At 34.3% G+C, this 288,358-nt stretch overlaps 2 protein-coding genes across 2 annotated transcripts; both read left to right on the top strand.

The window, feature by feature from the left end:
- The first annotated feature begins 23,864 nt into the window (after nt 1-23,864).
- On the top strand, nt 23,865-66,145 carry LOC145668496 (kallikrein-7-like). Its single transcript, XM_081736455.1, has 5 exons — nt 23,865-23,921; nt 26,629-26,714; nt 34,500-34,618; nt 47,190-47,392; nt 65,981-66,145. The coding sequence occupies exons 1-5, from the start codon at nt 23,865-23,867 to the stop codon at nt 66,143-66,145; spliced, it is 630 nt and encodes a 209-aa protein (XP_081592581.1).
- A 48,907-nt stretch (nt 66,146-115,052) lies between these two features.
- Nucleotides 115,053-259,159, top strand: LOC145665892 (chymotrypsin-like elastase family member 1). The gene is made up of 7 exons (XM_081733000.1): nt 115,053-115,080; nt 127,812-127,856; nt 169,624-169,769; nt 199,186-199,277; nt 241,494-241,609; nt 251,931-252,130; nt 258,899-259,159. The coding sequence occupies exons 3-7, from the start codon at nt 169,683-169,685 to the stop codon at nt 259,067-259,069; spliced, it is 666 nt and encodes a 221-aa protein (XP_081589126.1). The 5' UTR covers nt 115,053-115,080; nt 127,812-127,856; nt 169,624-169,682; the 3' UTR covers nt 259,070-259,159.
- The last annotated feature ends 29,199 nt before the right edge of the window (nt 259,160-288,358 follow it).

Genomic DNA, 288,358 nt, shown 5'->3' with positions numbered 1-288,358 from the left:
TGGAAACGAAGTTCAGCTGATGTTGCAAAGGATTTTATGTCCGGATTGCTTCGCAAATTCAGTTCAAATTTATCCCTAGAAAATCCGTCAAGATTGCATCTAAATTTATGGAATGCTATGTGTAAACTAGATTGAAACTAAAAGATATTGTTTTGTCCAATTTTTAAAAAAGTAGAGAAAAGGGACAATAAAGGTGCTGAAGGCTAAAAGAAGTAACAAAAACGGAAATATTACGAATCCAGCGAATAAGGTGCAACATTCACGATAAAGGTGCAACCAGGCGCGTTAATTTCAGTTCATTTTATGCCCGGAAATATATATGGTTGCTGTAACAACTACAGTTTTAGAAAAGGTGCTGCACCTTAAAATCAGCCCTCCAATTCTTCTTCTTCTTCTTCTTCTTCTACTTATTATTATTATTATTATTATTATTATTATTATTATTATTATTATTATTATTATTATTATTATTATGTAATTGGCAAATTGTCTTATTTTTCAGGCGAGATCCCGAGTATAGTATATTTAGAAATAAAGGGGATGATTATTAGTAGATGCGGTGGAGCGATATTGTCTGATATGTGGGTGGTGACAGCCGCTCATTGTTTCGATATATCAAACCCATCAAGTGTTGAGGTAAGTATCAGAAACAGGTAGAATAATTAGTGATATTACATGATATTACGAAAATATACAGTCCAGCTTTTGGGGTTAAATTGTTTATGAAGGATTTCCTTCACTCATATCATTGACTATAAAATCAATTATTATCATACCTGCTAATTAGAAACTAATTTCATTATTTAATTGTTCCATATGTCTAATATGAATATGAATGAATCGTTGAATTTGAACGGTAGGCATTCCATACTAACTATATTAGACCTACTATCCATTGTGTACCAAAGGTTGAAAGTCAAGTTAAAAATAAATTTATCTTACAAACTGAGATATACAAATTAATACATGGACCACACTGACTGAAATGTTCATTCGTTTGATGGGAAAAAAATTCTGAGGGAACTTATTTCAATTATTTGAATTCCTTATTTATGGATCTTTCTTTTCCATATTTTAAATTGTATTTCACATTATTAAAATTGTTATAACGTATGTTATACTGATATATATATATATATATATATATATATATATATATATATATATATATATATATATATATATATATATATATATATATATATATATATATATATATATAGTAATAACAGTATAAATCAGTGAATCTGTTCTTTTCGTATATAATTAAAAGGGGTTTTTTAAAGGCTCGTACTTTTGTAATTGTTAATGTAATTCCCGTTGGTAAATTTAATTTTCTTTCATCTATGTTTTAGCTAATTCCTATTTACAACAGCGAATAATGAATTATTATTAAAGTTAGTCATTTGGGCGTTATATTATCAATTTGAATGAGTTTTTTTTTATTTTCACTTTGTTCAAGAAGCGTATTCATAGATGGAAGGCCAACCATTAGCATTTTTCCATCATTTGCAACAAATATGTCTTTATTGAAGGTTAGGATCGTTTCTCTGAAATTGAATGGAATTTCTTTGACTGATTGTGACAGAACATGTTCGTATCTCCCCACAGACTATAGGTGCTTGTTTCGTATAGCATTATTACTGAACATGAAATATATATACTTTGTATACTAAATACCCAATCGTACGAAAACAAAGTTCTTACAATTTCATTTTAAACGAATAAAAATCTTTCGGTGAAATACGAACCTACATTCATCATAGAAGACTCAATTCAATCAATTAGAGGATAAATGTAAATAAGAACCGATTGAGTTCCCGGATAACTGATTAACTTTTATAAGTGGCCAATGGTATCCTCGGATGGCGGATGAACGCGTAAAAGTCAGCTCACCTTCTTGTCCTTAGGTAAGAGAACTTCCTGAAAGTCAAGTGAATCTCAATGTCGTCAATTCCCATATAGGTGTGGAAACGAAATTGTTATACTAGCACATAACTTTCACTCACGAGATACATAGATGATAACGAATATGAAAATGAGTCCGCCTTAGGGACAAGGTACCAGAGGTAAAATTGCTCCCTGCTCGTATTTCCAGGTGTGGGCTTCTCAGAAGAAATCATTAACAAAGGAAATAATAACGTTCATTTCAGCATAGGTACCTGTAATGTACGAATTTAATTAAGTTTGGGTAAACCTGAAAATTTTAAAACTGAAATGGGTAAATGTAAAGTGTACATACTGTGTTTGAATGAATTTGGATGGTTATAAAATGTGACACAGCATCGAAAAATATACATATTCTATTCGAGTGATGCGAAGTCCAAGAATGATGCAGTTACAATCAGAAATGAAGCAAGATGTGGTAACTAAACTCGAATCCTCAGTAACTATTTGATGGTTGTAAAGCTAAATAAAAAGCTAGTAGATATTACGATAATGCATTTGGCAATAACTATCCATGATGGTAAGGAAGTAGAAGTAATTTTCAATGGGGTGAGTGGCAATGGTATTAGGAGGAAAAACATAGAATTAACTTCATTACAATGGAATACTTCAACAGCATAGTGATTGTGTTGTAATAAGCTGGTTGGACTCTTCGTACAAGGTTCTTTATATATTCTTGCTCTATGAAGATTTTAGATTAAGTTATCACAGTGTACTGACAGAAATAGAAACAAAAAATAATTTTAAAAATTAGGAAACTAATAATTACGTGATAAAGCCACCTAAAATTTATTAGTTATATTCATAACGTGCATAAAGGCCATGCCTGATATACGAATAATAGGAAACGGAAAAAAATAACATGAAAAAGAATGTGAAACGTAAAGAGAACTCGTACATCTAGTTTCAATTTTTCTTAGCAATATATATTTACACGAATAATTCATGATTTCAGCTTTTGGTTATAAATTTGGTTCTATATATGGTTATATATTTGGTAATAAGTTTGTGTTCTATATATCGGTTGACTTATAACTGTCTTCTAGATTTTATACCTAAATATAGGGCATGTTAAAATCTAAAATCAGTTCTAATTTTGGACGGATATATTACAGTGCTCCGACATCAGCAAAAGAAAATGGACATGAGATTTGGAACATGGAATATTAGAAGTCTTTATAGGGCAGGCGCGTTAAAATCTGTAACGAGTGAGTTAGAGAAATACAGGATGGACTTAGTAGGAGTTCAGGAAGTTAGGTGGGAAGGAAATGGATCTGAGAACTCGGAAATTTTACGTTCTTTTACGGGGAAGGAAATAAAAATCACCAGTTAGGAACACGGTTTTTCGTTCACAAACGAATATTACCAGCAATTAAACGGGTTGATTTTGTTACTGACAGACTTTCTTTTATTACTCTTAAGGGACGGTGGTGTGATATTATTGCTTTAAATGTACATGCTCCAAGTGAAGATAAGGGTGACGATATAAAAGATAGTTTTTACTAAGAAGTGGGAACGGATATTTGACCAACTCCCGCGATACCATATGAAGATTCTATTAGGGGATTTCAATGCGAAGGTAGGACGGGAGGATATTTTCAAACCGATTATAGGGAACGAAAGTTTGCATAAGGAAAGTAATGACAACGGTGTTAGACTCGTGAACTTTGCAACATCCAAAAACCTAATCGTGAAGAGTACAAAATTCCCACATCGCGACGTTCATAAATACACTTGGACATCACCAGACGGAAAAACACATAATCAAATTGATCACGTTTTAGTAGATAGAAGATGACAATCTAGCATAATTGACGTCCGGTCGTTTAGAGGGGCTGATTGTGACACTGATCACTATCTGGTAGCAGTGATAATACGGGAGAGATTATCCTTGAATAAAGGTAATATTCAATGTTTGAAAACGGAGAGATTTAATTTAAAGAAATTAGAAGAGAGCCAGGTAAGAGAGGAATACCAGATTGAAGTTTCGAATAGATTCTCGGTTTTTGAAGACTCGGAGTGCACTAGTGTTGAGGATACTTGGATTGAAATTAGAGATAGCATTAAAAGTTCAGCAATAGAAAAACTGGGACACGCGGAAATACGTAGGAACAAACCATGGTTCGACCAAGAATGCATTAAACTAGTAGAGAAGAGAAAACAGGCAAAATTACGGTGGCTACAAAATCCGAATGAAATAACTACACAAAATTTCGCAGATATCAGGCGGGAAACTTTCAAAACTTTTAGAACAAAGAAACGGGATTTTTTGAAAGCTAAAATTAAGGAACTTGAAGATAATAGTAAAAATAAAAATATTCGGGACATGTATAAAGGGATCAGCGAATTTAAGAAAGGCTATCAACCTCGTGCTTATATATTAAAGAAATCTGACGGAACAGTTCTCACTGATACGGATAGCCTCTTAAATAGATGGAAAGATTTCTTTGACGATTTGCTGAACACGCAGCCAAAAACTAATGTGCGTGGAGAAAAGGAGATACACACCGCAGAACCGTATATTCCAGAACCCAATCGAATAGAAGTGGAAGCCGCTATAAAGAAATTAAAGAAACACAAATCTCCGGGTGTAGATGAAATTCCGGCTGAGTTAATTTTAGCTGGAGGCGAAAAATTGTGGAACAAGATACACAAACTCATTCTCCTTATCTGGAACAAAGAAGAATTGCCACAAGAGTGGAAAGAGTCAATCATTGTTCCAATTCACAAGAAAGGCGACAAAACTGTCTGTAATAATTATCGAGGCATTTCTCTTCTGTCAACATCCTATAAAATCCTTTCAAATATTCTGTTAGCAAGATTGACCCCATACGCAGATGAAATTATTGGAGATTATCAGTGCGGATTTAGACGAAATCGATCAACTATCGACCAAATATTTACCATTCGCCAAATACTCGAAAAGAAGTGGGAATACAATACCCCGGTACATCAACTATTTATTGATTTTAGAAAGGCGTACGACTCGGTTAGGAGAGAAACATTATACAACGTTCTTACAGAGCTTGGAATACCGAGAAAGCTAATTAGATTAATTAAGATATGTTTAAGTGTATCCCAAAGTAAAGTCCGGGTAGGAAAATTTTTGTCCACGAGATTTCACGTCGAAAATGGCCTGAAACAAGGAGATGCGTTGTCGCCATTATTATTTAACTTTGTGCTGGAATACGCCATAAGGAAAATCAAAGATAGCAACCAGGGCCTAGAGTTGAACGGCATTCACCAGGTTATGGCATATGCTGATGATGTAAATTTGATAGGGGATGATAGGAGAACAGTAGAAATAAATGCAGAGATATTATTAAACGCTTGCAGGGACATGGGTTTAGAAGTAAATGCAGAGCAAACTAAATACATGGAAGTGCGTCGGGACCGTAATACGGCAAATTGTGGAGGCGTTAAAATATTAAATAATACTTTTGATAAAGTGGATACTTTCAAATATTTAGGATCAATATTAACAGACGAAAATCATATCCACAAAGAAATTAAATGTCGACTAAAAGCAGGGAATTCGTGTTACTATTCGGTTCAAAATCTCTTGTCGTCGCGAATTCTGTCGAGGAATTTGAAGCTTAAAATATATAAAATGATAATCATGCCTGTTGTTCTGTATGGTTGCGAAACATGGTCGCTTACTCTGAGGGAAGAACATAGACTGAAAGTATTTGAGAACAGGATCCTGAGAAGAATATTCGGACCCAAGAGGAACGAGAATGGGGAATGGCGGAAGCTTCATAACGAGGAACTACATAGTTTATACAGTTTACCCAACATTGTTAGGGTCGTCAAGTCTAGGAGGCTTAGGTGGGCAGGTCATGTAGCTAGAATGGAAGAAAGTAGAAACGCTTTCAAAGTCTTGACTGGTAGACCCATAGGAAAACGACCATTAGGAAGACCTAGGCGCAGATGGGAGGATAATATTAAGATGGATCTCGCAGAGATAGGAATACAAAGTAGAAACTGGATCCAATTAGCTAAGGATAGAAGTCAGTGGAGAGCTTTTGTGAACGCGGCACTGAATCTCCGGGTTCCATAGGCCATAGTTAGTTTTAGTTAGTTATATTACAGTGCTCACACGGAAGGGACCACAAGTTGTCGCTGCAATTTGATTGTCACATAAAACATCTGATAGAGTTTCATGAGAAATAAAAATGAGCAAATTCTAATGTGCTATAGACCAGAATGTTAGGAGCTACGGGGCTTCAAGCTTTGTATATCCAAATAATTACATCATGGAATTATGTATGTTTAAAGTAAAAATCTTGGAAACTGTTAAAGCAATCAAAACTAAAATTGCACAATATAATGATAACAAAATGCTCTATCGGAAAACAGAAACAGTGTTGCCATAGGTGAGCAGTGTTGCTAACTCAGCATAAAAATGTTTTGTTTGAAATAGCACCATATAGAAATGTGTACCACCACCACTTGCACAATTTCCACTAAACAAAACAGTGAAGTGTACTGGTACAGTGTTACACACTTTTGGAGCTACGTATGCTAAAATGTACAATGGGGAAGTCTGATATGTGGCAACAGATGCTAATAAAGGACTCTGTGTCTCATACCATGAATTTAGTTCAATTGCGTAACACAGATACTATAACATAGGAAAATGTAAGCAGTACGATAAAATACTGATGCATTTGAAAAACGAAATCGAGTGGTGCCATTTTTACGTCCCGTGCAGTTACAAAACAATATAGGATGGGACCTATAGTGTAAAGTGGAACTCGAGCTACTGTGAAAGGGAGAGATAACAATGACATGTAAGGTTAAAAGTAGAAGAAAATATATCCAAAGCGTAATTGAAACCTGCCATCCCTAATATGTCGGTTGTCTAGCCTTTTAGACCACACGGTTATCAGGGCCGACTAAAAACGAAATGAGGTAGTAATAAAATTCGGATGTGAATATGGTAATATTATGGTGTACAAACATAATCATATGTTATGAGCAGAGGAAGTAAAAGAATATGTCACTTGATACGAAAGACATAAACCAAGAAAATACTCTTCCAAAAAATTGATAGATATTCTGGAGAACCAGTTAACAGATTTACTAAACACGTGTTTCTTCCCTGTCGTGCATCACGTTGTTTTCGCGAGTTGTCTGCTTATTCACCGGGGATACAGAAGTATAATACAAAACCCTCACTTTTTGCTAATGCATATAAACGCGAGTAATAGAAACACAATTTATAAATGGTTGGGACATGAGACAATTCATACTGACAGCACCAGTAAAAGTCAAACGGTGATACAGCTAAGTAAAAGAATTAAGTAGATGGAAGTTTAGTTTGGCGTTTGTAGACGGACGGAACATGTAATGATAAATGAACTCATCCGGCTAGCAACGGAAAAAGCACTATTAGTATAGGCTGTTTGAATAGCGTTGCGAGCGTTGATCGCCGTGGTATAAATAGTTTATTGCGTGTGATTTTTTATTTTTATTTACCTATTGAAGTGTAAACAGTGTTTCATATATCTCTTTGTCCATTTCCAATTGCCACATAAGATGAGATAGGCAGTGATAGTTCATCTCTTAGTGGATTATTTCGGTGTTTCGGAAGAAGTGCCAACGAGAAAAGAGCTTGTGTTATTGGAACGTATATAAAAAAATATTTTTTGAAGAGAATGTTCTCATGGATGAGTTTTTTACAGTTGTAATCGACGAAGATGCTTCTTATGACGAGAACCTATCTAGTGAAGTCGCAGATAAATGTTACGATACGTCAATATTTCCAGCGGAATGTGAAACATATAAAAGGACAACGTCAAAAAAACAGAAGTCCGTCAAGTGACTGTCCCTTACCACCAAACATCTGAAAACGAATTTCCCGGACGGATATTTGGATGATGCCTATAAGATCTGGACAAAGCAACCAAGAGAAAAAGATGGAAATATTGATCCCCTACAGCTATGTTTTCCTGGATTATGAATTGATATGACGCCTAGAGAGAGTTTGATTAAAGTTACGGCACAGAAAAGAAAAATAATAAACGAAACTGTGTTACAAAAGTTCAAAACAACGCTCAAACGTGTGCATGAACGAAAGCGAAATATGCAGATGCTTGACACGATAAATAGGAAAGTGCTTGAACAGTTTATTGAAATGATACGTCAAAACGCAATAATACATGAGCGCACTTTGAAACTCTGTGCAATGAACTTTAACAAACAACTTGATCCTAATTGACACGTTATTATACAAAGCGTCCAAACCCTGGGTCAAAAAATTCAAGATAGTTTGTCGCAAGATAGCCCACAAATTTAGCAAGAGAGTGGCAATGAATATGACAAAAGCGCAAAGCGGACATTTGCGTTAGGTAAATCACATCTTTATTGAAAACAAAAAGTTGTCCCCAAGTGAAGTGCTGAATGGAGACCAATCCAGATTTAATAAATAATTTCCATCTGGAAGAACACTCTCAACTCAGGGAAGCAAACAGGTGTTCGGTGCTGTTGGATCAATTTCGGCAATCACACATTCATACATGATAATAAAGGTTAATGCCAAAAATGGTACGCTATTACCACATTTGAACGTCCTCGTGTCAGAGATCACAGGACAGTTCAGATCTACTACAAATATTGATCTACCAAATGTCAAGGCATTTGCGAGCAAGTCAGCTAACATGACCCGAAAAGTTTTAAAGGGTTTCTTGAACAGGTATTGTGGACCGATTTACATGATAAAAATGTTCTTCCGTTGGTGGATTCCGGGACAACAAATAAAAATGACACACTTTGCAATGCTGTGTGCTTGAATGTATTGAGTTCATCAAGAAGTTCATTTCGTCATAATGTAGTGGATTAGTGCAACTAGTTGATGCATTCTTCATCCATCTATTCAAAAATTATCAGAGATTTGTTATTAGGATGTTCCGACATTAACGTCTGGCATAGAAACAATTTCCTACGTCTTCAATCTCTTGTACAATGTCAATCTCTTGTTCACTGCTGCGATATTTCCTAATTTGACAAAATTCGTTTTCTTTAAATTTGGTTATTCCAGTACTATACGGTATGCTTCAAACGCCTTAGAGTACTGTTTTCAAACTGCATTAACAGAAAAATGTTTTGTAATGCGTCGTGAACATCCTTCTTTTATTAAGTGTGATCACTCCGACAAATGATTGTGCATACAACATACTTTCATTCTTGACTTTCATATATTCTGCAGTTAACCTGAAAAGGCAAATTTTATGTTAAAGCACTCAAGTCGTTTGCTTTCCTAACATACAGGGTGACTCAACACAGTTTATTTTGTTCTTCAAATCCGTTACAGACATAGATCATTATTGTTTGTCGATTTTAGTCATTGTTTTCGTGTGTAAGTTTCTTCCTCATTAAGTGTCTACTCCTACCAATGCCACACTGTTGATATTTTGCTATGTTATAATATTGGTGTTATTGCGCATTTGAATAAAATCCATAATATGAGACCCAGATTCCTTTATTATCATCTGCCGTCACATACCAGACTTCTCCATTGTATATTTTCAGCACACGTAGCTCCAACAGTAAGCAATACTGTACCACTACACTTCAGTGTTATGTTTAGTGATAATAGCGCATTTTAAATTTGTCCACATTTGTATATGGTGCCATTTCAAACAAAATATTTTATGCTGAGTTGGCAACACTGTTTCCCCTGTGGCAACACTCTTTATGGTTTTCGATAGAGCCTTCTATTCTCATTATATTGTGCAATTTTTGTTCTGATTGTTTTAACGCTTTTAACCCTTCGTGGACCAAGAGTGGCAGAAAGTGCCAATAAGGAATATCTTTTAATCATACTCGAAAGTTACTTGAGAAAGAAACTTGATATTAATAGTTCTTGTTTTTTGAAATATATTGATTCAAATTATATGTATGTGCAGTTAAATTTATCATATTGGATTAATTTATTTATATATTTTTCTTAAGGTGGCAAAAAGTAGCACTCTTGGTCCAAGAAGATACCCCTGAATTACTATATATTATTTTCCTTTTCATTTGTCAAAGTTGGCACTACTGATAGCTTTATGGGTTACCATAGCATTCATTTGAGTCTTGCTATTGTTATGATTAGGTGCTTCTGTGTGTAGACGTGAATAATTATTATATACAAGGTAGACAGCAAAAAGTGAGTGCAAAACGTAAAAAGAAAATTCTGAATAAAGACGAAATAGAGCAAGAAATTTAAGTTATCGAACGATGATTCCCTATTTTCTGACAAGGATGTGAGTGAAATAGAAGATAATTTATCCGAGTTTAAGGTTCGGCTTCTGAAAGCGAAAGTGAAAGTGGTGATGAAGGTAATGATTGTACAGCGATACGTGTATTTATTTATATTTTATAATAGTATTTCAATATCTTTGGGGCAGAATGCACTTCAAAATGACGAACAATCTATATTATAAAACGAAGAAAAATCACATACAGAAAAAAGATATATAGATGTAATTGTAGTTGTTTTGCTGTTGATACGTTGCTAGAGAGATTTCTTATCATAGCAACGAATATAAATAATATATAATTCCGGAACCATCTTGCGAAAAATATATTTACAACGTTTAAGGAGTGTATTTGTTTAATTAGTTAAGTGCCAAATAAAAAGGTAATATCTAGGTGAAGTGTGTAAAATGGTTTTTGATTAAACAGTAACCTTGTAGTTATATAAATACACACGAACTGTGGACTTTCACGTTTTATAATTTTTGGTGGGTTTGCCGCCAGGAACCTTAGGAGATTCGGGCGAAGTTTAGTAGAGAGTCTCCTAAACTCCAAGAAGTAGTAAAATTCAAGTGTGCAGATTGACTTTAGAGCTACATAATAATTTTTATAAACGAAATATCAAGACTGAGTATACTTCATTTCGGAGTGCAACAAACATTTTCAGAAATATCAAAATGAGTCTTCCTGATATTGGAAATACATCTGAAGCAGAGGGCAACAGGGAAACGTGCTATTCTCACTGGTCAATCCCATTAAACAACAAATGGGACTAATGAACCAACTTGATATTAAAATCGACCAACAGATGTGACAATTAAACAAGATTTTTGTGATGGAATGAATCAACAAACGGAACGAATGAACCAACTTGATAGTAAAATCGATCAACAAATGAGACAATTAAAGCAGGATTTTGGTGATCGAACGAACCAACAAATGGAACAAATGAAACAATTTGATAATAAAATCGACCAGAAGAATCTACAAAGTGAACGAAGTGATCTTAAAATGGAACGAATTATACATAGACTCACTCAGATGCAAAATTCTATCGAAGTAGTAGAAACTATAATTAATGGTCATTTCGCCCGAATAAATGCACACAATAACCAGATTAGAGAATTGGAAGAAGTGAATTCTACCAAAAAAAATCTTATGGCTGTTAATGAGAATCCTGTTGATGCTCATACGAATGGTGATGAAATTCTTACTGATATTAGACAGGCATCCTAGTATCATCATCATCATCATCGAAGGAACGTGAAAGAAAGTGATGATTCCGCTGAATATTCGACAAGTATTGGTAATTAGGTTTGTGTGGGCCAGCATCCAAGAAACAATCGTTCTTCCCATCGTGGCAGAAATCGTCGACGTGAATTCACGACAGGTGAAGGATAGAAACAAAGGTAAACTTTTACGGATTAGTAAAATTAAATATCTCTCGAAGTTCAGTGGCAGGTCTCATGAAATACCGGCTAGCACATTTATAGAACAATTTGAAGATGAGTGTGATCTAATTTGGGTGGATGAATCTAAATTGTTAAACATTATGCCATACGTTCTATTGTCTCCATGTTCAACTTGGTTTAGGGCTATCAGGGCAAATCTGCGTAATTACTCTCACTTTAAAAATGCATTGTTCTATAACTTTGAAAATTACTTTATGTTGGCCAATAAGCATGCATTAATTCATAACATGCATTATTACCCTAAACTGGATAAAAGTATTACGGATTTTGTAATATCCGCTTATAACTAGTTGAATCTATTAATCTGTTTCATCTTGAATCTAGAATAATAGCATCTATTCGCATCGTATTACCTCTCAAACTACAGCAAATGTTAATTTCGGCCCAGTGTTTCAACTTCAATCATCTTCTTATGATTGTACAAAATCTTAAGAGAGCCAACCCATGATGCAAAGCAGCAGTAGAGGGCAAGCTCGTCTTGCTCGTAATCATGTTAATCATGGCAGTTTCCGTAACATCAATGTCCAACAACAGGATATTTCAAATGTACGAAATAATAATAGCTTTTATCCTAATAGGACAACAAATGAGCAAAATGGTTTCGGTTCGAACCAAAACTAATTGCAAAAATAATTATAAAAGAAATAGTAATCGTGGCACCTTTTCACGAAACAGATACACAGGTGTCAAAAATTACCAAAATAGAAATCGAAATACGGTAACAGTATAGACTTGAAATGCCCAGGACTGTGAAGTACAATGTAATATAACAGAATTGTCAGATTGCCGTAATTTAAACTAGATCCGGCTGATGGGGGGAGGGGCAAAACCACAGCAGTGTTAATTGCGTTCGAACCTTCTTCCGAAAATGAAACTAATCTTAAAATTTCAGATACAAATGATACAAATGATAACTATCAATATACTCCTATTGCTAATTGTTATTAGATGTTTGATTATGAAATAGAGGAGTTGGATACTTCCGAAGATGATTTTTTTCTGAAAACCTTTAGTACTGCTAAAATACATGTTAAAATTAATGGTATTCCTCTTCAAGCTGTAATTGATACAGGAGCTACAGTATCCCTTCTCTCTTATTCATTTTGGCGTGAACTTACAAAAGATTATTCTAATCTCAGATTGCAAAAGATGGATAATTTCACAGTAATTGATTATGCAGGTAAACACAAGAAATTGATTATGGGTAAAACAGAAATCGTAGTTACTATAGAAGACTATGAATTTACCATTCATATTCTAGTTATCAACGGACTAAATGAAAATGTATTAATAGGATTAGATTTTTTAACGCAATTTCGTGCTTTTTAGACTTTGAGAATAAAACATTTGCATTAAGTAAACTAGATGACAGAATTATTCAAGAATTAATTCCTGTTAGTGATAGCATTGCTTGTCAATGACAACCATTTATAAATAATGTTTTGAGTATCAACTCAGATAATCAGAAAGAAAAACAATGTTAAGAAAATTGAAAAAGAACAGTTTACGAAGGGAGATAATGATGATTTATTCCGTAAATGTGTGGATAACATTATAAACCATAAATGTATTACTGACAAGGATATTGTATTACAATTTAGTGATATTCTCTATAAACATAAGGAGGTATTTCCGCTTAGAACTGGATGTCGCAAATATTTTGTCTATAATATTGAAGTCGATAGCAAAGATCGCATAGTGACGAAGCCCTACATTGTGCCCTATCGATTTAGAGAAAATGTACGTAAACAAATATCTGAAATGCTAAGAGACAGTATAATACAACCTTGCCAGAGATCCATTTAAATCCTTTACATGTGGTACCAAAAAGAATGGTAAAGATTTAAGAATACTTTTGGATTTAGGAAAATTGAATTCACATATAAAATGCCAACAAGTGAATTATCCACCAGTGGACGAAATTCTCAGCTCACTGCAAGGAAATAAGATATTTGGAAATCTTCATATCGTAATTGCCCACAACCAAATCCTGTTAGAAGAAAGTTCAAAACCACTTACTGCTTTTTCGTTTAAGGGACAAGTGTACCAAAACAAACGTGTTGTTTTCGGTCTAATGAATGGTTGTGTTGATTTGCCTTCATGTCTAAATCAAGTAATAGTACAAGATTTATGTAATAATGTTGTTTGTATGCTGACGACATTTTAATTACTGGAAAAACTCAGAACGATTATTTGGAAAGCTTAGATACTGTTTTGGAGCGAATAGGAAATTCAGGTTTGACGATAAATATTGAAAAGTCAAAATTCTTCAGGGGATTGACCGAATTTTTGGGTTATTCTATTGATGCAAGCGGAATGTGTTATAGTGACTCTAAAGTACAAGTCATTAGAGATTCCTGTTTCCACAAATGTAAAGAAAACACGACAAATTCTTGGTTAATTTAATTCGCTTAGAATATAAATCCGTCGATTTGCGGAAATTGCTGAACCATTTTTCAATAACCAAGAAGGGATTACCGTGGCATATATATCCAAATGGTTTTTTGGGCACCTTTTGGGATATATATTCCCTGATTTAGTCGACATTTAATTTCTTCGTGGATATGATTTTCCTCTGATAATATTGATAATAGATATTTGAAACTATCCACTTTATCAAAACTATTATTTAATATTTTAACGTATCTATAATTTGCTGTATTACGGTCCCGACGCACTTCCATGTATTTAGTTTTCTCTGCATTTACTTCTGAACCCATGTCCCTGCAAGCGTTTAATAAAATCTCGGCATTTCTTTTTATTGTTCTCCCATCATCCCCTATTAAATTCACATCATCAGCACATGCCATAACCTGGTGAATACCGTTCAAATCTAGGCCCTGGTTGCTATCTTTGATTTTCCTTGTAGCGTATTCCAGAGCAAAGTTAAATAATAACACATCTCCTTGTTTCAGGCCAGTTTCGACGTGAAAGCTAGTGGACAAAAATTTTCCTACCCGGACTTTACTTTGGGATTCATTTAAACATATTTTAATTAATTTAATTAGATTTCTCGGTATTCCAAGTTCTGTAAGAATGTTGTATAATGTTTCTCTCCTAACCGAGTCGTACTCCTTTCTAAAATCAATAAATAGTTGATGCACCTGGGTATTGTATTCCCACTTTTTCGAGTACTTGACGAATGGTAAATATTTGCTTGATAGTTAATCGATTTGGTTTAAATCCGCACTGATAATCTCCAATAATTTCATTTGCGTATGGAGAGAGTCTTGCTAATAGGATATTTGAAAGGATTTTATAGGATGTTGACAAAAGAGAAATGCCTCGATAATTATTATAGTCAGTTTTGTCGCCTTTCTTCTGAATTCGAACAATGATTGATTCTTACCACTCTTGTGGCAATTCTTCTTTGTTCCAGATAAGGAGGATGAGTTTGCGTATCTTGTTCCACAATGTTTCGCCTCCACCTAACATTAACTCAGTCGGAATTTCATCTACACCCGGATATTTGTGTTTCTTTAATTTCTTTATAGTGGTTTCCAATTCTATTCAGTTGGGTTCTGGAATATACGTTTCTGCGGTGTGTATCTCTTTTTCTCCATGCACAGTAGTTTTCGGTTACGTGTTAAGCAAATCATCAATGAAGTCTTTTCATCTCTTTAAGATGCTATCCGTGTCAGTGAGAACTGTACCGTCAGATTTCTTTAATATATAAGCACCAGGTTAATAGCCTTTCTTAAATTCGTTGATTCCCTTATACATGCTCCAGATGTTTTTATTTTTACTATATCTTCAAGTCCCTTAATTTTAGCTATTAGAAAATTGCGTTTCTTTGTTCTAAAAGTTTTGGAAGTTTCCCACTTTATATCTGCGAAATTTTGTGTAGTTATTTCATTCGAATTTTGTAGCCAGCGTAATTTTGCCTGTTTTCTGTTCTCAGCTAGTTTAATGCATTCCTGGTCGAACCATGGTTTGTCCCCACGTATTTCGGTATGCCCCAATTTTAATGTTATCTCTAATTTCAATCCAGGTATCCTCAACACTAGTGCACTCCGAATCTTCTAAAGCCGAGAATCTATTCGAAACTTCAATCTGGTATTTCTCTCTTACCTGGCTCTCTTCTAATTTCTTTAAATTGAATCTCTCCGTTTTCGGACAATGAATATTACCTTTATTCAACGATAACCTCTCTCATATTATCCCTGCTACAAGGTAGTGGTCAGTGTCACAATCAGCCCCTCCAAATATGAAATAATGTAATTTCAAAATTAGTAATGAAAATGAAGGAATTTAAATTGACTGATTTTTTAATGAACAAAATATCAAAATATTAGGTTTTCTATCAAAACGACTAATTTCTGGAATAATCATGAGACTAAGTATTTTGAACAAAAATTTCAACACTTACCAACATTGCTGACTCTAGAAATTATTACCTCGTAGGGAATTTTATTTCTTGTGCAATGTATTTAACGTTATCATTCCAAAAAGTAAATATGGAACACTAGACAAACTTCAAAAACTATTAATTGGGTTGCTAAACACACTCGAATGGGACTAATTTCTTGAACTTTACCGTAATCACCACAAATGTGAAAATTTGAGTATAATTTTACTACTCAAAAACTTCAATGAGACAAATATGCTTAAGAAACTCACAAAATGTAACTCACACTCGTAAATTAAAAGGTTGTCGTTTCAATAACCTAGATGAATTAATTATTGTAATGAAGTAGCCAAAATATTCTTCTTTATAATCTTTGATCTAATTCCGGCAACCAAACACTTTAACTTATCGATCGATAAACTTTTTTTTTTTAACTTTCATAATATACTTGTTACAGCTTATATTAATTTAAGAATTTTTTTTGTTTCACATTGTCACTCTAAACTTCATGTATATTTTAAGAACTTTCACTAAGATCAATTTTTATAACACTTGAATTTAACGAGTATTTGACTGTGTCCAATCCTGAATCGTTGTCGAAATTATGAGCCTACTCTATACTCGCGCACAACCTTCAGGTTCTAGTACTTGTTATTCTCGTTATATACTCAATGGCGCTGTTTACCATTTTTTTAAACCAACTATCAACTTTTTTTCTATTTAATGGAACTGTTACACACACTCACCGGCATCGCAAAAAAAATTATTCATACATTTTTCCTAATTATGAATGTATATGTTCAAGTCCAAAGTCGAAAACAAAATTTAACAATATAATTATCTATACCCATACACCGACTACAAAATAATAAAATCAAAAATAAAAGCCAATAAATCAACTAAACACCAACTACCAGTCCCAAGTTTAAATGTCGGAAATAGTCTACAGTCTAAGTTCCAAGTACTAAATACATTCATAAACAAAACATATAATATAAATAAAGAAATAATGAATGAATTAATATCGAACATACAAATAATTTAAATATAACTTACTAACCAAATATTATTCGAATATAATATACATAGCAAAATATCAAATTCTGAACACTTACCTCTCTGCTTTACAAAATTCAAATAATCATGGATACAATCGTAATGGAACAATATGAATTACCACAGAAAATGACAATGTGAAAAGATCATCCAATCTTCCAATTCATGCCATTCCTTTCAATCAGATCCATCCATAATAAAACCATTTTACTTGAGCGATGTCTAACCAGTAGACTTACAATAGCTCTTTCTGGAAGGGATCAACACACTTTTTACAAAAGTATTTTCCAGGCCTGGAATTATAAATTCATATTAGAACAACTTAAAACAACAACCATACTATACACTATCATACCATGAGTAACAAAATCAAAAATGAATTATACAATGATTAATGGAAATTCACTATGCTCCATCACAAGTGAAAGACAAATCTGTTATACTATAAACTTCTATCCGATCAAAATGCCTTAATTTAACCTTGGCTCCCTAAACTTTTTGTCATAGAAACGTGCACTTTCCTAATATCATTATCATCTTCCACTGCTTTGACCTGAACACAATTTGAATTTAAGAATTTGATTATGACGTATGGTCCCAGCCACCTATAACATAAGCTTTTTGTAACTTTATCAGCTAGCGAGGGTTGAAATTGTGACTTAATAAGAATTTTATCCCCAACGCTATAAGAAGTTCCAACTCTATTCTTATCATAAAGTCTCTTTCTACGCTGCCAATCTAACTCCATGTTATGTAAAGCGTTTTTCCAAATGTCAGGATTCCTCTTTCTAATATCTGTATAATCAATATTCCAACGTATATCTAATGAATTACACACGTTATAAGTATACACTATATCCATTGGACTATGTTTAAGTTCCGTATGAATTGCAGAATTTAATGAGAATTCAATCTCATGTATTCCTTTATCCCACAACTGTTGCTTTGAAGCAAAATATGATTTCAAACTGTCTTTCAGAGATCTTATATATCTTTCACTCAAATTGCTAGCCCTGTGGTAAGGGGAGATTCGAATATCTCTGATCCCGTTACTAAATAGAAAATCCTGATATCTAGCTGAGACAATTAGACTATGGTTATCATGACTTAAAGCGTGGGGAAATCCGTGTCTGCACATTAACTTATATAATTTATTTATAAGTACCTGGCGAGATAAGGCCCGAAAGGGTTCTAGATACATAAATTTAGAAAAAGAATCCATCACTATCAAACAATAGCGTCCAGAACTTGAATTCACGGTTGGTCCTATTACATCACACGCCCAATTAATATTTACGAATGTTTCATACGTTGAACTTAATTGACCCATATCCTTCTCATTATTACTTTTACTTTTCTGACATTGCACACAAGAGGTTACATAATCTTTAATGTCGGAAATCATCCCATCCCATGAATAACGGGCTGCAATTTTAGCTATAGTTCGAGAAACTCCTAAATGCGATCCCGGCAAAATATATGAATGATAGAATTCTATAATATTTTTTGATAGACTCTTTGGGAGACAAATTTTATAAGGATTATGGATTGCTCGAGTCTTACATAAAATCCCTTTTGCTATTTTATACCCGGGAACATCTTCTTTATTATTTAATCTTTCAATAATACTGTTTAATTCAGGATTTATTTTCTGATGTTCCGCTATAGATAATTGAGCATAAGGCATATTCCAAATGCTAAATAAAAATAGATTTATCACTTCTTCATCCAAAGAAGGATCTTCAATAAATTCTTCAAAATCATTCGTATTATGCAAACGTGAAAGAAAATCAGCAGGAACATTCAAATTTGATGGAACAGATTTTACTGTAAAATTAAATTCAAATAACCTGTACATAAAACTTCCATACCGCTTAATGCGTCTCAAATTACGTAAAGCATATGCTAATCCCAAGTGATCAACTTGTAATTCAAAAGGAGCGTGTAAATAAACACGAAACCGTTCCATGTATTCAACAGCTGCTAACAATTCCAAAAGTAAAATCGGCTTATTCATATCATATTTACGCAATTTTCGACTAAAGAACGATATTGGTACCAGGTTGCCTTCCTTATCATACTGTGACAATGTTCCTCCTAGAGAACACATTGAAGAATCTAAGGTAACTACAAACTTACAATTTAAATCTGGTAATTTAAGCACAATATAACTCTCAAACATTTCTTTTAATTTATTTAAAGACTCTTGTTGTTCGCTACCCCAACAAAAAGGAACCTTTGGAGACCTTAGCCGAGAAATAGGTTCTATTATTTCTTGAAAATTAGGTATATACTTACTTTAGTACTGGGCAAAAGAACATAGAGAAATAATTCCACGTCTACTTTTTGGAGCTGGTAGTTTACGGATAACCTCTAATCTAGACTGATCCATATAAATGTTTCCATCCTCTATGATATGTCCTAAGAACGAGATTTTCTTTTGAAAATGGGAACATTTATTCAAGGACAAAGTCAAACCATTTTTAGCTACTTTCTTTAACACAGCTTCTAAAGTTTCTTTATGTGTTTCTATATCAGGAGATTTTATCACAAGATCGTCAAAATACCACGTGACACCCTGTTCTTTCATTGAATAAAATATGTCTGTCAACACCTTACTCAACACAAAAGATCATGAAGCTAATCCAAATGGGATATATCAAAATTCAAAAAGTCCTCTATGAGTTAGAAAGGCTGTATATTTGTAAGAATCTGGATTCAATTTAAGGGTATAATATGCTTTCTTTATATCTAACCTCGACATCACTACTCCATCTGAGAGTTCTGCAAGAACATCTTCAATTCTAGGCGTATACTGAGGATTTAAGATTAAATTACGATTGAGATCAATATAATTAATTACAAGCCGTTTCGAACCATCCTTGTTTCCCACCAGGAAACAAGGAGAGGAATAATCACTAGTACTAGGCTGAATTATATTATTTGATAATAACTCAGCTAGAATAACATCAAGTTCTTTTTGAGCAACCCTTGATATAGGATAAGCTTTATGCTTAATAGATGTATAATCTTTTAACAAAATAGTATGCTCGAAATTTTTAAGTTCACCAACAACATTATTAAATACAGCATTATAAGTTTTAACTAAACCATCTACATACCGTTGTAATGAAGGATCCAGTTCTAAAAGTTGAGGATCTAAGTGGACTGAAGGTTCCCTTGAATACTTATTAATGGTCTGGTACAATAAAAATGATGATGACACCTTAGCAGAATGGCTGGCAACACTGCTATTCCCGGAACGCCGTCCCACTTTAGTAACATCACTTCCAACAAACGCTCTTGAATGTAAGTCTCTTTGGTCACAATTTGGGTTTCCATTAAACGGATTGGCTACATCATCTCGTAGAAACATTTTTGACGAGTTATACTGTTTATCACTGCAATATGGTAATTTATTAACGTCCTCATTATCCGTATTATTGAGATTAATTTCACTAGAAAAAGGCAATGACGTATTATAACGTAAAGGCACCACACTTTGTTCCAAATCCAATTTTAAAATATTATTGTTTAAATCTAAAATGGCTTTAATAGCTTTTAGTTCGTTAACTCCGATAATGAAAACAGGTTGCAAGTTAGAAACCAAATAAAACTTGAGTTTATAAACCTGACGTCGGAAGCGTAATGGAACATAAACAGCACTGTCTAGTTTTATTCTGTGTTGATCCACTCCCACACCACTGAAATAATCAGCTAAAATTCGCACAGGAAATTTCTGTTTCGAGTTCCATTGCAGGAATCGTTCCTTGTTTATTAAAGACACTGTACTACAAGAGTCCAAACCACCAATAAGATTTTCTCCCAAAATATACGCAGACACAAAGGAAGCAACCAAATTATTACGATCACTTGAACAAATTTTACTGATATCTGTTTGTTAATTTTATTTCCCATAATCTTATTATCTTCACCATTCCGAGAACACACCAAGGTTCTCTGCCCACTATCACCAGAAGGTGAACCCTGTTCACCCACTGTCATTCCTTTACTCACTGATTGTTTATCATTTTTAACGAAGTTTTTCTGTGCTGACTTTTCCGTAGTATATTGAGTAAATTGCTTACTATGCTGTTGAGATAAAAGTTTCTTATTTAATATCTGGTGTTTACGAATCTCACATTTTGCAACTGGATGAGGGCCACTACACTCATAACACTTTAGAGTAGTTTTATAAGGTTTACTCTTTAAACATTTATTAGCAGTCTCACTTTGCACTAATGCCGAATAAATACGTACATTCTTTTGATGGAGTTCAAATTGCTTGACCATGTCTATTAATTCCGCAAGAGAGTTCGGGTAGGAATAACCAAAATCCTTATAAACAACTTCGGGATTTAGTCCGGCCATTAAAATGTCTTTTACTTCACTGTCATTTAAATGTCCATAACAAATTATATAACTATCCACGACCTTGTTCACAAATTCCACTGCATTCTCATATGGCCTTTGCAAGCAATTCACAAATGAATCGAGAATGAATTTACGGCCTATAGGGGTCACTATCTTGTTAAATAAGAACGAGACAATTTTTAACCAATCATGTGAGAAAGTAAAAAATATTCAACATTCAACAATTAAAAGGCATAAATGAATGTACTACTCGTGAATCGCCAGACACAATTCTTTCTGGTTTAAGAGCAAACGAATGAACACTTTCGTTTTCTTTTTCTTTTGCCTTCAAAACAGCTAACTCACACGCGACTCTGAATGGGTTGTTATCAGCAAGGCAATCTAAAGAACTTCCGTGAACAGCCTTGGGCTCTGTGTTCACACACACACTATCAACAAACACCTGCCACGTATCGTCATCGCTGCTAAGTAAACAACTAGTATCATCACGTTCTGTTTGTAAGAGAAGACTAAACATATCACCAAAAGACGATAGAGACTGTTCGTCTACCTGAGTATTACTATCCATATTCCTCTGCACAAAAATTCGATGCGAACCATTAGAAAAACCATTCAATATTAACTGACCTGGATAATTCTGAATGCTCGGACTCCATTATAAACAACAGTTGCACAAAAGCCAACTAATTATATACTCTAAAACCGGTCTACGACGAACGGCTATGTCTTTCGTTAATGTACTATCTCGACTTTCATACGTCAATTTAGCCTCATGAATTATCAACAAACTGTGCTGATTAAATAAGAATATAGAAAGAAGGAAATAACGATCGAAATATATTATGCTAATATACAGCGTGCAGAACTAAAGATAATAGCAATTTGTACATTGTTAGCTAGTGGTCTACTTTGCCACGCTTAATTGCATGCATGGGGAGCATGCCCGCGACCGTTCGGTCTAATTAATGGACGGGTTCCGCCTACAATGCACCCCGCCCGTAGTTGCTCAATATACGCTATATTGCACGTGCACAAAGTGCACCGTCAAGATTTGCCCCCTAACCTTGACACCTTAGTGTGTCACCCCCATTCTCTGAGGGAGTGGGATACGCCCACTGCGCGGCCAGACCGAAGTCCTGAGTGCCTACCAGTAAACCTACTGGTTGAGGCAGACTGCTAGCAAGTCAGTCCTACCATGCTCTGCAGGCATGGCGCCCGATCGTTATAAGGCAAGCTCACCTCCCGCCCGTGTTCAGCGTTACCCAGATTCCTGGGATTGGCTCCCACAAGCTACCGAATCCCACGGTATGACCACAGCCCGGCAGAGTCCAACCCAATCCGGGGCCCCAGGCAATTGCCCGAGGGGGCTTGTTCAATCCCGGCCCTGCCTACCTCTATCGTTTAACTGGCAACCGCCTTGTCATGTAGATGTACCATGCACACGTCGAGATACTCCCGTATCTCATCCCGGACCCAATGGTACGAGTTAAGTCACCATTTGAGTTTGGTGCCGGCCCATGTCCCACGGAGCTTCCTCCCTTTAGCAGGATCAGAACCGTTACCCAGATTCCTGGGATTGGCCCCTCCCCTACTTCTGGTTGGTCCTCCCGCAGGCTGGAATCCGACACTCCCCCCCGGTAGGGTCGTCCAAACAATACAGGACTTCCTCTAGTTACGGTAGAGGTACACCGTACATTACCAGAGCCAATGACTGATGTAGACCGTTTGCTCAAGGCAGACATTGTCATTTGGGAGCCGTGTCTCCCCTGGTAGGCCCGCCCAAACAATACGGGGCTACCTATCTTTAACGTGTTTAGGTACCACGTACACGTTGTAGCAAGCTACCTGTCCGAATCCCAATGGTACGTGTAAGCCACCATTAGAAGGGACACCCACACCCTTCCTTCGGTAGGGTCGTCCAAACAATACGGGACTACCTCTTCTTACGAGAGAGGTAAACCGTACATTACCAGACCCAATGGCTGATGTAGGCTGTCTACCTTTAAAGACAAAGGCCATTTGGGAGCGGCGGCTCCCCTGGTAGGGTCGTGGCTCCTGCACCCAGCTCACACTACTGGGACGAAGGAGGGACCCACTTCCTCAGCGCTCCTGAGGTACGAGTATGCGTTAGGATACTAAGTATCCCATCCCGGACCCAAGAGAACGCATTACACTCTCTTTGAGGGCAGTACCTACATCATCCTCCCGGTAGGGCGTTGGATCCGCCCACCCAGGGCACACCAACTACCCACTCTTTTTAGCGTGTTGGGGTACCACGCAGCCTTATCTCCCGGACCCAAGGGCACGGCTTAGTTGCCCATTTCGGGGGATACCCAAAGGCTCACCCCCGCCGGTAGGTGCGGCAGCAAAGCTACCTACCTCACTGAGAAAGTGATGGGGTCACACGTACTCTCCCAGATCCAATGGCACGAGTTAGTCGCCCATTTCAGAGGATGCCCCCCGAAGGCTCACCTCGGCCGGTAGGTTGTCGACACCACGTGCTAACCCACTACCATATGGCAGTCAAAGTACCGGTAGATGGGTCCGGGCACAGCTCCAACCTATCTCCCCCAGAGGGTTACCGAGCCACCACAAGGCATGTGACCCAGCCATACACAGGGGGTCCCTCCCCCTTTCTCAGCAAGGGCTTGGGACCGGCCACGGCGGGGTTATGCAATTTTACAGTGCACACGCCTAATATCATAATTACGACAACGATTTTGTGTAACGTAGCCTGAGTTAAGTTAAGTTTTCCCCACAAAGACTAACGCCATTGGACATGTACTGTTTGAGTACATACACATAATTGATTTTAAATATGATGAATAAAACATCTAAATCTGAGTCAGTATACTCCAAATATGACATAATGTAATTTCAAAATTAGTAATGAAAATCAAGGAATTTAAATTGACTGATTTTTTAATGAACAAAATATCAAATTATTAGGTTTTACATCAAAACGACTAATTTCTGGAATAATCATGAGACTAAGTATTTTGAACAAAAATTTCATCACTTACCAACATTGCTGACTCTAGAAATTATTACTTCCATAGCGAATTTTATTTCTTGTGCAATGTATTTAACGTTATCATTCCAAAAAGTAAATATGGAACACTAGACAAACTTCAAAAACTATTAATTGGGTTGCTAAACACACTCGAATGGGACTAATTTCTTGAACTTTACCGTAATCACCACAAATGTGAAAATTTGAGTATAATTTTACCACTCAAAAACTTCAATGAGACAAATATGTTTAAGAAATTCACAAAATGTAACAAACACTCGTAAATTTAAAGGTTGTCGTTTCAATAACCTAGATGAATTAATTATTGTAATGAAGTAGCCAAAATATTCTTCTTTATAGTCTTTGATCTAATTCCGGCAACCAAACACTTTAACTTATCGATCGATAAACTTTTTTTTTTTTAACTTTCATAATATACTTGTTACAGCTTATATTAATTTAAGAATTTTTTTTGTTTCACATTGTCACTCTAAACTTCATGTAAATTTTAAGAACTTTCACTAAGATCAATTTTTATAACAGTTGAATTTAACGAGTATTTGACTGTGTCCAGTTCTGAATCGTTGTCGTAATTATGAGCCTACTCTATACTCGCGCACAACCTTCAGGTTCTAGTACTTGTTATTCCCGTTATATACTCAATGGCGCTGTTTACCATTTTTTTAAACCAACTATCAACTTTTTTCTATTTAATGGAACTGTTACACCATTAAGAATGCGATACTTGGTTTTGTTTGCCACTAGGTACATTTTCTGCTAATTTAATCATTCATTTAAGTCCTGTAAGCTAAACAATTTAGAAACGTTTTTTAGATGATTTAAGATTTCGCGATAAAACTATGTACAAATAAAAAAATCATCTTGACTACTGTATTAATTGCATGAATATTTATGTGTTTGAAATATATTTCGTGCAGAATATGTCTCTCCTCACTTCATTCATTTCCCCCATTTATATCATTATAGCCATTTTGTCAATTTTCACTGTAGCTCAGACCACAGCATTGAGACGTAAGACAGAAATAAATACAAATAATGAACTAGTTGTTCTTTTCAGTTTTTTTCATATATATATATATATATATATATATATATATATATATTATATATATATATATATATATATATATATATATATATATATATATATGTTGTGCTCTGCCAAATTCATCTCATGTAATAGTGAAACATTTATAAATGGACATAAGATGGGACAGTACATATTTGGCTAGAACTAGCTGATTCCATGAATGTACTGATAGAGTGGCTTGATCTTTCTTTATCACTTAATTGAAATAGTTATTAGTCCAGCTTCTCTAAGTTTCAACAAAGGAGAAGTTCTCTATTATTTTCTAGAACATAACAGAGGCAGGCACAGGAGAAAAAGAAAACTTCAGATGGTATAGAATGCATTAATCGTCATATAGAGGAAACAATTTAATGATTGTGATGCATGGAGAAACTAAGCCATGAGTAATGACTTTGGCTATTTTACTTACATGTCAATTTACTTCTTAAAAATCTCAATCTCACCTGAGAATATACATTATATTACATGTATCTTTCGCAAATTCAAAGTAGTGTTCAATTTACGCATTGAGACGCCTTTTAATAATCAAATTCGAAATGCTCCTGTAGGTTCGTTACGGAGAAAAATCATACATATTGATTTCACGGACCTCGGAGTATATACAATATTACCGTTCTAATCAAATGATTACACAACGAGCAGATGTTCCATAAAACTTCAATACCTCATTATTTCTAAATGGCGAAGTCTTCTCAGTGTTGCCCTATCAGTCCCAAACAAATGCATTGCACTAATTCTAAATTCAGAATTTACCATTTACAAGCATCGAAGTATATATTCACTCTAAAATACACACAACTGCTGAGGAGCAATATATATCACTTGCTGAGGACTCAATGAGATTCAGGTCATATAGTGTATTTAAGTACAACAAAAAAATTGGAAGAAAGTTATGAGTTGTTTAAAAGTTATTCGTCTTTCATAGTTGTGTTTATTTGTAAGTAAATATATACTCGCAAGGTATTCTAACTGCTTAAACTAGATTGAAGGTTTCTTCATATGTTCCTTCAATAATCAATGTTCTTATTCCTTCAGTCGTGTTCTGACTAAATTTTAATTGCAGATCATAGCTGGAACTAGTTCCAAAAGTGGTGGACTGCATGCGCAGAGGAGGAATGCACAAATGGATTCTGTGTTTATACATGAGCAGTAAGTAGATAGTCCTTAGCAAGTAATAGAAAAGTATATAAATAAAAATGTATTTTCTTCCACATATGGAATATGATGTATTCAGAAGTTATTTCATCATATAAGCAATACTACTCATTCATGACATAAAACTAACCAAGAAACCTCTGCCGCTTTTTACCAACCGCCTTCCAGCATCATTATGTCCCCTAATCCGTACCTGGAAGATGAGAAAGTGTCCCCATCACCATCAACGACCTTCTGCGAACGCTCTGGAAGGCAATGGATTACATCATTATAAAACGTGGTGGGTCATGAATCGATGAAGGTATCCTGTGTATTTTGCACTTTTACTAAAGATTTGAACTGGCATCCCTTAAGGTAATTGTCCAAGAAATAGAACAGGTGATAACCGGAAGGCGCAATGTCCGCCGAATGTGGCGGGTGAAATAATGTTTCCCATCCAACACGTAGAATGTTGTCCCGACACTTCCTAGTCTCGTGAAGCTAGCGTTATACTGTAGCAGGATAAGCCCTTTGCGATTCAGAAGTGCTGGATCCAGAGTTTTGAGTTTTTTTTGGGAGCATGGCTTAATTGCTGACAGTGCATAGGTGCATCCATACTCTGTCAAACTGTTAGCAGTTCCCGATACACTATGCCACGAGCAGTCCACCAAAGGCACTGGAGAGACTTGTTTTCATACAGTGATGGTTGCGGCTGTTTCGAAGTGGTTGATGGGACACTAACCAATAATGACGGTGCCTTGGAGCTTTTGAAAGGGCCCAGTTCTCATCACATGTCAACACCCTGTCCAGAAATGTATCCTTCCAGTAGACGAGACAGCAAAGAAACACAGGTGTCCGTGCGCATTGTCTTCTGGCCGAAGTCAAATCATGTGTGACCAGTCGAGCCAACTTCTATTGCTTCCCAAGTTGTTGGAGGTGCTGCCGAATATTTCTGGACTCACATTTAATTGTAATCTCAGTTCGTCACATGTCTGACCATTGTTCGCCTCATTTGCTACATTAAAACCTCTATTTTGTACATATGTTGGTCTTCTGGCACCTGATGCGTCTTCGAGTATTTCTTCACCACCTTTAAACTTGTTAAACCACCTCCGCTCTGTCCGCGTAATCACGAAATTGGCGTGTCATACGTTCCGCTGCGCCAGCGTTCGACCTTAATTTCAACTCGTACAACATACATGTCCTTACGACGACCCATGTTCAGTATCTCCCAACACAAGTTCAAAGTGTAAGTGAACTTTCAGAATCACACGGTATGTTTGACATACCCACATTAAAAACTGGCCTTCGCATTATGGGCTCATGCGCTTTCAACTCACTGTGTGGGGCCTAATTGAACACAGACCTCCACAAATACGACTGAAATTTCTTTGTTCCTGAAGCTAAAATGTGTAAGCAACGAAGTAAATATTTGAATGGAGCAGGTATTAATTTTAGATTTATAGACTTGAGTAATACGCAATCAGCATTAAAGTAGCTATACTAGGTTTTAGGAAAATATGTACTAAAAGGATTCATTTGCATTTTTTTAAAAACGATCTTCATTATCTATACGTAAATTTCAAGTTATTCCTTTTTGATTTATCAGTTGGAGGGTTTGTTTGTAACACAAATAATAAATAATTCAAGACAAATAAAGCTTCTTTTGAATGTTTGAAAGTATTAATGAAGAAAATATATAAAGAAAGAAGATACTGAAGGAAATGGAGTAGAACAAAAAAAAACATTACTGTGACTTAAACTTGTTTGTATTATAAAAGTGCGATTGTAAATGTTAATTTCTTTGTACTAAATTTCGACATTCCCTTTATTGATTCCAAATTCAAAATCCAAAAATAGTAGCTGTATTTTTGTTGTCCGAAAACCGAAACTAAAAAATTATACTAAAACACAATATGATCATTGATTTGTTTCTTCAATCACATGAGGTAGCACTGGTAATTTTCGAGTGGATGAACATGACATAAGAATTTAATGTATCTTATGAATGGAAACTGGAATTAATTTTATGCAAAGAAATATTCCATATAAACGTGTATAGAATACTAAATAAGTATCGAATATTCTAAAATAGTTACGGTTTTACACAAGACACCATGAACATTATATATGTATTGATAATAGAGATATTTGGGAAAGTGGTATTTATCAATATTGAAAAAAAAGGTAACATTTTGTGAATGGTCTACAGGTGTAAGGTGAACTATTAAGTAGTATTGTCAATTCCTTGTCTGCGTTGAGTTTAGCAAATTGCGGAAGCTCAAATATTTGCAGTGCATCTTGCTTCAAATATATTACTAAATATTGATTTAAATACTTAATGTTATATAACATTCGAGTATTTAAATATTTGAAGAGAACAAAACATGTGTTACGGTCGACCAATCGCCAGCAAAAATCCAAAAGTAAAAAAAAAAAAAAAAACTCGCCGACGTGGATCTGATGCGAGAACATCCAAATTATTTCCAAGCTCCTTTTGACCACTCAACCACGATCACTACGCGGTAATTGATTCGTCTTTACTGGGTTTATGTTAGATATATTTGGCCATGCTTACAAAGTTATACATTAATTTTTCGTTAAAGCGTCTTTTGCATTTATTTTATCATAAGTCAATAATCTTCAGCATAGACTACATTAATAACTTGAGTTGTTATTAAAATTTCGGTTCACAATTTAATTTGTTCTCCATACCAAACAACAGATATGACAGATGTAATTCTCAAACTCTGCATTTAGTTCCTAATCACTCGCCATTATATGGTTTAGCAATTATACCATGCTCGATAAAACTTAATTTATTTACTCAACAAACTGGAGAAAAATTAGTGTCCAGTAATAATTCAAACAATATACAATCGCGGAACAATTACACAAGTAATAACATATTCTGCAGTAATTTCGCCGTGCAAGTTCAAACGAAGGCGGATAATAATAACTGTATTTGTATTTGTATTTATTTACTCCATTAGAAACCAACATACATTTTGTATTTGGGAGGTTCAGACAGTCCTCTTTCTTCTTTCAAATACACTTAGAAAAAGAAATATGTTATACTATTTAATACACATTATTGCAAAGATAATCTGCTACGCTGTAATATACTTTATCCACCAGAAATCTCTTGAGTTCCTTTTTAAAAACATTTATATTTTCTTCATTTTTTATTTCTCTGGGCATCTTATTGTAAATGTGTACTCCCATATGGCTTGGGCCTTCCTGTACTAATGTTAGTTTTGTAAAATATTGTCTTTCTCATTTTGTTGTCTGGTTATAAACGTGATTTATTTGGGTTCCATCTTTCAGTTTAGCTCCATAGATTGCAGTTTCGTATACATACATAGATGGTAGGGTAAGGATGTGTTGCTGTTTAAATTTGTCTTTGCATGATGTTCTCATGTGTAGACCAAATATTATCCGTATTGCTTGCTTCTGTTTCATGAAGACTGCTTGGCTGCTTGAAGATTTGCCCCAGAAAATGATGCCGTAATTTAGTATAGGGTGTATAAGTCCGTAATAATAACAAATGCTCATCTGAACGATATAGTAGTCTGTTATTATTATTATTATTACTATTATTCGTCTGTGTTTGAACTTGCATGACGTAATTACTGCATAATTTGTTGTTATTTCTGTAAATTTCCCTCAAGTGTATGCTATTTTGCTTATTTGTGAGCACTAAGTTGTCCGTAGCCCGTCGAATAAATACATTTCCTTCTGCTTTTTGGTGTAAGTAAATGTACTAGAAGAAGTCCCTTCGTTCAAAAACTGAAGTTAGTATTATCTGGGGTTTAGTTTCATGTGAAATGATAGTGTATGGGTATCGTAGCGAACATTAAAGCAGTAAAGTCTGTTAACGTAGGTTCAAATCCCTTTAACGCGACTTTATTTTTTCAACCAATTGATAGTGAAGAATCGACTTCTCATGCTAGACGAGCAATTCTTATGAATTTGGAAGGTAATCCCTGTATCACGATAGAGTCGATTTACGAATGTTGGTTGGTAGAACACAAAGAAGTTACCAGAACATTCGAAACACTTCATTGATCTTCAATATACAATTTTCGAGTTATCGTTCTCGAAAAAAATAAAATGAAAGTACACCATTTGTTAAAAAAAGATTGGGTTGGGCAATCGGTGGAGTATGGTTATCGTGCATGGCTTCAGCGTGTAAAATTTCTGCCTGATTCCTCATCAGGTAGTGTTCTTTTTTCGCAGATTAGAAAATGTCCTTCTCTACGGTTATTTCAAAACAACATTTCATTTCTATTAGTTTGATATAAAATATTATCCATCCTATAATTCAATGTGTTTATTATTCACATTTAAAAGTTTAAACATACAAAGTCTGGCACATGTGTAAGGAATATCGAATTTTCCTTTTGGACATTTGTAACTTTTTATTATGATAAAATATTTTACTTTAATATATGGGTTTTTGATGGAAATTTAGCTGTAAAAGTAGCATTCAATCATGCTTCTTCCTTTCTTTTTATTTTCTTTCTTTATCAATTCTTTTCCATGTTTATTTCGTTCATTTTGTTCAATTGCATCAGTAGTCTGGAATGGGAGGTATGATCTACGCTACCTACTGTTTCTTTTTAAAATATATTGGATCAAACTCTCTAATGAACATTACTGAATTTGCAACTGAGTCAAGCGGAAACAAAGCATGTGCTAAACGTTTGACATTATACTAGATGTGTTTCGGACATCTAAATTCTACTGGACGTTGGGTATTTTATTTGAACACCAAATTTCAAATTCATTTTGAAAGTGATTTATTGAAAGTTTCAATCATCCTACCTATATTCATACTACAATTATTATTGCAACATTTCCCGGATATGTTGATATATCGATATCGTCGATATTGATAATAATATATGTCAACATTTTATATCACAAATATATCGACATCGATATATCAAGATCCTAATTTTTTTATATCAATATACGAAAGGAGGGTTATAAGGGCTCCTAAGACTTGCTGTAGATAAAGAAACAAAACTCAATTTTTACAACAATGTCTTCTAATGAAAATTTCTTTGTGACAAAAAATTGTGATGTAAATAAATCCACTTGCAAATTTGCAATATTATATACTGTAACTTATTAGCTGACAGAACTTTTCTGTTTCCAAAAAAAGAGAAAGAAAAATACCTATCAAAAGCAAGTTCCTCGAACTTTCACCTATATATATGTTAAGGAAAATTTTTTGTTCATCTTTCGGAGATTTCCATCCCTTTTGGCCTTTGAGGCCATTCATAAACAAAAAGTGTATACACGACCGCTATATGCAAACACGCTCTTAGGCAAACTCAGAAATCTTGGAAAAGAAGTGGTAATTATTATTATTATTATTATTATTATTATTATTATTATTATTATTATTATTAGTAGTAGTAGTAGTAGTAGTAGTAGTAGTAGTAGTAGTAGTAGTATCATTCCTAGAAAGTTATTTTATTCTTTTCATTGCAGTTTCTCACACTGCTATATTTTTAACAAAATTAAGGTTTGGTCCAACGCATTTCTAATTCTCAACCTTTTCAACAATCCTGTGTTATGGATTGCCTTCTGTTGCAGGAAAGGGAGGATTCCAGGTGGTAATTCATTTTTGGAGTTTTGTATGCAATAATTCTATCTTCCATGGCTTATTAACCTCACTATCAATATGTACTTTACAATTCCGGGTATTATACTCCAATTTATTCAATGTCTCGAATAGTGTTATCTCGTCGTTAGATGATCTATTTTCTTTAAAACTTGCACTGAAAGTGTCCAATGATTTCATATACATATGCCATCAATCTTGGAAAAAGTATATGTAAGAGAACTTTATAGAATCTTGGCAGAATATAGGTTCTGCGATAGTATTTACAATCTGTTTTGCCACCTTCATTGTGGTAAGGTGACACAGATAATAAGAATGACTTTGTGTATATTTGACCACATTTTGTTCCCTTCAGGTAGAACTCACTTGGCCGAAATATGTACTCCAAGAACGGTGTCCTTAGTTTTATAAATATTACACAAACATGCACTGAATGACCCATTTACTGGAAAGATAAGCAAACGGAAAAGACATTAATCGCATTGCAATGACTATTCTGGGCATAAAAGATCCGTTTCCAGTCGGTATTAAAAAGGACAGTGCGCCAGCTCCTTCAGATGTATGATCTTCATACTAGAATTTTGACAAAAAAAAACGACTTCTTCAAGCACATGAATTACAAAGCGAATCACTCCTGGGCAATGAATACGCAATAAAATAAATATTATAAAGATGAGAAACGTAAGAAGGCACTCGACTGATGAAACAAAATTTTACTCTTTAGCCACCCAATGTTATAAATTTATCCAAAGTGATCTTGAAGAACGCTTTCAAATGACCGTGTATTATCAAAAGCAAGAGATGCAGACGGTTGCGTCACTACTTTCGAAATTTTTACATTATACCTAGGTTATAAAATGACTCAAATGAGTTGAATAATGGACAAATACTTGTTTAATTGTTTAAATATCATATGGGTCTTAATGTGGAATTCAGCATCGAGGCAATACTTTGTACCACAATATTATGCCCATTATTCTAAGCTATGAATGAACCATCTCCAATGAAACAAATATAGTCCAATCTTAAAACACTAAGTAATGGCTAGTCTCTGAACTTATTGAAATCGAGCTTCGGTAAGTAGAACATGACAGTATAGTTCTACAATAGATGTCATGAAATTATGAACGTCTTTGAAAGGCTCTTTAGGACCACAGGGGGCTCATAGCTCGGAAAATTAAAATAAATTAAGGAAAAAAATGCCTGCAATTTCTAAAGTTTTTTTTTTATCAAGCCTAAGCTTCGTACGTACAGAGAATGCAATCATACTTAAAAAATTTGCATCAAAGGAATCAGATAATGTACTTTGTATGAAATATAATGCTTGTTTAAAGAAACAATTACAACGGAATAGCTTTTTATGTTTACTTTATTTTTTTTTTAATTCTGAAAATTTAGCCGTTTTCTTTTGAATTTTTGTAATGACTCTAAACTACTCAAGTAATGTGATTGTGCTTCACCAAAACATTGTTCTTTTATCCTATACTTTACGTTATATTTGCATCTATATAAAAATACACTTGCCTTAGTATTCTAATGCATTCTAGGGATCAGGGATATCAGCAATACATTTTGCTGCTGGTCATAATTAAGGGAGTTGGACTTTCATTATATATTCACTTGTTGATATTTTAAGTAGTATTTGCACTTGTAAGAATTATATTCCCTCTACAAGTAACTTTATCATTCTTCACGTATATATTTGCTATCTGCATTTATTCTTTCTGTTTAATGAAGACACGGAATTTAAAAATCACGATCTTTCTCACTGTCACTTACCTAATCCAAAAATTATTCATTTTTCCTTTACAATTAGTAAATGTATAACTTATACACCATCATGACCCCGGTATTTGTTACATATTTGAATGCAGATAAAATGTGTATTATGCCTGTAACTATAAATAGTGAAATTGAATATGACATCAGTAATGCACTTAACTACTAGTCTACGAATAGGAGATCACAAGTCACAAACAAAACCAAAGAAAATCTGAAAAATCAAATAGTTCACGATCTGATCCACCGCTGAAAATGGGCAACGAAATAGAAAACTATAATAATATAAGCAAGATTCCATAATACTTAAGTGGCAATATGTAATATAATTTTAGATCTTACTTATAAAATATAAATCCTTTACACAAAAGATGTTTACTTTACAGGTATAGTCACCAAATTAATCATCCTTTACAAGACATTGCACTTATTAAACTTAACGAACCCTTCTATTTTGATGGATATGTAGACAAAATCGCAATGGCACAAAATGATCCACGTCCAGGTAAGGCATAATTATTCTTCCGACTGTGTTTATTAACAATATCAATTATTGTTCTTGCACTCTGAAATAAAAAGAATGGCATTTTTTTCTTTTGCGTAGGCAGGTGTTTACTACTACTATATTAGCTTTATCTTCACATACATTTCCAGATATATATATATATATATATATATATATATATATATATATATATATTTATATATATATATATATATATATATAATGAATCGATCGAATTGAATCGATTCCGAAACCTCCTTACAGTTGCGGATGCTTTTTAGTGGATTTGCATATATAAGCTTGAGTATGATATTGAGTTCGATTGACCTTCCTGATTTCTATGCACTTTGAGCTTAGCTTCCCTATGCCGAATGTTGATTTTACATGTCTAATAACATAATATATATACGGTATATATATATATATATATATATATATATATATATATATATATATATATATATATATATATATATATATATATATATGGTATGTACTATTTTGGTACATACCACAATAGGTGGTTGTAGTATTTTCACTTCATCTTGATTGGCCACGGTTCAGATCCAGTCTCACTCGGATAAACTTAGCGATCCAGGCTGATATGATGTACAAAAAGGAAATCAAATATGTATTTTATACAATTAAATAACTTCCACTAATTCAACTCGAAAATGTACGTGTTACATTCCAGTGACATTTGTTAATAAACGATTATGTCTTGGTAATTTGAAATATAGTTCCATCTTAATTTCTCTTCCCATACCGAACAATACAGTAGCCATCAACATAAAGTAGGTATAAACGTTTAAAACACATATGTTTGGGATTGCGGCTTCTAGTGTGCTGCACATTGTAAGTCGTACATTGTAAGTCGTTAAATTTGTACGAAAACATATGAGGAGCGTTTTCCCAAACGTAATAGAACAGAATACATCTTTGCTACAGGCATTGAACGTTTGCTCTTATTGTACTGTCTGTCACGAAAGCAAACGTACATCTGTTTTTTCTTTTTTTTTTGCATCTGGCATTCCTGAACTCCAACTACGAAGAATATCAGAATTAGATGAGTCAGATGTGTAGTGAGAGCAAGAAGTAAAGTTCAATCTAAATAAGACATTACAGACAGGGACAACTTGTGAAAACAAATAATGCATAGTGTAAATAAAGGTCGACAGCTTAAAGAGAAAGCAAGAAACAGCTGATAAACGGAGAAAAAAGATTAAAAACTATCGAAGTGGAACATAAAATACAAATACGAACAAATACACCGACAACTAAACATCTGCCAAGCAATGATCTTGGTGTAGTGGTAAAGGTGATAAAATCCAACTGTAAAGGACGTCACTTCGAATCTCCTCCAAGGAGATTTGTCATCTTTGATAATATTGAACACAGCTGACCCCCCCCTCCCCATTTGTACTAACACCTTATCAGATCTCTCTACCACCCCGGGTGAGGTTTTGGTTCTCTTGCAGTCGCTTTCTCCACATAGATCTCTTGGGCCTGACAACATTGGCTCTCTCTGTCTTAACAAAACTGCTTCAGCTATTTCAGTTCCTTTATCCATCCTATTCAATAGATGCTTCAGAGAAGGATATTATCACACCAGCTGGAAATTAGCTCATGTGGCCCCAATATATAAATCAGGACTTAAAGATCAAGTATCCTCCTATAGGCCCATATCTCTTCTTTCTGTAATATCTATTATCTGCGAAAAAATAATCAAAGACCGGCTTCTCAAATTCACGTCGCCTTACGTTCACACTTCTCAGCATGGCTTTCTACCGAAAAGCTCAAGTCTCACAAACTTAAGTACTCTTCTTTCCTGTGCAGTTCAATGTATAAATAACAATACTCAATTAGATGTCATTTATTTTGATCTCTCAAAGGCCTTTGATTCTGTCAGTCACATTCTTCTTCTTCACAAGCTTTCCAATAGGTTTAATGTACATGGTAAATTTCTCTCTTTAATCACCAGCTATCTAAAGGGCTGTAAACAGAAAGTTGTTCTTTCAGGGGCGACTTCTAACCCCCAACCTGTGATCTCGGGGGTGCCTCAGGGAAGCGTACTAGGGCCCCTGCTATTTGTCCTGTATATGGACGATCTCTACTCTCACCTATCAGTTAATCCTAGTGGCCTTTTGCTTTTTGCTGACGATTGCAAATTATATAGAGAAATATCATGTTTCCATGACACAATTGCCCTACAGGAAGACATAAATTATCTTGTAGACTGGTGTGAAATGTGGCAATTGAAACTTAACAGTAAGAAATGTGACGGTATTACAATTACTCTGAAAAAGTCTCCTGTTCCCTCCATATACCATATTAACGATTCCCCTATAACACATTCTGCCAGTCATAATGATCTTGGTGTCATCTTTGATTCGAAACTCTCGTTCTCAGAGCACATCTCCTCAATTGTTAAGAAGTCAATGCGTATGCTGGGGCTTCTTTACCGATTCACTGAACTACGTACTGTGGCATCATTAACAACATTCTATAAAACTCTTATAGCACCCAAGATCGAATACTGCTCTCCCATATGGGCCATGGCCGCACCTACACATCTCTCTAGACTTGAGTCTGTTCTCAATTTCTTTATTGCAATAGTACGTTCTCGTGTTCCCGCACTTCGAATATTACCTAAGGAGGAAATTTTGCGATATCTTAATATCCAGACGCCGGAAGTACGCAGAAATAACTCTGATTTGAAGTTTCTCCATAAAATTGTAAATGGGAACCTAAGATCAGAAACCCTAATTCAACAACTATCTTTGCATGTCCCTTCCCGCAAAACCCGGAATACCCACCTATTCCATCTTGGACGCCCTAGGTTGACAATTATACAGAGGTCTCTTTTTCACCGAGTACCCAACTATTATAATAATCTAACTAGTGAGGTGGACATTTTTTCGAGCTACCCGGTGTTTGAAAGAGCAATAAAACTCGTGCTGGCTAAATAATATTATTTGTGCGCTCTTTGTTAATACTGTTGATATTACTGTTGTTTATTTTTTAATTATTTTTCTTTTTTTCCCGCTTGTTGATATTTCCCTGTGTAAAATGGCACAATTATGCTGTATCTGGGAATTTGTTCAATAAATAAATAAATAAATAAATAGATCATATTACCAATTTAATATATTAAGTCAAAACGAGATAAACGTTCCAGTGACATTTATTAAAAAAGGGAAACAATGTAAACGAGGAAGCATGCATATTTAATGAGGGGTATGTATCAAAGTGCGGTGATCTGTAAAAGTGGAAATTTTCCCGAATTTCGAGCATCTGAGTCTCTATAATAGAAACATTTTCCACAGATATGCGTATTCCAGAGACCATCATGTCACAAAACGTTCCATGTACCTTTGCCGATAACCACATTGTGATAGGAAAATCACCCTAAATTCGAAAGTTTCTGACGAGATATATATGACCTTCTTGTGAACTTCATAATTGCCGCAAAGTTCAGCGGATTGATACCAAACTTGACACAAACATTACTTGTTGAATTGTCTTGAACGAGTTTGTTAGCCAGAATAATCAGCCATCAATGTTCAAAATGGCTGTCGTTCAGCCCCTTAGAAAGTTCGAAAGGAATCAAATTTGGCCTATAAATGGGTATTTCCAATGTTTGAGTGACTTTTCTTCTTTTGTGGAAATATTTTTGTGGAAAGACTTATTCTCTTTTATTGAAATATTGGACCCGATTGCATTGAAAATAGTGAAAGGCAACATTTATCACAAATAATAATAATAATAATAATAATAATAATAATATATTATCAGTAGATTTGTTGATTTTGGTAACGCCATATCTCCCTTACAGAGAAAATATTAATAATTTATAGCGATAGAATGATGTGGTAGAGAGATGAGAACAACGTAGGCTACTATGCACGAATAAGTCCCATCGAAAGAAAAATGTGTGGAAGCGCGAGGCCCCAAAAAGTAGACAAGTGAAAACAAACAATTTCTATGCACATAATAACGAAGAGCCTCTTCCGAGGCTTTCATAACGAGTCATGAGGTCACGGCAGAGCCCTCTACAGGCAAAATATCAATAACTGATATTGATAACAGGAGGTAGTAGAGGGATGGGACCGACGTTGAACACTTCGGACCCATAAGGCGCATCGAAAAAATATGATGTGGCCCAGCCAGCTTTACTTATTTCTACATGATAATATAAAATTATATTGTACGAAATGTACGCAAGCGTCAGCTAATAATATTTATTATTATTATTATTATTATTATTATTATTATTATTAGTAGTAGTAGTAGTAGTAGTAGTAGTAGTGGTGATAGTAGTAGTAGTAGTACTATTACTATTATTCTTAACAACATCTTTCACTATATCCGTATGTTTGACATGGAACCAAAGGGAATATCGATTATTCGTAGAAATAATAAGAATACGCACTTCCTTTAACTCTGTAGGACGATAAAGCGAAAAGAAACAATATGTTCTTCCAATGGATAAAAAATAACCCAAGACAGATTCGAATTAGGGTGGCCGGCGCGAGATGCCAGTCCTTTGTCCACTCACCCCCTTCATTTTTAACAGTTATCACTTCCGTGGATTATACATTGTGATCACGTGTTTCTTCTTTGCTGGAAGTCGACAACCCGTGCTTATATGTAGTAGTTAAACCATATGTTATGTAACACATGAGGTATTTAGACCTACATGCTCCCAATATAATATCATAAGTGGTACACGCTGGAAATAAGAAACGGAAGATTGCATTTAGGAAATGGAATTTATTGGCATTAGAATAAATACATATCTAAGAGCCATGCGCAGTAATGTAATTCAGGATAGTTACTATTTAGTTCACCAAATGGAGACTGTGGTACATAAACCAAATATCCACGTCAACGAACTCCTCCAGAGTTGACAAAACCGGAAAGAGATTTGTAGTGATATAACTACTTTGGCTCAATTGATATTTCGTTCTCTATCCTGGAATAGATCGTATGTTATAATCACAATTTTAAATTAGAGCAGAGAAAAAACGTCCTACGTTGCGATCGTGATATATTAATTTGTTGTATATTTTTTACTTCCTGTCATCACGACATGGCTCGTCCTCAGGTTGCGGATCGAGGAGAAGGACTCTAGATATAGAGGTTAGCTGCGAATATACTGAATAAGCAGGCGCGGACAGCCGGCTAGGAGTGGTCTTCCAGCTTGGGAGTTTGGGTAAGGCTAAATAATCATCCTGTAAGAGAAGCACTTGTTCAGAAATATTCACAAAAGCCTCGGACAAAGACTGATAGCTTGGCATGACCTCAGCAAAACAAAATGGACATGAGTTTTGGAACATGGAATATTAGAAGTGTTTGTAGGGCAAGCGCGTTAAAATCCGTAAGCAGTGAGTTAGGCAAATACAGGATAGACCTACTGGAGTTCATGGAGTTAGGTGGGAAGGAAGTGGAGCTGTGAATTCCGGTAATTTTACGTTCTTTTACGGGGAAGGAAATAAAAATCACGAGTTAGGAACAGGGTTTTTTCGTTCACAAACGAATACTTCCAGCAATTAAAGGTATTGTTACTGACAGACTTTCTTTCATTACTCTTAAAGGACGGTGGTGTGATATTATAGTTTTCAATTTCCATGCCCCAATTGAAGATAAAGATGATGATATTAAAGACAGTTTTTACGAAGAAGTGGAACAGATATTAGACCAACTCTCGCAATACCATACGAAAATTCTATTAGGGGATTTCAGTGCAAAGGTAGAACGAGAGGATATTTTCAAACCGATTATACGGAACGAAAGTCTATATATGGAACGTAATGACAACGGTGTTAGACTCGTGAATTTTGAAACATCCAAAAACCTAGTCATGAAGAATACAAAATTCGCAGTTCACAAATACAGATCGACATCAGCAGACGGAAAAACATATACCCAAATTGATCACGTTTTAGTAGATAGAAGAAGGCAATCTAGCATAATTGGTGTCTGGTCGTTTAGAATGTCTGATTGTGACACTGATCACTACCTGGTAACAGAGATAATACGAAGTGATTACATTTGAATAGAGGTAGTATTCAATCTCCGAAAAAGGAGAGATTCAATTTAAAGAAATTAGAATAGAGCCAGGTAAGAGAGGAATTCAGATTGAAGTTTCGAATAGTATTCCGGATTTAGAAGATTCGGAGGGCACTAGTGGTAGAATACTGTTAAAAACTTAGAGATAGCACTAACATTTCAGCAAAAAAAAAAGTTGGGATACGCGGAAATACGCAGTAACAAAACATGCTTCGACCAGGAATGCACACAACTAGCAGAGAAGAGAAAACAGGCAAAATTACGCTGGCTACAAAATCCCAATGATATAACTACACAAAATTCGCAGATATCAGGCGGGAAACTTCTAAATCTTTTAGAACAAATACTCGCAATTTTTCTAAAGCTATAATGAAGGAACTTGAAAATAACAGTAAAAATGAAAACATCCGGGACATGTACAAGGAGATCAGTGAACTTACTAAAGGCTTTCAACCTCGTGCTTATATATTAAAGAAATCTGACGTTACAGTTCTCACTGATACGGATAGCATTTTTAAGAGATGGAAAGATTTCTTTGACGATTTGCTTATCACGCAACCAAAATCTCGTGTGCGTGGATAAAAGGAGGTACACACCGCAGAACCGTATATTCCAAAACGAAACCGAATCTCTGGGTCTAGATGACATTCCGGCTGAGTTAATATTAGCTGGAGGCAAACAATTGAGGATCAAGATATATTAACTCACTCTCCTTATCTGAAACAAGGAAGAATTGACACAAGAGTGAAAAGAATCAGTCATTGTTCCAATTGTTCCAATAATTATCGAGGCATTTCTCTTCTGTCAACATCATAAAAAATTCTTTCAAATTTTCTATTAGCAAGATTGACCCCATACGCAGATGAAGATATTGGAGATTATCAATACGGATTTAGACGAAATCGATCAACTATTGACCAATTGTTTACCATTCGCCAAATGCTCGAAAAAAGTGGGAATACAATACCGCGGTACATCAACTATTTATTGATTTTTAGAAAAGCGTAAGACTCCGTTAGGAGAGAGATGTTGTACAACGTTCTTACAGAACTTGGAATACCGAGAAAGCTATTAGATTAATTGAGATATGTTCAAATTTATCCCAAAGCAAAGTCCGACTAGGGAAATATTTTTCGACAAACTATCACGTCGAAAATGGCCTGAAACAAGGAGATGCATTGTGGCCAATGCTATTTAACTTCGTTTTGGAATACACTCTAAGGAAAATTAAAGATAGCTACCAGGGCCTAGAGTTTAACTGTATTTACCAGGTTGTCGCATCTGTTGATGATGTAAATTTAATACAGGATGATAGGAAAACAAAAAAAAATGCAGAGATCCTATTAAACGCTTGCAGAGACATGGGTTTAGAAGTAAATGCAGAGAAAACTAAGTACGTGGAAGTGCGTCGGAACCGTAATACAGCAAATTATGGATGCGATAAAATATTTAACAATATTTTTAATAAAGTGGATAGTTTCAAATATCTAGGATCAATATTAACATACGAAAATCGTATTCACGAAGAAGTTAAATCTCGACTGAAAGCAGGGATTTTGTGATACTATTCGGTTCAAAATCTCTCGTCGCAATTTCTGTAGAGGAATTTGAAGCTTAAAATATACATAACGAAAATCATGCCTGCTGTTGTGTTTGGTTGCGAAACATGGTCGCTTAGTCTGAGGGAAGAACATAGACGAATATTTAGACCCAAGACGAACGGGAATGGGGAATATCGGAAGCTTCATAACAAGGAAGTACATAATTTATACGGTTTACCCAACATTGTTAGGGTCGTCAGGTCTAGGAGTCTTAGTTGGGCAGTTCATGTAGCTAGAATGGAAGAAAGTAGGAACGCGTTCAAAGTCATGGCTGGAAGACCAATCTGAAAACCTCCATTATTAAAACCTAGGCGCAGATGGGAAGACAATATTGAGATGGATCTCGCAGAGATTCGAATACAAAGAAGAAACTCGATGCAGCTAGCTCAGGATAGAAGTCAGTGGAGAGCTTTTGTGAACGCGGCATTGAACCTTTCGGTTCCATAGGCCATAGAATTAGTTAGTTATCTAGTGTCTTTTTCTAACCTTGTCATGTACACACAAATTGATATAATTGTGTATGCTATAAGTTGGATTTAAGGGAATCCGTTTAGACATTTAATGTTTTGTAGGATTTAAATTCATAAAAAGATAAGATAGTATGTTTTTCTTCATGCATGAGCTTCCATTAGCTAGACTCATGTGTTTTCCTCGGTGCCAGATTTTAATACACGACGTATTGCAGGATACAAAATGCTACGCATTACTTGTTTGTAGACAGCTATTAATTTAGTATTTTGAACAATATTGTTGATATTAATTAAGTTAAAATTAAATTACGGGTATTATGTATTCCTAAATTGTATGTACACAATTTGGTTTAAAGACTTCTTAATATTTACAAAAAATATAAAAGTAACCGTTTTACATTCGTCGTGGCGGAACAAGATGGATGTTGGTAACTCCCGCAACGGTAAGCTCCTCGGTGGCTAAAGGCCTTGAGCAATAACCTTCTAGTGAGAGAGCACGGTTCAAATCCAACAGATGTTACGGAAAGGAAACAAGGTCCCTTTTGAGAGGTTTTCTGGAAATTCTAATAAAAACTCCTATATCTCTTTTCCCTTCAAATATCTAGAAAATTGTTAACATCGTGGGAAAATGTTAACTCTTCCCACAAAACAAACAAAAACGAATCAAATATCGCTAATTTGCATTTGTAGTGCTCTTACAAAATGTTTCGAACGGACAACTCATAACCGTTGTATGTTTTATGATTTCAAAAATGAGTTCAGTTGCATTGATATCACACAATGGGTTCAGTGCGGCTGATGTCACGATAATTTTACAAAGAGAACTTATATATCCTTAGACATACCATGGAAATGTCAATATTAGTTAAACATTTATTTTACAGGCTACAGAATTTTCTAAAATATCTGAATGTTTTACATTATTCGTTTCAACCTAACTTTCAGTTTTAATCTATAGTCAAACTCTTTGAAAAAAAACCTGTCGCTCGGGATGATTTTCCTCTCATCTTCGTTTACCAATAATTTCGTTTATCCGAAGATCCTTCTTAGTTTACACTCTTTAATTGTATTAATCCTGTGACATTTATACATTAAAGGTAACGAGAATATTTTTTTGTGTTATATTATTTGTTTCCAGTCTCTTTGGAAAATGCAATCGAAAAAAGGACAACATAAGAATGTAAAACCAAGATGTGCAGTGTGTGAAGTTTAATTTGTGAACACTATTGCATCAATAGAAAACAAGAAAAAATATAAAAAACATGTTTCAAATATTACAGTTATATATATATATATATATATATATATATATATATATATATATATATATATATATATATATATATATATATATATATATATTTGACATCCTTGCAATACTCTAAGTAATGAAGATCTATAATTTCGTGAAGTAGAATATACAGAAATAAACTAAACATAAACAATAATGGATATGGATAAATGTTTCTCATAATATTTTAATAAGATCTGCTTCTATTCTCTCTTTCTCTTGGTAAATATGTGCATAATTATTACATTTGATCTCTAGATGGAGAATTTTGAGCAAAGGGAATTGATCATTTGTCTTCCGTGCAACCACTATTTTATGAGATAGAATATACTACGGTCTGTGGAATCGAACCAAAGTTCTCCAATGGGAATTCCACAACGATACCGATACTCCACAGATTACTCTACCCAAAGCTTGTAGTGTTTCTTTCTAAGACCGATAACATAAGAAGAAATATTTCAAATCAATGAAGTTTTGAACTACAGTGGTAATCCCCGTAGTTGTTTGTTCTTTCCCAACCAACATTCCTAAATCGTCTCTGTGATACCTTCCTTCCAATTCCTTAAGGGTTGCTCACGATCGCTTTGTCAATTGTTTTCACTTGAAAAGGATATGAACCCATGTTAATATCCTACATTACTCAATAGTCCAGACGTTACCTCTACTCACTACTTAATCACGTAAAACGTAAGCCAAATATTGCTAAGTTCAGCCCTGCTGTTTGGAACCAACCGGTAATGTTCTTCCTGTAATTATATTTCCATTAAATTGTGTACATGACGAAACTCATTTATTCGATGACCTGAAGGCAAATTACTGTCCACTTCCAAACTGAATAATATATAATACAGAAAAAAAAACTACAAAACGACAACATATTATATAGTAATTTCGCCGTGAATATTCAGTACGCTGATAATAATAATAATAATAATAATAATAATAATAATAATAATAATAATAACAATTATTATTATTATTATTATTATTATTATTATTATTATTATTATTATTATTATTATTATTGACCTTCACGGAATGGGTGTCATTTCAGCGAACTACTTAGGTCTTCGTCTTTTATAGTATTTCGCTTTACTGCTAACACTGTACTGGTAATACCTTTTGTCTTTGATTATTGCTTTTATTCTTGTCTTCATTTCGAAAGAGAAGAATATTCGAAGAAATGCCACCATGATTCCTCTTATGATTAATGTAAACATCATTTGCAATTAGTAAAGAATAAAAAGTAAACGCTCCGCCGTTAGTGAAAAATAAAAATGGAAGTGAAGGGGTTCGAACCAATACTAATGACTATTAAAAATACAATCACTACATGCCTTGAACCTCTCGACTACGATTCTTACGTTGAGTACTGGGAGGCTTGTGTTTAGGTCAGGCATGTTCAATACGTTTTGCAAAGAGACCCGGTTTAGCTCTGAAGCAGCACAGGTGCAATGTGGGTAAAAAAGAGAGGTAATCAGTAAGAAGTAATGATGAATAAAGAGAGAAGTAAGAAAAACAATGGCCATTAAGAGAGAAAGACGAATGAAGATATGCATCCTGTGCTCACATTATGGTAAGAAACACACACAGTGTTTACTCGGTTTTTTGTCAGTAATCTCCTAGTAATAATATTATTTCCACATCTTAAACTTTTTTTGTAACAAGTAAAGAAAAGCATCCGTATAAACTTGATTTAATGCGACCAGCCTAGAAATTGCGTAAGTTGATACTTTATTCAGCGTAGGAATTGCAGTCAAGAGGTTTAAGGTATGTGGTTATTGCATCTCTAATGACTATTAGCATTTGTTTGATCTCCACCATTTCCACTTTTTTACGTTTAGCAGCTATGACAGAACGTTCAATTGTCGTTCTTGACTAATTGAGAATGGCGTTTACGTTCAAACTTAGTGGAATTATGGTGGCTTTTGCTTGGATATTCTTCTCTTTCGAAATGAATACAAGAATAAAAGCAATACGGAAACACAAAAGGTATGCTATATAGCCAAACAAGTAACAAATCTGTCAAGTTGCTGCAAAGCAGCATACATGAAATAATTCCTAAGACAGTGTATACATATGACACAAAGGAATGCATACTAAATTGTTCAATAAGGTACGCAACCAAACATTTCTTTTCGGGAAGGAGGAACTCAAAGCCTTGTTTATGAAAATAACAAGTATTCAAAGACCCTAAATGTGAATATTTAGGAAGCCCGACCCTAATCGCTTACTAACATTTTTCGCCAAGTGACAGTATTCTTGGGTAGTACGCCCTTTGACCTTCTGGTTATGAGCTAGCCTTGCGAGCATATTTCGCCGCTATTCCAACGTAATATATAGGTATTTGACATTGCTAGACCTTCGACAGTGTTAGCACATAAATGAGGTTCGCATGAGTGTTCTTCAATACACTCCCATCTGTTTTTAAACATATGCCTTTTAAACATATACATTTTAAACATATTTATAAATATAGGACAAACTTTTTAAACGTATACCTAGGTATAACATGTCTAGTTTGAGAAAAGAAAAGGATGTTTTTTGGTCATGCTTCTAAAAGGATAATGAAAAGATTTTTAAAGATACAGATTATATTAGCTTCTTACTTAATCGTATTATAACACTCACAATATTAATAATATCGCTAATACTAAGACTACATACAGAAGACATAGAGTTGTAAAACATAGATATATCTCTTGTTTTCTGTCTGTTTCGCTAACGACCAGAGTGAAGAACTTGAGGTCAACGTGAGTCGAGATAACCGGAGTGCAACGATGAAGGCAATAAAATCTAATTAGAACATAGAGTATATACCTGTTAATTTTATTAGATTTTTCTCTAAATTTTTCATACAGTTGGCCAAGAATATATTTCATTGTCATGCTTTCCGAATTATTAATTTGATTCCTTTAATTTCAATTCCTTTCAATGATCTTATGTTCTATAATATTCGTTTGTAGTAATGTAAAAATTTCTCATATTAAACATTCCTATGAAAAGGCAAATCACTAAGCAAAATTTGTAGGTACACCGTTAATTATAAACCTGTATATCTTATTTGGTTTATTTTTAATTTTAGTACTCATGTATGATTAAAGTATATTTGTTAATTTAAGAATGTGTTGTCGCAGGTATGGGTTGTGTTATTGCTGGATGGGGTGCTGAAGATTTTTATGGAGAACAAAATATAATATTACCAGACAAGCTGAAAAGGAGTTATGTGCAAATTCAATCGCCAGATATATGTGTTAAAAGAATGTTGGACAAGGAAGTACTGCAGGGCAAAATATGTGTGCATGATAGTGTGAATCCATCCAGAACACAAGGATGTAAGGTGAGTATTCGTATACACGTTTATATAAAATGCATAAGTGTGGACTTTATCTGGCAATAGAATTTTAAAAACAACTGTTACTTTAGGAATTAAGAAAACATAGTTTACCAAAATATATTGGCATGTACTTAAATGAAATATCGGTATTTTTATAACTTTCAAAAATTTATTCTTGTAATAATGAGATTCATAATTGCCAATAAAAAGCGTTGAAAAAAGAACGAACTAAATTCTGTAATGTGTTCACCGGTGAGAGAATGGTAATATTGTTGCGTATGTAATAAATAGCGTTCCGAGAAGAGCGCAAATTTCAAAACCCTCCACTAGAGGGTCATGTGCGTAAACCATGTGACTTATAAAGCCACCAGAAGGAGAGACAAACCTCCAGATCAGCCAGTCGTGTTATGAGAAGTGTAAAAGTGAAACAGCAGCGTAAGAGAAGAGTAGAAAGTTGTTGTTCGTGTTCTGACGGCGGAAGGAGTAGGGGGAAAGATATTCATCGAAGAATGTCACAAGTGTACTGTGAACACTACATGTCCGTTAATAGGATCAAGGAGTTGCACAAGCGTTTCAGGAGAGGATGGCTGTCGTTAGCCGATGACACACGGTCTCAAACACAACACCGCATTACCGATGACATCATTAAGCTGATTGGCGAACTCGTTCCCTCAGAACCGCTGTGTAAGCGTGAAAACCATGGCCGCCGGGGTCGATTTTAGCGTCGGAAGTGTACATAAAGCCATGACGGAAATACTGTAAAATGTGCATGCAATTGGTGCCCCACAATCTTCAACCACCTGAGGAAGCATGTCATATGGTTCAGTGTCCTGATCGTCTGCAGCGCTATGGCAGGGAAAGAATGAGTTCCTGGTACGGGTGATGGCTGGAGATGGGTGTTGGTGTCATCACTTCGAAACAGATTCGAAATGGCAACGTCCCAGTGCGAGTATACAAGGTCATTACCACCAAAAAGCATTTCATTGCCATCCACACAAATGCAGAAAGGTTTTGCTGACGTTTTTCTTTGACCAAGACAGCCCCCTTCAGACAGACTTTTTGCAGCACTAAACAGTAGTAAATGGCCGGCGTTACGAGCAAATATTGACCAAATTTCGCTAAGCGATGAAATCAAAAGGGCAAATCAAGGTCACCCATGGGGTCATTTTCCTTTATCACAATGACCGATCACATAAGACCAATACCGTCAGTGCAGTTGTGCAGAAATTCAAGTAGGAGTCTGTCAAACTCCTCGCCAGCTCTGCAGTCCAGCCTAGGCATTCCATTCAGATTTCTCTCCCTACTATTACGCCATTTCTTGCCCCATAAAAAGGTTATGTGTGGCAAAAGATTCACCTCGGATGACGATGTCTAGCAGTACCTTCGGAACTGGTTTGCAATGTAGCTCAGGAAATTCTACGGGTGAGCCAGTCATCGACTTGTATCGAAGTGGGAAATGTGCCTTAACAGCCAGGACCAATACTTCTAACATACAGGTACAAGTTTTTATTCCTCAGCCTCCGACTCGTTTATTTATGAACGCTCCTTATCAATATTAATACTTAATAAAGAAAGACGTAAAGATTAAAGGAAAAATATATGACTGAAGTATAACAATCTTTAGTAATTAATAAAATAAATAAAAGTAAGTGTGTATCCGGATCAGTAACCAAGTATATGCGGCCGGTCTTATAAATAAAATAAAAGCAGCAAAGGTTCTAACTGGATTACTTGTTATTAATCTTTCACAGTACTTTTTTGTTCTGTTAGTAATACATCACGTCGCGAATATGTTCATGTTAGAAAATACAGCTTCAAAAGTTATGGAAGTTTTTTTGCAGAACAGTTTAAGTGACCCTGAAAAAAATAATATATGTGCTGTACAATAAACAGACGCTGTTCGTGGCAAAGAAAACACAATTAAGTTCAGTGTATTCGAACCGTTCCAAAATTATTGACAATAGGACTTGTAGAGTATGTACCTATTTCTGTGGTCACTGTCCCCTGTAGTTTTAAGGTTATAAAACATATATAGGGACAAATTAAAGGGAAGTTCGGGTTAAATATTGGAGAAAACAATTTGTTTAGTACTTATAACAAAATTCCATCTTCGCTTGGAAGGTTCCGCATACCTTCATAGCTAAAATGTCTGACTGCACTTATATGTAGTGATGTAATACTACAGCTTGTAGATATACTATCGTCCATTAAAAAAATATAAGAAACGCTCATCCCCTTTATACATCTTCTTTCATAAATATAAAGTGAGACGAGAAGATCCTCCAGCGTTCAGGGTAAGAGTAGTTTGCGAAGTGTTCTAATTGATCATCAAGCACACTTTAGTGGTATATGATCCATAATAATAGCAAAAACTGTAATTTGATAAAGTAATAGTACAAACAATATCAAGAGCATTTATCAACGTTTAAAGATAACGTAGTCAAACTGTTACATAATATTTCAGTAATAAACATGTTTCAAATGTTTTTATATCACATTCTTCATTTACTCTTCGAGAGATAGAAGATTTAATAACTTTGCCATGCAACTAAGACATATTTTGTAGATAAATTTACAAAACAAAGCGAGACTTTTTCAACATTTACGACAAGAAACGAGAAAACCATAATTATCATCTCATCTCGTGAACAACGCTATGAGCAAGCGAGTAATATGTCAAAGAATCACGATCAGGTTTCCCTTAAGATAAACCATCTATGAAAGTAATAATTTTGGCTTGATACAAGCTAGTAAGAAATGATACACACGTCTGACGATAGAAACAAAGAAGAGGATGATAAATAATCAACAAAATATTCGAACCTAATCCGAAAGACATGGCACACTGAATAGTCCTCCTTCTGAAACTATTCTCTTCGATTACTGTCTCAGTTTCATTAGTGATGCTTTCCGCAGATCTTCATTACATATAGCTACTATAAGCGTAACTAACGAAGTTCTGTCAGTTTTCTGGAGACCTATGTTGAATTGATCCTCACACCCGTAGTTGAATGCGAATGGAGATAAGGCGAAGCCAACATAGTACCTGCATATGGCAGTACACTTACACTTTCAATTTGCTTAAGGACAGAGTGAAAATGGGAGAGAGCATCATGAGGCCTTGTAAGCTGTACGAGTTGAAGCTGGGGTCAAGCGTCGCTGCAGGAGGCGGAAAACACAAAAACCTTTTCTGAGGTTGTTGTGATAACTCGGCAGTGCGCAATGGAATAACAAGTTTAAGGAGGTGACGAAACATTCCGAAGACACACTACTTCTTCAACACATACTCATGCATAGAATGAGGATCTTTATGCAGCAATTGAGGCAAACAGTGCTCAGATATGTATTCTCCATACTCCCTGGTACATTCCCTGGACAGTCAACTTGGAGGACGCTAGTTCAAATCTCTAGTAGAGGTGCAAAACGGACTCGATACCTTCTTCGCTTTAGGGCCCACCAAGTTCTACCGTGATTTAATCCGTGCCCTTTCAGAACTGATACTGATGGGGACTATTTTTGATCTTTAAGGTACGTCTAAGTGACATATCGATGTTTAAAGGTAGTTTTCGAAACAAGTAACTTATTTTTTGTTTACCTTTGTAACAAGTGTAATATTAACAATAATCCTTTCAATATATTTATCCACAAGTCCATCTCTGCGCCAATATTCATCTCCTCGATTTCAGGAAATCCACAGGATTTGGACCAATTATTGTGTACTATTTTATTGATGAGTTTCCGAGTGAGCTGTTTGAATTTCCTTATGAATTGAAATCTCAACGATAAGGTGGAAGCCTTAGAAGAGTGAATTCTTTTCTTTTCACATTTTATTGGCTGAGTGTACAGGTTGTCGTCTCTTTTGTAGTACAATTACTGAGAGTACCATTGATTCGGAAAACTAGAGTTTCTAATTCCCGCAAAATGTATTTTCTTAAATGACTGGATACGACGCATTCTGCAAACCACGATGGCGGCAGGCAGTAGCTAAATAATCTCTCGCTCCTGAAGTGACTTGTTACATTCACCTCTTGCTGATAATCTTCACTTTTTGACTTTGTTTCGTAGACTACTTCTACCCCTCACATGAATTCCGTGTCAGATCCCTCATGAACTACTATTTATCTTTTCCCACGAATTCCATTCCTGATTTCACCAAATTCATCATTACTTTTTCAATATTTATTCACTGTATAAGGGATGTGAATTAGTGTTTCGTCTACATAGGCAACTGATAACTTGGGTTCCTTAACATTTTTTGAAGCGCCGCTATGTACACGACATACAGGTCAACGATATCTAGAGCTTCTATTAACATGGACCTACTATTTTTCAACCTTTTGAAGCTGAATCATATTTTCTTTCATAGCTTTCGTTAAGTTTCCTTCTCACCTGAAAACTAATATCCACTCTGAGTTCAGCAAGTAATTTTGCCAACGAGAGAATTTCTGTCTGCACTTAATGTTTCAAAAAGTTTCCTGGGAAAGCACACTTTTCAAAATTATACTAAAGTATTCTTTTTGTTTGCAATTTGCGTTTACGTGGCGGTCCAACTTTCTCTACACACCTTTAAGCTCTTTGCTGTATCGATGTCTGTTTTGCACTGTTCTCTTCCTCCGAACTGCATCTTAAGATAGCCTTGCCGTTGTTTGAGTGAAAAGAATTCACAACCAACTCTTTTTAAAATAAAATGTTAATACTTTAAAGATTATACTTTTACTTTGAAAACGACAACATTCCTCTGTGGTTTGTAGGATATAGTGACACTTCGTTTACCTTTCAAGTGACCTATCTTAGCACAATAAAGGAAAACTACGCTCCAATCACTGGACTTTAGTTAAATTACAATAGTCAATAATAATAACCTTTGACGTTCCTCCTCTGTTAGTTTGTGTCACTAGGAACTTTGTAGCAATATAATGTAAGGAATTCATAGTCCTCCTATTGAACAAAACCTAGACGTTCATCTTTGTGAATCAAAGATTTAAACTTGGGAAACTCGAAGTTATATTTCTCTCATATTACAACCATGTCGGATTATGTGAACTCCGAACGGCTCTCTAATCGGTGTTTTGAGAAACCAAATTCTTTGCATTGGAATCATATTCTTATGTGCTGCAAGAGTTTCATGAGAGAGAAAATTGAGCATATTTCATCGCCGTACCCCTAATCAACTCCCCAGCAGTCATGGATCCGCCCCTGATTAAGATGATTCAAAAAGAGAACTTAATCCTATGTATGACACCTCATTATTCAGCACAAATCGTTAATTTTGAATATCGAGTCTTTCTTCCACTTTGGAAACTTTATTTGAAAAAGAATATATCAAATCTTGCAATATGACTGAAGTGACCAGATTAAAGTTTACCATGGTGTTCGCAAATAGAATACATAAAAATACATATTCAATGTATCTTTTACAGGCAGTATTTTATTATAAGAATAATACTACTCCAGAAACTGATTAGAGTATACGAGTATATGTATTTCAATATCAAAACCACTTGCATAAGTTATTCCAAAGTATCAAGTTTGAAAAGAACTGTGTTTGTCTTCCACTGTTATCTCATTCCTCAAAGATACTGGTGATGAAACAATTAGCCGAAAATCAGCGGAAGGTTCTAACGTGAATTCATGTAAAAGATGGTTGTCATGTTAGTTAAATAAGTTCAGTATTAACAAAAAAGTGCATAATCATTTCAGTCCCATGTAAAATATTTTAATAATTAGGCATTAACATAAAAATACAACTGATTAAAGGCGATAGCCTTTGTATTTGAATTGCGTAACTAACTCAATGGCTTATAGAACACGAAAGTTCAAAGCCGCGCTAACATCAGCTCAACGTTGAACTCTCTACTCACTTTAGAGGACAAGTTTCGAATTTGCATTCTTATTTCTGCGAGTCCCATCTTAATGTTGTTCTCGCACCTGCGTTTAGGTCTTCGTAATGGTCGCTTTTGAATGGATTTCCAGTTAACAAATTAAAAGCGTTCTTACTTTATTCAACTCTGGTTATATTACCTGCCAATCTGAGCCTTCTATTGTTGATGAACCTACCAACGCTAGGTGAACGTTATGAATTTTACCTCCTTATAAAGTTTCCTCCATACCCCATTCTCGTGCTCTTGAGTCCGAATATTAGCCTCAGGATTTTGTTCTCAAATATTTACAGTCTACGTTCTTCCCCCAGAGTAAGCGGCTTTGCCTCGCAACCATACAGAACAACAGGTAATAATATTGTTTTGTATATTGTAAGCTTCAGATTCATCGACAGAACTCGAACGGCAAAAATTGTAAACTGAATAAAACACTAATTTCCTTGTTTTATTATACCGAATATGATTTTGATCTGTTAACACTCGCCAAGCGAAGATACTAGAAATAACGTATCCGACGAACATAGGTTGATTTTTGACCCATCAATATTTTAATTATTTTCTAAGGAGAACGTACTATTATTACTAGACGTCCAATTAATTTAAAATTTGATATTAGTGATGAGCATATTGGTATTCAGTGGTGGGTCCAGAGGTTAAAAATTGGGGGGAAGAGCCAGCCAGATCCCAGACTATGATAGCTTCAGCACTTGCTTTCTGCTGTCTAATCATTTTATGAAATATCTCATCTAAAGTTTTCAAAAACTTTTGCTCGGACATTATTACCGCACAGAGAAAAGAAGCGCGCAGTTCATTTTCATTCTTATTTTGCATGAGTGAATGTCGACTAATATCATTGATATTTAATGTAACAGGAAGTGTTCCCAGTTCGTGAAGGGAAATTTCACGTTCACAGACACGAAATTTTCCAATATGACTCAATGGTTCCTACAAATATATAACGCACACAATCACACCCAGATTAACATATAAACTATCATGCGTTTTCATTGGTATATATTTTCAAGAAAATTATATCATACATATTTGGAATAAAATATCCCGCATTCTAGCCACTGATATGAATTTGCCATTTTGTCTTAATTTTCTGCCACTTGTCAACACGGCTGACATGTTGAAGCAAGCTAGAGAATGAGCAAACATTAGAAGTTATCATGTAGAATGAGCAAAATGGCAACAAATATTACGGTGTGAGGTAGACAAGACAAATGAAATATCCTTCACATAAACAGCGAAGACCAGGTCATTCAAGATCCAGAAAAAGAATTGTTTATTTGTGGTAACAAATAAAGGATGGTGTAGTAATAGAAGCGTTACTGTATGGTACGTAGGTTAAAATGAGCCTATCTAGGACGATGACCGGAAAAAGGAAGAAGAAATAGGAAAAAAGTTAATCTAAAACATTTAAGCAAAAAACGACACCATATCCGTTGAGAGAATGTTAATATTAATCCAAAGTATTTGAAAGTACTCGTTTTGTCGAAAGTATTATTTGATATGTTTAATGAATCCACAATTTGCTGTGTTAGTATCCGTAGAATACTTCTGGCACTTTGTTTTTTCAATCTACTTCTAAACCTAAATTCTTGCAAGCATTTAAAAAGACCTCAGCATTTCTGTCTATTGTTCTCGTATCATCCGCTATTATATTTGCGTCATCAGCATACGCAATACCCTGTAGGATATCTTTCAAATCTAGGCCCTGGTTGTTGTCGTTTATTTTCGTTATAAAGTACTCAGAATAAAGTTGAATAACAATGGCAACAACACTGCTCCTGTTTACAGGCCATTCTTGACCGGAAAGGTCATTGTTATGAATTTCTCCACGCGGATATTACTTTGGGAGTTATTTCAACGATCTTAATTAACCTTACTAATTCTGAATTTCATATGTGGATAAAATACATGTTTTCAGTTGTTGGATGAGGTTGCTTCAGTTATTGAGAAGTAAACTGCAAGATGGTCGTAAGGGAACATTTGAACAAATTGCGGAACAGTATCTATAAGAGTGTGATGAAAACACAAGAGCTGCTCTCACCTGACAACGCAATCGTCTCTCTTTATCGTTTGATATTCTTCAACCACCGTATCAACATTCACTAATAACCACATTTCTGATTTTCTTCACAAGGATTATTGTTGCATATCCCAAACTCACGCACTAATAATGACACAAATAGTTGGAGATTCAAGAAGAAATAACTTTTCTACATGATGAATTAGAATATACCTTGTTATTTTCTAGCAGTTCATCAAAAGTGGCTCAACGACCAAGGGCACAATAATCTTAGCTAATGAGCTCTCTTGCGTACTTTGTGTCTACAAACTGGACACAGTAAGTAGCATGAATTCGCCTTTGGTCGCTTCTTTCTCTGTCGTCAATGACTATATTTCCCTTACTCGTAACTATTCTGCATGTAAACAGACAAACATGTAAACAGACTGCCTGTATACAAACTAGAGTTCTCTAAGCTCTAGCTTTTGCGTCATACTATTGAGTCTATATCACGCAGTTTATATACGTCCTTCTTGCATGTTACTTCTCCATTCACAACAATTACTACAGATTGGTTATCACCAGAGTATTTGTGGTAAAACCCTAACTCAAGATGGACACTTTCAATATGGCGGCCATGATATTAACTACATAGAGCAGATTTTATGGATGTACTACTAAACATTTACCTTCACTTAAACATTTTTGTGGACATTTACATAAACATAAACATTTACCAACATAAACATTTTTGTCGACATTCACGCGCGGAACGAGTGATTCCTTAGCTTTCTCTGTTACTGGGCAATACAGTCGGCCATATTTCTTTCGGCTCTCTTGTTTTTCCATGTTGCCCTCACCCGCTCTAAATTTGCATATCAACATAGTTTCATACTTTCTTTCATATCTGATACATTTTGTTCGAGAACTCGAGTGCCCCATTTTGACCCTTCCCTGGTCAAAGAGACTTTGTGTATATACCACTGTTTCTGTTCACACTGGGCCCACCACTTCTCCTTTTGTAGAACGTCTTTCACTTAAGGATCGCCAAACCGTCGGACACAGGTTCTAACAAGAATAATCCTTTGCTTTACTGTAGTCTGGATTTTATTCTGAAGCGACTTGCTAGGTTCAATTCAGCAGTTTTCTATCATTGAATCCGCCAGAACACTAAAGAATGCAGAATCGAGACAGGGTGATATGATCAAGCAGAGCAATGTACTCACAGAAAATACAGTGAAACTTCAATGGATCGTTATTTCGAAGTATGATTCTAACATTACCCAGTGGCCATCGTTCACCAACCTAATTCGAATTTCATATATAACAAGAAAAAATAAAATCATTACAGAATCACTACAATGTTCAATCATCATATGGAAAGATAAATTAATTGAGTCCATGGTCTGAACTCACAGTTTGCAGAAACAGTAAATGCTATACACTCTATGCAGACGTAATAAACACTGAGGTAATATGTTAATATACACTTTCTTGCTGAAGCATGGCATCACTGAATTAATTTTAAAAAGAGAAAATAATAATAAAAGCAAAGTAGTAATAATAATTAACACCATCACCAAATATCACGTAACACTGTCACACGGATGTAGCAGTCACAGAAAGCAGGGTTACGTTGTCTCTTTCCATTGTTCAAAACACAAGGAAGAGTTTAATTCTAAAAACTTCATTAGGTTTTTGGTAACCTCAGATTCCATAAATAATTTTTTGTACACTTTTGTACAATAATTGACGGAAACCATCTGTGTTTTTACAAAACGTCTTATTCATGAGTATAATGGTCGATATTAGCGCAGTCTACGGTGAGTAAACACAATACATTATGAAATAGTAACTGTTAAATATGATAATCACATATTAGTAGAAAGATGTACTTAGTTTCAGAACAATCTTTTCGGCCAAAAGGGCGTCGGAGTGTGCCACAAAAACTTTATGAAACTTGATTAAGATAAACGAGAGGAAATTTCAGAGTATACCTTCTTAATTATTATTTTAGGTTACAAATAATCTTTATATATAGAAAAGGGCGGAGGTAAGCAAGGGAATGGAGTATCTTGGTTTGGTATAGGAAGAGAATCCGTTGTTATTTTATTTACTGGCTGAGATATGGTTGATTTAATTGAGCTGTTTTCGGTTACAAAAGCAACAGAGATTTCTCAAGCAAAATCGAAAATTAGAGAGAAGCAGGAAGGCGAAAAAAGGAATTGGCCAAGAAATTGTTGAGGCCAAATGAGCTGGTTTGTCTAAAAGAAAAGCACTATCACTAGATAGTACGCAGAACGACGCCAACACACGATGAAAATTCACCAAGTAAAGTATTGCCATGGTGAGCAAAAAATTCCTTATAATCAACAAAACTCTTGGGGCATCAGATGCAAATAAATAGGAATATATTTCGGAATTGGAACAGTTTGGTAATTTGTGATATTTAGGTGTGGAACCTGAGATGCCCTAGGTATATCACGCACAATGGACATTAAAGTGACGTGACGTTTTTTAAGGTGTGTTAAGTTGAAATTGCAAATTGTTTGTTTAGGCAGCGGGTAGTGAATGGATTATTTTGTGGTTAGTTGTTAGATTTGGGACACACGGATAAATCGGGTGCATCGTTGAGTAGGAATTCAAAATAATTTTCACATGACAAGGAACATGAAGCGTTACTACTTCAGGGTTGGTGTGGCCGGAAAAGGTACTGTTGTTTGCGTGTTATTGGGACAAATAAAAAAGAGCGGATGGGGACGGATGAATAATCGCATAAAGATTAATGTCAAGCACGATAACATCGGTAAGGTGGGATTCATAACAGGTGTAGGAGCAAGCTTCTAAAGTGTGCGCCACAGATTTAGAATAATGCAATTTCCTAAGACAATACGAATAACCATCATGACGAGTCAGCGTAGACGGAAAGTTGTATAAGAGTAATGAATGAATCTGACAATGTTACAAGCCTGATCCTATAATTACTATGAATGTGTTATCAGCTGACAAGGCTACATATGCAGAGTCATAAGGAATACGACAAGTCATATTGTCATGTAAAAATGGTATTGGTAAAACAGAATATAATTTCTAATTAGCATTTGTGTGTACGATAGGAACTTTCAGTCGGATATGAATAAAGTCTGATACAACAGAACAACGAACCAATTCAGTCTATTAATATAAGTCTAAGAGATCCAATGGGATAGCAAGATCAAACTGATCCACCAAAACTCTTCTACGTAAATTGCTTAAATATTCTTAAGAATTGATGATGACACTACCTGTGCTGATAGAAAATATCGATAATTTTCAATTACTTCCTCATACATATAAATTCGAGAAAGTTGAGAAATATGAGTTAAGGTGGTAAGAATTTCTAAAATAATAGATCGTGTGGTACAAGTAGTTTCACCATGAATGTTTCAAATTTCATCAGCCAATTTTTCTCTTCGTTTAGCAAATGAAGAGAAAATTCATCAAATTTCCGAAAAAACATATACAACTGTGACCGAAATAAATTAATTTCTTGTGTCATATTACCATAAATGATATGATTAGCTTCTAATTGTAAACGCACAGCGCTAACAATCTGATTCAATTGTTCTACTTTAATTCACAATGGTTGGATTTGTTTAGTAGTCGTAAAATTACAATAATAACTTGCAATGTCACCAACAAAACTAAACAAGGAACGTTTGCCCCGAACTTTTACATCACTTACGATAGAACGATTACAATGCTGTAGGAGACCAAAATGTTCAAACATATGCCTATGCAACCTAACTATACTTCTAGCATATCCACACTCGGTTGATACAGGTAAAGTTGTACTGCAGAAAACATTTTGGAGTGAACTTGGAACTGTTTAATTTCCCGTATCTTTAACGTTATATTAGAGAATAGTGATATGCTTTAAGAATATGAAATAATGCCTGGCAGTTGTTTCAGCTAGGTGCCAGAAATTACTTGCATATGCTGAGTAGCGGTTAGATATGATAAGCTTAGTATCATCAAAATAAGACGGAAAGATTGCAAGATCAATCCGGTCTTATGTGCACTTGTAAGCAAACAAAAATAAACGAAAATCAACTCCCATGCATTTAGTTTCAAAAAATACAATGGAATTACAAAACATGCACGAATAGACGCTATTAATGAAGACGAATGATAGATAAGAATTATACGCAAACGTAGTACTGAAAGTACTTCAAGTAGATATTTTTACATCTTAATAAAACTAACAATGCAGTTGAAACAAAACAATAATAAACAACGTCCCTGGTGCCTAAGAAAAGGATAAACTAATACTTCAATTATTCTTCATTAAAATAGCATCATAACTACCAGTACATACGTTCATTTTTTCTGTCTTACATTTTAAATCAGAGCTATTCTATAATCGAACAATAAAATAAAAATAAATAAGACTTCATCGATGATACAAAATAAAACACTCTGATTATCATCACACGCTAACTCATCTTAATCAAGCTACAAAAAAGAAAAAAAGAAAAAGCATCTGAAGTTAATGAGAATGTTGTACTTCGATTACATCATAAATATACAAACGTTCAATGGAAAAGCGACCAACGGAAACCAAACAGTAAAACTCAGCAAACGTAAAGATGACAGAAGTATGACCTATTAACCAAGTTCTGCTAATTGAACGCTCAAACAACAAATTAAAATATATAATCTCTAATTGTGAAAAAGTCTCTAAAACGCGAATGATATTACGGTCTAACTTAGATTCTCCCTTCTATATTTAACCAAAGAATACAAAAGATGATTCTAAATAATGCAAAAGAAGGAATAACACTCTTCATTACAGTAGAGGAGAATGAAAGGACGATTTGTGTTTTCACAAATCGTAGCTTCGTCATCGGGGTGAGGTATACACAGGCTCTCACCACTTGCCCGTGCTACTGTATGAACGGGAACCGGTCAAAACCCCCACAGCCAAAACACCCACACTCAAGAAATGTCAATACGCCCACACAAACGGTCATAACCCCCTGTTTATTTATGTGGGGATTATAACCGTTGCAATGTGTGGCTGTTTTGTCCATTTGTGTGGGAGTTATGACCGATTGTGTGGCCGTTTTGACATTTCTTGACTGTGGGGGTTTTGGCTGTGGGAGTTTTTACCGTTCGTGCGTTTGGCAGATTTGTCCATTTGTGTGGGGGTTATGACCGATCGTGTGGGAGTTTTGACATTTCTTGAGTGTGGGGGTTTTGGCTGTGGGGGTTTTGACCGTTCGTGCGTTTGGGAGATTTGTCCATTTGTGTGGGGCTTATTACCGTTTGTGTGGGTGTTTTGACATTTCTTGAGTGTGGAGGTTTTGGCTGTGGGGGTTTTGACCTAGACCCTAATGAACAGTGTTATTGGAGACCACCACATATGTTAGTCAATAATCTAGTTTTTAAAATTCTTTTTAGTGTTATTTACTCTGATTTTTAAAGAAATATTACACAAGTGTCTTCACTTCCATACGTTTCTGATGGAGTCCTTCTGATCTTCGAAGATCGGATCATGTTTCGTGACTTCAGATCATGTTTCCTCATCCTCTAATTGTTATTCTTGTTGCACAAAATCTTGGTTTTTGAATTTTTCCCTGTTTTCAGGTTCTTGTCCTTCCTTTCCTTCTACTTCTATTTCGTTGTTAAAGAAAATGCAGATGTTCTTTGTATAAACTACCCACCACAGGAAGCCACAGAATTAATAATGCGTTGGGATAATGAAATAGTAACACAAATTAGTAATACAGCAGATTTCCTATGAAGGTCTAGTACTCTAGTAGAATTCTCTGCCTCCAGTCGAAAGGTAAAAGAACTGACATGATTTTATGAGAATTAAGATTAAACCAAGCTTCTTTAAAGAAAGAAGCTATACATAAAGATGGATGAGACTATTGAGAGAATCGTTAAAGCATAATGTTACTGATTATCTCAGACATACACAATCAGAACTTGAATTAATGCACGATCTCCACCAGAACTCACGATATATTATGATATCTATATCTGATTTCTCAGAATTCGTATATTAATAATACAACACAACCAATTGTTGAAACAAACAAACAAAAGAAATGAAACGAAGATATGATCAAGAAACTTCATTTTATAAGAACAAAGTAATTACACAATAATTCGCGGTTCAGCATGATTTGTACATGGCACAATAGTTCAAGGTTGTACTTTTTAGGCTCTGGGCATTGCAAGAGTGTGATAAGTCAGTAATTAGTCATGAACGTTCATACGTCGCATTATTTATAAAAATAATTTAAAAGTAAATAATATCAGTAATTTTGGACTCCTACAATTGATCGCAATTACTATGTGAGTTTTCAAATAATTATTGACATGTTGATCATAAACATCACAAGTCGCAATTGTTATGGCACCCTTACAGTAGGTAGGTTACTTTAATTTCTGAGGTTATAATATGGCTGGTTATGAATCAAAGGAAACTACTGCATCCTAGACGAAGTGTTTGTAATAGACTCAGTGGCAAGGAATATAAGTTAGTCTTGCATTATAGGTGATAGGAGAAGACTGAAAGCAATGCAAACGCACTTTTAAAAGTTTTAAGGCATACATATTTAAAAGTAAATTCAGAAAAGACTAAATACATGGGATTAGGACTTAAAATTATGGACGTATCAAAATATCAAATAATACTTTCGACAAAGTGAAAACTTTCAAATATCTAAATCCACTGTTACCAGACCATAATCATACCCACGAAGAAAAAACAGATAAAAATATCGATTAAAACAGTTAATTTGTGTTATTATGTAGTTCAAGATCCATTTCATTGCGAATTATGTTGAGAATTCAAGCTTAAAATTTATAAAACGATAAATATACCTCTAGTATCGTATTGTTGCATAGTCGGTTTCCCTGAGGGGAGAACGTAGACTGAATGTGTTTCCTTGATGGAATAAATACTGACACTAATGTTCCTACATAATATTAACGGGAATGTGGAATGAATGACACTTCATAAGGAAGAACTGTACAATTTATACCCTTTACCAAACATTGCCAGGATCCTTAAATCTAAGAGACTCAGGTTGGCTGGTCATGTAGTCAGAACGGAAGAAAGCGGGAATCTAAACTTTAAAGAACCATTATGACAAAATTAGGTGCCTATTGGAGGATAATATTACTATGCAACTCGCAGAAATAGGAAAACATTTTTGGGTAGAAACTTGATGGGGTTACCTAAAAAGAGGATTGAATGAAGAACTTTCGTAAATGTGGTATGGAATCTCCAGCTTCCATAGGACATAGAGATAGTTAGTTAGGACGTAGCGTTTGTGAAGTACTCTTGTCACTTTACATTGTCTCATTTAAATATTACTTAAGCTAGTTTTTTATTATAATATCATGTATTTTGCTTCATAAAATCATATTCTCATAAGATTTTAGTTCCCTGTTTTACTGGCTGTGGCGTTCTATACCTAGATATTATAAAAAAGACTTATTAGTATTATAAATGTAGTACTGTTCCTTTTTAAAAGTGATACTTTGGTACAAGCGCTTTGCATTGAAATTTTAAAACCATAAAATTCAAAATTTTCGACATTAATGTATATATATATCTGTTTGACACTTCAGTATTCAACGTTCTATATTTACTCTTTTGAGTTGAATCAATATACGTATTTATTTTTATCGTCATTTATCTTCTTTTTTCTATACCACAGAGACATTTCTCTGACTTCTGAATCTCCGTTATGGAATTTGCCAAATTATCATTGAAATTACTTCATTTACTACTCTCATCCGAAGCCATCCTAGCAGTTACTCCTAGTATTACGTAAATGTTTAGAAGGTTGATGTAAATTAGGTTTCATGTATTCTCTAAATATACAATATCTACCAAAAATCACTACACAACTTTCGGTATGAAGCATTTCATGACGTGCTTTATATAGCGTAGGGTTGCCTTTGGAATTGTTCACAGCATGCATCCTCCGAGGAAGGTGCTAATAGATATCAGGCGGAAAGGAAGCCCACTCCTCCTGCAAGTCGGTTCCAATTGCAACAGGTTAATTTGGATGAGTTGGTCTGAACTTTAAACACTGGTAGAATTCATCCCACAGAAATTCAACGAGGTTTCAGATCACTCCACTGAGCAGGCCACTATACTGTTTGCACTTTGTTCTTGTCATATCACGACATAATGTTGACAGCTTTATAGCAAGAGGCATTATCATCCTTATAGTAACATGAGCCCATTGCAAAAAAATCACAATGTGGGAAATACTGAATTGCCCAAAATGTCAAGATAATTTGCACTCGTCATGTTACAAGGTGCATAACAAGCGAGCCTAGGACCAACCAGCAAATTCACCCCATACCATTACAGCATTACCTAAGTTGGCACAATGCACTCTGGTATGAAACGTTTCCTGGCCACACCTATACCCGATCATCTGACACTAAATACCTGTAGTGTGATTTGCCACTCCATAACACCTCATTCTGTTGGTCTAGTACATATTTTTATGAGCCTAACACCATGCCAACTTTCTGGCTTTGTTCGATGGAGTGATGTATGGCTTGTGGAATGTATGATGTATGGCATACCATTCAAACCAAATGCATTCAATTCAGTAATGACAGAGAAACTGTTGTGCCTGCGTGGAACTCATGCTGGATAGGAGATGACGTTTAACGGTCAATTATGGATACTACTTGCTTCAGCACTCTCCAGTCCCTGTCCGTCAATTTCTTGGGCCGTCCGGACCTCTTAGGGACACGGGTGAGACCGTGACGTTTGCAATTCAGGACTACATCACCCATCGTTAATTTAGGATGGCGTAATTGGGCACTAATGGCACGATTGTACAAACCCGCAGTGTGACAGCTGATGATGTCTTCCATATCGAACCTACTAAGTTTTTCTCTATGCGCTATTCTTAGTCAAATTGACCCTCGCATGACGCACCATCACTGGAAATACCTTCTGTACCGAAACGAATCTCTGCACGTGTATATTGGTTTGGATACCTAACGGCGATGTCTTAACAGACTGCCAGCAGACTTTCTAGTAGATAGTTTACACTTAAAGTAACCGGAAAAGTTAAGTCAATTTCTAAACCACCACCTTCAGACACCAATATGTTACCTAAGAGGTACCTGGCAGATGAAAAATATACCATTCTGCATCGACGATCTCCGAGCGTTATGGGATGCCACGGATTCCATCGCGGTAGAACTTTATTGACCCGGAAACGAAGAAGGTATCAAGTGAATGTTGTATCTCAACTAAGGATTTGAACTGGCGTGCTCCAAGGTAATTGCCCAGGGTATTAACGTGTGACAAATGTACGGTGTAACGTTCGGGGATTACGGTGGATGAACTAGTGTTTCCCCTCCAAGGCGTAGAATTGTGTCCCGGGTAATCATAGCCAGGTCAGGCTTAGCGTTGTCAAGTAATAGGAGGATACAAATGCAATTCAGAAGTATTGGCTCCAGATTTTTTAAAGTTTATTTTGCTCAACTGCTGACAGTAAACAGTTACTTTGATGCTCATTCTAACTGGTAGCAGTACCTTATGAAATATGCCACAAGCTGTACAACAAACACCCAGGAGGTCTTTCTGGTGCTGCAGTGCTGATTACAGCTGTTTTGGAACCAGTTCATGGGATTATAACCAATGATGACGGCGCGTGGAGTTTCCTACAGGACCCAATACTCATCACATGTCAACACCCTGTCCAGAAATGGCTCTTTCCTTAGACGAGACAGCAAAGAAACACCGGTGTCTGGTAGCGTCGCCTTCCGACACTGAGTCACATTATGTGATACCCATCGAATCAACTTGTAGTGCTTCTCAAGGTGATGGAGGTACTGCCGAATGGATTCTCCACTCTACTGTAGTCCCAGTTCCTTACATGTCAGGCTACTGTTCGCCTTAATTGCTTCCTGAAGATCTTCATTTTGTACATGTGTTGGTCTTCCAGTACGTGGTGTGACTTCGAGTTTTTCGCCCCGGTCCTTAAACTTGTTATACCACCGCTGCATTCTCCGCGTAGTAACGGCACACTCACCAAAGGTTCGGAATATTTACTGCTTCGCTGCAACGGTGTGAGATCCCTGTTTCAAGTCGTACAGAATACATGCCCTTATGACGCGCGTTGATGGTCTCTGTTCTTACCAAGTTTACGGTGTAACTGAACTACAAGAAACAAACAGTGTGTTGGACATACCCACACCAACACCTGAACTTAGTATTATTTGCATTCGCATTCAACTCACTATCTGAGGATCAATTGAGCACAGACGTGCTCAAAAAGAGACAGAACGTTCTTGGTTACCTTCATATTAAAAGCTAAAGGGCAAAATAGTATAAATTATAATGTATTAAATTATCAAAATCAATATACAGAACTTAGCCAATAGTTAATTTATCTTTTAATGAAATTTCAAATTCCTCAGTAATGTTATACATGAGGTTATTATATATCGTTTACTTTAAAAAGGAACATTTTCACAATAATCTTGGTCATCACGATCTTTCAGGAATCATCAAATTGAATAATACTAGGCAAGTGTGTGCTTTATGTTTGCGGTAATACTGTATATGTCATGGTAATACATCCCAAAATCCCAAATAATCGTGAGGAGTATATTTATAATAAATTTCGACACATATAACTTATTTTCTTCTGATTTCAGGGTGATTCTGGAGGACCATTAATATGTGATGGTGTTCTATATGGAGTACTTTCATACACAACTTTAAACTGTGGACAGGACAAATCAGTTGACCCATTTAGCCTTTATTCGAGCATCTTAATATATAAAAACTGGATTCAGTCGCATACTGGACTGAAATTTTAACCGATGAATCTCCATGCGTATCCTTAATATTAGATAAATTTACCTTATACAATAAGAATGCTTATAAAACTATTTTCTTTTATATTTGTTTTGCAATCTATCACACTAAATTCGTATATTTTATGTTATAATAAAATTATCTATCTTACCTAAATGTTTTTATATTTGTCACGAAACTCTTAAAGTAGAATAAATTGTACGTTTCACATTATTTTAAAATACATTTATTATTTGATAAAAAGAGTGTTTTATTTGGTATTGTTATAATTAAAATTAAGTAATTACTAAGAGAAGAAAACGAGTTTGATGAATCTTAATACTCTTATCCGTATGCGAAATTGAAAACCAAAAAGTGTATTTGCATGTTGCTCATTTTAACTTAAAATTGAAAGGGTAATAAAGTTCGGATAAATTAAACTACCCGTTAGTCTGTGAAAACAGTAGTTTGAATAGCGATGTTTAAGAAATGTTTGAATATAGATGTACAAATAAAAATAACAATTATGATGATAATTTAACACTACAAATATTGCCTAGATTGAATAATTTTCGTGCAATCAATAATATAGTATCAGTTCACACGCAAGATCAGTTCCCTGCATTGTCAGAAGAAGTCTAAAATTTTACCAATTATATCGTTTCAAAGTACAAACACAAATTTTACTAAAAATGATTACTACACTTCTGAATAAAAATCTGAAATTATATAATGCCTCGCTCTCTTGTAAAAGCAAACTATATCAAAATAAATTGCTTGTATGAAAATAGTTTGTTGTTTATAGGTAAGAATTTGGTCACAAGTATCAATCGCAGAGTTATCTTCACCCTCAATTATTCACTCACAGCATTATATTATATGTTAGACACAAACACACCAATAAATACACACACCTGTTTGTGCACCCTGCAAAACGCATATGCGAGCTGGGCCATAGGAAAAACGAGTATTCACTCATATTTTCTTTAGTATTGAAACTATTTTCCTCATACTCTTCCGAAAGTTGGGTCGGTGATAAAACTACATTTCATAGGCACCAGAATGCAATATCTGGTCCTTGACTAGATACGTACACTCCGCATCAAAAAATTGCGACAGCTAACGCCGTGCAGCTAGGCCACCCAATATACACTTTCTTATCCCATAATCGTGTCTGGTAAAGAGACTCCCTCCCTCTCCTCCTTTCATCTCTCCCATACTAAAATTAGCTAACAACATGAACGTTATTCTAATTTCAAACTACACATATATTAGTATCGATAAAATGAAATAACAAATCTGAGACGAAACAAGATTTATAAGTTAATTTAGGGAGAAACTCAAACACACACAATCTAAAACTGAAATCAATGGATGTGTATTACACAGAGGTTCAGAAATCAGGCACAGAGAGAGAGAATGCGAAAGAAGAAGATAAAGAAAAGGGAGAACAGAATTTTAAACGTAGTAAGAAAATATCCTAACATTATAAAGTTCCGTTACCAGAAATGCAACAGTAATATAGAAATAACGTTTGTTTTTATATATTTTCAGGACTATTCGAATATATAGAGGATGCTTGAAACATTCAGTAAGTCACTTTCACAAATGACAGCATACTCATTTTGCAGTAGAATTGTAGATCTCACAGACACATCTAAGATAATGTCAACAGTTTAACACATATTTTGTTCTCGCGTTGTTCGGTTGTAAATTCGGTAGTGTTCATTGGACGTACTAATGCAAACTACATTCTAATAAACCCATTAGGTAGTGCAGGTCATATCTTCAATTTCAGACTACTAATGCAAAGTGAACAAAAACAAAGAAAAGAAAAACGAAAAATAAAGAAAGATAAAATTGAATGAGTGCTATTTTACTGGTAAATTTAAAAGTCCAAACCGTATCATAATGAAAAGTTACAAATGTTCAAATGGAAAATTGTTAGTTCCTTATAGATGTAGCAGACCTTGCATGTTTCAAATTACAACGTGAATAAGCCACATTGAATTATAAGATGGAAACAAATTTGTGTCGAACTAGTATAAATAAAATTTTGTTTTCAAATAACCAAAGAGGTTTCCATTTTCTAGTCTTTTCCGAAGCTTTATCTGTACCAAACATCCAGCATCATTTTCATCTCTTGCGAATATAACGTTGTAATTTGCACAGAGAGAATCAACACACTAGAGTTCAAACGGATTATAGTGTCAGTCAGATGATGTTGGTTAGCTTATGGACTAACACTGGGTCGAGGATTCAAACCCGTAGTGACCCGGTAATTCGACTGAGACTCGGTATCCTAGATGATAAAAAAGATATTTTGCTTATTCCCTTGCGTTTATACAGAATTTGTTTCAGAGATGACCAGGACTAGAGATGTTATGTCCAGAGCACGAAAAACTCAACGCTGAAGTTGCCAGTTAATTACATTATCCAGACGAGGTCTATCGGTCTCTTGCTCCGTTGTAACTTTGGAACACGCACACGCACATAAAGTGCGTGTGTACGTGAGAGAGAGAGAGGGGGAAAGTGAAAGATGTAACTACAGGATAGGGAAACGTCAAGAAACAGAGAGAGAGAGAGAGAGAGAAAGGGAGATAGACAGACGAATATAAATATGAAACATATTTATCATTACAGCGTATGATGAAGAACGCACACACTGTTTATTCTAATTCTCGCCAGTGATGCTTTGTAAGTTCTCCAACAGAAGATAAATCTCTGTTTGCAGCCATTATTTTATGCGAAAAAGTTATATTACCTGGTGGGGAATCAAACCTATGTTTTCCGCGTGAAAGTCTGGTGCTTTACCACTGCACCACCGATTGCTTTACACAAACTTTATTCAACAAATGCTGTAATATTTCTTTGTGAGAACGATAACACGAAAAGTGTTTACTGCAAATCAATGAAGTGTTTCGAATGTCCTGGTAAATCCCTTGCCCTTTCGCAACCAACATTCGTAAATCGTCTCTGTCATGATAAAGGTGTTTTCTTCCACATTATTAAGCATTGAAATCGATTCTTCACTATCACTTTGTAAAGAATTTAACTTGGCGTGAACGGGATTTGAACCTATGCTGGACAATTATATTGGTCGTAGCTGCATTACGTTACCGCTACACTACCATGCCACCTGAAGCTAGAATCCAAATATTACTTACTTTCGCCTTGGTCTTTGGAACGACCAAACTCCTTCCTGTAAGGTTATTTGCACCTAAGTGAACAACGAAATTAATTTATTCGACGACCTAGAGAGAAATTAGTGCCCACTAATAAAGGAAACCACATTCAATCAGAAAAATACATAAATAAATAAATAATATGCAGAAATTTCGACGTGCAAATTCAAAAGTACGCAACTTTTACTACTACTACTAATAATAATAATCGTAATAATAATAATAATAATAATAATAATAATAATAATAATAATAATAATAATAATAATAATAATAATAATAATAACCTATATTGTAAAATTGAAAGGAACTGTGACTTATAGTCTCTTGAACCACCCGACCGATCTCGATGAAATATTCACCATTGATAATATTCGAACCTGGGAGTATTTTTATCTATTCGTTTTGATGGTGTTACTTTATTACAGGGGATGGAAAAATATAAAAAATAAAGAAAACTTAATAAGTCTTGAATAAAACGACCGATCTGGATGAAAGTTTCAACATAGGTTACGTTTGTGCAGTGGAATGCTTTTAATCATTTCACATTGATGGTGGAATGTAGAGAGAGGGAGGACGGAGAGATATACAAACATGAATGTAAATTAAAATAAAAGTGACTATGTTAATGAGTTAATAAGTCTTAAACCACCGGACAGATCTGCATCAAATTTTCAACATGGATGAAGTTCGATCTGTTTTTTATTATTTCACTTTGACGCTAGAAATTAGAAAAGGGGAATGCGAAAGGGGTATATATATATATATATATATATATATATATATATATATATATATATATATATATATATATATATATACATCAGCTAATGCTTATGACAACAAATACTATTCGAAGCTTTCTTGCACCCACTGGAAAAGTATTAAATTTGCCCTTCCTAAAATTTGCTGATCACCTTATATTTGTCCTAAATATTTTTATTTTTACTATTATCTTCGAGTTTCTTAATCTTAGCTTTCAAAAATTCGCGTTTCTTTGTTGTAAATGGTTTGGAAGTTTTCCCCCTAATATCTGTGAAATGTTGTGTAGTTATTTCATTCAGACTTCGTAGCCAGCGCGTTAACTGTTTTCTCTTCTCTTCTAGATTAATGCATTCCTGGTCGAACCATGGTATGTTCCTACGTATTTCCGTGTGTTCCAATATTTTATGGCTGAACTTCTAATGCTATCTCATATTTCAATCCCAGTATCTTCAACCCTAAGGCATTCCAAATCTTCTAAAACTGAGAATCTATTCGAAACTTCAGTCTGGTATTCCACTGTTATTTGGACAGCGTTAAACTGAAAGATTTCAACTCTCTCTCTTACGAGGTGTATGATGTCTCAATGATTGCGAACTCAATATGATGTCCTTATTCCCTAGAAAATATGAAAACTCAATTTAGATGGCCATTCAAAACTTTTGTGACCCCCTTCATCCAAGATCCAATTTATTTTGAATTAAAATTTTTGTGACCACCGATCCAAGATCTAATATATTTCAATTAATAATTATCTTCTACGCCTTATATCTGCAGAACTGCATACAGTGTAACCAGATCCACCATATCACCCCTGGAGACCCCTACTTCAACTCCCTTACATGTTGTGTTAATGAGTTAAAAGTTTCATTACTGAACACAACGGTCCAGAAAACTATGGATTTGACACTAATATCGATCATTTTAATTATTTTTACATGTTTCAATATAAACCCTGGAGTCCCCTATTTCAACCCCCCTTAGATGATCTGTTAATGAGGTCGAAGTTTCATTACTGAACAAAACGGGGTGGCTTCTTTTGCAATGTAAAAACCGTTTTTCGGCGGAAAAAATCCGTATTCGTTTATTTTTGGCGTTTTGTCCGTACAAGCTTCGGCGTTTTGTCCGTACAAGCTTCGGCGTTTTGTCCGTACATTTCTTCATGTCCTTTACACACATCTGACATACACTTTGAATTTTTCGTGATTAAGGGTTTGGAGGGATCGGTGCCCCAACGAACTGTTTCTCCTGCAAAATTCGAAAAACCGTATCCTCATTTTACGTCTGTAATATCTGTTCAAAATGTCATTCACTTCGGTTCACTTCTTAAGCCATTCGGGCGTCAGTTTCAAAATTTTAGTTGGAAGGTTTAGCCCCTAAAACGTTTTTTTTAATATAAAGAACATATGTTCGTTTATTTCTCCGTATTGTCCATACACAAAGTTATGTTGCAATTCTTCATGTCCTTTATACACATCTGACATACTGCTATTAGTACTTTTATTATTTCGTGATCAATTGTTTGGAATGGCCCTTGCCCACCTAACCATCTCTTCCAGGAAAATACGAAGAGCGTATTCCTTCATTGTATGTCTAGAATATCTGCCATATTTCATTTACTGCTGTTCAATTGTTTTTGCCTTTCGGGCGTCAACTCTCAAAATTTTATGATTGGTTCTTTTAACCTAAAACCATTATTCCGCAGAAAATAAAAACCCTTATTCCTTTATTTGTTTGCGTATCGTAAATACAAAACGTTTCGTAGCAATTATTCATGTGCTTTACACATATCTGATATATTGTTACTAGAACTTTTAATATTTCTTGATCAAACGTTTGGAGGTATCCGTACCCCACCCAACCGTTTCCTCCAAGAAAATACGAAACCCTACTTTCATCTTACGTCTGAAATATCTGTGCACAATTTCTTTCAGTTCGGTTCATTTCTTTTCATCAAGGCGTCAACTTTCAAATTTTTGGATGGTGTTTTTCGAGGCTTAAAACCTTTTTTGGGAGAACATAAAAAACTGAATTCTTTTTTTCTGCGTATTGCTTCCACACAAAGTTATTTTGCAATTCTTCACGTGCTTTACACACATCTGACATCCTATTACTAGCACTTTTGATTATTCGTGATCAAAGGTTTGGAGGGATCTGTGCCCCAACCAAACCTCTTTTCCAGTAACATACTAGACACGAATTCCCTCATTTTATGTCTACATCTTTCCCAACTTCATCAACTTTGGTTCTCTTCTTTTTGCCTTCGTAATACTAAAAAAAAATCATTTCATTTCATTTTTATTTTTTTTCTTTCGGGTTTCAACTTTCAAATTTTTTAGGTGCGGGATTTTGCTCCTAAAGTCGCTTTCCCGCAGAACATAAAAATCCCGTGTTAGTTTATTTTTGAGTATTGTCCGCACACAATGTTATGTTGCAATTCTCTATGTCTCTTTACACACATCCCATGTCGCTTTGGGTTTTTGCCCCACCCAACTGTTTTTTCCAGGAAAATACGAAACGCTTTTTTTAATCATTTTACGTGTCTTTGCACAATATCATTTACTTTGCACAATCTACAATGTCTTTGCACAATATCATTTATTTTGGTTCACTTCTTTTTGCCTTTTGAGAGGCAACTTCCAAAATATTGTTTTTTCTGCAAAAAATAAAAATCGTATTCGTTTGTTTTTGCGTATTCTCCATAGTTTTCCAGAAGTTCGTTGCATGCTTCATGTTCTTTACACATATCTGACATATTGTTATCAGCACGTTTGATGTTTCGTGATCAACTGTTTGGAGGGGCGCGTTCCGCGCCTAACTCCATTAAAATGCGAAACCCGTATTCACTCGTTTTAGGTCTGTAATATCTGTGCACAATTTCACTGATTTCGGTTCAGTTGTTGTCTCCTTTCTGGTGTGAACTTTTAAATGTTGGATTTATTAAAACTATTACACGGTTTATTAAATAGTTTATTAAAACTATTTAAATGTTGGGTTTATTATATTAAAACTTTACATTATACAACTTTACATTCTTTTTTTTATGATATTCTTTTTTGGGGTGAAGGAGGGAATGGTTTCCTCTGATATCTGTTTGTTGCCATTCATATTGTTTAATGTACTTAAGTAAGATCATTTTGTAACATTTGATGTTATCCAACTCTGTCAGGATAATAAAATTGCCATTCTTAACAATTTGTTTTACTCTCTTATTTGCAATTTGCTACACTGATATATTTGTTACAAAATTAAGCTTTGGTCCAACGCCTTTCGAATTCACACCGAACCCAACCAGAATTGCAGGTGGTATGCACTTTTGGAGTCGTGTATACATAATGGGAATCTTTTTTTCTTCCTGAAAAGATATTCCCCTAAATCATCTCTCTACGTTAATTAGAAGCCGAAGTATTGAAGGTTAAACGGGTCCTCGCTTGAGTCGTTCGTCCATAAAAGGTTAACGCTGTGGCTCTTGTACTTAAAGAAGATACTAAATTCTTCTTTTTCACTTTCACCATCAAGCAAGCGTGCAATTATGTCATCTGCTTGTTAATTACTCTAAGCCATATTTTGTGAATAGAAATGCCAGAAGTAAAGGAAAATTGGTTGAATTAAGAAGCGAACGAAAGAAGCAAACGCTAACCTGCAGGTAACACTCGGGTCTTCGGAACCCCAAACACACTTCACAACCGTCTTGGAGCACCGGTTGGATCAATAATTTCAACCTGGGAGACAGGTTGAGGTGAATCGTCTTTTGTTATACCCGGTTTCGGAGCCTAGAACTTTTGGAAGTTCCGAGCCTGAAGACTCTGAAGAGATAATTGGAAATTCAGTTGAGGGCAAAGGCACTGGTACATGAATTCCATGAGAAATGGGTTGTATTGCCAATGCAAGGTTTCCAAGGTAAGACATTTGCTTTTGATTTTTGAACTTATACCTATGAGCATCGCAGCAAAAAGTAACAATAATCAGAGTGGTTCTGCGGCTCTCTCATTATTATTGGAATTCCAAATCTTAAAGGAGGATTATGTTCTTTGAGCCATAAGCCTAGATCAGTTTTACACTGCAGAAACAAAATGTGTGGAACATACGATTTATCCTGGTCTTCGACTTACAAGCCAAAATACGCAAGATACTGCTGTCATACATAAACTGTAATGACAATTGTTAAGTTGTCTTTCCTTTATGTACAGCAGATGGTACACCCATATGGATACTTAACCCTGCAATACGCGCGCGGATTTTTGTGACGTGGATAGTCGCGCGGGCTACCACTGTAGCCCATTTGTTTTTATTTTATTATGTTTGCCTAGCTTTGTTAATATTTCTATCTTTCTTGTAGAGAAGTGTTTTTATAAACTGTTTTAAGGGTTTTATACACAATTTGAGAAATATGTTTATTTTGAAAGCTATGTATATACAAAGAAGACCAGCACCATTCATTTTATTAAAAGTGATACGGGAAGACTGTAAAAGTTATTTGTATTTATCAATAAATGGACCAATCTGGCGCATTTTAAACTTTCCTTCATCTTAAATATGTGTGTTAGAATTCTTTAAAAATTAAGTATAATTTTTCAAAAATTTTACAAATATTACAAACGAATTATCCATAAAACATATATCTTTTCGGCATAACGAGTTTCTCGTATCAAAGTTTGACTACGATTTTGCATAATTTCACATATGCTATTTACATTCATATATTTTTCTTTTATCTGTCGGTATTCATGTCCTTCTAAGCATGTTGTGCACACAAGTGATGAGTGGTCAATGCACACTTTCCTTCAAGCATTGACCACTCATCAAAAGCATCAAAATGTCAATAAGGGCACGTACAAAATTACTGTATCCTTGGGCGTAATTCCCACTGCTGTCTACACTGTTGCCGTTGGAATTAACACTCTTTCAGTCGTTTGATCTGAAACGCTTTTCAGCACCTGAATAAATACTCTGTCACTTCAGGAGAGTAGGAGGACGGAATCCTCCCCCTCGTTCAGTGCGAAAATACATTCTTTTATGAAAATGCTTAGTGAGAGTGTTTCCGTTGGTATAGCGCTTTTATGATTTGAAGTTTTGCTTCAAAGCCACCTTATATCATATCTGACAACATTGGAGAAGGAGGGATGCAAATACGATGGAGAAATACAATTACATGTGAAAATTTAGAATTAGAGACAACATTATCTGACTGCATCCACATTTTATCGCAAATTTTGATTTCGTAACAAAAATGTAAATGCTCACTCAAACCTGAGAGAATCCCATTACAAATTGTTGAGTTCAAGTGTAGAACTATGTTGAGAGCTTCAGATGATTAGAGAGGAGAGAAACATTTTAAGAAAACTAGAACGAAGAGTGAAAAACAATTCTATATCCCTTGATGGCATTTGATCCAGGAACTTCATGATTATCAACAAAAGGACTTTACTCACTCATCCTAAGAGCCAGACACAACGATAGGTAGTCATGCGTCAAGCACAAAACAATCGTTACTATCAGTGATTTGTAAGAGAGAAACTAGAGAAATTTCCCGTCTCTAGTTCTTCTTTCCTTGGATCTATCTTAATTACTGTTGTTCCAGCCTGGTAAGATTATTTTAAACCCCCCTAGAAAATTTCCTATGAATTTTCGTAAGTTGTTAAGTCACAGAACATTTCAAATGGCTATTCTGCACAAAACAATTATTTCCAGTTTTACGAAAGCCAGTACCAAGTATTCAGAAGTACTGCATATGAAATTATATATCCCACGAATAGTTTTGCTGAAAATAATCAAATTATTTTTTTTATTAAAACAGGGGGGCACATGCGCGGAGCTTAAGTAGTAATTTGCGCCCATGATATTTGTTATGGGGAGAAGGGGACATACATTTACATTCAAAATGGCAACATTGCACGTTTAATTATACCATAATTTTACTTTAATGAATGTATTCTCTTTGGCTTGAAAGAATAAAAATATAGCTAAAGGTGGAAGTAAACATAGACTGTTGAAGTTCAGTAAAATTGGATGCTACAAGTAGTGGCGTAGGAAGCAGATATGGAAATCCCGAAAGTTGTAACAGTTGTTAAAATAAAAAAAATTGCTTTTATATTCAATTTTTACCCCTAGACGGCTCCCAAGTGAACGTTTAACCAGCAGCCCCCGCTCGGTAATTCTAGCTACGCGCCTGCTACCACTAATGCATTCTATGTATGTGACATTCAAATAAGTGTGGAATCATTACTGGAAGGGTAAAATCCCGCCAACAATCTCCCGTTTTCTGGAAACTTCGCCCTGGCCAAGTACGCGGCTACAATTCCTAAGTTGCCATGAGCTAACCAAGGTTCTAAGTTCTCCCTCCTATAGAAAATCAGTAAAGAAAACTTTGGTTACTACTGTTGGTTACTACTTTTATTTCGAAGAACTGTCTGCTAAATAATCAGACACAAAGCATAGCTAATATTCAAAAAGGTCCCAAACATGTAATATATGTGAAACAAGAGAGTGAGAGAGAGAGAGAGAGATACAGACAGACAGAGAGAGAGTTAGACCTAAAAGTGTCCCTCCGTTACATATTTATACAAAGGAATGCTTTTGTTATGTTTCTTACATGAGTGGTTAGTGTACGGGACTTCTGCGTATAAGGTCACGGGTTTCAGTACACGCAAACACATTCTTTCCGTTTTAGCTACATTTATTTTGAGCATTTCATACCTTCTGTTCAGACTTATATGTTCAGTTTGAGCCGGATTTAATTCCAAATTTTATACTCCATATTCCATGTTTTCTTTTGATTGCAATATTGAAAACTTGATATCGATACGCGCCCAGCTTTCTTTCTGCTTAAAGGGTAATATCATCTCTTTCCTTTCAATCTAAGTATCCTCAACGGTAGTGGATTCCAAACATTCTAATACTGACAATTTATTCAACAGTTAATGCTCTCATTTTCCTTTAGTCTATTTTTTTATTAATTTAAGCCTCTCCGTTTACACATTTTCATAATTTCCTTTATTCAATAATTATCTCTCTCTCCTTCTCTTATTAACGCTTCTACCAGGTATTGTTAAGTGTCATAGCCTGCTCCCTTGAACTTCCAAACTTGCAGTGTGTTGAACTTTCTTATTCTATGTAATAAAACTTGATCATTTTGATTGGGTTTCCATGTGGTAAACTCTAAGATTATTTATGAACTTGGAGGTTTTTTTTTCACATAGAGGCGAGTTTCCCTTATTAGCTCTCACTGTGCCCCAAAATATACTTTCTGGAACACGTATGCTTGGCATTATTTTTAAGTTACGAAAATGTGTATTTTATTGTTTCATTTCTTAACACAGAAACATTCCAAATAAGTAACATATGCTTACTAAAACGGTATATATAGACAAGTTATTATATTTATTTATTTATTTATTTATTTATTGAGTTCTTCAATTTCTTCTACTTATCTTCAAGAGAGACAAAGTGAAACTTGAGAATTGCAATGTAAATGACTGGAGTTCCTTTCTTGACCTTTGTAGCAAAAGTTCCTTTCGAAAATACCACGGCTGATAACTACTGACTGAATGCAGATGATCAGTTTATATTCTTAACTGTTGTCTCTAACATTTCATTCTCATATTTCGTCAAACAGAAATCTATTTTTCTCGCTTCTAGGAGCAAAAGTTTATGCATAAATTTAATCAGTATTAATCCATATAATTCAACTAAAATCCGAAGTAATCCGGATTGAAGTTCCGAAGCAATCGGGCAGGTTCTAACAGTCTAGTCCAAGAAAAGTAGCATAATACTCTAAGACTCAAGTCTTGCTGATTTTCTTCATTATGACTATTCAAGACGATACAAGTATATGCTCCACAATAATATACTTACATAGATCCAAGCAATACTCTACTCATGAAACTCAGTCACTCACTCACTCACTCTATGGCCTATGGAACCAGGAGGTTCAGTGCCTCGTTCACAAAAGCTCTCCATTGACTTCTATCCTTAGCTAATTGCATCCAGTTTCTACTTTGTATTCCTATCTCTGCGAGATCCATCTTAATATTATCCTCCCATCTGCGCCTAGGTCTTCCTAATGGTCGTTTTTCTATGGGTCTACCAGTCAAGACTTTGAAAGCGTTTCTACTTTCTTCCATTCTAGCTACATGATCTGCCCACCTAAGCCTCCTAGACTTGACGACCCTAACAATGTTGGGTAAACCGTATAAACTATATAGTTTCTCGTTATGAAGCTTCCGCCATTCCAAAATTCTCGTTCTTCTTGGGTCCGAATATTCTTCTCAGGATCCTGTTCTCAAATACTTTAAGTCTATGTTCTTCCCTCAGAGTAAGCGACCATGTTTCACAACCATACAGAACAACAGGCACGATTATCGTTTTATATATTTTAAGCTTCAAATTCCTCGACAGAATTCGCGACGACAAGAGATTTTGAACCGAATAGTAACACGAATTCCCTGCTTTTAGTCGACATTTAATTTCTTCGTGAATGTGATTTTCGTCTGTTAATATTGATCCTAAATATTTGAAAGTAGCCACTTTATCAAAAGTATTATTTAATATTTTAACGCCTCCACAATTTGCAGTATTACGGTCCGGACGCACTTCCATGTATTTAGTTTTCTCTGCATTTACTTCTAAACCCATGTCCCTGCACGCGTTTAATAAGATCTCTGCATTTATTTCTACTGTTCTCCTATCGTCCCCTATTAAATTTACATCATCAGCATATGCCATAACCTGGTGAATGCCGTTCAACTCTAGACCCTGGTTGCTCTCTTTGATTTTCCTTATGGCGTATTCCAGCACAAATTTAAATAATAATGTACTCACTTGAAAAAAAAAAAAAAACATGAAAGTCACAAAATCGTAAGTACAATTACATGAAATAACATAAACAATTCGGAAACATAAGAAATAAGTCCTACTCGTATAATGCTAAGGAAATATTTCGTTTAACATATGAGGTTTTTGTGTCTCATCCCCTGAAATACTTCATATCATACACAAGTAACCCAAAACTATCTCAATTTCATATTACTAAATTCTGAAGCAAGTGAATTAGCGTTTACAGTGTACAATATGAGGCCACTATTTCTAATAGTTTCTTGTGTGTCAGGAAGCAAATAACATTTTCAAAAAAAGGATCATTTTAAATAAATACACCTTTGATAGTTCTTACGTAGCATTGGTATGTACGCGCCTCTTTCATCGTTCAATAATGTTATTCTTTTAGATTTTGTTTCAATAGATTGAAAGTAAACTTGTAGGGCAGGGATTGTAGAGAGATTGAAGCAGCGTAGCCACATTGTGCTTCACAAAAATTACGACGGCTTATCTCAATATTAAAAATCATGATCGATCTCTATACGCTCCTACAGTTCGTTTTCCTTCTCTTCTCCCTACAAAGACATTGGAACAAATTTGAAACACACTTTCCTTATATCTAAATTTTTTGAGGGCTTGATTTCTGATGATAATACAAATATGCTGCTCACTTCGAGCGTATTCACCCTTCAGAGAGACTCTATAGGAACTAGTCTGGTTTTCTTCTTATACTTCCTATTTTCGCGGAGCTAACTCTTCACTCCTGATCTGGGGCACGAAACATCCGTACAGATCTTTTATAAGACATGAATGTACATTGTAACATAAAATTTACTATGATGCGTACCAGTTTGTTTTAAGGCTTTCTTATCACTAATGGACCCCGAGACTCTGTGCACACTAGCAACTAGAGTATAAGCAAGATTTGTTCAAACATTCTAATCTCTTTTTCTTTGAAAATCCTTCTCAAATTAGGAAATACCTAATATGTAATCTGGTTTTGATAATATGAAGATCCCTTGAGCAGGTCACTATTTTAATCTATAAATGAACAAATAAATTAGAATGAATATGATCCTTTATCTTGCTCAATATCTTCAAACATATATGTAAACAGAGGCGGATATAGCCTGGCAGAGTAGGTTTAGGCTCCCCGCTTTTGAATGACAAAAATAATTGAACCTAATTTATTTTTGAAAGTTTTACTTATATATGTTTAAAAGTCCTTAGTAAACTCATGATACAGTGATAATTAGGTTGGAGCGTTTTGCACTTTTGTTGGAAATTCGATGACGGCTAGAGCAGAAAAGGTACCATTAGTGGCACCGACATTACTGATTTTTTTTCATTTTTTTGAACAACCCCTTACCCCTTAAGTGTTTGGTTAGGCAACACGCACAGCACATATGACAAAAAGGCTACTTGTCGTCGTTTTTAAAGTTACCTGGTGGATATAATACAATTATTTTACTAAAAGAAACTTAAAGCAATTCCAGTTATTAATTTTAAAATGTTTATGAGTCAAAGTACAGCCATATTAGCTCAGTTGTTGGAATTAATATCCAACTTTTTTGGAATGCACGTTAACGATGATTAAAGGAATAGCTATTGATATAACACGATTTGTTTTTGGCAACTCTTCGCTCGTTATGTACTCCGGCAGCAAGTGTCATCTACTGGCAAGCTACACAACTTCGTGGTTGCTTATTTTGGCCACGCTTTTCGGGAGTCGTCGCGACGTCCGTCTGCTTCCAGAAGAATAGCGCACCTCTCTCTCGCCTCGTTGGCTCCTTTTTTGCAGCATTCACAGCTCTTTGTACTTCATTTTTAGTAAACGGAGCACATAAAATTAGATTGTCTTCATCATTTAGCACTGCAGGCATACTGTCAAGTAATTTATTGTCGCAGCCGGTAGCAGCATCGATCCCAAATAACTGATAGTAATAATCATACAGGGTGTTACGAATATTGTCCTGAGTAGTTTGAATAGAGCCTTGAGCATCTGTGAGCGCCGTGATACGTTTCCTCCGTCCACGTTTGGCTTCTTTTAACACATCTGTAAGAGAGCATTGTTCTTTTTCCTGAAACCCTTGAACTTTACTACGTAACTTAATCCCTTCCATTTTCTGTTTATGGAATTGTAATAATTTGGCTTTGTATTTACGTACAGAGATAAGGGCTGAGCGATTCGTCATCGCTTCAGTTTGTGCCTCTAATAGACATCTGTAATAGAAATTATAAAGTTTTCGCTTATCAGCATAAATTTCAGAGGAATACCAAATACAAAAGCTTCGGATTTTGTCCTTACAGTATTTATTCCACCACTCAATATATGTTTTAAACCACTTCTTTTGTTTAAGCCAATAAGCCCACTTTTGAGAAAAGAGCTGACAAAATGACTCATCATTTAGCAGACTTTCATTCATGTGATAATACCCCCGTCCCCGAGCAATATTCTGGTAATTAATTTTAATTTCCATTATTAAACAGAGATGATCAGTGAAACATGTGGGTATCGGTATACAGAAACAACCTGGGATTTGAAGTTAGCATTTACATAAATCCTGTCTATCCTTGAGCTCGAAGTTTTTGTAATAAATGTGTGCCCCCGTAAATCTGGGTGTTTGAAGTCCCACACATCAACCAAAGACAAATTCTTTACCAATTCATTTAAGGTAGGGCAATAATAGTAAGTTGGTTCAATTGTGTGAGTTATACTTGAATTATGATCGCCGCCAAATATAACATTATTTGGGCCACTAAAAAAATGGGCGCTACCTCTTTTGCATAAAAATTATTCCGCTCTTTTCTATTATCACTTCCGCTGGGCGCATAAACATTGATTAGAATTATATCATTAACTTGACCTTTTATAATTATACCATTAGGATGTAATTCTACATTTGAAAGCGGGAGGCCTTCTTTAACCAAAATTGCAGTACCAAGGCTATTATATGTACAATTATTATATACATTATATGATGGATGTACAATCTTTGGACCAACTTCTTGGAGAAAAGCTACATCTATTTCAGATTTAAGTAGAAAGTCATTTAGAGCTTCAATTTTTACTGGCGATTGTATTCCATTTATATTTATAGTTGCTAGTTTTAAGATAGTACACATAAATGTTGTAATAGGAAGTTGTCTAATGTTAGCAACACACTTCATAATACCACACCACTGTTTGTCTGCAAGCACTGTGGTTCTGAATGTTTAGGTAGGAGTAGAAACTGTTGGTGACTCACCTGAAGTAGGAACTGGGGTATCAGGTAGATATCCCGTACTCACTAATTTCGCTACAGACGACCGGATGATCCTAGGTGATACTTCTAAGGGTCCCTGATCCGTCTTGTTAGGTTGTTTTACTTGAGCTATAGCCGTTCCTGCTTTCTTCCGTTTTTTGTCTTGTGAGGCTTCCTGGGAATTCCGGGCATCAGATCCTTTGTTCCCACTAGGACAACTCACAGGTGAGTAGAGATGATCTTTTTCCTTGGACTGAACTGGGAAAATGGGACTGACAGATGAAACTTCCGATACACTAGAGATGTACTCTAGATTCTGATCACCATCAACAACACTAGTGGAGGAGGAAGCACTGTCTATCAAAAGCTTCTTTGTATCTTGTTCAATGACAACTTGATGTTCCCGTGGGAGATCTGACTCAGCCAGTGAAGATGTACCATGTAAAGCTGGAGGGGCTGCATAGGAGGTCCTGTCCTGACCAGCACTAATATCCTTGAGAGATACGTTTTCCGAAATTGCTCCGGAACATGGTCGGTTAGAAATACCGTCGTTATGCACTATCGGACTACTGGTTATAGAACGGCCCTGTATCACAGGGGTAGTAAGCTCAGTCATTAACTTTGGAAAGTCAACGTCTGACGTTAAAGTAGGCAAATTAGCAGGTTTAATCACATTAATTTCTTGGGTGGCAAAACCCGGGAGCGTTTCTTATCACTTTCAGTATGTTCTATGGTTGTTGTTGAAACAAAGGCCCGTTTTTGACGCTGAAAACATTGATCTTGTAAATGATCTCGAGATTGGCAGTAATAACAAGTACGGTAATGACCGAAATAAGTTACTAGGAACTTCTGGTTACGAATATCCAGGAAGGACGGTATAGGTTTAACCCTTTCACTGTGGAAGGCGACGGAAAAAATTCCCTAACCTGTGAATGTCGATTGTAGTCGAAGTGTTAAAATTTGTCTGTATCTTGGTTTTCTCGATTGTAGTCGCCAAAGGTTTTCTGTGTGATTTCTATTGTTTATCGATAACAATAGAACACAAACACAAATGAACGGTACAACTTTGGCGACTACTCTCGACAAAGCCAAGATATGGACAAACAAATTTTAACACGTCGACTGTAGTCGACATTCGCATTTTAGGGAAATTTATTTTCTGTCGACAAAAGTCGACTTCCTCTGTGAAAGGGTTAAACAAATACATAGTCACGATCTTTCGTCCAGATCTAACTTTATAAATATGAGTATCGTCATAAATTTCGTCTTTTATACTTTTACATTCTCCATAGATAGACAAGGCACGCGTGACATAATTATCACTATATTCCGTGGGAATAGCATGTATTCGCACATAGGTTAAAGGCCGATCAGCTAATACTAATGTACTGGGTATGTTCCAAACAATTTGTCACACAACAAGTCAGACAATAACTTAATATACACACATTTACGATAAATATCCAACTCAATACTCAGTATTTGTTCTTCCTTTAACTTAAACGTATTTTGAATAAACTCATGGATTTTTATTGTAGATGGACGGTTTGGAATCGCACGAAATCCTAATTTTAATGTATTGGTACGGTTGATAGACATTTTATAATTCTAAATAAATTCACTAGTCACCACTAATTGAAATATATTAGAATCAAGTCAGCGTAAATTCCAAGCAAACACAAAGTATACTCGGCGCATTCAATGCCTCTCGCAGGATACGACACTGGACGGACGGCCAGCGAAAGACGTGCTACCTCTTGGGCAGCTAACACGCGAGTCCACCACTGAGGCACCGCGAACCCCAAGTAAGTTTCCGATTGACAACATCGTTTAAATGACTTGTCTTGTGGTATTCAAATTTTCTCCCACAGCTTTATTCCATTAATTTTCCATCATCATTCACTTGCTTTAATCATTCGTCTCCTTTAGCCTAGAGCAAGAAGTATCCAGAAAGTTGCTTTTCCATGCATCACACAGCTAGGAAACCGCACATTCCGCGAAGGAACTGTATGCATGTAATATAATAAGGACCTGGCTTTGCGCAAGTGCCAACGTAACTTTCCTAGTGCTCTCAGTAGTGCCGTGACAGTTTTTCAAGGTGGGCGTGAGCTTTCGCCGAGTGAGTACAGTGAGCAGTGATAAAATGTTTGAATGCACAGGGTATAGCGCCAATTGAAATCCATCATCAACTGCACCAGGTATATGGACTTATCGTCGTAAACAAGCAGATGGTGCGTTGCTGGTCTATACAACTTGCAGCAGGACGTCAAAATGTGCACGATGAGTCCTGTAAGCAACCCATGTTTCATCCCCTGTGCGATAAGGAGCAGGAAATTTGCAGGAACGGACCACCGATTTCCGTTTCGTGAAGCGGACCTTCTGCAGGATTTGCTCCCGAAGAAGATCCACAACGTCGTGACGGTTTGACTTCCAACGCGCTCCTCATTATGCACATTTTCGTCCTGCTGAAACTGTGTAGACCAGCAACGCACCATCTGTTTACTCATGTCGTTAGGCCTATAGACTTAGCACAGCTCACAAAGGATTTCAATAGCCGTATGCTATATACATTCAAAAAAATATTACTTATCATTTTCCACGCGGGGCGGGAGAAAGGTTCATCTTCAAGCAGTGCCGTGACGATTTTGAGAGCACTAGGGAAGTTCCGCTGGCGCACGGTTCATGCTAGGACTTACTCTCTCACGTGCAGGCAGCCGCTACGGGCAACATGAGGTCTTCTAGCTATGAGGTGTGTTAAAATGTTACTTTTTGGATTCGCCTCGTAATTTTGGAACGTTAAACTGAAAGTTTAAAAAAAATAGATAAGGTATTTGCAAAGACCCAAGTTGTTGCTGCGGAGAAATTTTCATTTCTCTCTGTACCTTTGATGTAGAAATCGTCTGAGCTTCAAGATCACGCAAAACATTTAGACGTCACGTATGGGCATCTTAAGGAAGCACTAATACCCAGGAAGCGGTTAGGGTCATGGAATTTGGAATTTGGATTTTTCATTCAAACTAATAAGACACGTGTTACAATGCCATTTATATTTAACGTAGAAGTGATCTGACAAGGAAATGAGTCTGGTATTACAATTACTATATTAACGGTTCATAACTCGGAATCTCTTAACATTATAAACATATTATTTGATACTTGATTTCTGATTTTAAATAATAAGATACCAATTTAAAGCGACTTTAAGCTTCGAAACTCTGCTATGCATAAGTATCGGAAGTCTTATAGACTGGCTTTCTCCTTCCGGCCGACTGTCAACAGGGATCAAAGAAACCGGTACAATATATCGAGAAGCGGCTTCCTGCAGTCGATTCATTTCCATTAATCGTATATTCAAACGGGAAGTGGTTGAAATTAACCATTAACCGTCTCAACGTTTATCACCATAGAACGAAACCGCTAACATATAGCGACAAGCGGTTGATTGTAAATGATTCAGCGTCTCAAGACAATATATCATGGCTTTCCACATGCCTCTATGAAAATCATAAGTGGTTCAAATTTACTGTTCCTTCTGGTTTCAATATTGTTTTCAACATTTATCTCCGTACAAAAAAAGGAGTAACGGATAGTGACAAGTTCTTTTTTTAAATGATCCAGTGTATCAAAGCAACATATTATGAATATCCACAATACTCAATCAAAACCGTAAGTGATTGGCAATTACTATTACATACGGTTTGGATACTGATTTCCGTAGAGCAAAAATGATACATTATATCAAGATGTTTTTTGAAATCGATCGAATGTACCTAGAATTGTATCTCTTCCGTAGAAGTTGTATTTCAACTGTAAGTGATCAAGATTAGCTATCAACGTTTATCACTATAGACCAAAAACGGTAACAGATTCGGAGAAGCGGTCTCTTTACGAGCTATTCAGTGCCCCATGACAACATAGCATCACTATTGACAACATTCTTTATAAACAGAAAGCCAGCGGTTGAAATTTAGTATTATTTCTGGTGTCAATACTTTTTTTCCCATAGAGCGAAAAGGCTGGTCAAGATATTTCCTTTCTCGAACGGATTTAGCTTCCCAAGATTAAGTTTTGACCTTTCCAATAACCTTCTGTTCAAACCGGAAGTGGTTCACGTTGACAATTTCCTATTTCAAAAATTATATTTATATACAGTGGGTCAAAAAGTTTCTTTACATATGTTTTCGGTTCTGTATTGTAATAACCTTACAAAGTATAGAAAGGAAACGACAATATCTACACGTTTTCTATAAAGAACTCCATAATAAACATATTCATAAGAAAATAAAACATTTGTAATATATAATTCAAAAGAAAATCAAATACACACGATATACTAACCGTATTACGAACCAAAAATCTTTCCGTACACATAAGAAATGCACATAAATAAGACCACTACGTTGCTTTTGTTTGCAGATAGTGATCAGTTGGTCCTCCTTCGGCCTTAAGTACTTCTCTCATTCATTTCTGCATTATAGTGACCAATTTTTATGTAGTTGCAGGGGAGATGTTCCTCAATTCTTCACATCATGCATTTTTCAATTGGTCCTTGTTTATAATATTGTGTTTTTGTGAAGCTTCTCCCTAATTCATTCCACAGATCCTCAATAGGATTACAGTCAGGAGATTGTGTAGAAGTATGAAGTTGTTTGAGCACTTATACAACAACAGCTCTTTCACTTTTCGTGCAGTATGTTTAGGGCCGTTATCTTGCTGGAATATAAAGGAGGCTCCCACATTCAGTTTCTTTGCACTGTCGTAGAGATTTTGTTTCATAATGTTTAGGTAAACATGTTGGTCCATTGTACCTTCGATAAAATGAAAATTTCCTACTCCAGCTACGCTCATCCTCTCTAAACGTGTACACAACACCTCCATCCTTCACAGTAAGGCACAGGTGCTTCGGTTCCATATGCGTGTTTGGGATCCTCCACATATTAACTCTTCAATCGGATCCATGAATGTTGAACTTGCTCTCATCACTAAATTAAACAGAGTTCCACAAGCATATTGATTTGTCTACGTGAGCTTTTGAGAACTCTATACGATTCTTGGCATTTACTTTACTAACAAAGATATTTCCTTTCTGGCTACGCGAACGTTGTAGCTCGCTTTTATGATGACAGTACGGACTGTTTCAAGAACCATTTGTACATCGATGTCAATTTCAAGCATAATAGCTAGTTTTGGAGCATTTGTTTTGGGTTCATTTCTAATAGTTCTTAAAAGAGCATGTTTATGATTATCCTTCAGCTTTGTTGGATGGCCACTACGCGGGCGATCTTCACAACTATTTGTTTCAATATTATGAACGTATTTAGAATGTATTGTACTGTAGAATGTGATTTCTTTACTGTCTCTGTTATGTTTCTAAAAGACTTGCCTTCTTGTTTTAATTTTACTATTAGCTCACGTATCGGAATTTACATTTCCTTTTAGACGCGTCCTTTTACTGCCCCTATAGATCTCCCTTGCCCAAAATTAACTGCAGTAGTACTTTAACACTAGTAGAGGACGCTACTGCCATTTGTAACCACTACAAAAACTGTTTGATGTGTGTTTTGCTTCCTTCGTTTCTATATTTATACCGTGTACGGAAACTCTTTTGATCTCAATTTTCAGCAACTGAACTTAAATCGTCAGTTATACTCTTGGTATAATCAATACCATCACTATAGTGTGTACACATTACAAGTAGATACTAGCAAATTCAGCTAATGTAATTGCGTTTTATTATTTATTTATTTTAAGATGAGATAACATTTTGAAACTACAAATGACGAGTGTACGGAAATTTATTTGACCCACTGTATATTACAGGAACAGTTTTTTTAAAAATTGATTCAACATCCCAACACATTTTAAGTTCTCCCTTAACACTTTATTCAAACCGAAAGTGGTTGAAATAAAAGCCCTTTAGTTTCAATCTTTATCGCCATGAAACATAAGCAATAAGAATTATCGAGTAATGGCTGGTTGATATCGATTCAGCGTCCAAGGAATAGGTTCTATCTTTGATCTTATTCCTCTTCTCAAGAAGCTACAGAAGTATTATTACAAGTTTGAATATTGAATTCACCTAGTGTAGTGTATCATAATCGCTACACCGGAAGTCAACGAAGACACTGTCCTACTAATTTGATCATTTATCAACAAGCAAAACTTCCCCACACCATAGCAGCAGCACATACGATACATACATAACGGCATGTTATTAGATTGGATATCCCCTTAGGCAGATACAGTAGAAACTACAGGAGTTTCAAAACCAAAATAATATCCTCGCTTATAAGGTATACCAATGAAAAATTTATTAATAAAATAATAAGGAACAAGTGAACAACAATGTATATATATATATATATATATATATATATATATATATATATATATATATATATATATATATATATATATATATATGAGTGAAACTCATATACAACTAGATTTATATATATCCCCTAATCTCAATTTTAATTAATTACTCAATATATACATAACACGGTATTAACAGTAGCTTACATCAAAATACCAAAAAAATTGAGTTGAATCATACAGTAAGTTAACACTATTTTTACCTCTAGAAGGAAAGGGCAAATCGCGAGCGAACGCTACCAGGAAGTTTTCACAAGCACAAAACAGCATATATTAAAAAAGGAGATACACTAGAGCAAAAAAAAAAAAAAAAGAAAAAGAAAGCACAATTAAATTACACAGCTAAATAACCGAAAACTTCCGTCATCTATTCATTAACTCGTTGTCCGTTGAATTGCGTGTCACAATTTTACACTTAAGAAAACTCCAACAAACACCCACCGGACCTTTAAGTCCATCTGCCAAACGGCAGAAAGAATTAAAATCACGGAGCAAAGTATGACGTCATATGTTATTCAGTAGCATCAGAACAGTAAATCAAGAATGCAAAATGTAACCAAGTGAAAACAAGGATGAGAAAACAGCATCAGTTTTTGATACTTAAGAGAAATACATTACACTAGTTTGAAATTATTAGTTTCTCGCTGTGAAACAATATTCACATGTTTAATATTTGTCATAGAAGTTGTAACCGGTTAGAGTTTGATTCTTGTACGTCCTTGTTCGGAAAGCCATTTTTGTGACCGGTCGGGGTTCGATTCCTTTATATTCCTGCTCGGTATAATACTATTCATAATCGTTGTGGTTCGGATTATGTCCAGTGCGCTACATTAGCACGTTGGGATTCGAACCAAAATTGTGAACTACTTAGTGATCAGTTTCTTCAATAGAGCGCGAACATACTGAAATCACCATGTGAATGACTGTATAAAATTGCGGTACGATTTTTATTAAATCATACACATTGAAGCACAAACATTACAAATTTAGCATGCACATAGCTTAAAACTAACCATATAAATAGATAGGAACACTTTCATTAAACAAAATCAATTTAGTTTAACATGTATATTTTCGGGCTGTCCTAGTGACGTTTGTTTTGATGCCCTTTTTATTGTTCAAAAGATTATAAATTGATCTTTATAACATTAATTTTTAATTCATTATATTATATTGTTCGGTTTTCAGTTTTAGCCCATAATACTATTCACTATCGCGGTACGGACACGAACGATAACGGTATCGATGCGATATTCGCACTGTATGTTATTAGTTTCACATTCAATTAAGTTTAGTGATCACTATAAACAATTTGTATTGAATTAATTTGTTATAATACTTCCTTTCTTCACTACTTTACATAATGTCTTCACCACCCCTTTTCCATTCGCTGCTTCGTTTTGGCGTACGCTAATCAGAGTAGAATGTTTTAGCAGACTTTGTTCGACTGTATTATTCCGCCACTGCAACACTGCCACATCATATCTTATTTAAACGTGATATAACTAATTCACTAATTAAATGTGTTTCATTAACTTTGATGAATTAATAGTGAATGGAAAGGTAACTAAATTTTATATTTTGAAGCTTATAGTCTCATGATTGATGATTTTCAGAGGGATTATTTTTTATAAATCATTCTAGTCCTTCGCAAGCCAACTCACTGTTTCTTGCTGCATTTTTGAGCCATATTTGGGTGGGATTTTGCACCGAAAGTTTTACACACACAAATACAAATTCACACAAGTTCAACCACAGATTACTTGAAACAGAATATTTCGCAGTTCACCAGAAGACGTTCTTTTTCCTTACTGGTTTGCGATCTGAAAAGTTTTTTTTTGTATATAATAAGCTTGTACAATTGTAAAGTGTAGAAAAAATTATGTAAAGGAAACAGGGGCAGTGATAACAATTATAACAAAATGTTTATGTCTGGGCATCTCTTAAGATTCGAGATATGTAATTTTGTATTTAAAATTCTCATTTAAACAGTAAGGTAATAATATCAGCATTTTTTATAGTTTGGGAACAAGTGAAGAGTAGAGTATGAAAAGGAAATGAGGGCCCTAGTACAATTAGTGCAATGTACACTATACATACACAATATGATCGTGAAGCTGTGCTGGCGTCTACTATTAATCCAATGTTCTCGGGATTGCTACCAGAGTTAGTGTTGTTGTTCTGAGCTTTCGTTCCCATACAGCGGCAACATCTTCACAGCTATGAGTTGAAGTGTGCTGGTCGTACATATTATATTGTGGTCTTTAAGAATCGCTGTGTTCCTATTGGTTGTTTTTGTTGGCCAATTGCGTGCTCTGATTTTGCTGGTGGAAACTGCTCCTTGATTGGCTGATGGTTCTGTTCGTACTGAGAAGCTGGATCCAGATGTCAGATAGATGATAACCTTCGTCTCTGTTGATGGATGGCTTGTATGTACGGATGAATAGAGATTCATGTATTTTCCTGTCCCAGAACTGTTTGCTTTTCTTTAGTACTTCAATTTGGTCCCACATGGCCGTATGATTGCATTGTATGCAGTGTTCGGCTATTGCAGATTTTTCCGGTTGTTTAAGTCTGGTGTGTCGCTGGTGTTCTTTCATTCTGTCTTCAATGTTCCTTCCTGTTTCACCTATGTAAGTGGCGTTACATTCACAGGTGATTCTATAGATGCCTGGTGTCTTTAATCCCAATGAGTCTTTTGCACTTGGCAGTAAATTTCTGATCTTCGGTGGAGGGCAGTGTACAGTCTTAATGTTGAATTTCTTCAACAGTCTTGCTAGTTGGTTGGAGGTTTTTCCCATATATGGAATAAGTGCTATGCTTTCCTTGTCTGTCGTGTTGTCCTCTTTTGTGGTGCAATCTCTGCTACTGTATTTTCTCATGGCTGTGTTGATCTGGTTCGACGAATATCAGTTGAATTTGAAAACTGTTTCCTGGTAAGACAGTTCTGTGCTTATATAATCTGGATCTGCTATTTGGTATGCTCTGTGTATTAGAGTATTTAACACCCCCATCTTCTGTGCAGGATGATGAAAACTGGTCGCATTGAGGTAGAGATCAGTGTGTGTGGGTTTCCTGTAGATTGAATGGCCTAGACTTCCATCTGGCTTCTTGTATACGAGTACATCCAGTAACGGGAGTCTTCCTTCTGTTTCTGTTTCCATTGTGAACTGGATGTTGCGGTGTATAGAATTGAGATGCTGCAAGAATTCGTCGAGTTTCTGTCTGCCATGGGTCCATATGAGGAATGTGTCGTCTACATATCTGTAGAATACTGTAGGTTTGTATGTTGCTGTTTCTAGAGCTTTGTGTTCAAAATACTCCATATAGAAGTTCGCTATTACTGGAGAGAGAGGAGAGCCCATTGCCACACCATTGCTTTGTTCAAAGAAATTGTCTTGGTTACTGAAGAAAAGCAAACAGTTCTGGGACAGGAAAATACATGAATCTCTATTCATCCGTACATACAAGCCATCCATCCACAGAGACGAAGGTTATCATCTATCTGACATCTGGATGCAGCTTCTCAGTACGAAAAGAACCATCAGCCAATCAAAGAGCAGTTTCCACGAGCAAAATCAGAAGACGCCATTGGCCAACAAAAACAACCAATAGGAACACAGCGATTCTTAAAGTCCACAATATAATATGTACGACCAGCACACTTCAACTCATAGCTCTGAAGATGTTGCCGCTTTATGAGAACGAAAGCTCAGCACAGCAACACTCACTCTGGCAGCAATCCCGAGAACATTGGATTAATAGTAGACGCCAGCAAAGCTTCAAGATCATATTGACAAACCTCCACGGGGAGGATATTTACAGGAAAATAAACAGACTCGAGACACTCCGTCGAACAAAAGGGAAGTTGATATCTTGATTGGACTTTCTACTACGATACAGATAACAAAGTATCATTCCTGATTTCCCTAAGGTAACCAGTCACATCATGTCAAAGAAGGCACAACGGGTCCTTATCAGGGCCAGCCACGCTCTAGTCAGGGAACAGACTCAGGAGCTTCACAGAAGACTAGACCAGTACGACTGGGAAATGAAGCATCTACTTCTGCATCTACCATCAGTGCTCCACACCTGGGACTGGGAATGGGTAGATTCCATCACGTATGCATATGGTAGAGGGCAGCATGAATTACACACAGTTCATCTTAAGAAGAAATTCGAAAAGCTTAACCGAAGACAAAACCATGAACCATCTCATCCGAGCAGAGAAAAAGCAGTGGTGAATCTATCCAGCAAAAGACTAAGTGAAGCACCTACAAGTCTTCTATGCAAAGGCCTGAAATTCCCTCCAACACCTAAACACATTCCCATCACGGAAACTGTAAGCGGTATTGAACAAGCAATAAAGCACTTAGACCAAGAAGCAGCATACCACATACGCACACAAGCCGTTACGGTCCTTACGAGGGCCAAGCAGCAGAAGCCGAAATACAACCTATCCAGAGAAGAAAGGAAAGCCCTCAATGACCTACGAGCAGATGACAGCATCATTATATTACCAGCGGACAAGGGAAATGCGACCGTCATTCTCAACAGGGAAGACTACCACTGCAAATTGCCATGCCTCCTGGAAGATCCAGCATATAGAAAAATTGACAGAGATCCAACCAAGACCATCGAAAAGAAAACCTCCAGATTAACACAAAGTTCCAGTCTGAATGAAGAAGAAAAGAAGAGGCATTAAACCTTCCGGTTCAGTACCACAAAGGATTTATGGCCTTTCGAAGATACACAAGAAAGAAGTTCCATTACGACCCATAGGTAACACCATAGGAGACCCCACGTACTACCTGGCCAAGAAATTAACAGGACTGCTATAGCCACTAACGGGAGAGTGTACACACCATATCAGAAACTCCAGCCATTTCGTACAACTACTACACAGCATCAAGACAAACGCATGGCATACTCGTCAGTTTTGATGTGGTTTCTCTCTTTACGAGAGTAACACTGGAAGATTCTATTAAACTCCTGGAAACGCATTACAGCTAGGATATAGTACATCTCTTCAGACACACCCTAACGTCTACCTACTTCAGTTACCAAGACAATTTCTTTGAACAAAGCGATGGTGTGGCAATAGGCTCTCCTCTCTCTCCAGTAATAGCGAACTTCTATATGGAGTATTTTGAACACAAAGCTCTAGAAACAGCAACATACAAACCTACAGTATTCTACAGATATGTAGACGACACATTCGTCATATGGCAACATGGCAGACAGAAACTCGACGAATTCCTGCAGCATCTGAATTCTATACACCGCAACATCCAGTTCACAATGGAAACAGAAACAGAAGGAAGACTCCCGTTCCTGGACGTACTCGTATACAAGAAGCCAGATGGAAGTCGAGGCCATTCAATCTACAGGAAACCCACACACACTGATCTCTACCTCAATGCGACCAGTTTTCATCATCCTGCACAGAAGATGGGGGTGTTAAATACTCTAATACACAGAGCATACCAAATAGCAGATCCAGATAATATAAGCATAGAACTGTCTCACCAGGAAACAGTTTTCAAATTCAACGGATATTCGTCGAAACAGATCAACACAGCCATGAGAAAATACAGTAGCAGAGATTGCGCCACAAAAGAGGACAACACGACAGACAAGGAAAACATTGCACTTATTCCATATATGGGAAAAACCTCCAACCAACTAGCAAGACTATTGAAGAAATTCAACATTAAGACTATACACTGCGCTCCACCGAAGATCAGGAGTTTACTACCAAGTGCAAAAGACTCATTGGGATTAAAGACACCAGGCATCTATAGAATCACCTGTGAATGTAACGCCACTTACATAGGTGAAACAGGAAGGAACATTGAAGACAGAATCAAAGAACACCAGCGACACATCAGACTTAAACAACCGGAAAAATCTGCAATAGCCGAACACTGCATACAATACAATCATACGGCCATTTGGGACCAAATTGAAGTACTAAAGAAAAGCAAACAGTTCTGGGACAGGAAAATACATGAATCTCCATTCATCCGTACACACAAGCCATCCATCAAGAGAGACGAAGGTTATCATCTATCTGACATCTGGATCCAGCTTCTCAGTACGAAGATAACCATCAGCCAATCAAAGAGCAGTTTCCACCAGCAAAATCAGAACACGCAATTGGCCAACAAAAACAACCAATAGGAACACAGCGATTCTTAAAGACCACAATATAATCTGTACGACCAGCACACTTCAACGCATAACTCTGAAGATTTTGCCGCTTTATGGGAACGAAAGATCAGCACAGCAACACTCACTCTGGCAGCAATCCCGAGAGCATTGGATTAATATACATACACACTTCGGAAATCCTTAAAGTGCCGGTGGGAGCTCATGTGGTTCGGATTCCACGTTAATCAGTAGATCCACGTCTCATATAGCCTCGCTGCTGAACGGGACGTAAAACTCAAAATCAATCAATCAATCCTTAAAGTTAGAGACATGGAATTTTGTGTTTTCAAATTTTAATGTAAAATACGTAATTAAATACATATCCTGGCTGGCAGGAAAAAACTTTTGACAAAGTTTCGCTCCCAGTGGGAATCAAAACCGAGACCACTCCCACCGAAGTCGAGAACGTTATCGAATACGCTGCGTGAGTAAACTGAGTGGAAGTTTACGTTCATTTTTCATGATTATATTGAGGTCTGGTTGCTGCTATGACAACAATCACATGTATAGGAAAAATATTTGATTAGATTTTGAGTTTACCGTCCATTTCAGTAACAAGGCTATATAAAACATGGACCTATAGCGAGCAGGTTTTATGCCAAACCGATTTTTCAGTAGTCAGCATTTTAATAACTTAGATACGATGGACCTTATGCAGAGTCGTTCTGACGCGTGATTAATGCCATACCAAAGAGTTCGACTAACATATTTTTTCTACGGTAGTGAGGTCATTAGTATGATGCTAATCATCTGTCAAAACGACTCTACATTAGGTCTATAGTATTTTAGTGAGAGTGATCAAAAGCGTTTACGCGTTCTAGAAACAAATTGTTAAACTAATGAGTCAATCGATTTTGTTTCTGAAAAGAATATATGTTTTACACGACAAAAATGTGTAGAACTAAAAACTTGGAGCTAATCGGTTTGGCTTCTGAACGCCTCATATGTTATTAAAGTAAGTATTTTAGTGGGAATATTATATTTTTGAGGCTCTAAAATCTGTTTTGAAACTTCTTCTAATAGTAATAATAAACATAATTGTAATACTGTAAGTACTAATAATTATAAACGTAATTGCTCACCAAGAGAGAACTGAGATTGTTTCCATCTTTCAGCAGAATCTACACCACAAAATAGAGACACACACAGAGAGATAAGGAGACCTAGCTTCCTTCAAGGATGAGACTTATTAGCATTATCCTACACTTAGTTTGGTAAATATATTATAAGCAAAGTTTTGTTTTTTTCTAAAGATGAACCAGTGAAATTTAAATAAGAATAAAATCACTTAAGACCAAGTAATTACTACTCGTTTTTACCATCGCTCTGTCTCTCCTGGTTGCCTTCCCTTCTGGGCATAGACGTTTATCTTAGTACTCGAAAAGAAAGAAAAGATTGTTTTATGACAGTAAAAGGCAACGAATTCCACAAGGAACCAAACAAACCAACACCCGAAAAATTTCAGCATATAAAATAATATTACAAGATTATCGCTATTAATACAGCAGATAGTTTGGCCGATAAGGTAAATTTTGAATACACAGTTCGGTATATGTAAATGTATTCCCTTCATAAACCCATTACGTGAACAGCCATTAGGCAAACTCAAACATACAAGCAAGTAAGGTAAAGCAAATATATATATATACGTACAAGCAAGTGTTGATAGTACACAGTTTGTTTTAATGTTAAAAAACTGTATAATTAAGGGAATTTTTATTCAAAAATCTCTGTTTCAAAGTTCAATTTTGCTTGCTAGTTACGAATCGTAAAACAACGATAATATAATTTATATAAACAACAGGTATGATAATCGTTTTATATATTTTAAGCTTCAAATTCCTCGACAGAATGCCCTGCTTTTAGTCTACATTTAATTTCTTCGTGAATATGGTTTTCGTCTTTTAATATTGATCCTAGATGTTTGAAAGTATCCACTTTCTTAAAGTGTTATTCGATATTTTAACGCTACCATAATTTGCCGTATTATCATCCCGACGAACTCCCATGTATTTAGTTTTCTCTGCACTTACTTCTAAACCCATGTAGCTGCAACCGTTTAATAAGACCTCTGCATTTCTTTGTATTGTTCACCTATTATCTACTATTAAATTTACATCATCAGTATATGCTATAATCAAGTGAACTTCATTCAACTCTATGCCCTGGTTGCTATCTTGGATTTTCTCTACAGCGTATTCCAGAACAAAGTTGAATAATAATGATGACAACGCATCTTCTTGTTACAGGCCATTCTCGACGTCAAAACTCGTGGACAACAATTTTCCACCCGGACTCTTCTTTGGGATTGATTTAAACGTATATTAATTAATGTAATTAGCTTTTCCGGTATTACAAATTCTGTAAGAATGTTGTACAATGCTTCTCTTCTAGCGGAGTCGTAAGCCTTTATAAAATCAATAAATAGTTGATGTACCTGGGTACTGTATTTCCGCTTCTTTTTGAGTGTTTGTTGAATGGTAAATTCTCAAATTCACTACATTACATTAAGCACTCTACAATGCCTAAATATTCAATGAAGAACTCAAATTCAAAACTAACTTTCATGTCAAGCAATTCATTTTTGCAAAAAGATTAAGGTTACTAGTTTGATATTGGTAAAGTACATGTGTGTTTATGTCATTGTATATTGTGGTATTTATAATCTATTTTAATCCCCCTAACAGTGTAATTAAGAAATTCTATCAATACTGTAATAGAAAATCTAAAATTATTATTTCAATGTTTTTGTGTCTGCTTAAGTTATATTTCTTAGATCAAATTTCAGCATTTACTTCCAAACCGGCAATATGGTTGTGAAGTTTTGTATTCAACGACTTTACAGTACACTCGTGATGGAGTTAGGTTTGAAGAAATAAGGATTCCTCTCCCAAATGCCAGCAACTTGGATTTTAATTCTTATAGTTTCATGTTTTGAGCTCAAGGCATCGGTATGTGAATCTATGCCTTTTGTTCGCAATTGTAAGAAAAGGTTCTGAGTAGGAAATAATTAAATCAATATTTGTTAGATATCCATTAGCATAGATGAACATAGAAATCGGAGAGAAATTACGAAAACACAGCTTTACTAAAGTGCTATGTCCAGGAATTCAATTCAAATGGTTCTGCAGTTATTCCTTACGAAAAAGTAAACTTCTTTATCCTTAGGATATGAATTTCAACTAAAATCTAATGGTACAAGTTTAGTACGATTTGAGTGCTAGCTACTTTAAAAACTTGTCTATTTGTATGAAGAAATGGATTATGAACCTATATTCAGCGTACCTGTATTTTTAATGCGGTAATAAGCGTGTAGTAACACATTGAATATTTCTTGATATATTTATGGCTAATTTATCATTCTTTAAAGGCAGTGATATCTGCTAAAGATACCATAGATAAATTTTGATTTATTTCTCAGTTAAGTGAATTCGTGCTACTTTATCCTTACGTGCTGTCTGAATAAATTTATTTTCTGTGTCAAAATATGCATTATGTATCATAAATCTCCAAAAAGACATACGTTATTTGGGTCATGACATCCTAATGACTAAATATGATCACGACTGTGTTTTGTATATAAATGGAAAATATTGGGAAAATGTTCAGATATTTCTTCCAAAATGACCAGCCTGCTAATAGTACTCTATCATGCTTCATTCTGGTGTATCGTAAGTATACTCAAATTCATACTTGTTTTCATGGGCTTCTTGTTTCAATGTATTTAACATACTTTTTAACAACATTATACAAAGTGCCGACCTTCAGTTCAGTCAGGAAAGAGGATTTTCAATGTGAACTGAAAAGAAAGCTTCCATACACTGAAGATTATCTTGCTCAAAAGAAATATATCACTCTACTGCTTTGTAATTTCCAATGTCATTGGATTGATAAATTATTTACAATTTAATATTGTATCTGAGTTTCCAATAATAATAATAATAATAATAATAATAATAATAATAATAATAATAATAATAATAATAATAATTTTATTTATCTTACATCCAAAGGACAAAATAATGAAAGAAAGAAGGAATTCAAAATCATAATCATGGACAAATCGCAGCAAACGTATTTACTTATTTAAAGGCATAAAGATATTTGGAGGTCAATTTGGATCGTAATCTTTAATAAACAATGATAAAACCGGGGCAATGAAATTGAAAGGAAGTTAACACTTTGAATATGAAAAGAACTCATATAAGCAAAAATATCTCATACATTTATTTCCCTGAATGAATTGAGAAACATCTACCCTCCTCTATTAGCAGGCGCTTATCGTGGGGAAAGAAGTAAAGCTAACAGGGTGAATTCATTTAATCCACATCACTCACTTTTTCCGCTGCACGTCCTTTGCTTATTCTCTTAGACTCAAATATCGCTGCTGGACTTACAGGTCGTAGGCAGAACTTTCTAAAGTACACATGGTCGGTGAACATTTTCCTTCGTCTGACTTGGACATTGATACGTTCAAAACTTTTTCTACGTGTGTCCAAGATTTTAATTATTATGATGCGTCCAAGAATAAAATGGATGAATGAGAAAAATATTAAACGTTACTAAAAGCAACACATATCCTTATGTGTTTTGTATTTGTTAGGTATGTCTTTTTGGATATTCAGATTCTTTATTCGGTTTCAGTTTATCCCATTTTCTTCTTTTTTGCGTTCTTGTCGATATGGATGATGATTAGATGCGCCATCATTTTCTTGACCATGTCACATCATGCTGATTCTACGATAGGGCAATGGGTACGGGATTCCAACGACAGTAGGGTTTGTTAACCCCTGCACGCATATTTGCGTATCCCAAACGGTTCAGATATTCTCTGATCTTATTGATCGAAACAGATAGGACATCAAGAGTCATGACAAAGGAAGCAAACGCCAGAGCTTGCTTCATAGCCGAGCGTCTGTCCTCCTCGTTAGTCTAGTGGCTGATTAACGTGTTTGGTTGCTGGAGTGTGTGAACGTGTTGTGCGCGCTTTCTGCGATTGACTCACTTCCCAGTCTTGGTCGTGAAATTCCTCACCGTATACGTGTTCAAGTTTTTTTTGTCATTAAGTGAAGCTTCTATTTATTGATTTTGAAGGGCTTTTTTTAAAAAAAGAACTTTGATTTCTTCTTGTTGAATACTGTGCTTCATTTGAAGATGTCAAATCATAACGACTAAACTCACTAAAGTTTCATTTCGAATCTGTTTTTCAGCGGATTATGTCGCTCATGATTCATGAGTGATTGCAGAATACCTTCTCGTTTATTATTAATTAAGTGTTGAGTATTAAGATGGATATGTATCGTAAGTGTGTTTTTGTCAAATTGGTCTCTTTACTGTTATGTGAGCAAATTCTTCGTGATACAAATGGTGTTGCAAAGTTTAGTGATTTCCAAAGTTCATACGATATAAAAGTGACTTGGGCAGATGTTAGTATTTTAACAGTGACGCTGCATTCTCTTGGAGTTTGCACATTCCGATATCAAAAATTTCCAGCCCTATCGTTGGAAGGTGCTACTGCCCACGACAAGACCATATCGTGTGATAATGCGACTGTCGAGAGTACAACCAACTGGGCTCACAGATTCATTGTATCAACCTCCCAATTCAAATGTCTCCCCAATGAAAACTGCTTACAATATGATCGAATCACTCCCCTATTCTATAGCTGATGGGTCCAGTACTATGATTCCCGAAACAGAGCCTAAGCCCCATTCAACCAACCTTTGGAAAGCTTAATGTTTCACTTCTACCTTCCCCTCCTCTAAGAATTCCAGCAGATGATTAAGTGCGGGAGTAGTCCTCTCAACGAGAAAGTGTAAACCGTGCATCCAGTTCCCCTGATCGGGCTAAACGAAAACGTACAAAACGACGAAAATTGTGTACAGCAATGTCTCACAGAACTGAACATCTGTCTGAAGGTACCGTTTCCCTACCTTCTTTTGATAATAAGTAGTGTGCCGATGCTGTGCCATTAGTTGTAGCTGAGGATAATCTATAAAAATACTCATAGAATAATGTAACAATAGGGTATGGAACTGATTCACAACACAGTACTTAACAACGAAATTATGTTTCAATTTTGAGGGTGACTAATAGGGAAAAGGTGTGAGAGAGAGAAATAGGTTATGATTGAAATATAAAGGATAAGCACTAGCATGTTAGATCCATCAAAACTGGCGTTGTCCTGGTCATCTGGAACGATGAAGGGTTTGCCGTGAAGGAAACTGGATGCTCTGGTAACAACCAATTACTGAACTTCAATCCTGCTGGACTGCTACGGGCGTCGAACTGTCTCCGTGATGCGTCTCTACAATAATTGTGTTTAGGATGTCCTTTTACATTTTCATTCCACTAATCTTAACTGAGAAAAGTATCTGCTGCGATGAACCGGCAGAATAGTATTCTTTAAACATGGAGTCGGTCGTCCTTCAATGGTGGGATCTGCTTGTCAACCGATGATCCTGCACCTTCATCCACTTCGCGGCGAATATCCCTTTTTTGTTGTGTTCCCCGTAATTTTGTTTGGCTGTAGAGTGATGAATTAAGCGTCCAAAGAATCGAGAAGTATCAGGCTATGCTTGAAGTATGCGGAAGGGTAATAAGGAAGCTAGTCGAGTTTATTGACAAAAATGTGTTTACAACAGATGTATAAAAACGTACAATTCTAATCAAAGTTTTCTTTCAATGAGTTTTCAAAAGTTCGTTAATAATGTAATTTAATAAAATAATCGAATTTACTGAATTAAATTAGAATTTATACAATTATCTCATCGTCACTTCATATCCAATGCACAGATACTTCACACCCCTCCTGGAAACAAAAAAATACACGAAAATTTTAATGTAAAATTTAAAATTTTTGTTGAAGATAAAAGAGTTCTTTGTATGATATATTGTTTGTTTTAAATTAATCTTCCATTCCAAACTGCTGAGTATCTATTTCTGAGACAGTCCATGTAGTTCAGTAGGTTGACCTTGTGATATGTAACGACAGCGTCTTTGGGAAGGTGGAAAGTAAGAAAAAGAAAAAGAAACATTAGTGCTTGCATAATATAATTGTGAGTGACATGTGTCTTAAAATGTTAGTGTGGAGTCCCGTTAGTGCTCAGGGAAGGGAAGTGAAAGGTGGCAATAATACTAAATTTAATTATAACTAATACAGATTATCGAAACTTAGATACGTATAATAAAAAAATCATAATCAAATAAATAAATATTTCATAAGTGTAAAATCCAATATAGACCTCTATATATATACGTGGTTATGTATATGTTCCTCTAATGCTAAGAAAATAACTTCAATATCAAACGTGACTAATACTCGAGAAGAAAAAACGGTGTAATACTATCTAGCTAACCAAAGATAGTAAAGTTAGACTGCACAAGAAGGGTACTGATTTCAGTTTGAGAAATATGAACTTTAAGTTATTTAGGCTTAATGCGTCCGTAGACTGGAAAAGAATTCCAAGATATGGTTTTAGACCTATATACTGGCTGTAATCAAACTATATGCAATCAGCACGACAGAACTATACACAACATATAACCTACAACCCTAACTAACATATAAATTCTCTTTATCTTCATCTTCTTTCTTCTTAAATCTTGTCCTCTTCGGGTATCGAATGCTGGACATCAATTATGGCATCGAATCCTACACATCTAAAAGGATGGAGCATGGTTCTTGGAGTCTTGACTTCAATCTTCTTAAATCTTCTTAATATATCCATCGAAATATCTATCCATACGCGTGTCGTTGATTTTCTTCATTCTTTATATACTCACATTTCAAAAAGAGTAAAAAAAACTTCTGTAGTGATACGTTGTCCAAAAAAAAAATGAAATGGTACAATTCTTGAAGATACCAACATGTTCCAAAATTTGTTAACGAGGCTAACTGATCGTAAATAACCTGGTGATTCGAAGATTTCTTGTTTAACTGTGTGTAGTACTTCAAGTTTCAAAGTGTTCTACCGGTAGATTTGGATGCGCTATTCAAAACCAAGATGAACTAATTTCTTAGCGTGGCCAGTGCTAAAAGAAAGTTCATAATCCATCTACAAGGTGTTCCTATCTAAAATCCAATTTTCAAGAAAAGCAATCCACATATAAGTTAGGTGCGGACAGACGGACTAACAGATTTTTCATCAATGGGAAAATATATGGGGAGTAATCGCTAATAGATGTCCCAATTCTCTCTATCATAAATACAAACTACGACACGGTCTACGTCATCAAGATGTTCCTCTAAAAATATTCTCGTTGTAGAAAAGGCAATTTTGGCAGCTTCTGACTTCGGAAATGTAAATGCTCCAGTCGAAATGTTAGATAATACAATTGTAGAAAGATCATTCTCCAACATAACTTTAAAACAATTTTTATACGTCTCTCGTAAAATCTTCTTGTCTGAATTCTTTGGTCCACATGTCATAATACATAATTAGCAGGTAAACGATAACCATTGGCAATCTTCGCTTCTCCCGGCTTCAATGATGATATGGTCAAACATTCTTCTAAAAATTCAGATCCAGCTGCATCTTGAATGGCTTTATCTGCACCACCTAAAGGAGTTAGGGTTTCATTCGTTGGATTTACTAAGGCATCTGCTTTTATGTCCACTATGTTACCTTTATAAATACTAATATTCTTATTGATGGCTGTATTACAAGCAAATTTCGGTTTTTCTTCTGCGGAATTCTTCCCTATAATTGCCCTCCTTGGCAGATTTTCGGCAATCACAACATCCTTGATATGAAGAGAAGGGATAAAAACTTCTTCTCCCAAACACTGTTTCTTGAAGTTGAAGATCTCTTCAGTTGGCGGTCCTTGATGGTCTTCGCATCTCCTCTTCTTCTTTTTCATCGTATCGTCTTCCGTGTAGACATTGGTAAACATCTCTTTCGTCAGAGTCTTCAAGGTGCTTTTCCTCTTCCGGGTTTTCTTTCTCGTAAAAGTTCTTGAATCTCTGGACTGCTATGCTGTGTACCTTGTAAGATCCTGGGACAGTCTTATACTTAACAAAATACGAATTTGGATTTTATACACGTTCAATTATGCCTGGACCAATAAACTTTCCGCTGAATGCTTTGGCGTGATACTTCAATTTTTCTCCTTCTTTAAAAGCTGGTTTCGTATGTACCTTGTCAAAAAAATGTCGCCGTTTTATGATGTTTGTAATGATTTTCTTGCGCTTTATCTCTAATTTCTTGTAAATGTTGTAAACGAATGACGTTATCTTCGTATTGAAACGGAGTATTTAATATTGCCTGATGAAGTAACCTTTGTTTGAAACCAAGAAGACATTCAAATGGTGAAATTTGAGACGATAAATTCTTGGTGACGTTAAACGAAAAAACTATAGGTTGTAATAAGTCAATCCATTCTCCTAAATCCTTGTCACATAAAGCTGATTTCAAACGCATTCTATGTTCCTAATACTAATTTCACAAACACCATTACTATAATGCCCATGTACATTTACAAAACTCATGTTAGCACCAATCATAGCACATAATTCTTTAAATAGTCCACTAGTGAATGCACTGCCTTTGTCTAAGACAATTTCATAAAATAATTCCAAATTTTAAAATGACTTTATGAAAAAAATGAAGCCAAAGTATTTGCTGTAACATCAGGAAAAGAATCTGCAATTACGTATCTAGTACAACTGTCTACTACAACTACCAAATATTTGTGATTTAACATATTATTGGGGGAATAATTCCCAGCTACATCTATGTGGATGCAATGGAAGGGGGACTGACGGATAAGTAAGCAATGTTCCATACGAAGAACCAATTTTCGATTTCGATACTTCACAAATCGTACATTCCTTACCATATATATATTTCTTCATGATGAGAAAATACACTGTATGTACTAACATATCATAGGTTTTAGAATAACGAGAATGAGATGATCCCAATGCCGACGTATTTCAACGATAAAAAGCTTTATAACACAAAGGAAGAGGAACTACAACTAAAAATCTTGTACCCTGAGAAGTTTTCTCCTTCAACACAAAATGTCATCCTTAGTTGTAAAATATAATGCTTGGCGTTCTATTTTAGAATTTCTATTTTCTTTCTGTTCCAACCAAGAAAAAGTATTTATAAAACGGATCTTTACTCTGTTCTCTTGCCAAATTTGGTTAATCTAAAACTGAAAATAAATTTGTGTTCTCAGTAAACAAAATTTTCAGATCTTGATTCTTTTCCTCGTCTTCCAAATTTCTAGGGGGTTAGAAAAACGTAGAATGTCGTCCGCCTCTATGTTACTGGAGCCACTGATGTGTGAAATAGTAAAATTATATGATTTAATTTCACTCAACCATCTGGAAATTTTACTTACATTCTTTGTTTGCTTCAAATAAAGTAAACTATGACAATCTGTCTTCAAATAAAAATGACGTCCCAAGAGAAAATATCTGAATGAACGTAATGAGTACAATAATGCTAGTAATTCAAGCTGATATAGGTGTAATTTTCTCTCACTAGGAGACGTTGCACGATTCCAATAACTAATGGGAACTAGATTTGTATCGTCAAGTGAATTTTGAGGTTGTTTAATTAACCCAGAAAGAGCGACCTTGCTGGCATCAAAATAGAGATACAAAGGATAATCAGGCATGTATCTTATTAAACATGGTGCTGAAATGATAACTTGTTTGATATTATTGAATACTGTCTCCTGTGGTTCATTCCAATGAAAAAGAGCGTCTTTTTTCAACAAAGAAAGTAACGCTTCTGCTAATTGACTAAAATTAGGTAAATACGAACGAACGAAAGAAGCCAATCCTAAAAAAAACTTTTTACCCGTTTCTTTGTTTTGGGACGTTGATAGTTGGAAATTTAGTTCATTATTCGTTTCGAAATAGACAAACCATCTTTACTAACAGTGTGACGTAAAACATCTAATGAAAAATATCCCATTTTTTCTGGGGAAAGCTTTAAACCAATTTCTTTTATTCTTTGAAGCAACATACGAGTTAACTGCCAAAAATAATCGTCAACATAGGCAAATATTTTATCTTGTGGACGACCTTGTAAGGTGAATTTCACTAATCTATTCACACCACTAGTAGATGTCTTGACCCAGAGGAAAATATTAAAATGGTACGATTCAACACACGGAATCGAAAAAGCTGTAATAGGTTTTGATTATTTAGTGAGGGGAATATTAAAGAATGCTCGAAAAACATAGCTAGAACATAGATATTTGTCTCCTGCCAAATTAGTCAAAATATCCTTTATAGGAGTAACCGGAAAACTGTCAGGAACTTCTTTATTTATGAGTCTCCCATCTTTTATAAATCTATACTGTTCATTCTTCTTTTTAACACACATTACCTCAGAATTATACGGACTAATACTTGGCTCTATGATTTAGCTTTTCAATAAAATATCTACTTGTTTTTTTTTATCTCATCCCGTAGATGAAATGGTTTTGGGAATTGGGGTCTATTTACTGGGATATTGACTACTAATTCAATTTTATGCTTCTATCCTTTAGCACAACCATAATCAAATTCATTCCAAGAGAAACTAGAATAAAATTCCTCTACTAACTCATATAATTGCTGCTGTTGATGTGGCAACAATTCGGGGTTAATCTTTACACGATATTTACCATAACTTTCAGGAAAATATTTCGTATCTACTGCATTAACTTGATGAATCTTATTGTTAGTGCTATTTTGATTCTTGAAATTGGTATCACTGATAACTTGTTCGGCAGAACCCAAAACAACATCTTTTTTTAAGTAAAGTTTATTTTTTGAGGTATAAATCAGAGAAATTACTGGAAGAATTTCGTCTACAACAGATTTACGCACAAAAATTTCTGTCTGCGTATCTATCAACTCATTAGGAACTAATAAATTGCGAGTTACTGCCAGATCATTTACTTTTTCTAATGCAACATGAACACTTGAATTAGGACATAAAACAATACAGCGAGATACTAAGAATTGAGGTTTATATAATTTTGCCATATGGTTGGAAATTTCATCAAAAGATACGTATGGCGGCAATTCAACTCTTGGAGGAATACCAAATTTAACAAAACTAACAGAATTCTTATTGTGATCAACTATTGCAAGATGATTTTTTTCAGAAATCTTGGCCAATTATGATATTATACGGAAATTCTTTATACACTCGAAAGTAATGCGTAAAATACTGTTCAGTTAGTTTAAATTTCACTAAAGTGATTTGATCACTTTCTTGAGAATTTCCAGTGACGCCACGAATAAAAGTCGTTCCTTTGAGTATTTTATTTTTATTAGTTAAACTATTACCAGAAATTATGCTGACAGTGCTGCCTGAATCCAATAGAAATAAATGCAGCTTATTATCAATATACGCTTTAACATGAGGCAACTTAGCTTCATATTCAATAGGAACAAAATATCGCCTACCATTTCTATCATAATTACACATATTATTGTCTACTTTATTCCTATTATCAGATTTAACATTCTCATTTACATTGACTGCATTAACAGAAGCAAGAGGATGTGTATAAGAGGAAGCAAAGGGTGCTTGAGTGGGATTTCCTCGTTCCAAACGTGAATGCTCATAAGTTTGTATACACACAGATTTTCCTTTGTGTGCGTGAGAAACATTTGCGAGCGCAGTCCGTTGCACCAGATCTTGTAACTGGACTTTGATACCGTCTAACTGAGCTATCAGTGTATTTTTTCTTCAGTTTGACTTACAGTTTCATTTAAATTCTGAATATTAACATATAAAGTATTTTCTTTTTGTTGTATAGCATTATTAATAACAGGATGTATATTGTATTCGTTTTTTATTGCCTAAGACTTCGATCGTTGACTGCGGATGCTGACAAGAAAATTAATTCTTTCCTCGAGGCCTAAGGACTTTGCTAACTCAATAACAGTCTTATATGATTTTCTTACAACTACAGAATAAACCTAAGGCAATAACCCATCGATTATCAAGATAATTTGTTCGTACTGCCATCTTCGGATCATACTCGAGTATTAATTTCAATTTATGAAAAAATGTAATCAAAGACAGATTCAGAATCTAAGTGTTCCTTATTTCTCATTTCTTGCTCTAAAAGCCACGAAACTGTATCATCTTCATAAGCCTCTATTAATTTCTTCTTAATCTGAACATACATGAGATTATCATATTCTGCGGTAAAGATAGGAGATAAGCACGAGCCCCATTTTCATAAACAATACGGCAACAAATGACGTTTCTGTACATCACGTACGTTATGAAGGATAGAAAAATTATCAAAATTACTAAAAATGACTGAACTGACTCGTTGAATTTGCCGGAAAATCTATGGGGTTCTACTAAACGATCTAAGGCAGAAGATATAGCACTAATATTATCCATTATAGCTATTTTCGAAATCACACTTGAGATAAATATCTTACACTACTATCTACCTATCTGTATATATATATATATATATATATATATATATATATATATATATATATATATATATATATATATATATATATATATATATATATATCCAAAACCAAAATGTAAGTAATACTTCTTATACACTAACAGAAAGAAAAACAAAATATAATAACTTGGCAAAATTTTCTATTCTCCCCCATTTAATCATTCAACTAAGAAACAATAAAACAAAAATTACTCTAACTGAGCAAATGAATAACGTAGCGAGTGTGAGTGAGTGGGCTAAAAGTAACTCTTCTAAATTGCACTGTACAAATTACTCAAAATGCAATGTTGTTACCGTTTAAAATCTCTAAAGTACCTGACTTATTTATCGAAATATTTAGAATCGTAAAATTTAGTCGTAGAGTCGTAGTCTATCGAAATTTTGGGATCGTAACAAAGACGTAAGCCTCACAGCATCTCCATCATGTGCCGCTGATATTCCATCAGTTGTAGCTCAGAACAATCTCTAAAAATACTCATTGAATAATGTAACAATAGGGGATGGAACTGATGCACAACACGGTACGTAACAACGAAATTATGGTTGAATTTAAATGAAATTCAAATGTTTCAATTTTGAAGATGACTAGTAAGGAAAAGGTGAGAGAGAGAAATAGGTTATGATTGAAAGATAAAGGATGAGCCCTAGCCTGATAGATCCATCGAGACTGGCGTCGTCCTGGTCATCTGGAACGATGAAGGGTTTGCCGTGAAGGATCCTGGATGTTCTGGTAACAGTCAACAACTGAAGCTCAATCCTGCTGGACTGATAGGGTCGTCGAACTGTCTCCGTGATGTGTCTCTACACTAATGCGTGTTTAGGATGTCCTTTTACATTTTCTTTCCACTAATCTCAACTGAAAAAAGTATCTGCTGCGATGAACCGGCAGAATGGTATTCTTTAAACATGGAGTCGGTTGTTCTCCAATGGTGGGATCTGCTTGTCTCCGATGATCCTGCACCTTCCTCCACTCCTAGAATGCTGTGTTGAGCGTCCAAAGAATCAGGAAATATCAGGCTATGTTTGAAGGTATGCGGAAGGGTAAGAAGGAAGCTAGTCGAGTTTATTGACAAAAATGTGTTTACAACAGATGTCTAAAAACGTACAGTTCTAATCAAAGTTTTCTTTCAATGAGTTTTCAGAAGTTCATGTTTCTTTCGTTAATAATGTAATTTAATAAAAAAATCGAATTTAGTTAAATAAATTAGAGTCTATACAATTATCTCATGCCACTTCATATCCAATACACAGTTACTTCACAGTAGGTACTATAACTTTGCCATAGTGTATCAAGTTTTCAATTTGTGTCTGTTTTTTGTCTAATATGTACATAAATAAGTCTAAACCGAAGATTAGCTTGGCACCATTGACGTTAAATGATTTTCTCATTCTGAACATTAGTAATATTTCTCTTATAAATCAGTTCAGCATATTGCCTTTTATCGACTCCAGTATCCTGTATAAAATATGGTGTACTTACAGAACAATTTACATTTTTCTAGTGTTTCTTTTCATAATTCCCATGTCTGTCAAGATAGCTACCATCAATATTAACAACTTGCAGACACCTACGAAACAATTTTCCTTACGTGATGTTCTTCCACAGTCGCACATAGATATCGCACTCTTAAAGAAAGTTGGTTTAGAGCAGCTCACTTTTGGTACAGCTTATACAATATACAATAATTATACCTCAAACGGGCAGGTATTGCAATAATTGTTAAGAATGATGTAAACTTCACAACTGGAGAAATTCACCCAACCGGTAGAATAATTACTAGCACACTAGGACATATCAATATCAATATCTATATCTATATCTATCTATGTATATATATATATATATATATATATATATATATATATATATATATATATATATCGTACATTTGTACCCACCGTCAGGAGTACATCAACGTTTAGAAAGGAATGCATTTTATGCGCATGATGTTCCCTCTACATTATCCCGAAGTAATTGAGCATTTTTAATAGCTGGTCACTTCAATTTCGTAATCCACCCTGAATGCCAAACATCTGATTTTATTTGTTGTCCTTCCTTACATGAACTAGTTCAAGGATTACATTTACACGACATCTGTTTTTTGAAACGTCCAAATGAATGCGGATATACTTACATCTGGAACAATTCCACATTGACAATTGACCGCATCTATTTGTCTTCCGTTCTTACAAAAATATACTAGACGTAGAAGTTACTCCTAATATCTCTTCTGATCATCTAGCTTATGCCATATCATTAAGAATTCATGAAGCTACAATTGAACGTAGTAGAGAATATTGGCATTTCAACACACCCTTTCTTTCTGACACCTACTTGGGTGAGCTAATGACACTATTGGGTGAAACAGGAAACACATTTCCGCACTCTCAGCGAAGGTAGCATCAATATTTGAAACCACACGTTTGTACTTTCTCCAGATGGCATTCTTAGGAGAATAATCGAGATCAAGCCCTGAATAATTTTGTCTACAGATGTTTATGTGGCGCTCAATGTTCTGCCATTTCTGATCGCACTTCCCTACGTACTGTTAATAAATTTAAACCAAAACTTTTAACCATGAATAGCACAGAATGAAAGGTGTACTTATCAGAAGTAAACTTCCATATCGATCTCGAGGAAAATCCATAAGTCTATCATGTTACACAGGAATATAAGTGTGATGCGAGTCAATTAGCACGCATTGAAGATGTGGACAAGAATATATTTTCTTCCTTCCCTGAAATCAATGAAGCATTCTATTCCTACTCTAATAACCTATTTGGCGAACGCGGTGACACAAACACCGGACAAAAGCTCCTCAAAAACCTTTCTCCAGTGCCCGATTATGAATCCGCTAGAAAAATGGAAAGAGGAAGCAGAATCTACTGTAATGAATGCACGTTGTAGCAAATCTCCTGGTCTAGATAGACTTCTAGCGGAATATTGCCAACGTTTCTTCCCTTTGAGAGGAGAAATTTTAACAGCCGTACTTAATATTTCACTGCTCCGCCCATGCAAAATTATAAATCTCCATGAGTGACAATACTTATTCCCAAAAAAGTTCCGCAAGTTTAGTCACTGATTGTAGAGCCATCACCCTAATGAATTCTGATTACAAAATTCTGGCCCGCTAATTGAGCAATAGACTACCATCGTATTTCTTACCCTTTGGCTGAACCGCATCAAGTTTCAAGTGCCGGAGATAGGAAAATCTACCATCTTCTGCCAACGATTCGAGATTCCATTACAATTTGCCACGATTCACCAAGCAACTTTGCGATTTTATATATTCACTTTCATCAGGCATTCAACAGAGTAAATCACGCCTATTTATGGACAGTCCTACACAAGTTTGGCATAGGAGAGAAACTCATACGATAGATCCATATATTATGACGAAGCACCAACAAAGCTCAAAATAAATGGCTTTATGATTGATCGCATAAAAATCAAACGAAGTGTACGAAAAATTCGTCCACTGAGCATGACACTTTATTATCTCATTTAGTCCATTACTAAGACACATTGCCGCAAATATTGAAGGGATTCATCTTTACAATAATATACTAAAATTTCTAGTTATGTGGATGATGCAACGGTATTGGTACGTAACCAAGATGTTCATTTTGTAGAAACATGCTTTGGAGACAATGTGAATCTGTCTGGCACTCTGGCAATCGTGAGAAGACTAAAATACTGCCACTTGTACAGAACTCTTACAAACCCAAATACGACTGGTCGATCAACTAAAACTTTCACGCCTCTCCTTTCTGATACCATACAACTCAATTATAACATGTTAGTTAATATTATGCTACATATTCTCCAAATTCACAAATCCCGTATGCTACGCTCACAGTCCAGAGTATCACTTTTTCAATGTCTTCCCATTCTCCAAAATGTGGTTTCTAGTACAGATCCTTCCTATGCCATCTCACATTGCTGAACACTTTACAAGTGTTGGCAATTGGTTTCTATGGCACGGGCATGTCTTCCGAGTCAAATAACTATATACCTACCTACGACCCGGGAATGGTGGCTTAGGGCTTGTGCATATCGGATATAAAGGAATTGCTTTTTTTTAAAGTTTCTATAATTTCAAAATTTTCAATACAATGTAAATTGGACCAGCCATAGCATCCTAGCTCCTTGTATTGAGCGTACAATTCCGAACTTGCCTCTACATATTACTGCAATCCCTTGCTGCTACGGATATTTCAGAGAAGGAGATGCTTATTATATTTATAACTGCTGAACAAAACCCATCAATAACTTCGGTGAAGTGCCTTTATCTATTGCTCCTCAATCAATTGACCCTTGAGATTCCTCGTATAAAATTGAAACATCTGAACAGCAATTGGCCGATTTGGTGCGTTATTTTTACCGTTCATATTTTCCGATATGTTCAATCGCCGTGGTATACTGTTGCCAATGAGCTTCTTCCTACGAACGCTAAAAAGCACCTTCTCTAGTTCAGTGATACTAATCGTTGTGACAATTTTGGTAATGAAGATGATCTTGTGCATCGCTTAACTCAATGTGTATTTGTAGCAAGAATATAATTCAAATTTTAAACGACAATCAGCAAAATCTGAAGTAACAGTTCATAATCATACCACAGATCGAATACTCTTTCTACCAGACTTTAAATTCTATCCAACAACTAAACATAATTCAGTAACATGGCCAGCAGCTGATACGATTGAATACATACTAAACACCTCAAAGCCACGCTACAACATCGACTATTAACATTTCTTGTGTACTCAATACAGACACATTTATCCGGCTAGAAAAAAATGTTATTTGCAAACTACCTGAAGAATGCACTATCAGAATATATATGAATTTCCAAATTCAAGGGAAACCTCTACTGCCTTTGGTGAACTAACTTTGCCACTATATTCTTCGCTACAACTGTAGATATCTGTGTACGATTACGTTTTTGTATGTACTTTTCTTTTTCTCTTTATGTTAATATCATATTAATAATGTAATTCTTATCATATTTATCTAATATACTGATGTTCTGTTATTTTGTATTTCATATTTAAATTTCTTTGTAATAATAAGCAATTGAAACATTGGCTAGCACCTGAGCCTTTGGTGTACGGGGTCCTTGGTTTGATTCCCGGTGTGAGAATATTTATAATTTTAACTGCCACTTTTTTGTCTTCGTGTGCCTGCCATTCTAGGTTACTGGTAAAGCGAGACACAATAAAATGCGAGTAAAATTGGGTAGTAATTACCAACAAGTAGATAAGCAAGTTAACGAGATACATTCGGTGAATCAGTTAACTTAAAAAAACTGTCTAGTGAACGGTCTAGTAATTAAAGTCATTTTTGCCGTAGGTCCAAACCCGGCATACGGAAGCTGATATTTATTTTTGAAGATCTTCATACCACTTTTTCATTAAAATAAGATTGAAAATAATACTGGAAAAAGTGAGTTGCCGAGGAGGGTAGTAATGAAAGTACCTTTTAGATTGGTTCTAAAACGACCAAAGGATTTTCTTATTTTTTTAAAAAAATTATAACTTCTTTCTTTAAAATAAGCATGGTGTTTTACTATACGTATCCATAGTAGAAGTAGTAGTAGTAGTAGTGGTGGTGGTGTTGGTACTAGTTGCAACGGGTTACAAGCCCGGCACAGGTTGATTATTCTAGTCAAAGTAGTTGTAGTAGTAGGAACAGGTTAGAAGCCCCACAGGTGTTGGTTGGGTTCTGTTCTCCACATTAAATGGGTAAATTAAAGATTTGCTCAAATTTTCCTGTACATTTTCCATAACGAACTTTATACAGCTGGCTAGGATGGCACGTGAAAATAATTGCAGGGACGCGCGAACGCGGAAAAGTTTGGGATCGGTAAAATTGCCTTTTCTTGAGAGCGACTCAGTGTTGTGTTGGAGAGACTATATACTCCTTTTGATTGTACTTTAGGCAATAAAATCCTAAATGTATGAGTTAATTATGTTTTTGTTTCTTGGGCTCAAGCTTTGCCTCAAAGCCTTTCAAATACAAGAACGAGAGTAAAATGCCTATTAAAAGAAAAAAATGTTTGAAGGGACAGTAATTTACACATTGTAATTAAGGAAAGTCAAAGAATATAAAGTATTAACAGCAATTTTAACGGTCTTAACGGTATTAAGATCGTCTTTCAATTATCATTCATAAAATATTTATTTAGATATTAAGATAACACGGTTACGAAAAACGATTAATAAAAAATGTTTCCAAAAGTTTATTTTAAATTGGAGAATACTAAAGTCAAGTCACGTACTTGAACTCCATACAGATTACTGAATGTTAGTCGCGGTATATTTTCATATTCGGTTATTTCGGCCCTTTAAGCGACACAAAACAGATAAAAGCAGAGCTACCTAATCAACAATAGCACTCAGAGTACAAACTAACAGTATCAAACTGTAAAACATACAGTAATGGACATACTGATTACACTTAAACTTTTAACCTGAAAAAATTCCACTTTTCATGACGTGAAATATAATTTAATTCTTAACTGGAGAAAATAGTGCTTATATGCTATTAATATCGAGTGCTATTCATGCATTACTTAATACACTGTTTACTTCTCTTGAACTTATTGTCTCATCATATGTCTAAGAATTCCTCTCTTCAACAGAGTATTTCATGCAAATTGTTAATGGCTGTATAATTTTAAAGACAAATTTTGCTAGTACTTTTATCCTGTATCTTATTATGTGTAAAATGAACCATGGATCCAAGGATATCACACATAAGTTTATAGTATTATTATTTTGAATAAAATGAATTGAACTCAGTAGATTTTCTACTTTCTGTATATTAACCTATTATTTCGAATCGATATAATTCTTCTTACTCTTTATTCTAGGTATGTGGTGCTCTAGAATCAAGGGCTAATACAGGTAAGACCATTTCTTTCAAAAGGTAGATATTATGTTTTGTTGAAGGGCTGTTATTGGTTCATTAGTTATTTACTATTGTGAATCTACGGTAAAGTAACATTTTATTTATAGAAATTATCTATCTATCAAACCAACTATGCGACTCCAAGATATAATAACACGAATACTGCGAAAATTAATTTTAATTTTAAACTATACATTGAAATCAAAAATGTTTTCCAACTTTAGATATACTTTTACTTTTAATTTGCTACAATTTTAATATTTTAATAAAAGATCTGCCAGCATATAAATGAATTATCATACCCTGAATCCTTGAAATTTACGCTTAGTACAATAAGTTAATCCATATTGATTAACCGGAATACTCTTAATAGAATATCACTTAAGCTTCCATCTAAAACTCAACGTTTTCTACGGGAGAATTTAAAGAAACGTTCTACGTAATACTGATATTAAAATAATGAATGAAACAAAATCCTTGACTGGAACGTAACCCGATTATAACCTGTTAGGCTAAGGAAGACGACGATAAAAGCAACCCAATGATTATCGATCAATTGATGGAAAGGGAAAGTAGAGGGAAACTGGAGTACCCCAAAAAAATCTACGAGCACGATATTGTCCACACATTTTATTCGCCGGGAATAGAAACATACATACCACGCACTAGAGGTAAGTGATCGACCACTGAACCACCATGTCCTATTCTAAACTTTTGAGTATTAACAACACATTCCATGTAGAATATTATGCAACACGGATTCGAATACTTCAACAATAGATTACTAAGGAAACATATTTATTTATTTGCAGATGCATTCTGTTCTGTAACGAAATGTAAAATCAAGTCGATAGCAAGAAATGAAGCAGTCACTCTAAATTAGTGAGATTTTCGTAAACATACGAAGGTTGTAGAAGGTAACAGATCGAAACTACAACAAAACAGTTTTTTTCACATTTCATCAGAATAAAGTAAACATATAAATAGCGTTCGTAGAGCAAAGAGTATTTGCGTCGGCGTGAGAGGAGTACAGTTGAAAAGACTACGAGAAGAAATTTGCAAACACAAGACAATAAAATAATAAATCGTATGAAGAATAATCGAGGTTAATAAACTTAGATTGATAGGTTGATGGTAAGATTAAAATGGTAGTCGATTAATATTGTAAATAGGTTATGAAAGCGGACATTCTATTGCGAAAGCAACTATATAAAGCAATACTAAAATTAAGTAATTACATAATAATTTAGGTAATGCACGCAGTTTTCTGGAACACCAAAGATTAGCCACCCTGAAAAAGGATACATCTTCTCTTAGGGAAAGGTTGCTAATGAACAGTAGGCATGTCGAGTTTGGGTGATTTGGTTGCAAGGTATAGCAGTACAGTGTAAACAGCAAATTTAGAGGAAGATAATAATACTGGTGGCGAATTGATGAGATTGCAAGGTAGTGTATGCTGGCTAAGAGTATTTTTATCTCCGTATAGCGAATATTGATGAAATATTGTCGAAAAGTTTCGAGGAAAAAAGTCGTGTCGAAAAAGTATTGAGTAAACATAGGTATCGAGCAGGACTAGGCAGAGAAATTCTACTAGCAGTAAGGAAGATATGACGCACAAAACACTGCTGGTTTGTAGTAGTAGGAACTGGAAGCTAATATCCAAACAGTATAACCGTAGTTAAGGATTGAGGGAAAAGCGCTTTTTATGTGTTGACAACGATGGCAGAGTTCAGACTTCACGTAATGTTAATGAGACGTTTAAGACGATTCAGAGGTCATATATCTAAGAAGAGAAAACTAGGTGAGTTGGTGGGTGACCACAATACCAATATAAGTAATTGTTTCAGAGTAACAGATATATTTATATTTAACTGAGACAGAATAAAGGAATGGATTCCATGACAGATTCTGTAGGATGATGTGATGTTGATATAGTTGATGGTACGACCTTCAACAAGTAGGACGCAATCACAGTCCCATATTGGAAAGTATAAACGTCGGCGTGAAGAGATGGAAAATCGAAAGGAGCAGTAAATAATGAATTGAAACACAGCTGAGCCATAAGACACCAGAACTTAGGAAAATAGAACGTAATATACATCTTTGTAGGATTGTTGATTAGTTATTATCATATTTTATACGGTAGGCCAGAAAGTGAAAAATAGAACATATGTGAATATGAAAAATTGAAATTTGGTGCGCTTCAAGCTGAGAGAAATATGCCACACATTATCGAAAAATGTTTTGAAGTCATACAGAACAATACAGAAAGGAAGGACATAATTATAGTGATTTTTAATGGTTGTGCGTAGATCTTGAAAGTGATCGTTACTGGAGTGAAATAGGTGGTACCCGGCTTCAAAAGATGGAAGGGTTAATATGTATTGACAGATGGAAGGCATCTATTGATGAGAACTCATTCAAAAGTTTTACTAAATGTGAAAGTAAGAAATATAGGTCGATTCGAAGACTGATTGTAATCTCTGGTTTGTTTGGTTTAGACGTGTCCAATTCAAAGATGAAAAATGTCTGTTCTAAAGAGACAAGATGAAAAACAGAGAAATATGACTCGATGGAATCGAAACAAAGAGAAACATTTAATTATGTTGATTAATGAGGTAATATGAGAAACAAACATATGAAATGTGAGGTCCTGTAAGGCAAAAGATAGTTACGATTTCCAGATGAGGGAAAAATAGTGTATGGTGTAAAGTTCTCTTGTAAATATTAAAACAAAGTTTGTTGATCTCTTCATCGGAAAAGGTAGTACAAGATTTGTTTTTGTTGAGGTAGTATATAAGGTTTTCCTCTATTTGCCTCAGATTGTGCTAAGACATTCCTAGACGCTTGAAGGATATGTAGTGTCAGCAAGGTTATTGTAAGTTTTGACTCATTGACAATGTTTGAATTGATAGTGATGGAACTTCGTATCGATGGTGAATATGAACAGCTGTATCGTATTATGTTCTTAAGGAGTTTCAATATGTAACGTTTCACTTGAAGCAGATAGTGCGGAGGCAATTTAGGCTGATAGGCTGTTGAGCTGGTAGTGGAGACACACACTTATAATACATAGGTGATTTCTGAAGTAAATATGGTAACATAGGCATTAAACTCGTCCGACGTAGGGAAAAAGTTCAGAAGTGCTAGTAGCTGTGAAATTAGCTAGTCATATCTATTAGCTAGTTAAATTCTTTGCATGTACGATTATACACAAGATACGTATGCTCGGATAGGGAGACGTTTCTTATGCAAGGGTCACGATGGAATGCTGAATATTTTCTTATTTAACTTAAAAACAAGTTAAATATACCTTCGTTAATCAGGAAAATATAACGAAGCATTCTTGATGTTGAAGTCAGCGTTTATTCCAGACATTATTCCAACATAATAATAAATTGAATAGCACCGTGTAAAATAACAAGTGAACTCCCGATTAATCAGCAAGCTGAGATCCGAGTCACATACTAAGGTTTCCATGTTACTCAGTATCTATCTCGCATAGACTCGCTGCTGAAAGTGTCGTTAAATCCAAAATCTACTGTACTCGACCTCTGAATAATAATTGCACCCCCCGGCAAAATTTGTTTCTGAAATAAATACATATTAAGGATAGCTCATGGCTTTCACCGATGGTCCCAATTATTCCTAACCTTAGCTTCTAATTTTCAAAGAAGAAAAGGCAGAATATATTTATCTCGTATTCTTTGAATTGTATTGACACATATAGAAATAGAAAGTTCTAGTTTTATCTTCCGTAACTATTAGCATATTTTGTTATCATTACATGAGAAATTTGTAGCACAATGATAAAGTATGCAACTCATGCCTCAAAAACTCGGGTTCGAATCCCGTCTTGGTAATTATTTTTTCCTTTATTGGAAAGTATTATTTACGTAAATTGTATTGTAATTCTATTGTTTCTTTATTATTATTATTATTATTATTATTATTATTATTATTATTATTATTATTATTATTATACTATTATTGTAAAGTCGAGGCAAGACTACATATTTTATATTTTATGAACTTCTTGGTTGAAGTTCAAGTCTTTTTGTTAATATGGAACGTATTTGAAATGGTGAATTGCTTACAACATTACTGTGTGTAGCAGCAGTAGTAGTAGTACAATAAATAGTAGAACTTTGTAAACAATTGCAGGAAAACAACAAATTTTGGTTTTTGATCAATTGTATGTTTGACCGATACAAACGATAGACCTTATGGTATTCATCAATTGTTTGGTAAAAAAGTTACGTTCGCTGTAAGAATCACGGTTGATACGACTGATGTAAGGTAGTATTTGTTATCGGTACTTACTTTTATATTGCGAGTAAACTGAAGAAAGTCATCTCAATAGTAAAACCTAGGGAAGTTGAATATATTCCATGTTATCTTACATAACACGTATCAATATCACAGATGATACTTTTTCCTTTTATTACTCAGCGGGAAAAGAACCCAGGTCCATCAAGATGTCAAACCAACGCTTATTCCATCGCTCCAGAACATCGCTGTTAATTAAGGTGGAAAACTCGGTGTGAAGCATTTTCAGAGAATTGCACACCTTTATGAATTCAGTGTCTTAATAACGACGAAAAAATTTTTTTCGGTCATAATAAAGTAATAACTGTCATGTAAAAACAGTATTCATAAAATTCAAATCTGAATTGTCACAAGCAATTTGTTGAAAATAATTGATAGGAATAGTTATAGTGGATGATATTGTAGAATTTAGATGAGCATCGATACTAAATATTACGTGAAACTACAGTTTAAATATATCTCTTCGGGTATTTCTTTATAATTAAATTATATTACGATTCAGTAATATACATTCCTAATTGTTGTGTTCAACATTGTATCCAGTCTACTGTATATTCGGGAAATAAAAATATCTAACCGTCGGCTCTCGAAGGCATGATGTGTTGCAGGCACACCCAAACGTACTGTTATACTTGTTAGGAGTTTTGTTTTCTATGAAATGAAAAAAAATAATACTTATAATGAAAACAGTCTAAAACTCAAAAAACCTTATGCCGAAAGCATCAGTTGACCAGCGGTGGAAAAATGGCTATCTCTTGTCAAAAATTGGATGCTTCAAGGCAGGGTAACGCCGTGGCCTGACTTCAGTTCAAATTATACCACGAACGTCTAAGACGCTAGTAAATGAAAAGGAAATTAAATCCCCAAAATATGTTAACACGCTAGCTGCCAAGTGAATTTTGTTGTTTACGGTAGAGTGCCAAACGTACGTACTTACATTATATTTGTTTTTTATTTCATATTTCTTAAATATAAAGGTAATGCTGAAACATAACCAAAGGCGATGTATTTAATCCGCGCGCGTGAAACTTGGGGGTCCAATCGAACCTACTTGTGTATTTTTGTTTATGAGCTAGGGGATGAATTACAATTGAACTGGCAACTCTGTTTGATAGTCATTTGTTCATTATTATATAAAGGCGCTAGCTAGCTTTGTATAAGAAGTTGATGAGTTCTTGCTGCTTTTAGTGCTAATAAGAAGCTTCTTTTTGCAATGAAAAAAAGAAGAAATATGTCCAGAACTTAATGTCATTTGAAGTAACAGTATAGTGATCTAGACCTTTCTGAAAATTCAACAAATTGACGGCGACTTCAAAATACTGGCATCTTGTTAAAATAATTAGAGTAAGTCATTCAAATAGCAACACGTAAGTCCGATCTGCCCTACAGAATCAGAAAATGCTTGTTAATTGATATTCAGCGCCTCTAGCGGCGTTAATAAGCAACATCTAACGAAAAATTACAGCATAAAAATCTCCTATATTGTATGTGATAGAAACACTACACATCATTAACACTAGAGGCATCACTTTAAAATACAAGTACTGTAAGGACAACTCGACAAATTAAAAATCGTGGGTCCGATCAGATCTACAAGGACATTTTCTTAGATCACACCAGTAAGTCCGATGGGACCCACATGACAACTAACGTGTTAAATCGCCTATAGGCGGGATTTGTTTACATTAAAGTGAGTCTAGAAAACACTAAAATTATATGTTATATTGAGCGCGAGCACCAACCTTATGACCACTAGGCGCGAGTTTCTGCGACTTCATCTGGGCGATTAAAGAAACGTCGAATATAGACGGACAAGTAGTTGAGGTCTTTTTAATTTGGCCAATCAGAGAGCTCCTTATAGTAAACAACTTGGAAATCAAGCCATTGGAATTTTCAAGTCTAAAAAAACCTAAATTGGAAAACTCTTAAAACAAAGACATTTTCAAATTTGCCACTTTTCATGTAAATTCCATTGGAATAAACTTTTAATTTCATATTAAACTTTTCAACTACAAAACCTCAGTTTCTGAAATTTTACTTTTAGAAAAATGTTAACTTCATTTTGCAAAAGTGATTTTTGGAAGAATACTGCTTGCATTATTTTAATTATTTCCTGCATTATGATAACTAACTGCTCAAGTGGCCCGATGGGTACAAAACGAAAATGACAAAAGAAAGATTAACAACAATTTATCCACTATAAAAGTTCAAAAATATTTTTTAAGCGTTTTGCCGGCTTGGGAATGTGTAGGTTTATTTCAGGATCTTAACCATAAATCGTTCTTGTCGGTTTGAATCAGACACTAGATTGAACTTTTTGAGAATATTTTTACATATTTTGATACAAAATTAAGAAAATGAAAGGAGGGTATTTCCAAAAATCACCTTTTAGGAAATTATCATTTTTTTTACATGTTAAATACCAAACGCTGAGGTTTTGTAATGGTAATTTTACTCTTAGTTTTACAAAAACAGTGTTAATATGAATTTTAAATCTTTTCTACATGTATATGAAAAATTCGAAAATCTAAAAACATTGTTGTTTTAACATATATTTTTCCCATAAAGAATATTGATGGCACAAATGTTATTTATTTTCAAAATATTTTAGATTCCCTTGGGATGTGAGAGTCAATACCCGATAGCATAAAATTTGCCTTCACATAGTGACCCATTTGCCGGTAGATGTCCATACGCGATATGGCGAGAAATCGAAGGATTGCCACTAGTGTGCGATTGACGCATGTTTTCATCGAATCTAAACATATATCTAGAGTCGGGGTGTTGAAGGTACCACAACGTGGCAGCGATACCTTCATTTTGACCTTCAAGAGGAGCTTAAAGTTCCGAGCAGACCATCAGGAACTACCGACAATCATATGCATGCGGTTTATTGTTATATATTATTTTTTCTGACGATTGTTTCTAAACTGAACTCGTTGATTCACCTGCCTCATCAACATAAATGAAAAGTCTACAGATTAGTGCGTAAAATTGTATAGATGTGGAAGTAAACTGTCACCGTTCATTAGAAAATGAATGTATGAGAAGTATGAAATAAAGTAAAACGTTTATATCACTGTCTTATACAATTACATGGCGAACACATTTTATTTTATCCCAAACTGTTATCGTTGAATATGCACGGTTAAAGAGCACTATTGTCCATGTTAAAAATACCTCAACAATGTATCCCTCTGCATTCGAGGTTTAGTTCACGGCCTTCATCGGGAGTCGGAAGAACACGTGGGTAGTTATCATAAGCTTGGTGGTTAGCACCCACCCCTGGGTTATTTCATAGTGTTTTTATTGTTACCTTAATATAAAGAAATGTCGCATATAGATAGAAAATATTTTGGGAGAGTAATCTTGTTTTCACTGGTTTTTCGTTGCGTCGGACGTATGTTTCAAAAAAAGGAGTAGAACTGCCGTTTATCGTCGCTGCGAAGGCGCCAATATTTGGCGAGATGTCGCTAGTGGCCCACCGGTTATCCACAGACACTTGTACCATGAGGTAACTATCGTAATATGATTTAGTACATTTTTAAGCACGTTGAAAATCTTATCCTGAAAACGGAAATGGTATCCAGATGGAAGCACTCAAAAACATACTTAATCACTTCGAGAAAAATATATAAACTGTAACGTCTTTCGAGCTCAATTTGAGAAGGAACGTTGCCTCGACCCCAAATATTGATAAGTATCTTGCTAATCTAATGAAATATTATGCAAGGTATGTGCGATATTCCTATGCATCAATTAACTTTATCTATGGATATAAGAAATGAAAATGAGTTTTCTTATAGATCTATGTCTATTGCTACAATTATCATATATCATAAAATTAACAATTTCATTATTCCGTTACAGCCAAATCATGAACTTTTCTTACATTAAGATGTAGAGACTCTTACTGTTCTTAGAATGAAAGTATTATAGTTCGTATAGGTGAATTGTCTTTTCTCTTAATGAGATAGCTTTCCAAGAGTAAACGAGACTCAAGGATAAGCAATTTCTTTACGTGATATATTTTTGAATAGCTCATTTATATTTTAATAAAAATCAGTACAAATTATCGTTAATAATAATAATAATAACAATAATAATAATAATAATAATAATAATAATAATAATAATAATAATAATAATAAAGGAAGAACACAAAGACGTAAACAATACCTTCCAACAAGAAAAATATTAATGGCCACAATGGGATTTGAACCCGGGTCACTGAAAAAGAAGTTTCCCACTTTCACACTTCGCCAGAAATTTGTAATACGAAAAAGGAAAAATAAAGTAAGTTATTAAAGATAGACATAGATCTTTCAATTTCTACACATGTTAATATAATTGAAAAAATGTAAAAATAATTTCTACAGTATTTTCTTCTTTGGAGGTTAAAGTTAAGGTAAGTAGAAATTGTATTATAAATCAAGACCATTGCAGATAAACGATTACGCAGCCTAATCTTGAAGAACTTTCCGTTGTATTTTGCTCACTGTCTATGTAACTTGTTTTTGAGTTAAAGAAGGAAATATCAAGTAAGTCGTTGTTACAGAAAAATCAGGAGCGTCTCCTTATACGATCATAACTATATTGTATTTCATATTCTACGAAACTATTTTAAATAGCTAATTGCTTGAGTGGAAGATAAAGTGACGCTGAACGTAAGTGGTTACTGCATTGAACTTCCATTCGGTAGACCAAGACTCATATGCCCGCCAGGTTGAAACTTTTCAAATATATCAATTTGAATTTTAATGCATACAAAGTATAGCGAGCAAGTTCGTCTGCTTTCCAAAAAGAAAATGATGTTAAAATGAAGAAAATATGAGAAGTCAATGGAGGTAGTGATTTACAAACTTATTTCCAGCAGTTCTTGTAGATTTGATATTTTCGTCTAGTTTCAGACATTCTGATTTATGCGTTGTCAGTGTTTTTTTTTATGTACAGTATACAATGAAAAACTTTCCTTAAATACGCAACAATATTGAGATTAATATATGGCGCTGATTGGACAACTCTATCCGAACCTTAGAGATTCATCTCAAAATGGAGAACTGTTTCGTGCGTTATCTTCTCACAATTTTACTAAAGATCTGACCGAGTGCCACCAGGTGCTGTCAGGGTAGAAAAGGTACGTACAAGTTGGTGGCATTTATAGAGCCATTTACAAACTGCGAATGATGTTAACCACAAGTAATGGAATTAGACCACTCAAGGGGATATACTTTTGCTGGTGATTGAACATTTGAAAGAATAATACTACACTACTAACCCTAAAGAATATTAAAATGAAGTTGTAGGATTTATTAGTTTAGAGGAAACGATTGTAAATGTCTCACTTTGATACAAATGGTGATCATTTCGTATAGCTGTTGGCTCTCAAAGCGAATAGAACCTCATTAAAAATATCCTATCTAATTAATCCAAACTCACACAATGAAACAACAATTTAATGAAAGTGTCTTCCTTAAATGAAAGTCTCTTTTCAATTAGAAATTACTGTAGGGATGGGGGCAACATTTATGCATTTAATAAAGACAACGAGTGGAATATTACAATAGCAGCAAACCTGAATACATCTCCCAACAAAAAACAAATATGCAAATTTCACGAAGACACTACTGTACCCCATTCACACAATATTATCTCGTTGGTGAAAGCATGTGATGGTAATTGATCCCTTATGTCAAATTTTGGTCAGTTTTACTTAATGTTACTTTCTAAAATTCAAGTACAATACACAATGCATTGTAGACAAAGTAATTACAATATTTAAGTAATTTATTAATTTCTTCCCACATAATTTTACTGTATTATCAGAATGTAATTCACTATATTTTCAAAAACTAATATGAATTATAAGCTAGATATTTTTGTCACAATTTAATAAGATATAAGCTTAAAATTCGAGCACTATTTTTACATTGAATTCACTAAATTAGTGTTACATTAACTCAATATATATTTTTGGTTCAAACATTCATCATGCAATTTGAATATATTATTAATTATAATATTGAGACGTGTGAATCCAATATCCAGTAACTATTTCTACAGTGTTTCTATCAACATTGATAAAATGAAACTCTTCAACATTTACCACTTTTAAATTGAACAAAGATAGAATAGAAACGACAAAGTATACCCAAAGGCTACAACCATTAAATGGCTCCAGAGTCTAAGGCTGTTCTTTTAACTTTTTTGCAATACGATTTATCAATTTAAGTTTTAATGATATGTTTATCTTATTTTTAAACACCTTATATAAGGTCATTGAATTTATTTTACCATTTAATTCAACACTTCGTATAATTAATATGGAATTAACTGAAAACATGTTTTCCTACATTTTATCAAGCTAGCTTTGAAATTTATTTCAATACTACCCTAAAAAGTGGCCTACAATCACTTGTTCAATTTTTGTAATTACATTCTGGGTATTTTAAATTGCATGTATTATCCATTAATCTTTATTTCAGGAATGTTTAACCAGCACTCCGAGTGAACACACTATCTCAATACAATTTAAATAAGCTAAATTCCCTTAATTTCATAAGAACACACTATTGTTCTCTTTCCTAATGGATAGTGTCCATTTAAAATTTAATGGATTCACAAATCAACAATTCGTATTCATTTTCACTTTTACCTCTCAGGTAAGAACCCTTGATCTTTATTCAAATCAAATCGTCATTATACACATGTACATATCAATGACAAAAAGTGAATAACTTAATTCTTTCTTGACACTGGGTTCGATTACATAATTCAAAGTTCATGTTGCCATATAAGTCTCACGTTAATCAGCTTTCGTAGTATCCACAGCCTCAAACAAAAATCTCAGTTCTTCAAAAATATTGTTACAAACGTGTTCGTAACTTTATTTGTTTGCAAGTCTTAGCAACACAATCACATTGTGTGTTCAGCCCTAGAACCAGCTTTACATTTATCAACCTCAGGTGACGTATGATATTATTATTATTATTATTATTATTATTATTATTATTATTATTATTATTATTATTATTATTATTATTATTATTGCGTTTTTATGTTATCTAGAAAGGTAACGAAAAAATACTTAAAGCAGAAGCTGCATTTTCGGTCGCGGAATAAGATTCTGCACTAAAAATAGAAGGTTTCCATTTAAAATTTTCAAGCAGACCCGCAGGTCCCAATGATGGTACCCCTGGGGCACTTGATGTTCACAAAATTTTATAGGTCAGTAACAATCGCACATTCTTGCATAACTAAATTTGTTACCATTTTTTGTCATTTTGGAAATTTCAAGACACACATTTAAATGAGACACCCTGTATGTTTGTATATAATTGCAAGCTTTACAATAAGCGAACTACGTGAAACTACAAAAAATAAAATGTTACACACGAATGTTTTCGAAACACCAATATATTGTATTCTAGATAAAACGTCTATCCAACGTACTTTCTTGCGATGTTTTCTTCTTCTAAAACTGTAGAATGTAACGAATCTTATTCCTTCTATTGAATTACTATGGATATAGGCATGCAACTTACACAAATTAATATTTTGTGTTAGTCCTTCATTCTGAATAACATATTTTGCATCTCCAGAGTTAGTTAGTGCATACTTTGAAGCTGACTCGTGTTAGGAAACGTTCGTTTAACGATATTCCTATTACGTGTGCTAGGAATCATATGGCATTTTACTGCATAATGAAAGAGTTCTATTAATAATAACGTATTATAATGTAATGTACAAGATATTAAAAGCTGCGAATGCAATTTTCTATAAAATGGGTATATTGAAGTCTCTTATTATTTCTTTGAGATTCCCTTTCGTTAAACTACCAAATAGTATGAAATATTAAAGCATTAATCTCTTCTTACTTTCCTTAGAACAAGGACGAACTACTAATGTTTATTCTGTGTTCTTAGTCTTCAATTATTTCGGTGTCAAAGTTTGTGAATATTAGAAACAGAACCATTATATTACAAGAGTAGACATTGCGTACACATATTACTAGTCTAGATGGCTTTATATTCTACGCTACAAAGAAGCATCAAAATGTAATTTTGAAATATAGCTTAATTCATATGAGACATTTACAATGATAACAATGCTCTAATAATACTAAAAATTTACTTTTATTTTCATAGGTAGTATAAGTTGTAGCACAAAGCTAGATCGAGGATCATTGCGATCAAAAACAGGGTTGAAACGGCAATCTCGATTGAAAAGTTGATAATAACAAATCTTTGAACATCAGGCTATTTTTGGGTTATAAGTTAAATTAAATATTTTAGTTACAATGCTTTGATATATGACTATACTTTTATGTTATAATTTGATACTTGACATTCGTTATGTATTTTATAGAAAATAAACACATATTATTTTTGTTTTTTAGAGAACAGAGATTTACGGATATTTAATGGAGTACCTGCTTCCAAAGGTAAGTAAACTTGGTATATCTTCTAAAGTAGTTGAAATATGAACTTTCTGGTAATTTGGATGAAACCATATCTGAACAATGTAGGTATGAACTACGTTAGCAGCTAAATCTTATTTTCTACTGTTAGGACCATATTCCGTAAGCAAGGTCTTACAAGTTGTTGCTCAAATCTGATTGTCACATAGCAATTTTGGTACAGCATAGTAAAGAATGGAATTGATAAAAATATAAGATGATGTGGAATAGAATGGTACGATCTACGAGACTTCAACTTTTGAAAATCAACAAAATGTATCATGCAGTTATATATGTTTAAAGTGTGTATCTTTAAAACCGATAAAACAAACAAAACAAATAGTCCGCAATATAATGAGAAAATAATATATTAAAAACCACAACTAGTGTTGCCGTACATGAAGCAATATTTAAAACGCAGCGTAAAAGTAGTGTTTTTGAATTAGCACCATGTACAAATATACCCAGATTTAAAATTCACAATTATCATTTAACATAACAGTAAAGTGTAGTGGAGTGGTACCGTGTTTCGCACTGTTGGAGCTACGTCTGCTGAAATTGTCCAATGGAGAAGTCTGATATGTGACAACAGATGGTAATAGAAAAATGCATTAGAAAAAGTGAGGGATTAACGTTACACTTCAGTAGCCCCGGTGAATAAGCAGACAACTCGAATTAAGAAAATGTTAAGCGGTAGGAAAGAACTCGAGTTTTCTAATTTTGTACAATTGCACTTCCAGATTATCATATCCAGATTCGGTAGAGTACTTTCTTGGATTGTGTCTTTCGTGTTAAAAGACATATTATTTTACATTTTTTCCTAAACATTATATGATTCTCTGACTGTAGGCTACACTTTAATAGTACCATATTCAGGGAGGAAATATAATCATTTTATTACAACGGCATTTCGTTTTTAGATGACTCCCATCTAGAAAGCTTGGTCACCGAATTATTAATGATCGCTGGTTTTAATCCCGCCTCAAACATTGACATTTTGTTTGTACCTTTACCTTGCATTTCATTGTCACATTTCGTCTTCTATGGGGGTTTGGACCTCACTTTGAGGTGTATGTCACGTCCTACATAGTTTCACTGCCGACACGGAACGTAAAAATACCGTCATTCTATTTCGTTTCCCAAATTCATCAACCCTTTGTAACACTTCTGACATTGTGCTATGTTGTACTACAGTGATATTTTGCATTTTAATTAACTGTATAATGTGAGACCCAGATTACCTTTTTACTCTTTCTTGCCTCATATCAGACCTCACTACTACAGTTCACAGTTATGTTAAGTGATAAAAGTGCATTTTAAACATGTACGTATGTGTATGTGGTGCCATTACAAACAAAAGACTTGAACGTTGAGTTGGCAACACTGCTTCATCCATGGGGAAACTGGTTCTGTTTTTCAATGCATTATTTTTTTTTCATTAAATTGTGCATAGTTGGTTTTGATTACTTTAACGGTTTGAAGATATTTACTTAAAACGGATATATTTCCAGTATGTAATTGTTTTCATACGGAAATTTTGAAGCCCCGCATTTCGTGTCCTCCTCCATAACACATTAAATTTTGTTTATTTTTATTTCTCATGATGCTCTATCAGATACAATATCTGATCAGATACAGATCAGATCTTTGTGGATATCAGATTTGAACTAAAACTTGTGGTCCATTCCTTTGTAAGTAATGTAGATATAAGCTATGTTATCAGCTAAATCTTATCATGCACAGCTGGGACCATATTCCATAATGGATTGGGTCAGCGCAGCAAAATATCAATGTCTTAGATCACAATAAAAGTTTACTCTGTATTTTTTTAATCAGAGGTTGAGACAATGCAATACCAAATTCGCAATTTACCATGTGGTTTGCACTTCAAAGAACATTATTCAACCATATTTCTTGCCGAACAAATGTATCTAGACGCAACATGATAACTTTAAAACAAGTCTTGCATGATTCTTAAGGGATAACATAAAGTGTGCATAATTTTATCGGTATATATATTATAATTATGATGTAGTTGGTTCTCACGATAACATGGTAGTGCATTTCATATAAAAATGGCAGTCTTTTGAACGTTTAATCCCATTAGTATTTTTATTGCATGACTTATACATACCTACTTTTGTTATTAGAAAAAATTATGTGAAGTTTCATGACCTAACTTGAGGGATCTAAGATACTATAATGGCTAAAAGTTATCAACTCTCTTTTGCGTTTAGTATACGCTCCTTACTGAAAGTAATAATAGCAGAGCAAAGACAGTATTCAAAGTTTCTTTTTCAAAGAAGGCTGCCCATTTATACTTCCAACCTATGCCGTTAAACTGTATCAATTCGTTCATCACTAAGGCCATTTGCCTGTTTGTGAATACACTCGACCATCACCGGAAGAGATTGAAGTTTATCAGTATTTCCGGTTTCAACACTCATTGCCACACAGCGGAAACATTAAAGAGACTTCAAAAATCGGTGTATTTCAGTAACTTTATTGCCAAAAAGTACATATCATTACCACCTAAAACACCATTCCAAAACCCAAAGTGAATAAAATTTACACTTACTTCTAGTTTGATTTCTTGTTTCCATTGAACATTAAGGCTATATTGAGATGTGCTTCTGTTTTTTAATTGGGTTCAGCGTTCCGGAAATAGGTTCTGAAAAGGTACAGAGCTCAATCGGGTGATGCTCACTTATGTGTAAAGGTAGTGGATATCACGCATCGTGGAAATACTGGTGCCTGCCTATTGAATCTTTATGGCCGGGGATAGTTACTTGATTTTTTGTCACCTTTGTCCTTGTTTTCCCTTCATGTGATTGATTACTCAGAGAAGACACCTCTTGACGTTGCTGATGTCCTTCAATTCAATAATGATGTACTCTATTCAAAAATATGTGCATGAAGTTGTTTAGTTTTTGTAACAGACCATGAGCTTGCAGTTTCACTATTACGCTTTATTTTTACAATTTGTTGAATAATGTTACAAGAATATGTTATAATGTGGAATAATGGTCAGTGATTTCGTGAGCAGGCAAATAATTACTTATTCAGTAACCGTTTAAATTGAATTTGCATACCAACTACAAAAATAAAATGATAATGTCGGTAATTACTTTGTCGTATTTGAAAGTACAATATTGGAACTATCTTGGCGGTGCAAGATTATTTACGTTTATGTGTGATACGACAATTGAAACAATTGTCATCCACGGTGATTCCTCATAAACAGAAGAAAAAGGGAAAATTCATTATTGCAGCCACTTTTTGCCGAGACTGGAGATAGTGGCTAATCTGATATTTTCTAGGTTTCGGAAAGTTTCAAGAAAAACTAATTATTGAGTTACAACTCAACTGTATGATGGTCAGTCTTAGAGTTTCAGCTACGTAACCTGCGTTTGCATTGTTACGTGTTGGGCTTCGTGCCACAACCTGAAGAGGAAACGTCGTCGGCTTTCGACGAGCAACTCAGATGGTTTTCACATTTCCGTTAATCTGCGGGCCTGCTGCGCTAGTCGAAGTTACTAGTCACACATAACCAGAAAAGCGAAATCTCTATTAATCAGGAAATACCTAGAAAAGCAGTTATTTTTCCTTTCCTTTGTTACTTTTTTATTATCTAAGCAATCTTGAATTCACAGACACTTCTGCCGGATTAGAAACTCATGAAAACCCAACGTCATTTTGGTTTCGTTTTTCCCTCCTTCCTTTCTGCTTCACTGGATGGTGAAAATTAGATCCGTGTGTCCTTCTTCACAACTTTTCCAGTTCAATTCTTGCGCACACGATTATCACTCTCCTTTTCTGGTCTCAGTTCATTTCTTGCACACGTCACTGTCACTGTTATCTGTTCTCAGTTAATTCTTTCACACACTATTATCACTGTCTTTTATTTTGCTTTCTATGATTTCACTTTTTCTTATATATTTATTCCAGTAGTCTCTATTACAGTGATGCTAAGTCGATGTGTGTATAACTCCCTGCTCTCCTTTCGTGGTGCGTGTTTCTTACGTGTTTCATTCTTCTCTTAGATGGAATACAATCTCATGTCCTCTGTCGTTACACTCATCGTTCACGATATCTATTTACCAGGGAGCAACATCATCAAACTGAGCGCTAATTATGTATTCGTGAACTAGCATATGCTTGTAATCCATCCAGGAGTAACTTCGATACTGGCAAAGTGCAGTCTGCGTGTTCACCTCATCAACTTGACGAGGTCCTTATGGTTTACTTGCGTTTGTCTATAATATGTTGTGAAATGGTTCCTTTATAGTCCTTTTTCACTGAGGTTCCTCAATTTGGCGTGTACACTTACCTTGACGTCACTCTTCTAGCTTTCCATTCTTCCTGCATGAAGTTGCTGACGTTCTACAAGTTGATTTGTACACGTCCGTGACGGTCAATACGTTACACTGTTTCACCTTATTGAAGTTCTGTACCTGAGATTGCATGTTTCATTGGATGTTTAACCGCTTTTTATCTTTTTTCCGTTTATTAGGTATTATTTTATCTGTCTTCTCTTTCTATTTGGTCTTCTTTTTTTGTCTTTTTCCTTGTGTTGACATTGTCCTATGTTTTTCTCTTTCCTATTTGGAATAACATTAATTTCACTTGTACTTTTGTCTCCTTTCATTATAGGAAGGCAGTAGAAGGTGAGCTAGTTTACCAACATATACTTACCTGATTCTGTAGACACGTCTGATATGTATCAGTTCCAAGTCATTCCTTGACTATAAGTTCAAACAAGAATTTGTGGAAATGAATGATTTTACTTTTAATGCTGATCGCTATAAAATATTTATTGATAAAACACAGCTTAATGCTGCTCCAGGAATCAACTGAACATCCCAAATGAACAAGCCATCGCTACCCGCAAAACTCTTAAAAACTGGAATTCGCTAGTACTTTCTGTTTCAAAAGATATCTCTTCCGAAATAACAAAAACGATAAGGGATGTTCTAAAATGTTTTTCCCTCAAGTTCTGTCCAAAAGTGACTTTTTGACGACATTTATATATACGCGTTAAAACCGGAGGTGGTTAAAATCTACTACCTTTAGGTTATGACATTAATTTCATAATGGATAGCTCTGATTTTATTTTTTGCTTGCAATTATCAGTTCGGCTTTAACACTTTTCACCATAGAGCAAGAACAACAATATATAGCGATTAATAGATTCTTGATATTAATTCAGTGTCCAATTAATAGGCTCTATCTTTAAACAGTCTTTTTTATTATGACCAGCACTCGCAGCCATAGTACTTCTTGTTTCGAGTATTGAATGTTCTTAGTTTTGGAATCTACCGTAGTAAGAGAGGTTGGCCGAAGTCCCAAATTGTTTAAAATGTTTTCATCGTTTTGTAAATTTGGCTAAATTATGAATGAAAACTGGTGAATTTAATTAGTATAGAAGTTGAATATCTCATTATCTTAAAATCGAAATTCTCGAAAGAGTTGTTTGATTAAAGTTTACATAAAGTTGTCAGATTTTTATCAATTTTATCTTTTTAGAGAGAGTGCTTTTTTAGAGTACTCTCCGATATATTTTGCCATACTTTTTAAATCTCTCTCTCCAGCTTTAAATTACACGTTTTACAGAAAGTAACATGACATTCTAAAGAGATCAATATTTATTGATCATGGATTTGTATTGATTACCTTCTCATTCATTTGTTGTTTGTCTGAGATGCGTAATTTTCATTGAGAACTGTCATCAGTATTGCTATGCTTTTTTTTCTAATTACATAAAGCTCTTTTGGACACATCAAGAACGTTAGACATTCGGAAGACTTAGCTAATGAAATCCATTCACCTCTGCGAATTCGGTTACTCTATTCGTCCGTAGTTTTGTGTCCTCATTGCTGAATCGTGAAATTGTTTGTTTACGTTTACCTAATGTATTATGTCAATTTGTCTTTTATGTAATCAAGCTGGGAGAATTCCTTTCCTGATTATCTAACTATTTCTGACATCAAAAGTACCTATTGTGTATACGAAATCATCTCATCGACACGTGTCTGGAGTCCGCAAGAACATCAGAAGATTTGGATCTTTAAATACTCCGTTCAACCCAGAAACAGGGAGTCAGTGCGTGGAGTTCATGAAAGTCAGTCGGCGAAAATCTTTGGAGTTCGTTGGTGTCAGTTAGGAGTCAGACTTCGGAATTAGTCGGAGCCAGTCTTTGGAGTTGGATGGAGAACGTCAGAAACGGTTAATGAGACGGTTAATGAAAACTAGCCGAACAATCTTTAATTTGGTCACCAGCAGGATCTAGATCAGTGGCTAGAGAGTCAGTTCACGTTAAAACCAGAACGGTAGATCGCCGGTCAATCATCGAGAGGAAATCAAGAAGACCAGCAGAGATAATGGAATAACAGGTACTGTGATACCAGATTTCATCCCTTCCTTTCTTCACCATTCACCTACATACATACTCTCACTAAATATCTTGAAATCCTCAATTTTAATTCTCCTATTTTGAGACGGATATCGTACGATCTACCAATGAAACATATCCCAAGAAATTCTTGTTCACGACACAGCTTTCTTTGCCAACCTATTTCAAATTAAGCCCATGTAAAATGGCGAAGATGCTGGTCTTTTCTCTGTAATTTTTTACTTAATACCCTACCGTATAAATATAATCTTCAAACATACCATAATCGTTTGCCTCCTGCTTTACATATTCGAATCTCGGTGAATACAACTTTAATTTCATTGAGAATTAAACTTTTAAGAGAATACGGTAGAATTTTCATATGTTTTCGCAATATAAAATTGTTCTATATATTTTCTGGCACACTACAGGAAAGGACTAACCATTTCAAATACATATATATATTTAAATATTATAAGCCTTTGGGTCGAGCTTATAAATAAATACATGAAGAAGCCTTCATCATTTATTTCAAGCAATCAGATTTATTTTAAATTGCAATCACAAAATGCATTATTGATGCTCTCCTGACAGTATTCTTTGTTATTTTAGCTGTACTTATTTTACAAATAATAAATAACATACGCATAACGAACATAACTTTATTGCTACTAAGTAAATGAAGAATCGTTCATGTATGTGTCTTACATTCGGCTGTAAATATAATATTGAAAGCAATAACGAATGTAATAATTGCACCTCGGTACAACAAAAGGACTCAGCCCGATCGAGTTAAAATTTTGTAGGAAAAGGAGAATGAAAACTTCTAGGTCGTAAAGGACTGTAATCAATATCGGCTAATAGAGTTAAGATATAAGGGAAAAGTGTTGCTAAAAAATTGTAGTTATCAATCTAAAATAATATTGCGTACTATGCTTAGTTAAAAAAAAGAACATACAGCCAGTTTAGCAGTTTGTTCAATTGGCCCCTGCCCTAAAAACATTGGCCTCACACCAGTGTTAGGAAACGATTTGCACGTCCTTACGTGTCGTTCGAGCAGGACCCTGAACTGGCAACGTTATATTTAAATTGTCCGTACTACATTACCCATGACTGTAATAAAAAGGGTGTTATGAGAGAAGATATTCCTGAACTTCGTGCTTTGTTATCGAACGAAATATCTGAAAATATAATTCACATTATCTAACTGTAAGGTATTAATTCGCATTCAATAGTATGCCACTATATAGCATTGAATAGCAAAATCGCCATTCAAATTCGTTTTATCTGGGACAAGCTATTGCCTTTCGTACGTTTTAGACATTCAACCATTGGGCGACTGCAAAATGCTAATCCCTTCGGTTAGGTTTAAACACTGTTCTTACAACGTGTATTATTCATTACTATACTAACAAAAATTCCACAAAAACATGCTACAGTGTTTCTGGCACGAGCCGTACTTAATACTATAAAACTAGGATACAGGATACAATTCATTACTACACAATGCACTGTACTACAGTAATTCTTGTGAAATGACTGTCGTCTACCAGATTTAGGTTATTCTGAATTTCTAAATAATAATAAATTTGTTCATGATTTAACTTTTCGTTCACTTTAGGTTCAATTTAAATATGTCTGATTTCTAATTTTTATTAAACAGACAAGGTACGTATTTTTATATTTGCAAAATTTCTACTTCAATAATTATACAGGTTTATTCCTATCTTAACCTTCGTTTAAAACTCTATTTGAAACAACCCTGTATTGATATCTTTTTTAAAAATTATCCATTACAGCTTTGGAAAGTTCAAGATTCCTTATATATCTCCAACTGACCAAAGCAGTATATATACTTTAAGACTATATATTTCTGAACAGTTTCGGCTATGTAACACACCCTTACTCAGACACATTATGAGAGAAATATCCAATTTTACATCTTATATTCAATACGAATGCAAGACAATATCTGTTGCATAAACAACAATTTTGAATTTAATCTTTAAACTTTGTAATTTATTGCAATACAATATTATTGCATATTAATATCAAGTTTAATAGAAATACAAAATCCGAAATTCACAAGCCAATTAAGGGACACAAATTTAGTTAGAGAAATTATAAAAACTTTTCGGAACTTTAGGTATCACTGGTACACAAAAGATGAATCATCGTTTTACTTTTTAGAAATATTATTAACACGTATTAGTGTAACCACTTTCCGGATCTGCCCCTGCTGTCCCACCAACGAGTAATTTCAAGAGATCTGAACTTACCTGGTTAAGATATTAAAGAACGTTTGCAAAAAGGGATTGCAGAACTTTTACCGGATCGGTCTCAGATTTCAACATTGAAATTTCCATTAAACACTGAGAGGGACGGATGTTTTGTCTCGTAATCCTGGTGAACATCCAGATTTTTGCTCAGACTACGACAAACAAATACACCATTCATGCATGCAATGAAAACACAATAAATAAAATAACACTATGCTAATTTATGAAATACACTATGACAATCATATATATATGCACATTGGGGTTAGCACTGTGGGATAACACTGAAAGTAATCCCACGACGTAAATTTCTTGTGGCTACACTTTGAATCAAATAAGAATGTTTAAAGGTGACCTATACATGGAGCGAATGTCTGTGAGCACTGTACAAGAACCAAAAAAAAAAAAAAACTGGGGACCCGTTACTGATTCGAACGTGATAAGCGGACCCGGGTCTTCACTAAATGAGGGTTAGCCGCTGTCCAAGACCTTGGGTGGTTATTATTTTTTTGCCTTTTTCCTTGATTCTATACCTAATTAAACGAACATGCTCCAGGTGCGAGCTGGGTTGACCGACTGGTCAACGTTGACAGTTCATTTTAAAATGTGACCAGGATAAACCACCCGTTCGGATATGCAAATTAAATATTGAAATTCAGAGTTCGCTAGCCATAATGTAGAAGAAAATTACGATAATTTTATCGTGACTTATAGGCTAAAACTGGTTTAACAATATTGCTAGGTGACTGTCTTGCTAGGTCTCAGCTGCCCATGCTAATATATCCAGAAGTAATTCAAGAAAACATTTAATTATTTCCAAATAACTATATAGTGTAGTCTTTGTATATGTAAGACACACTGAAGTATCCAAGTAATTGAAATACGATTTTCATATATAAAGTTCAGAAAATGAATAGCGTCTTTCTTACTCACTAATATCATCTTACCGCAAAACAATGTTTCACACTTATGTATGACTGAACGATGAAAGATTTTTGTTCTAATTCGTGGGAAAGAAATACGTTACTAGCAGCTCCCATTGAAGGAAGACATTATTTTAGTCGCAAAAATAAAGTATAAGTTGAAGAATGATTTCGGTCTTTATAATGTATACAGGTCGTCCACAAAAATTACTTTTAGTTATGTATGTAGTTATTGTTATCTAATCTGACACTACTTAAAGTATAATAATTAAACTCATTAAATTTACGTGTTATATATTTACGCCATCTAAAATTGGCTTCTTTTATTTTTCTCAAATCGTTTATCAATTAATACCACAAAATCTAAATAAAGTCTTTCAAAATTGTAGTTCATTTAATTTTACTTTATTGATTAAGAAGTTAAAAAGCTGCAGGTAACTTTCATTTAAAAAGAGAATTGAATACCTGAATTGCATATCATCCCAAGTCTACTTTTTTAGTATCTTGCGTTTTTTGTTTTCTATGTACGCATCTATCTTTTAAGAGCTACTCATTTGCGTAATACTTAAATCCAAATCAAAACCTTAAAAAAATACAAAATAATTTCAGCTAAACAGAATAGATGCCAAATATAATCTTCTTGTATATTCTAAAATCACAAAGTCCCTGGTTCAATTCCAGCTCGCGCCGTGTGGACTTTGTGGTGGACAAACACCGTGCTCGTGTGTTTTCTCTGTGCTCTCTCGTTTCCACCCACTTTCTTCATTCTAACATTTCACTCATTTATCATCATCACCGTCTCCTTTAGCCTAACTAGCATATCCGTGGGAGGTAAAACTCAAAGATTTCATTTCATTTTTCTAAAATCACAAAAGTACGCCGGTGGACTTACGATGGTCTGCAATTCAGATCTTCATAATATACTCAATTTCTTCCACAATTCAGCATATTCGCTCTAATGCAAACCGAATCACATGATAATATACGAACCTAAGGACATTATATATCAAGACTATGCTTGTCGCAGGAAGCAAATGTGCTACCGACGTGCTCACGCATGTGACAGAGAGGAAAAAGAAGACTGGATGAAGTAAACCCAGTAAATCATACAAATGTCAGGAAAACAACACATTAGACTTAATATATAATTCGAGTGTTCCATAATTCGTCTAATTTTCTACAGCAGTGCAAAAAATGGAGTGTTCATACTATTAATGTAACATTCAGCACTCTGATTGACAAATATCTGAATTTTTCGAATTTCTAAAGGAAATAGGAGAAAAATGTTGCATAACCCCCATTTTAGGGGTGTAAACACAAAAGTTCATTTTCCTTATGGGAGATGCAATGTTAAATTTTGGAAGCAATTTTCTCCAATAATTATTCGTAAAGAGTTTGGTGCAAATGAGTTGTATTTGTTACACAATATAAAAACACTCATTCACAAAGCTAGTAAAACGAAATCGATCAACTATCGACCAAATATTTACCATTCGCCAAATACTAGAAAAAATTGGGAATACAATACCCCGGTACATCAACTATTTATTGATTTTAGAAAGGTGTACGACTCGGTTAGGAGAGAAACATTATACAACGTCCTTACAGAACTTGGAATACCGAGAAAGCTAATTAGATTAATTAAGATATGTTTAAATGAATCCCAAAGTAAAGTCCGCGTAGGAAAATTTTTGTCCAGGAGCTTTCACGTCGAAAATCGCCTGAAACAAGGAGATGCGTTGTCGCCATTATTATTTAACTTTGTTCTGGAATACGCTATAAGGAAAGACAAAGATAGCAACCAGGGCCTACAGTTGAACGGTATTCACCAGGTTATGGCATATGCTGATGATGTAAATTTAATGGGTGATGATAGGAGAACAAAAGAAAGTAATGCAGAGATCTTATTAAATGCTTGCAGGGACATGGGTTTAGAAGTAAATGCACAGAAAACTATATACATGGAAGTGCGTCGGGACCGGAATACAGCAAATTATGGACGCGTTAAAATATTAAATAATACTTTTGATGAAGTGGACAGTTTGAAATATCTAGGATCAATATTAACAGACGAAAATCATATTCACGGAGAAATTAAATATCGACTAAAAGCAGGGAATTTGTGTTACTATTTGGTTCAAAATCTCTTGTAGTCGCGAATTATGTCGAGGAATTTGAAGCTTAAAATATATAAAATGATTATCATTCCTGTTGTTCTGCATGGGTGCGAAACATAGTGAATTACTCTGAGGGAAGAACTTAGACTGAAAGTATTTGACAACAACATCCTGAGACGAATATTCGGACCCAAGTGGAACGGAAATGGGGAATGGCGGAAACTTCATAACGAGGAATTACATAATTTATATGGTTTACCCAACATTGTTAGGGTCGTGAAGTCTAGGAGGCTTAGGTGGACAAGTCATGTAGCTAGAATGGAAGAAAGTAGAAACGCTTTCAAAGTTTTGACTGGAAGACCAATCGGAAAAGACCATTAGGAAGACCTAGGCGCATATGGGAGGACAATATGAAGATGGATCTCGTAAAGATTGGAATAGAAAGTAAAATTTTTATGCAGTTACCTAAGAATAGCCTTCAGTGTAGAGCTTTTGTGAACGCGGCATTGAACCTCCGGGTTCCATAGGCCATAGAGTTAGTTAGTTAGTTAGTTAGTAAAGCCGTCTCAAACATTATTTTGGGAAGTCTCCCGTTTTGGGGGGCAAGGTGCGTAACAAGGTGGCGGGTGATGTATTACCAACATCCCAAAATTTGTTTTTGAAATGCCAGTAAGCGTCAGATTAATCACGAATGTCCCAGAATTGATACTATAATCCTCCTTACATGTAAGAGAGACTGACAATGGGGCTGCAGCCGCCTTTCGAAAATAAGAAAATCACCATAAATATCCTTAGTAGGAACATACGAGAAGAAGTTGTTATTATTTGTTAATTAATGTGAAATTTGGCGCCATTGTAACAAACGAGTATGCGTTTTTCAAATCTGGAGTGTTATTTTCGTAACACACCGCCTTAGGGGGGCACAGGGGGCAAAGCATTAGATGAGGATCTTTATAGAAATTCAAAATTTTGTTACGGAAATGCCAGATAGCGTCAGATTTTTCAGAAATGTAACATAATTAATATTCTAATGCTCCTTGCATGTGCGAGTGACTTATATGGTTTTATAGCCCCTTTTCCAAAACTAAAAAAAATCACCATAAATGTTCTTAGTAGGGACATTCGATGATGGTGACTTTGATATTGACCAACATGGCGGCGATCTTGAAAGCCGCCATCTTTAATTAACGTCAAGATTTTAAAATAGGACATGGTCATCCCCCACATCATTTTAGGCTAGAATTTAAAGATAAATACAATTGTGAAATTGATTTGTTGATATTTTAACGTGCTCAAAAGTTACAAGCATTTCAAATTGCTAATTTTACCGTACTGTTTCTGTTGTTGCAAGTGTTTAATTATGCTGCTAACGGCAGCAGTGAGGAAGGAATCAATCAAAGCATGGGGAGGAAGGAGTGCAAGGGCTGTAGCAGTTGAATTCAATGCCATACATCCAGAGTGACATCCTGTGTCCCATATTAATGGCTACCAACTCTTCCAGAATTCATGGATACTGGTTCCATAGCAGATAATCTCAGATATGGAAGACCCACGACCGAAACAGATGAAGGCACACCAGTAGAAGTGCTGACATCATTTGCTACATCACCACACTGTAGCACCCGCCTTCTGTCCATAGAATGTGGTGTCAGCCGTACATCCATCAGACGTATCTTACAGAAAAGCAAGTGGGATCAGTACAAATTGCAACTTCAACATCACCTATCTGAAGATGACCGTGATCATCGTGTGGAATTTTGCGACTGTCCACTTCTACAGATGCAAATGGATAACACATTCCACACACAAATTTTATTTTCCGATGAGGCCAATTTTTATGTCACTGGGGAAGTGAATAAGCAAAACTCTCGCTATTGGTCCCCGACAAATCCTCAGTACTTTGCCCCTTGCAAAATGGTAGGTACAGGGTGTGGTGTGGTCTATGAGGCAACAAGTTAATTGGTCAATTAATCATTCCTAGTACCCCAGTGCTGAACGGTATTTAGAAACGTTGCGCGATTTCTTCCTCTTTTCCATATTGTCTGAGGACGGCATATTACCACTCTTTCTTAAGCAGGATGGTACCCCCTCCGCATTACGTATCACAGGTCCGTACCTATCTGGATGAAACATTTCCTGGACGTTGGATTGGATGCAGTGGTTGCGTTGAATGGCCAGCACGATCACCAGATCTGAAGCCCTTGCATTTTTATCTGTGGGGTCATTTGAAGGCAAAGGTATACGCCGAAAAGATCCGCGACCTTGAACACCTGGAAGAACGCATATTTGCTGCATGTGCCGATATTTCACCAGAAACTCTTTTGAGGGTCATCGACAATTGGGTTGAACGACTTACCTTGTGCATAACTCGGGATGGGGGCCACGTGGGTCACGTGATCCGCCATGAGGGCCAAGTAAAATTTGCAATTTGGAATGCCTGTAACTTTTGAACACATTAAGATATCAACAAACGTATTTGACCCTTGTGTTTGTTTTTAAATTCTAACCTAAAATGATGTGCCGCATGACCAACGTTCCTATTTAAAAATCTTGACGTGAATTCAAGATGTCTGCTTTCAAGATGACCGCCATATTGGTCACCATCACAATCCAACTTCTCCCTGGGCCTACTATGTTACTGAATGGTTGTTGTTCATTATTTTCCACGAACACGGATTTTACAAGGGAGGTAAGGGACTTATGGCCCACCCTATATATATATATATATATATATATATATAATTTTATAACATATATAACAAATGTTCGTAGTATTAGAAATAATTTATTTGAGGGCTCATTGAACCTAAGTGAGATAATGGTACTGGATTTTTTCGCAATGACCGGATCGTGCCTAAATTATTCTGTGAACGAATGGGAAATTGACCTTTCAAATAATTATCAATTTATCATAAAGATCGTATAACTCATGCAGGTGGAGTGATGATTTGTATAAATAAAAAGTGGAAGAGCAATAGAAGATTCTATCTCGAACGAGATTGTGAACTTATTTGGGTGGAAGTTTTTATTACAAAGCATCGCTTTGTGTTTAGTGGGTGCTTCTATAGGCCGTACAAGAACATCACCAGTACATGTTAGAAACTAGTCATGACTCACTGTTGCATGCGTAGTAACACGGCGATGTCATCCTATTCTTTGATTTCAACCTTTCCATGGCTGGACTCGCTGAGGAGCAAGCATGTTTTCGCTAAAGATGGAAACGACAATTATTTCATGGAAAATGTTATTTATGGACTTGATCTAGGTCAACATAATATGCCTAATATACGCATAAAAATCAATATTGGCTACGCTCTCCCTAACTTAGAACCTCCTTGTGTTGTCTCATGCAGAATTTTTTTTCTTCGGATTACGATTCCTTTGATATTTCTTTTGATTTACTTCTCTTCACTACTACAAACGCGCCCCTGAAAAGTAGGTCACAACTTCTTTGGAAGAAATCCTGCTGGGGTACATTTTCCGGACTATTTAACTGTTTCCTTGGTGTTTGTTAGAGGCAGGAACTGTAGACGTATTCAGATCTGTTGTCCACTCAGTCATAAAGGACTTTGTACCGGTGAAAGCATCAAAATCGAACACGTTTTCGATTTTGTACGACAATGAACTACGTGTTCTTCTTAAAGACAAAAAGCTTGCCCGGACTCTATGGAAATCACATCCGAATGTCTACACATACAAAAATTTTGATGAAATTAGAAGCCTTGCCGATAAGGTGCAGCGGCGTAAGTATTTTGATTTCATGGATTCAATTGGTGGTTTTAATATTAGCAACCCTATATTTTTTTGGTCTGAAATTACATCTAGATCAAAATATCTGGGCATACCGGAAACAGTTCAAGATGAAAATACTGAAGCGAGTGATGATCAAAGAACCGACCTATTTATTGACTACGTATGCAAAACATTTACTTCTCTTCCCTCTACAACCCACCTTCCCTCTTCTCTGCCGGATCTGTTCGAACACCCTATCAAACTTCTCTAAGACCCGGGTGGAGTTCTGCCTCTCTTACAATCGTTATCTCCACATATATCACTTGGACCTGATAACATTGGGCCTCTCTTTCTCAGCAAATCTGCTTCGTTTAGTTTTGTTCCTCTATTTATCATATTAACCCTGCTACTACCGGAATTTTTTCATTACACTGAATACCGTTGGGGTCTCTGGTGACCCCATTTCATTTATTGAAGAAACACAGCCTTCTTTGTTTATAAAAATATTTAATGGTGCCCAGTTTTACATTCTATCGTGTTTGTTTATACATTGTTATTAACCTAGCTTTTCTGGTCACGTAATATGCTTAATGTGTTGATAAATTGATAACATAGTGCAATTATATAAATTAAGTACAGGTATGCACATAGGGAAACATAATAATTTGGATGATGATTAGTAGTATAGCTGAATCTTCCAGTCTAATTGCCTATTTTAGACATATAATTCGATTCTCTAAATTTTTGTTTACCTGCGAAGTAAAGTTTTTTTTTTTGGTTCAGGAAATTTTGATCTCCAAGAAACAAACGGCTCACAAAAGAACTTGTACAAAATTACACTGTCGTTTTAGTCGTTGTCACATTTTACACAAAGAATAGCTGAGTGTTGCTTATACACGTATGTTTCGCATCTTTGCATATGTCTTGCATAACATACCGCTCATAGAAATGACAACAACCACGTTTTCGATATTTATTGGCTTCTGAAAAAATACACGGGAACTCTGAACGCCAAGCTCGGTTTTGTGTAGTTGCAGACTTAGCTAGTTCAAGAAGAAATATTTTCCATCTGTTATTACTTATGCTGTTCCATTCAGGATAGAGTGAAAACCAAATGATGAAAACGTTGAGAGCACTGAAGTTAATGACGGAGGGGTCAGCGTCCTCAAAATGACACTAATTGTTCATCAATAGTATTGTTACCCGCTATATGTGCGTCCTGTAACGTACTTCCACATGCATCAAAAGCGTCTCTAATTGGAAATAATTTGTCCGAACTATGATTTTTGCCTCGATGTTGAGTGTCATTGAACCGGAAACATCGAGATATCTGTGTAAATCTATTTCTACACATTGATTTCTTGGAAATAGGCCTTTCATCCTCTTTATTCCACAAATGTATAACACATTCATTGTGTGCTTTTTATACTTCCTCCAGTATAAGAAACAATTTGAAACACTGAAGTTCACCCTTATCAACATACGCCCATTTATGTCCATATGTAATAGAGCATTCCTTGTTTGTCCATTTCAAAATAGTTCAAGAATATTGGTCTCATAAAGTGCTCGAAAGGAGATTGAACCGTATCCACATTCCTGATACTATGACGTGTACGCCCTGTTTGCAGTCTTGAAAATATTGCGAAACGGAGTCTTAGAGACGGAAACTGAGTCCTGAGAAGTCCTTAGTGGATTACTACTGTAGATTTATTGTCCATTCTCCGACTTGAAAAGAAAATGCGGATCGTGCTCATTAGGAATAATTTTAGTGGATTATTCAGAAACATAACATTGAATAATATGCCGCTGTGGCTCATTGGTTACACCTTCATCTCTGGTGCCTGAGATTCCTGCTTCAATCCCAGCTAGCGCCTAGTGTAATTTGTGGTGAATAAACACAGTGCGCATGGGTTTTCTTAGGGTTCACCCGTTTTCTCCCACTCTCTTCCATCAGCCATTTCATTTATTCTCATTATCGTCGTCACCTTTAGCCTAGATGGAATAACCGTTGACACTTTTCCATTTTCTTTTTCTACAATATTGAATAAGGATGGGAAAAAGGAAATAACGAAAAGGGGAATCATATTATCAAATGAAAGAACAATTCTGAATGAAAGTTCAGAAAACTAATAGATCAGGACAAGAAATACATCAGATATTGCAAGGCTACGATTTCAACTAGGAGCTATTTCTCATTATTTTCAGGACCCCGCTGGATCTTGAGGCTAGCACACTTACCTTCGACACAGGACCGGGTTCTATTCCCGGTAGGATTACAGTTGAAGGAAGAAATTGGTTTGGATTCCCCTACACTCAGTATGCCTACGTCACCTTTAGTCTACATAGCATAATCGAGTGACTTGAAACTCAAAACAAAGGAAATCATTATTTTAGATTTTTATACTACATGAAAGTATATCGCTCTGTATTTTACCATTTCCATAAAATAATAAAATCAATTGACAAGAATGATTGACAAAAATAGAAGTCCATTAGAATATTCCTACTTGTAAGTGCAGATGTTGAGGTATCATTTTTGCTTCTTTCAAGCATAGACTCATCTTCAGAATCTAGATATGAATCTGAATCATATTGATCTATATCATTATAGTCCAAAATTTCACCTATTTCACAATCGTCACTAGATGAAACATCATCACTTGCAGGATCTTCTGGCGAAAAGTCAGAATCAGTGGTTTCTTCATGCAAATCTTTTTCTACGTCTTTAAAAGATACATTCGAGAAAACAACTGAAGAGTGATTTGTGTCAAATTTTACTCCGAATAATCAATGACATGTATCGAAAAATACAAAAGTTATTAATAATTGCAGGGGTCCTATATGACCCCCAATGGTACTCGCTGCAGGAAGTAGAGAAACTTGTGCTCACATACTCACAAAAAATATCACAATGTACCAAAGTGAAGTTACAAAGCAAACATGAAAATCCAATGTTTTTCATTTTTTAATGTAATATATTACGCGAGTTACACACTGTTAAACTTAACTTGGGGTCATATAGGACCCCACGGTAGTAGGAAGGTTAACTAGAGGAACAAAACTAAACGAAGCAGATTTCTTGAGAAAGAGAAGCCCAGTGTTATCAGAAAAAAGAGATATTGACCTATAAGAGGATACATGAGCATTAAGTCCTGATTTATATTTTGAAGTCGCATGAGATAGCTTCCAACTGGCCTGAGGATACCCCTTCTTGTAACATATATTTACCATATTAAATGAGTTTGTGTAAATTAGTAGGGGTCACTTAATTAACTGTTCAAGACGGGAATCTAGAAGTACAGAAACTACTCAGGCTTATAGGAGTGTCGTTTCCCAGATAATTCTGGAAATTAACTGTCCTAAAACTGCAATTTTAGTTATTTTGAACGAATGTATTATTTTCGTGTTTCTTCTTTTTTCCCACAGTAGAAAATAGGCCTATGTATTCTTGGAGAAAATATATATTCCACTTGAAAATATGTAGAAAATATGTATTGCGATGTAACAAGTGATACTCTAAGATTCTAACTCCCTACCTTAGTTCTCTTCACGTCATTATCAGTGTATGCGGGTTCTTATATATAAATCATAAAATTTATAGTTTAATCTGCCATTGGGAGAAATTACCAATTCGTTCAGAAAATACAGTGAAAATGCTTTTGCTGTCTTTCATTATGGGGACTACAATTTCGGACTTTCCATCCCTGCTTTAATTTCAGCAGAAATTTTATATAGGCCCTATATTTTGTCATCCTCAGAAAATGTCGGTTCCTACTATCATTTGGGGTGTTCAGAGCACAAAGGATTCAAGTTCAATTATCAAAGCTGTGAGAAAAATTGACACAGTTTGTATACATGAAAAACGGAACACTGTTTTTACAATATAAGAAGCATTTGCAATACCTGGATATGCATTTTGCAAGCACTGAAAGGAATATGAAAAATTAACTTTTTGAGTTTTACGTCCCACAGTTATGCCGGTTAGGCAACAGGAAACGGTGATGATGAGAGATGAGTGAAATGGTGGAATGAAGAAAGTGGGAGGAAACGGGAGAACCCCGAGAAAACCCACGAGCACGGTGTTTGTCCACCACAAAGTGCACACTGCCCGAACTGGGATCGAACCAGGGACCCCAAGCACCGGAGGTGAACGCTCTACCACTGAGCCACCGCGCTCCCCAAGCACTGAAAGGAGCTTCATATAAGATCTTAACATAAAATATCACCAAACTAAACATAAATGGATATGAATCCATTCTGGACTGAAAGCCCAATTTAGGAATTACGTTGGATTAGAATTTAGTTTACTTTCTTTTGTCTTATTTCTTTTAGTTTCAACTTTCCTAATTTTTTCTGTTTTGTGGGCTGCTGAGAATCCCACAGAAATTCTGTGGAGTGCTCCTCCGCAGTCCGCGATTCTATTACGTTGTGTAACAGTTCTTTCAGTCATGTAAACTGAATTTAAAATTATATTTTATTTTACAACATTCAGAAACTATTCCACTTGTAATAAACCGTTAGCATGAAATTGATTGTTGTGCATCCTATATACAAAAGAATAAAACATGATATATATCTCAGTATATTTTTTTACTTTAATATTCCCCAATTGTGTCCCAAGGTTAAGACAGTAGGTAACGAAATATGAATTTAGAAAGCGGAAGGAAACAGCAGAACCTTGTACAGGATGTCTGTTCATAACAAAGTTCACTTAGCGTGAGCTGCGATTGAAACAAAAGATATCGCACACACCTAATATAAGACAAAGTGATCTCAGAGAGTATGAGTAAGATGAAAAAATGACAATTAAAAATAAATATTGTGTCTATAAAAGAACTGAGTGATCATAACTTCAATACATATTCATTTTTACATATCAGTTAATAATACATTAATTATGTAAGGGAAACATATAGTGGATATATTAAGAGAATTATTATAGTAAAAAACGTTAATGAAAGACGTCAATTACCTTTCTCACCAAGGCCATGCTAAAAAAAAAAACTCTACTTATAAAGTACAAGTATGCATTATAACAAATATCCTGCTCCTTAGCATTTAGTTGGATTATGTATAGTTAGGATACGATTCCTTTTATCGTTATATCTAAATTTCCAGACTATAGCTAAGTCTTATAGGTTTTATTCCAGTAAATCGCCAATTGCCTGTAGGTGCTGGATTAACGCCAAACACTTTGTGACTCATTCTGGGAAATGAAGCTACAATTACGCTTACCTTGGACTAACTACAAAATACCATAATGTAATGGACTATGCATAAAAGAAGTAACAACATCACGTGCACATCCCATGAAGGAATTTATTTGTATGGCATTATAAATGTTTTCAATTAATATTGAAACCGCAAGTGGTAATAGATTTCTAAAACTTGCGGCCTTACTACAGATATTAGTGCTTTTAAATTATAATATGAGTAGCTACTGTAGTTTCCGAAGGATCTTCGTTTACGCTTATATTCACTGTCGCTTTGGGCCTACACCGTACAGGTTCAGCCCTGCACAGGCCTATAAATTTCATCCAGCCATGCATGATACTATTTATACAATTAATGTACAATCGCTTCATGTTTTTTACATTAACATATTTAATTAATATCAGTTTGCAGCCATATTATTTACCTGTACATAGGGTTGCCATATTTCAGAAATGAAAATTCGGAACCTTACTAAAGTACAAGAATCTCTGTAATGCTTAATATGAAAAGAAGTGTTATATACACTTTACTTTCTTCCATTATATAGAGTTGTTTAAGTATTACGTAATCACATTTTTAGTCAGTTAAGTAGACCTTCTCCTCCCTAGTTAAGCAAACGTAAGCAGATGATTTAAACCCCCCACTGGTAAGCAAATTTCTTTTGTATATTTTTTCAGGATCTGTTATGTTTCAGAGTCCGTTTCCCCCCACCTCGTAAGCTTCTATTTAGAAAATTATCCAGCATTATCCCATTGTTGTCTGTTCAGTTTTATTAATTAAAAGTGTTTTCCTTCTTGAACCTCCAGCGGAAAGTTAGAAAGATATATCATTCAGGGATTATTGATTAGCATATATCATATGGAAGATGAAGATTGAAAGAGATTACTAAAGATAACAACAAAACTAAGCAGTAAAACCTTTAGTCCCTGGTTCAATGAAACGAATGCTTCGTTGAATGTCAAAGTAGTTAAATTCATGTTTTAACTTAATTAAATCCATGTTTTATGTATTCATTTTTTCAACTTTTGAATTGCCATACTCAAAAGTTAAAAAGAATTATTATATACTTAATCCTGTGAAGAAAGCGAACTATAATTTCTATTCCTTTCTTCTTCGCTAAAATCCAGGACATTTATGTGTCCCGAAAAATATTTTCGGAACGCAGATCTCTATTCTGTGACGGCCCTAGATTTTCTCGGACGAATGGCACCCCTATCTGTAAAATTATTTAGACATGCATCAAGACAATAACACTCTACAATAAATTAAGGGGTGTTGGTGTAGTTTTAGCTTCCCCCAATTGGGAAGATTTGCAGGCAAAATTGAACACATTACATGAAAAAGACATATTTGGAAGGAACAAATTTCTGCAGGCGACAGAATTAAATACAAAGCAATACAGCTGTATTTTAGGTTTATATGTAGGGTTAGTGCTCTAAAATCATAACTAGTGCTTTATGGAGGATATACTAAGTGACTACATATGAAAAGTGATTCTGTTTGATGCTATTTCACACCGGCGGTGTATTTCTCCATAGTGTACGGAAGTTGTAGTTTATGCTTACAAGTGGAGCGTTACTAGTATGAAACCATGACAAGTGCACTGAAACCAGTATCATTGGAGAGACCTACTTATTTTCGCTTATGAGTATACCCACCATTGCTGACGCGCCTGAGCGCGGTCACACCATCTTCGCCCTCCTTTCACTCGGTTAGATAGCATTCGTGCATTTAGTTCCCACCTAGCACATGTTGGCTTGTGTTTTTTTGCACTGTAGTTTTAATGGTATACTTTCAGAAGTCGTGTTCGTAGGTAAATCGTAAAATAATTATAGTTTTTCAGCAATTACTTTTGGTGGCACCCTTGAATTTTATCTATGCTAAGAGAAATATTTTCATGCCGCCACGGCAAACCTTTTAGGAAACAATAAGAAGGAAATTAGTGAAAGAATTGTTTTTCTACAATTATTTTGGATGGTGCTCCAAAAGTAAACCTGCACGGATTGAGATATTGAGAAAGAAAAATGAAATTAAAGATCATAAAGTAGACGACAGCTCATACAACTACACGCCATGCTACTTAAAAAGTAATGATTAAACAGAAATTATACTTTCATGTTATTCTTGAAACTGTAAATAAATAAATAAATAAAATTTCAAAATTTGATACCAGTTTCCTACACTTAAGAATACAAATTACATGCTATTCTTCCACAATAAGTACGCCACAATAAATGTTTTCGGTTTTCCTAATGCATGAGATTGTAATTCAGTGACGTATTTAGGAGGGTGGCTTCCGGGCTTAAGCCTCCCTCCCGAAATCATACTTAGTATAATAAAGTAAATGAAATATCTTGCAGAATTTTCACATTTCCAGGCAAAGCCCCCCAACCCGAAAGTTAGCAAAGCCCCTCCCGAAACAAAATCGTAAATACGCCACTGTTGTAATTTATGGGAATTAGATTTTAGATACAAATTAACGTGAAGTTATCTAAATAACAATTATATTCATTTATTTTTTCTAAATTTTAAATCTTCAACTGCAACAACAATCATTCCGTCACTTCAAATTTTGAAATGTCAAATATTCTGTTATTAAATAAAGTATGTTTAAATTATCTTTCGAAAACATTATTTTATCTTTGCTGGCTGAAAAGAAAATAATTTCTGTAGCGTACTTAATTACCAAAGACAGTTATGAATAAAGAAAGTAGAAGACAGTTGTATGGATTGTACTCGCATAGAATATACTGTAACAGCATCGTACTTTGCAGTTGGCTTGGTAGCCTAGCGTGTTTAGTCATGTTTTCTTAACACGTATTTTGTCAATTTAAAATATCATTTTTACCTGATTCCAACTGGGGTTTACGTTTTATTTCTTCCTCTCACGATCTAATTGTTTAATTAATGCATTCATTTCCAAGAATTTTATTATGTAATTATCCCTGTTTTAGAAGGAATATTAACAATTTATGTATAGGCCTATATTATGAGATCTCACTAAGACATTATAAAAAAACCATCTAAGCAATGAAGCAGAATTTATTGTATGAATATCACAAGTCTTTTGACCTGAACCATTCTCTTTTTTAAAACAATTCCTTATTTGGGGTTCATTACAAAATTACACTCACTTGACTAGAATACGTATTTTTGTAGAAATTATTTCGCTTAACTTGGTAAATATTTCATGTATTAGCAAGTGAATTGTCTTATTTTGTACAGAAGCTAATATATGGTGCTATATCAACATATATATATAGTTAACTGAAATCTGGAAAGAACCAATATAACGATTGGATGGTGGGTTAACTGTATGCTCCTTTATCTAAAATGCAATATTGCTACATAGTGCAAATTGCGTGTTGAGACGACCATCCGAAATGTACATAATTATATATTTCTTTGCCTTATATTGATCTGCAGAATAGTGCTCTGTGGTCGATGAGCGCCATTTTTAGAACACCCGATATATATATATATATATATATATATATATATATATATATATATATATATATATATATATATATATATATATATATATATCCTCACGGCATTGTCAAGGCTCTATATTGGATTTTACATTTAAAGTTGCAACCGGGTGTTTCTTGCTGCCGTATTCGGTTGCCCGATCATCACCCTTGTTCTTCGCGCGCAGTGTCATTCGAAGAACTGAAAACGTACTCTGTACACAAAGAGTTTATGGTTGTGAACTCGGAAAGCCTGGTACTTCTGCTTGTCAAAGTCAAAAGGTGGGAGAAAAAAGCATGTGTAGAATGTAAAGAGGGTGCAACCGTGACTGATACTTGTAAGAAACATATTCATTTGTAGTTCGTGCACATTCCGCCTGTAGCGCTACTGTGGCACAACGTAAATTGTAACTGTATAATTCTTGTATACCGCTAGTAGGTCTATTGGCGTAAGTGACGATCTAAATTATGTTGTCAGCTTTGACTGCGATAAGGCACTGCTGTGCTGCTTTTGCTTTTCATTTTCTCCTTTGTGAGATGCCAAACATGTTGTTTTCGCTTGTTGCACGCGCTGAACGGGTTCGTGCGGAGCGAAGTATTTAAGAAGTTAACTACATATTCTTGTTCTGGGATAGAAATATGATAAGTACTTTGAATTATAAGACGGTTTTAAATTGGTTAACTGTTGAAAAAACACGAAAATAAAGTTGTATTTCTAAATGTATATTAGTCGAGGACGTAGCTACTGACAGTGGTGCTGGCACGTAGCCAGAATTTCGTGAAGGGGGACATGAAATGCTGTGGTCATCACAAAAGGGGCTCGATGACTCTAAACTATTTTACTGGAACATATATTGGTTAGTTTAGCCAGGATTTCGTAACGCTGGGGTTGGGGGTGGAAGTGACATGAAATTCTGAAATCCCAGTACCTCGATTAATCTCAACTACTTTAGTATCAACATATATTGGTTTCTTAGGATAATAAAATGAGGATATGCTGGCAAGTATTTTAATAACAAACTATGAAAAATAATAAAAAAAACATTGAAAAAGATTTTGCAATATGTACGTTTTTCTCCTGTTTTTCAAATTAACAATTTTTCTTTCGTTATGACCTCAATTATTATAAAAAGTACATACTGAATACTGTCTTGTAAACTATCTTCTTTTATAAATAAAATAAAGAGTTTGTTTGTGTGTTTGTCTGCTCTGCCTGGGGACCAGACGAGTGGACCGAGAGTTACCAAATTTTGGTCAGGGGTACCTTCTCCCAGGCCCCAGATCAAGACGAAGCGTTTCTTTGAAATTTCGAAACAGTGGGGTCTCAGGGGGCGTTTATCGGAACCGGCTTGGGAACCAAACAAATTGACCGAGAGTTGCCAAATTTTAGTCATGAATACCTTGGTCCAGGCTCCAGACCAGAGTTAAACGTTTTTGTCAAAATTCGAACTAGGGGATCTCATGGGGGGCGTTTACCGAGACATGTAAAAGTAATAGAAAATGACCGATATTTAGTTATTTATTTAGTTAACAATTACCAGATGCAGCTCAGAGGCCATTTTACATTGGATATCCAACAACATTAACAATGGAAAGGATTTGGGAAGGTATCGCCCAGGGCCTGTTTAGTAGGTGCCATTCCGGCATTTGCCTGGTAGGACTGAGGGAAACCCTGGAAAACTTCAGTCAGGATGGTAGGTAGCGGCATTCGAACCCACGACTTCCCGAATGCGAAGCCAACCCTCTACCACTTGAGCTATTAGTGTCGAATTCATATTTCCGCAGTCGCTGAAATCAATGGTGGAACTCCAGTCGCATTAACTTCCAAATTCACGCTATTCGGCTCCGGGCCAGGTTCACCGGAAAGGGGGTGAGATACCAAGACATATAAAAGTAATCCAAAATGACCGATATTAGTGCCAAATCCATAGTTTTCGCGGTCGCTGAAATTAATAGTGACACTTCCACTAGCGATGACTTGCAAGTATGCGGACCGGGAGTCAGCGGGGGTGGATACCAAGATGTAAAAAATAGCCCAAAATGATCGATATTAGTATGAAATACATAGTTTTCGTGGTCGCTAAGATCAATGGTGATACTCCCACAGACGTTGACTTGCAAACACAGCCCTGTGTAAAGCATGTGTATATTCAACTAGTTTTACAATATATGCATTCCTTTCTGTGTTGAATCAAATGCTAACAGAACTTTCTTTCAACATTTTTATTATTATTATTATTCCGTCAACTACTGTTCCAAATGACAGGTTAAAGGAGCAACAGAAAATTGTCCTTGAAATAAGATGTTTGATATTGCAAGGATGCGATGACGAAAAGTTATGATTAAAAATGTCCACGCTGTTACACAACGGCACTTACGCTTTCGAAAGCTTGAAATCTCCCTGACTAGTATCAGGAATTCTGGGAATGCCATAACTTTTCTTGATTTTGTCAAATTCCCTGACTCTTCCACAATACCTCGCTTACCTCGCCACCATATTGCAAGTAATACAAATCTCCTCATAAGAAAGAAAGCTTCCTAAAGATCCTTCTTTTTGTCATTTCATTTTGTTTTATCCTTCCTTAATGTTTTCATTTCTGGTCTCGAAGGGGGGTCCGGACCCCCCAGATCCCCCCTTGACTATGTGCCTGAGTGTTGATTACAGATTTTCTCGTGGAAGAATTTCATTACACTATAGGTGAAAAGCAGTACTGCAAAAATACATGTAATTCATATTGAGCACGATAGGAGACAATGTTCATTTCAGATTTTCCAGTACGGGGGGATTGAATAAACGATGGGTGAATATAGTACTATGAAAATTCTGGTAATTCAGATTGAGCACGCTCGGAAAATGCCCTAGAGGGAATTTCGAAGCTTTAGCCGCAAGAGCCACCTCTGTAATCATCACTGACTGCCATTTCAATACTGTGTTTTATGGTCTAATGTCCGTGTTCCCATCCTTTCCCTCCCCCTCCAACTGGATACTTGATACTTTTTCTATTCCAAATTTTTGTGCTAGTTTTCTGCCGAAACCTTGAGTTTTGTACTCTCATCGGTTTCGAGTTAGTTAATTATTTAAGTTTAGGATTCTGCATGGAAGTTATATGAGACGTAGACTCAAAGATTATGATGAAACTCAAACACAGTAATCGTCCACATTTTGTAAGAGAATCCCACTGGGCATCCAACGTGTGACTACGTGTACGAAAGGCGCGCGTGCTAGCTACTAGAACACCGGAAATGGCGTCACCATTTTTGAGTCTCTTAAAAATTAAATTGTATTTACATCTTACAAGTTGTGTGTACTTCCAATATAAGAAACAAACATAAATTAAAATTATAAGAAAATCTTAATAAAATCTTTATAAACGCTTAAGAATATGTTGAAAAGGCCAGAAATCTCTCACTTTCTCTCCCTCTCATGTCGTGGTGCTATTTAAAAGGTATACTTTAAAAATAATAATAGTAATAAACTCTACCTAGGTACAGTAGCACCTACAACTTTGGATGGCAAATAGTCTAGTTTTTATTAAAGCATAAGTTTACATTAATGAAATTCAAAAGTTGCATTCTAACTGCTTTTTTAAATTTTATCAAAAGTACCGCTATTGGTTTTAACACTAATGAGAACTATGGATTCGCCTTTAATATCCGTCATTTTCGATTACTTTTAAAATATCACTCTTCCCGATTCTTCAGGGATGAACTTAAACGGCATGGAAACAGTCATTATGGATTATCAACGACTGACCCGAAAACTATGGATTCAACACTAATATCGATCATTGCAATTATTTTTAAAATGTCAGCTCTCCCATCCCCACTCCTTGGGATGCTAGGGGTTCCTTACCCTCCCGAGTATTTCTTTCCAGATTGTAAGACATATATGTATCAAGTTTAGTTGGAATTAAACCAAGTGTTACATAATTCTGTAGGAAAAAAAATGTTTTAAAAAATGGAGGTAACTCTTGAACTGGAACTGGCAGATATCGACGACTTCCGGTTTAAGGTTGATCACTGTAGAACAAAAGATGTTAGTAGAAAGGTAAAAGCTGTTTCTGAAAATCGATTAGGCGTCCTAAGAATGCATATTATCTCTGTTCTTAACCTACAACTAAAACAGGAAGTGGTAGCGATTAACTATCTCCTGTTTTTAACGTTGATTACTATGGAAGAAATCTGTAATAGATAACAAAACTCTGTTTTCAATAATCGATTAACCGTCCGTTCTCATCTCCATTCTTAACCTTATACTAAAACCGGAGGTGGTAGACATCAACCCTTTCCGGTTTTAACGTTGATCACTGCAGAGCAGATACCGTAACCCGGTTTTCTACAATCGACTAAGAATACACTTCATCTTCATCCTTTATCCTCTACTAAAACTGGAACTGGTTGATATCAACCTCTATACGGAAGTAGGTTGCAAGACGCAGTTTCCTGCAATCAGTTAAGCATCCCAAGAATATAATTGTGTCACCAAACCAATCCCTCTACTAACACCGGAAGTGGTATAAATCTACTATCACTTCCTCTTTCATTAGTAATTAAGAAAATATTGTGTGAGCCTCCTTAATGTCTTCACCAGAGTTTATTCAATACAAGTCTTCGTCTCGCTGAAGGTTTTGCCCTCAGACCCGCAAATTTGTTCGGTCTAACGCTTTGCATCTCAAACTTGCAATCATCAGTGTTTGCTCGGCTTACGGCCTTGCACCTCACATACCTGCAAGTATACTGAATTTCAGTTGAAATACCTGGGGACTTTGCTCCCAGACCACCGTGTTTGTTCAGCCTATGGCCCTGCACTTTATATATCTGGAAGCATACCAACTTCAGTTCAAATACCACGTTTCATGTCTTCAACTGCACGGGATCCCGAAATATAAACATCTTAGTATAATAATAATTGTAATATCCACCTCTATTCTCTTCCAAACCCTTTTCTTCCCTTCTAGATCACAATCAAAAACGATGAAATATATATCTAATTATTGGGATTACAGAGTAAGATTTATAATAATATTGTACAGTTAGTGCTTTGGTACATCTCGTCCATTACTCCGCACGAAACTCGTGAACGAAATTGAATTTAACTTCTGTTTTTTGCAATTGATAGCTAGAATAATTATCTCGAAAGAGTTCATTAGTAGAGGATCATAAACCAGGAGGTTGTGGATCAAAAACCAGGAGTAATAGAAATCAACCCTTTTTGTTCTTAACTTTGATCCTGTAAACCATAAAGGGTAATAGATAGCAAGAAATGGTTTCCGACAGTCAATTTAGCATCCCAATAATACCTTTCAACTCCATCTTTAATACTGTATTGAAATAGAAAGTGGCAGAAATAAACAAATTCCCGCTTTAACATTGAATGGGGAAAAACGGTAATACATAGCGTGAAGCAGTTTTGGGAAATCGACTAAAAGATTCCAAGTACACCTTTCATTTCTATTCTTAACACTTTGATAAAGCTAGAAACGTTAGAAATCAAGAATTTTCAGTTTACTTTTCATTACTGTGGAGCAAAAGCTGTAATAGATAGCGAGAAGCTGTTTTCGACAATCGACGGAGCATCTCAAGAATACATTTTGTCTATCCTAACACTCTAATAAAATCAGAAGTGACAGGGTGTCTACTAAAATTCCGGAATGAAATTTCATGACCTTTCCTTTAACAAACCATTAAATTTAGTAACATTCTCAAAAGCGAATTTGAGTGCGACTTGTGCCAATTTTCACGCACGTGATAGAATCGTGCTTTACTTGTGATTTGGTAGCGTCTAAAACCATAGACGTTTTTGGTGGTGAATTTTGACATTTTATAGAACAACATTTACAAGTATGTACTTACATTTGTACAGATAAAATGAATCGTGACCCAAAAGCAAAATTTCTTGAATTTCATGACCATTTTCTGATTTCGTGACTTTCTTTAATCCTTTTCGTAACCGATAGACACCCTGGTAATCCAGTATGAGTTCCAGGTTCAATCTAATATACATAGAACATGACCTATAAGAGACAGCGAGAAGAGTTTTTTTTTAAAAAAAAGGAGTTAGCGTTCTTAAAATAGGTACCATCTGTTCTTATACCCTGTAATCAAATGTAATTGTTAGAAATCAACCACTTCCGGTGTTAGTGTTCATCGTTGTTCAGTTTTGTTGAAGAAATCTTGACAACTCACTCTGCTATGAAAAATGATATTCTTGCAACCGCAAAAGGAAATTATAATGCTGTGGCTCTAAATAAACTTCTTAATCGACCAAACGAAATTCAGATTTATTTGATTTAATTCTAACTGTAGGTAGGACCACAAGCCTTTTCAAAGAGAGGTGAGTGGCAAAGTTTTCTTGAACAAGACTGTATATGACAAACGGCAATAGATAGGCACGGTTTGTATTCGATTAAGCGTCACTAGAATATATTCCATCTCCACTCTAATCACTGGTAAATAACACTAAGTGGTAGATATCTACTACAACTTCTGGTTTCAATTTTAATTGAAAATATTGTGTGGTTCTGTTTACTGTCTTTAAGAGATTTTGTTTTAAATGAGAAGTTCTAAAGTCAAATTTCATGTTTGTAACTTTCAGAGATTCTGAGATACCGATATGCTATTATACGAGTAATAATTCCTATTCTCACCTTTTTCTTCCCCTTTATTACTAAGATATAAAAGAAATGCTGAAACATGTGTTAAATTATTTTAAATTGGAAATCCAAATACCAAATTTCAAGTTCCCAGTCCTATACGTTTCGGAGATAAGCGTATCTTATTAAAATAAGTCTCACCCCAATTCCTCCTCTTTTCGGGAATTTTCAAAAAATTTTCTTAGTGGTACCCCACGTCACAAATCCTATGTAGGTGTAAATTCAAAGTTTTTAAGTAGTCCCTAGAGCAGTGGCTCCTAATCCAAGGGTGCGGGTCTCTGACAGAACTAAGTTTAAAATTACAAATATTACGAATGTTGTAACAAACCTAAAGTTAAGTATCATTTAAACACGAAATAACTATTGTGTAAGAACAGTAGTTTCATTGACAAAACTGGTAAAATATAATATTCCACTGCACTACAATGCTATGCAGGAATCTTGCTGGAAATAAATATAAATTTGTGAGAATATGGCTATTATTATTTACTATTATTATATTCAAGCCCGTTCTTCGTACGAGTAGAATAGGTTTATGGGAAATATTTGAAAGTTATGTTTGATCACCCTTTCCCCGTTACGTAACTTATTTGAACAAAAGTGAAATAAAACCCCTAGCTCGACCATGTTCAAAAATATGTTTCATACGATGCAGTATTTATTCTCTGCAACAAATCTAAATTCATTTCTGCTTTTACGATCCTTTTTTTCAAAGTGAGTTGATAAAATAGAAATGTCCCACGTGCTAAATATGTTTAAACATTCATTTTGACGTTTCAAACACTTTGTCACTCTGTAAACTATTTTGGAAGCAGAATTTTCGAAAACGCTGGGGCATGTCCACATAGTGACCTCGTTAAGTAAAAAGTTTATATACCTAGTTTCATCTCTTTGGCTTGGAAGATATTTAATTTTCGCCGTATATATTAACTCCTCAACCCTCTTAGGATACGAATTTTAATGAAACTGACATGGTTAAAAAATGGCTTCAGCCAAGTGCTAACTATGTTCTAAAATTCTCAATCATTTTTCATGAGATGAGACAGAAGTGGAATTTCCTAGAACGCTGGGTTGCGTGTCTACTTGTTTTTTATATTAAATTTCATCTTCATACATGAGAGATTTGTAAGATACTGTATTTTTAGCAAATATTTTATACCTTCACCCCTCTCCTTAGGATACGCATTTCAGTGAAAGTGATATGATGAAACCATGCTTTAGAGTAGTTCTAAATATGTTCAGTGATTCTCCTCGAACATTCTATGATGATGTGACAGAGAACGCCGATTTGAATGTCGAGAAATAAGTAAATTAATTCCTCTCTCCTTCTGCTTAAAAGGAGAATTTCGAAAACTCTGAAATACGTATTCCATTCTTTTTAGTTCAGAGTTGGTTTACGAAATTTCACATTACGAATTTAATCGAATTTCACATTTCATGACATTTTCTGAATAAATAGTGGTAAATTTTAATATTATAGAAGAAATTGTCTCTTTTCCCTATCTTTAGGAGGGGAATTTCCGGAAACATGCGTTCAATTATTTATAGTTAAGAAATCAAAGCCAAATTTCACACCTCAAACGTAAGCAAATGCAGAAATTTTAATAGGTAGACACTATCCTCCATTCTCATCTTAGGACAGAATTTTCGGAAAACCTAAACATGTATTGGTTCGTTTCTAATTGAGTTTAATTTTGAAATTTCACGTCTCCAATATAAAGAATTCTTACATTTGTCAACAGGGTATTATGACGGGAGTAGAAAATAAGAATGGGAATGTAGTCAGCGAGAGAAATGAGGTCATAGGAAGGTGGAAAGAATACGTTGAAGACTTATATGGGAGTAGGGATAGACCGTGTAGCCTAAATGTTGAAGTAGAAAATGAAGTAGGCGAGAATGATAAAGGATTTAGTATTCTTAGGGATGAGTTTGAAAAGGCTATATCCGAGATTAGAAACGGAAAGGCAACCGGAATAGATAACATACCAATCGAATTCATTAAAAATATAGGAGACAAGGGAAATAAAGAATTGTTCCGATTATGCAATGGAATATATGAAACAGGAGAATTGCCAAAAGACTTTCTGAAAACGATCATGATACCGATGGCTAAGAAATCGAACCCAAAGAGATGTGAGGATTATAGAACTATTAATCTCATATCACATGAAGCTAAAATTCTGCTCCGAATACTGAACATAAGGTTATATGAAAGAACAAATAAAGAAGTTGAGGAGGAGCAGTTCGGGTTCAGAAGAGGCAAGGCCACAAGAGATGCAATTGGATTATTAAGGGCGATCGGTGAAAGATTTATAGAAAAAGGGAAAGAGGTGTATGTTATATTTATTGATCTAGAAAAGGCTTTTGACCGCGTGAATTGGGAATTGTTTTTGGGAGTTCTAACGAAGATAGGGTTGGAATGGAAATATAGAAGACTAATAAGAAACTTATACATGAACCAACAAGTAAGTGTTAGGATAGGGGAAGAACTGACGGAAGAGAGTGCAATTGGAAGGGAAGTTCGACAAGGATGCTGCCTCTCGCCAACACTTTTCAATCTCTATCTAGAAGATATAGTAAAAAAGAGTTTAAATGATGATGATGGAATTTCGGTAGGAGGTAGAATGATTAAATGCATAAGATTTGCAGACGATATGTCACTTGTTGCAGAATCTGAAAAGAAAATCAATAAAATGTTAGAAAAAATGAGAAAGGGCTTTGAAGAATATGGGATGAAAATAAATGTTAGAAATACCAAAGCCATGGTGATTGGAACGATGGGGTCTCTGTGAAATATAAAAGTAGGAGGGGAGAAAATAGAACAAGTGAATAGTTTTCGATATCTGGGTAGTATTCTTAGTAATAAAATGAAGTGCGAACTTGAAATAAAAGCAGGGATAGAAAGGGCAAAAGAAGCCTTTAGGAGGAAGAAAAGTCTGTTTTGTAGGACCTTGAATAAAGAGTTGAGAAAAATACTCATAAAATGCTTCGTGTGCAGTGTTGTACTGTATGGGGCGGAAACGTGGACATTACGTAAAGTTGATGAAAATCGGCTGGAAGCCTTTGAAATGTGGGTGTGGAGAAGAATGGAAAAATGTTTGGGTCGAGCGGAAAACGAATGAGAGAGTGTTAGAAATGGTGGGTGACAAAAGAACACTTTTAGATATCATTAGGAAGAGGAAGAGAAACTGGTTGGTACATTACCTAAGAAGATATTGTATCATGAGGAACGTCGTAGAGGATATAGTGGCGGGAAAGAGAGGAAGGGGGCGAAGGATACTACAATTAATGGATGATATAAAAACAGAAGGATCATACGCGAAGACGAAGAGGTTTGCGGAGGACCGTGGAGCATGGAAGCTTCTCAGCTGCGGCAAGTGATCTGCCAATAAAGTGATCCTATTTACGCCCCTAAGGATACATATTTCCAAAAATCCTTCTTTATCCTAGGCTTTCATCAAAAAGAGTATTCTTGCTAATTATAGCATTATGGCTTGGCCGATAATGCGTAACTCACTTATATTGTCTTATATACAGTATAGGTTATTATTATTGTTATTATTTTTGTTGCTATTACTGATGATTTAAGAATACAATGCTGCAACTAAAATTGCAGAAACGGTCAAAGACATCGCGAAGGCGTGAAGTATGTAGGGTTTAAGAATGTGGGTGCTTGTTAAAAATGTTGGAGCAATTTCCCTAGACGATCTCATAACTTTAATTTAGAAAACACAGCGTCTTCTATCATTTCCTACCTTATAACACTACAACGAATACTCTATAAGAACATTGTACTTCTGTTAAATTACCTCGCTGAACAGTACTAAATGATCACCGAAGGCTAACATGAAATGGAGGATTCACACAACTAGATCCACTTTTTCTTGAGTTAACTAAACATTAAGTATAATACCGAACTAGCATTATAGATAAAGTGAGACTGTAGAAAAATTGAACCTTTCTTCTAACAGTTAAAAGAATAACATAACATAGACGCGATAATAATAATAATGATAATAATAATAATAATAATAATAATAATAATAATAATAATAATAATAATAATAATAAACCACGATAGCTGCTGCAACTAAGTTACTGTGCACGATAGCTCTTGAATGAAAGCAAATTTTTATTTTATTTATTTATTTATTTATTTGCAAACTATGGTTAGAGTAATTATTTCGGAGGAGCTAGTTAATTGAAGTGATCCATAAACCGAAAGTGGTAGAAATCAACGTTTTCCAAGTTTTAACGTTGACCACTATAAAACAAAAACGGTTTTCGGCTATCGATTAATCATTCTAAGAATATTTTTCATCTCCTTTCGTTACCAACCGAAAGTGGTAGAAATAAATCATTTCCGGTTTTACGTTGACCATTATAAAGCAAAATCGATAAATAGTTACGAGCGGCTTTCTGTAATGGCCTTTCCTTTAGAATGGATCTGACAAGAGATTACCGAGAAATAAATTCGGCCAATAGTTATCAAGAAAGTGCTGCTGGCTAATTAATTATGTAGTTATCGAGCAATAAGGTATGAAATGCAACCCGCGTCCACATTGTTCTTGGTCGGGTTTGACCACAGAATATGCCAGTACTTATTCCTTAGGGAATTGGCTAGTAGCTCACAAAATTTAATAAACATCCGGCTAGTATTTATTTTAAAAATAAACTCTAGTAAAAACCGTAAAGAGGATGACGTAATATGTTCTCAATTAATATGGATACCGTATTTGTATCGTATTTCTTTCACTTCTGGTATTAATACAGAGATTACTGTCGAGATGGAATACACTCGTGCGGTACTTAATAAATTACATAAAATCCCTTATTGTTCTCCAATCTATAACACTCAATTTATAACCGGAAGTGATTGATTTATGCCACTTCTGCTTTTAGTATAAAGGTTAGAGTCGAGATAGAACATATTCTTGGGACACTAAATGATTATAGAAAACCGCTTCTCCTTATCTGTTATCTTTTCTAATCAATTGCGATCAACACTAAAACCGGACGTAGTTGGATTTTGCTACTTCCGGTTTGGAGTTTAAGAGAGATAATAACTTACCTGTTCCCACAACGATAAATTGATTCCATAAAACTGTTTCTCATTATATCTTATAGTTTATCCTCTATGTAAATTAAATTGAAACCGGAAGTTATAGGTGATTTCTACACTTACTTTTTACTAGGGTGTTAAAAACGAAGATGAAAGTTACTCCTGGGATGCTTCATCGATTGCCAAAAACTGATTCTTACTATCTATTATCGTTTTCGCTCTATAGTGATCAACGTTGAAACAGGAAATGGCTCAATTCTGTTACTTTCAGAATTTACTAGCCAGTTAAGTGTGAAGATAGTTATCCTTGAAAAGTTTAATAGATTGCCAAAAACATCTTCTCTTATCTATTATCGTTTTTGCTCTATAGTAATGAGTGTTAAAACCTGAAATGGCTCATTTCTACCATTTTCAGTTCTACTAGAATGTTAAGAATAAGAATAGAGATTCCCTTGAAACGTATAATCGATTGCCCAGAACCGCTTTTCGCTATCCATTATGGTTTCTGCTTCTTATTTATCAACGTTAAAACCTGAAAAAAAATCATTTCTACCATTTTATTTGTCGAAACACCTTTATTAATGAACTCTCTCGAGAAAATCACACTATCTACTTATTGAAAATAATAATAATAATAATAATAATAATAATAATAATAATAATAATAATAATAATAATAATAATAATAATAATAATAATAATAATAATAATAGAAAATTCGCATCCTTCCAAATGTTATCTTTCGAAGTAACGGACGTATGTATGTACGTACGTACTAACATTACGATATTACAAGTTCCACTACGTGATCCTAATAATAATAAAATCTTAAAGAGGATCATGTTATAGTTTGTGTAGTGGTTTGGGAACCAGAAGCTCTAGTATATTTATTTCACTTCCGATTTGAGTACAGGGATCACTGTCGAGATGGAATATACTCTTTTAGTGTAATCGCCTGGTGTTCGGGTCGGTGTTCGGGCGGACATTTATTTGTAATCGCCTGGTTCTCAGGGTCCGTGTTGGGGCAGCTATTTATTTGTAACCGGCTGGAGTTCGAGGTCCATGTTCGGGCGGACATTTATTTGTAACCAATTCAGTTCGTGTCGCTGTCCGTGGCTCGTGGTCCTACCAATAAGTATTTCTGATACTTGAACTTACCTGGACAGGACGATGAAGGACCTCTCCAAGAAGAGATTACAAACTGTTTCCGAATCGCTCGTCGGTCTCAATAATGAGATGAGCATTAGGCGCCGAGAGGTTCGGGCGTCTCGTCTCAAAAACCTCACGGACGATCAGACGGTCATCCAGCCATAGCGCACACAAACATCACTCATACAAATAACGAAAACACACTAGATTAAATGACACTATACTTATTTATTAGAGCACTATTATATAAAAAAATAACGAAGAGAAATGAACACAACACTGGACACTGAACGTGTATAATAATTTTTGTCGCTGAAATCACGCTTTGCCCTTTTCGGGCAATATAGCCCTTTATATATATCTATGATTATAATTCAGATATCACTTCAAATGCTTCTCTCACACCATTGACACACTTGGGGGATTAGCACTGGGGAAAAGTTGTCTGGATCGTCCCACGATGAACCCAGTTGTTACGCTGAACAGTCCTGCAGCGTAAAGGTGAATCTTCAGCAAATCAAACAAGAAATTCTCCAAAATAGAATGCTGATGTAGGAGGGCACGTATATAACTTTTTAGCGCACAAGGTCTGCGGACCTGGGACTTCACTAGTTGGGGCTAGCCGTAAGAAAACTTTCTTCACCGCTTAAATAGCTTGTGCCCCTTAACAAAAAGTCACATTTGAAGCTCGACGCGAGATGCGTGGTTACGGATTCCAGACCTTGAGTCAAACTCCTTGAGCATCCAAGCTCAAGCTACGGGTTGCAATGGTCAACGGAAAAGTGTTGGCAGTTCATTTCAAAAATCACTCAGTTAACTCACCTGTATGCACGTACAAACAGAATACGGAAAACAATTTATGTTAATTTTGGTCAACTGCCTATAATGCACTAGACGCGGCGATAACTTTGGCGTGAGAAAGTACAGATAACGGGCTGGAATACAACGCAGTTGGTGCCACTTTGATTGCTGAAACATCTGGTCACCCCGTATTTCTCTAATCTATTATAATGTTTCCATAAGCGATTAAAGAAAGCACTTAATTCAGTTCCCAATAACTATAGAATATATACTGTGCACATAACGAGTCAGGGAGAAACACTGAAATGGTTAGTCACTGACTGAAATGTTCTCACTAAAAGCAATGTTTTAAATATATATATGAAAAAACGATGAAAGACTTCTTTGTCCAATTGTGTGGGAAAGAAGCGATTCCCACCGAAGAAAGAACTTATATGCGTTGAAGAATAAAGTATAAATCGAAAATAATAATCACAGTCTTTACAAAATATACAGAGTGTCAACAAAAAATCCTTCTATAACCTGGTAGCGGTTATAGGAGCACTTAATGAATCACCAAAAAAAGCCTTCTCGCTATCCATTCTATAACGCTCAATGTTATAACCGGAAGCGATTGATTTCTACCACTTCAAGTTTTAGTAGAAAGATTAGAGTCGAGATAGAACATATTCTTGGGACACTTAATTGATTACAGAAAACAGCTTATCGCTAGTTAGTTTCTAATTTATAGTAATCAACACTAAAACCGGAAGTAGTTGGGATTTGCTACTTCCGGTTCGATTAGAAGTTTAATAGATATGATACCTGTTCCTACAACGCTAATTTAGTTCCCAAAAACAGTTTCTGCAACTTATAGTTTTTGCACCGGAAGTTATAGGTAATATTAAATTGAAACCGGAAGTTATAGGTAATTTCTGCCACATCTTTTTCACTAAGGTGTTACTTATGAAGAAGAAAGTTATTCTTGAAACTATTTATCGATTGCCGAAAACTACCTCTTACTACCTATTTCCCTTTTCTCTCTATAGTGATCAACGTGAAAACCGGAAATGTTCCATTTGTACCAGTTCATGTTTTACTAGAGTGTTAAGGGTGAAGACGTAGATTAATCTTGAAACGCTTTTTCGATTGTCCATTCTCCATGGCTCATTAGTACCTCTTCCGGTTTTATTAGACTATTAAGAATGAAGATGAGAGTTGGCTATGAAACGTGTAATCGATTGCCAAGAACCGCTTTTCCCTATCTATTAGCGTTTTTGTTCTATAATGATCAACATTAAAACCGGAAATGACTTACTTCTACCACTTCCGGTTGGTGAATCTTCTCTATTAAAGAACTCCCTCGAGATAATCATTGTATCTTTCTATTGCAAAAACAATTTAATAATTCGCATCCGTCCAAATGTCATCGTACGGAGTAACGGACGGACGTATGTACAAACATTTCGATGTTACAAGTTTCACTACGTAATCCTAATAGTAAAAACAGTAAAGATTTACGTAATAATTTCTCAATTGATTTGGAAACCAGAAGTTGTAGTATATATTTTTTTCACTTCCTAGTTGAGTAGAGTGATTACTGTCGAGATGGAACACACTCTTGGGCACTTAATAAATTTTCCATTCTATTCCCTTCTCGCTATATATTCTATAACACTCAATGCTTAAACTGGAAGTGATTGATTTGTGTCACTTCCGGTTTGAGTAGAAAGATTAAAGTCGAATTAGAAAATTCTTGGAACACTTAATTGATTACTGAAAAGCGCTTCTCGCTATTCATTACGGTTTCTAATCTATTGTGATCAACACTAAAACCGGAAGTAGTTGGGTTTTGCCACTCCCGGTTTATTTAGAAGTTTAAGAGAGGAGACGATACTTATTCACACAACGCTAAACTGATTCCCCAAAGCAGCTTCTCCCTGTCTCCCTATGTAGATTAATTTGAAGTCGGAAATTATAATTAATTTCTACTACTTTCGGTTTTACTAGGACGTTAATGATGAAGATGAAAGTTACCCTTGACACGCTTTATCGATTGCCGAAAATTGCTTCTTGCTATCTTTTACCGTTTTTGCTCTATAGTGATCAACAATAAAACCGGAAATGTATCATTTATACCACTTCCGGTTTTACTATAGTGTTAAGAATGAATATGGGGGTTGTCCTTGAAACGTTTAATCGGTTGCCGTAAACCGTTTCTCGCTATCTATTACAGTATGTGCTCTACAGTGATGAACGTTGAAACCGGAAATGGCTCATTTGCACCACTTTCTGTTAACTAAATCATCTCCGTTAACGAACTCCCTCGAGATAATTACTCTATTTATCTATTTCAAAAAAAAGGAATTTAAAAAATTCGCATTCGTTCAAAAGTTATCGTGCGGAATGTTACGGTAAGTTCCACTAAGTGATCGTAATAAAAACTTCATACCCTCGGCCCCGCTACACACACACACACTAACTTATGTACACACGAAAGTATATCTGGTAGTTCCCGTATGCCTATACCGGTAGCTGGATACACACACACAGAGAGAGAGAGAATCTTATTGCACCTTTACACAGAACGCGCAATTACTCAGAACACCAATTAAAAAAAGAAAATAGTTGTAAATGAAACTTTCAAAGATTGGTACCACTACTGCAACATACACATGCAATTCTTCCATAATGATTGATTCGTAAGATGATGTATATGGGTTTCTTAATGACAGTGTAATAAAATGCCTTCAAATTGACCACAAAATAAAAAGTTAAATTTCTCTCTCAAATTTTATAAAATCGAAGTCGATGATCATTATGGGAACAGTCTACAATAACAATATATGCAAACAAATATTAATATACTCCAAGCTTTCCACTGGATGCCAGAAAGCTTCGGATCATATTTGATGTCATAATCATAAGCAGATGTATATATATATATATATATATATATATATATATATATATATATATATATATATATATATATATATATATTCAGGAAATCAATTTTCTTGAAATACGTAGTTCCATACTTCAAATTTAAATCAAATCGGCAGAAGTGAATAGCCTCCTAATGAACAAAGAATATACAAATATTATACAAGTTACTCCTTTCCTTTTTCAGGACCTTCAGGACCACGAGTTTTTTTTTTTTAAATCTGGAATCTTACATTCTTAGCTTTAAATTATAAGTTTGGACACCGGATGTTATATTACCAAGTTAAATAAATAGTTTCAGCCAAACAAGGAAAAAACATTGATATTGCAGTAAACGATCCCTTTGTTTTTAATGTTTAGGACACAAATTGTCAAACGGAAATTATTTTAATTTAAATTTATAAGTTTATATAAAGCATTTCACATCTCTACTTTAAGTATTATTCACATTACGCATTTAAAATGAAGTAATGAATGATGTACATTAATACGTCCCATTGGAGACGAAAACTACTGAACCCTTCATTTATTTGTATTCAGTTTAATTGTGTATTGCTAAATTTATATTTTTAACATTCCGAATGTGTGTGTGATCTCTACTCTTGGGAGCAAAGATAGCTACTTAACATTCCTTAGGATTCCTATTTCAGAAAAAAATTGCCACTTTCTTTGTTATTCATTCGTACCAAAGCAATTTATGTGTAAGTTATATTATGCTAGCTACAATGACGTGGCTTACTCCTGATGAATGAAATTCTACATCCTTATATAAGAGTTTCGCTCGGAAATTTCATAATATTTTGTTATATATATATATGTGTATGTTTGTGTGTGTGTGTGTGTGTGTGTGTGTGTGTGACTGTTGAAGCTCATTTATTTGTGTTCTCTCACATTCTTGGTTGCAAATTCACTGACCACTTCACTCTGGTTTTCTGTTTTTGTTAAAATTAATTTTCTTAATATCCGCAGACAAATGTCTTTCAGATACTTGTATATGAAATTTGTGGTGAATGATGAAATAAAATTATTTCAGGAGAGTTTCCATTCCTAGTGGAGTTAAAACTACCAGGATCTCAGACAGATGAACCAGGAATGCACGTATGCGGTGGCTCCATATTAAACCAAAATTGGATCCTAACTGCAGCACACTGTCTTGATGAATACAAAAACAAAATGGTGGTAAGTGAATGGAACAAACAGATTATTATAGTTAAAGATGGCATAATTAAATAATCCCTTCATGTATGTTTGGGAAAAATTACTGAGACAGTAACTTTTCGCAGTACTATTACAAATCCACATTTTTTCCTCTTCCTTCTAAACTCCTATTTTTTATTAAAATTTCCATTTTTCCCTTGGCGAGGCGGCAATTTATGCCGCATAGCAATCTATGCCAATCCAGGCCTGCTGCTGTATATGCAGTAAAATTCAAATAGGGTATATAGACGATATTTTGTTAAAATTCATTCATAGGTGTTATCGATTTGACGTGCAACTATGACCAATATGTGCGTGTTAATATAGTAAACAAGCAAGGCTTTAAGTACACAAACATAAAGTCCTACAGCGGTTTATTACCATCTGTGTAACATCTAATGATCTTAGAACGATAAGCATTTATTGCTAGTCGAATTCACAGGTCATGAACAGTCATGAAGGAGTAAATTAATTACCAATACAACGGTAGTTTAACATTCAAAGAAATTGACTATTCTATGGTTTGATATTTTTTCCTTAATATTCCCCCTGATTTAGAACAAAAGTTTTAAATTTAAAATGTGCAATATATATATATATATATAATTAGGTTTTCATGTAATGAATATACATTGAATATACACAAAATAAAGAATAAAAAGCTTTGGAAAGTTTTGTTGCACGTAAGGTGAGTCGATTGCCTTTCTAACAGTTTCCTAAATTTGTGGTCTTAAAACTATTTTTTCTGAACCAAACACTTTTGCGATTTATTTTCTGTAAATTCCTTCAGATAGAAGTCTGTAATTATTCTTCTTTCATATGTTATGCTTGACGAGAAGAAACATTATAAAATACAAAGATGTATTTGGTACATCTCTAATGCATATGAATGCTGGACTCAGTAGTAAACAAAAAACATGAGGATGGTAGTTCACAAAATTCTCACCTCGCGCAACAAAGTGCACTTCCTACTCGCATATTTTCGAAAACGGTTGTCGAATGGTAAGAAGTTCAGGATGTAAAGCCCTGTTACCTCATTTTACGGAATAAGTGTAGTGAAGTTTGTCTGTGCCAAAGGGTGATGCAGTATACCTGTAAAAGTCCAAGGTTGTCATTTTGGAGTAACTAACCTTTCCTATCTGTTGGTTTGGTAACAGGTTTCCAAGATGAAATCAAACTTAACGTGGTAGAATTTTTCCTTGCGCACCCGACTCAAATTGTTTGTTATTGATCCCTCCTGGAGGCTGACAAACTTTTCCGCGATTCTATTTGTACCGATTTAGGATTAGTTAACAACATTCAGATGTGTCTTTCACTTTGCCACCTGTTAATTTATAAACAAGAGCCACAGCAAAACAACGATGAGTAGATCTCTCAAGCTGCACAATATTTTCAAACATGGATCATTTCTCGAGGTGGCTAGGACAACCGTGTATTACACCCGTCAATCTCCTATTGTTAATATCTCTTAGCACTGGCTCTAAGGAGGAGAGACCGGTAAATAAAACAGTCAAATATTGGGATGTTATCTATTTCATATGTTTCTCTCTTCATCAATTGTAATAATAATAATAGCAGTACGTGAGCTCTGACTCATTTGGAATATATTCATGAATTTTATATTTTACTTCTAGATGAATCTACGTTATCAAGATCAGCTAACGTAGAATGTGAAAATGTCATTAAATATACAACTCAACATGAAATACCACATTGACTTATATACCTATGTACTGTAAACATTTTTTACTAAGACACGAACTAAAATAAATGCTCAGTTTCTTTCCTGCTCACTGTTTCTAGTAACAAAGTTTAATTTGTACTCTCTAACGTATATTTTTCATGTCCAGCTGTGAAATCTAATACTTTGTTAAGAACATTATATACTAAGACCGTTATATCGCCCTGACGGCTGCGGTCAGTTATAGCACTGCAATTATGTCGAACATCAAACGTCATGAGTTATAATATTTGTATTTTAGACAGTCAAATAATTTGATAAATATCTCATGTGACTCAGTTCAAATTTCGAAATTACCAACGGGTGAGCCCTGTCCTAATGTTAGAGCTAAATATGTTTATACGAGGGTCATTTATTTCGAACTGGCAACACTCATACGGTTGGAGTGTCGTATGACAGAAGACAAATGACGAACGTAAAGTGTTCCGTAGATCTGTACGTGTCAGTTCAACGCTGCTGAGGACCCATATTACGGTGTGTGTGGAGAGTAGAAATTGTTAAAGTGATAGTTATGTGAACTACCACCCTAATGCAATGCTCACGCGTGTAGAACAGGGTATGTTTATAAAAATACAGGTAGCACGAGGGCAAAATTCTAGGATGATTCACAGAGGATTAGTAGGGGCCTGTGGTGAAGCTGCTCTAACGTATCGGATAGTGACAAAATTGGTTGCAGCATTTAAGGCGTTACGACAGTCAACAAACAAAATGCACGTTGTTGGGCATATGCGAACAGCTATACGAAATTCATCTTGCAAAACTACGGACACTGCTTGACTGTGATCGGCGCTGGGATTTTAAAGAACTGGCGCAGGAGCTGAACTTTTTTTCGGGACCAGTGTTCACCAAGCTAAACCAAGATCTTGGCATGAGGAAAATTGCAGCCAGATGGATACCCCATACTCTGAACGGGGTTGAAAATTGGCATAGGTTGGAATGTGGGCACCCACGCCTTCAACGTTACAATGAGGAAGGTGATGAATTCTTTCACCGCATTATTGCATATTACGAAATGTGGGGAAGATCCTACCTGCCTGAATTGAAACAGTCGAGGGAATGGCGCCACCCAAAATCTAAACGACCGGAAAAGCTTAGACAAGAACCAGCAAACGTGAAGGTCATGATGATGATAATGTCGTGACCACGAAGGCAATACTCTGTGACATCAATTTTAACCGGGTGTTACCGTCAATACTGCATACCATAGTTGCACCATAGCTGCGCAAACGTCCACACCTCCTGGAGTCTGGACCAATTCTTCTACACGACAATGCCAGATGCCATACAGCCAATCCAGTAAATACTTTGTTACGACAATGGGGTTTGGAGGTACTGAAGCGTCCACCATACTTACCGAATATCAGCCCCAGCGATTTTGACCTTTTCCCAAAAATAAAAGAACCTCTCAGGGGCAAAGGTTAGACAAACATCCCAGCATTGCTCGTTCCTTAGGGCCCACTGTCAACACCCTCTCACCAAGTGGGACTTTGACAGGTATTCAACGGTTACCAGACATCTGGCGAAGGGTACCACAGGCTGGCCTACGCTACATCGAAGGACTTTAAGGTGAGTGATTCACTACATTCCATTTCACAACTATGTTGCCGGCTCGAGTTAAATGATCCTCGTAATTTAAAGTTTATAAAGGCAACATTGCCTAAACGATACACTACCACAAAGAACCGTTCTAGAAGATAATATACCTACTCGCATAACTATTCCGATTGCATAACCTTATCAAGGGATCAGCTTGGACTTAACGCTACGAAGCATAAGCGAATGTTTACCAAGATACATGCTCGCTTGCTGAATTCCTTACCACGGAAGAAAAAATGTTAAGATAAATCCTAAAACTAGAAAATAAAAATAAATCGAGGAAATCTCAAGAGCAATTAGAAATATGCATCTTAAATGTTATATATGGGAACTGCATGTTCCCATAAAATGAATAAACACTTATACTGACCACCTAGTTTGAAACTCACATTAACCAGCCGTGTGTATGATAGGGGTATTCTCAACTAAGAGGGTAAGGAAAACAAAATATTTAAAGGGTGGTTGAAGGACAGACGGATCAATCTCCCTGTACAGACTCATCCCATTGAGGACCACGATGTTGAGCTGTACGTTACCTAGGAAACTAAGGTTTTCAGGCATGTACAATCCATGATAAAGTCTCACTTCAATATGAAAACAAACAAGGAATACTCTTAGAGAGAACATACCAATCTCTAAGAACACAAAAGAATGAAGTCATATTACCGATGGTCTTAGTCGTAATATCTGACAAGTTTCATTTCATTGTGTTTGGCTTCCTGGGGTTAATTACACTAGTTAACAAAGGTTTTGTTACATAAAAGGAAATATCTGTTCTTAAAGGAACTTTTTGCGCTAAATTCGAATATGCACTCGGTTTTTCTCCATCACGTACGATTTTCCCGTAACAGAGGGATATTCGGGAAAATCCCTCAAAAATTTCCCTTTTCGTTTATTTTACACCCCAAGATCTTGTCCCCTTGCATATACTAACATAGAAATTATACCTAAGTATACTTTGGTTCATATGTAACAAACCTTCCAAGTTTCGTAATAATCGCTTTATTCTTTCTAGAGAAATAAATATGTTTGTATGTATACTGGGTGTACTGTTTATTGCACCTTATAGTAATGCTTTCAGATCTCTTAAGTTGAGGTAAAACGTTTTGCTTTATTACCACAAACACATATATAAAATATAATACAATATAATTTACAAGTGTGACAATTTACAATAAACAATAATACAAATGTACCAAAAGGTCATGAAAAGACAATCAAAACTATCTCAATATATGAAACTTCCATTGGGTTACAAAAACGTAGACTACTTCCTTCTTTTGTAAGAAATGTTGCATTCTCTACCAAGACCCCAACAATAGTCACCCATCATTGAAGGATCCCATCGTCCCTGGTACCTTTTCTCCATTGCCATTATATCTTAGTGGAATCTTTCCCCCTATTCGTCGCTGAGAGCACCTAGGTTAGCAGGAAAGAAGCTGAGGTGGGAGTGCAAAAAGTGATTTTTAAAGACATCCTACAACCCAACTCTTTGTATTTCTGTATCATGTCCTGTACGATTTCTGTGTAACTCTCAGCTTTGTTGTTGCCCAGAAAGTTGCGCACAACACACTTAAAAGCTGTCCAGGCAGCTAGCTCAGCACTGTTTAACTTGCTGTCAAAGCTATCATCGAGCATTAATTTCCTAATTTGGGGACCAATAAACACTCCCGCTGAAATTTTAGCATCATTCACGTTAGGGAACTTATCTCGCAAATACTTGAAACCTTCACCAGATGTGTCTATGGCTTTGACAAAGTTTTTCATAAGTCCTAACTTGATATGAAGTGGCGGTAGTAATATGTTATTAGGATCTACCAAAGGAGCGTATTTGACGTTGCATTCTCCAGGTACGTAATTCACTCTAGGTTCCCATTCCTTCAAGTCATAATGTTTGTCATCAGCTCGGCTATCCCATAAACATAAAAAACATTGGTACTTCGTGTAACCGCACTGCAGTCCTAATAAAATACCAACTACCTTGAGATCACAACATATTTGCCAAGAATGGTCCTTGTAATTTATAAGATTTAGCAAAGTTGACATGGTGTCATAGGATTCCTTAATCTTCACTGAGTGCGCAAGTGGTATAGAAGGTTTTTTTATTTCCATTATGTAAAAGGACAGCTTTAAGGCTGACCTTTGACGCGTCGATAAATAACCTCCATTCTTCTGGAACGTAAGGAATTCCTAGCTCCGCCATCAACCCATTTATATCCGTACATACGCACACATTATCTTGCATTGAGAAATAGCTTGAAAATTGAACATGCCTTTTCCTGTACACTGATATGTTCGTTTCTGCATCCAATAAGTTCCACTGCTGGAGCCTTGATCCCAGAAGTTTCGCCTCTTGTTTTGTCAGGTGCAAATCACGGACTAGGTCATTAAGTTCACATTGCCGGATGAAATGTGGCTCGCGAACACAGTCAGGGATGAACGTTGGATCCTTGGATGTACATGTTGATGTCGATGGTTCATCAAGGTCATGATCATCATCAGAGTCTTTTGGCCATATCTCTTCCCAGTTGGTAGGGGGCTCGGGAAGTGGAAGTTCATCCCCGTGCGGAATAGGTCTAATTGCGGATTTAACGTTGGGATAACTTATTGTGTATTTGCTTTTTTTAGAATGTCCCTTAACTACTGTGAGACAAAAATAACAATCATGCAGATGGTTGGTGGGTTCTCTCCACACCATTGGTACAGCAAATTTCATGAACCTCCATTTCCCTTTGGCCGATGCAAGTAAAGTGACGTAGCACGACGCACAAATTATGTTGGGTGCCCAAGTTTTGTCCTGATCTCCCACACGACATCCGAAATATATATAATATGCTAGTTTCACCGATGGCGTAATGGATCTACACTGTCCTTTAACTACAAACTGACCACACACATAACAAAAACTATTTAGTGAGTTAACACACGAACGCCGTCCTCTTGACGCCATTGTACTGATCACAAACTAAACTTCTGGTCTTAGTTGGGTATAATGCCGTTAAGATCAAACATGAAAGCACTCTTAGCAGCAAAGACAACTTTGAAAGTGAAGTAGTGTTAAACCACAAGTCAATATAAAAATGTACAAAACTCCCACACCAGGTGTCAAGAACACAAGAAAGAAAAAATGCGCGGGGGAGGGGGGAAACGATACCGTAGTGGAAAATTCAGACTGCATTCTTTCTTTCTTTTGCATTCTGTTACATTTGATAACAAATATTGATAACAATTTCTTGAACAAAACGAAAAAACTTGGAGAATTGTATATATATGTATTAAGATATACATATACTGTACGTTTAAAAAAAATATACGTTGGAAGTAAATCTATTTTTATACACGTTTCTAATTTACAGAGAGCAATACAAGTGTGTTGTTGACTATTGTAAATATTCATTTTTATGTCTGTGTTTGTAGTAATAAAGCAAATCGTTTTTACCCCAACTCAGGAGATCTGAAAGCATTACTATCAGGTGCAATAAACAGTGCACACATTATACATACAAATATATTTATTTCTCTAGAAAGAACAAAGCGATTTTCACGAAACTTTTGGGGTTTGTTAAATATAAATCAAGGTATACATAGGTATAATTTCTATGTTACTATATGTAAGGGGACAGGAGGTAGGGGAATAAAATATCTGAAAAAGGGAAATTTTTGAAGGAATTTCCCGAAAATTCCTCTGTTACGGGAAAACTGTACCTGATGGAGAGAAATCGAGTGCATATTCGAATTCAGCGCAAAAAGTTCCTTTAAGATCAGGTGATTTTTCTCATGTAACAAACAAAAAGTTTAAATTTGTTAACTAGTGTTATATAATATACTTAAAGATTTGAAAGGATAAGTAGATAGACATGTTAAGAAAGAAATATATTGAAAATCACATCATGGGCTTGATTCTTCACATTGCAAGCTCTATATTTCTCAGTATCACAATATATAAATTCATCAATGTCACCATTATCAAATTATGTTACATCTTCATGTGCAGAATACAAAAATACCTAAGTGGCAATAATGATAGTATTGTTTGCGGTTTAAATATGAAATTGCAACACACTCTATGGACATAGGTCATTTTCTTTCCAACCTGCATTTGAACTTGGGATTGCACTACAAAAATGCTATACTCTTGCTGTACTGTACTGTGGGGTTACAACCACAGATATTTGGCTCAATTATCAGTTTTTCTTAGAAGAATGTGGGAATAGCACTTCGCATGGCAAGACCGAAAGGACATGGGGATCTGAGCAGTACAGGGCTGAAGTAATTAATTGAGGATGAATGAAATGAAATGCAAGTAGTATACAATGGTTACTTCTAGCGTACTTTCCCCCTCCCAGTACCTTTAGCAAATGTTATTTAACACAGAAGAATAGCATAATGTGAGATTGGGTAGACGCATAGGCTTTTATGACATTTAAAATCATAAAAACTTACATCTAAAAAACTTACATCAAAAACTACATCTCTTCCATCTTATAATGTCCCCATGGTAGAGTATTTACTCCATCCTCTAAAACACATCTTTTATCATCTACACAACTTAAAGCTAACTCATTTACTTCTATACTGTACAAATCGTGCTTATAACTTCTAATCAAATTCATCTTTTTATAATATTATTTTTGGTTGAACAAGCAGTCTTTATAATCGTCAAATGACAGTTTTTTACTTACAACAGTTTTCTTAACTCCTTTTGCTTTTTTACAACATTTAAACTTTTCGAACCTGATTGAATACATTTTTATCTTAAACCAACAAATTCTTTTACGATTGTTCCTTTAAGTTCATCTTTCATCTTACCAAGTATTTTCTTATTAACCTGTGGTATCTTATATTTGTTATCTTTAGAGTAATCACTCGTGTCGAAGTAATCAATATAATTTTACATGTCCTCGTACACATCTTCTGTTTGAATATGGTATATATAGCTATCTGTATAACATACTTCTAATTTGTCTTGATATTTTGGCGTCATCGCATTATAATGGAAGTCGTACATTAAATATTTCGATAGATCTAAGATACTCATTCCGACATATATTGGTTTATTGAAAATTAATTTTGTTTTGTTCATTATGATTGCACATAGATTCTCAGTATAAATATTTCTATCTTTAAAATTTGGTTTAGCAATTAGTTTGTCTACTCTTGTTTGGTCACATTCTATTTTTATAGGTTTACATCTCTTTCTAATATTTTCCATAGTCTTTCCAAAAACTGAATTGTTCATTTTCTGAAAGTCATTTGTTGCTCTAGTTCTCATCTGCGTATTTAAATCTATGTAATTCTTTAACCAATCTGATCGCTCAAACTCTATTACACGATGAATTTTCTTAAGTTTTAATCCAAGTGACAAACATTGTTTTAAGTTTCGATAGTGAATTACATATTTTTCCTTATCGTATAGGGTTGTTAACAGTTTTAATTGTTTTGAACCAGGTGGACACATGTTTTGAGGTGGTAGTGAGTAGTCTTTGTGATAGTCATGTAATTCTTTAGGATATTCAAGATCAACTTCTAATATATAACGAGTATCAGAATCATCACGTATATTTGTGTAATCTGTTTCTCTTATCTCGTCTTCACTTAACCATCTAAATCCCTTAAATCGTAATTATTGACTCATTGCCCATCCATACAAGTTGTTAGCATCCAAGTACATAAAGTAAGAATCTTCTTTGTTTCCATCGTAACCTTCCATATACTTTTTGTTTGCTTTTACATCTCTTTTACTACATTGCGAAATTCCACCCCTTATGCCTTTCTCTAACTTCAACACCATATTGTAATCTGTTATTAACTCTAGTTTTATATTTGTCGTCTTTAACATCGCATCCCAAGCTAAACCTGGTGCTGTCATATATCAAGCTTTATCAAGACCATAATCTTTAAGGCGTGTTTCTCTAAAGTTCTCAAACTCATCTGTTAATAACAACACATCAGTTTTTAGATATAGGTCATGGTACTGTCCGAGATTATTCATTTTAAATGTTTTCCACACTTTCTTTGCGTGCTTATAATCCTCATAACTTATATGTGTGTTGCTAAACTTGTTGTAGAATGTTGTCTATATTGGTGATTGTCTCTGTCTAAACTTATTCCAGTCACTAACATAATTGTACGGGTAATCACCTTTTCTTGTTACAAGGTTAAATTGTTCTTCATTAGGATAGAAGTGTTGTGTGTGAGTCATTTGTCCTCTCGTTAGGTTTGATGATAATTTGTCTAAACTACATGCCATAAATCTAACTGAATCTACGAATTTTAATTTGATAGTACCAACTTTTTTACTCAATGATATGTAACGTTGCTCGTTATTAGGTATTAATTCTATTTGATCTTTATTACATCCTAGTTCTTTTATAAACAAGTGAGAGTCATATCTTGAAAAGATGTATAATCACTGGTAAAACTTCTAACTTTTAATTTACAGTTCTTACATAATACAGCTACAAACTCTCCTGTTATATGATCGTGATGTTTAACTTTGTGGTTTTCTGGTGAATATTTTACTTTACAGTAAGAGCAGGATTTCGATTTGTTGAACTCTTTTAACTGTTTACGAGCTAAAGGTAATTCGTTTTTTTCTATATACATGTTCGAAATTTCTTTGGCTTCTTTCTTCTACATTCTTATGAACTTCTTAGCTACATCTTTACCTCTATACACAACAGGGTCTGTTTTACTTCCATCACTTTTTACAATATAGTAACAGAACCCAGATGGCTTGTGCTGCTGATATTTTTAGTATATGATTCATCTTCTGGATAACATTGTTTACATCCCATAACCTTATGTAGCAGACATTCAAAATCAGCAAAAATTACAAATGGCGTTTTCATCGTATATTGATAGTTCTGATATTCAACATATGTATTTTCTGGTGGCTTTACTATGTTAACAGCTTCGTGAGTATTACAATGTTTTTTGTATTTATCTAATGCACTTTGCGAGTAAAAGTATAATAAACATCGATCACACAAATATTGTCGAGCTCTGTTTTTGGTTATTTGGGTGCTAACTAATCTACTTAAGTCTTTAATCCAACAATAGTGTGTTTTATTTTCTTTTTTTACATATAAAAATTCACATGTTTGTCTTTTTTGTTTTTAGTATGATATAAATCGTACACTCTTCTCCATCATCATCATATGTATAAACGTTAAATGATATATTGAGTCGTCTTTCAATTCTTGGGATATCACTTAGTTTTGCAGGATAATCGATACCTTTTATTTTTCTTCTAAGTCTATAACAATATGCTTGTACTTTGATGGTCGTTGTGGGTCTTTTTCAACAGGATGTAATGCAGAAGCAATTGAATACAAGAAACATTTTTCAACTTTGTTTTTTACATTGATAACAGCTTTTTTTCCTTTTAATTTCATTTGGTAGTTCTATGTATGATGATCCTCTTTACGGTGCATATTTATTGAGAGCTAACTCTATGTAGTTTATATTTGTAAGAGTCCATCCAGAAACTCTACCTTGGAACTCATCCATTTTTGTTCGTAATATTTCTTTAGCATTACTTATTAATTCTTTTAGATTGGTTGATTGGAATACCTCTTTGTTGTTAGTGTTAAAGTAAAAGTTTTGAGTTTCTTTACCTTTCTTATATTGACAGTTTATCCAGAGGTTAACCTTTAACGAACCATGTTTTTGTAAGCTGGTGTTTAGTCTATTTATTAAAGCCTTCGTTGTTCAAGTAATATATTGTTCTAGAGGATCATATTCTTTGTAATTTGTTTTGAATCTCCACGTTTCTAATCTTGATTTCATTGTCGTTTTTTTGAGCTTTACATCAATTGGTATTGATTCAGCTTTGATTTCTGGTTCTTCAAATATTTCTTGTTTAAATGGGAATATATTTCTAATCTGTCTTTTGCTTTGTTCATCGTCATATTGTTTAAGAAGGTTTATTAGTTCATGTTTTCGTAATCGGGAATATCTTTTGATTCCCTTCTCTTTAAATTGCCGTCTTAACTCTACTGCAGTAAATTTACTATAATTACTCATCTTATTTATTATATAGAAAATCTTGCTATCACTCTTCAATTTTTTATCTTCACCAATTTTTTCTTATTAATTTTCGTTCTATTTTTATTTTCAGTTGTCCTATTTTTATTTTCATTTAACACTTAACATTGTACACTCCTGCCATTTTCTACATATTACTCGTTGTATTGGAACATAGCTTTCATGGGAATACCCCATCAAAGTTAATATTGATCTAATGAAAACTAAATCATTTTTAAACATCAGCTGAATCAAAAACAGTTTTAATTCCGCTGTAATATAAATCTAATCCATCATCATCATCATCTTCCCAAGGGTTAACGTTTATTATGGAGTGATGTCTTCTATATTCTTCTGCTAAATCACACCAAAGGTCAGAAAATTAATAATAATCTCCACCTCCTAATAAATCATCAAGAAATTCATCATCTTCCTCTTCCTCCAACGAATCAGCAAGACCAAGTTTATCGTTATAGTCTCTTTTAACCTTTTGTCACTCGCGCCAATTTTAGTAACATAACTGCTCGCGCGTTTGCTTTTTTCCAACATTGACATTTTGAGATAGAAACAATATATTTAATAACATTTATTTGAAGTAATGCATACAATTGTTGAGTAAATTACATAGAACATTTCGAATTGCTGTTAAAGTGCTGTCAAAATGTCTTCATCTGTGGCAAAAATGCGAACTAAAGCTCAAACCATCGACACACCCACGCGTTGAGCCAATAAGGGTTCAGCTGTTGCTAAACGAAAGAGCCTTGGCGAAAGGAAGTTGATTACTTCAGCCGATAGCAGCACTTGGAACAGAATGCTAGATGTCAAGTCAATGTGGTATATCTATAGTTTGTCAATATCTCTTCTCTGAGGTCGGGTTTCGAAATCATCGGATCTAATGCCCTGAGTAGTAGTAAAAAGCTCGTGTAACTCATTGCTGCTCCTACGATTGGAAGTTATGTTCCGTCACATACCCACAATGATCTTACGTCATCATGTGCTCAATTCTTTGTAGCAATCAAATAAAGACGTCGAAATAGAGCCAATAATTCCGCTCTTGAAGTCGCTGTACAGTTGCAGTGCGTTCTTTTTCGAAACTTGTTCGTACTTTTTCCAAATACTTGTTAGCACATTTTACAATTTCGTAATCACGGCTATATCGATATTTTTTTTAAAAAAAGCATCAATTTAGTCAGTGATACCCTTAGCAGTAAGTTTCTGTCCTAGCATCTTTTTCACAATGTTTTCGGATATCTGCCAGTTACTTCCAGTTTGTTTATCTGTCTTTCCCAATGAAACAATCTTGACTATTTTCACTGTAACTGTAACTCACATCCACATCGTTTGCATCTACGTCTGCATCTATACTGTTCTTATCTGCTTCACTATCATGATCAATATCATATACATTCACTTTTTCATTACTTAAATCCGCATCACTTTCAGCAGCCACTAATTTTCGATAGTTAATATCAGACTCATCATTAATATTGTCAAGTCACTTCTGTATCTCACTTATATCCAAGAAGCGAGACATTGCTTAGAAAAACAAAACTTCACTCATAAACAGTAATAATCACATTAACGATCGCGCGTTGGAAAATTTCAAACTCCATAAAAATATATGGTTGCTACTTTTATCACGGAACTACTCGCGCGTTTGAAAAAAGCAAACACAGACGAAACTATTTCCTCAACCTTTACTGGAAGCTACTACAATTGCAGCACGTCAGCGAGCTTTTAGGTGGAAGAGGGGAAGGAACCACTTGAGGAATAGTAGTGAGGGTGACTCCGCTAATGCGACAGTTTGTAAAAATAAATTAGTATTTATTCACCTGTTTGCTTTTTTCCAACAGCGCGAGTGACAAAAGGTTAAACTCATCTGATAATGTTTGGCACTGTGATATTAGATAGAAATTTATTTTACCATCGTAATATCTCATAAAATCCTCTGATAAATTTTGATATATAGAGATAATTTTAAAGTTAATCTTGTTATCATATTTTCTCATAAATGTTTCAGTCAATTCACCTTCACAAATTTGATTCCATTATTCTTTAGTTAAACTGTTTAGGACTATATCAGATAGCATCATACCAATAGATTTTAAGGCATCCTCTAACTCTTTGCAGGTGTCTGTTGTTGATTTTTAAACAAATGATCTAGCATGCCTAATGATTTACTAAAATTAATTTTGTCTTCGATATTTAAATAATTGCACACACTGTCAAATATAGGTTTAACGGTAAGTATCGATGCCATCCTCGTATTATAGAAAATAGGAAAATATAACCATTTTCATATTTAATACAACAGCTAATACTCATTATGAAAGAAAATCTCGATATCTATTAATATATTATATTAAGAATGGGCTTTCATGGGAATAACCGATCAAAGTTACATATACACATTTAAAACAGAATAATGTTTGTAAACTTACTCATCGTCATAATCATCGTCATAATCATCACTACCATATTCATCACTACCCAAATCAGGTGTATTTTGTTGTGCTATTAATAATTCTTTTTCCTTTAACAGTGTTTGCTTCTCTATTAACAGTGCCTACTTCTCTAGTAGTGCTGCTAAGAGTTTATGATTTTCATGAATTAGTTTAAGTCTATCATGTAATAAATCAAAATGTTTCTCCATATTTATCATATAGAAAACCAAAAATGAAATAAATTTTAAAAATCTAAGAATAAAAACGAACAGACGAATATGACTAGTGCTAAGGAAATATTATCTTACAAAACTATATTTGATTGTGTACGTAAACATTTAGATATTGGTGGCTATAATGATGAAGACAAAATAAATTTTAGCGTATACCTAGGTATGTTAGATCATTTGTTCAAGAAAGCTACTAAAGAAAATAATTCGTATCTTGTACAAAACATTCTCTATACAAACGTTATGAACTTGTACGATGAGATGTTAGATTCACTGACTGATGAAGAATGGTTATCTATGGGTTATGATGATTATGAGGAGGAATATAACTATGATCACATTACAGAAGACTTCATACGTAAATATCAGGAGAAAGTTAATTTGAGTGTAATATGTTCACGGAAAAAGTTATCAGAAGAGTTTATAAGAGAATTTGCTGATAAAGTTGATTGAGAGATTATTTCGAAAAGCCAAGACTTATCAGAAGACTTTATAAGAGAACTTGCAGATAGAGTTCATTGGAAAAAAGTATCGTTAAATCAAAACCTATCTGAAGAATTTATTAATGAGTTTATAGACAAAGTTGATTTTGATGGTATATCTTATGGAAGCAAACTCTCTGAAGCTTTTATACGAGAACATGCAGATAAACTTTATTGAGGTCGCTTATGTGGATCCCAGCAATTATCAGAAAAACCTTATAAAAGATTGCGCTGACAAAGTAAATTGGACAATGATTTCAATGTTTCAAAATTTAACAAAATTATTTATTGCGGAGTTCAAAGACCGTGCTCATTGGCATAACATTTCAATTTATCAAGACCTCTTTGTAGAGTTTATATATTTATTTAGACGTTTCGTGGATTGGAGAGTTATAATAAGAAGATATCATAATAATTCTGATTTAGGTACTATATTGAATTTAGCATTTGATGTTACAACAGATGTTTTGTTTGATGCTTAACTAATCACCTTTTATGGCTTTTATACCATAAAAGTTGTAACCTTAATTACCAGATAATAACCTATCATACAAGCAATTTCTTTAACCAAATCTTCATCTGATAGGGATGTCCAAAACTCATTACCCTTACCTTAACGAATATCTAAATACGAACCTTAATGTTAATTGTCTCTTATATTTAAAATAAATCAATAACAAACTCAACATCTTCTCCATCCACATTCTTTAGGTATACATGACAACCATGCGAAATAACACAATCACATTTTTCTTTTACTTTATTTAGAAAGTTAATCGAGTTTGGGTCTTTGGTTTTAGACAATATAGTCATGTCTGGATATTTTTCTTGTAAGCACTGTAATCTTGTCTTTATGTTACACTCTTGAATTCTTCCAACCCAATACCTGTAACTCTCATAGCTTTGCACTTGTTCTCTTTTGTCTGTTTCGTACTTTTCTAATATCTTTTCTAATTGTTCAGTTGTAAGGTTCTCTTTAATAATAATAAGTTTATGTATTCTTCCTGGGTCTTCGGTATGTACTGCTGCTATTTCTTTAAGCTTTGTTTTTTCTATTTCTAATCTTTCCATTGATTGTTCTATCTTTTCTGCCTTTCTTTGTCGTTCTTTGTTATTGTCTTGGTATTGTTTAAAACCTTGTATAAAGTGTCTTCAATTATATCATAACACTTATCGTAAAAATCTTTAGACAACCAATGTGCAATAGCGAGAAATATCTTTCTATATACATATTTCCCTGAGATAATTGTATTTGTTTCTTTATCTTCTTCTGTTATTCGATAACTAAAGCGCTGGAGCACTTTTGCTCCGACGCTTTTTTCTGTTGTATTGCTAATTTTTCATTATAGTATTGTATTAGTTCTTTTGATTCCTTATTTCTTATCCAATCTTTAAATCCTTTACCACCATCTTGACACAACTTAGTAGCATTGAAATATCCCGTGTTCTTATCTATAATCAGTTTAAAGTCCCCCAAAATACCATACTTATAATTGTCTTTAATCTGTTCGTAGGAAATACCATTTAAACTCAGAGAAATATCCATAGTACTCATATTTATTGTATAGAAAATCATTATTTTTAATTTTATTTCGTTTGATAATAATGCCCTTTGTTGTTTGAAGAGTAAAGTTTTGTTACCCTTATCTCATTCAAACTAACCTTTTATGGTTATTATTCCATAAAAGACAACATTTATATTTACACTACAACATTACTATTATCTATCCAGCTATTATATGAATCATCAAATCCTAAAAATTTAACATGTACTTTGATACCTTTCTTTCTCAACACCTTTTCCACCAAGTATTCATCTTTAATTTTCGTCTTTAATAATTCTGGTTCGTAAAATCTACCTTGCACATCTTCCCCTTTTAAATCTTTAATTCTATACGTAGGTGGATTAGATGGAATAACTTCGCTAATAACAAATACTTCTGTTGACCAATTAGGTCTATATCCTTTCTCAAATAATCCTTTCGATTTACTTATACGAACATGATCACCTAATTGTATTTGGGTTTAACACGCTTATATTCTTTCTTATACACTTTCTCCAATATTGTTCGTTCATTTTTCTCGTTAACTTCTATAGGTTTTAAACCAATTGTTCTATGTACTCTATTATTATACTCACTAACCAACGCTGGTAATATCTCTATCCATTTGTAATTCCCTTGTGTCGTGAACCTTTTCCACGTGTTTAGTTTAAGTGTTCTATTAAACCTCTCAACAACAGAAGCTTTCTTACCACTATAGGTTAAGTAGTGATAAATCTCATTTTCCTCCATCAACTTCTTAAATTCTTTATTGTAAAACTCTTTAGCTTGATCAGTTAGTAAGTTACTTGGCTTTCTCATTCTTAATATGGATTTAAATGCTTCTGTAAAATTCTTACCACTCTTATCTTTAACAGGAACAGAAAACGCATATTTCGAAAACACATCTATAATCGTTAGCAGATACTTATAGCCTTTGTTTAATTTGCAAATACCTTTTAATACTCCGCTATCCATTTCTACAAGATCAGCTTGCCAAAGATCATTGATACCTTTTATAACTACACTTAGTCTGTCAAAGTTTTTTCTAGATGGTTTGTGAATTTCTTCTATAATGTCGTCTCTAATACCTTTACCTTCATATAGTCAATCTTTATTTTTAAAGAATTGAGTTTTAGTAACACCACATATAGAACAAATACCTTTCTTAATATATTTTCCATTCTTTGTTTGTTCTATTCTAATGGTATTTTGCCTCGTATCTGTTGATTTCTTGCACCTCTTGTATCTCTTGATTTGTTTATTATATAGATAATCATTAAAGTTCTCTTTCTTCGTACATAATAACAGATAGTAATTGTCCTTCTTTCTTAAGCTGAATTTGCATCTGCCTGAAACGTAATTATATCACCATTTTTAACGTCTAAAGGAAAAGTTTCAACTAAAGTATCGTTCAAAAATATATGTAGATAGTATTTATCCAAACTTAATTCCATATGCATTATTTTCCGATTGTAGAGAAACTTATAACCATTCGATAGATTAAATATTCTAAAGATTGAGTCTTGAACATTCTTAGTTCTCAATCGACATAATAGATTTAGAGTTTCTTTCTTCATAATGAACATATTTGCTTCTTTGTTTGATGTTTGGAATTTTTTTGTAACAAATTTATCTATATCATTCTTTTTAACAACGTTCTCTAATTCCGCTTCTAATTGTTTATGAATATCGCTTCTCATTAATTCAAGCTGGTTTATCGTAATAGCATCTTGCTTACCAACACCATTGGCTACATTAACTATTCTTTTGTTTGTAAAATCAATCCATGATATATAATTTGTTGTGAAAACTTTATATATTTCGGATTTAAAAGCTGCACGACTCATTATATTTTGATGTGTGTAATAATTTTCTCTTTTATATTTTTCAAGCTCTTTCTTAACCACGTTATCTAAATTCCTTAACTGCTCCAGCTGCTTTTCACTAATATTAACGTTTGATGCATCCTTCCTGTCTGCAACATTGTCAAATATATCCATGCTCATTTTATTATAATGAAAATGTCCATCCTAATTTTTCAAAACATTTCTTCAATATATCTATTTGTTTAGGTGAATATTTAAAATCAATATCAACATGAACATCATGCTTTTTCAACAAATAGTACAAAACACATTTTAAGTTAATAAATAATACTCTTTTCGGATACAGTTTTTTAAAGACCTCGTGTAAGTTTTCGATCTCGTTTTTAAGTGTTTCTTCCATATGTTGTAATTTTAATGGTTTTTGATCGGTAACGTGATAGTGTATTAAATAGACATCATCATAATATTCTATGTATTTGTTTTTCTTTAGTACTTCTAGAACATCTTTTGTTCATATTAAATCTTTTGGTATGTCTCTAAATTCGTCATTTAACACCTTGGACACATCTTTAGAAATAATTCTATCCTGTAAAGCTTGTAAACGAGATAACTGCAACTTAAATCTTTTTGTAGTATCATACCATGGTTTTCTTGCAGAACCAGCTCTCATTTCTTCATTAGTACTGTAAACCGAACCACTCTCTGCAGAAAAATCATTACAAATGAAGCTATTCATGCCTTTTGTTAATGACTTTCTAACACAATTACTGCATTCTAATGGTCTAGAGCTATAATTTGACAACGACTCCTTTAAGGTAATTATTGGAAGTAACTTTTTTAACTCTTCTTCTGTGTACAAAAATTTAGGTGTTAGCGTCTTCCATAAATCAATAACGTTATATACATTGTTTCTATCATTTAAGTCTATCTCACTAACATACTGAAAATACTGATAAAAATTATATCTATCTAGAGCATCCAGTTCATCCGCATGCTTCTCAAAATAATCTAAAAATCTATAGTGTATAGTTTCCATATTTAACTTAAACAAAACTTTTATGGATATAAACCATAAAAACACTTAAACTTAATAATATTTAATCATTTTAATCATATACATAACATCACTAAAAGAAAATCCTTGATTTAGAAGATATAAAACCTTAACACAAAGATGTCCACATATAACTAAATTAGTCATTTATTCGTTCGTCATTGTAAAATAAGTTTTCGGTACCAAGTTATTGTACTAGTTGTCTAGGAGGAACACCGCCATAAGAATCGAACACGTACTATTCGATGTTATATTTCCAATAGCATATCCAATGAGTACTAATGGTTTCTGAATTAAAGAAGTTAACAATGCCACACTGATTTACATAGGGTTTTGTGGAGTTCGTCACTCATAAATACACCTCTGGATCGTTTTATCTTTAATTCTTTAACCAACCTCTCTATATCGAAGTTGGTCAATGGTTTTAGTTTTTTGACTTCTTTGGTTTACCTGCTCGTTGTTTTTCTTCTATAGCCATATTGTGCCTTTTTTGTTCTTCAAGTGGCTGTGTATTTTTCTTAGCATCAAGTACAGTTTTAGTAATCGCTGCTGCACCACCTGCTAATGAACCAACTGCTGCTAAAGCTGCTAGAATGGCTGGAATTGTAAAGATAAAACCAACCATATGCACTTTCTTAATCTTTTTCATTTGTGCAGTAGTTAGAGTTAAATCCATTCCTTTACCTTCTTTAATTTTCTTGGAATTACCGTTAAGTTGTTTCTTTGTTAATACATGATCGATATTTAAATATTTTAGTTCACTGTAAGGAACACTAAACATACAACCTTTAATGGAACACATCTTCCTATTTATTTAAGAGAAAATCTTGGTTTGTAAAAGTACAGTTGTTGTTGATCCACCAAAATCAATTAAGGAATCATTCTCATCTGTTATCCTCATCTCAAAATTATCAAACTTGTCTTTAGATATAGGGAAAAATAATGGACAAGTAGGCTCGTAAATAATACTATGTTTAAACTCGGCATTTGTTTTAAATGATGCTATAATTCCTGTTTCTCTATATGTGCACTCCGTATATTTAACAATCATACCATCAGCTATATTAGAGTGGGCATTAATTGTATCGAGCGGATGAAACTTTGGTAACTTACTTCCAATACGTGTTTTGTTTTTTTCTAAAAATTCAAAATACCTAAATCCAAAACAGTATCTAAATTTACTATTTTGATACCATATCACATGTTTACTCTATTTGTTATATGATCCTCTTTTAACGTTATGTTTATGGAGTGAGATTTTAAATAATCATTAAGACTGTTTAAGCTGTATTGTCCATTTGGTATACGAACAGTTTCATCTACATACTTAAACAAGGTATTATGTGTAATGTTTGGAGTTAGATATGTACTGTAAAACCCAACTAGTCCTATACTTAAATAGTTGCTACTGTTGTCTAATTCGTAATGGAGTTTCTTCTTTAAAACAGAAGTATCACTCATTAACTTAAACACATTAGCCATTTATTATATAATAAATGAATGTGTTTGATTTACCTAGAGATATTCCAAGAGAGAAAGTAATCAAGTTAATAGAAGATATCATTCAAAAGGTAGAATGCAGCTTAAAAAAGAAAAAGAGAAAACTACGAATTGTTAATTATGCGTACTACATTTTGATCACGTTATCAGTTATACTTTCTGCAACAAATGGGTTTATTAATATTTTTATACCCGTAACAATTTACTCAATATTAACAACGTCTCTTGCTACTGGAAGTGCTATTATAACAGGTTTGTCTTCTAAGTTAAACATAAGCAAAAGAAAAGATGAATATAGAACCATTGTCACTTGTATTAACTCATTTGAAGAACAGTTAGAGATGATAATAACATTAAATGGCGAAATGGATGAGGAATATATAAAAAATACGTTGCATAAGATCAGAGAACAACTTAAAAATATAATATCATAAAAGGTGCTGGCACCCAGGAACTCGACGATTTATCGGGTCTGAATCAAAATTTTATCTATAATAAATGAGTAAGAAAACTATTAATTGGGATGTAAAAGAGATGATAAAAGAAATAATAGCTAAGAAAAGAAATGGAGAACTTATACCTGATGATATTCGATGTCTTATTGTGGGTCCATCTGGTTGTGGTAAAAGCTTTTCTGTTATTTAACTTCTTATTACAGCCAGGTTGGTTAAACAATAATTACTTCTACATATATTCTAAAAGCATGAATCAGCCAAAGTATGAGCAGTTAAAAGATCGATTTGAGAAAGCAGAACTAAAGTTTAAGAAGCAAATAGCAACGTTCTTAACCAATAATGATTGTATTGTACCTATTGATGAAGGTGAAAAATACTCTGTCGTTGTGTTTGGCGATTACATTTTGGAGAACGAAGATACTGTTAGAAATTACTTTACGAGAGGTAAACATAGACATTTAGACTGTTTCTATCTTGCACAGACATATTCAAAAGTACCTAAACAGCTTATAAGAGATAACGTTAACTTCCTATGCGTATTTAGACAAGATGCTTTCTAATCTTAAACATGTGTATAGCGAGTTTGTTGGAGGAGATATGTCTTATGATAAATTTAAAGAAATATGTTCAAAATGTTGGCAAGAAGATTATGGTTTTGTAGTAATTGATATGACAAGGAAGGTAAACAATGGTAAGTATAGGAACAAGATAAAACACTTCATAGACGTTTGATGTTTTTTCATGTTTTGTTTTGTTGAAGATTGTTGACGTTTGTTCGTTTTCTATATAATAAATGGATGAGAAAAAATTAATAAGAATATTAAGTTGAAGGCGTTCTTAATAAAGGGCTTCAAATCTTGGAAGAAAGAAAGAGCAGGCATATACGATAAATTTAAGACACAAGAACAACCTGTAATTGACGCTATCCAAAATTTAGGAAGTGAGATCAAAGAAGTAGCAGAACAAAATAAAAATGTAATAACTGTACTTGTTCCATCTGTACATAAGACGGCTTCAATAGATCCTAGTCTACTAGAAACACCTAAAAAATAACTTATGATAGTCCTCCAGGTAGTAGTGACACGCCTATAACAAGAGAAATAAAACAACTGAGAAAACAAATTAAAGAAAAAGTCGAAGGAGTAGAGCCTTTAACAGCAGCACAATCATTTGGTAAAATTGCAACAAAATATTATAGTAGAAGAAATGATAGTGTATTTGGAATAAGAGCTGTTGAAGAAGGTGGAAGAATAATAAATAAGATAGGAAATTCTGAAGTTAAAGTGAGTGGTGATGATTTGATAATTAATAGTAAAACTTATTAAGGAATAGAAGGTCTATGGGAATTGTTATGACGAATACTAATAAAACCATTGAAGATTATGATGATTACGATTTTGAAAGTACAAGGATATAATAATAGAATTAGTTGCTGCCTTCCAAAAATATAATCGAGATAAAAATAAAAAATAGCATCTAATAGAGGTTCTAAGTACAATAATATTATCAAGCTTATTTGGGATGATTATATTAAGGCATATTTACCTCCAACACCGACAAGAAAGAAAACACCAAAGTCTGGGGAAGGAATAAAAATATACAACGAATTACCTAAAGAATATATATGGATTGTTGATGGTAGAAAGCTTATAGATAGGCTAATTGTTATAGATGGAGAAGAAAAGGCTGATAATAATAACTTTTATAATGAGAAAGTAGGTACAGTAAGCATGATTAATAATAAGCTCTCGCAATTTATTCCTAATGATCCCATAGGTATAGGTTGTTTGATTAAGATCTTAAATACGTTACCACCACGATTCCGGAATGATGAGAAGCTTGGAAAAGGACTAATGAATAAAATTTTAAACATGAAGGGTATACCAGAGTTACATATTCCAGGCTTCAGATTTTGCGGACCTTTTACGAAGCTGCAAGAAAGGTTAGAAAGAGGTGATAAAGGTATTAACCTATTAGATGAGGCTTGTAAAGAACACGATATATACTACAGAGACAATAAAAATGCAGAGTCAAGACATATTGCTGATAAGGAACTAGAAACTAAAGCATGGAATAGAGCATTTAGTAGTGATGCATCAATTGGTGAACGATTGGCTGCTTTTGGAGTTGGTACTGCTATGAATGCTAAGGTTAAGTTAGGATGGGGATTATGAATTTTTTTAATGTTACTATGTATAATTCTTTTAATGGGTACATTTCACAAAAGCGTTGTTTCAAGATTTTCTTTATAATAAATGGATAGTATTGAGAGTTTCGAGTTACAGTGTTTTAAAGCTGACACAAGAACATTTAATAATTTGAATGAAGCTAACAAAGATATTGAGCTTGATTTCGATGTGGGGGGGTCCTACATCCACACAAAGGAGATTGTCGTATAAATTTTGAAGTTTATGGTGCATCAGCTGGAGGAAAATTTGGTAAAAACGATACTATAAAACTTCTTACCATTCTTCTTTTCTCAAATTGAGATTAGAAAGCATGGAGTTGTTATAGATAAGATTGAACTACCAGGAATAACATGTACAGCTATTGGAACATCAAAGATTTCCAAACCAGAAGTTGAATATCTAAAACAAGCAGGATTCGAAACAGATGATAAACTCGGTCTAATAAAGGACTTTAGCGTTTTGTATCTACTAAGATTAATTCCAGGCTTTTTAAGTGATTATAAAGAGGTTATGTGGAAAGGTGGATTGAGATTAACATTTACAAAAGCTAACAACAATAACGATGTCTTGTACAAATGGTTTGGATCAGGAGCAGGTGCGACAGCTCCTCATGATGGAAAAATAAAAATAAAGAGTATGGAGATAAGAATGCCTATTATTGAAAACGAATCTAATTACGAAAACAAGTTAAAGTTGAATATTCTTAAAGAACCAAAAATCATATTTTCATTCCATACTTACCAGTGTGTTCAGAAGACTGTTGTAGGTTTTTTCTTGGAGTTAGATGTTACTACTCAATTTAATTCTAGAGAATTTGATATGCCTGATTTCGTAATTGTAATGTTCCAAACTGATAGAAGTAGCAAACAAACCGCAGATGCAAGTAAGTTCGATCATTGTAAGGTAATGAATATCTATCGTAAGAATTAAAGGAATGAGGTATTTCCAAAATAATCAAGAAACTTAGGTATTACTAACAGAGATTATTTTAAGATGTATGAAGATTTTACTTTATTTAAGAGAATTACATGTGGTAATACCGAAATATACAATGATCCTAAAGAGTTTATAGATAACAGGCCAATGTATGTGATTAATTGTAGTATGAGGAAAAATAAATCGGTAATTGAGACAACAAACCTAAAGATTGTAGCAGACTTTGCAGAAGCTGTGGCTGATAATACTATATGCTATGCGATTTTAATTGGACAAAAGAACTTTACATATGACCCTAAAATTGAGAACGTAGTAGAAGAGTTTTAGATAGTTAAATGTATTTTTTGGTAATATTTATGGAGGTTTTCCATGGACGCTATTCTAAAATTAGCAAAAATGATTAAAAAGTTTCCGTTAAAGATAAAAATTGAAGAGAGATCATTGATTTTCTACATAATAAATACGACAGCGAGTCACATTGTGTTTTTAAATATACTTGAAAGTCTTGAGCAAAAACAAGTTATTGGATTAAGAGAATTAGAATTAAATACAGAATATAAGATGAAAATGGAAAAGATTAAAACTAAGTTTGGAAAGAGCATTTTAGTTGAATGCGAAGAGTTTAAGGTCTTTCTTCCACCTAGATTTACAAAACACTTAACAGATAAACTGATTAATGAGATCATTAAAGATGGATTAAAAATCAAATAAACTAGTCTAAAAGAGAATTATCCAACTGTTGAGTTATGTACGTAAGTTTTAAATGGGAAGCGGTTTTACGAAATTTTCATAAAACGAACATTTTTCTTATAATAAATAAGAAGCTATAGCTAATTAATTGAATAAGAAAAATGACGTGAAACCATTGAGATTCCTTCGCATAGATGAGTTAGAAAAAGGTAAACCGTACGAGATAACATTATGGAAATTGATTCAAACACAACATTATGGTCAAAGAATTTTAGTACATTTAGATGAGATATATAGGACGTTATTACCGCAAAGATATAATGATGATACTGAGCAAGTGTTGAAAGACATGAAAAAATATAAGCTGTTTGTTAAGTACTAAGGTTTGAAACATTTAGATAATGGTTATAAAATACATCAGAATTACTTTAGAAAAGAATCCAAAAAGTAACAAAAATGACTAAAAAATTTCTAAAGTAAAAAATGGACTGGTTAGTATGGATCCCAAAAAGACATTAATACTTACTAATAATTTCAATGTAATTGTGAAAAATGTGCAAACCGAAGTCCAAGTAGATTTTGATATTAACGGTTGTCTATTCAGCTTGAATTATGATCAGTGGACAGAGTTTAAGAAATCATTGTTTCCGATAGAAAACGAGGTTAAGAGAAAATTCCATTATCAGTATACAAATTTGTAATTTTAAATATGTTCTAAGTGTATAAGTGTTTTTATGGTTTCAATACTATAAAAACTGTGATCCTTAGACATACACAGCGCTAAGTTATTCGATCTTTAAAGTTGTATACATAAATAAGAGATTTATTTGAGTTTTGTGATAGTATCCGTATAGTTATACTACCCGCATAGAGTTTATTTATCTATTGGTTGTCTTTAAAATTTGAAAATCGGTTAATAATCAACGGAGATAAAACGATTTAAAAATTTCGGGATTTTTTGGAGGTTTATTTTTCGGGGAAATGTTATTCTTTAAGGAAGTCTTAGAATTTTGTTTAGATTATGCTAGTATTTTTATTTTTCAAAAGTGACAAAAATTAGCAAAGTTACTAAAAGTTAAAATCGTATCCTTAAAAGTAGACAACCAGTCATACAAGACGAAAATAACACCTTTAATTCTATTTCGACGTCCGTTTGAATTTTGAGAATCGGTTAATAAACAACGGAGCTATAGCGATTCTAAATATAGCATCCCTTCATTACGCCACTGATGACAGGTTTGTTTATCGTGTTGAAAATATTATCATGTTTACCTTATTTGGTGGTAATTCGTTGGTAATAGTTTCAAAGCTTAATTCGCAATTTTAACAATTCTGGAAAAAACATGTTAAAATAATTAGTTTCGACCCTGTTTTTATGAAATTGTCTTATAACTTAGGATTCAATTCTAATATTCTGGTATCACTGAATGCTGTTGGAAAGGGTAGAAAGAGAGAGACATGTGAGCGCTGTATACGGTGTGCTTTGGAACTAGATGCTAACTCTAACAACAAGGATGGTAACGGCAAAGATGCATTCGCTTGAAAGCTGGCCGTTACGAGAGGAAAGTTGGGAGATGAATATTGCGCCCGAACTATGCCTAGCCGTTAAATCCAATGTTAAGTACCGTATATGGGAGGCGAAGAATACACCGCCGTTACTTCGCCGTTATAATTCTCTCTGTTTCTATTGCACAAACCTCTCTGTCGTTCAGAGCTGAGAAGGGAAAAAAGAAAAAGAATCGGATTACAAGTCACGTTTTTACTTCCTCCTTCTTCTTTGCTATATATGTATATGTGTGCGCGACAGGTGATATTGTGAATGTGTGCGTGTGTGCAATTGAGCGAAAATATATATATATATGCAACGTCTGTATGCAACATAGTAAATTTTAAACTTTTATAATTCAGTTTTTTGTGAACCGATTTACACCAAACAAAAACTAGTTTTTCAATCAAAGACAACGCTATAAGTTATAAGTTTTACATGTAAGCGCTTTATGAGTAATTTCATAAAACTGTAGTTTATTTATCTTTACTCCCAATTTGAATAAGGTATCATCCTTACCCTCCATTTCAAAAATGCATTTATATAATCACTCCACTTGTTATTATTAATATGATTGATAAAGAAATGATGGTTCTTAAAACTGAAATAGTAGTCTAAATTATTATAGGGTAAAGCATTATTCCACAACTCATTTATTTTATTAAGATGATATTTTGCTCTTTCATCAAGTTGAACTTTTCCATTCTTATAGTCGATGTAAAATTCTAGAAACATTAGTTTGATATAATTTAGTTCGTTTTGTAAGTCTATAGATTCTTTTTCAGATAATTCTTGAAGATTTACAACATTATAAGCAAACGCACCCATTTTTTTCAGTTTCATCATTTTGTTTGTTCATTTTATTCCGGTATGCTTTACACTCATCTCGTCTTGTATTTACATTTCGAGCAAATTCTTGATATTGTTTAAATTCTCCACAAATTACACACTTTTCATGATTTAATAAATATAAAATATCCAAAATAGTTCTTTGATTTTTGTTTGATTTTAAATGCTATAAAGCCTACGCGCCTCCCCAACCTCACTTTGTGCTATTCTTCTCTGTTAAATAATATTTACTAAAAGTACTGGGAGGGGGAAAGTGCGCTAGAAGTAACCAATGTATACTACTAATGCATGTTTTCTAATAGAAGAGATCAGAGAGACGCAAAGGTTAGGAAAGCAAAGGGTCTTACTGTACGTCAGCCATTTCGATATGATAAGCCTCTTCAAATATCGGGTGAAGCCTTATCCTCCAATCTGTTGAGTGTTTCCATCTGGTGTCGATCCAGGACCTCACGTTCCAGAGTGAACAACCTGTTGACCTCAGGGCAACAGCTCCCAGATATCATGGCCTCTTCGGAATGACACCTCTGTCATGTAGTGGAATGGTCAGAGCCCAGGCGTGCCGACCATCTCTCAATTGCTGCTATGACTACTCAGTTTCTGTCGGCTTCTCTTACACTTCTCACCTCGAGGGTCCCGTGTACCCTGGTTTTGTTCTACTTTCCTACTTTCTCTTCTTCCTGGTGCTCCGCACGTGGGTGACTAGGTTATCACAATTATCTTGGTCAATAGGAAAGTTTGTTAATTGCTGATACGGCGTGGCTGAGTTTGTTTTGATGAAGTTACGGAAACTAGGAAGAGAATGGTAAGCATGAATTTATATTGGGATGAGGTGACAACATAGTGAAATCTCTTCTTTATTTAATAATTACAATTTCTTTTTTGAAGAAAAATAATTCAAAATTCAATATACAGGGAAAAGTCAAAATAAGCTCTAAGCCTGATATCCTCTACAATACATCATTTTTATTACCAAACAATGTACATAATTACGACGTCATGAACTCATCTTCGTCAAAATACGAAAGAAGTCCAAACCTTGTTTCACATTTCATCTAGGATTTAAGCAAATATAATATACCATATTAATAATGTGACGACGTTCTCGTTCGTGGAAACAAGAGACAAAACGCCAGCATACACACAGAAGATCTAAGGACTTACGGAAACAATATTAAGATACAAATTCATAGGATAATGAGAACACATGTTAGAGGTTGAGATGGTAATAGTGTTAGCCAAGTTATATCACAGGTGAATCAACTTTTAATCAAAGGAGTAATTTGCTCATAAAATACCAGACACGCATTGATATAAACAATATCATAGATGAGAGACAATTGACAGTTCACTGTTTGCCCACCATAGCTATAAAATGAAACAAAGATGCAGTCAGAGGTAATATTGATTATTAATGATAATATGACAGCAGTGTGCATATAATTTAATATTCAACTAACATTTTCGTACATCTTAAAATATATGAATGAAGGAGTACATTTCCTCGCACTCATCCAAGGAATTGAAATGGCCCACTGTGGCACGCATCTGCTCCGATTGATCTCCCCAAAAGCAAATTCATATTATGATATACTTGTTCAGATAGAATATCACAACTATTCGTCATCAACAACAAAGGGTATAAGGTTACGCACCACATTATTTATAGCAAGTGGATAAAATAAGAGGAAAATTACACAACTGGTCTGAGAAATAAAACGGATTAAGATATATTTTCCTAAGAAGAATAAAGACCAGTATTAGACAACTAATGACGAATATAAACTAAAAAATGGTAAGTTTGCCCAACTAAGGGACTGAGCTAGAACTTCCAAATCTTTAAGAATGCTTTACTCTTCTCATAGAGTCTATCGGATATATAGTTTAAGAAAATTGTTAAAATAATTTGAACAAAATTTTGAGAGTGTGATACTCCACTCAAAATATAGATAACATTTCCACTTTGACAGGATACTGTATGGATACATTACTAGTACCACCACTTAACTACTTACGTCGTAGTAAAATGATTGGCGTCAATACGTCTCAGTAGCAGTAAAACAGAAGTATATTTCATAATGACAGTTTTTCAACAATGGTAGTTAATTAACTTATATATTTTTCATTTCTACCTGCTTTGTCATAAATAAAATATAATTAAGAATCTTTCACAAGGACAGAGTAAAAAGTTAGTAAATATGTATTTCACACTAAGTTAACGTCATGATTACATTTATAGATAACTTACATTTACAAAAAGCATTTAAAATTATAGGAACTCTGTTTTACAGGTGGTTGCAGGGGAACACGACAGACAAGTAAATGAGGGAACAGAACAAACCCTCAAGATTGTAGATTTTAAAATACACCCCCAATATATGCAGTAAGTAGTAAAGACATAATGTTAAATGAATATTAAACATAATATGTTACTGCCATAATAGATAACAAGTTTAATACGAAATTTCAATCTAGTTAATATTTGGTATACTTATGCATAACTTCTTACGTAGTTGCTTTAGTACTTGGTTCGGAGGGTAATACAATTCATTGTACTATCCTCCCGTTACGAATGTATAATCAGATTTAAATTACAAGATTTAGTAAAACAACATTTCTTAGCAGATTATAAATAACCTGACCACTACAATCCATTTCAATGTACGTAACACATGTGTTTCAGTTTAGAAACAAACTTTGTCTTATTAATGATTACTATATACACACATATATGTTACGTATGTATGCATATATATATATATATATATATATATATATATATATATATATATATATATATATATATATATATATAAATGATGTAATATAGTACATGCCCTTTGGAAACAAAACATTCTTAATTGATTGTTGCACTTTCATTATAATAATAATAGTTATTTTGCCATTATTGGTAGGTCATTTGCTGCAACTGAGAACCTTTCATTCTCCACGATCTATTGTTGTTAACCTCTTCGGTTTCACGTACGATTTTTCTGTTTTGATATCATCCTTTAATTGTAGTATCCTTCGTCCTTTCCTCTTTTTCCTGCCACCATACCCTCCAGAACGTCCCTAATGATACACTTTCTTCGCCAACTGGAAACCACCACTCTATTTTTACCTACTTGCTGACAGCACAAAGAGAGCTTATGTACTATGTTTAAAACCACATTATTTAACTTGCTGTCCAGCTTTATTTTACTACTAATAATAAATTAATCGAAATCCAGTTTTATGATAGTTATTACTCTCACTGATGACCAATAGTTTAACCTCTCAGAAAATGACGAGTTTAAGCGACCACAGTCCAAAGATAAAGAAACCACATTTTTGTAAACACAGTAGAAGTATTTCCTCTTTAAATTATGAGATGCAAGGTCTTTAATTAGTGTGTTAATAAGCCTATAGAACCCTTCACCTATGTGTCTACATTTTGCATATGTAAGTATCTTTTTCTTTCTCAATAGGCAAGAGAGCTATTCCTTTCTTGTATCTATATAATAGATGTAATCAAAAGCATTTATTGTAATATGAATACCGGTAGGTGTTTCCTATACCTTATATATATGATATTGTAAACACACACACACACACACACACACATATATATATATATATATATATATATATATATATATATATATATATATATATATACCGTATTAAGTCATTTCTTGTATCTTGGGAGATGCATCCTTAATAACAAGTAAGGTTGCTTCTTCTCCCTTTAGCCACATTAAATAAGGTTGGAAAAATCTCAGTTTTTCAAAATTTAGCATTCCTTATAGCAGCTGAACTTGATTAAGATATTACTTTTTAAAGATAATCAAATAATGAATTTTCTGTTACAAATATTTTCAACGACTTTAACTTTTACAAAGAAATTATGTTTATAGTACTTTCATTATGATCTTAATAATACTTCTATTACGATTGAGATAAGTATGAGTATTAGGTATGGATATTACAACAGGCAGGGACTTTAATGAATTATAAAAACTATTTATTTTTTTGTACTTGATAACTATAAGTAAATACAATCGTGAATAACTTCTAAACGCTTATAACATTGAATTTATTTTTTTTAATTTTTAATTTGGATTTTTTTAAATTTGAGCGTGTCCAATTTTCAAATTTGGTTTTTCTATCACGATGCTTTATTGTTCAACAAAATACTTTTCTATCAAATTCTTTCACTTATGTGAGGATTTTAGTTTAGTTCGTTTTTAGTTTTGTTATTGTTAGAAGAACATTCATAACTACATCTTTTAATTAAAGATGCTCAACTCAATGAGGAATTATGAATTAATATAATAATTTGAAAATGACCTTACGAAATAACAGACACCTTTACAATGCTTTAGTTTAGAAGTTTGTTCACGATTTGGAATACAAATAATTAACTTATCATTTATTATTCTTATATACTATTCTTATGTATACAATATAGTAATTATTATTTTCTCAATAACAAATGTATTAACTGATTAAATGAGGAGTCTAGAATCAAAACTAACCATATCCATTTTTTTTTCATCTTTTTTTTTTTTTTTTTTTTTGAAAATGAAAGAAGCACGTAGCTTCGCTACAGCAAGTGACTCGACATTTGTTCCTTTTTAACAACGAAATTCTTTCATTATTGTCTACCAAAATGTTCGTACGCACAAAATCAAGCACAGTGTCATTATAAACCCTTTTCGACAGAATGGGAAGTGAAAGATTAGTATACAAAATTTTGTCGCTATACCCCTAAAATTAAAAATAATAATAATAAGTTTAGGAATGCATAAATCATAGATTAGAAGATTGCAACCCTGGACAGGATGTAAGAAATTATCCTAAATATGCATCATATGATTGAGATATCGGCAAGGATTTTTTAAAATCAGGGGCCTCAAAAATTTTGATCGTTTCGTAAATTGAGTTTTCCTATTTTCTACAGAATGAAGATATCATGCTGAGTTAGTCCAAGTTTGGGTTTGGTTACACTATATCACTTCTCCAGATATAAAACCTACAAGAAAACTTTAGATTACAAGATGTTGTATCTTGTGATCGAAAAGAATCAACTTGTTGATCTATGTGTTCTCTAAACTTTGATTCACTATTCAATCGAAGGGGAGTATCGATTCGGTACACTGTTTATCATTTATCGATAAGATTTGTATGAATGTAAGATGGAATGTAAGATGGCGGCGTAGTGAAAATTTGATATCATCGTCTCCAGTAAAATCCTATATTAAAATTTTTATATTCGCATCTAATATAATAGCGTGAATAAAATTAGTCAGTGTTTTAATGAAGAAGAAACACATAGAACACATAAGCTTAGTAATTATAATCAGTTTAATAGAATTATTGTGCAAAATGGCTAACAACACTCGTTATAACAGCAGAAACAATGGACTGAAGTCACCGGATGCAGCTTCAAGTAGGTCAAAAATTATGAACGATATATGTGATGAACTGAAACGTACTGTGCAGACACCTGAAGTCATGAAGCTAATTGTCGATTCAATAATCTGTAACGCGTGTTGTGATAGAACGATTGGAAGAAACGCTGAATTTCAATAGTGAGTTACGGAAAGAGTTGGTACAAAGAGACAAGAAAATAAGTGATGTGCAGGAAAATATAGATGAGTTAGAACAATATCAGCGTAGAAACCGCTTAAGGATCTTCGGTGTACCTGAGAAAATAAATGAAAACACAGACAACCTCGCACTGTAAATCTTTGAAAAGAGACTGGGTGTTAATTTAAGTACAAGGGACATTTGCCGTTATCATAGTGTAGGACAGAAGAAGCCTGGTAGTACACGGCCAATTATTGTTTAAATTTGTTAGTTATCGCTCGCGGGCTGAAGTGTTTAATCAGAAACGTAAGCTAAAGAACTCTGGAATTGTGATAAGAGAAGATTTATGTGATTCACGATTCCAGCTACTGCAAAAGGCATTAAGAAGTTTGGCCCCAAGAATGTGTACACAAGGGACGAAAAGTTGTTGTCGTCATCAATGGCAAAAAGAACTACGTTACGAACGCTTCTCAATTACAGAAGCTGTAAAGTTGGCACTCTACAGTGTGAGAATGATGACCTTGTGTGTAGTGCAAAAGTTCGTAACATGCAGATAGTGCAAAAGTGTATTTATGTTACAGTTATCTGTTCTGTCCTACGTTAGAAATATATTTTATACTTTAAAGGACAACTATGGTAAGTCGAAATCAATTTTGCTCTTTTGTTATCTGGGTGCCGTGAGTTGACAAATTTGTAATATATTAGTGGATATAAAAGTTGAACTTGTACCAATGTTGCAAGTTACTCATCACGTTACAAATCTCAACTGGACACGATGAAGTTAACAAGCCAGAAAATGCTCAATTTTAAGCACTGTTTTATTAAGTGTGCGTTAATTGATAAATGCAAAAACGCCTAAGTTAGAACTGCATTTATAAGGCGATTTTTTCCCATACTGTTATTTCTTCTTTACTGTAAGTTCAGTCATCTATGTTGTATGGTATTTTATTTTATATTTATTGGTAGAAAAGGCAGTCATCATATCATGTGTGTTAGTGTAAGCTTTCAGTTTCGTCAGGGCTCAATTACTATTTTAATGGTGTTTTTTAAATACATTTTAGTTATAACCTTTGTATTTGAATATGGGTAGTCAAACATAAACAATACGGGGTTTCAGATCCTTACTCAATCTGCTGCTTCGTCAGATGTTAAGATTATGCATGCAAAAGTCCGTTCTCTTTTTCCTAAAATTGACGAAGTACGGCTACTCGCTGCCTCCACGAAATGTTCTATTTTGATTATATCGGAAACATGGTTGGACAATTCTATAAGTACAAGGCAAATTGAGACTCGAGGATATTCAGTCATTCGCAGTGACAAAGGAAGAGGTGGAGGAATGCTGATTTACTACTTAAAAATATTAAAGTGAAAGTTGTTGACTTTCAATCTAACGACGTTTATCAAGATATAGAAATTTCAAACATTGTTGTTAATGTAAACCACTCTTCAATTGGTATTACTGATGTATATAGATCTCCCAGCATACCGTATAGGGAATTGTCAGCGATCAAAGATGCCGTATTCAATGTATATCCACACGTCGACCAAATATTCGTTGTTGGCGACTTCAATTGCGATCAACTCTCTCCAGATAAAGAAGAAACTATTTACTTGAAATCCATTATTGACATATTGGGTTTCACACAGTTAATAAATGAACCCACGAGAGTCACTGAAACTGCCGAGTCCTTGCTAGATTTAATTATTACTGAAAACAGGGAACACGTACACTCGTTGGAGTTAGTCCACCTATTGGAACATCTGACCACAGCGTAATTCACGTCACTCTCAAGCTTCATACAATATCCAAAACTCCCAGTAGAGTAATTCATTGTCGTACTTACGCTTCATTTAACACCGAATCGTTTTATCATGATGCACAAAATTACAACTGGGATAAGGTTATTCAAATAGAAACAGTAGATAATAAAGTTGAATTTTTGCAAAAGTCTATAGTCTATATTTTTTGATAACCATTCACCGCTCAAAAAAAAAGGCTATCTAACAACACTCTTCCCTTTATCTCAAGTAACACAAAACTCTTAATGAAGTGGCGTGACTGCGCTTACAGAAAATATAAAAGAACGAAGAATCAGTTGCATTGGGACGATTACAGACGCTTGCGTAGCTTCACAACTACTGTTGTTCGACAAGAAAAGACTGCGTATTTTTTTGATCGTATGAATTCTACCAATGATGCACGTAACTTATGGAAAACTTTGCGTGATCTTGGTGTAGGTAAAAACTATCCATGCTTGATTCTTCCGGACGATGTAAATGACATTGGAGCTATAAATTCACATTTCACAAGTGTCTATAAAATGTCTGAGACAAACACTGAAGTACTTGATCAACAAACGCATTGGTCTTCATCGCGTAAACTAAATAGCAATATTGAAACGTTTAGGTTTCACACTGTGAACGAAACAGAAGTTAAAACTGCAATACACAGTATTAAGTCCAACACATTTGCGTATGATGGAATAACAGGAAAAATGCTTCGACTGTCTGTGCCGTTTATTTTAACTCCACTGGCTCACATAGTAAATTACTCATTAACTCAAGGTTGTTTTCCAGAATTGTGAAAGTGAGCGAAGGTGGTTCCACTGCCCAAGAATACATGTGTACAGTCGCTTGATGAACTTCGTCCCATCCAACTTAGTACTTCGAATTATCTCCAAAGTACTAGAAAAGGTAGCATTTCAGCAATTAACAACTTATGTCAATAAAAATGAAATATTGCCTGTTACTTAATCCGGCTTTGGTAAAGAACATAGCACAACCACAGCCATTTTAGAAATTACAGATTCAATTTTGAATTCAATAGAAAATTCAATGGTAACAGTTTTGGTCTTGTTGGATCTTTCGAAAGCTTTCGATCTGGTAAATCATGAACTCGTTCTGGCCAAAATGAAATATTACAATTTCTCGGTATCAGTTATTGAATGGTTGCATAGCTATCTCTCTTGTAGACAGCAACAAGTAATACTAAGAGGAGAAAAGACTCAGGTCTGCTGCATCAGGGAAGATCTACTCCATCCCTGACAAAGGAAGGAGTTCCGCAAGGATCAATATTAGGTCCCCTATTACTTTCACTCTTTTCAGCAGATCTTTCTACGGTCATAAAACATTCATCAGTGCACTTCTATGCGGATGATACACAGATCTTTATCAGTACTACGCCTGAAAACATTATGGATACAATAGAGTTTCTTAATGCGGATCTTTTAGCTGTTAGCAACTGGTGCCTTAAGAATGGTCTTTTACTTAATCCATTAAAATGTGTTTTCACTGTATTGGAAACATCACATCAGTTGAGCAAAGTCAACCTTGATGACCTAAAAGTAACTGTAGTGAATTCCAATATTCCATTTTCTCCCTTTGTAAAAGATCTAGGCTTAATAATAGACCAAGGACATAGCTGGAATAAACACATTTCTGAACAGTGTATTAAAGCTAAGCGCATCTTACGACAGCTTTATAAATTAAAAAGCTATTTGTCGCAAGAGACAAGACTATATCTTGTTAACACTCTCATTTTTCCTCTGTTCGACTACTGCGATTCAATATATGGTACTTCTCTCTCCGCTCAAAATACTAGGGCAATTCAGAAAATACAGAATTACTCTATACGCTTCTCACTCAATTACAGAAAGTCTCAACATATTGTGCCGGTACTTAATGAAAACAATATCCTAACCATGTCCCGCAGACGATATCTCCGATACTGTTGTTTGCTATACAAAATATATTCATATAAAACACCACCTTACTTGCATCATAAATTAACATGTAGGTCAGAAATTCACCGTTACAATACGCGAGGAAGCAATAAACTGAATATGCCGTGGCATTCTTTAAAAATAACAGAGAAGGCATTTTGAACTTCGGCAGTAAGAATCTGGAACTCTCTACCAAAATCAATCACTGAGAAACCGTATAATTAATTTAAATCATCATTCCACTTTAAATCATCACTTATTTAGAGATCAGAGACAAAGCATTGGCACACAGGAAAGGTTTACTACAGTATGAAATTGGATTAGCAGTATGAGTATAGTTTTTTTTTTTTACTTTTACATTTAAATTATTGAATGTATCATGTTATGTTGTTATTTGTATCTTGTATCTTTATTTTTTCTTTTCTTTGTAACGATGACAAGGGTTAGGCGGCAGAGCAGCCTCCGGCTGAACTTCGCCCGCTGAAATAAAGAGAAATTATTTGCAATTCAATTCATTATGGTTAAGTACGCGATTGTACTGTACATCAAGAATAGAAAACTTTATTTTTTTTTTGGGAATTCAATATAATATTACACAATTTCTTGTAGGCTTGATGTAACATGACCAATCTCACTTAAACTCATATTTATTTTAACGTTTCCATATAAAATAATGCTTTTTTGTTTAAAACAATATTTAATGTTTACCAGTAAGTCCTGTAGCACAGCTAATGTGTTTAATTTGCCTCAGGAGTGCTTTCTGATACGTACTTTTGCCACAAATGTGTGAATTTTAAAGGCGTTAAAACCTTTCATTTCGTGAAAATTTATCACATATATTTACTATGGTATTTAAAGCGTAAGATGAATAGCATAATATATAACTACTATGGTTTTAACACACTATTTATAAAACATATTGCTCTTCACGCACTTTAACAGAACTTGTTTTGCATCTACTTACATTTGACCAAATTTGTCTTTCCAAATTCTCACGATCTAACAACAGGATGAGTTCTGTTATACTCTGTTCCATTTTATGCATTCGGTTATGTTTCCTAAACAATTATTATATAAAACGTTACGAGAAATGAATCGTTTATTCAGAAAACCACAAAATGCACTTTTTAAAACTTTAGGGAAAACGAGAAAATCAGTCTATCTTTGATAATAGCAACTTTGAGTGATCCACAACATTTGGAATATTAGTTAGCTTGGTGAGGAATCGGATGGCGCATGTAACTAGATTATAATAGTTATTCCGGAGTTAATATTCCGAAATTCATATAAAAATACAGTTAACGAGTTTCTGCAATAAACCTAGCTGTATCGGAAGAAAACGTAAAGTTTGGAAGCGAAATAGAATTTTTGTGTCTGTTCTGTTTTAAAAATAAAAATACATAGTTATTAACTATACCTATGTGAGTATCAAATGAAAAGTTGGAGCATGATTAGAATAGGAATACTCGTAGTAACTATGGCAATCACGTTATCAGTGTCCTACAAAATACAACAGCATTCCCTTCTAAACTAGTATGTCCGTCTCTCTGGAACTTCTCATCTTTATGTTCCCTTTCTACGTTACACATGGCTTCTGCAGTTGGTCACTGAAGGATGTGATTATAGAAATCTTGGTAGCCTGTAGTGCAGTCCCTCTGCTTAACCAGGTCTTTAATTTCTATCTTATTGATAGGCACAGCTCTTACTGTTGGCAGGTCAGGAACATCCTTGATCGGTTTTAAGGTGAAAGTTGATGACATGAAACCACCAATGAACTACTTAGCACTCACCTTTCCTTTGTTGGCGTATTGAATTCAAACTGTTTGTACGATGATACTTTGAATGAGACTTTTTTTGTCCTTGACACAGCTCTTCTTAGCGTTTCACCCGAGTTTACGTTTTGTTTATAAAAGTAAGGCCACCAATTCTTAAAGTTGTAGATATTCTCACTAATTATTTTCTGGACGGAGAAACGTCCAGTTGTACTGTCTTTAAGAATTAGCTCTGCGTACTGGTCTGGCTGAACTGTGTGTACTTTTCATAAAACATATTTTATTTATCCAAAATCCCGATTACAAGGTAAAAATTAATGTCTTCATACTGGAAATAGTGAGTGACAGTTTCAAACACTCCCCTATCACAAAGGTATAGTAAAAACCGCACAACAATTTGGTTCTTATTTTGGCCAAATGCGTTATCGCTATTACCTTTATAGTTATTGTATTCTCCCCCATTCACTCTTGCTTTTCGTATAACATTTCGTATTTCGTTGGTATTTGTTTTCAATGCTGACATCACATTTTCTTTTTGCCGGAGGTTCATTGTCAAACCTATTACTATATATTACAACCTATGAGCGGGGAAAAAGTCTGTGCAACGGATATTATAACAGCACTAGTTTATCCGCTAAACATTATTCCTGAATGATGACTAGAAAAATGTCAACAAAAAAGTACACTGAAACGAAAACGTAACAAATTTCGCTAGCAGTACAATGTTGCCAAGATAGACGAACATTATATTTACTGCAGAAACTCGTTATGTGATATAACTTAACAGATTTCTGTACTAAACGCTATGTTTAGTTTTAATAATAACCCATTTGACGATACGGCAGACGATTTGCTTTTGCAAAAAATTGTGTGTTTAGAATATGAGTAATTTATTACAAAAGTTATTCTGTGAAAAAAATATCGGTAGACGTGTTTCTGAAATGTCGGTAAACGTATTTCTTACAGAATGAAGAACAAAGGAAGGATAAATATACTTTCCAGGTATATTAGAGAGTATGAGCGTTCCTGAGTGAAAGTACAGGTTTCAGTATACTTAATACTGTTGTGTGTTTACCTTTTTTGGTTTTTGTAGTAAATTGTAATAATTAACGGTAGGGGAACAGATCTCCATTTTGTTAGAAAAAATATCACTTAAATTCTTAATAACTCCTAAATACAAAAGTGGTGATATATATTGCGCATAATAATATGAGCCTCAAGCATGGAGTCCTGAACGCCAACTGTTTTGCATTTATCGGTGTTAGAGAAAAAATCTTCTAACCATCACATGTTCTCTTCTAACTACAACATGTTCACAACTAACACCTTATTATTAATGGTAATAAAACTATGCATGTTTGAAGAAGTACGAGGTGTAACACAAAAATAAAAACAGACCGGTCCAATAAATCATTGTACTTAAAGAATGAGTTCTTCGTGACAACTTCGCCCTCAACAAAGTCCGCTTTAGCATTCACACACTTCTGCATTCGGTGCTGACATTTATGGTAACAGTTCTGGAACGAGGTTTCTCGAAGACCCTTTAGAAGATTGTCCGTTTTGGCCTGAATCTCTTCAACTGAGATAAAATGAGTCTTCATGAGATAAATTATCCCTTTAAAAATGATTTAACTTTAGGAAATAAAAGAAAAACACATGGAACCAAATCAGGTGAACAAGGAGAATACCTCATCACAGTAATGTTTCTGCTGGTCAGAAACTGCTTCTCAGATCGGGCCGTATGAGCAGGTGCATTGTTCTGGTGCAACAGCCATCCATCACTACACAACCTTGAACTTTGTTTCCATCGAACAGATTTTTCTCGACACTATACTGTGGTGTTTTGTACTTCAATGTAGTAGTATGTAGTGTTGTTGATAAACAGTCTGACCCACTTAAACATTACAATTCCATTCATATCGGAGAAGACAATTAGCATTGTCTTGAATTTTAATTTTAACATTCCTGCTTTTTTCGGTCTTGGGGATCCCGGAGACTTCCGCTGCAACAACTGCGATTACATTCTGGGTCACATCTATAACTACATGTCTTATAATATGTCACAACTGACTCCAACACATGTGACTCGTTTCATGCCTTCTAATATGTCCATACACATGTATTTACGGCACTGTTGCCCATCGAACAGAACTTTTGAAACAACTTTCGCAGAAATCTTCTTCATGTGTGTTTTGAAATACGTCGAACAGCTTCCCTACACAAGTTAACCAACCCTGCCACTGCAAGAACACTTAATCCGAGATTACCCTGGATTACATCACGAACTTTGGCAAATTTATTTCTGTAATCGCTTACCTTGGGCGCACAGTACGTTTATCATCTACCACTCTGTCTCTTCCCCATGAAAACCCCTTATGTCATTCAAACACACGTGCACGAGAAAAAGCTTCATCAACATAAGCCTCGGTGAACATTTGAAATGTATTCGTAGCTGATTTCTGAATTTTTACAAGAAGCTTGATGTTAATTTGCTGTTCTGTTTTCATATTAAACATTTTTCCACCAGTGTGCAGTTGCATGTGTTCACTTAATGACGCAATTGTCGTGATCAGATAAGTCGAAACTGGCCGCATAGATAGAGGAGGTGTGTGGGACAACGTCACCAAAACAGTTTTTGCCAACTCCATACTTTTTTAAAGTTACACACTTATTCTCGTTTTCTTTGTATCACACGTCGTATCGTTAGACATGATATTTATGTGCTTATCTGAACACAACTTTGAAATGCATTATTAGGAAGTAAGGCAGTGTTGCCAATTATTCGCTTTACGGAGATGTTCATCTTTTATTGCTGTAGATTGAAAAATATTCTTTCATTTGCAAGAGTTGTAAATATTGCATGTTCTCCCATGCAACAGGAAACATGTAATATATCTTAATGAAACAAGAACGTGTATCAATTTAGTAATCAAGAGTGGTTAAAATTTATAATAAAGAAAGGAGTATGTATTTTTTTTCACACGGCAATGTCGTCGTGTATTACAGAACAATAGTAAGAGAGTAACAAATAATACTACACCTGCAAGGCGAAAGGAAATAAGTCAAAATCGCTACTTTTCAGGAGAGAGGTTTAAAGATTTTTTAAAAGTTCAGTCGCCTACATTTATTTTTATATTAATGATATAAATGTGAAAGTTATACAGTAACATACTTGGTCTTATACAATGCTGCAGATATGTTTTTCTCTTATACTTACAGTAACAGCCTTTTACAATAACCAAAAATAAGACTTATTACCTTTTTCCATTTTTTTAGTTAATAGTTACTAATAGTGTTGCCAGGAGACGAGACGAGACGAGACTTTAGGCTGTCTCGTCTCGTCTCGTGCAAAGCATGTCTCGTCTCGTGTCTCGTCTCGAAAAATGTGCTCGTCCCGTCTCGTGTCCCGTCTCGAGAGGTTCTGTCCCGTCTCGTCTCGTCTCGTATGTCTCGTTTTGTCTTGTCTTGTCTCGTAAAAATATAACAGCATACCATGGGAACGAAAGTAAAATGTAGCAGGCTGCACGATGCTAATCATGATACAACTAAGTTACAATTATTACCCAGAACACACAAGACAAGAAATGTCACGGTAGCTACACCGTGAAGCCTTCACCTCTGGTATATGTGGTAGTCGGTTCGATCTCTGTTAGTGCCATGTGAGCTTTGTGATGGACAAACATCGAATGTATGTGGGGACCGCGGTGGCTCAGTGGTAGAGCGTTCATCTCTGGTGCTTGGGGTCTCGGGTTCGATGTCAGCCCTGCCAAGTGAACTTTGTGGTGGAAAAACATCGTGGGCGTGGGTTTTCTCGGGGTTCTCCCGTTTCCTCCCACTTTCTTCATTCCACCATTTCATTCATTGCTCATCATCACTGTCTCCTTTAACCTAACCGGCATAACTGTGGGACGTAAAGCTCAAAGATTTCATTTCATTTCATTTCATTTTTCGAATGTGTGTGTTTTCTCGAAGTTTTCTAGTATTCTACCATTTTTTTCATTCCACTAATTTTCCCATCATCATCCATTCGGCCAAAGTTGCCTAAAGGTCTTAAAAATAAATTCAAATAAGCACACAAGGCAAGGACAAATAGTTTACAAGATAATATATCTCTGCTGTTAGTTGTCTGAGGCTTCTCGACCTTGGCTTTTTTTCTTTTTTTTTCATTCTGAAACATTGAAATTTGTTTCACCAGTTTCAATACACGAATATACAGTAAATTACTCATAGGTACGTAGAAGATGAAGACACTAATGTCAAATAATGTTTACTCGACAAGGAAAGTTCGATGTAAAGGTGTCACCAACCCCGACACTATCATATACTATCAGCCCACTTGCTTTATAGTGTCTGTATATATATATATATATATATATATATATATATATAGAGAGAGAGAGAGAGAGAGAGAGAGAGAGAGAGAAATGGAAAGATATATAGATAAATGGAGATATAGATATGTGTGTACACTTTGATTTCATATATTCCAGCCTTTAGATTTCACAGTTTTAACCCATACTAATCCAAAAACTACTTTTCATTTTAGCATGTTTAGATTTGTTGCAATTATTTTTTTTAAAAAAAGCTCGGAACCAAATAATTTTATTGAGTAATGAAAAGTATTTGATTTAAATTTTATATGTTACTGCACAGTAAACTCTACTTGAAGTGCCATAGTAATGGGAGCTGAACGACACATCGGACGAAAGAATGCTTGGGGCCAGTCTTCACTTCCATAGTTCAAATCTGTTCCCATAACCGCGGCGTGTGTGCTACTATGTGGTGGTTGCCCCGTTTGTATAACAAACTCATGACAGTACACCCAGATTAGCTAGTGGTCTAAAAAAAGTTGATTTTTGGGTGGCCATTTTGGATTAAATTTTCTTATATTGTCGTGATCTATTCGCAATCATACAACGTACATCTTCATACCAAGCCGAGCAGTCTGCGGCGATAGACCATCGGCTTGAAGGTCCCGGGTTGAGTCCCGGAAGGGTCATATGTATGGATTTTAACAGCATTTGTTTTTTCGTATTATGTCAGTGGGCAAATTCGTATGGGATAAAAGGATTTCAGTCTGAAAAAATTGGAGAGAATATCCTCCCCAGGATACTTTCATGGGAGTAAGGAATTAGTAAAAATATAGGATATACATTTTATAGCAGCTTTAAAAATATGGTTTGGGTGTCCTATTTCTTTTCTGTTAATTATTGTCTTCAATGTTCGAATTTTGATCATTCTCATGATATTTTCTGATTTCAACGGAGTTCCATGAATATTGTATCAAATGTTCTTTACACTCTGTAAGAAACCATTTCTGAAGATAATTCAGGTCCTAATGAATATTATTCACTAAGAAAGGGAAGTATTCCCCTCCTCTCAACATGGAAGCAGAGGGCAATTTCACACTCTGGTCAGATCAAACATTTTCGCGTAACAAAACGAAGGTCCCCCTGTAAAACCTCTTCACCTAAAGTATTATTGTTAGTATCATAAATTTGCTGAAAGCAAACAATTTGAAGGGTTCGTCGACAATATCTCACCTTTCTTTGTCCTTCGCCCGCCTTCCAAACGAAGAGGTGAATTTTACAACGTGACTGCTGTATAATAAGTGAGCGATTGGTAAAATGGTAAAAGTGTGTTTTTATGTGTATGTGTGTGCGTGTGTGTGTGTGTGTGAGAGAGAGAGAAGACAAAATTTTAGTTGCAAGATGACATACTTCAATTGCCGTTTTCGGTTCATATAGCAAGAAGAATACCGCCACCAGAGAATAAAGACAAGCGTAGTCTGTTCTGTTCTCTTCCGCCATCTTAGCCAGAACTTTCAAATACAGCCTGTAATGAGTGTAGACCTTACTCAGTTTTCAAATTGAATAGGGTGGTGGTAGTTCGGTTTGTTGACCTTGTAAAAATCTTCCCTGTCTTTGATTTTGTTTGTCATCATTCCAGCCAGAAATGAAAAAAAAGAGAATTCCTCAGTTTACAGCAAGGGGAATTGGGGACAAGACATTAAGGATGATATTCCTGGAAGCTCATGTATCACGATTGTTTCATTCAATAGACAAAGGACACCTTTCTATGAAGGCTTTTCAACATGTTTTCTCACAAAGGGGATTTTCCTTTTGGAATCTATATGACCACTGGCAATAACAGTCCTGAGACGAGACGAGATATTTCAGGAGACGTCCGGTCTCGTCTCGTGTCTCGTCTCGTTTTCGAGACGGGACAATTAGTCTGTCTCGTCTCGTGCTTCGTGTAAAAGGGTTCTGTCCCGTCTCGTTTCTCGTCTCGTTTACGAGACGAGACGAGACACGAGAAATGTCTCGTCTCGTGGCAACACTAGTTACTAAGGGAGACGGGATGGTATAAGTCACCGTAAGAATATATCCTCTTGTACAAATTATGGCATTTTATTATTTTTTTAAAATTTTAACTTCAGTTTTCTTTATTTGTTAAGCGTTCTATATCTATTGTGACAATGTTTTTATAAAATTACAGATTTTTACATGAACAAAATTAACATTTTAAATAACTTTGAAACATGATAGAGCAGGTTTACTTGAAAAGAAACTATTCTAATTTTGAATCTTTACATTTTTAGATAATAAGTCCATTTCAATCATTTACAGCTCTTCTTCTTCTTCTTCTTCTGACTGAATAATGTCAGGGTCTGTGAATCTTACAGTTGGAGACGACACCAAAGGTGTGTAGAATCCATGATATATTGGATCTATTGGGGTAACAATGACAGAATAACTTTCATCTTTCCAGGATTTATTGGATTAGGACCTGAGTAGGTTAGACCAACCGTTGCATTTTCGCCAGTGTTTCCTCGTCGACGAAGATCCATTGTGAGAAATTTATCATCATCTCGAAGACTTGTTTTGTAGTAGACTACACCAAATTCTCTCTCGTATTTCAGCCATCTCATTTCGAGCCATTGTACTTTATCTCCTAAAGCGTTGTGATGTCTGTGGACAAGCGATGACTTTAGCAGATCTGATAATGAAAGAAATTTTGTGGTATCCATTTGTACAACTGTGAATGGTTTCTTTCCTCGAGCCATTCTAACCATCATATAGTATTCCTAAGGGACACGAATTTGAATATTAGAACTCTTTTTAGATTTCTCAATGCGGGCATGATCAGCATCACACTCTAGATGAGTATGTCCAGGCTCCAAAAATTTATGATCTATTATCTGTAAGGTTTTCTTTCGTTTGAGAGCGAAGGTACACATTGCCACAAAATTGATATTTCTATTCTGGCCACCACACATGTCAGAATATATAGTAAGGTGTTTTACTGACTCAGGCAAATTCATTATATACTCAAACATACATGATACATGTGGCACGAAGGTATAGGAGGACGAGGGTCCAATCAGATTGCAACAAGTTGCTTTGTCATCATTAAGTGAATGAACAGTTAAATTGTATGTCCATAAAAGTCTTTTGTAAAATGACACACTTGTATGTAAATTAGGCATCGGTAAGCATTGCTGTAAGTCGAATGTAAGGACAACTGATTCTCCTCCACTTCTCTTGCACTTCTCCTTGTCACTCCTCTTCATGTCATAAGCATATTCAGCTTTAAGTTGATGATCAGATAGCTGCCTTTGAATATCGTCAGTCTCACTTGAGGAACAATCTTTTAGTTTCACGTTAAGTGTGTCACAGACCTTGCACGTATCAATTCTTGGATTTTTAATGGAAAGAAATGAAAATTCTTTACGCATAAAATTGCGATAAAATGTGTAGCTGACAGGTTTTATGCTTTCAGGACACTCAGATTTGTACATTTCATATATAATTTGCATGTTTAAATAGCTAGGTAGGTATTTCTTGCTACTTCTTTGTCGTCCATAATGCGACTAACATGCAGGTAGTTTGTTAAAATGTTCACGAAGAAACAATAAACTTTCCTCAGATATTTTATTCGATGGAGTAGTGGAACCTCTTCTATCGGGAGATAATATTCCTGATACTGATTTCTTCTTTTTGTTTATAACAACATTCAAGTACTTGATCCCAATGGAAAAGGTTTTACTGAAGCAGCCTTTGCACACTTGAACTTTGTTGCCACCAGGATGAGTTAAAAAATATTTGCAAGTCACATTACGATTTCGTGGATTTTCTTTTCGAGGTCTTGAGCTTTGTTTTTCTGATATGGATATTAGATTGCCAATAAATTGAGTTTGTAAATTGTGGTCTCCGATCTTCCAAAAGTCTTGAAAAATGGTCTCGAGTTCCTCTTCTGAAAATTTTTGTAGCATCCGGAACGACACGGGAAAAGAGGTATCCTCTTCTTTCAGGGACTATACTTCCACTTGTCGAAATGTACTGCTGTCCTAAATTCTTCTTTTCATTTGCTTCCTTTTTCGACATTCTTCGCTTCTTTACTTGCCGATCTTTAGACTGCTTACTACTAGGTAAATCTTCATCTCTTTTCCGTTTACTAAATACAGTATCATTTTTTTCCGTATCCTCGTATTCTGAGTTGACACTAAGCTTTTTATTCTTGCTGTGTTTGCTTTGGGAGTCCAAAACGGGCTGGGAGAAAGATATACGTTTCTTAGTCTGTCTAACACTATCCTTATTTTGTTGGTAGAAACGTTTTCTTCCATCAATGTTTTTTTGATAAGAACTAGAATCCGAAGCGCCATCACTTTCTTCCGGGTGATAACTGGAACCAGAGTCCGAAATTAAATCACTAATACTGGAATCAGATAATTCATCTAAAGTGCTACACACGAAATTTTCTTCCATTGTCATTACTCCAGATCAAGTTCAAATCATATAAACTGAGCGTATAAGCCTTTAATTAGAAAACTAAAACATCTAAGTATGAGCAACAACAAGTAGCGACTGTTGCCAACAAATCTTTTCACGATAATGATTAAATAAAAGTGGCACCAACCACTTTGAAAATATTTAACGCACAACAATTTTACCGCTCTCTTTGATTGTATAAAGAATACGCTAGATCAAAGTTTCCACCAGTTAGCCGCTTCCCTTTTTCCACCTTGACAAACAGTATTATGTTACATTGTTCACTTTGCCGACAAAAGTAACCATAAGAACTGAAAACTCTGATAACTTATTACTTTAAGAATAACATATTTTGGTATCGTTTCAAATATAAATGCATTTGGCGAAAGGGAATAGGTCGACTTATTCCCTTTCACTGTGTAGATCTTTGAATGATACTGACTTATTCAAAACGAGAGCATGCTTATATCTCCCTTATTTATTATCGTACGAGTGCCATTTTTTACAGTACATACAGCCAGACCATATATTTCAAATTGTCAAATAAAAAAAATATGAGATGTTTTACTTATTCCCTTTTGCCTTGCAGGTGCAGTTCCTCAGAATCTCTTCAGAGCCTACTTAGATATTTTTGGATTATCTACTATAACATAAAATATGAAAATGATATTTCGATTTCTTTACTCTATAATAATTTTATTTCCACTTCATAATTTAAAATCGTGAAAGGTAGAATTTCAAAATATCGAAACTGAAAGAAACACAATTAGAAAGTAATATTGAAATCTGTATTATAAGACATCTCTCAATACACTTCCATAATGCAGATTAATCTTTTGTTCCACCTGAAATGCATGTATCGATTAGGTATATAGTCATCGGTTTACGGACACTTTTAGGTAGCACAAGAAAAGACTTTTTTCCACCTAAGATTCTAGTATCATCTTTATAGAGGAAATTCAACTCTTAACGCATGCTTATTTAGGGAAGCAGTTAGTTACTACAAATTGAAAATAAATATATTAATACATTCAGCGCACCCACACTAAAACCAAATTTCTATAATGATCCCTTATAAACAAGGATTGTTAACAACAGACAAATATCCCACCGTCAATTCCATGAGATGTATAACCCATTTCGTTGATTAATCTTGTATAAGTTTTAGTTATTTAATAATGATATAGGGTGTTTTTGTTGAGCTAGTGAAGCGCTTCATAGTCTGTAAGCGGGTGATGTGACATTTAAATGGGTATCATTAGGAAAAAGTTTTGTACAAACTTAATACTTTGCAATAGATTTCACTAGAATATATATGAGGATATGAGTAGTATTCATAAAACCAGTTTGGGGCCACTTCCTCAAACCAGGCTTTTTTATATATGAAATCCTCCAGCATAGAATCTAATTATACACATCGAAAATTACAAATCCACTACTAACTATAATACTTTAACAAAGAAGAATGCACAAAGTAAATTGAGTAATTGCACTGCGCATATGCTTTTATGACATTTAAAAATCAAACAAAAATGAACTAAGTATTTGGATATTTTATATTTAATAAATCATGAAGAAGTGTGTAATTTGTAGAGAATTAAAACAACACCAAGAGTTCTCTAGAAATGGTAATACAAGACGAGATGAGTGTAAAGCATGCCGGAATAAAATGAGCAAACAAAATGACGAAACAGAAAAAATGGGTGCGTTTGCTTATCATGTTGTAAATCCTGAACAATTATCTGAAAAAGAATTTATAGACTTACAAAACGAACTGAATTATATCAAACTAATGTTTTTAGAATTTTACATTGACTATAAGAATGGAAAAGTTCAACTTGATGAAAGAGCAAAATATCATCTTAATAAAATACATGAGCTGTGGAATAATGCATTAACCTATAAGAATTTAGACTACTATTTCAGTTTTAAGAACCATCATATCTTTATTAATCATATTAATAATAAGAAGTGCAGTGATTATATAAGTGCATTTTTGAAATGGAGGGTAAGGATGATGCCTTATTCAAATTGGGAGTAAAGATAAATAAACTACTGTCTTATGACATTTAAAATCATAAAAACTTACATCTAAAATATTACAGTGGAATCCTAAGCAAAATATTGCATCTTAATCTCCAGTTCATAAGCTTTCATTTGACACTTGAATCATGAAAATCCGTCAATATTTAGCTTTAAAAACTCAATGAGAAGGAATACATACAACTCCGGAACAGGTGAATTGTCACTGATTCATTTTGAACGATTCCAGTACTAGCACAGGACCGTCCAATCCGATTCTCCTTCTTCTCAGTATGTAATAATAACAACACCAAAACTGTCCGTCCTGGCTGGCTGTCCTAGCTGTCACGGCTACTTGTCTGTCCCGCTTTTTTCGATTCAAGATCATCACTTTGAAGAAAATTCTTGATACAAAATCTGTCCGCAAATCTCTCGCTTTTATAATTCTGAAACATATCGCATGCAACACCATCTACTGAGTAGGTGAGTAACTTATTGATTATAGCCACCTAGCTGGTAAATATAGCTAAAACATCAATGTTCAAAAAAGAAAAAGTCAGTGTCTCCAACTCAATATATTTTTTCGGAACGTTCAAGGATTTTAATTTTTCAAGATATCGCTTTAAAACATATCGGGATGAATTCACCCCATTACTAATAAATATGATAATTGTTAAAAGTGAGTTGGCAACACTTGAAGTCCCACCCCCAAATAACGTTATTATTTAATTCCTCGGTCCCTAATTAACCGATTTCAAAAATTCAAACGGTAAATGAATACTAATGATATAACCAATGTTTTAAAATGCATAAATGGTTGCATAACCCAAAGGATACTTTTCTTTTTTTCAATATCTCTACAAAATTTCAACAAATCGAAAAAATAAAAATACTACCATAATCAGAATAAAATTTTAAGACTTTTTAGGGAATAACATTTTCCCGGAAACTTAAAAATAAACCCGTAAAAAATTCCCGAAATTTTGAATTGGATATAACATCGTCAAATATTAACCGATTTTCAAAATTCAAACGACAATCAATAGACAAATAAATTTCCTATCTATTGAATGTCTTATAAATTGCATAACTCTAAGGATATAATTACAAAATTATACACTTAAAATTACAAGTTCGGATATTGATAATGAAATCATAAAAACACTTATACACTTAAAATTACAAGTTTTATTTTTTGGATTCATTTCTAAAGTAAAACTGATGTATTTTATAACCATTATCTAAATCTTCCAAACCTTCATACTTAACAAACAGCTTATACTTTTTCAAATCTTTCAATACTTGCTCAGTTTCATCATTATATCTTTGTGGTAATAACGTCTTATATTTCTCATCTAAATGTACTAAAACGCTTTGACCATAACGCTGTGTTTGAATCAATTTCCATAATGTTAGCTCGTACGCTTTACCTTTTTCTAACTCATCTATGCGAAGGAATCTCAATGCTTTAACATCATTTTTTTATTCAAATAATTAGCCATAGTTTATTTATTATAAGGAAAATGCTCGTTTTATGAGAAATTCATAAAACCAATCCTCATTTTCATACAGAAAAAAATTACAAAAAAAATTTTACATACAGAACTCAACAGTTGGATAATTATCTTTTAAACCAGTGTATTTGATTTTTATTCCATCTTTAACGATCTCATCAATCATTTTATCTGTTAAGTGTTTTGTAAATCTAGGTGGAAGAAAGACCTTAAACTCCTCACACTCAGCGAAAATGCTCTTCCCAAACTTAGTTTTAATCTTTTTCATTTTCACAATCTTATATTCTGTATTTAATTATAATTCTCTTAATCCAATAACTTGTTTTTGTTCAAGACTTCCAAGTTTATTTAAAAGCTCAATATGGCTTGACATCGTATTTATTATATAGAAAATCAATGAACACTCTTCAATTTTTATCTTTACCAAAAAATATTTAATCATTTTTTATCAATTTTGTTTATGGAAAAACTTTAATACAAACATACATTTAACTATCTAAAACTCTTCTACTACTTTCTCATTCTTAGGGTCATATGTAAAGTTCTTTTGTCCAATTAAAATCGCATAACATATAGTATTAGCAGTCACAGCTTCTGCAAAGTCTACAATAATCTTTATGTTTGTTCTCTCATTTACCGATACATTCTTCCTCTTACTACAATTAATCACATACATTGGTCTGTTATCTATAAACTCTTTAGGATCATAGTACATTTCGATATTGCCACATGTTATTCTTTTAAATGCAGTATAATCTTCGTACATCTTAAAATAATCCTTGTTAGGAATATCTAAGTTTCTTGATTCTTTCGGAAATACCTCATTCCTTCCATTCTTAAGATAGATATTCTTTACCTTTCAACGATCAAACTTACTTGCATCTGCTGTTTGTTTGCCACTTCTATCAGTTTTGGAACATTACAACTACGAAATCAGGCATATCGAATTGTCTAGAATTTAATTGAGTAGTAACATCAAACTCCAAGAAAGAACCTACAACAGTCTTTTGAACACATTGATAAGTATGGAATGAAAACATGATTTTAGGTTCTTTAAGAATATTCAACTTTAACTTGTTTTCATAATTAGATTCGTATTCAACAATAGGCATTCTTATCTCCATACTTTTTATTGTTATTTTTCCATCATGAGGAGCTGCTGCACCTGCTCCTGATCCAGTCCATTTATACAAGACATCGTTATTGTTGTTAGCTTTTGTAAATGTTATTCTCAATCCACCTTTCCACATAACCTCTTTATAATCACTAAAATCCAAGAATTAATCTTAATGGATATAAAACACTAAAGTCCTTTCTTAGACCAAGTTTATCATCTGTTTCAAATCCTGCTTGTTTTAGATATTCAACTTCTGGTTTGGAAATCTTTAATGTTCCGATAGCTGTAGATGTTATTCCTGGTAGCTCAATCTTGTCTATAACAACACCATGCTTTCTAACCTCACTTTGAGAAAAGAAGAAAGGTAAGAAGTTATCTACAAGTTTTATAGTATCATTTGCACAAAATGTTCCTCCGACTGATGCACCAACAACTACAAAAGTCATATGACAATCTGCTTTGTGTGGATGTATAAAGCCATCGCCTACATCGAAATCAAACTCAATATCTTTGTTAGCTTCATTCAAATTATTAAATGTTCTTGTGTTAGTTTTAAAACTCTGTAACTCGTAACTCTCAACACTATCCATTTATTATAAAGAAAATCTTGAAACAACGCTTTTATGGGATATACCCATAAAAGAATCATACATAATAACAATTAAAAACTTATAATCCCCATCCTAACTTAACCTTAGCATTCATAGCAGTACCAACCCCAAAAGCAGCTAATCGTTCACCAATTGACGCATCACTACTAAATGCTCTTTTCCATGCTTTACTTTCTAGTTCCTTCTCTGTAATATGTCTTGACTCTGTATCTTTATTATCTCTGTAGTATATATCATGTTCTTTACAAGCCTCATCTAATGGATTAATACCTTTATCACCTCTTTCTAATCTTTCTTGTAGCTTAGTTCCCGGACCACAATACGAAAATCCTTGAATATGTAATTCAAATGGGAGTTTATTAATCAAATCATTTACTAATCCTTTCCCAAGATTCTCATCATTCCAGAATCGTGGTGGTAATGTATTTAAGATCTTTATCAAATAACCTATACCTTTTGGATCATTAGGAATAAATTGTGAAAGCTTATTATTAATCATACCCACTATACCTACTTTCTCATTATAAAAGTTATTATTACCAGCCTTTTCTTCTCCATCTACAACTATTAGCCGATCAATTAACTTTCTCACATCATCCATCCATATATATTCTTTAGGTATCTCTGTATATTGTTTAATTCCTTCACCAGTCCTTTTAGGAGTTGGAGGTAAAGAAGGTTTAATATAATTATCCCAAATAGGCTTGATAATATTAATGTACTTAGAACCTCTATTAGATGCTACTTTTTTATCTCGATTATATTTTTGGAAGGCAGCATCTGATTCTATTATTATTTCCTTGTACTGTTCAAAATCATCATCATAATCTTCAATGGTTTTATTAGTATTCACCGTTAACAATTCCCATAGACCTTCTGCTCCCTTATAAGTTTTACCATTAATTATCAAATCATTACCATTCACTTTAACTTCAGAATTTCCTATCTTATTTTTTTTCCATCTTCTTCTACAGTTCTTATTCCAAACACACTATCATTTCTTTTACTATAATATTTCGTTGCAATCTTACCAAATGATTGTGCTGTTGTTAAAGGCTCTACTCCTTCAACTTTGTCTTTAATTTGTTTTCTCATTTGTTTTATTTCTCCTGTTATAGGCGTATCACTACTACTTGGGGAACTATCATAAGTTATCTTTTTAGGTGTTTCTAGTAGACTAGGATCTATTGAAACCGTCTTATGTACAACTGGAACAAGTTCAGTTATTAGATTTTTATTTTGTTCTGCTACTTCTATGATCTCAGTTCCTAAGTTTTGAATAGCATCAATTACAGGTTGCTCTTGTGTTTTAAATTTATCATATATACCTGCTCTTTCTTTCTTCTAAGATTTGAAGCCCTTTATCAAGAACTCCTTTAACTTGATATTCTTATTAATATCTTTCTCGTCCATTTATTATATAGAAAACGAACAAACGTCAATAAACGTAAAAGGACATAAATAAACGCCAATAAACATCAAACGTTTAAGAAGTGTTTTATCTTGTTCCTATACTTACCATTGTTTACCTTCCTTGTCATATCAATTACTATAAAACCATAATCTTCTTGCCAACATTCTGAACATATCTCTTTAAATTTATCATAAGACATATCTCCTCCAACAAACTCATTATACACATGTTTAAGATTAGTATCATCTTGTCTGAATATGCATAGGAAGTTAACGTTATCTCTTATAAGCTGTTTAGGTACTTTTGAATATGTTTGTGCAAGATAGAAACAGTCTATATGTCTATGCCTACCTCTTGTAAAGTGATTTGTAACAGTATCTTGATTTTCCAAAATGTAATCGTCAAACACTACTACAGAGTATTTTTCACATTCATCAATAGGTACAATAGAATCATTACCGCTTAAGAACGTTGCTATTTGTTTCTTAAACTTTAGTTCTGCCTTTTCAAATCGATCTTTTAACTGCTCATACTTTGGCTGATTCATGCTTTTAGAATATATATAGAAGTAATTATTGTTTAACCAACCTGGCTGTAATAAAAAATTAAATAAAAAAAACGTCTTATCACACCCAGATGAACCCACGATAAGGCATCGAATATCATCAGGTATAAGCTCTCCATTTCTTTTCTTAACTGTTGTTTCTTTTATCATCTCTTTTACATCCCAATTAATAGTTTTCTTACTCATTTATTATAGAGAAAATCGACATTTTTTATGATCTTATATCTTTAAGTTGTTCTCTGATCTTAAGCAACGTATCTTTTATATATTTGTTATCCATTTCACCATTTTATGTTATTATCATCTCTAACTGTTCTTTAAATGAGTTCATACAAGTGACAATGGTTTTATATTCATGTTTTCTTTTGCTTATGTTTAACTTAGAAGACAAACCTGTTATTATAGCACTTCCAGTTGCAGGAGACGTTGTTAATATTGAGTAAATTGTTACAGGTATAAAAATATTAAGAAATCCAGTTGTTGCAGAAAGTATGACTGATAACGTGATCAAAGTGTAGTATGCATATTTAACAATTCGTAGTTTTCTCTTTTTCTTCTTTAAACTGTATTCTAACTATTGAATAACATCTTCTATTAACTTGATTACTTTCTCTCTTGGAATATCTCTAGGTAAATCAAACTAATTCATTTATTATATAATAAATGGCTAAGGTATTTATGTTAACGAGTGATACTTCTGTTTTAAAGAAGAAACTCCATTACGAATTAGACAACAGTAGCAACTATTTAAGTATAGGACTAGTTGGGTTTTACAATACATATCTAACTCCAAACATAACAACAAAAAAAACAGTTTCTCATATGGTAATAGACAAGTTCTTATACCAGAAGGTCAATATAATTTAAAATCACTTAATGAATATTTAAAATCTCAATCCATCAACATAACATTATCAGAAGATCATTTAAGAAATAGAGTTAAAATTGAAACTGATAGTAATGATGTTACAATTGGGAGTATAGGTACTGCCCTAGGGTTTAATGTTTTTGAAGTTTTAGAAAAGAACAAAACACATATTGGAAGTAAGTTGCCAAAGTTTCATCCGTTTGATACTATAAATGTTCACTGTAATATAGCAGATGGTATGTTTGTTAAAGATACAGAATATACACATAGGGAAACAGGAATTTTAGCATCATTCAAAACAGATGCTGAGTTCAAACATAGTATTATTTACGAGCCTACTTATCCATTATTTTTCCCTATATCCAAAGACAAGGTTGACAATTTTGAGACAAGGATAAAAGATGAGAATGATTCCTTAATTGATTTTGGTGGAGCAACAACAACTGTATTTTTACAAACTAAGATTTTCTCTTAAATAAATAGGAAGATGTGTTCTATTAAAGGTTGTATGTTTAGTGTTCCTTATAACGAACTAAAGGATTTAAATATTGATCATGTATTAACAAAGAAACAACTTAACGATAAAGCCAAGAAAATTAAAGAAGGTAAAGGAATGGATTTAATTTAACTACTGCACAAATGAAAAAGATTAAGAAAGAGCATATGGGTGGTTTTATCTTTACAATTCCAGCCATTTTAGCAGCTTTAGGAGCAGTTGGCTCATTAGCAGGTGGTGCAGCAGAGATTACTAAAACTGTACTGGATGCTAAGAAGAATACACAGCCACTTGAAGAACAAAAAAGACACAATATGGCTATGGAAGAAAAGCAGGGAGCAGGTAAACCAAAGAAGTCAAAAAACTAAAACCATTGACCAACTTCGATATAGAGAGGTTGGCTAAAGAATTAAAGATAAAACAATTTAGAGGCGTATTTATGAGTGATGAACTTCCACAAAAACCCTATATAAATGAATGTGGTGTAGTTAACTTTGATAAATCAGAAAACATTGGTACTCATTGGATATGCTATTGGAAAGATAACAACATAAAGTACGTGTTCGATTCTTATGGCGGTGTTCCTCCTAAACAACTAGTAAAATATCTTGGTACCGAAAACTTATTTTACAATGACGAATGAATACAAGACTTTAGTTCAGTTATATGTGGTCATCTTTGTGTTAAGGTTTTAAATCTTCTAAATCAAGGGTATTTTTTAGTGATGTTATGTATATGATTAAAAATGATTAAGTTTAAGTACTTTTATGGTTTATTTTCATAAAAGTTTTGTTTTAAGATAAATATGGAAGCTATACACAATAGATTTTTAGATTATTTTGAGAAGCATGAGGATGAACTAGATGCACTAGTTAGATTTAATTTTAATTGGTATTTTCGGGATGTTAGTAAGATAGACTTAAAAGATAAAAACAACGCATATACAGTTGTTCAGTTACGGAAAATGTTAATACCTAAATTTTTGTATACGGAAAAAGAGTTGGTAAAGTTATATCCAATAATTAGCTTAAAGGAGTTGTTGAAAAATTATAGTTCTAGACCATTAAAATGCAGTAGTAGTAAGTCGTGGTGGTAGTAAGTCATTAACAAAAAGTAGGAGTAAATTGTGGTAGTAAGTCATTAACAAAAAGTAGGAGTACATATATTTGTGATAATTGTTCTGTAATGAATGGTTTTGTTTACAGTACTTGTGAAGGAATGAGAGCTTGCGTAAGAAAACCATGGTATGATACTATAAAAAGATTTAAGTTACAGTTATCTCGTTTACAAGCTTTACAGTATAGAATTATTCCTGAAGATGTGTTCAAGGTGTTAAATGATGAATTTAGAAATATATCAAAACATTTAATATCAACAAAAGATGTTCTAGAAGTATTAAAGAAAAACAAATACACAAAATATTATGATGATGTTTATTTAATACACTATCACCTTACCGATCAAAAACCATTAAACTTACGACATATGGAAGAAACACTTATAGACGACTTCGAAAACTTATACAAAACCTTTAAAGAACTGTATCCGAAAAGAGTATTGTTTATTAACTTAAAATGTGTATTTTACTATGTGTTGAAAAAGCACGATGTTCATGTTGATATTGATTTTAAACATTCATCTAAACAAATAGAGATGTTAAAGAAATGTTTTGAAAAATTAGGATGGACATTTTCTGTATAATAAATGTGTATGGATATATTTGGTAATGTTAAAGATAGAAAAGATAATGTTGATATTAGTGAAGAAAAATTAAAATTGTTGGAGAATTTAAATGATGTTATCGTAAGTCAACTTAGATCAATATAAACCCAATTAGAGAACGATAGAAAACGATTTGAAGATGCATTAGAAACGTTACAAGACATACATAAAGAAAGAAGATCTTCAAAAGGTTAGGATGGATACTACTAAATTGATTATGCAGAAAGAAACTGTACCTCTACTATATCGATTAAGAGCTAAAAACGTTAAGGAGCCAATCTTTAGAATATTTAATCTCTCTAACGGTTACAAATTTCTCTATAATGGGAAAATAATGCACATGGACTTAAGTTTGGATAAATACTTTTTGGACATATATTTAAGTGATACTTTGATTGAAAATATACCTTTTGGTTTTAAGAAGAATGATATAATAACGATTAAACCAACTAAATATTCGGCTATGGAAGAAGGTCAATTATTTTTCGTTGTGATGTACATAGAAAGAGAGCTTTCATAAAGACGTTTGCTATATCATAAATATGGATATTTTTGGTAATGTATCTAATGCTATTGATAAACAAGATCTTGTAACATTAGAACAGCTTGAATCAGTGAAAGAAGAGTTTAATTTATTTACAAGAAAAAAAATTGTTGAAGTTCCATGTCGATTGGCAGAAGATGATCTTGGGAAACCAAGCTTTTTGTACATAATTTAGCTGCTGCCTATAAATTTCTTTATAGAGGTAGGTTAATGCATACAGAATCGAGTTTTAATAAACATCTTATAGACTTATTTTTAAATGACGTTTTAGTTGAAAGTTTTCCATTACACTTTAATATAAATGATCAGTTTGCAATTAGACCATCTAAAGATTGTGAATTGAAAGAAGGTAAGTTATTATTGATTATTATGTATGTAGAAATAGAAAATGAAAACGAATCAAGCGATGATGATGATGATAATGTTAAAAGTATAGTATTAGGTAATGATAAATTTTAAATTTTTTTTTGTTGATTTTCTATACAATAAATAATGATGTATTGTGTTAAGTGTAAGAAGTTAACAGATACGGAGAAAGATACTATTAGAATTGAACAAACAAAGAATGGAAGATATCTAAAGAAAGGTATTTGTTCTGTATGTGGTGTTACTAAAACTCAATTCGTTAAAAAGCCCGATTGACTAGAAGAAGGTAAAGGTGTTAGAGAAGACATTATAGAAGAAATTCACAAACCATCTAGAAAAAACTTTGACAGATTAAGTGTAGTTATAAAAGGTATCAATGATCTTTGGCAAGCTGATCTTGTTGAAATGGATAGTGGAGTATTAAAAGGTGTTTCTAAATTAAATAAAGGTTATAAGTATCTGCTAACGATTATAGATGTGTTCTCGAAATATGCGTTTGCTGTTCCTGTTAAAGATAAAAGTGGTAAGAATGTTACAGAAGCATTCGAATCCATATTAAAAACTAGAAAACCTAGTAACTTACAAACTGATCAAGGTAAAGAGTTTTATAATAAAGAATTTAAGAAGTTAATGGAGGAAAATAAGATTAATCATTACTCAACCTATAGTGGTAAGAACGCTTCTGTTGTTGAGAGATTTAATAGAACACTTAAACAAAACATGTGGAAAAGGTTCACAACACAAGGGAATTATAAATGGATAGAGATATTACCACACTGGTTAGTGAGTATAATAATAGAATACATAGAACAATTGGTTTAAAACCTATAGAAGTTAATAAGAAGAATGAGCGAACAATATTGGAAAAAGTGTATAAAAAGAATGTAGGCGTGTTAAACCCAAATACAAATTAGGTTATCATGTTCGTATAAGTAAATCGAAAGGGTTATTTGAGAAAGGATATACACCTAATTGGTCAACAGAAGTATTTGTTATTAGTGAAGTTATTCCATCTAATCCACCTACATATAGAATTAAAGATTTAGAAGAAGAGGATGTACAAGGTAGATTTTAGGAATCAGAACTATTACAGACGAAACATAAGGATGAATACTTGGTGGAAAAGGTGTTAAGAAGGAAAGGTGATAAAGTATATGTTAAATGGCTAGGTTTTGATGATTCACATAATAGTTGGGTAGATAAAAGTAATGTTGTAGTGTAAATATAAATGTTTGTCTTTTATGGTTATTATTCCATAAAAGATAATTAAGTTAAAACTTTATCGATAGCTAAAATCATGGTGATAAGAATCTATTTGTATGGGTAAAAACTCTGAAAATGATTAAATTAACATTTTCTATATAATAAATATAAGTACTATGGTTAACTCGTATAATTTAAATGATATTTGCTATGAACAGATTAAAGATGATTACTGGTACGGTCTGTTTGGTGATTTTAAGTTGATTATAGATAACAGTACGGGATATTATAATGCTACTAAACTGTGTCAAGATCGTGGAAAGGAATTTAAACATTGGTTAGAAAATAAAGAATCGAAAGAACTATTAACATATATTTCCAGGGTCGGTATACCGGCTGTGGAAATTATTAAAAAAGTAGCAGGTGGTAAAGGAAAAATATGGAATGAATTAAGAGGAACATATGTTTGTAAAGAATTGATTCTAGATATATCACGATGGTTATCTCCAGAATTTTATCTTAAATGTAATCAAATCATTATCAATTACTTCGTTAAAGACTTTCAACAGCTATACCTTACTAACAACGATCAACTTCAAACAAGACTACAAGAAATAGAACAACAAATGAATGAATTACGTATAAACAATGAGAAACAAGAAAAGGAAATAAATCATCTTAAAACAATCGCAGCACCATATACTGATGATGTTTCAAAAGATAATTGTCTAATCATATACAAGAAGAACAAACCTAATGATTCTTTCCCTTATTATGCTATCAGATGTCAAAAGAGAAGTCTATATAAGCCTCTTAATGAAGCAGAAGAAAGATATCCGAATCATGTAATAATATATGAAAAGTTTAGAGATCCTAACAGTATTAAGCTATTCAACCTAATGCAGCAAGAACTAGATATTCGTAAAGGTAAGGGTAATGAGTTTTGGACGCCGCTATCAGAAGAAGAATTGATTAAAGAAATAGATTATTTATATGATAGGTTATTATCTGATAATTAAAGTAATATTAAATAATTAAAGTTACAACTTTTATGATATAATAATCATAAAAGATAATTAAGGTTAATATCTAATAATTAAGGTTACGACTTTTGTGATATAATAGTCATAAAAGGTAATTAGTTAAACATTAAACAAACCATCTGCTGTAACATCGAATGCTAAATTCAATATACCACCTAAGTCAGGATTATTACGGTATTTTCTTATTATAACTCTCCAATCTACATAATGTCTAAATAAATATATAAACTCTACAGAGTGGTGTTGAAAAATTGAAATGTTATGCCAATGAACTCTGTCTTTGAACTCAGCAATAAATCCTTCTGTTAAATTTTGAAATATTGAAATTATTTCCAAATCTACTTTGTCAGCGTAATCTCTTATAAGGTTTTCTGATAAATGTTGAGTTCCAGATAAGCGTCCCCAAGAAACTTTATCTGCATGTTCTCGTATAAAGGCTTCAGACAGTTTGTTTCCATAAGATATACCATCAAAATCAACTTTATCTATAAACTCATTAATAAATTCTTCAGATAGCTTTTGGTTATACGATACTTCCTTCCAATCAACTCTATCTGCAAATTCTCTTATAAAGTCTTCTGATAAGTCTTGGCTTCCTGAAATAATCTCCCAATCAACTTTATCAGCTAATTCTCTTATAAACTCTTCCGATAACTTTTTCCATAAACATATTTCGTTCAAATTAACTTTCTGCAGATATTTACGTATGAAGTCTTCTGTAATGTGATCATAGTTATATTCCCCCTCATAATCATCATAACCTATAGATAACCAGTGTTCATTAGTCAGTGAATCTAATATCATATCAGACAAATTCATAACGTTCGCATAGAGAATGTTTTGTATAAGAAACGAGTTGTTTTCTTTAGTGGCTTTCTTGAACAAATGATCTAACATACCTATGGATACGCTAAAATTTATTTTGTCTTCATCATTATAACCACCAATATCTAAATATTTACATACACAATCAAATACAGGTTTGTAAGATAATATTTCCTTAGCACTAGTCATGTTTGTTTTTATTCTTAGATTTTAAATTTATTTCATTTTTGTTGGTTTTCTATATAACAAATATGGAGAAAGAATTTGATTTATTACATGATGGACTTACACTTATTCATCATGATCTTAAACTCTTAGCAGCACTAGTAGAGAAGCAAATAATGTTAAAGGAAAAAGAATTATTAATAATGCAACAAAAAACATCTGATTTGAATAGTGATGATGAATATAAATATGGTAGTGATGATGATGATGATGATGATGATGAGTAAGTTTACAAAAATGATTCAGTTTTAATATGTGTATATGTGACTTTGATGGGGTATTCTCATCAAAGTCGTGTTCTAATACAACGCGTAATATGTAGACAATGGCAGGAGTGTACAATGTTAAGCGTTGTATTAGGATATATGGAACTAAAAATAGTACAAAAATGAACAGAAATAATCCGGCGAAGATAAAAACTGAGTAGTAGAATTTTCTATATAATAAATAAGATGAGTGATTATAGTAAATTTACTGTAATAGAGTTAAGACGACAATGTAAAGAAAAGGGAATCAAAAAATATTCCCGATTAAGAAAAGCAGAACTAATAAACCTTCTTAAACAATATGATGATGAACAAAGCAGAAGACAGATTAGAGATATATTCCCATTTAAACAAGAAGTATTTGAAGAACCGAAACCGAAAATACCTAAGCTAAAAGTTGAATTGAAAGAAACATCATTGAAATATAGATTACAGACATTTAGAATAGAAAACATTGACGGATATAAAGATCCTTTGAAATTCTTAAGTGCAAGTAGTAGGATTGTTAAAAATAAAGTCAAGGACAGTTTTAAACTTTTCAATGCGCTTAAAGTTAATACGTCATTTAGTTGTAAATTTAAAAAAGAAAATACGATACAAGAACATAATTTTAAAACTTCAAATGAAATAATACTCGAATTTACAGATTTAGATGACTTCTGTAAAAAAGCTTCATACAAACACATAAGAGAAATGGAAGAGTTTCAAAGTAAAGGATCTGGATGGATGTTACATTCTATAGACTTTTTAGAATTAAGAATTAATAAGTATGTATCAATGAGAGGTTCCTCTTACATAGAACTTCCATACATGATTAAGAAGAGAAGAGCATGTGTTAATATAAAGAATAATGATCAAAAGTGCTTCCTATACTCAGTCATATCTGCATTATATCCAGTTAAACATGGGCAACATGGAGGCAGGGTCTCTACATATAAAAAACATGAAGATAAATTTAAAGATGTTTTTAAAAATATTCCATTTCCTGTACAAATTACTGATATAGCCAAGTTTGAAAAGGGAACTGATATTTCCATTGTGTATTTAGTTTTGATTATAACTATTCAATTTTTCCACTTCGAATCACACAAGAAAAGAAAGAAAAACATATTCATCTGTTATATCTTAAAAGTGAAAAGAAAACTCATTATTGTTGGATTAAAGACTTGTGGAAGCTTGTAGGCAATCAAATAATTAAAGATGGTCATAAAAGATTCTTATGTGAAAGATGTTTAGCTAAGCATTTTAAATCAGAAGAGTTATTAAAAGAGCATGAAAAATACTGTGGATTATATTCAGCTGCAAAAATTGTTTTACCAAAAGAATGGAATAAGATACTTGAATTTATTAATTATAAACGATCTTTGAGAATTCCATTTACAATTATTGCTGACTTTGAATCACTATTAAAGGAAATTATTACATGCCAACCTGATCCAGAAAGATCTTATTCAAACGCATATCAAGAACATAAACCAAATAGTTTTACATACTATGTCAAAAGCACTTTAGATTCTTATAAAAGCAAACCAGTAGAATATATAGGAGATAATGTATCAGATGTATTTGTAGAAAAATTAAAAGAAGAAGCTATTAAGATTGCAAAGATTTATGATACTTATAAACCTATGAATCGTCTTACAGAAGAAGAAAGAAATATATATGAATCATCTGAAAAATGTCATATTTGTGAAAGAACTTTTGAAGAACTTCCACGCTTATTAGAAAAGAAAATAGAGAGGTTAAATATTTTAACTAGTTATTTAAAAAAGAAAATCGAAGAAGGTTATAAACATCTAGAAGAGGAATTGTATATGAAAAAAGATGATGATGATATTGATGATATAGATGACATATTAATAGATATAAAAGAGCAAAAGGAGGATATAGAAGTTATACTTGATGAATGTACTAAAGAATTGAAAAAGACTATAAACAATATAAAATCATGTATAACCAAAGTTGCTGATCATGATCATTTAACTGGAAAATTTAGAGGAGCTGCTCATTCTTATTGTAACATAAAATATACAAACCCAAGATTTATTCCTGTGTTCATTCCTAACTTATCTGGATACGATACACATCTATTTATAAAAAGTTTAGGAGGCGGAGAATTAGAAGAAAAGATAACTATAATACCTAACACAGAAGAAAAGTATATTACATTCTCAAAAACGATAAAATACAAGAATAAAGAAAATAAAGAACGATCAATCCAATTAAGATTTGTAGATTCGTTTAGATTTTTATCAAGAAGTCTAGCTGAATTAGCAAAAAATTTAAAACCAGAACAATTTAGAGAAACATTAAAATTCTTTCCTAAAAATGTAATTGATTTAGTAAAAAGAAAAGGTATCTATCCAAATGATTATGCTGATTCACCTGAAAAACTAGATGAACCGGTTCCACTATCTAGAGACAAGTTTAAGAATAGATTAACAGGAGAAGATATAAGTGACGAGGATTATAACCATCATCTATTAATCTGTAAGATATTCAATTTAAAAACCTTAAGAGAATATACTCAATTCTACAACAAAACAGATGTACTTCAATTAACAGACATTATTGAAAACTTCAGAGATACAGCTCTTAATACATATAAATTAGATCCTGCATGGTATTTCACAAGTCGAGGCTTCTTCTGGGATGCAATGTTAAAGATGACACAACAAAAATTAAAATTGTTAACTGATTATGATAAACTGCTCTTTATAGAAAAAGGTATAAGAGGTGGAATTTCCCAATGTTCAAATAGATATGCAGTAGCTAATAATAAGTATCTAGAAAATTATAATCCTAAAGAGAAAAGTTCTTACATAATGTTCTTGGATGCAAATAACGAATATGGATGGGCTATGAATCATCATATGCCTTATGGAGAATTCAAATGGAAAAAGGTTATTAATGGTGTAAATGATAAATACTTGATAAATAAAATATTAGAGACAGACGATGAGTCTAATACTGGATATATACTAGAAGTCGATTTAGAGTATCCAAAAGAACTTCATAATAAACATTCAGATTTGCCATTATCTCCTGAAAATTATATAAACAACAAGAAACTTCCAAAATTATTAACAACACTTTACGATAAAGAAAACTATATATTACATTATCAAAATTTAAAATTCTATGTGTCACAAGGTCTCAAAATTAAAAAGATTTCATCAAATATTAGAATTTAAACAATCAGGCTGGTTAAAGAAATGTATAGAATTAAATACAGAACTTAGATCACATGCAAGGAATGATTTTGAAAAAGACTTCTATAAACTAGCGAATAATGCAGTATTTGGAAAGACTATGGAAAACATAAGAAAGAGAGTAGATATAAAACTAGCACATAATTTAGAATTAGCAGAGAAACTAATAGCTAAACCTACTTTTAAAGATAGAACTATATTTTCCGAAGATCTAGCTGCTATTCATATGTATAAGACAAAAATTACTTTTAACAAGCCTATCTATGTCGGGATATCTGTTCTGGATATATCTAAAATTTGTCTATATGATTTCTATTACAATGTGTTGAAGAATAAATATGGAGATAAAGTCAAACTATAAATGAGTGACACAGACTCGGTTATAGCACATATAGAAACAGAAGATGTATATGAGGATATGAAAGCTATGTATGAGCATGTAGATACATCTGATTACAAAGATAATAACAAATATTGGATAAAACAAGTTAACAAGAAAGTACTATTAAAATTCAAAGATGAACTGAAAGGTGAAATCATAGGAAAAGTCGTAGGTCTCAAATCAAAGATGTATTCAATACAAGCACCTCAAATAGACCTCGAAGATAAAGACTTTAAAAGTAAATTTTATAAAGACAAATGTTGTAAAAAGGCAAAAGGAATAAAATCGAATATTGTTAAATCAGAAATAACTTTCAAAGATTACGAAGATTGTGTCTTAAAAGATTATGAATTATATAAAATGCAAAATACTATTAGGAGTAAAAGACATAATGTATATTCAGTAGAAGAAAACAAGCTAGCTTTAAGCTCTTACGATGATAAAAGATACATATTAGAAGATGGGATACATACTCTAGCTTGGGGTCATTATTCGATAGATTTAAGGAAAGAAGATTTACTAACAAAGCTAAAAGAACTAATGGATAGCTATATCAAAGGGAGACAAGAAAAAGAAAAGCGAAGAATAGAAAGTTTAAGAAATGTTTAGATATAAGTTTTAGATGTAAGTTTAGGTGTAAAATTCTTTTATGGTTATATATCATAAAAGTAGATTGAAGATGTATGGGGTCAATGTGGGGGGAAGATGTAATTTTCGATGTGTATAATTAGATTCTATGCTGGAGGATTTCATATATAAAAAAGCCTGGTTTGAGGAAGTGGCCCCAAACTGGTTTTATGAATACTACTGATATGCATTCCAGAGACACTTTTTTTCTATGCAGAAAGATTTTTCGTATCATTATTCAGTAGTTTGAAGACTGAAAATGAAAATGAAATCTTTGAGTTTTACGTCCCACAGATATGCCGGTGAGGTTAAAGAGACGGCGATGATGAGTAATGAATGAATTGGTGGAATGAAGAAAGTGGAAGCAAACGGGAGAACCCCGAGGAAACCCCGCACACGGTGTTTGTCCACCACAAAGTTCACTTGGCGGGGCTGGGATCGAACCCGAGACCCCGAGCACCAGAGGTGAACGCTCTAGCACTGAGCCACCGCGGCCCCAGTTTGAAGACTAAGTACGCTATTTCAATTTTAAACTATTTAGACTTTAACAAGTAATATATTTACCATATATTATAGATTCACTTAGCACATGATCTACGGAAATTGTAGTCTGTCTAATGTGACTTTAGTGAAGAGACGTCACTGCGTTCCCTTATAGCTGATGTAACTAATTTGTATATACGATTAAATATAAAATATTTTAAATAGTTTTGATGAAGAAAGTTATTTTGATATTGCGCCTCGTTTCTAGATATAGATAATACATTTGTATTGAACAATTTTCTCAGATAAAATACAGTTCTATAGATCAATGATAGGTAAAAGTTTCTTTTGTCACACTGAAGGGCAAATTGATATGACCTATTTGCTTTCAAACTAGATCCAGTATCTTAAAAAGCTAAGATTTTTTGAGTTGGTAGATATTACATCCTTAGTGTATTATATTCATGAAGAAAAGAAATCAGAATCCGAAATACAAAGTGTACGACGACAAATTTCTCTCTGAATAAGATTTCGGATATAAAATTTTATATGCTGTTCCAAAATTTTTGCCATGCTCTAAATAAATAATGTTGGTGTTTTTTATGTTATATATGATAAGAACAAGAGAACTACAAAACATGAAATATAGAAAAGATTTTGAATTAATGTTGAAGATTACCCCTACCCCTATCAGTAACAATTTAACACGTTCGCTGCTGAGAACGCCCATCGGCGTCCAATACTGAATTTGGCATATGCGCCGGACGCCTTGCTTGTCCCTGCAACTGATTCACTTTCCCGCCAATACCTGCACTAGCGCTGGCGGGAAAGTGAATCAGCTGAAGGGACAAGCGCCGAGAGGCGTCCGGCGCATATGCCAAATTCAGTACTGGACGCCCATGGGAGTCCTCAGCAGCGAACGTGTTAATATAAGCACACCAAATATATGGTTGCCAACAAATATTTGATAATCCCAACAACGAAAAGTCAGGGACTAGTTGGTCTAGGTACCACACTCTCTACTGCAAAAGAACTAGTAAAACGTCAATGTGCAATATTCTAAGCAGACAGTGTACTGTTAGTGTACAATAGGTGATCTCTGTGATTCCAAAAACTACTTTCGCCGGTCGGTTATATAGTCCGAGCGTGACAAGTATATTGGGTGTGTGGCGAAGGAAGGCTACGCGACGACGGGATAGAAACTCACAAAATCCCATCAACTAAGAGGAACAGAGTTCGACGAAAACTCACAGTGACTGGATTCTCAGAGCATTATAATGGGTCGCCGTTCTGAACCGTCGCGCGTTTGCGACTCACGCGGATGGTACGGAAGGACTCAAGCGGAACCTCCAAAGCCTTTCTCCACAATCACAGTGCGCTGCAAGTTGTACGGACATTGAATACGGTGAAATGGTTGATGAAGGAGCGTGGCAGTTTATCAAAAGTCAATGTTGCGTGAACATGCAATATGGAGTGCTGATGACTCAAAACATGTGATACGGTCTAACAATATGGACGTTTATCTTATTTTAAAGCACGGACCATGTTTATCTGTGTCGGATGCCCAAAGAAACGTATTATGCGTAATGTTTCTGTCCAACGGTGAAACACGGAGACGACTAATTAATTGATGCCAGATTCTAAGATAAAAATGGTCCTATTCACAAGCTCAAGTTGCTAATGAGTGGTTTGGAGAACATCAGAATAATGTTGGATTCATACCCAATCAACGAATCTGAACATATTTGAATATCTCTGGTCTGCTTGGTATACATGAATCCGTTGCAAATTTCCGCATCATCCTCTTTCAAGGTGTATTGATGCACTAATAGCGAGGTCTGTGATATTTTACTTGATATCATTTTCTATCTTGAAGACTCCATTTTACATTACATCAGGTGTGTTATGATATCAAAGGTCGTCCAATGCCTATTAAACCGTTATTTTGCAGTCTTTCAAGGTATTTCTATTAAACGGATACAGATTTTTACGTATTTTTGATGATTACCTCCATAGGTTAAATAGTGGGAAGGTAGTTTTGAGCATAATTTAATTCACGGTTCTTAGTACATTTTTCTTCCATATTTAATTGTAGTTGCTTGTTTAGTAAGTGAAAATCATATAAATCATTCGATATATGAAAATATTCTCAGAATGCATGAAAAATTATAACATTAAAAACAGACAGCGAATTTCTGTCTTATCTCAATACAATTAAATAAAGAATAAAACTTTATAAGTTGGAGCATATCTCAAATATCACCTGGCCGTTTCAAACAAAATTTTAGAGATGGAAAAAAGCCGGTTTTGGGAAAAAAACGAGAATTTTGGAAATTTTGGCTTTTTTCATTTTCATGAATTTTCTATCTAAATAGCTTTCTTATAGTATATTCTATAGTTAAATAAGAATTCCATGACCTAAATGCCATATTTTGCTCTAAAATGTACCATCAAGATGGATGGAGCACATGTTTTACGAATTAAAGCTAACATGAAGAATATAGTATTTGAGGGCAATTTTAGAGGCTATTTAACTTTTGAGTTATCGACATGTTTTTATTTTCTAGATCATTACAGTTGTCATCCGTGTTTCATCTCTAAGAGCTTAGTACTCTACCTTCTAGCGCAAAACTTAAACTTATGTTTTTCTATATATCCGTCAAAGCGTACGTTTTTCAATATATCCGTCAAACCGTACTTCCACATTTCTGTTATACTGTAGCTGTGCAACGATTTAGCAATAATATTCCGGATTTTTATTCTTTCAGCCTTTCCATATAAGCATTTTACACTATTATTTGTTTAAGATGAAACAATTCTAATTCATTTATGCCATCTTTGAAAATACTGTAAATTTCTTAATATCCGACATAAACGGGCATTCAGAACGTGCACGTAAGCCAGCATAATGTTTCATATAATTAACTTAAAAATCATGTTTTATAACAAACAAATACACTGAACCGAATCAGGAATGTATTCAGCATTGTGAGGTGGGGGCTTTTAACCTCCGTAACTCAAGCATGTTTTAATAAACCTGCTTTTAAATTTTAAGTTTCTTTTATATCAGATTACTTCGAGTCAGTGTCCAAGTCTTGGACAATGTGTTGTCGTCTTTTTCAATCCTCGGATACCCATGATATTTTTAATTCCGGATTCCCAACAGGGGTACAACTGTACCCCAATACAATTTTTGCAATTACGATAAGTTTGATTTGTGTTGAGCGTTGTTAGGTTATGTTAGTTTTGTTAATGCATGCTAGTTTAGGTTTAGTTTATGTAGGTTAGGTTTGTTTATAAAATACAGAAATGTATTAACTTCGTAAACTTTTTGTGGCGGGCAAGGTTGCAATATTGGAATATGACTCCAGTATTGCAATGGCATGTTGCTATAGCCTCTAATATAACAGATTCTCTGTTTCGTTGAACAAAAGTCAAACAATAAAATGCTTGAAACAAATACGGTAAAATAGACACCGGAAGAAATACAAATGCACTCCAGTGTAGTTTTAGCCATATAGGTAAACAAACCACGTTACAATACGTTTGTCATGGAGGAAGTAAGTATCACTCTACTCCCGGCCGCAATGCAAACCAAGCTAGTCAACCTCGGGTGTCTGTGACATAAAATTGATACATGTCTGCACTGAATGACAGACATACGAGTAATGGAATAAACAGGCGTAAGAGGCGATAATATGTAGACGAACAAAAACATAGGATAAGACCAAATCTTGCTCTTCTACTTGCAGATTGATGTTTTTATCTGCAATGATATGTCGGATCATAAATTATTTGGAATAAAGAAAAGTAGGATAAGTGAGGAAATGTTGTATTCAGGTTTCACTCATTAAAACTTGTAAATTTTATTTGTTAAAAAATATCATGTTCACTCCCTAGATAAATTTGCGGATACGATCGCACTCATTGCCTTGTAAAGTATAGTCTTATGAAGAAAAAATATTTATAACATGCTGAAACGCTACATAAAAACAAACTAACGTGCAACTTGTCGACTTCAACATTATAATACACATTTGGTATTAAAATGTCGGTTTCTGTATTGTTTGAGACAAGATTTTTCTTTTCCCAACAATGGGGGTTGGTAGGAAAAGTTATACAACATCATGGACTAAAGCAATCGCTGTTTCAGGTCATGTTTGTTGCTAAGATTTGAAAGACTGATGCTCGCGTACCATTTTTATGTTCCTGAGTTACACAAACACGAAGTGGTGAGAAGTTGATCTGCTTTTCGGAAACAGGGAGGGTCAAGTAGGGATACATGAACTGCAAACAATATATGTTATCAATAGTAAGACATCGCTGAATAAATACGTTCAGAAAACGAAAATATCAGTACGTTTTTCTTGTTATATTCTATTGTTTATTATTCACTTGAAAATTATATAGTTTTGATAATATTCTTTTTTATTTAAGGATGGAAGGGGATGAGATTCAATATGGTTCCAAAACAGTAGAAGAACTTCTAGTCATCTAGACTACCCAGTTAGCAACGTGGACGTCTTTACGTTTGCTCCCAAGTCATATGTCAGTTCATGTTTTTCTATTTTCGGTTTATCTAGAAGACGTTTGTTGTTTCTGCATATTTGCGTACAGAATTAATTTATATTACGCGAACAATTCAGAGACTAGGTTCAAGTCACTAACTGCAATATTATAGTCCGATTTCCAGATCCTTCATAGAATCCCTTTAATGGAAATGGTAAAATTCTTTTCACAATCGTGCTCTGTTACTTCGAAAATGCGTAGAAACCATGATTGCCACCATAATTTTATATTTTGCTTATGTTTATATTTAATATTATATTTTAGGAAATATATCCATAAATGGATTGAGTTCTATTATCTTTGCTTACTAGTAACCGTATTATATCTTTAAATTTAAGAAAAAGGAATAAATGAGAAAAATCGTGAGTTGCAGTATACCCGCATTTTTTTGAGCTTGGGGTTAGAATGAAAAAAATATTTTATAGTATTGATGGTTAACTTCATATGCTTCGTAAATTGTGGCGCGGATCTGATCGGGTAACTTGAAGGATGCACCTGGTGGAAGTTATTCGTAAAATGAAAGAATGGAAATTAGTTTTGTCCCAATATTTTGTAATGTTTATTATAAATTGTTTTAATCAACGGTATCACTACATGATTAAAAACATGATATTTGTGAATACGCTATTATTGTATTAGTATATTTGTTTGTTAGTATAATATGCTAATGAATTTCATTTTAATTCTAGCATCGACAAAGAAAGACTACAATATGATCTTGCTTTGGTTAAAGTGTATCCACCAATTAAATATACAAATTTTGTGAGGCCTGTTAAAGATGTGGCCTTCCAAAAACCTTCTCCAGGTAAGCATGATCTTAATTTTATACCATATTGATACACACAAGATTACTTTGTGGAAGCAGAATAATTTTAATTCTTTTTTTAACACTACACTGCTCGCGCGGACTACTATTTTAGTACAGTGGGTTTCGGTTTTCTGGTATCTGAGGGTTGGCAACACTTGTGACCTTGAGCGGTCATCTACCTTCTTCCCCCATTTCTAGAACACCATTAGTCGAGTGATAGCACCCAAAGTCAACGCACTGATGTTATACGGATTGTTATTTTCGCATGGACTACTATTGTAATCCGTGCGAGTACTGACGTGATTGTTTTTTTTTCTGGCTAACGTTTTAACTGTTCTCATTCTGAAAGTATTATTTCATATTATTCGCTCAAATATATGTGATATATATATATATATATATATATATATATATATATATATATATATATATATATATATATATATATATATATATATATATGTTAGTTTAAAATGTCAGAGCAAGAACAGACACGACAGTGGCTAACAGAAACTGAAAGTGACGACGAAAGTGTTTTGAGTATAGAACACTAAGATGAAATAGAGGACGATGTTGTCGAGTAGTGACTCTGAAGAAAGTGGTAGTGACGATTTGGAAGAAACAGAAGATGAAGTAAGGAACGTTGTTATCCAGGAAGACAGGTTTCACGGAGAGTTTTACATTGGAAAGGGCAGAATTACTGGATGGTATATTAATCCAGGGCACCCAAGAAATACGCGAACACAGCATCATAACAAAATACCTAACTAACTAACTAAGTCTATGGCCTATGGAACCCGTAGGTTCAATGCCGCGTTCACAAAAGCTCTCCACTGACTTCTACCCTTAGCTAACTGCATCCAGTTTCTACTATGTATTCCAATCTCTGCGAGATCCATCTTAATATTGTCCCCCCATCTGCGCCTAGGTCTTCCTAATGGTCCTTTTCCGATTGGTCTTCCTGTCAAGACTTTGAAAGCGTTTCTACTTTCTTCCATTCTAGCTACATGACCCGCCCACCTAAGCCTCCTAGACTTGACGACCCTAACAATGTTGGGTAAACCATATAAATTATGTAGTTTCTCGTTATGAAGTTTCCGCCATTCCCCATTGTACAAAATACCTACATTGCATACTTATTACTCCATAGAACAACACTAAATTTGGATTTGACATATTTACAAGCTGTGTCGTCAGTATGATACAGCCAGGAATTCGGAAAGATGGCCATTCACTCTCTTCTTTCACGAGTTAAACGTTGCTGGAGTAAACGCTCTCAATGTTTTCAAAGCAAATAACAATGAAGCTATGATCAACCGTAGAGACTTCCTTCAATCTGTGGCTATGGAACTTATCGAACCTCTTTGTGGAAGATGAAGAAACAAGAGTACCCAGAAAAGATGTTTCAGGTGCAGTAAGTGTATCTGCTCTGACCACAAGCACACTCTTTGCACTGACTCTTATGACTGAAACACCCAAAATTGCCTAATTTTGACCTTGTTTTCAAGTGTAAAAGTTAAACTTGCAAACAATTTAACAACTTCTTTTTATTTTTTATAACAGGTTTTAACACTTTAAATGTAAATTTCCTCTTAATTTTCAATTTTTAATCAAATAGCAAGAAAATAAACGAACATTTAAAAAAATATAGTAAATTGCATACGCATTCTAAAGTTTTGGCTTCTAATTCTTTTTGTACATTAAAAAACAAAAAGTTTGCACTGAAATGTGTTCTTTATTGCTTGTAAAAACCCACAAAAATAATGTAAAAAATACCAATTGAATAACCACTAATATATATATATATATATTTATCAAATGGACTACAATCGTAATCCGCGCGAGCACTCATGTTTGAACAATTTCATGCGAGTACTGTAGTGTTAAAGGATGCTGTGTTTTAGGTTATTGGAACTTCCTAGACTTTAATCATTGTTATAAGAAACACTATTCTTTCTAAAAAATATCCAATCGCACTAATCTTTGAAATATGTCAGTTTTATTTAGCTGTAATTATTGGAAGCAAAATAAATAAAAATGAAATATTTTTCCCGGTACCATTATGACTGGCTAAGCCAATAGCGATGTTGATAATTGAATGAAATGGTGGAAAAAAGTGGGAAGAAGCCTGAGAACACCTACTATACCCTAGCATACGGATCCGAGCAAGCATCGAACCAATGATCTTCTGCACCATAAGTGAACACTCAACAATTGAGCCAATGCTATCTCAGACTTAAATATACATAAGAGTACACTAGTACACTAGTATGCTATACTATACTATAAGTACACTAGTAATAATATCTAGTGTCCCCGAAGTCCTGACTGCGATAGTATTCACTAAACAGGCTTTATTTTTCAGTTGATTCATTTCTTTAATTTCTTTAACGGGCAGCCAGACGAAAAATAATGAAAAACAAGTGTCACATGATATTCAAAGGACAACAGATCGAAGTAAAAAGTTTCTCTCCAGAGTCCCCCGCAGTGTCCAAGACGGGGTCCAACTCAAAATTGTCAAATGGAAAGAGGGGTCATGTAGTATATCGCTTGAAAACTCTTGTAAAAAGAAAGAGGCTACAACAAGTCGCGATTCTCTACGATCACTCTATGCAAAATGGCGGCGGTCAAAATGTTATCAAATGATGCAATGAAAACAATATGGCCACCCATATAAATCTGAAACGGACAGCCAGACGTAAAAATTGAAAAACAATTGTCTCATTATTTCAAAAGTACAGCATATCACGGTAACCAGTTCTAGATATCCAGGCAGGGTCCACCTCCAAATTAGCAGTTGTTTGATTGTGCTGGAGGGAAGAACCTGAACATTTTGAACAGCTATATTTCCTTGATAACATACGCTTTCCGGTTAAAATACTGCACAGACTGTTCAGTCCTCTTTTGTGACAATACTGAAAAGTGTTGTCTTGTCTCGTTTCGTAGCCAACGCTGGTAACATACACAGTATGGAAATGGAAGCGTTATGGTGGACCTCTGGAAAGGCCTCTGGAAAGTAACATAGAATAGATGGTAGAGGATGATCATTTTGGATTCCGGAAAAGAAAATGCAATAGGGATGCTATTGAGTTGATGAGAATTATATCAGAACCAGCTCTTGATGTAAATGAAGATTTTCGTTTTTTATTCATCGACTAACAAAAAGCTTCGGACCGGATGAATTGGACGAGACCTTTGAAAGTGGTTTTTTTTAAAAATCTCAGTTAACTACAGAGACCGACATCTCATTGAAACCTTGCACATGGGATAACGTATGTGAATTTTGTTCTTGAATGAACGAGAAACCATTAGTTTAGATATTGGGAAAAAAGTCGTACAAGGATGTAGTATGCAACCCAAATTGTTCAATATTTACTGTGAAGTTAAATGAAAGAAGAATTACTGGGCATTGAGGATTTCATGATTAGAGGGCAGAAGATTAACAAGATCAGCTATGGAGATGATACAGTTATTATAGCTATAAGGATTAGAGAAGATGATTAAGAAAATAGTTAACACTGGAAAAATATATGGAATGGTAAACAATATCGAAAAATTGAAAGTAATGGTAAAATTCCAAGCAAGCACTCCTTTACGAGTTAGAGTAGAACAAAGAGAACAGTGTGTTGACAAGAGACGCTTACTGCACTAAAGAGATCAGTTAAAGATTTGCCATAGCGAAATGAACATTCAACAAGGAAATATCACTCTTAACTAGCAGGCTCAATATTTGACTTAGGAAGAGGTTGTTCAAGTACTATATCTGGAGCATTCTACTTTACAGTTCAGAGACTTTAGAATTGCAGAAGTTATAGAAGAGATATTTAGAAAACTTCGAAATATAGTGTTGTAGGAAGATGAAGAACATAAAATGGACACAGAAAAGCAACAAACGAAGATGCTTTTAAAATATAGGAGAAAAGGGTACAGTTCCAACCAACATCCTTTGTAGAAAGGTAAATTGAATTTGACACATTTTGCGAAGAAATTGTGTTCTCCATACTGCCATAGAAGGAAAGATGGATGGGAAGGGAGGAACAGGAAGAACAAGAACACAACTGATTGATGATTTGAAAAACAGAAGATAATATTGGGAGGAAATAATGGAAGAAATATTTTCAGGCCTAAAAATATAATTGAAAAACAAACTCATTAGTCCTAGGGCATGCTAAAAGGCGAAATATTTAAATATAATAATAATAATAATAATAATAATAATAATAATAATAATAATAATAATAATAAAGATGCCAATCTAAGAGAAGTCCGAGTTCTTATTCAGAAATTCGAGACAGGGTCAGCATACAGACCGACGTATATTACTAAAGGTGGTTCGGGGTGTATTGATAGTACTTCACCTCTATCTCTACAGAAGTTGTACATTACTTTACAAACTGATTCGTTTCCATCTATTGAAAATTATTTCTTTTCTACTGTCTAATGCAAATGGAAATGTAACTTTAAACATCATATAGCACGCATATGCGAAAATACTTGTTCAGGTATAACTTATATTTTCGGTACCTATCTTGGGGAAATTCTACCCTGTTAATTTAAGTTATTTTAAATATACTAAAATAATTCAATTTTCACTCAATTAAAGGAAGGTGATATGGAAAAGATTACCTTCCAAAGCGGCTCACAAAGAATCTTTAACTTCACCTAAAATTCCATCTCAATATTATGTTTCCTATCACTATGTACTGCTATTCCCTAGAGCATTTAAAAAAATCCAATACAGTAGTACAGAAAGTCGGGTTGTAAGAGCTACACAGTGTTCATAACACTTTATTCTCAACACAAAATAAATATTCTATGAGAAAATACATCAATTTTTCTTCATTAAAAAAATATATTCACTGCGACCCGCTGCAGTTTAACAGCACGACTGATCTTTCTTCATTGAATGTAGTAGTATTCACTATGTGTCTGATATCAGGAAGTCGAACATAGACACCTTTCATTTCTGTTTCAACACAGCAGGAAATACTGTTTTCTTTGATCCTGTCCCTGAGACACAGTTTGGTATGCAAAATCTGTCCTTAATATGAACTAATAATTTTGTTTTTTGAAATTATTCTAATTTTCTTGTCCGAAAGGTACTATTTAAACTAAATAATGAAATGAATTTCTTATTTCACTTCACTATCTCCTAAACTTGACTACAATTTACGTCAATATTTACTGTTAATATTTATCGCTTTTGTCTCTTTCAACGTCGCTCACTCGAATTTCCTCTCAAGTCTGGTTGTGTGAGGTCTGAGCAGGACCGCATACTGAAGTCATAGGACCCAAAAGTGAATTTCTTTAACATAAGTGACATAACGCACAAGGCAGTGCCTGAGTAGAGGGTACCCTATCACACTATGTAACAGTACTGGCCAGGGATATAATCGACCCACCGAGCTATGTGCTTGCACTTTGAATCACAAATACAAAATCATGATCTCAGTTGCAGAAATCGCACTGTCTTCGTGTCTCCCATGTCTTACATTTGTAAAAGCAGAAAACGTCACAGATAACATTAATTACTGTTACTTTCCTTACTTTACTGAAGTAGTTAAAAGTTAAGCGGCAATAAAACTCAGAAACATCTGTTATCGGTGACTTTCAGTCACGACTTTTCTTATGTTAAGAAGCATTAGTGGACCATTCCAAACCATGTGGAAAAAGTAGTAAAAACTGGAGTGAAAAACATAGAACAAGTTACTTAAAAACAAGGAGAGGCATTCACCAGTCAAGAAGTGCAAATAGCCATAGCAGTAGGAAATTCCGGCGCCTCTACCACTTAAGACATAATTATTGTTAGTGTTACGTCCCTAAGCTGTTTCCACATATTTTAATATTTGACCGATGGGCATTTTACGTCTGGTATTGAAAACACTGGTTTATTTTGGCGCTCGACGTTTACAATATATTCCTCTCTCTCCCTAACCTCTACCATCACGCAAAATATCGATTAGTTTTACCTGGAGCATTGGTTTTTTGTTTTGTTGGCCGGGCAAGAATGCCTTGTGTGTTCTTACGGTTACTTTGCTGTCGGTCAGAATAACCATATGTGTCCCTTTGCCTATACTCTACTAAATCTTTGCACATAGTTTGTGGTGACAATTTGTAGTTTCTCAGAGACATATTTAGCTTATAAGCTCTTTACAGTTTTTTGTATTTTTCATATGAAATGAACCGTCCTAGTACAAAAAAAGCTTTGTTGGTGAACGATCCAGACTTTGAAGATATAGTTCGCAGAATGTTAGAATGTGAGGAAGAAGTGTGCGATCCAGATGAAGGGTATGATGTTGGTTCGGTAGTGGTAGACTCTTACGCCGACGCTATTGATGTAATGAATGAAAGTGGGGAAGAGTCAAGTAGTTCCTGTAAAGATGAAAGGCAATGCCAGAAGATTATAAGGGTGAGTGGATTTATGTAATAAATAGACCACAATGGCTGTAGATGCTTAGATGCCTACATATTTCCTTAAGAGGATGAAGAAAAATGAACTGGGTCCTCCAAATTCTAGGACAAGTAAACATCCTCCTAGAAATGTAAGATTTCCTGCTCGTAAGATTATAAGAGGTGAATTACCAGGAATAACCACAGAAACTTGCCAAGGAATTGATTTCTCCTCATCTTATTATAAGAGCATCACTGGAGTGGCTAATCTTCTACGGGACTTGAAACAAGAAATTAAATTTCATTCTGGGAAATAATGTTGCTTTCCAAGTTAAATGCATACCTGAGGATTGATTCCACAGAAGGAAATCAAGTGAGAAGTGCCCATCAGGAAGTGATAGTAAAACGTGACACAAATGCATGAAGTGCAACCTCGTAATATGTGGAGAGTGTCAAAGAAGAGTGTGTACAGATTGTGCTGAAGAATGTGTGTGTGAGTGAGCAAAGAAACTAAGGAACTTTGTGTACTTCAGATTACACCACTATATAATATGTCAATGTTTGATAATTTTGAATAACAACAAGTTTTCTTCTTTTGCAAAAGTTTAAAGATCTAATACATTTATTATCAGTCATGTTTCATAATCTTTGTAATTTAAATGTTCTTTAAACTTTTGTTGCCTTACGATGATTTGCAAACTAGGTAAAAACATTAAAAATGGATACACGTTCAAAATGAAAGCATGTGTACCTTTACGTTATATAGAACATGTTTTCCAATAGGTGTAAAGATAAGAGGAGTGGAAAGATGTCAATATGCTGACACTTCTCTTTTAGTTATGATAAAAGGGATTAAACCCTTAAGGAGCAAGTGGAACAGTTGGTAAAATATTCACCATGACGACGTTCGAACTTACACTGCTTGTGCCATGCTCGGATTCACAACGGATCCACAAACACCGTAGAGTCTGTCTTGGCCCTGCTAGACTTTTTTATTTTTCTGAGGCTAAAAATGCCAGAAAGGACCTATTGTTATAACCACTGACAACGCCTAGTTAACTTCCAAGAAAATTTGAAAGCAATTTCCTGTTTGTATTTTCATGTCAGAGCCAGCGAATTAAAATCTCTTGTACAAAAATGTCCTGAAGGAAATTAATTTTACTCAAACGAATGTAACAAATTGTTGAGTAAATACTAGCAACAAATTCTGAAGAATTACTTCTGGACAACATCCTGTATATACCAAAGTCGCACTTTTGTTCAAACTTAAATTTATATTACTTAAGATTGGTTCCGTAAGTATATGCATAAGCCTTCAATTCGTAGCATTAATCTATAATTAGTGATGTGTCAGAATTGTATGCTTTTTTAGTAGGAAATTTTTCCGTCTAACCAAGACATAGAACGTTCTATAATTGGTAAGTGACTTCACTATTGGTGCATTATATTCACATTTCTCTTCAAGTATTTAACGAGTAGCGACTATTTGATCCAAAAGTGATCTATTTCACCTGACTCCATACTGACATCGACCATTTCGTATAAGATTTTTATTATGAACAGAGTCTTTGAGAGAATTTGATTTAACGTTCACGAAAATTAGATTTATTGGATTTGGCTTGGTTATATTTCTTGTGAATATAAATTCTGATTGGCTTCTTCTACTTGTCAACTTTCTGTCCTTCCTAATGATAAGACTAAAAATGACTATTTTTAGGCGTTGTCAATCCCTGCCACTAAAATGAGCTAAGGAGGACTTGTACAATTACCATAGAAATGTATTTCACTATTATTAAAAAATATATTTATGTTTGGTTAACACATAAATTATCCAGTTCTATTGTATGACTTTCACCAAGAAAATAATGTTAATCCACAAGTTAAATAAGTTATAAAAGAAATATTACCATATAATTTAAACATTTTCGTATTTTTTACACGAGCATTTTTCTCAAATTCTATGAATGGAGTAAAATATCGTCAATGATTTTGCTTCTCCAATGATATTTGTTTCATTAATTATTTTAGCTTTAAAATTTTACGAGGGTGGTTCAATAATTATTGTCCCTGAACTATATGCAGTATTATGTTTCGGAAAGATCTTCTTTCATAGTAATGGACTTCTTCCATCTATGCTGTAAAACTACTATGTCAGCTGCAAAGAAAGTCTCTGGCTGAGCCGTGAGCCATTTCCCCACAGCTTCAATAACAGCTCTATTTGAGTGAAACTTCTTCCCCTTGAGGTGGGACCAAATGAAAGTCACTAAGAGCGAGGTGGGTGAGTAGGGAGTATGTTCCAACACATCAAACTCAGGAGCGTTGGTTGCAGCACCAATAAGATGGTTTTTGTGGAAAGGAGCCTTAACTTGGTGGAACAGCACTGTTCGCTGAAATATCGCGCGCCATTTTTCCTTGATTGCTTCGCGTAACTTAAGGATTAGGGCTGCATAATAGGACCCCTGATACTGTGTCCAACCTCCAGGTAGTCAATAAGGAGTACAACCTTCGCATCCCCAAAAATGTGGCAATAACCTTGCGTGGTGATACTTGCACCTTGATATTTCGTGGGGAAGGTGAACTGCTGTGCTGCCACTAAATTCTCTGTCGTTTGTACTTGGGATCACAGTGGTGGAGCCACGTCTCATCCTCGGTCACAAATCTATCAAATAACTGTTTCAGGCCTGTACTCATAACCTTTAAAATAACCCTTAAACATCGAACTCTGTCTTTCTGATTTTCATAAGATAACATTTTATGTACCCACCGTGCTGACACCTCTCTGAATTGCAAGTGTACATGAATAATGGTTTCCACTGAGCCTACGGAGATGTGCATGATGTATGCTAACTGTTGCAACGTGACTGGTGTGTTTGGTATAATAGTATCATGCACAGAATTAATGTTTTCTGGGGTGCATGCTCTTGTTGGAGGACCAGCACCAGGGGTCTGTTGACAGCTTCCCCTGCCGCAACGAAAGTCACGGCACCAGTTCTTTACCACCTGGGAGGAATTAGCCACATCACCCAACACACTGATCATGTCGTTATGTACATCTCTTGGGCTTAACTCCTTTTCCTGGAGGTACGTGATGACAGCTCGTTGTTTAGTTTTCTTCATTTTTCAATCTAGGTGCCACCTCTCACACCTGAAACAACATAAAAGAATATTAACATAGCAGCTATGGTTCTGAAATTTAGCATGTGGCCATCTAAGACATTAGGCTACATTATCCGCCAGAAACCATCCCAACGCAAGCATTTTAAATATTCCGGGGCAATAATTATGGACCCAACCTCGTGTGTTCTTTCTGGTTTCAATCTTGGGCATGTTTCCAAGATTTTCTTTGTATTTATATAATTTTGGAGTTTCTAGCAAACGTAATTTTGTTTGCTTCCTCTTGAATCCTATTTTATTCAATATTTTGTTGAATCGTGGTTTAATTCTAGGTATTTCCGTGTGGTTGAAGGTTTCTTGCGTTGTCGAAATTTTAGCCGCAGCTGAACCCATTACGTATTTCTATTCATTTGTTGAAGCTCTTCTCAATAAAATTCAGTAGGTTGCGATACCTTCCTACTGACGTTCATGTAATAGTTCTTTTGTTAGAAACTAAATACTAATAGTAAAGTTTCAGGTCCAAATAAATGGAAAACAAAAGAAGAGTATCATTCGCTTGTAAAACTACAACATTACTACTTTTAATAAAATAGACAAATATATTCTGCATCTTGTAGTAATTGCATTACTGTGATCTCTTACAACCTTTGAAAAACTAAATTGTCCTTCACCATCATCAAACGTCGTTTAACTTCAAGTTTCTCCTTAACTTATGACTAATTTTAATATAGAAAATTTGTTATTTCATTTATTATTGTGTTGCTGCATTGTTATATTTGTAAGAAAACTCAACTTATATTTTTATCATGTTTAGGAAGTAGATGCGTAATTGCTGGATGGGGAAATATACAAGCAGGGATACCTGATTGGAATAACCCAAACTCATACCAGATGGCACATATTCTTCAGAAAGCAGAACTGACTGTAGTCGATTATACTAACTGTCCAGTTAAAAAGCTGAATAATTATAATTATAATATTTGCTTTGTGGGCAAGCGAATAGGTGCTTGTAATGTAAGTTCCTATGTTATATATTTGGTATTTATACGGTTAATTTGAAGCTATAGCTATTTCGTTAAGGTATTCACATCATACTACGTTGCACTATTGAATTTATAAATGTTAAAAGTTATGCCTTGGGTAGGTTGCAATATTTTCAAATAATAATGCTGAGATATATTCGTATTTTGGTTGATAACACAAAAGGTTTTTAAAATGTGTCGATATATTTTGGTCATAATTGCAATGTATGCATATCAATATAATAAAGCTACGTACACCTGAACTCGAATACTATAGTCCAAAATAAATATAAAATATATTATAATGATTCATTCGCTAATACTACATAGCATAAATAGCATTCGTCTTGTATTTAATAATCCACTGTTGAGAATATATGTCGGTTCGAAGTTTATTTATGTCCTAATTTTAACAATTCTGCGATTAAGCATAAAATCAGGGCAAGCAATTGAGTTCATAAACGATGCAATTTTCCAAATCTAGCCATTGGTTTCTACTAATACATGATACGGACTTCATAAATTTTAGTATGCGACATTATTTATATACTTTATGTTTTCTTCCCTTTTGTTACTTATTCTTTGGCATGTACATACTTTACATATTTATCCGTTATAATAACAGCTAAATTATTACATATTAATATATGACTATAAGTGTTTTTGGCAATACATTACGAAGTTAAATTGATTTATTGTAAACGACGTTTAAGGATTTACCTAATGCATTGAAAGTTCTACTTAATAGTGTCCAATTGTACATTTCTGAAAACTATACTACTGTTTTGAAATTTTAATCTTTTAAAATTCACGTAATCATATACGTCATATTCTACAATACGAGGAAATGAATGTATATGCATATGTTTCAAATTAAATTGATAATATTTGAGGGAATATTTTAATTCCCATACTTATGTTTCCTCTTATAATTTCTAATAACTTAGTTTAAAGTTTTGGTAAGCGTATATAGTTCTTATTTGTAGAAACCTTCCACTCTCTGTTGTGTTCCTAAACCTTTCCTTCAAACCTTACTTTTTTCTTGGGTATAGTATTCTATAAATCCCTTAACTATCTTTGATCTTAGGATACTATTTAGAAAAGGATAATCTCGTGTTTTCACAGATATAATACCATTGTTACAAGTCTAGAAATGACTTTCCATTTGTAATTATTTTTATTATAAGCTTTTGGTTTAAGAATAACATTTATATATTTGCGCAAATTCATTGTTTCTAAATATTACGGTGTTGGCGATATACGTAGTATTTCTCTCTGAAAATCATTTCAGTCCACATTGTTTCTCTGAAATAAAAAAATCATTTAAAATGCAGTAAGAGGAGACTATCTTTAATAGCTTTCATGGCTTTAGCTAAGACTATATAATACATATAAGATATCGAAGGTATATAATTTCAGTCCTAAAACAATACAAATCTTCTGATTTTAAAAGAAACAAATATCATTCATAGTTTCTGGAAGCGTAGAATATCCTGATCACACCGTAAAATGTAATGAGCTCATAGTGGCTAACGGGAGAAAAGTTTTAAAATTTCCATGTTCCCCACCAGCCTATGGTTGAGGAGAAGAACCTCGCAATTTTAAAAATTAATGTTACCTTTAGAAAATTGAGGGTAACATTTTCTATCCTAAATGTACACCGGTAGTTTGCATATAAACGTTTATGTAAATCTTGATAATTTATTACCATTTCCATATCACATGCTTTTTTGTCTGCTAAGAAACATGGGAATGGCTAGTTACTATCTGAAGGTTGTGGAGTGTCCGAAATATATATTTTATCTTAATGTTCTTCGTCACATTCGAAGTAGTCCCGTTCGGCATGTATGCAAGGATCCCAATGCTGTTCCCTCTTTTCGAAGAGCTCTTGTAAGTCCGCAGGGGGAAGGGTTCTCAATACCTGTTGCGATTTCAATAGGATGTATTCAATGGAGAAAAACGTCGCCCCTTCAACGCGAGTTACTTCTTCTGGAAGAGATATAAGTCTCACGTATTTAAGCCAGGGAAATAGTGAGGTTTGTTGACCGTTGTCATGTTGCTTTTTGCCACGAATTCCGTCACAACGGACGAGGAGAGCTTGGCGCGTTGATATTATGCAGCAATCAGTCTTCTGCTCTCTGGACGTTTGCGCCGAATATCTTCCTTCGGTTTCTTCAAAACCTCGCAAAAAAATTCCATTATCATTCTGAGCAGTGTAAAAAATTCCTTAAGGACAATTGCTCAAATGTTCAAAAAAGTTATCAGCATCGACTTGATGTTACTGTAAAACTACTGCAGATGTAATTTCACAAATACATTTTCTGTGAACGTTACTGAAACGTTCTCTGCTACATCAACGCTAACAATCATAGGTTAGACAAGGAGATAATCGACAAGGAGAACAGATGGCGTTACGTTCCATTTACACCAAGTGGGGCTTTCAAAATTATGTCCAAACATGAAGAAAAAGCAAAACATCATTTTTGGAGTTACTTTCCTCTGGTTCTCATGCGACGATATTTGAATGAAATCATTGAGTTTTAAGTTCCATGGTTATACCGGCTAGGCTAAAGAAGACGCTAACGATGAGAAATGAATGAAATGGTGGAAGGAAGAATGTGAGAGAAAAAGGGGGAACCCCTAGGAAAGCCATGCACACGGTGTTTGTCCACCACAAATTTCACCTGGCAGGAGCTGTGATTTAGCCCGGGACCCGAAGAACCAGAGGTGAAAGCTCTAACAGTGAGCTACTGCGGCCCAACCCTATATAATAAATATCTTTGTTAAACGACCGATACTTAACACATAACATGTCACTTTTATTATTATTAACGAAAATACATCATATAATGGATTTTAAAGAGAAGAGAGTGGTAGAAGAATTATATCGATCTAAAAACATAGATGAGAACAAACGCATCTAAGTATTTTAACATTTGAGGCTAACTTCTATAAATAAATGAAAAAGAAACCTTTCTTGGAAAAGTCAATCAAAATAGAGCATTACACTCTTGGGACTATATATACGGGTGGGACTTACGGGTGATAGAAGAAAATATCAGGGGCCTTTAATGAAACTGAACTATAAGGTCACAACTGAGTATACAGAACACTTTATAACTATACATACGAAGAACATCGAAATGCTATTTGATAGAACAGTTAGTGTAGGGCACCACGATCTTAAATTTCGAAACATTTTCATATACGAATTCCATTATAATGCAACATAAAAAATTCAAGACAAACCAGAAATATATTACAGACATGTAGACAGTTCTATTTATTATATTTAAAGAAAATATGAGGACATAGTTATGAGACGTTTTATCACCTATCTCGATAAGAGTCACTAAAATCAAAATAATAGGTACGAAGAACAATAAACAAACACGAAATTAATAGCATTAATGGAAGATTAAATGACACGAAGTTATATAAGGGTTTGCTGTGCTAAGGTAAAAAGTGTACGCAATTAAAGTCCCACAGATTGATGTAACAGATAAGGATTTCAATAAATAAAAACTAACTAACTCTATGGCCTATGGAACCTGGAGGTTCAATGCCATGTTCACAAAAGCTCTCCACTGATTTCTATCCTTAGATAACTGCATTCTGTTTCTACTTTGTATTCCAGTCTCTACAAGATCCATTTTAATATTGTCCTCTCATCTGCGCCTAGGTCTTTCTAATGGCCGATTTCCGATTGGTCTTCCAGTCAAGACTTCGAAAGCGTTTCTACGTTCTTCCATTCTAGCTACATGACCCGCCCACCTAAGCCTCCTAGACATGACGACCCTAACAATGTTGCGTAAACCATATAAATTATGCAGTTCCTCGTTATGAAGATTCCGCCATTTCCCATTCCCAATCCTCTTGGGTCCGATGAGCTTTCAATAAATAAATTTGATAAAGGGAAAAGTAAAATATGATGAACATGTTACTGGGGCTTCTCTTTCCCCCATAACAAAGAAGATAAAAACAAGATATATAGCCCAAGTTTTATGCGTGATCCTACGTGAGCAATCTCGATTTCGACTAATAGCTTGGTTTACTTCAAGCGATTTGCTTGTAGAAAATAGGAAGTGTATAGGATTCTTCAGTGGAACAGATATCCCCCACGAAGAGTCAAAAACTCAGAATATCGATTTGAGTCGGAATCATATTATTATTATTATTATTATTATTATTATTATTACTATTATTATTATTATTATTATTATTATTATTATTATTATTATTATTATTATTATTATTATTATTATTATTATAGGATAGTGAATAGCGAATACGATAACTACTTACTTCAAAAATACTAGGATAGTATTAGTATATTGTGTAAACATAATCTACTGAAAATAAACTGTAATAACACTAAATTTATTTCATATACCAATAAGACGCAATACTATGTTAGCAAATATGTCATAAATGGAATACCTCGGCAGAAAGTTGAAAAGATTAAAGATTTAGGCATAACATTTGACATGAATATGAAATTCAACTACCATGTTAATGACATAGTACATACAACACGAAAGACTATAGGGTTTGTATTTAGGCAGTGACCTGAGTTTAAAAATGCAAACACATATGTCTATCTATTTAAGGTACTTGTAAGGACCAGATTAAAATTTGGTGCAATTATATGGAATAATATATCCACAACATTATGTAGCAAAATTGAATCGGTTCAAAATGTTTCATTAGGCTATTGTGTAGAAATATGAAAAAAGATTACTACTGTCATAGTTATGATTACTGGAACGAATACCGGGGGTTGCAAGAATTACATGCAAGAAGAATAATGATAGAGAAAAACTTTATTCAGAAAATTTTAGATAATAGATATAGTAGGGAATACTGCCTACATAAAATATGTATAAGAGTACCAACATATAATCTTAGAAAAGCATCAGAAATGGTTTTCATGAATAAAAAATCTATAATCTTAAGAAAACTAACAAGTTCTTTTAATATATCGTCGCGATAATTGTATTTATTAAACATAGGTATATATTTTATTAGGTATGTATATTTTATATAGTATATCTCTAGGCTTGACGATATCCTTGTTTTAAGGACAATTTGTAGAAAATTGACTAACTATTTTAATGAATAATGAAGGGATTATGTTTATCCAGACAAGATACAAGTCATAAAATTATGCATATATTATAAGACAGACAGTAACTTCCTATCGTCGGAACAAATGTATTATTAATATTAAGAGGAATGTAAGATGTGTGTTATAACCCTTAGTTGTATGACTAAGTGCTGTATTTTTGCTATCTGGCTGTTCATGGCACTAAAATAAATAAATATATCATTATTAATAATAATAATAATAATAATAATAATAATAATAATAATAATAATAATAATAATAATAATAATAATAGTTGTTGTTGTAGTGTTAATAGTACTAATATCATTAATTATGATTTTAAAATTGTGCGTTATTTATCCACTGTCTATGTGAAACGAGATGTTCTTTTCTGTAAACGTTCCTGAGACGAAGCGTGCTTAGATCTCTTCTTTTGCACAACATTTGCTTCGCTGAAATCTATATTTCTGCAAGTGCTCCGGATTAATTTTTGAGGTGTTTAGAGCTCGCCAATGACTTAACTCAGGAAATCCGATAATCTTTTCACATACATGCTACAATCATGACTACATTTTTCCTAGATTCCTTTTCCACTCATTGGGAAGGTGAAGTTAAAAACATGGCTTATATGATTAAGAAGTGAATTAAATAACCCTGAATGGTGTAGAATTTAAGAAATGTGTCTTAAAAGTTTTCAGAAACTGCATGCTATAGGTTTATTATAAGATAGAAGATAATTAAATGTATAGTACGGTGTTTTGAGTAGTATTTGAATATGAGATTTGGCGTATTCTTTCGCAAAATGTATTAATTGTAATTTAATATTAGAATTCAATTTAAACTTTTGTAAATGGGAAGTTTCTGCTCGCCACACCATAAATCGCACTACTAGCTTGTGGTTGCCGTATGTCTACGGAAGATACATAGAACGTTTTTGGCTGATTCTGTCAGTATTTTCTGTGTCCATATTCTATTGCTTTCAGATAGAAAGCCTTGAAAAATATATTTAATAATCAATGAAACCCACAAGTACCTCCAAGTGTGCTATCTCGGTTGTATTTTGTTTTCGTTCAAAATACATTCTTTGTCAATAATATTTTCTTTTCAATTTAAACATTCAGACACTAACACTCAATCTAAGAGTTACAATCCTTGATGTTTTATTGCAAGAGATTGTGGGTCCCTGATTAAAACTTAAACAAATTTTGGATGGTAATTTCTACTGCAGGTGGAATCATTTATAACATCGGATTTGATAATTACGCACATATTTTTGCTCCCGCAGAAAACAACCAACCCCTCAACGTTTCAAATATATTTCCCGTAATTCATACCTGTTTACATTATATTCTCAAATTGCAAATATATCTAACACAATATTGTATAATGAATATGGTTGTAGCACCAGCTGTGAATAATCTGAATCTGTGTGTGACTTTGCTGTAAGATACACATCTTATTTCATAAGAGGTAACAATAACCACATGGCATCATTTGGTATATTGTTTTTAAAATTATTTAGATATGTTTTCCACACTTCTATATATAATATTATGTGCAATTCTTAATTTTGTCAATATTAACATTTACTCTCTTTTTCATATATATTTTTAATAAACAAGCGTGCTAACATTTCATAACTTTTCATTGCAGGGAGATTCTGGCGGACCAGTAATATGTCCTGCATATTCAAACTCTCAAGCACTAGCTGGTGTTCTATCTTTTGTCACTGATTATTGTGGTCGTGAACAAACAGCTAGTGTATACACTCATGTTGGTGAATTCTGGGATAATTGGGTATTACCCATAATCAATACAAATTGAGATGTATTACAAATTTGAAGATGTAAACCACTATAATATTATTCATAATATTCAATACATTGTTTACGTATTATTTTATTGCTAACACATATCAACACTTCGGAAAATAAGTAAAATGCTTATTTTATATGTTTATTTTTTAAGATACTGTTAATAAATTTTGATATATTACGAATTTTGTTTGCGTTTATTGTGTTTACAGCCTCGTAACTTATAGTCGTTGATCAAATAAACAATGACTTAATTAACTATAACGACAAATTGTAAATGAAAATTTCTCACATCTAAATAATAAAATTGTATATTCACCGGACTTCTAAGGCAGAAGTATGAAGTTCCAAGAGTGTTGTATCCCAAGTCCATAAATAAATACATAGTAATGAGACTTTAGTTCATGCAGTCTCAATAAATATCACCGTAAAGGGTTTCACAGAACTTCTACTAAATAACGCTTGTTTTTGCTAGTGCATGCATACACAAAACATTTCTTACAGGCATACATTGCATGCATCCTATTTATATAATTTTTACATATTATCTGAATGAAAGACTACTCCAAATAAACAGAAGACAAGCCTTCATAGCAGTGAATATTGAATTCTTACGAAAGAAGTCGAACTTGTTCGAGACCACGAGTTCAATGTGACCTAACTTTATCAGTTCTGAAATTAAAAAGAAGTACATTCAGAATGTTGTTAATTTTCGTAAACAAAAATATTTTGTCGCTTATTAATATTCATCTGTAGTTTTATTTAAGTCCTTATTTATGTGTTTCATCTCAATTTTTTGCGAATCATCGCATTGGAAACGTTTTCCAAAACGGAGTGGAAAAGTCGTATATTTTCGAAAAGATTCCTCCTTTCAGGCGTGTAAATTTTGAAAATGCGAAAACATTTTCACACTTACAGCGGAGATTACAGCTTTCAAGAGGTCCACTTGCGAATTACAAAATCTAATTTAAATGACTTGCTATATTAAACAATTTCTCAGCAAATAAACTTAATAATTAAGCGGATCATTTTCCATACTTAATATAGCGTTAAAGTTGTTTTAGTACTTTTCTAACTTTGGTAATCCCACGCGATCAATAAGTAAAAATATTTGACAATCACTATTTATATTTAATCAATAGCGTCAGATTAGTTGTTTACTTTACTTACAATGAGAAGGAGAAATTGACTACAATACCGTAACTCTGTTATTTATCTTGTACGCAAAGGAAAAATGGAAAATAATGATCGTTCAATTCTGGTAGATGAGGTAATTTTCAGTGTAGAGAAAAGTGTAAAGGAGGAGCAGTAAGTGTTAAAACAGATCTAAAACCCAGACATCTCTTGCGATTCCTTTTTTTCAAATCTTAGGTATTTAAAACATCTATTAAGATGTTTCACTTTCTTTCTCTTTATATACGTTGATAACGTTGAGAGAAAACAGAAGAAAAAAATACTATACTTTCAATGAAGTAACACAAGATGCTGGAAAACGTTCATATTTTTTCAAATTTGAATTTATCGCTTTCAATGTTTATGTTCACGTGTTTAATGAAAGAACTGTTTTCCAGTCTTCAAGGAGAGAGGAAATATACTTTTACTTTAGAGAAAGGAAAATTTATAAAAAATGAACAGTAAAGAAATTGTTGACGGAAAATACACCAGTATACTAAAAATAAAGTTTCTATCACAACAACGAATCCAACTGCTACTGGAACACAATTTGGCCTGATTTCGGAACAAATTTTAGAATTTCTCCATCTGCTTCAGCTTATATGTGAAGGTGGCCTTTGTGCATGAATAGGGCAGCTAATGTATCATATGTATTTGCTATAAAACATCTTATCGACAAATAGTTTCTTACATAAAGTTTTCAAAAATCGTTATCAGAACAGAAAGGAAACAAAGGAATCGGCAGTATAGAATTATAAGGATTAGGGAACTTGTCTAAAATGATTTATATCCAATTTCCTGTGGATCTTTGCATCAGAAAAGACCTGTTGTAAGGTCCAGCAATAGTCAAACCACATTGCTACCCTACACTTTCCTTTATAAAACATTTCCATTAAACAAATAATCCAGGTGGAAAAGTTCTCCATATTCTTCACTAATGGCACCAAGGTTATCCGGGAAAAAGTCAAAATGATCTTCAAAGAAATGCAGTTTAAGTAACAAGTTGCATCCCATATGGTGGCATGATATCACTAGTTCATGTACAATATCGTCATTAGTCCCTGCCTTACGGTAGGCCAAAAAGTTCTTCCAGTCATTAACAAAGGACAGCCATGCCATTTTCTTAACATCAATCAACAAGTTAACAAAATCCTCATCATTCATTAATTCTCTTATTTGCGGTCCTACGAACATTCCTTCCTCTATCATTTCTTATCATTAGGAACGTCTATCGTAAGTACATGAATGCATGTGATGTTTGGTACATGTCTTTCATAAAGTTTTTGATAAGTCCCAATTTAATGTGCACTGGAAGTAAATATATGTCCAGGCAACAGTTCACTCCGAGCAGGCTACTATTTGTTTCCATCTAGTGTTTTTTTGTGTCCTAGCAGTCCCATTCGCATAAAAAGTAGTAGTAATTTGTATAACCCGCTTGCCGCCAATAAGAATAGCTATTTCCTTTAAATCTGCACACAAGTTCTATTCGTATTTTTTATATTGAATAACTAAGAAGATGTGTTTAAAAGAATCATTCTTAAGGTTAACTGCGTGCCCAATCGCTACATAAGGAAATGTCGTTCTCATTGTGGAGAATAAATGCTACGAGACTCAATTTACTAGAGTCCATGAACAAGCGTCACTCATTTACAATGTAAGCATCGCGAATAGTCTTCGAGGATTCGATATTATTACTAAAAGCACGTCACCATCTTTCGAGGAATAATCAGAAATAGCAGCATGTTGGTAACGAAAAGTAGTCACTTTTCATCGGGAGAAAGAATATTCCATATCCTTTCAATCGCGAAACTAAAAGGACAGAATGCTGCCTACACAAGTTTATATCGAGAACAAGATCGTTGAAATTACTTTATGTCAAAATTTGTGGGGTATTTGACTCACAGGACAATTCAAATATTGTGTCGCCCTGAGTGGAATTCCCATCTTCCGAACTTTCTTCACATTCGTTACCAGATTCATCGTTACTCATTACCACATTTTCTGGAAGAACTGATACCGGTAATTTCTCACTTATTTTGTACAAGAAAACATGCCTTATACCAATTGTTAAATTCGAGTATTCTTTGTTTTCGACCTGACTATACAAAAATAACAGTATGTTGTGTGATCCGTTCGCTCCCAAAAATCATGTGAACTGTAAACGCAAAATGTAGTGATTCATTTTCCAATTCTGTAAGGAGACTGACAAATGTCAAGCAGCACATGTAGAGGGCCCATTGCTTTCCTTGGTCGCCAATCATATACACAAAATAAAATTCCTAGCACTAGTTCCTAGCTTCTTTACGAGCGGGCTCGATAGTCGTTTCTGCGACTTGAGAGTCTCTTCTCCATAGATATAACAAAACGAATATGCACTATTGACAAAAGTAGGAGAACTTTTATTGTTCAGAATGATCACAACACTCATATCTACGAATGTAGTACATCATGCAACCACTTCTCATTCTATCAGAACCTAAAATGGTGTGACACAGGTTTCAAGAATCAGAAGGCAATTCTATGTGATTAGATATGACTCATTGGCAATGTTAACAAACGTCACTCCTTTACTAGAGTATGTTCCTTGACCTCAGGGGTATGCATCGAAATTTCTTACACTTTTCTTGATTTTGTGTCACTTTCCCTCAACTTTATTTCAATCAATAAAAATCTGCAAGTCAGTTAAATTCAGTCATGGCAGAATAAACCATATGTAGCGGTTTTACCGATTTTGAACGATTTTAATTAATGAAAATATGTCAAAAGATAACTGAGGAGGATAGAAAAAAATTGGTTTCATTTTCAAATTTAGCACCCTCGACTTAGTTTAAAACAATGCAAATTCCTTGTGACAAAATATTTGTTTGTCAGTGGTAACAATACGTCGCTTTCGTCTTGTCCGCTTTAGGATTACTCTTAATCCCAATGTCAGAATTGTTCACGTAAGCCCCGAGGTGGAATCCCACGGACTGCGAAATGTAATCTATACATTTTTGTACGTAAAAATTACTGTTTTTAGAATTTTGTCCCTTTTTCTTATTTTTTAGTGCTTTACGTATGTTATAATGTAGTATTACGTAATTGAATTAAAAACCAAAGGGTACACACTACATCAAAAAATCAACTAGGTTAGCGATTTGACCGTATTATATTGGTCATGTTTTTCATTCCTCACTAAATGCCGTTTTTCTTGTTGAAAACGGTATCATAATACAAGTGAAAACAGAGCATTATAACAGTTTGTAAAACCTGTAGGTTACAAATATCACAAATGCATTTGCGGTCCAATACTTATTTGTTTCGTTCGTAATAAAATGCACCAGCAGCACATTTAGATTTGTTGGATGAACTGTCAATGCCATTTTCTATTATTTCCTACTTCCTTTCATGGTCACTTTGACTGACGGCCCTTTCATCATCCGCATCCGAAAACAATACATAAGGCAAATCTCTAAATACCTCGTTCATCATTCTTCTGACTTTTTCTGCTAATTTTGATTCAAAAGCCTTATCTGTGGACGCCACATATATTTACAAACTGGACTGTAACGACACAATTCAATTTCTTGAGATATCACATTTTAAATCCACATTATTGGGTAGAAACACTAAATCAGATATGGCAAGAAAATGTTGCATAAACCAAGACATACAGTCCCACGAACTCGGTGCAAAGACTCTAGTAGTCCTGTATAAACTTTCAACACGTCCGCCGCAGAACTGCGTTTAAACTCAACTGACTATAAGGTACTGAGAGCGGCGTGGAGCTACACAAAAAAAGCACATATATAGATATTACATACCCGTGGTGCCCGTCGGACACCACGTCGAGGTTTAAGAGATTATTATAATTTTTTCTTATTAGAGAATTCTTAGTGAAACTGTAGAAGAAATGAAAGAAAATTATAATAGCTTTAGGAAGAAGATTTGTTCTTTCTATTTCCGCTATAATAAATTTCAAGCACTTTTACATCTTTAAACCATGTAGTTGGAATTGTTTAATGTGTTTATAAGCGGCAAATTCACTAGCAATTTGGGCACGGGCGCACATCAATTTTGACTGGCCATTTGGCAATGTAGCGATGTTGTATAGCTGTTTTACCTCCTTTAAGACCTTCAACAGTCACGCGTAAAGGTCTTCGTCTAGTCACAAGAACTTCCTTCAGTCAGGAAATAAGGCATTGTGTTACTCTTTTCATACGTGAGATCCTGCAACACTTAGGCCTGACTCAAAATGTCCAACAGATGTTTCACGTTCATTAACACTGAGATGAACCCTTTGTGCCATTTTTCAATAGATACATTAGCTTGCACAACTGTATTGTACTCACAACAGCGGCTTTGATGCCTGGCCGTGTATTGTGTCTACAACCTTCTGATACAGTCTGGTGTTTGTTCTTGAGCAGGAACCTTGTATACCTGTCTTGCCTATCCTCTTAGCTGCAATGGCTCACTACTATCCTCTACTGATATTTTTATGCCACTTCAGCCACGAATTAACATTCTCAAAACATATGACCGGAAACATGTTTCATCACTAGGAATTGTCAACCACTGTACGTAATTCGGAGTTAACTAGAGAGACTCATTTCCATTCTGTACGTAGGATAACGAGTGAAATTGCGTTTGAATTAAGGATATACTAAGACTATGAGACTGGGAGATAAGTCCTACGACGATGTTCTATATCACCAAAATTATTTAACAATTACGAGAAGCTTGATTACAAAACCTGTTAAACATTATTTTAAATGGATTAATCTTATCGTTTTGTTGTTCTTTGGCTATAGATTTAATTTTCAATATTTTTTTGCTCCCGAACAATAATTTTACTTATGAAAATAGCATGTAAAATCCCTGTTTATTAACAAAAAAGCATATTTCTATTTAATGCTTATTTGTAAAATCTACTAAAACTAATTTATCTCCAAAAGTATCTAAAAGAAATATTTTTTTCGGATTCTCTCTCTTTCTGATATATATATATATATATATATATATATATATATATATATATATATGTGTGTGTGTGTGTGTGTGTGTGTGTGCGTGCGTGTGTGTGTGTGTGTGTGTGTGTGTGTGCGTGTGTGTGTGTGTGTTGTGTGGGTAGCAGATTTGAAGGAATGAACTAACAGAAAATAGAATATTTAAGTGCCAAAAATATTCAGAAAAAATGTATACTAGTTTTTTATAACGTGCAGTTGCCAACACGGCACCAAAATAATAGCTCAGAGTGACCCTTCATGTTATAATGCCAAAATGGTTTCAAAGGAAGTAAAATAAGTAGTCTAAACACTGGAGTATAACAGTGTATGCGGTGAATAGCTCCGTAGTACTACCAAGGGGGGAGGCCTCGGAGGCCCACAACACTTTATTTTATAAGTAGAACGAAATAAACACTAAGAATTAAGCATGTACGGTTTTTGATTCACGAGGTCAAGCTTGACAATATCAATCTTTTTCAGATTTTTTATGCAATTACAAATGTTAGAAAATATAAAAAAAATAATTTATGGGCTTCCGAGCCCCCATTATTGGTGTTTCAAGGGTTAATATCATTCCTACTTAAAATATGTTTGTTTACACACCTATAACTTGTTTAACCTATAACCTATAACCTTCTTTAATATATGTTCATTTTGTTTTCTTTAACGACATTCTGAAACCAATACATACGTAGATATTCGAGGTAGGCACTCAATTTGAAAATTAAGTAATCAATTTCTGTAAACCCTGTGAGTTATCGGAATGTAGGACCACAGTGATTTCTAAGCTTCTGAGCAACGTATGAAATTTGAAGGTAAACTAAACAAACGCAACCGATGTCCAGAGAATTGGTAGAGAACTCAGTATATGGTAAGAAAGCACAACTCTGAAGACAAATTTTATCACCTTATATGCACTTCTAACAGCAAGGATAGCTTTTGTAAGATACATATGGTATCAGGAAATGATACAAAAAAATTCCGTGATAAATGTAGTGGTCTTGGTAGTGCAGTTAAAGAAAGAATACTTTTGCAAAGGAACATAAAATTAAAACCTGTATTTCGAAGAAACAGAAGTTGATCAGTGAGTGTCAATGTCAGGAAGTGACAATGATCTACAGACTATATCATCCCAACAAGTAATGGTGCAGTAAAAGTACACAAAGAGTCATTCATGAATATTCTCAGTGTAAGAAGAGCAAAAGTTGATTGAGGTATAATGCTGCCTGATGAGACTATCAAAGAGATGAGAGATAGGTCTAGATATAGTGAAGTAAAAAGCGCTTTAAATGAACAGATCCTACCACACATCAAACCATTGAAATGCACAGATGATCATTATGGTAGAAACAACATTCCTGATCGGTTTTATATTTCAAAACATTTGACTGTAAAAAGGAGGCAGGTAATCTGTGGGACAGATCTAGTGATAGTATAGTACACACTATTGAATTGTGAGGCCAAAATTGAATTGTGGTTTCGGATCAATGAAAACAGATGTGTGAGACTAAGACCAAAACTATTCTTGACTCAATCACGAAAGAAGGAAAATGTTACATCTTGATTTCAAGTTACACAAAGTTACAGGCAAAAAGATTTTCCAACAGCTTAATCTGCGGCCAGATGGTTCCTCGGCAATCAACTTTGATCTAATGAAACATCAACCTACTCCAAAACCTCCCATAGGTTAAGCATATTATTCTAGGTAAATCTGGTAAAATATTTTCACAGTCGCTATTTAAAAGCTTGGAAATGAAAAATACTTTCAATTTGCTATATAAAAATGATTATTTCCAAACATGAAAGATTTTCTTATTTATATATTAACTATAATTTACTGTTATTAACAACACATTAATGTATTAAGACAATATTATCTTTCTTTTAAATAGCAATCCTTTTGAATATAATTATTTGCAAAAAGAAATATAAAATTAATATATTTATTTCCAAAAAACACTAAAGGCAAATTTTGCTTCCAAAACATGCTATGCGCAGTTTTGAACATAAAAATAAATATATGAATGAGCACATATATGCTTGAAAATAAATGAACATAAAAATAAATATATGAATGAGTACATATATGATTGAAAATAAATGAACATAAAAATAAATATATGAATGAGCACATATATGCTTGAAAATAAATAAACATAAAAATAAATATATGAATGAGTACATATATGATTGAAAATAACAATAATAACAAACAATGTTATGTGCATTAACGAAATCAATAGATTTTATTAGTTGGTGTCCTCAGGAAAGAGCAGGTGAATTTATGGACTGTAAGATCACAATGAAAGAAATAACAGGTTTTGGAAACAATCATTCAAGAGAACGGGAAATTTATAGGTGGGAGGGAAAATTATTAACATTATCTCCGGAAGTACATGGGATGCTCGAAAGGATAGTTAGCAGTGTGAGATAGTATGGATTCGGATTCAATGGCGAAAAATCGAATTTTGGAATTATATTTTGTGGTAACACGCCCTTATGGATCAGAGAAAAAAACAGAAATGAAAAGTTAAAGAAGCTGGTTAATTTTAAATATCTGGAAAGTATTTTGACGAGAGACGCTTACTACATAAAAGAGATAGGGCCAAGATACATCAAAGATATATTGCGAGAAATGTAAACGCTAGGGTTAATATTGAACCAAGAAAGAGGCTAGTCAAATGCTACATATTGAGTAGAGTATTGAATTGTATAGTTCGGAGTTTTGGACATTACTTAAATTAAAGATATACTCCTTAACGAGCTTCAAAATATGATGTTAGAGAACTGTAGAGAAAAAAATAACGTTCGAATAGAGTGGCTAACTAAGGTATTTTAAAAGGATATGAGAGAAGAGAATGCTTTTATCTAGCATCCATCATAAAAAGTTCTAATGGATTGCACATATCTTGGAAAGAAATTGTCTTGTTTCATACTTCTGTAGAAGAAAAGATTTAAGGAAAACGAGGAGTACGATAAGTAAAAACATTACTGAATGGTGATTTGAAAGAAAAAAAGGACATTTCCAGAGTTGAAAGAGCAAGATGAAAATGGACAAGCAAGGAAGAAACATTACCAGACCTGAATTTAAGTAAAGGTTAATTCTTTATTCTAGTGACCAGTGAACTATCATAATTCATAATAATAACCTAGGCCTATGTTTTCCACACTCGTGGACATTAGTCAGAGTATCAAAGTTCGTTTTTAAATAATAATAACAATAATAATAATAATAATAATTATTATTATTATTATTATTATTATTATAATTCAAATTGGAAATCATACACCGTGATTTTTTCTCTTGATTTCTATCCAAGAATTATGGCAGTGGAAAATTTCATGTTAAAATATTAGACTTCTTGATTTTCTCTTCGGTAAATGTTAATTTCACAAATTATAATATTTGATAACTTATTATGATATCGCATGTTTAATAGTAATGTCAGAAATAAAACCTAACCATAAATCCGTGAAGAAACGATAAGTAAATTTCAGTACTTCTTGAAGTGATTGTATTTACCAATTCATCTTAAACTTTGTACAATTTGTTGAAACTCTAAATATTTTTTACTTACAGATTAGTAAGTAACATGTTTTCACTTTTACACATTTCTTACATGTTTCCTCATTCAACCTTATTTCAGTTTTCTGTTTCTGAAATTATTTATATTTCAAAGCTTATTATTTATTTTACTTATTCCCGGCGGGAGCTCATGTGGTTCGGATTCCACGTTAATCAGTAAGTCCACGTCTCATATAGCCTCGCTGCTGAACGGGACGTAAAACTCAAAATCAATCATTTATTTTACTTATGAAAGTAATACTTAAGTGTTAACTATTTATTCGAATTATCTTTTTTCTTTCTTTTCTTGCGTTAACACTTCGTATGTTTCATTTCATTTTAGAACTCTAATGTGCCTTACGTAATCGTAATTATTTTCCTTATAGTAACATCAGTATATTCATCGCAAAGAAGTTTTAACTGTTCGATAGACTTCAAGAATTATGACACCTTTAAACGATCTGACTCATACTTCTTTCCATTAAAAAAATCCTTCATCACCTACATTTTGTGCAGGTTGAATAAATAGCAAAGAAATGACCGTGTCTATTCGATTTTCTATCTTCTTCTAGCCTCTAGATGATAAATGTGAACTTTTTAAGTTACCTTGAGATTTTGATTATAATGTACTCTAAGAACTGTTCCGCCAGGCATGTGCTAGATAAAGACAAACTGTATGACATAACACAGGATAAGAATAACACAAATCATGATTTACGCTATACTGTCAACTCTCGTGGATATTAATCACGGTTTCAGAGTGTGGTTTAAAGTAAGTACATTTTTGCCCAATCATTGTCCATTCCGAAACAGAAGTAAATGTACATAGACGTTTGATTTATAAACATATCATTTTAAAGAGAATCAAAAAGGCATGACTAGATAATAGAGAGGTCCTTTGGTATACTATTTAGAAACGTTTTTTTTTTTACATAGGACAAGATACTTGAGAAATATTTTCTCATTTTGTTTCACGAAGTAAAATAGGAAATAACTATATTGTATTAAATAGATATAAGGACGAAGTTTATGCTTGAGTATTTTATCACAAAGTGATTTTCAGTACCAACAGTATCAGTTTTTTTTACAGACTCGCCATAAAAACGCAATATAATTCTTTTTTGCATTTTTACACAGAACGCTATCAAATGAAGCCAAAAGAAAAATATATTTTATCGTTAAAAAACAAATTTGCATCAGATAAACAGAATATATACTTTGAGGTCCACAAAAGGTCTCTGAAATTTACATTAGTAGAAGTCCTAACACCTGTTATTACTACGTTCACCATGCTACTCTTCGTGGCAGACTGCACTGCAGTAGTCTTATTCACTTACAATATAATGAAATCACATTGTATTTTCCTTCATAATATGGCCATTTAAAAGAAACAGCATATGTTTTTACAAAAAGATAAGTGTTTGCCAACTTCGTCTAAGACAACAATAATATTATGGTAAATAACTTTCATCATGTCAGATAGCTGATTTAATATGTACCATTTTAACAAATTTAATCTAAAATTTTACGATGCTATGGTTTTACGATGTAAATTTGACAAAATATATTTAGACCTTTTAAGGTCCTTGTTTGCAGTTTTCACACAAGCCCCTAAGGTACATTTGGACCCATTATGATTTTTCGTTTTTTTAAAGTATGTGCTTAAATGTTGGAGTGATAAAATATTTTATTTATCAACGTGTTGCCATTAAAACATCTTGTCTTATGTACTAAAATATTGTATATTTTACAAGGGAGTAGGAGTCTAATGTACACATCATTCATAGGCCGTTGTACAAATTCTAAGTGAGTAGTTCGGGCACAGGTCATTAAGATATTGATATAAGTATAAACAGATCGTTAAGATATTGATTTGTGTATTAATGCTTGCTTATATTTCATTCTTATTCCTGTGCATATATTAAGACATAGTACTCTAATTACTTGTTGAAAATATCTAGATAAGAAGAAAATAAATAATGCTATAAAAATCCGTTATAGAAAATACTGATTCAATATTTTTTCTCGGAGCGCAAATGCGAACACACACAAAAATACAATAAATCTGAAAGTGTGTGCCAATAGACACTTTAAATACAATTTTTTACTAGCTGAAAATACTCAGTTTTTTGCATGGGGCTGTATTTGGATGTAAACGCCTGTGGGAGTATCACTATTCATTTAACGACGGGAAAAACTATGCATTTGATACCCATATTGGTCATATTTGATTATTTTTACATATCTCGGTACCCTGGGTCTTCATAGAAAGGATGCTGAGTTTGAAAGATATCATTAATGGAAGTGCCAGCATTTATCTCAGCGACCGCGAAAACTATGAATTTGACACAAATATCGGCCATTTTGGACTATTTCTATTTACATTTCGCTGTTACACCCGGTCCAACACCGAGTGGGGTGAAATTGGAAGTTAATGCGATCGGAGTTTCACCACTGATCTCAGGGGCCGCGGAAAATATCAATGGACACCGATATAGGTCATTTTGTACTACTTTTATATTTCCCTGTAAGTGTCCCTGTGAGACCTCTGGTTTGATCTTAAAAAATCGCTTTGTCTTGGTTTGGGACCTGGACCAAGGTAGCAGTGACCAACTCTTGGTCCACTCATCTGGTTCTCAGTTCACGCGGACACACAAACAGACAAACCCTTTATTCTATTTCTATTACAAAATATAAATAGATGGATTTCAAACACCCACGAAAGTATGGAGAGATATAGCAATGGTACAACCACAAATGAGCAGGAGCTGGTCAGACAACAATATTATATCCATGCAATATATAATGCAAATCATATATCTTGTAATGTCTCAAGTGTTTGTGTTTACAAACGCCAAACATGTGCTCCAATTTATGAACAACAACCACATGAACTTTAATAAGGCGTACTACAGCTGCAGACGACGGACAAGACAGCGACACCGGTGGTCAGATGAAGAGAAGGGAACAGCAGCGCTTACTTCTCACCTGGGGCGCATGAATAATATGTATATGGTTCCATAAACAGATATCGGTTTCTTATAGTCAAATTCTCTTTCTTGACTTGCATTGGAGCCTTGGTAGTACCTTGCCAAAATCTAACGCCTAGCTTCCGGTGGAGCTAACGGTTCCTTTTCCCCTGGCTTGCAGTGGAGACTTATGAGAAATTTTACCTCTCTTCCTAGTTGTATTGGAGCAGTAAAATAGTCCTAATCACAACCTGGCTTAGCAGGCAGTAGAGCGTTGTCAGGATCTAAATCTCATCTCTGTTTCCAGTGGAGCAGCCAGTTTCCTACACCCCTTCGCGCACTTCACTACTCAGGAATCCTTTTCGAGACCCTCAGGAGAGGGGGCACTTATTCCTACCTAATATTAGACGTTACATTATTGTAATATTTTGATAAAATACTACACCACCTACTGCTGATCGTACTGCTTAGTAGCGATGTCCACCTCAATTCAGGACGCAGTGAGGGACCTGTCCTTTCTATCTATTATCACATCGTTCGCACCATTAAAAAATAAACAAACTAAATGACTGTGAAATCTATTTACCTGAACTTCTAGAATACGACTGTTTAGTTTTTGCCGAAACTTGAATGACTGATGATGTGATTGATTGTGAACTGCCCTTTTCCGATAACTTTACTATATACAAACGGAGCAAGGGATCATATGGTGGTGGAGTAATGATATGAACTCTAAACTAAAAGATAGAGAACGTAAAGACTAATACAGTAAGACAGTGAAGTCTTATAGGTTGAAATTAACATTCCGAATGCGTCAGAATCAACTCATAGGCTGCTTTTATGTACCACACAAAAATTTTACCTTTTACATACTGGGAGCATGTCCTCATTCTATTTTTGCCACCGTAGCAGACTGCAATGCAACTCTTCTTGGAGATTTCAATTTCTAAATTGACTTGCTTTCCACCACATGTGGTGTCCACACTCTAAAACTATATTAATGACTCTTGGTTTTTGGACAATTTTATGCATGGTGTTAGCACAGCCTAATATGCATCCTACTAGAGGCGATAGTAACCTGGACTGTATTGTGTCAACCCACAAGTCGTCGCTTGTGGTCAGTAAGTTAAACATATTCCCATCTGTTCACAATTCCCTCGGTGGGTTTTTTTCTCACATCAAACAGAAAATATATCGACAACAAAAATCAGTGTATCCTTTTACCCTAGTGTAAAGAGGTCCCTTGGAGTAAAATGCGTCGAGTTCTTCATAGCATGGTGCTTATTTGCCTCGGGCTCGGTTGACGATGCTCCTGACATATTTACTCACGTCACATAAGTTGCGGATAAAGATTTTGTGTCTTTCCGTAAAAGACCTTCTTCAAAGTTCCCCTCGTGGTTTGTTGAGGAACTAAAGTGCATACTTCGCATCAAAAATGTGTGTGGAAGCTATGGAAGGATTTTCCCCGTGAACATACTTATAAGAACTTTACAGATATTAGACGACATAGTAAATACCTTATGGAAAGAAAGTATAAGGAGTACTTTGAAAACATTCTAATCGATACAAGGAATAAGCCTAAATGTTTCTGGATCCTAATAAAGAATCGAAGAAATAGTTCTCGTGTACCTACAGAACTGACCTACGGAAAGGCTTGTGTTTAAAAAATACAGGGAAAAAGTGTTTAATGAATATCTTGCTAGTACCTATGCTTCATCCCCTCCCACCTCTCCTTCCTCTCCTGCACTCCGCAACTTGTTTGTTCTGAATCTTTGTCTTCTATCAGTACCACTCCGACCGAAGTACTTTCTCTTCTACTGACACTGTTCCAGCAACTCGCCTTAGAGCCAGATAATATCTGCACTTGCTTCCTACACAGTGTTGGAAGTTAGCTTTTTCAACCCCTTTTGGATTTACTAAATCTCTTTTTCGCAGAAGGCTTTTTCACATTTGATGAAAGAGCTAGTATCACTCATATTCATAGGTCTTTGTAAAATAAAAAATGATGTGTTATCCTATCTACCTCTTTCTTTATTAACACCTAACTCACTTACCTGTGAAAAGATAATCAAAAACAAGATCTTTCAATTTGTTGCTCCATTTATAAACTTCTCACAACACAGCTTTTTAGAAAATCCTCAACTCGACATATTGCATTTGGACTTGGCTAAAGTTTTCGATTCTCTTCCACACTATCTTCTTATATACAATCTCAGTTCTAAATTCAAGATACATGCAAATTATTTAGCCTTCTGCAAACCTATGTCAGTAATAGGACACAAAGATTTTCAGTTTTAGGTTACTTTGCTGATTTCACTCCCGTAACTTCAGAAATTTCTCAGTGCAGTATTCCGGGTCCACTTCTATTCCTAGTATATACCTTTTATGTTCACAAACGAATCTTCCAATATTCTTCTATTAGCAAATGATCGCATACTCTAGAGACAAGTTCTACCCGAGTACGATGCGCTTGCTCTTCAACATGATGATTGAATTCTTCTCAATTTGTGTAACTCTTAGAAATTTAGCTTAAATACTGACTAATGTGCTTCTCTTACGTAAGATTTCTCTAAAAATGGAACCTATAAAACGCATTTACAAACTTGGTCACAAGAACATAAATCCTGTCTCCTCTTTGAGATATCATTGTTTTATCATTGACAGTAAGCTTACTTTTGCTGATCATATAAGCACAATATATTGTGCTGCTACGAGGAAACTGTGACTCCTTTATCGCTTCAGTGACATAAACAATCCTAATCCCATAAGCTTGTTCTATAAGTCAAATGTTGCTCCTAGTACTGAGTAATATTCTCGTATAAGTTCTACGGCCTGCCCTACTCACTTAAAAATAAATTCCGTAAGTAATTTGTTTAGCCATTCTATCCTACTGAGTACCTCACCTTCGAACACTTCCAAGAAATGACGTTTTAAATTTCCTCAATATCAAACCTCCCTTGTGAGAAAGCAAAGTTCTGACCTAGTATCTTTTGTTAAAAAAATGTAAATGGCCACACATCATGTGAACAGTTATTAAGTCAGATCAATTTTCGCGTATCCAATAGAAGAACCGGGTCTAGTGATTTCTTTTACACTCAAGCGGCGATAGTTAAAATTGTCCAAACGTCCCTTCCAAACCGAATTGTCAGTACTTAAAATCTGTTACCAGAAACTCTAGACTTTTTTTTTCAAATGAGTATACTTTCAGGTCATCAATAGATAAGCTAGTTTTGTAATGTTGCTGTTATGTTGTACAATCTTAAGCACAAATTGTTATTCAATTGTTATGGTATAAAAATGTTAAAATGTTTCGGTGTATAATTAATATTGCTGTATCTGAAACCTATTACAAAGAAATAAACTGTTTATAAAGGGTTTTATAATCAAAAACCGGCAGTCGGAAATGATATCGGACTGTAATTTATACATACTCCTGCAGTAGCTGTACTTTACAATATCCATTAATTACACTGATACTCGCTGCTCCAAACAAAAATTTCTTGCTGCGCCACTGAATACAGGTAGAAAGTAAAGGCAGAGTAAATGAGAATTTTCCGTTTTCTCACTATATTTGAGAAACAATACCTTCATTCCTGCCGCCTTTATGAATTTCCCAGTTTGTGGGAAAATTCCAGCCAAAGTGTAAAAGTGACGCAATGGTCCAACCATGTCATAGGATCTATACAGTGGGTCCACATGAACCCAGAGGGACGGAAGTATATAATAAGATATAGCTCTCCAATTTAAACACCTACGGCGATTATATAAGGTATATTAACAAACATAGCAACACTAATAAAAGGTATGTAGTATGAGAATTTTAGGGGATAACATTTAATAATTTTGGAACACTGAAAACGAAAATGGGTCAAAATAAACCCCATGGCCTTAAGGTTATTAGGATAATAAAAGGAGATTATGTTAAATTAATCTAATACATATTATTGTGTACTACTATTTTTTTTAACTTACAGTTGCAACAAAAACTAACTAATGTATAACATATGTATAATATATGCATAATCCCTAGTTTGGTTAATAAAAAAACATCGTTCTTAGTCTTTCTGATGATTATTATTCTCTTTTTGTTATTACATAGTAGCATCTTCTAAGTTATTCGTGATTATACAATACTTAATTTTCACTGCCACTAGTCCTCTCATAATCTTCCATTCAACTTCCATGTAGTTAAGAAAAGACGTTTACATGTATCGGAATTTCGTGTCCCTGTTTTGCATTTATGCGATTGGTGTCTGATCTAAATATGAAAGAAATTTTAAATGCATTACCGTCAATTAGTTAAAACCTATAACAATTTTACAGAGAAGAACATGTCATCATTTGATAAATAAAGAAATATTAATAAACGTATCTGCATTATCAAAATGATTTAATGTACTAGCATGTGAAAATATTCAGCATTTACAGATTTCGCCTGTTTTAAAATTTTATTTCTAATGTGTAAGATCTGTAGTTTCTGAGAGTGGTAAAAAGAGCATAAATAAATAATATAATACCAGACGAGTTAGTTTTAAGAGGCTTATCATAAAGCAGACGAATAGACATGGTGTGGGATGGTAACAAACCAGTTACCCCTCGTTTTAAATAATATTTCAACATTCTAGGCTTGCTTTAAATTATCTCTATGAAATATTCATTAATGACATAAATTTATATTATAACATATTATTATTTTAACCACTTTTCATCAGCTACCTGCAATCGGCTTTTCGAATGACTGTCCTTCACTTTTTCATTTTCATGCCATATCCGCTGAGACACCACAGTAGACAAGATCGTTCTTTTCACAATGCCATCACCTTTTCTCTCGCCGGCCTCGGCCTTGTTTCCTATTTATTTCCTAAGTATTCATTTGGGGTGTTACATATTTCAATGTTCCTCGTGTTAGTATTATGATTTGTGGCAATATATTTGAAGTAACGAGAAATGAAGGAGGCAGGAAATAATTTCATCCAATAGGAAAATGTCAAATAAAAGAGAAAAACTGAAAAATAAAATAATTGCAACCACTAATGAGAAAATATTTGGATATATTAGTTGATATCGTAAATCGTACTTTTAATTGTATGTAATCAAAAACACGTAGGCTGCAAATTCATCGGATAAAAATTAGTTAGCTTTAAGATAAGAGAATCAAACACGAAATATTATAAATTAATATTAATCAGAACTTTACCCTTAGATACTATTTTTGAAGTAAACACAAATCAGTACGAAAAAATTTCTAAACATTTTCATCACCCAGAAAATTGTTGGATAGGACGATGTGACTCTACATTGAGTGGGAGTTATAACATCTAGCATTTAATTATATTAATTAATTTCAGGACATGTGATCTGCAAAATATAACAAGAAACACATAGACATTTTAATATTTGCTTGTGCAAGTAACCAAAAATTGACCAGGATTTTATAATTTAAAACGAAAGGTTTTCGATAGAACTCGTGACAGAACAAACTCAAATGAAATGAAATGAAATTTCTGAGTTTTACGTCCCACGGTTATGCCGGTTAGGCTAAAGGAGACGGTGATGATGAATAATGAATGAAATGGTGGAAAGAAGAAAGTGGGAGGAAACGGGAGAACCCCGAGAAAACCCACGCACACGGTGTTTGTCCACCACAAAGTTCACTTGGCGCGGGCTGGGATCGAACCAGGGACCCCAAGCACGAGAGGTGAAAGCTCTACCACTGAGCCACCGCGGCCCCAGCACAAACTGAGTTGGTGTCTTATTACGTTTAGAGTACCTAAATAAGGGATACAAACGACATCTAAATTAAATAGTAGTCAATGTGGTGAAAGATTATCAAATGAAAAATAAGGGGATTTAATAAAATTGACCTCTAAGAGGTAACGCTACATTATATTAATCATTATGATATGGGTATTTTTCGAAATTATCAGAAGCAAAAGAATAACTTCTTTTGAAAATGTTACTCTCTACAAGTACAAATCTGAACATCAAACAATCTCGTATACAATGACGGCAGATCTAAAGATATAATATGTAATGATGTCAGTTAAATATAACATGGTATTTTATCAATAAACTAAAATGTATGTAGCATTTATTACCCTTGTGCTTAGCAAAATAAAAACCGCAAAAGATAAAAATGTTCTTAAACATAATGTAAAATTATAATAATACAACTACGTCTAATTTTGCCATTGAAATAACAAGAAACTGACAACAAACGTCTGAGCTAATTTTCTAGGAAAATTTTAAATCAAATTTTCTATTCAGGACCACATAAGTGGAAGTGACTGCCTAGCCTAAGAGATAACAAAAATGTTATACAATTATAATATAACATTTCAAGTATGAAACAATTGATAGGACTTCTAGAAAAAGTTAATATCTATTTAATATTGAGTTTAAACTAATCTTGACAAACGTAAGTACATAGTTTAAAACAAAACAAAACAACCATATCAATATATAAAGTAATATTTGAAAATGAAATGAAATCAAACCTTTAAGTTTAACGTCCCACAGTTATGCCAGTTAGGCTAAAGGAGACGGTGATAATGAGAAATGAGTGAAATGGTGGAATGAAGAAAGTGGGAGGAAATGAGAGAACCCCGAGAAAACCCACGAGCACGATGTTTGTCCACCACAAAGTCCACACGGCGCTAGCTGGGATCGAACCAGGTACCCCAAGCACCGGAGCTCAACGCTCTACCACTTTTTTTTTTTTTTTAACTAACTTTTTTTATTTAGATGCAAAAAAGTATTATACATTGGAATACATAACAATTTTTTTTCCAAAAAGGATAACATATACTGTATTATTAACAAATAACAAGGAATCAAATCACAACCAGCAGAAACATAAAAAAAAAGAAAAAGAAAAGAAAACATTAGTAATACAAAAATTATGAATACATCATTGTTAATTTTTCATCAACAACAGCTAAATAATTCGAGAACTGTTTTCGTTTGATAGTTTCAGTTATTTTCCATCGTTCTTTCAACAGGTGAAAATAATAGTCTGCAAGGGTTGGCGTTTGACTTTGAATCAAATATTCCACAGTTACACCACACAACCAAAGTACACTATTTTGTTTGTAATGAGGATAATATGAAAAATCAGGAAATAAAATCATTAGCGGGGAAATATCCTGGATCCCACAACGAACGAGAATACACATGATACGTGCGAACGTCAACCATATGTCGTGCACCAAATCACAAGTTGAAAGCCGATGTTGTAAAGTATCGTCTCTACTACAATGCGAACATGTTCCGTTAGACATCAGCTTAATTTTCTGTAACTTTATATTAGTTGGTATGACGTCATGTACAATTCGATACCACACAGAGCGTTGATTGACATTTAGGACTGTGTTATTGATATTTTTCCAGATCATATCCCAATTATAGTTAGGAAAGTTGTCTTTTCGTTTAATAGTAACATTTTGTTTACACTGATATGAGCTGTACAAAAGTTTAATATTCTGGTGTTTGGGAGTATCTAAGTCTAGAACCATGTAACTAGAATTCAAGAGTACATCATACAAATATTTTACAGTGTTTGAAAGAATAGACATATTAAGAGGAGGGGTGATTGCCGTGGCCTGTACCCAATAGAGACCCCAGATTTTAGCAAAACTGGGTGTATGTAATTGTATCTTGTACATCCAATTAATCAAATATAAAACAGTGCTTTTGCAATATATATCCACCATGTTGAGACCTCCAGCATTTTTAGATTGAGTAAGTACATACATGGGTGTTTTAAAAATGTTACCTCTCCAAACAAACCAATAAACTGCAGCTTGCATAGAGCGGGCAATTCGACTTGGCAACGGTAAAACAGGACTTAAATACCAAAGGTGAGATGTAATATATGTATTAACAATCCAAATTCTTTGTTCAAGACAGTAGCCACGAAATTTCCACGATTGACATAAACCTTTCACCTTCTTGAGTGCTAGAGCCCAATTTTCTAAAATCATTTGTTGGACCGTGCAATAAAAATAGACACCTAAAATTTTTATCCTATCAACATGGAGAATAGGAAAAGTAATCATCTGAAAATCCCAATTACCAAATGCAAGCAATTTTGTTTTCTGAAAATTTATGCATGCCCCACTAGATTGTCCAATATTTTGTATGACATGAATAACTTGATTAAGTTGAGCTTCATCTCGTACTAAAACAGAAAGATCATCAGCATAGGAACGCACTGTAAGGTGGAGATCAGCAAAGGAAATACCTATTTGCATAGCATGTAATTCACAAATCAATGGTGAAATGTAAATATTAAAAAGAGACATTGAAATCGGACACCCCTGTCTAATAGATCTATTGATTGTTATAAAAGGTGTTAAATAACCATTTACCTGGATTTTAGATCTCGCAAACATGTACAAAATTTTCACTTGATTAATTACAGCAGGATGAAATCCAAATTTTTCCATTACTTGATACAAATACCCATGGTTAACCAAATCAAATGCTGTCCTTAAATCTATAGATAGAAGGCCACCTTTACATTTGGTGTAATCAAAATATGCCACAGCATCGCGAAGATCCATCAATACATCAAGAAGTTTATTACCTTCTAGAAATCCTGCTTGCATTGGGTGGAGAATGCTTGAGAGCACTGTTTTTAACCTATTGAAAAAGCATTTTGCTACTATTTTATAGTCAACATTTAACATAGTTAACGCTCTATAATGCTTAAGACAAGTAGGATTTGGTAACTTTGGTACTAATATAATGACACCTGTAGCAAAGGATTCACTAATTACACCATGATGCAATATTTCATTGACAATAGTAGTAAACTCATCTGCTATAATAGGAAACACCTTTTGATAAAATTCTGCTACTAATCCATCAATTCCAGGAGTTTTATAACGCTGAAAACTGAGTATTACATCATGGATCTCATTTTCGGTATATGGTTGCATTAACATGTCGTTATAATCAGATGTCACTGTATAACCTGGCAGAGGCGTAAATTGCCAAACAGGAGTCGTGTTCTGTGATACATTATACAACTCTTGGTATGTATTATGAATGTGAGCTCTAATTTCACTCGGATTAGTTAGTACTTGCTGAGTATTAGAGGTTAATCTTGAAATTAAAGCTCGATTTTTACGTTTCTTTGTATGAATTAGATGGTATAACGTCATACGCTCGTTTTCTACCACAGTGTTATCTTTACAATAGAAACGAAATTTTTTAGTACATTCTCTCTGCAAATGTAAAATTTTACCTTTATAATACTGCATATCTCGGTACGATATTGGGGAAGTAGACGATAAACCACTAACAGATTGTAAACATTTCATATAAAATTGCATCATATGGTTACTATTGGCATTCCTATCTCGAAAGTGATCGATATATAGCCATTTGATTTTAGGTTTCACATATTGCTCCCACCATTTGAGGCGTGTGGTATACCTGTGGCGGTGGTGAAGCCAGACTGACCAGTGCCGATGAAACTGGTTAAGAAAATAAGGATCATTTAGACCAAGGGGGGACATTTTCCAGTAGGATCGTCCCCAGACACAGTACGGCGAACCAATATTAAATTCTAGAACTAGACCTAAATGATCAGTAAACGGGGCTAAACAGACATCATATTTAACAATCAATTTAACCAAGTCTGGATTACAATAGCAACGGTCAATTCTGGACGCCGCATTACTGCGCACGTAAGTAAAGATATGGTCCTTTTTACAGTAGATAGCAGTATCAACCAGCCTATATTGAGAAACAAAAAATTGCAGTGCAGTACTATATGATGGTGTCCCGACACAATCATTAGCTCGAAGTACACAATTAAAATCGCCCATGAGCATAATGTTATTAAAAGGTTCAGAAAGCAAATACAACAAATCTTCAGAATATAAGATCTCTCTACCCGTCTTTCCTTGATGCCCCGAATTCCCATATATATTGACAATTACAGTGTTTTTCCAATACAACGCTATCCCTCTGCCATCCACCAACATTTTAAGGGAATCAATTTGTATTCCTTCTTTCACTAATATAGCAGTTCCAAAACCATGTACACCAATATTAACATGACTCTTATAACCAGAGATGGAACAGTGTTCATCGGAGATTATTTCCTGAAGACATATAAAATCTGCGTCATAATCATAAACAAATTTTTTAAACAATTCTTTTTTAACACTATTTTGCATACGGTTTACATTGAGTGAAACAATACGTGTAATGTACAGTGTTATAAGTAAGAAAACAAAAAAGCAAATGCAAGATTGGAACATATCGACGTATTACTATAAACAGAAGACGAGAACGTCAATATAGTCACACTGACAACAAAAAAGCGAAAAAAGTGTTTACAAATCTTGAAGGTCAGTGAGCACACCTGAGGCAGTATCGTCGTGACGTAAACATTCAGTTATTGAAGCACCACGCCTTTTCTTCTTTCGAGTTGTTATGACATTCACAGGTTGTGAATAGGAACCACGTGAGCCTCGTTTCTTTCGTGAACGTAATTCCCTTGTATCAGGAATGTCTGTTGTTTCACTTTCCAGGTCAAGGTCACTACCTTCTGTATCTGAAGTAGGTGCAATGAATTCCATATCAGTTTTTTGTTTCACAGCTTGGAGGGAGCTCTCAGTACCAACAGGCTGTTTACCAGGGAGACAAGACGGATTATCGATATTATCTACACTTGCAAGGTCATTAACATTAACACTAGGTGTATGTGTTTCTTCAGCTGCATTGTTGATAAGGCCAGATGGGGAATCAGAGTTGTCATCCGTATGAGCAGCAATCGTAGTAGAGGTGTCAGTTATTGATGCTGAACTGTTTGGTTGTAATTGCACATGTTGTTCACAAGGTTTTTTTGGAATAGTGCCGAGAGATGACATTTGTAAAGGCAGTGGCGGTGCGCTAGATGCGGGTCGGAGTGGGGGGAAAAACTCGGTAAATCGAATGTCAGACGTTTGAGACGTATGGGGGCCATTCAGTTGTTGTCTTCTTTTCTTATCACAGTCACTAAGTCGGTGAGTTAATGATCGACAGAAAAAACACATTACAGGCTGGCCTTCATATGATATGAAGCCACGAAAGCCGTTAAAGAGTAAACGTAAAGGAATAGGTTTTTTAAGGACAATGTTCACAGTTCGTATTCCATTGGACACTGCAAGGGGATAATTTTGAGACCATGTCTCATTGGTTATATTTTTCACTGTTCCATATTCAGTCAGAATTTGCACAATAACATTATTATCTAGTTGAATAGGTAAATTAAAGACTCTTACCCTGGTAATATTTTCCATTGCGTTGACAAGTTGGACAAAAGAGGTACTACCGTCACTATGTTTAAATGGTACCGTAGGTTCGAGCTTACTTAACACTTTTTCAAAAATGGCATCAGTATTAAAAGTCACAAACACAGCATATTCATCAGAGTGAAGTTGGAGCGCAATAATGTCATGGCAGTCCTCTTTAAATAAACTTTCAATCCATTTATGAATAGCGATGGGTGACGGGCGATTATTACGTTTTTCCTTGTCAAATACACATTTGATGGTATTTTTTCTAACGAGCTGAGACATCGTAATATTTTACAATATGTAGTCACTTACACAAATAAACCACACGTAGTGGTAAAGCTAAGCACGTCAAACTGCGAACAAACACTGCACCGGACAACACGTCCTACCGCTAGCACAGTTTAACAGCAACTCCTACCACTGAGCCACCGCGCCCCCAAAAGTAATATTTGAGTTAGTTTTTAAGTAACCTGGAACGAACAGAAAATATTAAATTTCTAAGCTAATGTTCCCAAAGTGCACTCGCGCTTTAAAAGGAAAACGGAACGATTTGAATTTAAAATATAGCATTTGATATTTCATGACAAATAACTTTATCCGATAGGTGGGAATATAAATTCCGTGGCAAAATTTTACGTCATTTCAATATATCATATATAAGGCCATCTCCCCCAAACTCAGCGCATCTGTTACAATATAACATATAACAGTATAAGGTTGTAACATCACAACTAACATTGTCTCTCGAGTGACGAGGAGCCTACGGAGGCGTTATTTCCTACTTAGATACTACTTGCCTTGTGTACCTCTGACTGAAAAGGCAAATTGTCCGAAATAATAGAGTATGTTAACAAATAATACTCCATAATGAAAATTAACAACGTATATTTTTACTTTGACTGGGGTTAACAATTTTGTAGAAATATATCCCTATCACTATTTCGGGTATAATGTAATTCTGGCCAAACTAAGCGCGTCTGATAATATATCAAATTAAATGCATTTATTCATAATACAACAGGAAACTTTGTCTTTCAAGTATTATCAACATTACGTATGGAATAAACTACATTCGATGTATGACTGTTCATCTCAGTGATCCTGAAATCTATGGATTCGACACTAATACCGGTCATTTCCAATCTGTATCTCCCTTCCTGCGTCCAAGTCGCACTCTCAAAGTGAAATGATAAAAACCATCTCAGGCTCGAAACTCATATATGTTGATATTTTTATTGAGATCGGTCTTGTGGATAAAGACGTGTTTAGTTTCAAATATAGTCACTTTCATTTTTATATAATTTATCGCACTAGAACACAGGTATTTGTTTACACATACAATTTTGTGCATAAAGGTTCTATAAAAATCTATATTAGAATATTAAAAATAGTAATTATATATGTTATTGCATGATTATTGGTGAAATGTGCCTATTGCTCTCTTTTTTCACGTATTTGGTGCCATTCAAGAGAATGTTCGATAAAAGAGTAGTCCATGCTCTGCGGTCACAGCTCGACAACACTTTCTGTTATCAAGATCAGTAATATGTAAAAAAAAAAAAAACTTGAAACATTATAAATGTAATTGCCTCTTATTTAATACTTTTTATGTGAGAAATGTGAATAGAGATATAGCAAAATCTTCCAGACTTCTTAAATAAAAATTTGAAGAAGTGAATTAAAGCCTTCTTGACTGCCATTTCATTTTTGTTTCGAATGTTACTATATAGTAAGAAATCGATTACTGTGACTACTGCAAAAACGAGTACTTCCAAAATTATGTTTAATGTCTTAATGTCTATTAGCAACGTTTTGATCTTCTCTCCATGCATTATTACTTCCTATTACAGCAATAATACAAACAGTGGATATTTTCTGAGTTAAATTTACGAAAATTCCCTATAGTACTTCCTTATATCAAATTCTTTAAACAGCAACGGTATAAAATTCAACGTTTATTTTATTGTGATTCCAGAGATGAATAACTCATATTATAGCTACAGGTGGAATGGTAAAAATATATATTTGCACAACGCTAGTATAGAGTTCTTTACGCAGTTCAAACAATTATAAGATTTGCAAATTACTATTCCCTTTGTTTTCAATGAAATGAGATGTAACTTTCAGAATATATTTATTATATTGTAGTTTAATTGTACAGCTTTTTAGATATGATTTTCATTAAGTGTTACCTTGTTACTGCAGAAAAAATCGAGAAAAGAGAATTTTGATTACTAAACCTTAAATATATCCCAACATTACTTCCCTTTAATAGGTACTATGGACAATTGCTATATATGAGTCAAATATTGTTTTATTGTGATTCTATCGAGCTACAATTTGTCCTAATTGACCAATTAGTGTACTTGCTATATCATGTTAATTAAAAGTATGCGATTTCCTTGGTAATTATAGGATGTTCAGCCACATTTCAAGCTAACAGCTTCATCAATACTTTTACTTTTCTAGACTTCATTAATTTTCAGTTCTAAATGTACATACAATGTTCACGCAAAGTCCCTTGCTTGCATGGCTTTTTTGCTTACAATTTTACATAATGACTGAACTAAAAGTGAATATGGGACCGTCACATAGCGTAATAAGAGCCTGTATATTGCACGAGTTTACAATGGGGTCAAACGCCACTGCAGCATGGCGAACGTTAGAATTTGGTGAGAGTGCCGTTATCACGCGGACAGTGCAACGGTGGTTTAACAAGCTTATGAACGATAACAGAACACTCAAAGACGCACCATGTGTAGAAGAAAAGCAGATGTACAAAATGAATATCTTCAGGCAGTAATTGAGGTGAACAATTGAAAGATATGTGAAGAACAGGAACTTCAATTCAGTGTTAGTGGATAAACCATTCGCTTGCACCTGCATCAACTTGGGAAACACTACAACTTGGATTGATGGGTCCCACATAATTTGACTCCGGGCCAGAAGGCAATGCGAGCACACACCTCTGTTGTTTACTGTCTCGCCTGAGGAAGGAGCCATTTCCGGACTGGATGTTGACATGTGATGCGAAGGGGGTCCTGGACGATGCTCGACGGTTAGCATCCCATGAAACTCATCCAAAACAACCGAAACAAGAACTGCATCAGAAGAAGGTCATCCTACGTGTTTGGTGGACTGCTCGCAAGACCGTGCATTGGGAGCTGCTACCAGCTGCTCAGAGCATCAAAGCAACTGAGTACTGTCACCGGGTAAGCCGTGTTCAAGAAAAACCTCACAACTCTGAAGGAAACACCTCTTACTCGCAAAGGAGTGCTCCGGTTACAGTTAAGCCCCACGTGGCTAGGATTAGCCGAGAAACAATTCTACACCTTGGATGGGAAACAGTGTTGCATCAGCGACACTCATCGGACTGAATATTGCACAATCCGATAATCACCTATTGCATTTTTTGAACAATCATCTTAAAGGACGCCAGTTCAACTCCCTGATAGAGACGATAATTGCATTTGATACTTTCATTGCTTCAGGATACAAGTTCTACCGCGATGGAATCCATAACTTTCCGGAACGTTCAAAAAAAAGTTGTTGATGCTGATGAGGACACTTTTTGATCTTCCATGTACGTTTTAGATGGCATATCCCTTTTAGAATGTGGTGCGTGGAAAGGCAACAGAACATTGTTGGTTACCTTTGTATTAACACAGTTTTCTTAACGAGAATGTGTTATTTTTTCCTCTCCCAACTTGTTGGAAAAGGTATATTTAAAACAATGTACGCATGTAGATTTTAGTATGCTTCAGAAGATATAGTTGCCACAAAAAATAATTCTTCTGGGATATATATGATGTCCCAGAAGAAATGGACAATAGTTTAGAATACTTGTAGTATGGGTGATTTTAAGCAAAAAATATCATACGAACATTCGTCTTAATGGTTTGAGGGCTACATGTTGTTAACCATTTTTGATATTGACTGCTTGAGTATTGCTCATCCTGTTGTTATAATACAAAGGTTAAATATAACGGATTTGAAATCCTACAGAATGACCTTTCCGTATACAACATGGTCAGCGGTATCTTTGGAAGGGAAGTTATAGAGGGAAATTTGTGAAAGTTATTTAAATAAATTAGATACCAACACTGATTCCCAAATATCCCTCAATAATTTCTATTCCAAAGACATTAATACCGAATCTTGCATACCGTTTTGAATTGAATTGAATTGTAAAAGACTTTATTCAAGCAGGCGAGGTTCAGCATATTGCTGCTCTACCACCTAATTCTTGTCAAGAAAATACATTCAGTTATACAAAAAAAAGATACAATCAGTTAAGTACAAAATATATGGTGATATACAGCAAAAAGTACAGGTATACGTTAATATTATAAAAAGGAAAAAAACTGGTACTTTTGCCAAACAACAGATACAAATACTACAAGTGTAGAATGAAAAAAACATGAATGGAAAAAAGCATTGAAATACAAACAGGAAAACGAACACAAATCGATGAATAACACAGAGACAAAATAAAGTATGCTTGTCATTGACAGTGCTTGAGAGAGGAGGTGATGAAATATTTCTACAATGCCTGATTATTTAAAAGAAAGTGTATGAAGTCAAGTCCACTTTCATTTATGTGATTAAGGTGATAAAAAAACAAAGCATGGGTACCTGAACTGAAATTTGTTTGGCTGAGTAAATACATTTTTAACATTTTCTTGAAATAATTAAATATTTTAGCTTCGTTTATTACATTTGGTAGAGCATTTCATGACCTTGGAAATGTACCAGTGGTTTGCTTGAGTCTATGGTAGGAATATCAAATGTATTTCTTAAGTGAGTGTGATTAATTGACATAGCAGTGAGTTTCTTGTATAAATACGCGGGACATGTTGTTTTAAGATTTTTATAGATGACACAGCAATAATGCAAATGTTGTCTTCCTGTCGTTGTCAACATGCTATTGTTGTTTAGAATGGACAAAATACGATCGAATTTTCGTACATTGTAACAGAGGCGAATGTATGAATTTTTTACCTTTTGGATCTGAATAAAATTTCATTTTGTAAGAACTGGGACGTATAAAATATCACAACAATCAAACAAAGATGGTATCAGCGTTTGTGTTAGGAGTAGCTTGGTATCTTTGGACAGACAGTCTCGTATTTTGTACAAGTTTGTTAGTATTCCTAGAGCTTTTGAACATTGAACGTGATTATTCACAGAAAGTTTATCGCCAATTTATACTCCAAGACTTCTAACACAAGATGAATAGCTAATGTTTGAGTCCATTATTTGTAATTTTAATATTTCAGGAACAATTTTGTTCAACTGATTAGCGGTACAGTA

This window comes from Thermobia domestica, chromosome 1 (assembly GCF_964235325.1).
Source record: "Thermobia domestica chromosome 1, izTheDome1.hap1.1, whole genome shotgun sequence".
Lineage (NCBI taxonomy): Eukaryota > Metazoa > Arthropoda > Insecta > Zygentoma > Lepismatidae > Thermobia > Thermobia domestica.
The sequence above is the reverse complement of the archived record's forward strand: the minus strand, read 5'-3'. Positions and strand labels throughout refer to the sequence as shown.

Excerpts from the sequence above, each read along its gene's own strand:
- LOC145668496 (XM_081736455.1), top strand. The coding sequence starts at position 23,865 with ATGGCACGAGTTAGTCGCCCATTTCAGAGGATGCCCCCCGAAGGCTCA. Across the intron at positions 34,619-47,189 it reads ACAAAATGATCCACGTCCAG|GTATGGGTTGTGTTATTGCT; the intron begins GTAAGGCATAAT and ends GTGTTGTCGCAG. Across the intron at positions 47,393-65,980 it reads CCAGAACACAAGGATGTAAG|GGTGATTCTGGAGGACCATT; the intron begins GTGAGTATTCGT and ends TTCTGATTTCAG.
- LOC145665892 (XM_081733000.1), top strand. The coding sequence starts at position 169,683 with ATGCACGTATGCGGTGGCTCCATATTAAACCAAAATTGGATCCTAACT. Across the intron at positions 169,770-199,185 it reads AATACAAAAACAAAATGGTG|GTGGTTGCAGGGGAACACGA; the intron begins GTAAGTGAATGG and ends TCTGTTTTACAG. Across the intron at positions 252,131-258,898 it reads AGCGAATAGGTGCTTGTAAT|GGAGATTCTGGCGGACCAGT; the intron begins GTAAGTTCCTAT and ends TTTTCATTGCAG.